This window comes from Dermacentor andersoni, chromosome 5 (genome assembly GCF_023375885.2).
Source record: "Dermacentor andersoni chromosome 5, qqDerAnde1_hic_scaffold, whole genome shotgun sequence".
Classification (NCBI taxonomy): domain Eukaryota; kingdom Metazoa; phylum Arthropoda; class Arachnida; order Ixodida; family Ixodidae; genus Dermacentor; species Dermacentor andersoni.
The window spans coordinates 98,542,487-98,830,844 of NC_092818.1; the positions used below are offsets into that span (position 1 = coordinate 98,542,487).

General features: G+C 46.5%; 8 protein-coding genes across 14 annotated transcripts in view; 4 read left to right on the forward strand and 4 right to left on the reverse strand.

Annotated features, from left to right (window-relative positions):
* Positions 1-4,007: 4,007 nt before the first annotated feature.
* Positions 4,008-31,882, forward strand: LOC126530932 (uncharacterized). Its single transcript, XM_050178261.3, has 6 exons — positions 4,008-4,447; positions 8,069-8,144; positions 9,427-9,639; positions 17,177-17,354; positions 24,745-25,025; positions 31,452-31,882. Exons 1-6 carry the CDS (start codon positions 4,392-4,394, stop codon positions 31,662-31,664), a joined length of 1,017 nt encoding a protein of 338 aa, XP_050034218.2. The 5' UTR covers positions 4,008-4,391; the 3' UTR covers positions 31,665-31,882.
* Positions 31,883-42,318: 10,436 nt separating this feature from the next.
* Positions 42,319-164,124, forward strand: LOC126530934 (uncharacterized). 6 transcript variants are annotated; one of them, XR_011894775.1, is made up of 2 exons: positions 42,319-42,615; positions 159,991-160,806. XR_011894775.1 is itself a non-coding variant. In XM_050178263.3 (2 exons), exons 1-2 carry the CDS (start codon positions 42,492-42,494, stop codon positions 163,861-163,863), a joined length of 663 nt encoding a protein of 220 aa, XP_050034220.3. In that variant the 5' UTR covers positions 42,319-42,491; the 3' UTR covers positions 163,864-164,124. The 6 variants fall into 6 exon arrangements, 1 of the variants encoding a protein (XP_050034220.3); XR_008612571.2 differs by lacking the exon at positions 159,991-160,806 and adding an exon at positions 148,990-149,818; XR_011894774.1 differs by lacking the exon at positions 159,991-160,806 and adding an exon at positions 149,015-149,818.
* LOC126530937 (uncharacterized) lies at positions 60,633-70,605 on the reverse strand. Its single transcript, XM_072288238.1, has 2 exons — positions 70,394-70,605; positions 60,633-65,581 (listed from the first exon to the last, which is right to left on the reverse strand). Exon 2 carries the CDS (start codon positions 63,546-63,548, stop codon positions 62,349-62,351), a length of 1,200 nt encoding a protein of 399 aa, XP_072144339.1. The 5' UTR covers positions 63,549-65,581; positions 70,394-70,605; the 3' UTR covers positions 60,633-62,348.
* LOC126530936 (uncharacterized) lies at positions 100,640-120,042 on the reverse strand. 2 transcript variants are annotated; one of them, XM_055070869.2, is made up of 3 exons: positions 119,524-120,042; positions 108,060-108,224; positions 100,640-101,284 (listed from the first exon to the last, which is right to left on the reverse strand). In XM_055070869.2, the coding sequence occupies exons 1-3, from the start codon at positions 120,028-120,030 to the stop codon at positions 100,973-100,975; spliced, it is 984 nt and encodes a 327-aa protein (XP_054926844.2). In that variant the 5' UTR covers positions 120,031-120,042; the 3' UTR covers positions 100,640-100,972. The 2 variants fall into 2 exon arrangements, with proteins under 2 accessions (XP_054926844.2, XP_050034222.3); XM_050178265.3 differs by lacking the exon at positions 119,524-120,042 and adding an exon at positions 111,496-111,724.
* Positions 164,125-169,762: 5,638 nt separating the features above from the next.
* LOC126532024 (disintegrin and metalloproteinase domain-containing protein 10-like) lies at positions 169,763-210,960 on the forward strand. The gene is made up of 11 exons (XM_072288342.1): positions 169,763-169,838; positions 169,925-170,074; positions 185,570-185,732; positions 187,548-187,669; positions 189,635-189,891; positions 193,647-194,012; positions 196,563-196,749; positions 198,945-199,132; positions 205,661-205,850; positions 209,178-209,326; positions 210,886-210,960. Exons 1-11 carry the CDS (start codon positions 169,763-169,765, stop codon positions 210,958-210,960), a joined length of 1,923 nt encoding a protein of 640 aa, XP_072144443.1.
* Positions 210,961-213,994: 3,034 nt separating this feature from the next.
* LOC129385039 (uncharacterized) lies at positions 213,995-253,501 on the forward strand. Its single transcript, XM_055070872.2, has 4 exons — positions 213,995-214,080; positions 220,440-220,645; positions 222,947-223,099; positions 250,145-253,501. The coding sequence occupies exons 2-4, from the start codon at positions 220,444-220,446 to the stop codon at positions 252,136-252,138; spliced, it is 2,349 nt and encodes a 782-aa protein (XP_054926847.2). The 5' UTR covers positions 213,995-214,080; positions 220,440-220,443; the 3' UTR covers positions 252,139-253,501.
* A 736-nt stretch (positions 253,502-254,237) lies between these two features.
* Positions 254,238-284,281, reverse strand: LOC126532025 (disintegrin and metalloproteinase domain-containing protein 10-like). The gene is made up of 7 exons (XM_050179725.3): positions 283,710-284,281; positions 279,298-279,454; positions 268,822-268,920; positions 264,605-264,795; positions 263,578-263,783; positions 257,440-257,592; positions 254,238-254,393 (listed from the first exon to the last, which is right to left on the reverse strand). Exons 1-7 carry the CDS (start codon positions 283,837-283,839, stop codon positions 254,376-254,378), a joined length of 954 nt encoding a protein of 317 aa, XP_050035682.3. The 5' UTR covers positions 283,840-284,281; the 3' UTR covers positions 254,238-254,375.
* Positions 284,282-285,708: 1,427 nt separating this feature from the next.
* The window catches only part of LOC129384892 (disintegrin and metalloproteinase domain-containing protein 10-like), a 12,783-nt gene continuing 10,133 nt past the window's right edge, over positions 285,709-288,358 (reverse strand). The window contains exons 5-6 of the mRNA XM_072288343.1: positions 286,902-287,088; positions 285,709-285,914 (exon numbers count right to left, since the gene is read on the reverse strand). Coding sequence (XP_072144444.1) covers positions 285,709-285,914; positions 286,902-287,088 — 393 coding nt within the window. The remainder of the gene's footprint in view (positions 285,915-286,901; positions 287,089-288,358) is intronic.

A 288,358-nucleotide genomic window follows, 5' to 3' on the forward strand; every position in this document is an offset into this window, starting at 1 on the left:
CCTTTCTTTTTTCGTTCGGCGCTCGCTCGCTCATTGCTTTCTCTTATAGCAACAGCTGCATTGAACGGCTTTCATGGTAGCAGTTTCCTAAGTGCTCTCGCGTCACCTGGCTAGAATGCACGTTGTGATTGAATGTGTTATTTTTTGGGTAAATTACAAAGTAGAATTTCTTTATCTTCCTTTATAGTCTCTTTTCAAATTATGAAGTTGAACGCGTAGCTTTCTGTGCAATTCAGGGATGTGGTCAAGCACTCAGAATCGTTGTCTCTGTAAAATGTCGACCATCCAATTGGCTGAGTGCTCTCCGAAGATGTTGACGTTGGACGTCGAAGAGCGTGCAGGGGCGGAAGAGTTGCTCGATGGTCTCCTCACTGTTACAGGGGCTGTATCCAGAAGAGTCCGCCGTTCCAACGAGGAAGGAGCACGAGTTTGTGAAAACTACATCCAACTGTAGCAGGCAACAGTCGTGTAGTGTCACGCCGGGAGAGGTACGAAGGCAATCGCAGTTGCAGGAATGAATCACTCGTGAACAAACGACTGTTGCAATACTCCGGTGTCTTCCAAAGAGCAAGCATGGTGTCCCGAGCTATTTGTTGAAGTTCCCTTGCTGCGTCCGCTCTTGATGGTGGTCCAAAAACATTGTCCAAAAACAAAATTCCGGCAGAACTCAACTTGCGATGACTGTCGAGGGTTTGCGATTATCATTCAAGAATTATAGCGACACACCGTATTTGTAGAAGCACGTTTATTTAGAATATGCAGTGGCCATTTTGAGACTTACATTGCTTCGGCTATATGCGACGTACAAATGTTTCCGGTGTCGGCCCCTTTTGCTATAGCACTCGCAAGTCAAGATCAGCATGATGGCATAGCCAAAATAGGATGACGATTCTGAAAGGATGATGACGGTATAACTATGACAGCATGAAGACAATAGGATGACGGCGAGTGTATGACGATGATGACATGAAGAGGAAGGTATGACGACAACCAGATGACGAAACTCGAACAACTACAAAAAGAACGACGACACCGGCATGACGACCAGAGAACGGCGGCGTAATCACGGTGTAATTACGAGTGCATGATCACGATAAGATGACAAAAAATGATGACGTCGACGGAAAGGCGAAAGCGTATTACGACGACGACGTGAGCACAATGACATGACGTTTCCGAAACGATGACGTTGATAAGACAACAGCTTGACGACGATGACATGACGACAATGTTACGCAGACGACGGTACGACAACGATGGCTTGACGACGAGAGCATGACTAGAGTCGGGTGACGAAGTTAGATTGATGATGATGATGATGATGATGATGATGATGATGATGATGATGATCACGACGGAATCACTTTGACGGTGTGGCAACAAATATATGACGACGACTATGTGACGACGCAATGGCAGCGGTATCAGCACAATAGGACGACGACGAAGGTATGACGTGGGTGGAGTTACGACGACGGCATGACGATAGTCAGATGACGATTTCAAGATGATGGTGATGGTATCTCGACGACAGTGTGACGATGCCGGTATGCTGACAATTGGATCACGACGAGCGTATGACGACGATGGTGTGACGACGACGACGATATGGCGACAACCGGATGACGAAGCGGGAACGTGGATGATTTAACGCCCGCGACGGCATGACGACGACGTTATGACAACCAATCACGGTTGAATGTTGACATGCTTACGTCAGATTGAGGAAGGATTGACGTCGATGAAACGGCGAAGGCGTTTGGCGACGACGAGATGAGCACACAGGATGATGTTTTTGAAGTCCTGACGGTGGTAAGACGACAGCATAGCCACGACGGCATGACCACAATGTTATCAGGATTGCTGTGTGACGACGATGGTGTGACGACGGCGGCATAAAGCGAGTCGAATGACGAAGCTAGATTGATCACGACAGCATCACAATGGCATCATAACAAATGCATGACTATATGACTATAACGCACTGACAACGGCATGAGCTCAGTGGGACGATTACAATCGTGTGACGACGATGGCGTGACGAAGACACCATGACGATAATCGGATAACGAAGCTGGAATGACAACGATGGAACAACCACAACGGCATCATGACCGCAAGCACATACCTTGTAGCCCAAGATATTAGACAACTTGGGCCCCTCGGTCGGCGTAAAAGACGTGACGACTATGGCATGACGAGAGTCGGATGACGAAGCTAGAATGAGGACGATTCGACTATCACGAGCACATACTTAGTGGCCCCAGCTAGTAGACAACGGGGGACATTGAACCGCGTACGATTAGATTAGATTAGATTAGATAAGAATAGATAGATAGATAGATAGATAGATAGATAGATAGATAGATAGATAGATAGATAGATAGATAGATAGATAGATAGATAGATAGATAGATAGATAGATAGATAGATAGATAGATAGATTCAAGGTGCCTAAAGTAGGCGAACAATTAAGGACAATAGGTACGGCACTAAATAGACAAGCACAAAGTGAGATACGAACGACATGAACCAACTAGCTGTGTAACAAGTCTTGCAAAATAGGAAAAAAATGCTAATCAGGTTAATATAGCGTATCTACAGTCTATAAAACAGTGAGTGATCCGTGCTCTCGGTACGTGGAGAGCCGGCAGTTCGTAGACCGCGGCACAAAGCAGCCTATCTAATTTAATCCAGAAACTCGGATAGTGACCCCCTTAAAGCCTAGGCCACGTTCGCACGCATACTTCTTTCGTGCGAAAGCCAACTAGCTCGTTGGAAGCGTGTGTCATGTTCCAGTTTCTGGCATTCTTCTCTCGTGAGAGCTAGTGCTGTGAGAGTGCACCCCCAACTTCGGAATCGACTCACAATCCCAAGTCCTTTCATCGTAGCAGCTAACACTGCATAGAAGCTCTGTGTGTGGCTAGCAAAGTCCTGGGGGTTCGTCTATAATACATGCCTCTGTGTTCCTGCACAACAGCCCGATGTTCTAGCCATTAGGGAACAACTGCAGGCGCGCTTCTCTCGTGCCGGTGCCAAGTAGCTCTCTCCAAAGATTGCCGCCTGCCTCAGGTCGAACCGCGCGCACGCGTGAGGGAATGTTTCCGCAATAACGTACTACATGCACGTGCCAGTTTCCTTTTTTAGCCGCAGACACTGTAATGAAACGGGTGGATGACAGTGGACCTTGCCAATCTCTTTCATGTCGTTCTTCTTCCTGCGGGATCTCTCTTGACTATTCTTTCATCTACAAACATCAAACATCGCCTTCGTCCACTTGAAATCATTATGTCGACGTCTCAAAGTGGGCATTGTTATGGACTGCTGTCAGCACTTTGGTATAGCTAGTAGACGTGTGTACCCCATAAGCGTAAACACTACATGAAATTATTTGCGACCTGTACGGAGCACAAATATAAGCTTTGCAGAAGATTATACTTTGCATAGGATGAAAATAAATACATTTGTTACCGTAGCATTTATTTTTTCTGGTATTTAATCAACCGCATCACAAAAGCTGCGCTCTGTCTATGATTCAACTCGTGCGTCGGAGCTGAATTCTTTTTTTCTACGTATGTGTGTATGTCTAATAAGGTATTAATACCAAATTATCTCACGCAATACTCAGTCTCTTTATTCCCAGGCCTGCCGAGGTACGAGTGGTTAGACATACGAAATATAAACGAACGCAACCCGTAGTCATGATCCCAGTGCCAAGTAATTAACAGAATCGTGCCGATGTAACTCAGTCTTTCCTCTAGGCAACGAGCAGTCCGTCCTGAATCAACCCCTCGTATCACTTGAACCTTTCATACGCGAGAAATAATTCGATTGCCCACCCTCATGCCGCGGCGACAAGACGTCACCGTCCAAGTAAGGAAAAAAAAGAAAGAAGAAAAGCCATTCAAGCCATCTTCGTCCTCCTCGACACGCTCGCACCTCGCCTACTTTGACCTGCGCTGGTGCACTGCTGCATCATCGCACGGCAGCCACGAAGCTGTCGTCGGCGCCGAGGCCACCAATTTTAATTGATTTTTATTTTTCTTTCAAAATCGCACGGCGAACTCTTCGACGTCGCGACAAGCGATAATGCGTCAAACAGCCACGGCCACGATTGCGCCCGGGTTCGCCGACGCGCTAGCATCACTGGCGCCGCCGCCGTCTGGGATCCGCTACGTCGCTTGTCACGTGAAGACGACGTCTCGGGGCGAAGCGGCTAGCTCGTGTGCCGAGAACGTGGTGTTCCATTCGGCCTCACGCGCAAGAAAGCCCCTGCGGTCAGGGACACGTCGGTGCACCACGGCTGCGCTCCTGCGGCGTTTGCCTTCTTCCAGCAGCTACACCGGCCAAGTCTGTTCCTGGATAGAGGCACGGGCAATCGGGTGACACCTATGGCGTCTGCGGACAAGAACAACGGCACTCCAGAGACGCCCGCTGGTCGAAGAAAGTGAGTAGTCAGCGACGTGGATCGGAGCGTTTTGCTTAAGAGATTTTACCCTTGAGTGACCATCCCAAAAGCTGGGTAGGATGGATTTCTTAGTTATTCGTTGTTTCATGTTGCAAATACTTGTTGCGAGGCCACGGCCTAAGAATTATCAGAGCGTATGACCGATCTGGCAGAAAAGTACCGAGACGTGTGCAACGTGCGCAGTTTCGTGCTGCCATCTTCGAGGTCCTCGACAAAAAAGAAAAAATCGTCGCGATGCATTTCAGTGCGTCTTCGTTACCTCCGGCACAGGGCTGCCAAACTGTGAAGGATTGAGTACTGTTTTACCCGCATTTTCAGCATAAAATAGGCTCGCCACTAGCAAAAGAGTTGACGGCACATCGCCCGTAACTGCAACGCGCGCATTGCGCGCTGTGAAATAGAGCCATCAAGGCAGTGCGCACTTTCATTTAACCTGATACATTCCGTGCCGTTCACCCCAAATGTTGTAGAAGAATCAGATATGTGGAGACATCGTGTGTATTGCCGAACTCGGTGCGTCGGCGCGCAGCACAATCTTCACGTAGGAAAGCCACTTGCGAGCGCAAGCGACTGGCCTGAAGCCTTCCTACTTTCACGAATGACAACTGAACCAGGAACCGTAAAGCACACGTGCTGCATTTTCTTTTGGCACGGCGATTGGCCGAATGCCCTATAAAAACCATTTGCAAAAGATATGCGCTCAGCAATGCGCGAATTTGACAATTTCCTGTCGACCGCAGATAATTTCTTGAGGCATGTGCTGTTTTTGTTAGTCATGTTACAGTCTGCCTTTAATTACTGAACTGCACTGCCTATAACTTCACGAGCAGTGTCTAGAGCTTAGGAAATACTACGGTTCCCGTGGCCATTTCAGATGTGAAATTATAAGGCATTATTAAGCAGTATAGCGGGCCTGTCCGTGCCACAAATGCTTTGTCATCACGTAGAGATATGCCACGGGGGCAGTGACCACATCATCACGAAGCAGATTAAAATGTACCGAGTAATTCGTAAGCTCGATACCATTGGGACTACTTGTTCGTGGTACCAGCCAAGGAGTTGCGGTTCTTCTTTGATGGGCAACAGAGATGGGCTTACTAAGCATTTTCTAGTGCCGCCATAGCAGCTCTTAAGAGATCACTTTTTTTTTTTTCCTTCAGCTAAAGTAGTGGTGACGTCGCGTTTACTCGGACTATAGCAAAGTGCAATAAGTGTGCGTGTCAGGCAGAAAAGGAAACTTAGGCTCCAGTCTCCAAAGTATTGTCTTAATTAGGACGTTATTTTAGCTACGGGTAAAACCTTGTTTCATGGCAAAATCACGTTCTCCGTCTGCAATCTAGCGCATGTGAAAATGCTAGCTGGGTCAGTTGCAGCAGCTATACCTGCCCAGCACGCGCCGTAAGACCAGGTTATGTCTGTCGTATGCTGAGCTACAAGGATATTGAGCAGCTGGTATGCGGCTTGCGGAACGGGGTGATCCCTGCATGGTAAATGAACTTTGCCGAACTGGCATAGTCGGCAGAGCTCTACTGTGCTATCTAGTAGCTCAAACGCGCAGCCCAGATACTGGAGGAGGACGAAACGACTTTATTAAATAGTAGGGCAGGGGGAAGAGTGCCCAGATACTCCGAAATTCTGGTTTATGCACAAGTGGCGCCATCTCTTGACTACCTGCGGCGACAAAACAAACAACTGCATGGAACGGAAAGAAACTCTGTCTCCACGAAGATCCTACAATAGACTCGTGCAAAGCACCTTCTCAGTCTTACGCCCTAAATTTTCAGGTTTCTAGATCCATTTCTTGTTTGAGAGGCACCTTTACAACGCAATATGGCCCCTATGAGCTGTTCCCTTCAAAAGTGCGCTTTGCCGCAATTTTTTAATCGCTCATGACGAGGATGACAACTGATGACGATAATGATGATAGTCAATCAAACTGTTCTCTGTATTTTGTCGTCATAGCTTCAGAGTTCTTTTGCAATAGCTTCACATTTTCCTGAAACAACCACGACAACAACTCCGACAGCAACAACAATCACATCGACGCCTTCTTTTTCCCGGAGAACTTTTATTAAATAAAGAGAAGTGAGCGAGCGCTTTCGACATATCACGGGAAAAAGTAACGAGAGTGAGCGAAGGGTTTCTGCGTGATGTGGCACGTGGTGGTAGCTTTGGGTACTATGGGCCCACGTGCCCGCCTTCCGGTACTGGGCAGAACGCACGCGATTTCTATAAGGTCGTGACACCACTCATGGTTCCGACCTTGCTCTTGCAAATTCGGCAATAGAAGCTACAACAAAGTCAAAACGAATAGTACTTGTCTGGTCAAGTCTCTAGACGCGCGAGCACAGAATCAAGATAAACAAGTAACGAAATGCAGTGAACACGTAAAAGTCTAAAAAATAAGTTCAGGTGCTTTCTTTCATTCGAGTTTCTTTCTTCTTCCCGAGAGGGCACGATTAAGAACTTCTTTCTCGTGCCTGTCGACAATAAACGTGATTAGGGCAAACTAAAGAAGCAGTATAAGGACAAGGATACGGTTAGTCTTGTGCATTGTTCGATATAAACACTTATTTTAGCAAAGAAAATTAAGGTCACTGTCCGGTTCTTGAATTTTGCTCCTAAGCTACAACAGCGGTGACTTTACAACGCGACTACTTTTGCTGGATACAGCACAAGTGGGACCTTTCGTGAAGTACAAGCCGACCATCGTTTTACGTTTGACTTTTGCTTATTCGGGATTGCAACGTAGTGATGTTCCTTTTTGAAAACAACTAAATTCCGTTGGACGTCGCTAAACATCTACGCCGTAACTGATACAGGCTGTGGAAAGAAAGATCGAAGGACGGCAAACCTGCCTTTCCCGTGCGCGTTCCTTTCTGTCGTACCATATCAGTAATTGCGGTACGACTAACTCATCTGCTTTTGTATTATATAAATGTCCTCTTCCCATCTAGCTGGATAGTCTTCTTCATTGTACACTTAAGGTTCAGCGATAACCACTCTCCTCCCACATGACGCGGTGCAGTAACTTTCTCTAAGTAACGTAAGATCACGTTTTTTTTGTGCGAGTAATCTCTCTTTAGACAAGACCCCTCTCACCGACCCCACTCCTCTACTTCATGCACCGGACCTTTCTAGGTTTACCCTTGGGTTTCGATTGTTAGCGACATTCGTGCTGCTTGTCGCAGATAGATCATGGTAGATAAAAAAAAGCTGTGTACTTATTTAATAATCAAACCCAGTCTGTGCATCGGAAAACATCTATCGAATTTATTTAGCTTTGTTCAGCGTTATCATATGTATTAATTGCTTCAAAAACTGTCTCGTGCCTTGTTTTATTCCAAACGGATGAGTGCGTAGGGCTTGGAAGTATGCGCATCCTGCAGGCAGTGCAGGGTCCACAAGCACTTTGACGTTTTGCCTCTATACTTAGTCGAACGTTTAGCAGTTCGTGAGTTGTCTGGATATACGACAAGACCACCCCTTACTGCTGCATTCTTACACCAATATTCTTCTTCTGACTGAGGCCAGATATATCTCTAGCTGAGTGAATGGACGATAAATAATCTGTGCCTATACATGTTTGTCTGTCTGCAGCGGTGACGAGCCAACAGACAAGCGCAAGCGACCACTGCGGTTCTCAGGTCAGCAGGACATCCAGCTTCTGCAAGAGGTGAGGACGTACCACAACTTCCAATGCATCCTCATACGTCCACCTTAGACAACCAGTAATATCTCATTGCAACAAACGCGTGAATTACCTCTGTACCATTGCTGTTCCCTAGTTTAGATGGGGCACATCGCAATAGTCGAGACGTCATTTGTTTGATTACATCATGCATGCAACCTGAAGCCACAATTTCTGTTGTCTAGCGAATGCGGCTAGAAATTTATCGTAGCAGAGACTTATCCTTTGCGCGCAGCTCGAGCTGCCTCCTGTCGGCAAAATATTCTTCTCTCGTGGTAAGCCGCTGTTCCTGTCGCATTTTTTATGCTTGGCCGGGAAGGACCTAGAGATGAGATTGGCACGGCGTACGTAAATAAAGTCCACTATAAGTGCACCTCACGTGCACTATAAAAAAGTTGCAAGTTCAACTTTTGAATTACACTAGTAATGGCTCACGCTAATCTCTTAGTAGACAGGCCGTAGAAGCGCCTGCTCTTCCAAGGTTCTCCATTGAGGCATGCACTATGCGAAATCAAGGACGAGGCCACAGTGCTGCTCAGTGTACAAGCCATCTGGCGGTGCTTAAATGGTGTCAGTCAATAAGTGCTCTCTCGGAAACATGTGACCTAACATTTCTGTAGCATCAATTGCAAAATGTTATTTAAGAGCCACCGCAGTAGGACCAGCGCTCGACATGTTGGTGGCTATTTATCGGAGCCTTATACCGGACACCTGCATGCTTATTATGGTAATGCTGCTCGTGTCTTACTGTGCTTGGCTTTTCTGAGCTGTCATGCCGAAGTGCCTTACTTCTGAAAGAGATGTCGCAGTGCTCAATTCACGTTTTGCCAAACGTTTTGCATCTACTGCGACATCAGGTCCCTTTAAACAGCGTCTTTTCGCATTCTCAGACAGCTGTTATTGAAGGATACTACCGACATTTTACGGAAAGTGATACCGTGTTAAAATCGTTTCCACCACCTCGCATCGATCCGTTTGGTCATTCGACCGATCGCTTAATGACTCGGTCAATTTATCGATGTTTTACATCAAGAGGGCACACAGGGGCTGTGAGAGAAGCCATGTAGTAGAGGACTCCAGGCTAATTTTGCACAGCTGGCTTTAGCGCTCATTCAAACCTGGGTACGCGAATCCTTTTTTGCGTACCGCCCCGTTACAATGCGGCCGCATTGGTGGGGAATCGAAAATCGAACCAGCGATGTCGTGCTCAGAAGCGGTACACTCTAAGGTCAGCGCGGCCGGTCAAGGATCAATTCGTGCTGCACAGGTGGTCAGCCTCAACCCGTTCAAGGACACCCCTCCAACGACAGCGTGGGCGTCGATATCGCGCAACTTGGAGTGCGTGCTGTCGATCAGTTCGAGGCGCTGCCGCGAGCGTACCATCCTCATGCTGGACCAGTACATCAAGGGCGACCTCGCCAGCTTACAGCGCTTCTGCACTAAAGACGAGTTCGCCGTCAAGGAGCAGCTGCTACAACAGGTGCGTCCGCTACCTGCTCTATAACGCAGCACCAAAGGCAACCATTAAATACGACTACACTTATATACACCTACTTGTACATATATTTGGCACATGCAGAAGCTGTGAACGAGCTTCAATCCCTTGCGATCTCAGCGTGCACTCTCGAATTGATAGAGGGAATTCATAGATGCCAGACCCAAGTGAAAATTGCATGTCCCATTTGGAGACTGTATGTTCAGTCCATCACGTTCCCGAAACACTTTTCTGGCTGCTGTACGTTACTGGCGTACGTTAGCAGCGTCTTTCTTTCTTTTTTTCACAATACAAGGAAAGCTAAAAATTCAGAAGCTGTAGTCGTTTCTTCAGTTTTTCTATAGGTCAAATTGCTGCCGCTATGACCTTATTCCGTGGGGGCGTAGGCTTCGCAATCTGTTGTGAAATTTGGTTCTTTTGCAGAAAGCGTCTGTATATCTCATCCGCAAATATAATTCTGTTTAGAGGAGGGAATCGACCAGCTTCAGCCACACGCTGCATAAAGCACGGAACTTCTACTTTTGCAAGCGGAAAATTAGTTGTCATAGAATCGGAATGTACCAAATTATGACTTGAAGACATACTTGTGTCTCACCATGATTCTTTCGCATGATGCGCAGACGCGCTTTTGAAAGAAACGAACTACGAACACAGGGATTAGAGAATTGTATTGCCCGATAAGTATATGGCTGTGCCCAAGCAACGTGTATTGTGAGAAGAAAGAGACGTGATGAGAACTTCGCGACCCCATCATAAAATATGCAACAACATGGCAACGTAGCACGTCAATAGTTTGAACTTGGCACTAACATGCGACTTTGGTGAATTGAGCAATACTGGTGAATCGTCAATACTTTGCTTGCTAAAATAAGCAATTGACGCAGGCATCCCAGTAAAAAGGTAAAAGCAAAAAGCTGTTCCCACGTAATCTTTAGGGAAACGAAAGTGTCATAGCCATTTATTACATAATTGCACCACGTTACAGTGACAAGTCAAGAGATTTGTAATGGAACTGTATGAAAAGTGGGTAAATAACCATACTAATAAGCACCTCTTTTTTATAGGATAATCTATTTCAACCACATTTCAGTAGACAGTAGGTGAGATAATGAGATTCATCCCGTCGGTCACTAGCGGCACGTTATGGTTAATTACTCCACAGAAAGGCATTCGCAATGTCTTGACATTCAAGTGTAGTTTAATAGTAGCTGGCACTATTGAGCAACTATACCTTTAGCTCCTGGCTATAAAACGAATACAACTAATGTTTTAAATGTAGTAAACTCTGAGGTTTTACGTGAATAACCATGGTCTGATTATGAGGCATCGCTTGGGTACATTTATTCAAGCGTCTCAGACTTTCAATATTTGTATTAATTTGCACTTCATTTGTATTTTTATATGCACTTTGTATTTGTGCGGGTTTGTGGTCTAATGTGTGATCATGCTAATCTTTTTGCGCCTTATGTGGCGAATCCCAGTTCTGACAGCTGTGCCACGTGCTTGTATTATCTCATCTGTGTATATACTGATTTTCTTCATCTGGAATCCTGTTCATTCTGGAGCGTTAAACGACCTTGTGTACGTGTTCGGAACTCATTATACACGCATGTGTCGGGACGACGGTGGAGGTTTAGAAGTATGTCTCAACAATAACCGGGAAAGCGACTATTCCTTTTTCAGAGTTCCCGCCTCTCTAACTAGGGACGAACAGCCCAGGCGAAATCATTTTCCAGCGCAGAAGCATGGAACTTTATGGCGCGATCTGCGAGAGTGCAATAAAAGCGGGTAAACGTTCTCATGAAAGGTAAATAGTGTTTTCGAACAACCAAAGCATTAATCGAGTGCGAAAGTCCCACTTTTTCGGCTTCAATAATAACCAGATACCTGCAATTCGGGAACTCTTGGGGTATTTCTCGGTAAACCCCGGCTTTGTGCACTACAGATTCAGAGATTTCGAACATGGCTTCACGGTCGCGCATGGGGCGAAAAAGGAAGAGGAAGATTCCGGGTGAATCGTGGTCCCGTTCGCAGATTGACTCTTCAAATTGTGCTTCGCAAGGTTATTGAGATCGTGCTAAGGCGTCTTTTGTCATGATTTTTCTTTTTACAGCGAAGCTGTATATGGCCAGCCAATTAGTCCGTCCGTCTGTCCGTGCATCCGTCCATCTATCAGTTGCCTGTGCTACGAAAACTCCTCCGGCGCAACCCCATGCGCATGCGCGAAAAAAAGAAAGAACGAGAGGCGCGCGATTAGCCAACACCACCTAGATAGCACAAGGTCTGTTTACTCCATTGCATGAAGTCACGTTACCTCGTCCGAAATTTCCATTGACAAGGCAGGCGGGATGAAAGCGGTGACGCCAAAACCGCTGTTGCCTACTCGGGAGCATCCTCATTAGATTCTATGGCAGTCGGGCAAGGTAACATGACGTCATCGATCGGAGTGCAAGGGCCTTGTGCTATCTAGGTGGCATAGGAGTAGCTACGCCAGTAGGTGACGTCGTTGCTCTCCGTCGCAGCATAGCGCGCGAAGCAGTTTCTCTCCGGCTCCGAAATGGGTAGGCCACGCGTCATACGTATTCCTGAGGAGCAGGCAGCTCTCGATCTGCTACGCCGCGAGCAGAACCGGGAACGAGCTTGTCTACGCCGTGCCGATGCTGCAGCCTTGCGCAAGAACAGGCCGAGCGCAAGCAATGATTGCGTACCGAGGATCCGGTAGCCTACCAAGCCGTTTTTTAATGAACCATTGGGATCAACCCAGTCATAAACACCGGGGCGGCACGTTTCAGCTTCGCTGGTTAACCATCTGTCCGGAGTGCTTGGACAGTGATCTTTCTTTGCTGGGAAAGCTCTCGCCTTGCTGAATATATCTATTAGAATGTATAAGTTGTGTTGACTCAAATTATTAAATTCTACCGATGTGCCAAAATGCAGTTGAGGAATAAAAAAAAAACAATGGTTAAATTCCTCAACTTGTACACACAATTCCAGGAATTACGAGTGCAGCAACGTGTGCCGTCAGCAACTTTCTTTATTCTAATCTATTTACGCCGATAAGTACGCACCTTGTTCATGGCATGCACATCACTGGGCGAGGCGGTGACAAGAAAAAACGCCCACGTATATCACTACAGGCATTTCCCAACGCCATATATTAATGTCTGCATGATGCACGCGATAACTAAAATAACGGCGAGAACAATTGTTTGTGAGCAGAACAATGAATTAAGAAACGAACAAAACACTGTTTCTTCATCGGGGCAGTACTTACAAGTTAGAAAATCCGAGGGCACTCGTACACTCGAAGAGAAGTGTGCGCCTGCGGCTTCGACCACACAGTACTTTCTGTCGCTGCCTGCGCGCTGACATCCAGTCGAGGCGATGGTGCAGCAGTTTTAATGTTACACACAAAACAAGCACGTTCAAAGGCACATAGACGAAAAACTCGCAGAAAAGCACCAATTTAGATGTTGTACTATGCTGGATGAGCCTACAGCAAATCAAGGTCCATAAAGGTGTCTGGTGGGTTATTTCTGATGCATTTTTTTTTCTGCAAATAGCTCAAGACTGCAGCAGTAACGCGAGCACAAGAACGGCAAGAGCTAGTAGTACCACTAAAGAAGCAACTTAGTGCGTTATAAGGGCGTTTACAGGGAATTACATGAGCGCAGGCCTTGATGCCGCTATCAGACGGCAAAAAATAACCCATATGGAGTTACTGTATCAGTTATCTTTAGGCAGCCAGAGTAGCGCCAAGGTACGCCATTTTGGGCTCCAAGTTATGCGGGAAAGCCACTCGCCATGCGCGTTGGATTTGCGCTTGCGCGACAGTGCAAGCGGCACTTTTCTTTTTTCATATTGTTTTTATGCTTCAATATTTTGCGAGTAAGAGTCGATCGCTCAGCTCGTGATTACGAGCCTAGATATTACACTCGTTTGCCTTCTAATGCAACGTTTAACGAAATGAAATATAATTTAACGATTAACGCCGGCGCATGGTGGCAACGTTGCAATTTCTATGCAGAGCGTGAAGTAGAAGGCTAAGATTTCATAGATAAGCAATAATTTTTATTAGGCATACATGTGATCGCTACTTGCGACACCTAAAAGACACCAATACACGTGCACAAGAAACAGCGCCCTACCGTCGAACATTCCTTTTGTGTAAAGTATGAAAGCTAAATGCGATCTAGGTGAATGACGCGAAGAATTGCATGCATTCATACACTGTTTGCATTGGCTTCCCCTGCGCCAATATGCTGGTTATAACAATTGCGTACATCCTTGTACCATTTTCCACGTCACGGACAAATTTAGCCGTGTTTTGAGTAAAACAGAATAAACAAGTGCACTTATGCAGTGCACTTCTAAAGTGGACTTCGCGGCGCCCTGCTTAGAAAAAAAAATAGCACTTCTTTTTTCACACCCCGTCATACTGCAAGAGCTGTCAGTGCGTGGTGTGAGGCTGAGTGTGCAATTGAACCGAAAAATGACATGTAAACACATAACTTTAAGGACAGAAACATCGAGGAACAAGCCACAAGAATACTAACAACTAACAATGGCGTTCTCACTTATGTTTAGTCGGCGGGTTTCTGCGGAGTGTTTGCTTCTCCACAACGCACTGAAGCCAGTTTTGACCACTTGATGGCACTCGGCGAATAGCGGCCCCTGTACTCGCGGACAGCTTTCTGTGGCAATGAAGGGAAAGCTACAGCGGCAAAGCGCGCACAAGCTAGAGCGCCTCTTTAGAGTCGCGTGTTTTCATCCACGTTAGTTTAAGCTGGGGCAGTGAACATAAAAGCCTTATTAGTAGCAGTTAAAGAATGCAAAACATGCCACTGAATGTAACAGCTAACTTATTTTACGGCTTTTCCCCTCCGCATCTGCACAAACGCGACACCGTCGCACGTGAAGCTGCGTCGACTCGGCGTCTGTTCCGAGCAACCAAAAGCACTGTCAAACGCTGGCGGACTACTTGACGCCGTAAACACACATGCAGCAGCCACGCGCCCATAGCTTTCCCTTCATTGCCACAGAAAGTTGTGCACGAGCACAGAAACTCTGGAGGCGGTCCGAGCGGCATGCGGAAAACGGTGGCGCAACTCTGGTTCCCCGAAGCGAGCCTATACAGTAATTCTAATGACCTCAACAATGTAGCGCCCCTGCCTTCAGAAGGAGAAAGAGCGAACAAGGGCACAGTCACCTCCCTCCGCAGACAGAAGGCGTCGGTTAAACACATGCCTATTCTTCCACCTCGGCCGCGGCTCAGTGCGGTGTGGGGTGCAACCTGGCCTCGCCTTTTGTCTCTGCATATTCAAGTTTGTCTAGGACTATATGTGGGACCTAATTTACTCATTATCCCTGCTCAAGGTTTTCTGAACCTGTGACGTTACTTCTTTCTTGACAGCATGTCTACTATTACTTCTACGTGAAATGAGTAGCCGTCACCACGATAGCTGACTACATCTCTTCTACTTTCCTTTCAATAAAGAAAAAAAGAAGCAAGCGCTAGTGGGGCAGTTCGGATTAATTTGAGCCCTTCGAGTTCCTTAACGGGCACGCAATTAACGGTACAGGAACGTTTTCACATTCTGTCCCCATCGGAATGTGACCAGCGAGTCCGGGATAGAACGAGGGACATCGTGTTCAGCAGTACAACGCCATAGCCACTTAGCTGTAACGGTGGGCAGCTGACGTGTTCAGCCGCTCAATCACCTAAGATTGAATATAAAGCTTTCTCGGACTGGGGTAATAAGGGACAGCCGCTTTCGACGTTTTTCATATAGAACACACAATTCACTTTGCGCGCTCGAAGCAACAAGGCACGCATAAATTGTGGCCATTCAGACGTTACAACCTCCACCTTTTTGAGAAGCCATCGCCACTATAGCTCACAGCGCACGGATATCCTTTCTTTCTTTTTTTTTTTTTTTGCAGGCAAGCTTTCTTTTTCTTGGTCATAGAGCTATACATTGAGATGGTACGGATCTATAATTTAAAACCTTGGCAAGCGTATAAACTATTTTTCAGAAAGTTGCCCACCTATATCTGTGGTTGTTGTATGTTAGAGATGCCTAGCTCAAGCAACTTGAAACTTCTGTTTAGGAGAGACAAATTTAACCCAAACTTGTCCGGTGTATTAGCCATGCGAGACCATTTCTTCATTCCTACATTCTCAGAAGCTTTGGCTTCAGCTTCCTCCATATAGACGCCCTAAAGCTAGTCGGCATTATTATTCCTTTTCTGTGTGTATATTTTCTTTGGTTTTGGCTTTGAGCACGACGCTCTCTAATCATAGCCATGCACGCGCGTACTTCTAAGCACCTTCCAGTGGAAAAAAGGCGCCTTCAGCTGAGCGGAACTCCAGTGGCGCTGTCGACACGAGCCAGCCTTTTGTTCTCGCCCAAAATAAAAAAAAAAAATATGTTGGCGGGCGGGGACCAGGGTGAGGCTGAAGAGAAGTCTTGTAGCTTGCACCCCAGGGAAGTTCGAAATGTTTTTCTTTTCTTCTCCCAAATTAAACTTTGTTCACCTGTCTAACTTTAATTCGACTTGTATTAGGCGCACGTCAATCGCAACTATCCATCTGTGCGTTTGTATTCACCTATATTATTCAGAAGCGGAGAAAGATCCCGTGTGGTGTCTAACGAGAAGGGCGTTCTAGTGGCTTTGCTTTGCGGTGTTTATAATTTCACGTCATCTTATGGGCATGCTTTGCCGGCATTGTACCGGGCTGGCTTACACCAAGAAGACCACCACCATCAAAATACAATTACGCACTGGTTGCTTGCTGTCGCTACGTTTCTTGCGGTAAATGCTTCACCAACAGGGACTCGTTTAATGAAAACTTATTTGGGTAGTTTTTAGAAGATGTCGGCGATTGTGTGTAAGCTACCGGACTGCATCCTTCGCGGGCAGAATCAACAGCGAGATTGTGTAGAAAGCGTGTAGAACGCCATATATTCGCATACTTGCAAAAGCAAGAGACTGAGGCCCCCGCCGCCTGTATTTGCCAGCGACGAAAAAGTGACACGTGTATCACGCACGTCGTTTTCACTCGCACGGGAAGCTTTCGACGACGAAGGCAGTAACGGAAGTAGTAACGAAAGTAGTGTGATGAAAGTAGGTAGCCGCTAAATTATTCAGTAAGCCAATGAACTAGCTAACTCATACAACTACACCACCACAACCCGCCCCCCCCCCCCCCCCCACTTTCCCCGGAAAAAAGTTAGAAACAGAGAACGTCAACGTCGCCTTTTTAGCTTTTGAGCAGCAACAAAAAGAAAGCAAACATCGAGCTTGTTTGTTTTGTTGGAACAGTTCGTTTCTACCGACGCACCAACAGGCTTACGACTTGTGTATACCAACCTGGTTGGATTTTCTATAGACAGCGGTACGAGAATGCCAGTACACGCAAAATAAATACCAGGATTGTTCTGCCTAGTTTGAAACGATCAAGCAGTAATTGGAGCCAGGCCCGCGTTAACTCCATCCGGTGTGGACCTGTGGTATACAGGTGCTGCAGCAGTACGAAGGAGGCGCCGGTGGTTACAGCTCGCGCATCGGTACCGGCGTTGCGGCGGCGCCCCAAGCAGCAGCCGCCCAGGAGGACGACGACGACGACTTCGACTTGTACAAGCCTCGCGTCATTCTGCAGGAGGAGTCTACTCCGGAACGCTCCGAAAGCCTCGAACGTAAGCGCTGGCACTGAAATCCGCGCTCGATTTCAAAGAGTAGACACATTTCGGTGTCGCCACGGAAGCTTCTTGCGTTGCTCACGTGAGAATGTGTATTTGGGGTGGCGGTAGGGTGATACGTGGGACTCCGCAGCTCAGGGTCTACGTTGTCCCATTCCAGAATGCCAAAGTACATGATCCGGTATTTATCGATTTATTAATGCGAAGCATTGCTCGCCTATTTCTCAGCACTTTGTGGTGGGTGGGTGGGTGGGTAGGTAGGTAGGCGTGGTTCTGTCGGCCAAAAAAGTAAAGGGACCACGGCTTAGGCGGCCGGAGCGGCTGCGGGGCCACACCATGGGCGTTACTATCTCACTCCGCGCGCTGACAGCGAAAGTGCCCCTGTGTGACGGCAGACATCGCCCTCACTCTCACGGGGGGCCTTGTCATGCTTGATAAATTTCTATTGCGCCGTTTGTCTGGTTCTGCCGGTTGCGATGAAGGAGACCATGCATTGCCGGTAGTCTAGCACGTGGCGCGGTCGCACAGTAGCGAACGGCAGCGGTCCATTAAACCGCAGCACTGAGAAGGAACGAAGGTGCGTTCTGATTGTTGTTTTGCTTATATTCAGCTTATCTTTCATTGCATGTCGCCGGCGTCCACTGCTGCTCGATTTTAGGCAACATAGCGCAAGTAGCCGCAAGGGCGACTACGGTGACGGGCGGTCTTTCACACCGGCCCGATAAGTTACACGCGCCAAGCTTTAGTGAGGGCGCGGCTTTTCTGTCGAGATTACTTTTCCGGCATTTTCTCTAGAAGTGGGTTTAATATTTATGTCAGTGGAACCTCCGAAAACTGCTTTAATTAGCTGCTGCAATGCGTAGGCCGTTATGAAACTTTACAAAAGTACGGCCAGGAAGAGATAATTAGTAAGACGAATCGGAAAAGTCAGTCTGTCGTCAAAGTTTACTCACGGAAAGATTCCATGGCTTGAAGGGGTCCTCAGTGCGACGAAATGTTGCCGTAGGCCACGATGACTTGGCTTACTTGCCTTGGCACCGAGAGCGCCGCCTTCGGACGTCCGCGCAGCGCTTCCCACTCTCTAAAATTTATCGCGCCGACGTGAAAAAGCGCGCGTCACCGCAGCCGCCGCTGCGGCTACTTGCGTGATGTTGCATAATATCGAGCAGCGGTGGACGCCGGCGACATGCACTAGAATTAGAGATAAGGTGAATATAAGCAAAACAACAATCAGAACGGGTCTTCGTTCCTTCTCAGTGCCGCGGTTTGATGCCCTGCGGCCGCCCGCTACTGCCCGGCAGCGCCATGTGCTGGACTACCGGCGATGCACGGTTTCCTTCGTCGCGACCATCAGCAGCAGAGCAACCGGACGGTGCACTATAAGTTTATCAAGCGCGATATCTAGCTTTTTAAAGCGGGCAGAGCGAGTCAGCAACGCCCCAGTGTGGCCCCGCAGCCGCTCCGACCATCTAAGCCGTGGTCCGTTTACGTTTTTGGCCGATAGTACCTAGGTAGGTTCCCGTCTCGCCTCGCTTTAATAAAAGGTAAAGAATGTGTGACCGATGGAGGAATTGAACCTCTGCCTTCGAGCACATGAGCCTGGTGCTCTAACTACTAGGCCCCGATCGAAAGCATAGTTACTTCGTTCCTCGTTGAAACACTCGGCGTGTGCTCCACGCGTCACTTCCTCGTCTTCTTTCCTTGCGACAGCTGGCGCTTTGAGGCGCTGTGTTTAGACCTCACTAGTGATCTCCGGGACCGGCCCACTTTCCTTAGCGCGTTCCTCGTAGCAGTCTACGCTACGTAGAAACTGCTACATTGTACAAATTTCATGATCACCCAAGTTAGTCATGCTTCAATATTTTTTTTTTCACCGGAGTTCAAATGTCATCGTCGTTTTAACACCACATACAAACGCCATAAGTACGTACGACTGTATAACACGTAGTTGCTGATGACATCACAATCCATGTTTCTCTCGCTCACGCTCATCCACTACCCATGTAGAAACCAACAATTCTCAGGTAGTAAACTCGCATCGGACGGCCGGGCCTATAAATACCGTATTTACACTATTGTAACGCTTACCTTTATTGCATAAAAGGGGTGTTAGAATTTGCATGCGCGTTACCAATCGTAACTGATTCTACTCAAAACCAAAAACGACAACGATTCTCAAAATGCTATGCAAGGTAGCTAGCCACGCTGCCATCGAACAGGCGTTGTTTTTCTTTTTTTTTTTTATGACTTGGTTTGCGGTTGCTCGGAGACATCGCAAGGTGGATCCATGGTGTGTGGAATGCCCTCCATCAGAAGATGGTTGCGCGAGCCTTCAAGAAGTGTAGCACTGCTAATATATTAGGTTGAACTTAAGATGATTTTCTGTAGTCAGACAGCGTAACAAGTATCATTAGACTCCAACAGCGACTAGCCCTTAAGATTCACCTGTGCGCGTGTCTGTGTACCTTTGAATGTTCCATAAAATCGTTTCAACACTGTACGCGTCGACTCAGGTTTAGTTATTTGATGGTAGAGTCGGCACCAAGTTATTTTTTATATATTTGGGCGGTAATATAACTGCGCCTCACAATCGGCGGCGTGATATAATCGGGCAATTACGTCACCCCACCTAGCTGAAAAGTACACAGACTAACCCCTTTTTCAAATTAATAACGCGTGGGTTGCAAAAAAAGAAAACTAAATGATACGAATGTTCCACTGAGGTACATTCCCTTGTGCAATAATTAACGCTTTCTTTAATAGCAGCGATTCATACCATGTGTACCCCCTTTTGAGTTGGTATGAGCCGCGGTTGACATGTAGCGAAGTGCCTCCAACGTCCGCCAACAATCTAATTCATCCCTTAGGTCCCTAGCATGCCACTAGCCGCATACACGACCTGAGAATAGCCAAGTGCAATTCTCAGGTCATATCAGCCACTTAAAACAGAAAAAGTCGTCTTCTTCACATGCATATTTTCGGGTCTCCGTGATAAAAAAAAATAATTAGGTTTTACGTGCCAAAACCACTTTCTGATTATGAGGCACGCCGTAGTGAAAGACTCCGGAAATTTCGACCACCTGGGGTTCTTTAACGTGCACCTAAATCTAAGCACACGGGTGTTTTCCCATTTCGCCCCCATCGAAATGCAGCCGCCGTGGCTGGGATTCGATCCCGCGACCTCGTGCTCAGCAGCCCAACACCATAGCAACTGAGCAACCACGGCGGGTGTCTCCATGATACAAATGTTAGAGACTCAGTATGCTGCGGCTCTTCGCGTCACAACTGGCAGCGAGTGAGGGCAACATTGGGCTTCCACTGATTTACAATGTTCCGACTGGGACTTCCCTACCTTGCGAAGCATGTTAACAGCACTAAAAAAGACGAGACACAAAACACAAATTACACACGGTCTTGCATCAGCTTTGTCAGAGCTGTTAACGTGTTCCATAATACCAATTGTAGTAGTTGGTGCATCATAGCGTCAGTTGCTTTCGTGCCATATAACTAACCCTACATAACTACCGAATAATCAACTAATCGCCCAGCTTTCAGTCATGGCAACCGCTGGCCGCTTTGTGCCCTCGTTGGCAAGAGTCGGGGCAGTTCGCACATAAACGTGGGTTTGCAAATTCTAGGTGGTCCAATGTGAGCATGCAAGTAATCAGTCTGTTCTCTCACCTGCTGCGATGGCGGGACGTTTTGGAGCACTCGCCGAATGTCGACAACTGCTGCTCACCTAATCTACACTTTGTAGAAGATGAGTAACACATCGATTTGCTCATGGCGGCGTTGGTTTTCACCCACCTTTCAAAGCAGTACTGCCACCGGCCAGCTGAATCATTCGAAAAGCTACGTAATGCTTGTCGGATCTGATAGAAAAACGCACCAAACCAACAAGGGAAATAAAGGCAGCCCGTATGAAGCTTTCGTTCTAGCGTATAAACTGTGCATGCAGCCGTCGAGCATTAGAACTAAAGCTCCATACGCGCCGTCTTTTATTTTGTTTCTTTGTTGTTTTTTTTTTTTTTTTTTTGGAGGGGGGGGGGTTTGGTCAAGCCTTTCAGCCTAATGCGGCGGGCGTCGTGCTTCAGCATGTTCCCTTCATGCGCTTCGCAACTATTGCTTCCAATTTCCATTTTCCCTTCACCTTCGTCATTGGCTCGGGCGCCGCTATGCCACCGTTATCACTTCAACCGGCAATTCAGCACAAAGGATGATTCTCGGGCGACCGCTTTTGGTGATACGATAACATCGCTGCAACGTCGTGTGACTTGGCTCCGGACGCATCGGCGTGTGCTATCGACAGCGCTCCAGGCACCGTGTCAAGCCCGCTACTTTGGCAGTGTCAGCAGCGCCGTTTGCCGTGTGCTGATGCGTCCGGTATCACCTTGAGAATTCGCTTTATGTATATGCGCCTTGCGAACTGGCCGACTACGCGGCCACGGCGGCCGCATTTCGATGGGGGCGAAATGCGAAAACACCCGTGTACTTAGATTTAGGTGCACGTTAAAGAACCCCAGGTGGTCCAAATTTCCGGAGTCCCCCACTACGGCGTGCCTCATAATCAGAAAGTAGTTTTGGCACGTAAAACCCCATAATTAAAATTATTAAATTAACTGGCAGACTACAACTCAGTAATTGCAACATGAGCCATAAAACAATTATTTAAAACTTCATTAGTGAAGATTCTGTACAGTAAATTATGCATTTCAAACTTTTTTTATGCCATTAATGTTCGTCTCTTCGAGCGATCCAGCTCAACTATAGTTGTGCCTCTAGCAACAGTTCGTTTCTTTTTAATTCATTATAGTAGCAAAATTAAGAAAAAGAACCTGGTATAGCAGCTGCATACCGTCCATCAGTCTAGTCAGCGCTGAAGTCGTCTCGGACTAGCGTGAAGGTACGTCGGAACAGGTCTATCCTCATTATTGACTATGTGCAGGATAGGAGTGCCTCTGGTGCCGTACCACACCACCGAGCAGCTGGTCTAGCACGTTGTGTACGCTCAGGGCTCGGGTTAATTGCTCTGTGAAAACAATTCAAAATGTGCATTCATTCTCGTTACGTGAAAGAGTGACTTATTCGTTGCTCCTTCACAAAAATACGTTTAAAGAAACGCACAATGCTTTTTTGTTTTCCTTTTCTTTATTGACATGGTTAGACGAGTCATTTAGCAGCGTTAGACGAAGGTGTTTTCGAGCAGCGCTTAACTTCACCGCCTTCAACAATCGATACGTTACCAGCGAGGGAGTTCGCGATTCTAACACAAGCGTGAATAGCAAGCACAGAGGTGCCTTCTTTTTACGTACATAAACTTCCTTCGTCGGCTTCATTTGTAAAACTATTTGTCACGAAATTTTAAGAAACGTTTCCATGAGGTCAAAAACATTATTTTCTTGAGTGTATTAAACAAGACTTTAACGTTCATTTCTGCGAGTTATTTGTGATGAGGAACTTTTCTCCGAATAAGGCTCAGCGCTTTCGATTTAACTGAAAAGAAAATAGAAACCCTAATAAACGTGTGCCGATATTTTTGTAATGAATCTGGCCGTTTTAGCCGTAATGGGTCCGGAAAGCAATTTACAGAGCCCTAAAATGAGGTCTGGGCCCTGAACTGCTAGCAGTTCCAAGGACGAAGGTGGTGGTATGGGCTTGTATGTTAGTCATAATAGAATGGTATCTGGCATAGCGCAGCAAAACAGGGACACAACAAGAAACAACAGACGGACACAAGCGCCAACTCGATCCCGGAATTAAAATGCCGTTGTTCAGAGCTAGCGCTTGTGTCCATCTGTCGTTTCTTCTTGTGTTCGTGTTTTGCTGCCCTATATATACCAGATACGATTCCCCAGTTCCAAGGAGCCTGTAGAGGCCACCCGTCAGCCTGCCAACACATAGCACTCCTTCCATTTTTTAATGGCCGTTCTGTATCTTGCTGCGACGAAACCGAGAAGCCGAGAGGAAGGTTGCGCAGAGGCTCTTGCACGGCTCACGTGGCAGCCACTATACAGTCAGTGGTTAACCTAGGTTAACGAGTCTTCGCACGAGGGGAAATCAGAAAGCATTTGCCCCTATATTTTTTAGCCAAATTACGGCTGTAAATGTGTAGTCAACATATCCATTCCGAACGGTGAACCTTTCTGTGACCGGCCCGGGCCTTAGCTGCCGGTGGCTCCGCTGTTGTTGAAGATGGCGGTTGTGCTTCACGCGTCCACGGCGTACGAGCAACGAAGTCCGATTCGTTTTCTATGGAGCAAGGCATGGACGCCCAACAAAATCCACAGGAAAACGCAGCCCGCGTATGTGGAAAGAGGTCTGGCTTTGATGAGTGTGAGGTGATGGTGTTGTGAGTTCGTAAAAGGTCGTGAAGATTTGCTTGACAATGAGCGTTCGGGGAGGCCGCATGCGTCACTTAGTGAGAACATTTCTAAAATTTAGTGCAGCGATGGGACAAATGTTTGAACCGGTGTGCGGACTATGTGGAGAAATAGTGTAAGGTGCGTAGAATAGTACGTATATTTGTAATAACCTGCATGTACCTTATTTTGGCTAATCTCCGAAAGCAAAGGCTTTCTGAATCGCCCTCGTATTTACATTGTCATATTTTGGCGTTATAAATTAGTGCTCTGTAACCATATAAGGTTACAAATAAAGCACCATGCTATTTGTGTTCGAACAGCAAACAAACTCATTCATAACTCCTGCGTGTGATTAAATTCGCCGTATGGTGTTGTGCCCTTGTATACAGCATCATTAAAGCATTTATTATTCTGTGTATTATACAACTACAGTTTGACGCATGGGTTTTCTTTGTAGCAATTGCTACGAACGGGTGGATGTCTGATTTTTCCCTTTATTAAATACAACTACAGTAATTGAAACAGGGATCTCTAGTTGCACGGCACGTTTGAGCCTCGACCGGAATCGTGAAGCAGATACTCAAAGTAAGTATAAGAAACTGGCAAGCCCGGCCGACGCAAAGAAATATCTACACACACAGAAATGATGAAAGGTACCACGTGTGAAAAATATGGACCAAAATAAACAAATACAAACCGAAATAAGTGCGCCGACTTTCGGAAAATTAAAAGCCAATACAGTGAAGCTGGTCCTTAAGGTTTCGTGACGTGCACACATATAACATAGCTTCTATTTTTTTTTTTTTTTTTTTCGTGGGATGGTGCACGACTGACTTGGAGGGGCAAGCCTCGCGGGTCAATTCTACTCCGCCTGCTCGCGCAGTTGTCCTTCGAACACTTCATGACAGTAATCGGCACGGGCGAAAACAAACAAAAATTCGGGAATAGCTAAACACGATAAAAGAACAACCCTAGCGTGTAACTCATTCCGTGCTCAAGGATGGGGATCGTACTCCGTTCCACAGCGAGCAGCGAGCATGACAAGGACGACCAGCAGGACCAATCTCCGAAGCGGCCGCGACTCACCGAAGACGAGGTCCTCATCGAGGAGATCAAGGCTGCCGCGGCCGCTGCTGCCGCAGCTGCCGAGGAAGCCGCCGCCAACGACGAGGCGGCTATGGTGGCCGCCGACGGTAGCACGGCGGCCACGATCGAAGCGCGCCACGTGGCTCGATCCATAGTCGCCGGAGACTTCCCCATGCAAGTCATCACTTTCCTGCTCACCCGCCAGGCCAAGGAAGCGCAGGTGAGCGCCATCCTCGGAATGACTAGGACCCCCGCGTTCTCAATCAACTCGATGCGCTCCCTCCCCTGCATGGTGATGATGATTTATTGGCATCCTTCTTCCAAACAGGGCAGCGACGAAGTCACCTAGCCAGCTTGGGCTAATCAGCTATGCTATAGATGCTTTTCAGTCTAATATATTGTCTACGTCTCCTTAACCTTTTCTTTTCCTCTTCTTTAAAGCGCTACCTATGCCTGCAACGGATCCGGACGTGTCAATCTCTTCCCTACTCTTCTTCCACTAATACTCAAAGTCTATCTATTGCTTATCTCGACGGTTGACTGATTAATGCTTCCTTTCACTTTAAATCCCAGTGTTTCTATAAGTTGTACGTTACCTACGGGTCTAGATGAATGAATACCTACGCATTCTATCAGGATGCCCTTTGTCGTCTCCCAATTTTCGCTGCAGCAGACACATGTCACAACGTGTTTCAGATATTTACCCCTGCATATTTTGTCCTTAGGCAGCCATCTCGGGCCTCAAATAACAAGGCAGTGCCTTTTGTTTTATCATACAAATTTTCCTTTCTAATTTTTTTTCTCTTAACATTCTTGTAAATCTTCGTGGTCTCTCTTCTTTCTTTTTTTTTCGTGGCGCTCTTTGGCCATACCTGGCCCTTGCGCCAATAAAAACCACACATTCATTCTTCTTTTTTCATTCTTCGCATCCCTATTTACACTCCTACCGAGTTGAATTCATTTACCGAATTGGGCTCAGTGCCGCCCCTTCGCTGAAGATGAAGCTACGCTGCTCAAGAATTGCCCCTGGGTTGTTGCTTAAGTGCATTTGATCTTTTCTCGCGAGGGGTGGCGCTGTCACCTATTTTCTCAGAGTAAAATTTATTATGAAGAACGACTGAGGAATATGAAACAAAATAAAGGGGTTTGGATAGTGTTGAAGTATTTGTATAGAAAACACATTGATTCACAGTGGAGGAAAAGAACTAGGAAGCTTACCAGCGAGTATGCGGCCTGTAGGGTGAGCAACACAGCAACAAAAAACCTCCAGCGGAAAGTCAGAGAGGCTGAAATCACCTCATTGGTGGCGGCAATGGAAAGGAACCTGCCATGAGTAACTACTTAGGAGGAAAAAACGAAATCAGAAAAGAAACAGCTTATGGGAACTCAAAGGGAAGCTTATTACTTTTCGAAGCGAGATCAGCTTGCCTTAGAACACGCACCTATAAAGCGAGATATAAGAAAGAAGAAGAAGCTTGTGCTTGCTGCGGTAAAGCTAGGGAAACGATGGACCATGGTTTATTAGAAAGTGAAGATATCTGCCCAGCGGTCGATTTAGGCACTACTGCACTCCTTGAAGCCCTTGGGTTCAGCGAGAGCAGCGGAAAAGTAAACATGTCCACAATAGAGATTAGTAAAAGGCGATCTGAAGATTGGTGGAAGAAAAGTAGGGGAAAAAACAAACGGAGCCGTACAAGAACAAAGTTCACAACAGGGGGTGAGAAAATTTGGTTATGGGATTTCATCGTGTTTCCTTTTTTTCTTTTTTAACCTAGGTAGGACATCAGGCAGTATAATAGGAAGAACTTGGTGGAGCAACTCTGCTCCCCGTCCCAAAGGGGACACTCATAACATTCATCCATCCATCCTTCGCTTTCTTCGCGATGCCACCTGCTAAGCAGGCTAGGTTGCTATTTGTCGCCACCCGTTTCAACATGGATGCAAATAAATCATCATCATCATCATCATCATCATCATCGGGTTGAGATGGAGTGTTGAGTGCAGGAACGTTCTAGAATACGGGGGTTAAAATTTGAGCAACTTGGTAAGGATTCGTGCTACTCGAAGGCACGCCTGCGAACACGGATACAAGTACAATATAAATGACAGCACAAACGCCATCTATCAACTGAGAGGTCGCACAGAGGCGGAAAAGGAGGAACACACACAACTTATATGCGTATTTTTCTTGCTCCTATTCAGGGCAATTTCCTATCACTCTTCTAGTTTCCGTGCTTGCACGCCTGCCTTTTTGCATACCACAAGCACGAACAAGCATCTATACGCTTCGAACGGAATGTAAAAGAACTTACCACCTTACGCTGTGTAGCCCGTTAAGCTGATACCGCGAGCTGGGCGAATCGCAACATATTCATCTTAGAACAGAAGCGCAAAACAGAAAAAAAAAGTCGGCCACAAAAGTATAGAACACGTCGCGACGATTCACACAGCTTGCACGTTCGGCGCAGCTATGAGTCCTTCAAAAAAAAAAAAATTTTTCTCCTTAGCGTCGAACTGCAGCATAGTTCCACTTTGGCTAGCTTTATCACTTAGTACTTACCGCTGAACAATCTTGACAAAGCCGCAGGGCTGGTAATTTTTGTATATTAGCACCTTTTATACAGCACCTAAGCAGACCATGCGTGCAGCTGGTTATTGTCGCCCTGAAGCAAGTCCCCGCGCACCATCCTCCAAGGATTTTAGCGCGCTGCAGGCGCCGCCTTATTTCTGTGGTCATGTCGAGGAGCCGTCCGCTCTAGGTCATGCTTCACTTCCGGCGACCGGTAACGGCGAGTCTTCTTTTTTCTTAAATGCGTTAACATTAGGAGTGTCGAAAGTGAATAAAAGGTTTTGAACAAGAGCAGCCCAGGCAATCTCGAGCTCGCGCCTCCCCGGAGACTAGCGATGTGGCGGCAGCGCCAAGCGTCGTTCCTCTTCACTATCATATAGTGAAGAGGAACGCTTGGCGATGCAGCCACATCGCCAGTCTCCGGGGAGACGCGAGCTGGAGATTGTCTGGGCTGCTCTGGTTCACAACCTTTTTTTCGCTTTGACACTCCCGATGATATATATGAGAGAGTGAGAGAGTTGGTGTTCTGCTTCGAACCATCGTCAGTCTTTGCACATCGTTCTTGAAGAGCCAGGATGTTGCTAAGCTCCTGAACAAAACTTCGCAATGTGGCGAACGCGGTTTAAATCATGGATTCGGGACATCAAAGTGTGACGTAATGCTTGTCTCACATGTGCCTCTAACTCTTCACAGATTTTTTTTTTTTTCGGTATCAAAAGCAGCTATTTTCGCGGGTTTATCGTGACGCTTTCACTCGTATTTGGAATGTCCAATTTATCGTGAAGGCTCCTGTTATATCTACACTATCTTAAACCAGGTTTTTAGGTGCTTAAAAGTTTGCTTGCAATTAGGCTTTAAGAGAATTACGACACGAGAAAGCTCTAGGCTTATTAGCGCTCTTGTTCTAAAGTGAGAACTGTTGCTTTCTCGAGCATGGTAAAATATTCCTGTATGGAAGCGCATAATAAACAGGCCATGGTTTTAAGAAGCATTGCACACAGGGCAAATCGATACTGATTCGTGTTTGAAGGGTAACTCGAAGGCGAAAGAAAGACATTTCCGATGAAGCGCTGGCTTTAAAGTGATGCAGTTTTTTTTTTTTTACTGAATACAAATTAAAATTTAACAAAGTGCATGTGCTCTATTGTATCAACACTGTAAGAAAATAGCAAAAGCAAATAAGCAAGCCTTTTTTTATGAGCATGCATCAGTCTATTCGTGCCTGCCAAAGACAATGAAGTCGCGCTTTTTTATTTCCGTTAGCCCCAGCAGCACTGCGCATTTTTTTCGTCTCCTAGTACACGTCGTTCTTATCCCTGTATGTACTCTTCTTTTCTTTTTTTTTTGTGAATCCTGTCATTACATCACGACATAGAAAGCTCGAGCGCTTCAATAAATTACGCCAGTTGAAAGCCAGCCCCTTGCTCGGTCGTTTTGTCTCTCTTGTTCGTTCTCTGTAGGTCTTTGCGCTACCTTATCTAACTTTTATTGCATACGTTAAAATAACAGTAGTATAGTTTGTTCACCCACAAAAAGAATGTAAGTGATTAGGTTGGCCAAGTCTCTTGCCCACAAGCTGTTCTCTCGGTTACAGTGGAGTTCTGGGATGTGCGTTCTCTTCTTCATACTGTGTCACAAACGTAATGGTTTCGGCCACTTTGTACGGTATGACCCTATATAATGATGCCAGAATGACGTCAATAAACGAGCGGTTGAAAGCTCACGCGAAGTGTATCGCCGTCTCTCGTTTTTGTCCTCCTTTTTAGTGCACTACCTACACCAGGTTTTCCGGTGTTATTTAGCTATACCTCCATATCCACCCTATCACAATGATACCCTAGTGAAGAGAGAGAGAGAGAGATTTAATGGATCCTGAATAGGTTTGCCTGGCGGTATGCCAAGCGTGCTACTACCGCAGTGGCATCTCCTCGCTCGTCTCTGGCGATTGTTATCCACGTGTGTGGCAGTGCGATCAACAATGGCGAGCTCGACCAAATCGATCATTTCTTCCTTTTATTTGGTCGCGCATGAGAGCTGCGTGACAGCGCTGGTATTTTCCTCTTGCCGGACACGCTGTGTTTGAAATCGCTGTCGTCGTTGACCGACGCGGATGTTTCAATGGCACAGGCATTGAATCTCAAATTGAACATGATAAGGCGGGGACGGATGATAGTGTTGTCCCTTCGACAAGCAAACTTTGCGGCTTGTATTTCCGAGTCGCGAGTCGGTAAGCGTCTTCCTTTGATTGGACCTTGCCTTGAATGCGTCTCGGCGTGCTTGCTTCCTGTAACTGGAGCACTTACGAAAGAACACATTCTTTATCATATGAAGGCAGTTGTGTGAGCGTATGAACTTTAAAGGTACAGTGCAATAAAGCACACGAACGAACGAGCACAGGACAGCTGCGCTAACTTCAATAAATGGCTTTATTTGAGGCAATGCAGTAAATATGCACACACATGCACGCGTCGTCTGAACGTGCATCTTGTAACTGCGGAACTGTTCTGCGAGGATCTCAACCACGTTCACCAACAGGAAGGAGTGATCTCTATGGGCAAACTACACCATATTAAGAATTGTAACAATGCTGCTTGGTCTATTCAGTTTCGATATTTATTGTATTGCTATCTGATATTACTTGCCTAATAAAAAGGAAAGTTTTCTTTGCCATTTGTTACTAAGTTAACATAACGGTTTGGTCTAATTTAGTTACGTGATTTAATTATGCAAGACCTCCTCCCTACACTTTCTAAATTTGGTTCGGCCTGTGATTAAGAGGATGCTTTAGCTGCCTATTCAAGTACATGTAAAAGCAAAAACGTTTTCCTGAGATAACTCGGGGACCGATCTTAATTAAATGTGTGGAATTTTAACAGAAAGTTAATTTCTAATGACTCTTTGAAGCGGAAATTCTATTTAGGGCATGAGTATTGTTCAAATAATTTTCAAAAATTCGAAAGATCGAAAAAGATCGAAGCACGAAGTTTACGAATTAATAGCTCTGCATCACGGACAGATATCGCGGTTCTGTAAACGGAATCCATTAGATCATTGAAAGTGGACAAATTCAATTTGTAAATTTATATTTAATGAGAATTCCTTACGTTGTGTACAAAGGTTCTGCAAAAGCAGTATTTCCATATTGCGAAATTTTTTTAGATTCATGTGCAACATATCAATGTTTGACGCTTTAGATGTACGATTATATTCATTTCACAGAATTGTGATATCATATTTTATTGTTGAGTTACAGAGTTGTAAACTCGGTAGCTTCGTTTTCTTTTTAATTTGCGATTTTTGCCAATTTTTAATAAAAAGTTGACGACCTAAATAAAACATTTGAAACAGATGGTCACGGGTCAAGTTTTTCTTTTAAATACAACAAACTTCGTTATATTTGGTGCAGTAATGGCCGAGAAAAACGAATTCTCATTTTACATGTACTTAGATAGGAGCAGCCGAGCTAAAGCTTCCTCTTAACAATGATTAACTATAAGTTATAAAACATGAACTTCAAATTGAAGAACAGGCTGGCGAGAAGCCAATAGGTAGGTGGCAGTATATTTTGTAGAAATTGAAGGGCGCACCTTTATGTATGTTGTGTCGAAGAGAAACAGATTACGAACCACGGATTTCTTCTGTTATTGAAACAAGAGCCAATTAACCTACCACCTATAAATGAAGCCAGTAGATGTAGCTCCCATTTTAATTGCCAATCGAACCAGTGGGCAGAACGTAGAGCTCTTGTTACGGGGCCATGTTCAGGATATTGTGGTAATAAATACTGGAGGTCCTTAAAAATCGCAGGAAAGATACGCCCCGTAGTTGAAACAGCGTACTATTATATCGAGCAAATAGATGAGAATTCACCACAAAATTGCTCTGCAATGAAATTAGGCAGCGAAGTGCAGGAAGCAGTCGCACCTTTCCCAGATGGAAATCCTTGTGAGAAGCCTCAGCCTTTATCTGGTACAGGGTTTCATCCGGCAGGTGGTAGTGACTCATGTGGTACTGGAGTGACTCATATGGTCTTTATCCTCGAGTCCCGGTTGACTAGTTTCTACATTCTCGTTTAAGGTGCGAGAGCGCGAGCTGAAGATCCGTCGTGAGGAGGTGCAGCTAGAAAAGGCACGGCTCCGACTTCAGGAGGACAAGCTGGCGCTGGAGAGGGCTCGCTTCGAAATCGAACGCCAGGAGCGCGAGCTGAGACTTCGCTCCGAGCTCCAAGAGCGCACTGTATTCATGGAAGTGCTGAAAAAGGTCTTCAGCAATGGGCTTGGTACCATCTGACAGGCGCCGTCTTGCTCACTGCATGTGAATGGTGGAGGTCACAGACCTAACGACAGTCACGGTGTTGGTGAGACGGTGTTGGTCGCTGTGTTCAGTAACGGGACACTTGTGAGAAGCTTCGGACGTAATGTGCCTGGCACTGTTACGCTTGAGTCAGCCTTTTGTTTTGTTTTGTTTTGTTTTCTTCAGTACCACATTAAACTTCCATCGCCATTGCCTGTTTGTCTTTGCTACGTGTTATGTTGCGATAGTAATTGTAAGGGTTGCAATTATACCGTCAGCAGCGCCATTGTCATGCTTTGGTGCTGTACGGCGCATGCTCAGCTCGGAGTGCGTTCGTCGCACTCGTCATCGCTACTCTCGATCGCCGCAATGGCAGCCTGCCAAGGTATAGCGATCTGCCTTCAGCTGCTAACATCAGCGTTTTGCTCACGCCACTGTAAGTACAATGGCGTTCATTTCGGGGTGGTGTGTGCATTCACTGCTCTGAGCGGAACGGAATTTATCCCTGGGCGCTGACTAACGACGATGGTTTCCCGTCGGCCTCGTGTCTTGACCACCGCGGTGCGACACTTGCAACGCCACTGGCAACGCTCCTCACCGCGTTAGCGTTATGAGACACCTGGTATCGGCCAGGCCGCTGTTCCTGCTGCGCAGTATACTGTAAAATAGTGTGCGTAAATGGATGTGTAAACCAATGTCTGAGTAGTTGTATTTATAGCAACGTGAACAAAAACGCAGAGATGAGGCCTGTTGCGTCGCGCCGAAACGCAAGGGCGTGGGCGGGAACGCTGTGTTTATTTTGTCCCGCATCAGCGCTTATGGTCGTGACTAGTGATGGGATTTCCGGGACACGTCCCAGTTTGAATAAATTTGTTGATATTAGCGTCAGTTACGTACGTGCATCTTCCAAACAGCTTGCGAAGAGTTTTCAGCAAGAGCACTCTCCTGAAATGTCCGGAACATACATTGAGAGTCTCGGAAAATTATATTGTCCCGGTTGCGTAGGTTGGCCTATGTTGTTTCCAGTGATATAACAGGCGTGCTTGTACTCGCTTTGCCATTTAACTGCAGGTGATATTTTAGCCTGATCAGGCAGGACTATAGCGGTTTCCTCTGCCTGTTTCCTCGGCTGATGCTTCCTCGCCGCTACTTAACGACACACACAGCAATTGGTCGTGGAAGGCGTGACTCTCCGAAGGGTACATGGGAAGCCAACTAATGGCCCTCGACCAGGCCCGGCGAGCCGCAATAGCCAGTGGGGCCCTGGAAGAGGGGCTCCACCTGCAGTAACCAAGCTCAATCATAATTTCAATAAAGTTGTTTCTCTCGCGCGCGCGAAATGTCAGAGGTTTGCCGTAAAAATGTCTCACTATTTCACCTTGGCGCGCAATACTTTGTGTCACGTGTGTACTGCACATGTATGCTTCGCCCAGTTCTACAATACCAAGTGTGAAGTCATTCAAGGGACCTCCCGAGGTTGCTTAGTAGCTATGGTGTTGGGCTGCTAAGCACGAGGTCGCGGGTTCAAATCCCGGCCACGGCGGCCGCGTTTCGATGGGGTTGGAATGCAAAAATACCCGTGTACTTAGATCTAGATGCACTTTAAAGAAAACCTGGTGGCCCAAAATAATCCGGCGTCCCTCACTACTTCGGGCCTCATAACCAGATGGTGGTTTTGGCACGTAAAACCCCGTAATTAAATTTTATTTATTCAAGGTCAAGCGATAGGGCTCACTATGAAGTCCCGCAATAATGCGTACGTGCATTACTCCGAGCACTACTGACGCTTGACATGTTAATTATGGGGTTTTACGTGCCAAAACCACTTTCTCATTATGAGTCACGCCATAGTGGAGGACTCCGGAAATTTCGACCACCTGGGGTTCTTTAACGTGCACCTAAATCTAAGTACACGGGTGTTTTCGCATTTCGCCCCCATTGAAATGCGGCTGCCGCGGCCGGGATTCGATCCCGCGACCTCGTGCTCAGCAGCCCAACACCATAGCCACTGAGCAACCATGGCGGGTTCACGCTTGACATTTGCGCGCACACCCTTGTGCGGTCGAGAATCGTTGGTCAGTATGCACTTATACCATCGCGAAACTCGTGTTCTTCAGTCAAATTTAAGAAAAACTTAGCAGTGAAAGACGAAGGTTGAGGGAGCAGCCGTTTGAGATGTTCTTAGATTAATTGAGGGGCAGATAATATCTCGACCAGGCAGTGTGTGTTTAGGGGGTTAAAGCATGTTAAACAGTTTGATGGCAATATAAGCAAGCTGAAACTATTTTGGTGCGCCATGCACTGTCCCGGAACGTGTTCCGACTTCCTGCTGCTTTATGCCTACATTTTGTCCAAATCTTAGAGGTGTTCTTTTCCAGGTTTTCCCTTTCAGATTTCCCTCTCCGTGACGCCGCTACGAAACGCAGCGCGTGTTTTTAGCATGAAAACGGGAGCTGCAGCATGCGCTAGCATTTTAAAACGGTGTTATTCAGGCTGAATCCTGCACCTTCTTCTATTAAAAAAAAAACAAAAAAAAACAAAAAAAAAACTGCAGCGCACAGGCTTGTCGGTCGAACGCAAGAAAGCATGCCCACTTGAGCTACCACGAATTTTCTGCGGTCGCCGAATTCTGCCAAGGGTGGCTGGCTCACACATCTAGGCAGGCAAGAGAAATCAGATATAGGTACCCCCTGCCATCTTTCTTTTGCACCTTTGAGGATCCGAGCTTGGCCGATGTTTTGATCGAGCGAGCGTGAAACAAGGATAGCCCGAAGTCTGTGGCTTTCACTGTGGGTCTTTTACGTATACCGCCAGCGACAAACATTGTAACAAAGAACGCAAGCCGTTGTAGTAGAAAGGGCATCAATACAATACCAATCATAGAGTCACACCTAGCATTCTCTTCAGTGCTTATTTACATTCTGGGCGGACGCTGTGTAGACCACGTGCAACATTAATAATTAACAATGGTAGTAGGGTATGCTTATTTCTCTTTTTCTTCATTAGGCTTTTAGCTTAATTAGAGCGACCAGCCATGACAGAACTAAGTGCCTCCCGCCAATTCCGCACTACGCAGAAAACAGCAGCTCGTGCGTTTTTTGATCGAGCGTTCGTGACTTTGCCATCGCTTTCAATACCTCGGCCATTCAGTCAAAACTGCGAAATTTGTTTACCTCCTTATCTGACACCTTTCGGGCAATTCCCTTTTCTCTACTTGCAACGAGAATGTCCAACGAGCTTGAAAGTCGAACGATACAGAATGTCTAATACTGGGCATTTCGTCTCAATTACACAATCCGTCTTGCCGTAATTCGATAACATTAGCCACCCCTGTCACCTGGTGAGGATTGAATTATTTCACTCATCCGGGAGGGCATATGTAACCAGCAACCTCAGGAGAGCACCTGAAATTATAATAAAACAGGTGGTGCTGGATCTCCGGGGCACCCAAGGGCAGCGGGGGAAATTGAGCTGTAACCAAGGTCGTCCGTAAATTGGGAGCGCTAAGGCCGTAGCGTGCAAAGGCATGTTTCATTACAGGATTGACCGTTAGCGATAGCGCACAGCCTGTCTTATACACCCCTGGCATGCGCAGGTCTCAGTGAGCCCAAACCCACAGACCAGTCCGTGTTCCAGCTTTGGTGTCGTGGAGGTGCCGCCAAGTATACTAAATAATGACACGTTATTTACACTTAGTACTTGTGCTAATCGTGCCACTTTCTTCGTGGCATGACAGATGAGACTGTGGGGATTATGCTGATAGCTCCATTTGCCTACGAATACCGAGAGTATTCAATCAGTACTACCAAAACCAAAGCATTTGCTATTGTAGTGGAACAATCCGTCACGTTGTACATTTCATCCCGCCGGTCACGTGGCCTATTGGAGATTCTGTCTCATTTGAGCAATCTGGATCTAAATCCTTTTTCTGCACGTCACTTTCGTGACTACAAAGCCAAAGCCAAAGCCAGTGACGAACGTTTTTCATAGGCCATATATTTGACGACCATGCCCACTGCTCAAGATATTTGTACTGTTTTCAAAAAGGTATTTCTTGAGCGCATCAGCAAAACCCAGATAACTAACACAGTCACATGGAATATCTCTCTTGAACTGTGCCTTATAGTACGAATGCAAGAAACGGAAAGAGGAATACTTCTTTGTCATATTTATTAGATTATAGGACGACGTCGTAGAGTGTTCGGACAACGTGCTCTCAATTTGCTTCTACTGAAGTCAGCGTCGAAATTATTACTATCGCTATAATATCTGAGCTTATAATCAGTTTCTTTAAAAGCAGCTGTGAATTTCTAAAGTTAATTGAGGTACGCAACAGAGATAAAAGCTTTCCCATCGGCAACAGGCGAGTCACCTTTGTTGTGATCTCGTTTTGGGGTTCGTGGTTCGGACTCGGGCGTCACTCAGAAGGTCGCTTGCCTACGCCGCCGGGGGGCACTTAGAACATGGTAGCTAACCAGCGCTATACCGGGGCGTCGTACTGCTGCCTAAGCGGAACCCCGCCGTCGTCCGTATCTATCGCCGGCAGTTGCCTGTTGATGAAGGGATGAGGTCGGGCGGCTGAAGGAAACGAGAAACGGGTTTCTTTGACATATTTACACAACTGGCTCCATATGTGTGAGCACACTCCAAGTAGGAGCATTTTAAATGTCTGAGCTTACTACATGTGTGAATACACATGCCCAGCACGCTCTAAAGGTGTCCACTCTTATAACAGTCGTTTTCCCTACGTAACTATACGAGAGAATCTGACGACTGCGTGTCGGCCAATCATAACGGTCAAACTGTTCGCAAAATCCCATCCATAGTCACACCACCTTGCTGGACTCCACCTCTGATGTCCAACCTTCAAAGCAAGAACGAGGCAATCAAGAACCAGGGGCTCAAGCTCCTTCCACGAAAGTCGTCGACACTGCTTGATTGCTCTTCGTGACGGTCATGGTCATGATACTTGCCTTCTCGGTCATTGCCGCTTCTATGGAGTCGTTGTCGTTACAGTCGGTGTCGGGCCCCGTCACCGCCTCTGCGGGTGCCGATGAAGGAGCTGCCCCGTGGAGAGCACCCAAAGAATGCGCATTGCCGTTTTGGGACACAACACCGTCTTGATTTCTTCAAACTGCAAATGACGATGTCTTCGACTTCCAACGATGATTTCATCGCAGCCACTGTCATCCAGTGGCCAGTATTTGTCGAACAAGCGATGACCGAGGCTGGGGCCAACGTCTCGATAACAGGACTTCTTAATGCAAAATGGGGCGCCATAGCGTAGAACTAATCCGATCTGTTTCTGTTCTGTTTCTGCCACTAGTCGTCGACATCATTCTGTCAGAGGTTTAAGATCAGCCACGTCACAACATCGACAGGGTCTGAACTTGGCGCACTCCGCAGCGCAGTGCTTTATGTGCCCCAACAGTGACCAAATCAATGGGTTATATACTGTGACTCAAAGGCAACGCTGCAGTCACTCTTATCAGCCCTGCGCCGCAGCCCACATGAGCAACTGGTAACAGAGGTACGATTAGGCTACCGTCAAGCGGTGTAGAAAGGCCACGGCATTGTATTTTGTTAGGCATCACATAGTTGTGTACTATGTGCGGTCTTTTGTAGAAAGTATGAACCCCTACGAGTGTGCCCTACGAATAGGAGCGGATATTTACCAATATAACTGCGGCTGGTTTTAGCCCGCTCTCGTTCTGCTGCTCCTACTACTGTCATTCCTTAGAAGTTCTAGAAGACTGCACATGGTCAAAAAAGGACAGTGTTGGCCTCTACAGTGCCGCCGAAACACCTCGCGCTCAGCATAGCCGCCGTAATAGTATGTGTTCTAATATTTTTAAGCGGGGGGAGGGGGAGGGGAGGCGGATGTATACGCCCCGAGATCCCATCTTTACGATCTCGTCGGGCAACATTTTCTGTAGTTGGTAGACCTGAGAGCATCATCATGCGTGCCCTATATATAGAAAGAGTACGATAAATTATTATTTTGTGCGAGTTCGAAGACAATCACTCAGAAATACAAAAGAGTGACCTGCTGACCTCCTTCCGCCTCAGTATTTTCAAATTCGCTTTCTTATACTTCTAAGGTATGAACCACTTAGCGCCATAACGAAAAAAGCCACGCCAAGCCAAGAGGCAGCTTTGAAAAAATAATATCATGGCACCGCCCTTCTTTACTTGACTGCAGGCACGAGTGTGCCGAAGGTGCAATTACATGTGCCTTTTGTGGTTGAGCACCAGCCATGTACTATCGCGTACTCCGCGCCAGCGCTAATCCTTTAGAGGATCGCGCTCGGTATTAACAGAGCAATGCGCTCTTTTTGGCATTTATAATGACATAACTATACGTCCAAGCCCATGTCAAGACCACGCTGTTATAAGAAATACGTATGTGGTAGTCAGGAAATAAATAGTAGCGCCGCTTCTCCCAACGAGCTGATGCAGAGGGCCTCTTCGATTATCCGCCCCTGACAGTCCCGGACTGCCTTTGGTGGTGTTTTCAGCCAATATCGTTCCGTATTCAGCGTCTCGAGCAGTTCGGGACTGTCAGGGACGGATAATCGAAGAGGCCCTGTGTGCGTAACAGTAATCTGCAGTGAATGTGCACGCGTGCACCAAGTATAACTTGCCTGCCTTTTCCCCAGCCACTCGGCGGTTTTCACTTATGTACACATTGGGTGCGAGGACATACCTTGGCGCCGCCTGCTAGCAACGGCTGAATGACGTGTCAAGTCGGATAGTGCGTCAGAGTATCTGCTCGTGTATCTGCTCTATATCGTGTCTCGAGTATCTGTTCGTCGCACGTGATGCGTTTTTCTTCGCACCATGCCGCGGACCTTTGTGCTGGTTTGCGCTGGTTCTTTGTGTTGCTTTTAAGGTTGTATACATTGTATGAAAGACAGAGAGAAGTCATAAGGGAAGGGCAGAGAGGTCAACCAGGCTGAGCCCGGTAGGCTACCCTGCATTGGAGAACGAGGAAAGGGGATTGAAAGAGGAGAAGGAAGAAAGAAGTTCACAGTCTGCACTGTTACGCACACAAGCGTTCATCACTGAGTCAGTCACAGGCGCTCATGCAGGCTGGTGCATTTCTCGAAACGCACCAGCGCGTTTGTGTCCTTGTACATAGCAGACGCACGAGGTCACGTGCCCAAGATCTCCTCTGCGAAAGGACGGTCGTGTAACTACTCCAAAGCTCTACGAAGGGCACTCCACACGTCTTCATATGTAGGTCAGTCAGACAAGAGATGTTTGGTCGTTTCTTCGACACCACATCTGCTGCGATTGGGACTGTCCGCAATTCCAATTAGCAATGAATAGGCGTTTTTGAAAGAAACTCCTACTCGCAAGTGGCACAGAGGCATTTGTTTCTGTCGGTTATAACCAGGTAAAAGTTGCAATGTCATCTGCGGGTCCATGGCATATATAGGCGCTGGTTGGTGAACTCCGGTAGTGTTCTATCTTCTTGCAGTAATAATATGGGCAAGACTACTGAGGTTCTGCGCTGCATCCGTTCTCGACAATGGTATCGAGGTGCTTTCACATACATCATGTATCTCACGGGCAGCTTTGTCGGCACTTTAATTGCCAGCAACGTTGCAGATAGTGCCCGGGTAGCAATTGAAATACAATGTCGTGGCCTCCGTCCACAGCCTGATGGTAGCGTAATTGTATCTCTGCTACCAATTGTTCATGTAGGCTGCGGCCCAGAGGGCTGCCTTTGAATCACAGAATATAGCCCAGTGATTTGGTAATTGTTGCTGCACGCCTAGCTACGGAGGGCGGAAAGTTCGGATCATGTCGATGTTGTGGCGTGGCTGATCTTGAACTTCTTGCAGAATGACATCGACGGAATGACCACTGTACCAGTAAAGCTGGATAGAGTCGAAGAGTCGTCTGTATAAATGTGAACTCGATTGAAATATTAATCATGCAGTAGATGTAGAGCGGCTTGATTCAGGGCACAAGTTGGCAAGTCGGATTTCTTTCCAACTCCTGGAATGGAAAGCCGCACTTGTGGCTGCCGGAGACACTACAAAGGACAAGGTGATCTTGCTGAAGGCGTGAAATCGGATGGAAGAGAGCATCGGTACGAAGCTACAAAGCCCGAAAAAGTTGCCTCTGATCTACTTTCCGAGAGAGAAGCAAGGCGTTCAGACTAGAGTCGGGAGAGGTGAAGAAGATGATTTCTAAGAGTGTCTCTAACGATATATGTACTGATGGGATGTTCCCTGATGATGACAATTCCTGCAGCTGTTGAAGCGCATCGTGCTTCAACATAGACTCAGACATGTTCTAAGCGCTTGAGCTTGCATTCTCTCAGGCCCTTTGATATTTGTCCTCCAGGTGCTTGACAGCACAAGAGAGCTCCTCCGCTCCAAATTCGGCCTGGTTTTGCTGTACGTACTATCGCAGAAATAGCAAGCATGATAGCTTCTACAGGAGCTCAATGATCGTTAACTTCTGGCAGCAACATTCAAACTGCCCCGGCTGATGCATGTACAAAGTAGCAATTACCATTTGCAAGTGTGAAGCAGCCGAACATTAAAAACAAGAGGTGTATGACTAATGCAACCAGTCATGCAGGTGGCATAGCGTGGCATATGTCGTAAACTACCGCGCTTTGTTGGTTCGAACATGTGAAGGGATACTGCCGTAGATGTTCGGGACTTATTGGTATGTTATCATTATTATTATTATTATTATTATTATTATTATTATTATTATTATTATTATTATTATTATTATTATTATTATTATTATTATTTCTTCCCAACAGATACTCTGCGGAGCCCAACACACGATATACGGATGCAGGCAAATACCGAAGTCTCGCCGCTTACGCAGTAAGCACCACCACCACAATATCTCAAGGAGAAAAAAGATGTCGCTGCTACTATCCTAGCACAAAGCCCCGACACAGCCGAAGAAATGGATATCGCGCTACTAATATCGACGTACGCCAACAACCCCATCTTACTAAGCGACTCCCAATCAGCATTCTTCCAGAAATGTCGCATATCCACGATCTCGTTCAAAATCTTTCCAAATATCAAGCCAGAAGCAACTTCCCGAGGCCTACGTCGTCTCGACTCCGGGTCATGAACTCCTGGCGGGAAACGAAGCGGCGCAAGCCACAGACCGAGATCGCAGAAGCTAAGGCTTTCTACCAGAAGGGAATCATATGGTGACGACGCCCGAGGGCATTGCCAGGAAATATTTGAATATCGTACCGAAACTGGAAAGAAGAGAATGTGCACTACGTCACCCAAAACTCAGCAGGGAGCAGGGAAACTCAGCAGCAAGAATCACCTTGTAGCGCCTCCATACCAACACGTATATGCGCGGCATTATAATGTACAGGTGACACCCCACTCACTTCCCCTACTTCTGTCGCTACTGCGGAATGCCGGACACTCTCCGCCGCGCGGTTGTGTAGTGTCCGCGCCATCCAAGAACCAATAAGAGGCCACGTAAAACAAGGACGAAGCAGAAGAGCACCGCGAAGAATGGTGGGAGGCTTCGCCCGCAGCCTCAGACCAGGAAGATCGGCGTAAGGCACGGGAAGCAGCGATTGCCAACGGCTTTCTGGACTAAGGGAACCGGGGACCCTGGGTGAAGAAGGAACTATTCCACGCCGATTCTCAAAATAAATGTTTACTCTCTCTCTCTCTCTTTCTCTCTCTCTCTCTCACAGACAGCATGAGCACGCATCGCTCGGTTGAGTCAGTTTGTTGTCCTTGACCGTGTGGGTATCATGAAATGCGGCGCCATTATCTGCACAAAATTACGCTGCAAGTATCTTACCTACTTCGCGTACCAGCAACATCGCTGGCGGATAAATCTTTTTTGGCTTTGTTCGGTTTTATCTCGCATGCAATGCAAGTCCTTCGGGATCGACGCACGCCTTTATTAATTTCCGGCATAAGAAGCGTACCGTACCGCGTACTCGTGTCGCCTTCGCATACGCCCTAGAACACCATAATATAAACAATAAAACTTCCAGCAATATTTGGTTTTTATCTTAGCAAACGCACCAAGAAAACAAGACAAAAATAAAAGCGCGCGACCACTTGTCATATTTTTGCTTTGCGCGCTAACATTTACATTAATTTGCCTTCTTTTTCTAATATGTTGTAGTCAAGGCCGTCTTCGTTTAATCTTCTGTTAAAACAATGAAACAAATGAAATATTTTTCCCTACAGCAGACACCATCAACAACTGCAATGCGGTTGCATCTGAAACGCTGACAATGGTTGAACACAAGCTGACTTACTGATAACAAGATTCCGAGGAGAGACCTTTAACTCATCCACACTGTGGAGGAAATCTCTGACCAGTTTACTTTTTCAAGACCAGGCCTTGTCACTGCACTCTCAACGAAGAGTCAATCCAAAACAAGAATAAATTTCTGCATTGACTGCATATATTCCGCGATGACAAGCGCAATAAAGGGGATATAAAAGGCCCCGGGCAATCTTGATTCCGTTTTAATACGGCTGTTAGTACTATCCAGCGATAAGGGGCAACGTTTAACATCAACCAAAATATAAGAAACTTCCGAAATCGCAAGATAAATTGCCCCTCATGCTCTCGACGCAACGAAGTGATGTGGGCAATGTCACGGGCTTTCCACGCAAGAACGATTGCAGCGCCGACGCTTCCAGTCGTAATCCCCGCCTCCCCGCAACCAACATGCACCTTGCCATCGTGTGACAAGGCCTTTTCGCTTATCAATCGGCATTGCCCGTATACGTGTGCTTATGCCGTGACCGCAGGTACATCTTGCCGCGGCTATGCCACAGTCCTACAATGGCGACGGGCCGGAAAGATTTCCACGCAGTAAAGGAAAATAGTGACCCTACACCTCCAGTGATGGCCATGTCGGTGAACATGATGGCCTCCAGCATGCTTCTCAACTTCGACGAAGGCATGGGTAAGTGGAAGCCTTGCCACATTAACGCAGAAGCGTTCTTCGAACTAAACGCTATTTCTAGACTATTCTAAGGTGTGATCACTTATTCTTGTAACTGCTCTAAGCGCTTGCACCGGCAACATCCTCCGGCAACATCTTCAGCGCCTGTGAAGCCAAGGAGTTATGACTAGGTAAAACAGACTTTGGGTCACCATTATGAGCGGTGTAGCGCAATGAAATGAACGAGAAAACCATCATTTAAAGGGTTACTGTATTTAAGCCTATGTCATCGCGCATTTTCCCGTAGTAAACAATCGCAATTTTGTCGAACAAATTAATAAATTCATCATGAATGGAATTGTGTCAAGTGAGTTGGGGTACCGTACAGAAGCAATTTCTCGCAAAGAGGCATCTAATAGTGAATGTAGCTGAGCCTCTAGCAGTATTCGCTGAAAGCGCTTAAAATTTGCCCGGATGACGTATTCTTGAATAATATCTCTGCGAAAATTGGAATCGCATCACGGGTCGCCGACGAGAGCAAGCATGGGACAGGCCGCGGGACAGGTATGGCTGAAGGTGTGGAAGCTTCAAGCGTGACACCATCAGATAAATAGCTGAATCAAGCCGCAAACTTTATCTCCGTAGCCACCGTGGTAACTCCTTTGGGGAGAACAGCCGCCACGGCGCCCATATCTGGACGATGGTGTCTACAAATCGCGTATTTCGACACGTGTACAGTCGAGCGCGATTTGAAGGTTGTCGCAGTTATCGTGGGAGCGTCGACCGGGAACATGAACAGCGCCATGGCCCAGAATTCTCTGTCGAGGCGAGGGAGGTATCAGGCCAGCTTCCCTCACTCTTTTTGCTGTTCCTTCAGCAGCCGTCACTCCCTGCTGGGCTATCAGTTTCTTTTTTTGGTTCTGCGAACAGGCAGTGATCATAGTGCGCACGACGTATTCTTCGGTATTATCTGAAATTGGACGCTACGAAGCTGTATCTAGCCTATGTAACGTCATTGCTGCTGAACCAGGAAGAATGGGTGACCAAGAACATTAGCTTAAGCCCGCGATGTGTCCGTTATGTGCGGCTTCCCTCAACTTTTTTTTATTTTCTTTTCGAAGGCTGAAACCAAGGAAAACGACGAAGCACGCGGAAAGTAAAAAAGCCAGTTTGGATAAACTGCTCGATATCTCTATTATTTTTCCTAGCTTTCACGCCACCAATTGTACTATGACGAAATATTGTAGCCGGGTATGTTCTAAACATTTTAAACATGAATATGTTTTATGTGCGGTCGTCGAGAACTGTCTGATTGTCCCGGCGCATCACAATTTTCTTGTCTTTCTGACTACAGCACGATTCATCTTATTATCACTGTTGCAAGGAGCGACCAGAGGATAAGAGCTCCAGTTGGCTAAAAACGACAAACGGCAATCGTAGGAATGAACCTTGCGGTTGACATTCTCAGTTTCAACTTTGCCTGCAGTTGCTGTAACACGTCTGCGGAAGTTCGGAATCAACGACAGCGCAATGATTTTGCTTTTCGCGAATGCCTCGTAATACATTGAAGAGTTCTATAAAGTTCTGAAATTCTTCGTGTGTGGGTGTGGGTGTGGGTGTGGGTGTGTGGGTGTGGGTGTGTGTGTGTGTGCGTGTGGAATTGATGAACTATTTAAGGCCCAAGGGATGACTATGTGAGGGCGTTCACGGTAATTACTGAAGTCTTTCCGTTAGGTTAAAAAAACAGTTAAGGACGCAGTATAATAATTTGAATAACTGCACTAGATATGGATAGATTTTATGCATAAATAAGAAACATTTCCTAATTATGATGTTCCCTTCAAAGCTCTGTAGTTACACACGTGCGAAGACGAGTGAAATCATCACCGATGAAAGGATCCACCTGTGCAAGCTGGTCGCTGAGGCCGAGAACAGACAATGCGATCGTGTTTAGAATGTGTGCAGCTGCCAAGCCGGAGCAGCGGGTCACAAATCAGAGACAAATGAGGAACGACAGAGTCACTAAGGCGTTTGAATTTCGATAAACGCTAAGCGTTTCGATATCTGTTCAGGCTGCTATGGTCCCTAAATGGGGCTGCGAATTTCAGTGATGGTTGTGTAAAAAATTATTTCATTTTCGACGCCAGTGGCATCGTATAGGGAGAGGGCTAAGCAACGAACTGCCTTTGAAAATGGCCGTGTAATCGATGCTTACCCATTAATGTTCATTAGGCGCAAATTCATTTCAATCCTTCTTTATTGGCTTCCAAAAGAGACTAATGCTTCTTATGCATTATCCCAGGCTTGACCCTTTGACCTCGGACCTAATACCTCAACGCGGCGCCCATTCTTTCACGTCTTTTATCCTTTTCGGGATAGAAGCGAACAGAGATTCTGCCAGTTCTGGGTCCTGTCGGAGGAACTTCCACTCCCTCTCAATGGCTGCCCACAAGGTGTCTGCGTCAGTGTTCGTCAAGGTGGAGCGAGCCAACCGTGCCTTCATTAAACCCCAAACATTTTCGATTATGTTCAGGTCGGGGCTCTTTGGCGGCCAGAGGAGCTGTGCAATTCCAGACTTGTTCAGATTTTCCTGCACTGAGGATGCAGTGTGAACAGGGCAGCCGTCGTGTTGGAAATAAAAACACCCGTCAGGGAAAGGTCCATTCACGGCGAAAGGAAGGAGAACAGTGTCGACGATCTCGTCATAAACTGCGGCCGTGACCCTCCCTGGGATGCGGAAGAGCGGACCCAGACCGTCGTAGGTTCTTGTACCCCAGACGTTCACCGAGACATGCCCGCTTGCTGCGACATCGCGGACATTTTCATCGTCATAGCTGCAATAAAACTGATGCATCGAATTTAATAACCAAAACACTCACAGGGCAGTTACCACTATATAATGGGAAACTGAACGAAAGCTGCTAAGGTATTTGCAGCTCGTGATATACTGAGGTGAAGAATTTCAGAGCGAGACGAAAACGGATTTAAAGTGAACCCGAAGAAAAGTTCTTGTGTGCTTTTCACAAGAAAGAGAGGGCTCATTGCAGATTCCAATATCGAAATGTATGGCCAGCGAATCCCTGTGAAGAAAGAGCACACGTTCTTAGGCATCATACTTGATTGTAAACTATGTAATGTATTCCACACATAAAGTATCTCAAAGTGAAATGCTTAAAAACAATGAATTTACTGAAAATTTTATCCCATACAACATGGGGCAGCGACAGGAAATGTTTGATGAATCTCCACAAGAGCCTAACTCGGTCACGATTGGACTATGGTGCCGTGATCTATCATTCTGCCGCCCCGAGCGCGCTAAAGATGCTAGATCCGGTTCACCATCTAGGAATCCGACTGGCCACGAGCGCTTTCAGAACAAGTCCCATTGAAAGTCTATATGTAGAATCAAATGAGTGGCCACTCCATCTGCAGAGAACATACATCAGCCAAACATATTTTCTAAATGTTCGCTCTAATCCTCAACATCCGTGTTTTAATACCGCTAACGATATAACAGATGCTACACTCTTTCGCAATTGTCCCACTGTAAGACAGCCCTTTTCACTGCGTGTGAGGGAGCTTAGCGCTTAAATGGGTGTCCCACTCCTCAGACATTGCCTACTGCCTCCAGCTAAGCTGCTACCTCCTTGGGAGTGGCAGATGATACAATGCGATATATCTTTCATGCAAGTTACAAAGCACGCTCCAGAGATTGAAATCCCAATATATTTCCTGGAACTCCAGCATAAACATTGCTGCACGGAATTCTACACACACGCATCAAAGTCGCACGACGGGGTGTCCTATGCAGCCGTCGGTCCATCCTATTCAGAATCCGATTTACTGCATCCGGAAACTAGTATCTTCACGGCTGAGGCCTACGTAATATTGTCGACCGTGAAGCATACAAGGAAATCAATACTAAAAAAATCAGTTATATATAAGGACTCCCTAAGTGTTGTGAAGTCTTTTATATCGTTCTGTAAGCACAAAAATCCTGTAATAATTGAACTCTATTCCGTCTTATGTAAAGCATATGTATCTAACCAGCTTGTGATTATATGCTGGGTGCCTGGCCATAGGGGCATCCAGGGTAACGTTCTAGCGTACCAGATTGCCACATCAATTGCATCACACACTGTTAATTCTACCGCTGCAGTCCCTGTCACAGACCTGAAGCCTTTCTTAAGAAGGAAACTGCGAAACTACTGGCAACGCTTGTGGGACCTGGAAACAAATAATAAGCTGCATGTAACAAAGCCACAATTAGGTTTCTGGCCTCCTGTATCAAAATCACGCCGGACAGATGTCCTATTCTGTCGTCTAAGAATAGGACACACATTTTGCACGCATAACTTTTTACTCACTGGAAATGAGCCTCCAACCTATGGTAGATGCGGGGAGAGGCTGACCGTCCTCCACGTCCTCCTGGAGTGTCGGGAAGTCGAATATGAAAGAAACATTTTCCCTTAGCATACCGGCAGCACATCCCCCTTCATCCTGTTATGTTACTCGGTGCAGAACCGCTCTTTGATACCAACGCAGTCCTAGGTTTCCTGAAAGATGTTGTGTTACATGTAATTAGCCCCATACGTTCGTAGCGCCTCCTCTCTCCAGAGGATAGCGCTGTGATAGTTGTTTCGTATAGCACATGCCTCTCGGCCCTTGGGTTCAAGGGCTCTGGCGAGGCAGTAGTGCTCTTAGACAATTTTAGCATCTCACATATTTTATATATTGCATCATTTTTCCCAACGCATTTTAGTGTTCTTAGTACACGTCATTAATCATTGCCATAATTTTATGACGCGTAGATCTTATGCCATGTGCAGCAACGTCTTTTAGGCCCCTTTGCAGTCACGTCACACTAGCTTCACAGATCCCATTAGACCACTACAAACTCATTAACACTAGATTGGCCCTCTTTGGCCATACCTGGCCCTTGCGCCATTAAACATCAAACATTCAATTCAATTCAAGAATTTCACAGCGACGTGCATATTTTCTAGCTGGAGACGTACACAGATTTTAGGTTTGCACACATACTCGCACTTCGACTGAAACTCTGCTATGGTATGGCGGTCCTAAAGCCACGCTTGGTACATGCTTGTGCGGTTACTCAATGTCTGTTTGCTTCAATAAACGTCATGTCCCTGTCTTTGACTCCGGTAAATTCAAAAACGACACCACACCAACTTTTCAATATCTCCCTTATTCTGCAACAAACACGAGTTCAGGACATTTCAGTCGAAATCAAGAAGAAATGGGCATGAGCAAGGCAGGTATTGAGAAGGCAAGGCAACCAATGGTCATTAAGGGATGGGTAACGGGCTGGATCTTAAGAGAAGAAAAGCGTAGCAGGGGGCAGCAGAAAGTTAGGTGGAAAGTTAGGTGCGAAATGATATGCAAGAAAAGTAAATCTCACCGGCAGTCATCGACTCTCCAAACACGGAGTATCTGGTCCCAGCAGGTAGTGAATGTCGATTCGTCACTAAACATGACGTGTTGCCAGTCCTCAGCGCTCCATGTTTCGTGCCGATGCGCAAATTCCAGACGCTTCCTGCGATGTTCGCTGGTCAAAAGTGGCTTTCTCGCAGCCACGCGGCTTTTAAGACCCGCAGCGTTAAGTCTCTTTCGGATGGACGAAAGGCTTAGGCGAAGGCCAAGTTCTTCTTTGATTTTCTTCGCTGTCGTGAATGGATCGTTGACGGCGGTCGCTATTATCAGAGCGTCTTCCTCCTCAGTTGTTCCTCTAGGCCTCCTTTGATGCGGGGCACCTTCCAAGCGGTTCTCCCGGTGAAACGCTCGAAGAATGCGGTTTACTGTCTTCTGAGGACGGTTCACCTGCCGGGATATCTCTCGCAAGTACATAAACTTTCCCAATGAAACAATTTCTTGGCGCTCCTCTGCCGTAAGTCGTCATGGCATTTTCCTTGTGACAAGTGGTCTGGGATCGCATCGATCATTGCAGCAGTTATATACCCTTATGAAAAAATGTTTTGCGGAAATTTATTGGTGACAAAAGGCGATATGACGAGGCGATGCTGCGTTGATATATTTTTTCCAACTTCAAAGTCGTTAAAATCAAGAAGTCCCAAGCACTGGCTTTACTAGATCTTTCCCACCAATTTTGTTATCGCCCGCGAAGATACGAGGTAACCACGTCCACACTTTATCGCAACAAACGGAAAGCTTCGAATAGAGAGAAAGGGCGGTGAGTTTGTCGCGGGGTGATGGTTGTTGTATGGAACATCGAAGGAGGGAGAGAAGAGTGCGAAATCATGATTTTTCCTGTTCCAAAACCGGCCGCCAGGTGCCTGGAGTGCTAGGCTTGTCGACGCTTGCACGATAACCTTCAAATCGAGCTCGACTGCACACGTTAGGAGACTTCGGTAGACAAGAAGTTGGCACAAGGCCATTAGTGTGTGTCATATCAGGAGAGCTTATCTGCGAACATCGCAGGCATTGGCCGAGCATGGAGTATTCGTGTGCGAAGTAGTCGTGCTATAGTATAGAAGCTTACCGGCGATAGGGGAGGTTCAACGTTGTTTGAGACAGCGAGTTGAATCCGCGGATTGCAAACTGCTAGTACTAGAAAGGCGCATAACCAAGCCTCGCTGGTACTTACCTGCCGCTGGTGCTGAAAAATACTGACGTTATGGTGCTACGAGCGGCACACAACTGGTAGGCAACAGCGAACGAAGCAAACAGCCCCAACAAGGACACCGTACTCAGCAGCTGCAGGGGCTGCAATGGGTACGACAATTTTTTTTCGAAAAGCCTGGACCTAATAAAGAGATCTCCTGCCAACACCCGGCTGAAGAACGATGCTGTTACGAAGTTCTTTATGGCTTACTATGTATCCAGGTACCGCCAGAGTTTCATCAACTAATGTCCCTTGGCATAATATCACCTGTCGCGCATTTGGGCAGGAGCAAGCCTCACGGTAATATTTCTTCAGACGGTTAGATGTCTTTGCTTGCGCCACTCAAAAATACCTGTTGCGAGAAATTGGAGACACATTTTCATCGCGACGTGGTGGCGTGCTTTTCATACACTGAACTTGAGGTGCGCAAGAAGTGGAGCCCTTGGACGAGGGCTCTCGGTAGCCTCGCCTAAGCACTTCGCACTGAGGGTTATTTTGCTGCAATACGCTTCTTTTTGGCGTTCTCTACGCTCAAGTTTTCTTCAGATCGAAGATTATATAATAATAGCTGCCTATCTCGATTTAAAGTTTATCTTAATGCCATTTTCATGTCTGAAAAGTTGCAGATAATGGACCCTCGTTGAAAAACAAAGTGTTGGAGTGATCAAAGAGTGGTGGCATGAAACTTGGGTAGGATAAGTATAAATTTAATAAGTCATCTATAAATTATCTTGGACACCGTATCAACTTAGTCTGTCCCTTCGTAATATATACAGACCATAAATTGGTTGCATTCCCAGAACGTGAGTGAGCTGCGCAGCTTCGTTACAACGGTAATACTTTATTGAATATTTCCGCCGAACATGCTCGATACACTTTTGCTTTTGCATTAGTTTTTTGTAAAAAAAAAAACACGTGGTGGCAGTACAATTGCGCACAGGATGCTGCAACAAAGAAAGCTAAACAATGTTTGAAGGACCTCGAGGATGCCTAGTGAATTGTGATTCGTCGATAGAACTGAAGTTGGAATGTGATGCATTTCCTTATGGCAGGAAGTCGGTCATTTGCCACACAATAGGAAGCGTTCACTGGTCTACAGGGATTCTCTGAAAAACATTGACAAAAGCCGAGCCAATTACTCTCATTTAGAACGAGGGCCCCTGCTAGTAGTCTTTGCTATTTCTTCTTAGTTTTTAAGACGCAGTTCATAAGTGGCTCACACCCCCGATGGCCCGATAGCTTTGAAAAAAAAGAAAGTGTCGTTCACTCCAATGGTACAAGAACTGTCATCATTAGCAATGGCTTATCCTCACCTAAGCAGGCAAAAAATGCAATGGCTCTTCACTCTTGTAATACAGAGGCTACAAGCACTCAACAGAGTGAAACGTACAGTGAATACATTCATTGGAATCACGCATACAACGTATAAAAGCGCGGCGTCTAGCCAAGTGGTACAAAAAAAAAACTATGACCTTCTCAATTACTCATACCTCCATAAGTAAGCAAAAACATACAATGACTTATTCCTCCGTAAGGCTGAGGCTATAAGCGCTCAGCAAAGTGAAGCGAACAGTGCATATATTCATTGAAATCACCCATACAGCACACAGAACAGCACACGTTTCAATCTTCTGCTTAAATGATGCAACGTAAACTCGAAGAGAAACTTTGTTGGCGCGAGTCGGACTCCGCTTTACGAGCGCGCGAAGCCTCCACTAAGCACGGAAAGCGAGCCGAGAAAGCCGAACTGCGAAAGCAGCAACGCGACGATGCGAGACGGCGCGTTACCAAGTGTGCAGCAGGCTTTCATTTTCACGTGTGACAGGAGTGAACATGCTGCTGAACTTTTCTTATTCCCTTTGGTTACCGAGCACCATTCACTCCTGGGGTTTGTGAGACCTGACCGCCGAACGCCTGCCAAGAGCACAGCTCTCCCCCAACACTGGGTGCTTTACCTGGGAGGCTACCAATACAAGCTCCAGTTTGCTCTAAGAAAGCAGCTACTGCATTCGGACACACTAAGCAGGCCACCGCCGCACTTGGTTGGACCATTACGATGTGCATTCCTCAACAGGACGCGAGTTGACTAAACTGCTTGGGTGAAGGCATAATGGCAGCACGCAAAATAAAGGACCTGACACCGAATGTCTATACCAATGATTACCATCACAGCCAGAGAACAGGATAAGATGACCTTTTTTTTTATTTGGTAACAAATTACGCTGCCCCGTTACTTAGGCTACCGAGACAAATGTGTTCCCATGCCAGTCGCAGTTCGGATGCAGCGGTTACAACTGCTGCATGATACTCGATGAGGGTCCTCGGTACTGCAGACAAAAGCGTGATTGCTGTTTGTAGGTCAGATGGAGGCCACATTATAGAGGCAATTTTAATTCTCTGCAACAGCTGCATCGACAATTGGTCCATGCCTGTAGCCCCCAGCACGTAAACGGCCCGTAAAAATCGAGAAATGGTCCCGCACTAAATTCGGCTTTGCCGAGCCTATATAGCAGGTGAAATTACTTTCCTTCTTTTGGACAGGCACGCAAATTGGAAAAAAGTTTCGCCACTACTTCAGGCAACTTCAGCGACCGCAACCAAGAGCTCGCATGACAGATTCAGCTGCTTTAGTTTGCCAGGAACGACAGTCTCTGAAAATAGACCACAGTTTATACAAGTCGCGAATATGCAAGATTTTCTAAAATGGGAAAATATTGCACACCTCATAGCCATCCGCATTCAAGCAGAGCTATGGAAGAAGCAGTGAAAATGTTCTTCGGAAGACAAGCACTAGGAAACTAGGTCATAATTCTATACGCCAGCTGCTGACTTGCAACGCTTCGTCAAAGACAGACAAGTTGCCAGCGTAGGTGCTGCCGAGATACAAGGCACAATCTTGCATAAATACATCTCCTACTACTGTGGCGAACTCGAAAACGGAGCGCGGGGAATAGATGCTGCCAACAAAATGTACTGTCCGCAACTGCGGATCAGACGGTAAATGAGTGGCGGGTGGATTAACGTCTCTAACTAACTTGCTCCTGAATGTCCTCCCTATAACTAAGGATGCTTCTGTAATCTGCTCACTTACGGCCATTGGGTCCAATAGCTAAGTCGAATCTACACTGTAGAAAAATGTCTCTTCAGCAACAGTGATTTGTTACACCAGTGGCCGACCCAGGATGCGACTCCCTATTAGGTGCTTCATTTTTCTGGACAGCAGACTGCTACAAGGGCCAATGAAGAAGAATACTCTTTGGCCATCGTATTTCTTTGTTGACATAATAATGCGAGCAGCACCTTTGAGTCACTGCAGGTCTAATACGTTTACCACTGCAGTGTCTTGTTGCATTCACTGCACACATCTTTCGCACGAGGAGTCTATAGCAATCCGAAGTAAATCCATGTTCTCTGTGCTCTAGTCGTGTCTCATTAGAGGAGCTCCCGTCTTAGTACCTATTCTGTCTACACTATGTTGATATCGCGCCGGGCGCTGTCCGCCTCGTCAATCCGATTCCCATATGTAGGCAAGCACCCTTTGTCCGCTTGACAGGATGGTCCTAAGGGAACGAACAATGCGAGTCACACAGCATAACCTTGTTTGCTCCTGTCTGTATTCATCCCTATCTCTTGTATACCGGCCCCGTGCTTTCGTTATCCCTACCTCTTTCTCCGACATCACCCCTTGCCGACACTGTGTACACAAGCGCCAGATTACGCCTGATGATTGGCCCGGAGGCAGAAATGACGGGAGGGCGTAGAGAAAATACCACCCTCCACCTTTTCTCCCCGTTTGCTTGATTGCTTCGATCAATAACTGCGCACTGTCGGTCTCGATGCAAGCGGCTCGTTCCATCTCTGAGGAGCGTGCATTCCTTGGCTGCGTCCCAGTATGCCGTCGATAATACCCTCCGTGCCAACGAACTGCAACGAAAACCGAAGGAACTTCCGCGCTCCCGTCTTATCCGTTGCTCTACTTCTGTTGTTTTCGCTAGCAGAAGAAAATAATTTCGGCCTCACGGGAGAAGGCTGTCCATGAGTTCATAGAAGAATGCAGAAGAAGCGAGTCATTTCATAAAACCCTCTGGTGTTTCATAGATTTTAATAGTTGCTTAGGCACTGTCGAAGCCGGTTTTTCCAATTTCTTTCTGAAATAGAAACGCATTCCACAAACAGCAAGATTTCGACACCGCGAACAATTCTCCCGTCTACGCAGAATCAAATTTCTGTGCTACCGCGTTGTTTCTTGCAACAGTTTAGCGTCAGAACTAAATAGGTGAAAGTGGATATTTCGATACAGAAAAGAAAGTTAGCCTGGAAGATATTGAAACGTACTTCTTTCTCTTTCATCGGGTGACCACGTTTCACCGTCTAACAAATGTTGTCGCTTAGCGCAGGACGCGCCTACGTGTATCTGAAGTTTCTGGAATGTAATCGATGGTTCTATCCGCTGTCGTCACCGAACCTTACGTAATCTGATTTGCATGTATGCGCGACGCGAACCTTGTATTACTTTCTGCAAGACACGCTGGCACCGGCGATTTCTCTGGAACGTTCGATGGCTCATGTATAAAAGCCGACGCGCTTGACCCGCTGCTCAGATTTCCTACGATCGCCGACTGTGTTCACCGCTTTCGTTGTGGCTTCGTTGTCACTTGCTTTTACGGGCACAAGTTCACCCAATAAAATTTAGTTTCGCCATTCACAGTTTTCCTACTGTATTCTTGACAGTCACCACAACGTGACAATATTTTTGTGGTGCTAGGCGGTGTTTTCGATCTATTTTGTGCGTATCTGTCTGAAAAAGAAATATATAGTGATCTATCGGAGGTTGTCGCTTAATCGTCAAATATTCATCGGAATGACGCTTAATTCTGCAACCTTTGACGGAGCACGGCGCTGCGTCTTCAGGGGAGAGGGAGGGTCAAGGGAAAGTGGATAGAGGAAGGAGCGAGGGTATGTGCCGATCCCAAAGGCAGTGCATTGTAACACAGCCTCTCACAGCGCTATTATTATTATTATTATTATTATTATTATTATTATTATTATTATTATTATTTGTCTTGAAAGCCCATATACACTTGAATAGGAAAGGGAAAGCTGGCAACTGCCACCTGAAGAGGCACAACGCCTGTCTTCAGAGAGGGATAGAAGAAGGGGAGGAAAGAGGAAAGAAAGAGCAAGATGATAAATCACAGCCCTAGTTGTCACGAGGTAAGAATGCGCGCGCGACAGAAATCCGACAGAGCGACTTTGCCGCAAGAAAAGCATGCGTGTGATCATGGCCTAATAGGCAGAGCATTGGGCTGCTGTACGGAAATCCAGACGTTCGATCGTACCATCGGTCGCGCATGTCTTTATAAAATTATAGGCGCACTCCACCCAATTTGGAGGTATCGAACGAAAATCTAGAAGACTGATGAACATACTCGATCGCAAGTTTGTAAGAGATGCGAGGTACGGAAACGTTAGTTGGTTAAATGCTTAATTATTGCTTGTTTGTTGCTCTTTTATTTTTCTTTAAGGAAAGGGAAAGCTGGTCGTATTTCTGAATTGCCATGAACATTCAGGTGTGCTCTTTGTGTAATGTTCACGTATGAGGAGAATAAATTTCAGTTGGTAGTACCGCTTATCTTTTCTCCTGTACAACAGCAGTGAAATTATTGTTAATCTAGAAAACCAAAACAAAAATACAAGTCAGCGTATGTGTAACTGAGAAGCCAAAGCCTGTTAACGCCGAAAAGCATGCCTGTTTAGCAGGAAGTCCTGGAGAGTCACCAATTACCAGGTATCTATCCCTTGACTTGCGGCGTAGTACACTGCATGCATGGCATTCTACGTATCTTCCCAGTGAAGCTTCCTTACCCGCTTGAGGCAAAGCATGTGTTTTCTTGTTTTTGTTGTGTTCTCAGTAAAGGAAACAAGTATGCAAGCCTAGCTTTATGGAAGGCCCTCGGGCCTTTAAAGAGAAATAAAAAAAACTAAGAAAAACGAAATCGAAAATAATTTTTTGCCGTGGACCTGCTCAAAGTTGACCGTTGCTTTAATATTTTCGAAAGCGGAAGTTGCGTTTCTTGTTTCTAAGATACACATTTAAGGATTGTGCCTCTACCCTAAGCCTTTCCTGGCGACATGGAGAGATCATAAAATATTCCCTGTTCACAATTTTGTATTGGTATTTCTTGACCTGCGGTGTACAATAAAATGTCTGCTCTGTTTCCTTTATTTTTTTATTTTTGGCTGGAAGGCTTACGTCCAGACGTGTTAGCAGACCAACGCACTCTGATTCTCCGCACACGTTCATCTGTGTTATCACCGGGCCTATATGTAGCTCATGCTGCAGTCTCTCTACCACAAGCGAACAGTACACGACATGCAAACTTCGTCATGGTGACCTCGGTGATTCCGCTTGCTGTGCTCATCGATCCGTTACTCTTTCAGTGTTGACTCCGTAATCACGTTGGCTCGATAATCTTGTTAAGTCCGCTCGCCAGGCCAGAGAGAAAGATTCCACGAGCTCAAGTTTGGCAAAGTCCAGGTACACCTGACTAAAGGACGTTCTTTTTTTTTGCGCCTTTGTTTATCTGTGGGTTTTGCTGTTGTTGTTGTTGTTGTTGTAGCTGCTGTTGTGGTTCTCGAGCTTTAGCTTTTGCATGTTTGCATGTTGACGTCGACATCACCACGGTCTCAGGGTTCACGCTTTGATGCTGTTTTATGACACAATTGTACGTGCCAAGTTGCGGCTGGCCATTCATAAAGCGTAGAAGGAGACACGTGGACTACAAAAGAGCGTTTTGACAGGAACAAAAGACAGAACTGATAGGCCATAAAGAATCGGCAAGAAATCTGGGAGCGTGTTCGGAAGCGGAGTAGCAAGGGTGGATTCGCAAGGTGACAGGTAGCTTGTGCAGAAGACGGACGACGCCAGCTAGCTGAACGAACTTGGAGACAAGACCAAAGCGCTCTATCTCTTAGCATTCCGCACCCCTTCCACTCACTGCAAAAAAAAAAGAAATGAACTCGCATTTCTTTTCTCTGTGGTTGTCCGAGTGCCAGTGATAACGGGCTGCAATGTTTCGCCCGTACCAGTTCTGGGGGGAGTGGGGGGAGGGGGAGGGGGAGGGGGGAGGGGGAGCCGTCAGCCGAAGCAGCGCTAGTCTTGTCCAGAGAAGTTTCATATGATAATCTGCAGAATCTCTCTACAATATTATCACTTCGAGTCGAAAATTGCGAACGTATGGAACGTCTAATATTTATTTTCCGTCTGTCTCTTTTTATCTTTCCCATGAGAACTCATCTGATGTTTGACCAACAAAGAAAGAGAAGAGAGAGAGAGAAAATGATAAATGAAAGGTAGGGAGGTTAACCAGGACTGAGTCCGGTTGGCTACCCTACACTGGGGAAAGGGAAAGGGGGACGGAAAGATTTAAAACAGAAAGAGAGAGAAAGTCCACTGGAGATATCAGTCGGTCACTCAGTCCGGATCACAGACGCTCACTCAATCCGGTCGCTTTCAAATATCGCAGCAGCGCTTTTGTGGCCTTTTGTAGCTTTGATATGCGAGGCCATGATCCCAAGATCTTGTTCAAGGTGAACGGCTTTCCATCTAGCTGATTGAGAACTGTGCAGAGGTCTTGCCTTTCATTTTCATAAGATGGACAGTAGCACAGTAGGTGTTCTATAGTTTCCTCGACACCGCAGGCATTGCACTCGGCGCTATCAGCCATTCCAATCAGAAATGCATAAGCATTTGTGAATGCGACGCCCAAACGTAAGCGGCACAGCATTGTTTCCTCATTTCGCGGAAGACCTGGTAGCAGCCGCAGTTGCATAGAGGGATCGAGGGAATGCAAGCGATGGTGAGTGAATTCAGGTGTGTGCCACTTCTCCAATGTCAAAGAGTGCGCTAGCTTGCCTAAGTGTTGGGCTGCGTCGGTCCGCGATAAAGGTATTGAAACAAGGGTTGCTCCCTCGTGAGCTTTTCTAGCAGCTTCGTCAGCGAGGTCGTTGCCGGAGATACCGCAATGACCAGGCAGCCACTGAAACACGACGTCGTGTCCTTTCGCGATCATGTGATGGTGCATTTCTCGTATCTCCGACACGAGTTGTTCACATGACCCGCGACGAAGAGATGCCAGAAGACATCGTAAGGCCGCCTTCGAATCGCAGAATATAGCCCACCGATTAGCCGGTTGGTTATTAATATAATCAACGGCACCTCGGAGGGCAACAAGCTCCGAACTAGTCGATGTTGTCAAGTGAGAAATCTTGTATTGGATGCTTAGTGAACGGGATGGTATAACCACTGCGCTGGTGGAGCTGGTCTGAGTGGAAGAGCCATCCGTATATATATGTACTCGATCAAAGTAGAAAGTGTGCAAACAATCCAGAGCTGCTTGCTTCAAGGCCAAGGTAGGCAGGTCGGTCTTCTTTCTTATCCCTGGAATCGTAAGACGCACTTGAGGTTGTTTTAAGCACCACAAAGCTGAGGTTGAACGCGCAGAGGGTGTGAAACCCGATGGTAAGGAGGCACGATGGATGCTGACCTTGTTGGAGAAGGACGCCTGTGGTCGTCGTTCTGGCAGGCACGCAAGAGAGCTTGACTGCATCCGTGAAACATGACGAACATGGGCTCTAAGCGTTTCGGTGCTAATGTAAGTCGTGATCGGATGGTCTTGAGCCAATATAATGGTTCCAGCTGTCGAGGCGCTGCGCGGAAGGCCTAGGCAAACACGTAGTGCCTGCGCCTGCACGCTCTGAAGTTCTCGAAGATTTGACTTGCATGTTTTAGCAAGCACGGGGGAGCTATAGCGTAGGAATCCGATGAACAGTGCTCGATATAACTGTAGCATGGAGCCCACTGACGATCCCCATGTTTTGCCGGCGATGAACTTGAAGACGTGAACAATAGATGTGAGCTTCTTCTTTAAGTGGGCGACATGAGGGCTCCAAGTGAGGTCCCGGTCTACAATGACGCCCAAAAACCGGTGATTTCTCTTGTAGGAGATAGGCTGACCATTGATGCATAGTGGATAAGGAGTCATCGTTTTTCGCGTAAAAGAGACTAATGCACATTTTTCTGTTGAGATGGTAAGGCCTTGTTTGTGAAGGTAGTCAGATGCCTGTGTTGCTGCTTTCTGTAGCCGTGCGCGAACCTGCAGGTGAGTGACCGCTGATGTCCAGATGCAGATGTCGTCGGCGTAGATTGAAACACTCACTGTTTCCGGTAGGGATTCGGCCAGCCCAAGAAGCGCGAGGTTGAAAAGAATAGGGCTTAGAACACCGCCTTGGGGAACGCCTCGGCATGTGTAGTGGTCGGTAGTCGGACCATCTTCCGTTCGTACGAACAAGGACCTTTGTGTCAAGTAGTTACTGACCCATCGATATACTCGCCCTCCTAGTTCAATTGTCAGAAGTGCGTCTAGAATGGTTTGATGGGAAACGTTGTCGTAAGCGCCTTTCACGTCAAGAAAGAGCGCTACTGATAATCGCTTCCGAGATTTTTGTTGTTCCACAGATGATACTAGATCGATGACACTGTCAATCGATGAACGACCGCGTCGAAATCCCGCCATAGAGTCAGGGTAAATTTTATGGTGTTCAAGGTACCATTCGAGACGCATGAGGATTATACGTTCCATGAGCTTCCCGACGCAGCTGGCAAGAGCTATAGGCTGATAGGATGCCAGTTCGAGCGGTGACTTTCCTGCTTTTAGAAGCGGTACCAGGCGGCTGCGTTTCCATTCCTGTGGGACGACACCATCTTGCCATGAACTATTAAAAAGGCTAAGGAGTTCTCTTCGTGCTTCTCTTCCTAGGTGGCGCAAAGCAGTATATGTTATGCCATCGGGTCCTGGTGAAGACGAACACCTACATAGCGCCATAGCAGCTTCTAACTCTTCCATAGAGAATAAAGCGTCCATGCTTGCATCTCGTGGGCTGGGGATGTTGCCTAGAGCCATGTCAGGGACTAAAACCGTGCCGCCGGCGACGTTCGCACAAAATTCCTCTGCGACGTCTATCTCGCGGCGGTTTTGATAGAGAGCAAGGGCGTTGAATGGGTGTCGTTGCTGGGGACTTGAGCAAAGACCCCGTAAGGTACGCCACACACAGGACAATGGCTTGCGGGGGTCTAGTGAGTCGCAAAAGCATTTCCATTTTTGATCCGCTAGCCTATCCATTCGGCGTTTGATCTTCTTTTGCATGCGCCGAGCTTCTCTGAGGTCAAGAATTGACTTCGTGCGCCTGTACCTCCTTTCAGCTCGGCGACGTACTGCACGAAGCCTTTCCAATTCAATGTCATTCTCTGTACGCTTTAATGGATGTGTGAAGCAGCGTGTACAATCTTGCATAGCGTCTGCAATTATGTCTTCTAATCTGCGTGCAATATGTGTCTTGCATGTGTCTTCCACGCGATTTTGAAACACTGACCAGTCGATTTGGCGAGAGACTACCGGTAATGCGGCGTCTAGTCCATCGATTCTCACATAGGTCGGAATATGATCACTTCCATGGGTTTCAATATCAGTGAACCACTGCACGCTCAAAGTCAGGCAACGTGACACCAAAGTCAACTCAAGGCAGCTACTGTATGTAGTTCCTCGCAGAAATGTCGGGCTTCCGTCATTTAGAAGACACAGGTTGTGGCCTGATGCAAAGGATACTAGTGAACTGCCCCTCGAATTTATCCTGGAGTTTCCCCATATATGGTGGTGAGCGTTGAAGTCCCCTGTTATTATCCAAGGACCGGGAGTATCAGCCATAATATCTTCCAGTCTTTTTCTATCAAACTGACTTGTTGGGGAAAGGTAGACGGCAATAAGAGTAAAAGACAGCTTCTTCTTTTTCACAGTAACACAGACGTATTGGTTACCGTCGTGTGGCGCTACGTGTTGGGAAAAATACGTAAGGTCCTTGCGAATGTAAACCAGAACCTTACTACTACGGACAAAAGAAAGAGAAAGAAAGAAAGGATAATTAAAAGGGAGTGAGGTAAAGAAAGAAAGAGAAGGATAATTAAAAGGAAGTGAGGTAAACTAGGACTGAGCCCGTTTCGATACCCTGCACAAGGAGAAGGGGAAAGGGGAGAAAAGGATTCAGAGAAGGAAAGAAAGTCAACTGCTGACGCCTACATAGGAAAAATCATCAGCTCTGACTCAGCCGGGCGCTCAGACCACCTACCTTCACGAATTGCAGCCATGCTTTCTTGCAGCCTACTGTAGCTGTGGTATATGACCCCATGGACTCATGATCGTGTCTAACAAGAACGGTTTTCTGTCTAGCTAGCTCAGAGTGGTGGGGCCGACGAGTTTTTAATTTCCAGACAGCCTGCAGTTATGCAGAACGCGTTCGGCAGTTTCTTCGCCACCTGAGAGAAATAGCGTACAGCGTCATGTATGAGGAAGTAGTCAGTTCTTCCAAAACCTTCATTTTTTCACGTAGATGTTTCGTGCACATAAACAGGACATCGTATATAAGGGATACGATTTCGCCCAATGTAATATATAAAAATAAAGCACAAGCTACATTGCGTTTGCGTATCTGCCTAAGAGGCGCCATTATTAGCTGAACTGATTCTCCCGATGTCCGCCCCCCCCCCCCTTCCTTTCTTTCTGATCTTATTTTCTGCATGTAGCATAAATTTGCAACGCTAAGGCTTTTTAAGTGCTTAATATTTCATCGAACAGAGATATAAATATGGTCTAAACATGAAAAAAGAAGAGTCGTTCCTTTCTTTATTTACATGCAGCCAGCGCTTTCCTATTGTAACTCGCCGCATTATGGCTGTATTGAGCAAATCATTATTCTCTTATGCTAGGAGCTATATGTATTTTTTATGCTACGCAACTAAACGCGATGCGTATGATAGTGCCACAGTGGTGGTGTAGTGATGGAGCATCAGCCTCGTAAGGGCGAGCTACTGGGTTCGACTCCCCGTGCAGTCGATAAACCACTAGTTTCTCTAGTGGTATAAAGTTTGTAAACAGGGATAAAGTGCCTCAGAAAGGCTGGCCAACGTTTCGATAGGAGGACCTATCTTCGTCAAAGGCGGCCTCGTCATCCTCGGCGTGTTAGTTTTAAAGGGTTAGTGTAGTGACGTCACGTGCGGGTGTTGTCGCTGGCGGCTTGTTTTAAAGAGAGAGGCTATCAGAGGAAACAAGCGCTGTCATCCGACGTCTGTGAGCTTCATTCCCAAGACAAGGGGACAAGAGCGTGATAGTGGGCACGCGGGGAGAAAAGAAAAGAAACTAAAGCAGGAAAAAAAAGGGAAAAAGAAAAAAAAAAAGGGGGTGGGGGAAGCCAGGGCGGCACCAAGGCAGAAAAAAAAGGGGGGGGGGTGAAAGAAAAAGAAAGAGAAAAACAAAATTTTTTAAGAAAGACGGGGGCTTGGGAGCGTGTTGGGGAAGCGAGAGGTTAGGAAGCATTCAGGGGGAGTCGTTGGCGGCATGTTTTTGTGGCATTACAAGGGCCGGTCAGGCGGTCAGTGCGCGAGTAACACAAAAGACAAAAAAAAAGAAAACACGCACACACACACACACACACACACACACACACAAAAAAAAAAAGGAACATGAGTTGAGAGTGACTTGAGTAGCATAGCAGCAATACGTCGAGTAATTTTGAAATAGTTAAGATGGCGACGAGGAGTCTGCGGTGCAATGTATGGGGTGACTGAAAGGCAGCGGCATGGTCTTTCAAGGGGCATTGCCCCGGTCGCTCAACATAGGTGTCGTTACGGCGGCATTCAGAAATGGCGATATTCTGGGTTGAGGCGCCGAAAAAGGCATATTGACTTCGCAATGTGTTGATGAGGGGGTTTCAAAAAAATATAGATTAAAAAGAAAAGGAAGGGAAATGAGAGGGGGAGGGGGACCGAAACCGGAATAACAAACAGGAGGGTGACGCCGGCCGAAGCGGGCGGGGGCAAGTGTACATGGAAGAAAGGGGTCGTACAGTTGGTATAGACGTAAAAACCTGAAAGAGTACATTAAATTGAGTAGTAGGCAGGAAAAAATTTTTCGAAATGGAAGAGTAGGTGAGGTTAAGAATTAAGGTTAGCTGGTGGCCTAATGTGTTTTGTGTCTTGGTTGATGATATGAGAATTTGAGATTTAAGTTACCGCTTTTAAAGATTCTAAGTTGCCGCGTGACAAATTAATTCCTGTCGGGTGTAGGCAACTAAACCTGTGTATGAGGTATGATTCCGTATACTTCCTTTCGAGAGGGGAACGGAAATTTGTTTGTAGTATATAGAGCCTTGCTTTGTCAAATATATGACCATGTTCATTAAAGTGGCTGGCTACTGCTTTGGGTAAATTGTGTTTTGTGTCCGCGCGGTGACCGTTGAGTCTTGTACTAATTTGTAGTCCAGTCTCACCTATGTATTGTTTGCTACAAGCGGCGCATTCTAGACAGTAGACTACGTTGCTTGATGTGCAGGTGAAAGCCGAAGTTACCTTGTGTGCGTAATTCGACGCTGTACTTTTTACTGTAGTAGTAGATTGAATGTGCTTGCATGTAGAGCACCTGGGGCGGCCACAGGGATTGGTTCCCAACTTCCTCTTTGTCTGTAGTTTGGCGTGCACAAGAACATCTTTAAAATTAGTGTTGCGTCTGTAGGTTACTCTGGGAGGGTCGGGAAAAATCTTCTTAGGTTTCTGGTTGCTGGTGAGAATTGGGTAGTATTTACTAAGGATGTTATTCACGTTTGGGAGTGCGTTTGAGAATTTAGTAGTAAGAAGAGTCGTTGTTGTTCTTGTGATCCTCGGGCGGGGCTTGTGGACCTCGGCTCGATCAAGTTTGGTTGCAGCGATGTAGGCTGTTTGAAGGTCACTGTTTGGGTGGTTCCTGTTTGATAGGGTTTCTTTAAGGTGGTCGAGTATATCTATGTAGTCTTGGTTTTCAACGCAAATGCGACGTAGTCGTGTGGCTTGGCCTTTAAAGATGCCTTGTTTGCAATGTCTCAGATGGTGGCTGGTATATTCTAGGTACTGTTGTTTGTCGAAAGGTTTCCTATACAGCGTTGTCTTTAGCTTACCATTGTCAATGTATATTGTTGTGTCCAGAAAGTTTATGCGCTCAGTTGAGGATTCTGATGTGAATTTTATTGTTGGGTGAACAGAGTTTAGAAATGCTACATATTTATCTAGACTGTCTTGACCATGTCCCCAGATTATGAGTATGTCGTCTAGGTATCGTAGGTATGTGTGGGGCTTGGTAGTGCAGCGCGATAGGAAATCTGTTTCTAGAATCCCCATAAATATGTTCACGTAGGTTGGTGCAAAAGGCGTACCCATGCTTGTACAATGCATCTGTAGGTAGTAACTCTCTTCAAATCCGAAGTAGTTATGTGTTAGAACTAATTCAAGGAGAGACAAGTAGACTTCAGTAGAGTGTTGTGCATTGTGTTTAGACAGCGTTTGTTTTATCGAAGATAAACCATCAGGGATTGGAATATTGGTGTACAGCGCCGTGACGTCTAGTGTTGCGAGAATTGTGTTGTGGGGTAGTGTACCTTTAGTATTAATGTCCTCTATAATTCTCAGCAGGTGGGGCGTATCTTCTACAAATGACGGAAGTGCTTTTGGCTAGTCACCAAGGTAGTGGTTAAGGAATGTGGAGATGCTCTCTGTCGGGGTGTTGTTGTTTGATACTAACGGATGGCCTGGGATAATAGCAGTGTATAATTCAGCGGGTGGAATTTTATGAATTTTTGGAAGGAGGTAAAAACGCCCGGCAGTTTTGTTGCTTGGTTTAAGAAATTTGTATTCTGACGGTGTTATCAATTCATCAGCCAAAAGTGATTTCAGCCTGTTGGTAATTGTCACTGTGTAGAACAATGTCGGATTTTGTTTTTCTCTTTTTTCTTTCACTCCTCCCCCCCCCCCTTTCCTTTCTGCCTTAGTGCCGCCCTGGCTTCCCACACCCCCCCTTTTTTCTTTTCTTTTCTTTTTCCCTTTCTTTCCTGCTTTAGTTTCTTTTCTTCTCTCCCCGCGTGCCCACTATCACGCTCTTGTCCCTCGTCTTGGGAATGAAGCTCACAGACGTCGGACGACAGCGCTTGTTTCCTCTGATAGCCTCTCTCTTTAAAACCAGCCGCCAGCGACAACACCCGCACGTGACGTCACTGCACTAACCCTTTAAAACTAACACGCCGAGGATGACGAGGCCGCCTTTGACGAAGATAGGTCCTCCTATCGAAACGTTGGCCAGCCTTTCTGAAGCACTTTATCCCTGTTTACAAACTTTATACCACAGTGTGCTATTCCATCTGTCAGCCCCTTCTTGTTTTTAGTTTCTCTAGTGGGTAGAGACGTTCCCCGGCCTGGTGCTCAGCTACTTGCAGGGCCTCGAATCTCAGAAGGGGGACCCTAAAGAGATTTGTGGGCGAGCGGTATTGCCGCCGCTGTGGGAGGTAGACTTGAATTGCTGCTGGTGCCTATCGGTCAAATGGGTACAACTGCGCTTCCCGGTCATGTACTCCGCCATTATGGGATCCCAATGCTTGGAAAGGGATGCTTCACCTCAACCCGTGGGTGCCCCCACCTAATAGGTGCAATAGGGCACGCCACATGGAAAATGGTCACCATGGCAGCGGTCATGACCTCCTTTTTCAGGTTTTCCTTTGGCCCACAGGGTTCGAATGTATTTGCATGACGTCGGATCTTTTCCCAGGGTAATTTATTCCCTAAAGAAGGCTGAGCGTCAGACTGGGGAACGCCTGTACCTATTTGGATAGCCTGTGGGTAACTGGTGACAGCGTGGTTTTAAACCCACGAACTCCCGTCGCCGAAGAGGACACTCAACCACGAACCAATGTGTTAGGCATCCTGTGCAACATGTATCCGGTGCTTTCTTAATGTTTATCCGCAACAAGAGTCACAACTTTATTGCAACGCGATTTTATGTTTAGGCACTTGAACGCTCACAACCTATGCCGAAACCCAGACACCAACCAGGCAGACGCACAGTGTAACACAAGGAATGAAGACGAGGAAACGACTGTGACCGCATGGCAACGACTGCATGAAGAGCAGGAATTCCTTTCTTGTGCAATTGTCGATGTGCTAGTCGAATCTTGTGCAACTCAATACTTCCATACAACCCAGCACATGCGTTTGAGAAATGCAGCAAGATAGTGGAACTTGAAGCCAGCCTTCGTTGACGTGGTGTTATCCTGGGGGATGGTCGAATGGCGACTGTGGGTACCGCCTTAAAGAGAGCGACTCCATGACAGTCGCGATTGTTAACACACTGTCCACGGATTGCTCTCTTGGAGGCGAGAGACCCGGTGTCAAGTACGTCGAGCGACACTTTACTCGGTCGACATCGGGCGATGACGATCCTGAAAACCAAAGCGGGCATTTAGGGACAGTATTATTTCATGATTTTCTTATTTGTGTTTAGGCGAATACAGGAATGAGCGCAAAAGAAAATACGGATCACACTTTCGAAAACATAAATCTGTTCCCGTCGGTCCAGGTCACCATTCAGTGTAGCTTTTGGAGACGTTGTTATTTAGTTAAGTCCAGGTGTTCCTTATATTAACAGTTATAAATTATTTACAATGTTTTACATCCTAGTAAGAGACCTATACTAGGAATGGCACGGTAGCTGTAGGTTTTAAGGCAATTCTGACGCCACGGTCTTCTCTAGCATGAACTATAAAAATCACACGGTATTTTCGCGATCCGCCCTTATTAGGGACTTTTATTCCGCAACCGTGGACGGAACTAGACGGCGCAACCTGGAGCCCAGCCGCAAAACGCCATAGTCTTCAACTGCGACTAGTAGTCCAAGTACTCCTGTCGATGGACGGCTCATAAACATTCAATTAGTGTTGTTGCCGGCAGTAAGAAAGCCCTTAAGTTTAGTTGAAATAGCGGCATACTTCCTCTTACACCAATTAGCGGTCCGTAAACGGAGCAATGAAATATTCAAACAATTCCGCGTACACTTCTGGTAGTCTATTGTAGTGGTAACTTTACAAAAACACTACCGAAATCAACAAACATTTACGTTAGCATGTGGACGTCTTTTATTATTGGTGGTAATAAACCGGTTGTATCGTATCTGAGGCATTAGACTAGAAGTGCGGCGTTTTACTGCGCTTAAATTAGTTTAGTTCTTTCTTTCACAAGCGAGTTTTGATTTTCCAATTCTATTTGCGCTCAATAGTATGATCTTGTTGTATCCTACCTCGCTCAGTCGTGCCCCATCTACGACATCGTTCACGAACACCGACGTAGAGACATCATGCCCAGCAGATTACTTTCTGACATTCATTACTATAGTATTTGCCAAATTTGCTAGATATGAATAATTCCGCTGATGTGTCTAGCTTTGTGTGCAGTCTATCTGACAGCGTTCGTGGTAATAGGCTTATGTACCCGCCGCGGTGGCCCAATGGCTAAGGCGTTGCGCTACAGTGCTCTAGGTCCTCTGTTCGATCCCCGCCACGGGGGCAGCATTGAGAAGGAGGCGAAATGCGGAAACCCTCGTGCACCTATTTAGGACCAAGTTAAAGGCACTGATGGGGTCAAAATTCCAATACGGCATGCTTCAAAACCAGATAATGTCTCTATTCCGTAAACACGCAAAATTTTTGTAATGGGCGCATCGCGTTCGAGATGAGAGTCATTTTCATTTGCGATAAAGGGCCTGTAGGCTACTGCGATATTTTTTTTTTTTATTGCAATAGCAGATACGGAAGGTCATCAGGCATGACAACCTACTGCGAAGTATGAGGCTTCTGGCTTAGTCATGCCTGCTGCAGCCATGTCTCGGTGGAGGCCGGCTATTGAAAGCACGTTTATCGTGTGCTGATATTTCACCGGTATACTTAAGAACTCCGGGTAATGATGTAAACTGTAGTTGTTTAAGGTGTCTCTCACAGAACTAGAGTTACTTTGAGACAAACTACGAATAGTGTCACCAATAGAGCTGAAATTTGGGCTAATTTGTTATTCATGCTCCTGAAATAGTAGCGCGTAAGAAAAGAAAAGCAAGGTACGAACATAGAAGGGACGTACACAGCACTGACTTCTAACTGAAGTTCTCTATGTCCTCTATGGAATAAAGACCAGTTAGAATTTATCGTTGTGTATTGCCATTCTACATTCGTCTCTTGTTTTTGACACGCTGGTATTTGACTATCACTAATATCATCAAATATTAGTAATCTAACGTTAGCACATTGATAACCTGTAAAGGCGGACGATGAGTTCTTTGTCCTACAGGCAATTCAAGTTTCAACTGCTTGAATTCAATTTGTTCATTTAGTCGTTTCTCCTTGTGTTTTGTAGCGTTGTTCAGTTTAAGAACCATCGCTGTCAGGTTCAGCTTATCGTCGAAACAGTCCACGCTCACTCGCTGTTCGGCAGAAAAAGAGTAAGGCGCGAAGGTTTACGGTACTGTCGGCAGGATTAATTGTGGCGTGAGCTTTTACCGAAGAATCCGTTTCACAGTAAGGACACGACCATTTTTTTTTTTTTTTTCAAAAATAAGCTTCATGTAGTATCCCACGTTCGTCGTCACTGTGTATTTCTCGTTGATCACCAATAACGTGAAAGTTCGAAAGTAACTGTGCATTCCTACCAATGTGTTCACTTTTCTGGTGTCCGAAGCTTCATTGTTAGTAGTCCGAGCATGTGTACTTCTGGTCAATAGCTGACGTTTTAGTCACTGCCCACTGCTGGTGGCGCACTAGGCTTTAACCACGTCGTACAAAACGCAAACATTCGCGTATGAACGCGCACATCCAAAGACATTCTGTACAAGCTGGTGCGCGAATCTTTAAGGATAAAAGAGAAAGTGTGCAGTTCTTGGCGCATAATGCCTAATGCATATTGTGCAGTACTGAGACTTACTGAAATCTGCTTGTGCAGTCAATTCCCTCTGTATTTCCTTGAATCCTCGCCCAAACCATCTTTCAAAAGGCGGACTATGTCAATTTTTTTCGAAGCGCGTCTGCCTGTGACTCACCCATGTGGTCATACTGCAGCGCTCACATGAGCAATAACACGGTAAGCAAGAGCGGACGACCAAATCTTGAAAATAGGAGAAACGAAAGGGATAACACAAACGCCAATCCATCGACTGTGCCTAACACATGGCATCTTCTATGTCGCATAAAACGGGCTTCATCCCCGGGTTGCTCCTGTGGCAACAACGATGACGATGTTCACCAGTGCCCCAGACACGCGACGCAAGGACGATAGCTAAGACGAGAGCTACACTACATTGATCCTCACCGACCTTTCTCACTCGTAAAAATTGCTGGCCCATGGCCATAGAAAATAGCGCAGCGAAAATCATTGAACGCGCTCGAACATTTTTTCGCATACACAGGCTTCTTTAACAAGTACTAGATACCGCACTTAATAGTCATACGATTTAACTATAAATTGATGCCAATATTTGGCATTAATATCTCACGTTTATCACATGTTATACTCGTTTGTATTCTGTGCTGCCGCTCACTTCTTTTACTGCCATATCTCTGTGCGTGCGTTATTTTATCAGTGTGTATTCCTCACCTGTTTACCTACACATGGCAGACTGAATCGCGGCCGCTTGTGTGTGTTTGTAACTGTTCACGAACTCATTGTGGTGCAACTTGCCTTCACCTTTTATATCTGTATGCTCGGCTGTGTATAGGAATGTGTGCTGTGGATTTTCGCTCCTAGAATGCTTTTTTTTTTCCTTTCCTTAATACATGTATATTTCTTACATTGCATGTTCGTATTGCTATACTGAAAGGAGTAGCGGTCACCATTATAGGGGGACTGAATCTCTCCTTTATTTTCGCTTCAATAAAAACAATCGCTGCTTCTTCTAACCGTGCATTCCTACCAATGTGTTCAGTTTTCTGGTGTTCAATGCTTCGTTTTTAGTACTCCAAGCATCCGTCTTCCTGGACGATACCTGACGTTTTAGTCACTGCCCACTGCTGGCGGCGCACTAGGCTGAGGCGCTGTACCCCAATAAAGCTTTGCATTGCACGCAGATCGTTCAACTAAACTGAACCTTTGAAAATAATAGTGCTCACAATATAATATCTTCGGTACAGGTCTATCACACTAAAGCGCCACAAGTATTTTGACGCACATAAACAACTATAACCTTATGTGTCAGAGCCGAATATCGAATACAACGCTATGACCGGCTCAATAAACCAAAAACAACAACCTTCTCTCACCGCCCCCATCACAAAGGTACGCTGTTGTGAGCGCTACTAATCCGACAGGCACAAGCACTTACACTACTCAACGGTGCTACCAAACACCACATTGATAGCAGACTGAGCGAACTATCACGTCTAGGATATTACAAATATCCCCAACGCACTTCATCCTTACGGAGAATGCCCCAGAATACTCTTCTCCACACGTTTAAACTCATGCGATCATCTCGACCAGCCTTCCCTAAGCCTGGAAGAGCTGGACCACTCCAGTGCAAGGCTATACAGATTGTTTTTTTTTTTTATACCCTTGCGGCAGATAGCGGTAATTTCTTCAAACCTGCATTACATTATACGTTGAGCGTTACTTGTAAAAGAAATACAAGGTGTATATTTGCATAAAAAATAAATTAATTACATTATTGTAATGAGGTTGGGATGCATGTTGCAGCATGTGCACTAAAAGCTTATCTATTTTCTAGGTACGTCAATTTAGCTAAAGTTCTATGGCTCGCTGTAGTCAATATATGTCAAGTTCAATGGAAAAGCAATGCAATCGCAGATAATTTCGTACCGCAGTGGCATGAGATTTTTTTTTCTGGAAAATATAATGCACCAAGGTCATAATTTGTCGAAACTAGTGCTCGTCTCAGGATTCTTAACGAGGACACAAGCCTAAAACAAAGGCTGGTTTCAGTGTAATATTTGCAACTTGTATCGTGAATCTATTCGTATAAATGGTAATACAACTTATTTAATTGGCCCTGGCGCATTGCGGTTAGTTAGACAATCAATGTCCGCGCCTCAAAGCAATCCAGCTAATCTGGTCGAATCAAGTGTGCCGAAGATAACCTTTATTTCTTAAACAAGCATAGCCTTTAAAAATGGTGGTACGCCTTCTTTCTCCAAAAAGAAAGAGTACAAACGGTGTATTCAATATTGCATCGGTAATATGAGTGAAACATCGGTACCTACGTTCCGTGGCGGCAAGGCTGGGGTCTTCGTCCTGCCGCTCTTGGGATCCGCAGATGTTCATCATAGTGGGCCGCACCGATCCATCCAACATCGACGTTCTCTCGCGCCGTTCTACACCAGTCGGCGCCGGCAATAAAGGGCCACGACTGCATGTGTCTCTGCGGACACCGCGTGCTCTACTGACTTATCACCGCCCTTCGTGTCGCGTGTGTCCCCCCCCCCCCCCCCCCCCCAGCGGAAGGGCGAAGGCTGCGAACGCGCGGCGGTCGCTCAGAGAGGGCTCGGCCGCATGTTTCAAGCCATTGCGCCGCCGAGACAAACGCATAACGGGCACCGACCCTTATCTTTACGCCGACCCGTTCGCGTTCTTCTGTCAACACGGCGACCGGCAGGTGTTTTTTTTCTTTCTTTGTTGCTCACGCCAAAGGTGACGAGGGTGCGCACGCTTGAAACTTCGCATACCGACCGCTCCTCGCCCTGAAGCAGCACCATCGTCGATGGACTTCGGACCCACCACCAGTAGATGCTCCGAGACCAAGTATGGGAAAGTACCAGTGCAAAGAATGCAGGCAGAAAAAAAAAAGTACCGCATGCCTGCGCTCGAACCAGTCTGTAGTGTAGTAATTGACGCCACCGTAACTTTCCGCAGATGTGAAGTTCTCAAGTTTCTCAGAATGCAATACACGAGCAACATAATTTCTGGCGTTAGCCGGCTTAGGTCAAACGCGGGAATCGACAGCGTTTGACGTGCGTTTCAGCATGAACGGGACGCACGTTTTTCTTTCTTTTGTTTTTCAACTCTTTTGTTGTGGTGGAAGTATTCACTGAAGTTGTGTTTAGGCAGTGACTGCAGCTTTAATGAGGACACGAATCTGACTTGATAATAAGCAACAAGTAGCCTTTCCGTTGAACATTCAGTCCTATTAAGCGTTATGTGCGGTAATAATTTATCACTGTGAATATTAGCCGTAAAAGATTACGACTTCCCTCACCTCTTCCACCCCATTATCCAATTCGGACATCCCTGCCATAGAAAAAGATATATATATTCTTTCATGGACAAAAGGCATCTACGCAACATTCAGGGATTTACGGCACCCATACAAAAGCACGATCATGCGACCAGCACACGCTTCTCTGTCAGAACGGCCATCACTCGATGGTAGAATTTCGCTCAGCACCAAAACAGCATGCCTTCGAGTCACAGGAACTCATAAGCCCTAATATCTATACTACAAAATAGATACAGGTTAAATTCTGAGACTCTTCTGAAATTCTAGATGCTTGTTAAAGGTTTCAATAACATATAAGGGTTAGCCCACCTCCACACACTAATATTCGAGAAAGTATCAGTACTTCCAAATATTACCATTTATGTTTTTTCGCACAACGTGTTCTGGTTGATCAGTTGTTCCAGCGGTCACTTGTTCTAACCTGTGTACTTCTCCGGTGACAAGGCCAAAAGATCATTGTTCCTCGCGGTGTGATGCCCAATTAGTCTGCGGCTTTCGCGAGCCCCTCCAGCATCCACTAAGCGAGGAATACCTCCTTTAGGGCAACTTGGTGTGATGCAAAGTAACTTAAGGCAATAGTGACAAGTAAGCGGGCAGAACCAGCATTGAACTACGAAACTGTAGTTCTTGAAGGCAACCGTATATAGATGCCTTCTCCCCACATTTGAAAACATGTAGCTCCATTTATTGTTGTGTGGTTGCATCCACACAGGCGCATCTTTTGCGCAAACCTTATCCAATGATAAGTAAACCTGTATTTTTTCAAACGTGAACAGATGACTTTGATATATGCTCTTAAATAACAAAATGTCACATGGTAGTTGACCGGTAGTCTTGCGCGCACGTGTCTGAGTAAACATTCCTGTCGCGTGTTTTTCATCTTCCTTCTCTCAACTCCACCCATCGGGATCGTCATCCGTTCCCGCTTCCCACCAACGCAGAGTAAGCTGACTACAGGAATGTTCCTGAGGCCAACGTCTCTGAATTTCGTATCACTAAACATTTCTAATTCTCCTTCTCTACTGCCTTCGTAATTGCACGCTGTTTAACTTGCACTTTTCAGCATTAAGTGGGGCGCGTTGCTGCTTTCCTGATGCTCTCTAAACAAACTTCCATTTCTCAAAAAAAAAAAGGAGAAGGAAGGCTGTGCGCGCCCTTTCGGCACAATTGGCAATGCGTATCCTGTTAAACCTTGCTGCCCCGCCCTTGCGTCCCACACAATGCCTCGGCTGTCAAAGGCCGCGCCTTCGGTCGGTGACGAACCCGGTTTTTTTTTGCCTCTCGGTATGACTCAAACGCCGTTTATCAACCGCTCTGCCGGGCAGCATCACATGCCTCCCCGGCAACGCCAGATAGCGCCGATAGCGGCTCAGGAAACGCTTTCGTCACGAGAGCCATGTACGCGTCAGCGAGCGAAACAGGCCGGCAAGACCGATACACGGGGCTCGGCTCTAATACAACGAGGGGACGGATAAATTTCTACGAGACTTTCACCCACAACGTTTATGGGGTTTGCCATTAAACTAACCTAAATTCTGGATCAAGTTTATGCGCTGGTTCATGGTCCAAGCTCACCCTGTTGTGTCAGTGTTGTTCAGGAAGTCATAGCATTTGATCAACTAGTTTTATCATATTTTTTTACCTCTAGGCACCCATGCAGCTTTTCAAACTACACACGTATAGGTTATGTCCCTGCAAAGATAATGCGGCCCTTAGACAAAGAACATATTTATTTACATGGATACGATTGTTAAGCGTGTAGTGTAGCGTAAACAGGTAGCTCTGTTCGTAAAACCTGCTATAGTATTTAGTGTGTTATCATTTTACCTGTCCTAGCCGTACCCCTGTGGCCAAGTTTATGACAAAACATTGACTAGATATAAATGATGAATGATGGATAGTCTTGAGTGATGGAAAGGAATTTGCTGACTACCAGGACTGATAGGGCAAGCTAAAATTACGAAACACGTAGTCCCATAGCAGGCTCCAAGTTATGTTCAGGTAGTGCTTTAGCACTCTATTAAGTCGGGAGTGCTGTCACCGCCACCGGAATTTGATTTTTTTTTTAAGGAGAATCAGAGTGGTGTTTGATGCAGGCGTATCTCATATTGTAACTGCCATTCCGGCAATTTCCGCATCCGAGCGCCTCCTTTCAAAGTGTGGGGCTAAACGTGTCGTAACGTTGAACGTAGCGCGGGCAAGCTCCCTCTCATTAGCGCATCTAAGAAGATCAATAACGCTACCTAGGAACACAGTCCAAACAAATCGACATGACTCAGCTGCCATATAGGCGGGTGCAAGAATGTAGAACAATGTTTGTGCGATGCGCAGTGATAACGCGTGGAGAGAGAGAGAGCAAAGAGAGGAAAGGCAGGGAGGTCAACCAGACGAGCGTCCGGTTTGCTACCCTACACCAGGGGAAGGGAAAGGGGGAACAGAAAGAGGGAAGCGGGATAGAGGGAGCACTGTCTGTGCACGCAGCAAAGTGCGTGGAAATCAGTCAAATCAAAGCAAGTGCTCCGTCGGTACGTTAGGCTGCCGTCAATCTTGGTGGCTCATAGCTGGTGATGCACGTTGAAGTCACCACTGAAGACCAAGGATCCGGTGGGCGTCAGCAGTACGTTGCAGTGCGCGGCAGTATATATATATTTTAAAGCTAAACCCCAGCCGTTGTGACTTCAGGGATAACGCGTAAATTATACAAAAAGATAGCCATGCTTTCAAAATGTGCGTCATTTCTCATCATCATATATATAGCGTATATTCCGCAACACGTGAAGAAATTGTTCGGTACACAGAAATTTCTTTGAAAGTAAAACTTCCTATGTTTAGAGGCTTTACAGATTCAAATGCGGCTCCCGTACGCACGCGTAGTGATGGCTCTTGACTTAAAGCACCATTTTTCGACCAGCACACTGCATGGAGGAACACGCTTAGGCGTTTTTAATGCAGTATATGAACTGCAGAAGCGTCCGCAGTTGGGCTGCTCGATTCCTGACTTGAGCCGAACCAGTGCCCAGAACAATGCGATTGTCTCTCCCTTTCTACTTCCTTCTTTGTTTTTGTTTTCCGCCCTTTCTGCTCAGTCCACAGAGGGGATGCATAAAAAGAACGTGCCGCTTCGTTCACACGACACCTTTGCAGACAGCCAAAACTGAGACTTTGCGATAGGTGTTCGTGCCGACATAAAGATCCTTGTCAAGAAAGGCACGCATTCTTCGTATCGGTTCGTGAGCCGCCGATCGTAAAACATTGTAGAAACGTGACCTCCGGACTAGACTCACAGCACATTTTCCCAACGCCTAAAACACGCCGCAAAGGAGTCTCTAGCAGATCATTCTTGTACGCGTACTGGCTGAAATTTCAGCTCTTCCACTAAAATTTTTCTTGTTACCAACTTTGTACATGCGTCAAGTTATACAGATAATCACTAATGTAGATATTACAAAGCAATCCCTTGTTAAATAATTTATCCACAATTTTGTTAATTCCGGCTTCACTTCATTTCGGGTATTTGGGGATCATGCCTGGGTATCTGAGGCCAGTGTGCGTTATTTAATAAAACATTAGGCCTTAAATTCCCAGGTTTTACATCGCGAAACCGCGGTCTGATTAGGAGGCACGCCGTAGTGGGGGACTCTGGATTAATTTTGACTACCTAATGTTCTTTCCTTCTTTTTTTCGTTGCTGGCGTGGGCGCAAAAAGAAAAATTCCGAAATACACAATTGTTTAATGCTAGCACGAGCGCGACGATCCATTGGCACAATTTATTGACTCGCTACATGCAGGATGGTGGGAACTGTTATGACTGCATCAAGTCATACGCGCCAAATAGCGAATCATACCTACACGGGTCCTGTTAGAGTGACGCAGTTCATGACATCGTTTGCTATTTGGCCTCGGGCTTTCTCTTCTAGATTATCACTGTTATTTCAGTTTCCCAGAAAGCTGATTTCGGAGAGTAAAAATTCCGCTTTGCGCACGATACGCATTAGACAATCGATCCATTTTATACCTGCCATGTACCTCTTCCTCAAACCAACAAGAAAACTTCAGAAGGGGAGAGTATATGGAGGAGCAGTCATTTCGAGTATCAAGGAGATGATACTGCCTCAACGTCGCCTACCCTAGTAATTAGATTCCAATAGCGTGGTTATATCTTGTTTTGCTGAGCTAGTTCTCGCAAGAGGTGATGATCGTTTGTGTTGCCGAACAAAGTTAATCATCACGGAGCAAGAGGCAAGCACCCCCATGAAAACACCCTAAATATCGCTAAACTGACATATCAGTGTCACGCGACGTTATCGCCTGAGAGATACGGCACAAAGGCCACCCGACACTGGCCATGCACACGTGTTAGTTGCACGCAGCAAAATAACCTCCTGGCCGGAGCTGTTGCCAGTGTAAACATGAGGGCTTAACAGCGCTTTCACTTTCTAGGTTTATCTACCTGTTTTTCACCGCCAACCGTTAGTATTAGTGTATGTCACCACTTGAAGCAATTCCCACCACGGTGGCTTAGTGGTTATGGCGTCGTGCTGCTGAGCTCGAGGTAGAGGGCTCAATTGTGGCCGCAAGGTCCATTTATTTACGGATGCAAATGCGAAAGTGCTCGTTTACTAGCTTAAAGTGAAGCCTTACACCACCAAAAAAAACAACCAAAACCTACAGGGTCTCTTAAGATCTCTCTTAGGAGTTGAACGGCGAAAGCATACTCTTCCTCTTCCTATCATTCGCCTCTTTCTCTTTGCCTCTTGTCTTTCTCATCTTTCTTTTAGTCATTACTGCTCACTACTAAGCAATTCTAGTCATTTTTAATGAATTGTAGTGGTTACAAGTTGTCGTTAGACATATTTGTCATTTCATAGTCAGTACTAGTCATTACAAGTCATTTCAGTCATTATTAGTCAGTAATGCTCACTAGTAAGCATTTTTAGTCGTTTCTAATCAATTATGGTCATTACAAGCCGTCGTTAGACGTATTGGTCATTTGGTAGTCATTAGTAGTCATTACAAGTTATTAGTAGCCATTTTAGTCATTACTACTCATTACTGGACATTTCTAGTAATTTCTGATCAGTTGTGGTCATTACTAGCCGTCGTTAGACATATTGGTCATTTCGTAGTCGTTAGTAGTCATTACAAGTCATTAGTAGCTATTATTAGTCATTACTAGTCATTATTAACCTCTACGAATCTCTATTATAATGTTATCATTCACTAACTGTCACTATCAATCATTATTCATTCTTCATTCGGCGGACATTCCGGCGGTCAGGGCTGCTGACACAAACTTCACCATGAGCCTAGAAAAGCTTTTGCTTTAAAAAAATATACCGAAAGCAGTGGGGCTGCACTAGTCTAGGTGCGACCAAATTAGCAAGTCCCACTATGCTTCAACAGACGCTCCCTCACCAGAGCAGGAATTGTCCTCCCTGGTGCAGAGTTCGGCCACTAACTCCTTCCTCAGGACTCTTGCACGTAACCCGTAGCCCTGAGTCCACAGCGGCAGCGGGCCACCTGATCGAGGCGGCGGTCAGGGCTGCGACGCGCAGAGGGTGCTCAGAGTACCTGGATTCGTACAGGCCGCCATTGGAAACTGAACATGCCAACGTTTAACACGTTAATCCCATCGAGTGCAGCTGGCTTAGCAGGGCTGTTTGAGAAATTACCAGATTTTACCTTAGTGAGCTTAGTAGAACTGGTGTGACTTATACAGTGCTGACTAACACTCCCGTCCTCTGATACAGGGGCCTTCCAGATAAGAGGGAATACGGGGGAGGATTTCCAGTTCATAAACACATAGCGGGCAGCGTTGATGAATTCTACAGCATGAATGAAAAGGCAGCAGTCGTGGTACTAGAGCTAAATATTATATTTAGTTTAAAGGTAGTGCGGGCCAACGCTGCAACCTCCATTCATGATGGTGAAGAAATAGAACAGATTGATGAAGACGTTGGGTTAGCACCGATAAATGTGCAATCAGTGTACTGTCGCCATGGGCGACTTCAGTGCAAAAGTGGGGGAAAAGCAGGCCGGATAACAAGCAGTTGGTAACCACGGCATTGATTCTATGAACATGAGAAGAAAGGTTATGGTATAATTCGCGGAATATAATAGACTCCGAATAGGGGATACTTTCTTCTGGAAGCGCCATAGCAGGAAGTAGAGCCGAAAAATCGCTTGGGGCGAAACAAGAAATGAGACATATTTCATACTCTCAGCCGATCCCAGCATAGTGCCGGGTGCAGAAGTGTTACGTAGGGTAAAGGACAGTAATCATACGATAGTAAAGTGTAGGAGTGCTCTAAATTTGAAACGAGAAAGCGCAAAATTAGTCAAAGAAACAGGCCAACCTAGACCAAGTAAGGGTAAAAGCAGACGAATTCATACTCGTGCTCGCAAGCAAATATGCAGCTTTAGAACAGGAAGATCAAAATAACATATAGGTAATGAATGAAGCCATATAAGCAGATTTCAGAAGCAGCAACTGAAGTCTCAGGTAAGGCACCAAGGCAGCACGGAGGTAAACTCTACCATGAAACAAAGGGCCTAATGAAGAAACGACAAAGCATGAAAGAGTCCAACTCAAGAGATTAGATAAAATTAGCATAACTGTCATAAATGATAATCAAGAAGGAAGTAAGAGATAATCAAAATTATAACGTCGGAAATATTCAGGAAGCAGTAAAAAATGCCGTAGCATAAAATCAGTGAGAAATAACTTGGCATTGGACAGAGCAATATGTGTGCAGAGAAAGATAAGCAGATTAATATCATTAGTTATTTCAATAATAAAGCGAAAGCAGCAGTAAAATCCTGTCCTGACCTGTACAATACCCAGAAAAGTCACGAAACCTTAACTGGAATCAGTGATGAATAGGATGAGGCTCCTTCTATAACTAGCGATGACGTCATAACCACCATGCAAGACATGTCCCAAAGAAAAACGGCAGGAGAAGATGGAGTAATGGTCGATTTAATCACAGACGGAGAAGATAATATGCTTGAAAAGCATGCGGCTCTTTACGGACAATGCCTCACGACTACAAATGTACCAGAGAACTGGAAGAATGCCAACATTATACTAAGCCATTAGAAAGGATACGTTAAAGAACTGAAGAAATATAGGCCCAAAATTGCTTTCAGTAATGTATAAAGTACTCACCCGGACAATTTCTGATAGAATCAGGGTTTCACTTAACTTCAATGAACAAAGAGAACAGGCTGGCTTCTGGAAGGAATATTCTACAATGGATCCTGTCCATGTCATTATTCAGGCATTGAGAAACCTGCGTAGTGTAATCAGCCTCTTCATATGATTTTCATAGACAATGAAAAAGCATTTGATTTAGTAAAGTGACAAGCAGTAATATAGAGGCATCGCGAAATCAAGGAGTACAGGAGGCATGCGTGAATATCTTGGGAAATGTCTACGAAGATTCCACAGCTACGTTGCTTCTCCGCAACTACAGGGAAAAAAATTACCCATCAAGAAAAGCGGCAGGCAAGAAGACACAATGTCTCCAATGTTATTCCCTGCATGCTTAGAAGTATTCAAGCTGTTAGGATGGGAAGGCTTAGAAGTGTGGATCAACCACGAACATATCAACAACCTTCGGTATGCTGATGACGTTGTCCTCTTCAGCAGCACTGGGGATGAATTGCAGCTTATGACTGAAAATCTTAACTGATAAAATGTAAGAGCAGGGTTAAAGATTAGTATGCGGAAGACAAAGGTAATGTTGAAAGCCTGACAATAGAACAAGAATTCACGATCAGCGATCTGCCCATGGAGTCTGTGCAGAAGTACGTTTATCTAGACCAATTACTCACCGGGACCCTCTTCCGGAGAAGGAAATTTACAGACGGATAATTACGGGCTGGAGTGCATACGGCAGATATTAGCAAATCCTGACTGAGAGCTCGCCACTGCCATTAAAACGAAAAGCTTAGACTCATTGCTTTCTACAGGTGCTAACATATGGGGTAGAAACTTGGATGTTAACAAAGAAGTTTGAGAACAGGAAAGGACCGCGCAAAGAGCGATGGAACGAAAAAATGTCGCAGTTTCGAGTGAAAGGCTAAGCATCGATTGCAATAGCAAATTATTTGACAGGCATCCGATGTAGGAATAGTTCTATCAGCCGTAAATCTTGTAGTCACTTGCTTACTAACTAAATTAACAAGCATGGTATAACGCGCGCACAGGCAAAAATGAATGCATCTCCCTCGATGACCGCGGACTCCAGCTGTCGATACGCTGGCGTAGCGAATAGTGGTAGCAGCAGCGAGCAAATTGCCTTTCGCGCTGCTTCTCGCTTGAACGCAAACTGAACGGTGAGAACATAGCGCACAAAAGACATCAGCTCTCGCCGTGCCTAGACGCGCCACAATCCGCAAACCACTTTCAAAATAAGGCCCGCGTGTCTGCGTTCAGCCTCGCCATACGTAGAAGCCGCCGGAGTATAACGCCCCTCCCCTCACCCTTCCCTCCCTCCTGCTGCCTTGTGTGTGACGGAAGACGGCGCACTTCCTCCTCGCTTTCCTCTCTTGTGCACGCAAGATTCAGCCGCCAACGTCGGCTCAACCTCGCACTCTTTCACTCGCACTTACAGCATACGGCGCGCAACGACGATGTTATCGCCCTTGAAATTTATATGGAACACCACGGTGACGGTGACGGCGGAAATGCGCCTGAATTGTCCATAAAATTGATAACGCGATAAAAATGTTTAGCGTAGACATGAAGATAGTAGAATGAATGAGAGAGCTAACTTAGGATAGCCGAAATTCTTGTTAACATTAAAAGAAAAAGAAAGATAGAGCTGGCATCTAATCCTTAGGGCAGGTACCATGTGCACCATTAGAGTTCAACAATGGGTGTCAAGGGAATGGATGCGCAATCGAGGACGACAGAAAATTATGTGAGCTGGTGAAATTAGGAGATTTGCAGGTGTAAGTTTGAATCAGCTAGTGCAAGACAGGGGTAATTGAAAATCGCTGAGAGAAGCCTTCGTCCTGCAGCGGCCATAAAAATAGGCTGCTGAATATTATTATTATTATTATTATTATTATTATTATTATTATTATTATTATTATTATTATTATTATTATTATTATTATTTAGCCATGTACCCTAAGGGCCCGAAGGCATTACATAGGTGGGGGGAGTAGTATACACACATTAAATCAATTAACCAATGAAGTACAAAAAGAGATATAGATAGGGACAACCATAAACTACTTACTATAAAGACAAATCTAACGAACCTAAAAGGAAAGCATAACAGAATAAGCCAACAAGGCTAAGCATTCACATCCTCAAAGAGTAGACAAATGAACGAATTTTTTCATGTTATATTGTGTGTTAACAAGTCAGTATAAACACATAACAAATCTGATACAATTATACAAAGTCATTCAGACATCGAGATGAAGCTTTAATTTGCGAGTGAATTATACATGGTTTATTATGTAGACAATATCTTCTGGTAGTTGATTCCAATGATTAGCAGCGAGGACTAAAGGGTAAATAAATACAGCTTTGTTCGGGCGAAGAAATGCTCTAATTTGAATTCGTGGTCTAATCTAGCAAAGATTCGGTGGGCAGGTTAGATAAGTACAGATAGATGGGAACCGTTGAGATAGATTCTCTGAAAGAGAGATAGGTATGACTAGAATGATGATTACTAGAATGAGGTGCACGTTTAAAACTTCACTTGGTCAAAATTGATCGAGTTCGCCGCTACGGTGTGCCTCGTAATCACATCGTGGCTTTGACACACCATTCATCCGAGAGAGAGAGAGAGAGAGAAAGGGAATACCCTTTTACTCTGTGGAAGCGCAGTCTGCACCCTAGGTTAGCGGGCTCCTTATTCCAGGTAACGTGAGAATGTGTTTTATTTTGGCAAGCGCTTCCATGCAGAGTGATAGAAAAAAAAAGTAACGATGCGACAGCTTTTCACCCAAAGCGGCAAAACCATGCACCGCTAGGAACAGAACATGTGTTAAAACTGAACAATGGAAGGTATACATGTGTTCTACCCGAAAGCAGCAAAAAGCTACAGAGGAAACCCTTACGTGTTGCAAAGGAAGTTGGTTGGCAGTTAAACGGAATTTCGTACTGCAGAGCTTTCCCTTTAAGGAACTCGCGTGAATTTTTTTCGTCTCTTCGTGCTACCTATTAAGCGGAATTTTTTCATTTGAGTTAATATTTCCCCCTTATTGCACATTTCTACCAATCTCTTTTGAGCAAATTCCAGAAAAGCCGGCTTCTGAATACTTTGCCTCTGCAAACATTTCCCTAACTTAGGCATAATGCAACGCTGCCTGCCTGGTCGCTAAGCCTATCCGCAAAGCCGTTATAAATAATTTCCCTTCCTTGTGCATATTTGCCCAAGGGCTATACTGTACGCATTCTCACCCTTATAGTGAGCCACGCAGACACGGATACTCGCTTTGTGAGCTTGCGCGTCATTAATGTATACACATTGCACGGGTGGGGGAATTTGAAGGCAACCTGCTTCCTTTCTATCTTTGTTTCTTTCTTCCTTTCTTTTTCCTTTCTTTCTTTGTTTCTTTCTTTATTTCTTTCTTTCTTTCTTTCTTTCTTGCTATATAAGGCCTTTTCTGGCGTGCGTAGGGTGCCTTCCGGTGCAGCGACGTATCCGGGGCTCTTCTCCGCTGTCGGAGGGCAGCACAAGCCGGAAGAATGCACGCAGGTAATGTTTGCCCACGTCGGCTCGACAATGCGTCGCGTACGTGGGCGCTTATCTCACTCACTGCCCGTGAACACCGAGGAATGGGGCGACCGTGGCTAAAGCTCTGGCTGTAATTACGACGGCGTCGGCACATTTAGCCAGAATGTTGCAGTCTGTGGCGCTTACCGCGCCACTGCGGTCGTCAACCTTTCATGCCCGCATCCCCACACCACGGTTGAAGCCAACATGGTCGGATGGCCTGCGTAAGAACGCATCGCAGCACCAGCTCTCGAAAGTGTGACTGGGAGAAACGGTGCGACGTTGAAAAGTCGAGTGAGGAAAAGTGATTCACGAACGCGCAGTCGAACTTTGACCCAACTATACTTTCATCCTCATCGTTATTCATCACCATGTTTACCTACCTTCCCTTTCCCTTTTTCCCCCAGTGCGGAGAAGCAGAAGCGAGCATCAGCTCAGGCCGACCTCTCTGTCTTTCCTGTAAATATAAGCCCTCTCTCTCTCTCTCTCTCTCACTCGCTTGTACTTGGCTTGTTTGGTGATTAGTAATGCTAGCTTTCACTAGAGGATGATGCTTGCGGAACAATATTACTATGGCAAATAATATTGTCTTAAAATGCGTTTCATTGCAACGTTGTACCCTGTAAGTTTTCTTTTTACCATTGCACCCTCTTGATCCGTCATTTGCTTATCTTCTTTCTCATCCTTAACCTCCTGCTTCTTTTTAACTTCTTACACCTGCAACGGTAGGACTCTTAACATAACCCCAGTAACTTACTTCCCAGTTTCATTTCAAGCCCACCAAAGAATTCTCGCATAGAAAAGTTAAGAGGCTGCAAATTGGTGAGTATCACAGTGATACATAGTTAGAGTTGTTATGGCAATAATATATAAATTGTGCCTTTTACGTCTTGTTCCAGTGCTTAGACACGCGACTGTCCGGAGCCGAGAAGGCCTCTTAATGGTTTTTAACATTTTATATTCTGGGGTTTTACGTGTCAAAATCCCGATCTGATTATGAGGCACGGCTTATAGTGACGGACTCCCGAATTATTTTGACCACCTGTGGCTCTTTAACGCCCGCCCAATCCACGGTACACGCGTGTTCTTGCACTTTGCCCCCATCGAAACGCGGCCGCCCTCTTAATTGTCTACTTTGCCATTATTGGATTCCTGAAAATGTTGGACAGTTTCCTCCTGAAGACCCAGTAGCTCTCCCTGCCAGGTCGGTGTCGGGAGCCTCCAACGCTCTCCGGCCATCGATGTTGAAGCTCGCCGAAGTAATGCAGGCGGTCGAGGACGGAAAACTTAACTTGGGCTTATTTTACACTATTACACGGATTAAGCCAAGAAAAGCGAAATTTCGAATAAGAAGCATGAATTTCTCTCGAGGGAGCTAACAGAGCCGAGCGAACGCTGCTCTCGACAAGTCTCAGAAATCTCCATCGCACATCCACATTGCTGTTTTTAAGTACTTTTTCCACAGCGGATGAAAAAGGGGCTTTTCTCCTTCGGGTCCTCTCCGAACGTCGTCCTTTCCTCCGTACGTAACGTGAGTCCTACTGTCACGGTGGCAGCCAGTTTTTCTTGTGGTTCTCGGACAATGAACTCGCTGAGAATGACAGCGGAGCGGGATCAACTTTCGGGCCAATCGTCGAACTGCACGCACACTTAGGGGTGCGCGAACCAGATAAACCACGCAGCTACACTTTTCGTGCACACGTGCACATGATGTTGAGATCAATCTAGCGCAATGCGGTGTCAATGGGTCAACAATCTCCGCCATCTCGCACAAAAGCTTTAAAATGTGGGTGCGACGGCACGTGGTTTCTTACATGAAGCAACAGCAGCAGGCGGATGCAACCGACCACGCCGGTTGACTTCGCGTAACGAGCCCAATGTCGTATTTTTTTTTTTTTTTGATGAGGAGGGAACACTTTACTTAAAAGCCGAAGGAAATGTACAAAACTCGGTTTGGACCGGTAGCTTAAAAGCTTGTAGCCGATGCAATATCGCCTGCGCATAAAAGTTATGCGTAAGAGGGAAAACACAAGCAATGCTCAGATGCAAAATCAATGCACGTGCAGCACTAAACCAAACCTTAACAGCCACGAGTTTGTGCTTGATGCAATGCAACATACAATTCTATGAAGACAAACATTTCATAACATCAAAATGAAGAATAAAAAAGGAAAAATACAGCATTAAGGAAAGAAAAAGAAATATGAACAACTGACGTTCAGCAGTAACAAGAAATTTCACCATTCTGTTTAGTTAGATAAGTATTACAATTTACAACTTAGTTCAAAATCTCTAGCTGCTTTATTTCTATTGGTAGCTTATTGCAAACTTTTTGCGATGGCAAATTAGAATAACCATTCACCGTACAAGATGTTACATTTTTATAGGTTGAAATTAGAATTAGAAGTTTGCCTAGTTAAACTAGGCAAGCTTGAAGAAGTACGCTTCGAGACCAGGAATGGTCATGTGTTTCTAAAGCAAGTCGCTCTCAACAACAAGTTTGTTCTTGTGGGGCTTTTTTCTCTGCGTCGGCAGCGATACGATATGATACCGATATTGTGTAAGAGTCTACCCTTCTCTACGGCTTCGGCAGAAACTCTGTACCTGGTACAGGAGGCGTTGGTCACTGCCAGGAAGATATAAAGATAAACTGCGTAAAGGCGAAGAGCAATCTAGTCCTTGTTGAACATGACAACGCGCAAATTGTCGGTAGAAGCTTCACATAGTTGCCTTTCGTAACTTATTGCAAGCTGGAAAATACAATCTGTTTTCATCACCAAAATGACTGTCCGTTCGAACACTACGACCCCTGGAAGAGCACCCAAAACTTCAAATGAGAGCCAAAGAGCAGTCTGTGCTCCGGAGAGATACCGTGAACTGAATCACTCTGGCTAGTGATCACTATCTTACGGCTCCTGTCGTTTATAGGCACCGTGGACAGTATCACCTGCTTGACATGACACAAGGAGAAATCAGAGTGTCTATGTACTGTTACGTTTCGCCTACGACGCGCGGTATAGCCGGCGCGGATGCAACGGACGCCGGGGCTTCGTTCAAAGCGGCGGACATTTTGGCCCGTTAGGCGCCGCCGATACGCCTCCCCGCCAAGCGCGTCCAGGCATGTTTCAATGCCACGTGTCTTCAAGTGTGCGTGTGTGTGCATGTTGGTGCCCACGCTTGTCAAAGCGCGGCAGCCGGGGAGAGGAGCTCCCCAAGTGTGAAGCGAGGAGGTCTGACCGGCGCCGGCCCGGCGGATGCGTCACTGCACTCGTCTCAACCTGTCTCTCAGCGTGTCCGTGCCCCGTCACGTGCGCCTCTATCGAGGCGTTCCTTCTTGCCCTCAACTCCGAGAGTATAAGAGCAGCTGCCCCCGGACGCCAAGAGAGAGGCTCCGATTTCTTCCGTCGAGTAACGTGCTCTCCCGTCTCTCCACTTCGGTCGACATGACCGGCCGCTCTTTTGCGATGCTAGAATAAACAAGTTGTTCTGTTAGCAGTCGACTCATGCTTTGCCAGGACCTTCGGATGCTTCCAGTTGTGCCCCAGGCCGCCAGGCCAACGCTACCCTTGGGGCTTGCGACCCAATTGCAACAACTCGTGCCAGCGGTGCATTTGCCACAACTGTCTGCCAGCGGTGAGATCGCGACAACGGAGGCCAGCAGCGAAGATATGCGGTTGACTGTATGCTGAGCAGCACAACGACCATCCGGGAGCAGTGCAACGAGCCCTGTGTGATGACTGGTTGCCTGCAGCGGAACGACTACGCTGAATTCTTGGCTGCGAGGTTTGGTGAGTGCGGGACTTTCTTCTTCTGAGTTTTGCCAGGCTTTTGTTAGTGTCAGAAACAGAGCTGGTAATTGTGGTTGTCGTTGCTGCCGGGTTAGTTTGCGGCAAGACAATAGTAGGCAGTAGAGAAAGCAGCATTCAGAGCAGCCATGCATTTGAAGTCGTTGCGCAAACCGAAATTGCTGGAGCTTGCAAGAGAGTTGGGTCTGGATGTCTCAGACAAACTCAGAAAACCAGAACTGCTAAGGGCTATTCTTGAGTTAGAAGCTGAGGATGACGAGCTGTCGGAATGCCTTGAGACCATTGAGGAGAGGGAGACGGCAAGAAGACAGGAGCGCGAACGTAAAGAATAGAAAGAGAAAGATGAGCGCGAACGTAAAGAACAGAAAGAGAAAGATGAGCGCGAACGTAAAGAACAGAATGAGAGAGAGCAACAAGAGAAAGAAAAACAGCGCGACCGTCAACACGCTTTGGAAATGAAGCGTCTCGAGATTGAGATGGAACGCGCTCGTAATGGAAGTCAGGCACACGGTGCAGGAGAACGAGTATTGTTCAAAATGACTGACCTGATGCGGCCGTTTAAGCTTGGAGAGGACATTGGTTTGTTCCTGGTTAACTTTGAGCGAACGTGCGAGAAGCAGGGGTTCTCTCGGGAAACGTGGCCATAGCGCTTGCTCACTTTGTTACCCGGCGAGGCGGCCGACGTAGTCACTCGCTTGAAGAGAGAGGAGGCAGAGGATTTCGACAAAGTGAAATCGAGTCTGCTAAAAAAGTACAGGCTGTTAGCGGAGGCGTTCCGTCGGAAGTTTCGGGAAAATGAGAAAGGCAGAAGTGAGTCATATACAGAGTTTGCCTACAGGCTAATGTCAAACATGCAGGAGTGGCTCAAAGAAGAGAAAGCGTTTGGTGACCACGAGAAAGTTCTGCAGTGTTTCGGGCTAGAACTATTTTATAGTCGGTTACCTGAGAACGTGCGGTACTGGGTCTTGGATAGGCCAGACGTTAGTACGGTGGCTAAAGCCGCCGAGCTAGCCGAGGAGCTTGTGACGCGTCGGGCTCGCGGAGCTAAGGACGGTCAAAAGGGTGAATTTGGCTCCAAGTTTGAGAGGCCAAAGTTCACACCCATGAGAGCAAGGGGGAACACACGTAGTGCGGATGCGAGTGAAAGCAGTCCGACCGAACCTAAGGAGACGGCGGCAGCCGAAGCCGAACGCAGAAAGCGGTTCCAGACGAGGCAAGCGCGCGTTTGTTATACGTGCCAGAAGCCGGGTCACTTTTCGGCGCAGTGTCCGGAAACAAAAACAAAAGTCGTGTTTTTGTCATTATGCAGCACTGACGAGAACATGAAGCTTCTCGAGCCTTACATGCGAGACCTCCTCGTGAACGGGAAAGAGTGCCGAGTGCTTCGCGATTCCGCAGCTACAATGGATGTAGTTCACCCCTCTTACGTAGAACCCGATATGTTCACGGGCGAGTGCGCATGGATCAAGCAAGCCGTGGAAGCTCATAGCGTGTGTCTGCCCGTAGCAAAAGTGCTTATTGAAGGACCTTTCGGAGCACTTGAGACGGAGGCGGCAGTGTCATCTATGCTGCCCCCCCAGTACCCGTACCTATTTTCGAACAGGTCCGATCACCTCCCATGTCCAGGAATTCTGGACATTCTCCTTCGGAACTTCACAGCAACGCACAAGTGTAACTCAATGGGAAAATTTTTTTTCGAATTTATATTTCAGAATATAGGGCGATGGTCAAAAAGTTTCAAATGACTACAACAAGAGGGTAGTCCCTTCTAGCAACATATGCATTTTGGCACTTAGTCGGAACATTGGTGGTACGTTAAAGCAGTTAAAGAAAGTCAGACAGGGGCGGTGAAGTCCAACGACAGGAGAAAATCGTTTTGCACCCTCCCGCCAGAAGGCACATTGGCTTGAAAAAGCGCCAAATTTAAGCCATAAAGCGATTTATTACAGTTGGCATTGAGAAGGTATTGGTAGAGGGAGTGTTATGCAGCCTGTTGGCACGTGCAGGCTTTTGAGAAGCAGCCGAGATGGTACAGAGTGGTTATGCATGTGCATGTCTTGAGCGTGCCTGGGTATGGTTCTATGCGCATGTTCGCTCTGTGTATGAGTGTGCGGGCGTGTGCCTCCGTATTTGCGTTTGCATGCGCGCGAGTGCGTGTATGCGTGTGTCAGCGTTCGCGGCGTGTGTGCGTGCGCATGTGCACGCGCTTACGGTGCATGCGTGGCCGCGTGTGAACGTGTACGCGTGCCAACGGGTTTTCGAATTTCAGCATGCACGATTGCGAAGAAATGTGTGCGTGTTTGCGTGGATGCCTGTGCGTGCGCGTAGTGTGTGTGTGTGTGTGTGTGTGTGTGTGTGTGTGTGTGTGTGTGTGTGTGTGTGTGTGTGTGTGTGTGTGTGCGTATGACGGATGGAGAGAGAGTACGTGAATGCGAGGGAGAGTGCGTTTGTGTGAGGGGGAGACAGAAAGTGTGTTTGTGTGCGAGGGAGAAAGAGCGTGTGTATGCGCGAGGGAGAGAGAGACTGCGTGTGTGTGCGTGCAAGGGGAGAGTGTGTGTGCGTGCTAGTGCCTCCATATTTGCAAATGCATGCACGCGAGTACGTGTATGCGTGTGTGAGTGTTCGCGGTGTGTGTGCATGCCTGGATCTGCGTGTTAGTGCATGTGTGCGTGCGCTTGCGTGCTTGCGGCGCATGCATGGCGGCGTGTGAATGTGCACGTGTGCGACCGTGCGTATTCGTCTTTCAGCGTGCATGCCTGCGGACAAAAGTGCGTGTTTGTGCGCGCATGGATATATGTGCGTGCGATGGAGAGAGCGTGCGAGTGCTTGTGAGGAAGAGAGTGTGTGCTTGTGCGAGGGAGAGAGAGTGCGTATGTGTGCGTGCGAGGGTGTTTGTGTGTTTTCGGGTGTGAGTGAACATTTTCCTGCTTACACCTACTCTTGGAAACAAACGCGGTGTGGAGAGCATTAAAACCCGTGTTTAAATCCTCGAGACAAGAACGAATGACACTGCATTTGTAGCATTATCTCTTTGTTAAAGCGAAACCGACAAAAAAATGCGCCTGTGACGTCAGTATTGCCGCCCTTGGCTGGCGCGGCCCCGTAAGAAGCAGCCAAGCAGTTCAACTTCGTTATCTTGCTTCCGTTGGCGGCTGCGCAATGCCTTGAGAGCAATGACGCGCTAAATCTGCACTATCATTCAATCGCGCATCGTTTCTGCGAACAAGCACGCTTTCGGCAGCGCACGTTCATTGCTACATTGACATTTCAACTCTCAACGGCTTGCCTTCGGAAAAACGATGTGAATAAATATCGACAGTCGCCTGGCCGCAAGGAACATGCTCACGGAGCCGTGCCATTCATCGCAATATCTCGAAAGGCTGGATGCGGTCAGGTCGATGCTACCCACGATCGTTTTCCGCGTCAGTTAGGCTTTCAGAGAACGCTTAATTACAAAATATTTGTTCTTAGCTCTTACAGAAGCATGATTATTAAGCGTATATTCGCTCAACTACAATATGTCGAAGACAGGCTCCAGACTGCTAATTTGCTTTAGCCACCCAAAACAATTATTTAAATGGTAATTAACATACATTCGTAAGTTGCACACACAACTGCTCAACTTGATCCGTATCCGGAGGTTACTATCTGAACACTCGAATGATAACAATAATGTCAGGAAGATTTACATTGATCTATTCCTTAATATTCGGTGCCGTTAAAGAAGACCGCCTGTATATTGTTGGTGCAGTAGGCACCTAATAAAGCAGGTGCGAATACTCTGACAGGTTTTCTTGACGCAATTCAAGTTGAACTTAGAACAGATGCACCCAACCGTGCACCTCTGTCTTTACAATGTTTTCTCCTACATTGTACAAGAAACGCCTCCGCGCCATGGTACATCAAAAAAGGTGTGCGGGAGCATTATCTGCGCTAATAGATTTCTGAGCATTGGTGGCATCAGGCTTGGTTTCCTTGCGTCATCAGGAATGAAAGGATCACATAGCTAGGGGCCCAAGCAGGTAGACTACTTCCGCCACTGGGTCGGCGTAAGATTACAGACAGACGGACGGACGGACGGATATGTTCGAAATGGCTGAATAAAGGCAAATAATGCTATTTACCTTAATAGCAACTCTCTGGGGGAAAGCATTGGATAATGTTTTTCCGTAATTCGTAACAGATGGGGCAGTGCGGACCCGATTAGATCTGGGTTGGGACGGAAAATATCGGAATTTTAAGTTGAGTGCTTTGCCGCGAATAGATTGATTGTTTAAAGTGAATTATAATAAATGCTTCGGTTTTACGAGCAAAGACGACGATATAATTATCAGACACATCGTAGTCGCAGACTCCCGATTAATTTTGCCTACCTGGGCGTTCTTTCAACTTCCACACAATGCACGGTACGCTACACTTCTTGCATTTCGTTGCCGTGGAAATGCGCTCGCCTCGGCTGGCATTCCAACCCACACCCTCTGACTTAGCGGCGCCACGCCGAAGTCACAGCTTTAGGGTGGCTGTAAATGGGAGGCGTGAAAACCGACCTCTCCAAGCTGGTTGCGATGCGCGATCACTTCAATGTGGCACTGTTGTCGAGGGCGGGGGGGGGGGGGAGGGGGGGGGCGACTGGAAAACAGTTAATTAGGGTCTGATTTATCTTGCATGAGTAATAGACAAATCACGCAACAGAAGGTCCCCGGATTGATGTAGGATGACGACATTCTGCCACTAACGGACAACGCATGTGATTTAGACACTTGCGAATATTTGTGGCAAGGCAGCGACAAACCTAGACCTTAAGTTTACACAGAAAAATCGGGACTTATAATCTGTAATGAAAGGACGAATAATTACATGGTGTCAATTCAACAGCAAGTCATACGCATAGTCAAGCACTGTATATACCTATGCGTATATACAGGGTGTCCCCTGTAACTTGAGAGAAACATTAAAAATATGCAAATACAACGTAGCTGAACAGACTCAAGGTAATGTTGTTTGCCATCGCTTGGAGATACTCAGATTAATTTTTTTATTTGGCCTAATTAAATAACTAGCCCTAAATAATTATTCAACTTCTCAAGTATTATAATTCGGTTAAAAGTGCCAATGAAAAAACTGTATAGCAACACGAATACTCCCAATCAAACAAAAAATACAATGCCTCATAGCCCCCTAAGACAGAGGCTACGAGCCCTCAGTAAAGTAAAGCGAACAGTACTTAAATTCTTTCTAATCACGCATACAACATACAAAGCAGCATGTCGAAGAATGTCATCATCAATGGCTCATACCCCAGTAAGCAAGCAAAAAATGCAATGACTCATAGTCCCGTAAGTTTCATGGCTACTCACTTTGCGTGAATTAGCTGCGATGACACTATCTCTGTTGTTGTTGTCTGTGATTTCAATGTGTATGTGTGGGCATCGAAAAGGGAGCGGTTTACGCGTTCCGTGTTGCAGACATACCCCTTGCGATGCCACACTGATCAGGCCCAACAGTCCATCCAGCGGCGTACGTGCACCGATTTGACATTCTCAAAGAATGATTGCAATTGCGAGTGAAATAATGACGACCCTCAGGACAATAAATGAGTTTGTACCTTTTGTTCAAAATTATGTGTCACCTCCGAGTCATGTGCTAAATAGCTTCGCTCGTCAACCACCTTCATGGAGTGGAATGGCTCATGATTTTTTTTTTACTTTCTCTTTGTCTTTCTTTTTTCGTTTCTTTCTTTGTTCTCTCTTTCATTCTTCTGTTCCTTCTTTCTTTCCTTCGTTCTTTTTTTCCTTTGGTTTCTTCATTCATATTCAGCCACTGCATCTTTGCTTCCTTACGACGGTATTAGCCATGCCTGATTATGTCGTTTTTTTTTCGGGAAGGAGCTGCTGGTATTTTTTGTACCATTCCTCTACTTATCTTGTATCACTCTTCTACTTTGTATCACTGGACTAGACACCGCTTATTGGGGGAGGGGGGTGTATGAGCTATTGCTACGAGCCACTTGAGCCCTTCGCCTTAATAAACCGTGTGCCAATGTAGCCGTGTGGTTTGGGGCTGCTTCCACCTCGGGCACTAGGGTCGGAACTCATGTTTCCCTTGACTAGCATACTTATGTCAACATTAATTCTAAAAAAAATCCGGTATTTTCTTTCTTTATGTGTTCACAATAGACACTTAAAATATATGCGGCAAGGAACTCACCCCAATACTTCAGTACTTTTTGTTCTAACACACATGTGCGCGCTACTCTATTTGATACAATGTACTAAAAGTTATCCGTTGCTCTCCACCCGGCAGCTTAATGACGCCAGAAAACCGACCCTGATGCCACCAACGCTTATATAGTAATCGGGAGCACGCACAATGTTCTCGCACACCTTTTGTGATATACCGTAGCGCTGAAGTGTTTCTTGTATAGCGTAGGAGCAGAAGCAGAAGTGCACTGTTGGGCACAGGTGCTTAAGTTGATGAAGTTGAAGTGCGCCAAGAAGACCCATCGAAGCAATCGCACCTGCTTTTTAAGAAGCCTACTGCACCATGAATATCAAGGCAGTTATTTTTTAACGGCGCCAAACTTTAATAGAGCAATATAAATCTTGCTGACATTATTGTTATCATTCGAGTGTTGAAATTGCTAGCCTCTAGATACGGTGTAAGTTGATTAGTTGTTTGCGTAATAAACGAAGGTACGATAATTAAATTGTCAATAATTGATCTTAGGCAGCTAACGGACATGATTAGCTTGGAGCCAGTCTTCGAGATTATCTAGCTGAGCGAATAATTATTAAACGTGCGTCTGTATTGCACAAATATTTTAGAAGTAATCTATTTGAAAGCATAACTGATGCTGAAAAAGAACGTTTATAAGGGCGACCTGACCGAGCCCAGTCTTTTGTGAAAATCTGATCAATGGCATCGCTCCGTCCGTGAGTACTGTACATTCCTTGCGGCCCGTCCGCTTTCGATGTACATTCGTTTTTGCTCTCGAAATCAAGCAGTTTAAAGCTTTAATGTCAATACAAAAGCGAACGTGTGCCGCCGAAAACTTGCTTAGTCGAAGGAGGGATGCACGACGCAATGATGGTGCAGATTTAGCGCGTCATCGCCGTCAAGAGGCAAGGGAGATAACGAACGCGAACCGCTAGCAGCTCCTCGCGAGACCGTGCCGATGGTGATAGTGCCGTCGAGACAAAATACAGGGCGGCAGTACTAACTGCACAGGCGCGTTCACAGCGGAGCTATGTACCTTTGGCCCGAAATGCATTTGTCGTGTCAGGGAGCAAAAATGCCGGCCGATCCCGGAGGTTGCGGAGTATCGGACTGTCATGCGGCGGAGGTGAAGCAGGCTTCGAGTGCTCCGCCAATAATAATAATAATAATAATAATAATAATAATAATAATAATAATATAATAATGAAGATGCATTGTTTTCCGTCGATGGGTATGCTGGAATCGCACATGGCTTCACGCGCAGAAGGCATTGCCATATATGCAGAGGAGGAAATGTATGTATACTACCATACAACCTTAACTCGTAAGAGGAGAGGGGCACCGACTGTGGAGTTGTGTGTGCTGTACAAACGAAAGACGGAATTATGATATCCACTGTCTATATATATTCAGGCACACCCAACTGTGGTATTAAGAAGTTCATGACCACGCACTTTGCATTGGTTAGCCGCGATGACACTACCCTTGCGATCACCATTGGAGGCTTCAATGTGGGCATTTCAAAACCAGAAAAGAAATGGTTCACTGAGCTTGTGCAACAAGAATTTGGTTTGAAGTGCTAGACCAATCCAAGTAACTCAATTAAGTAGCAACGGTCGTGCATAGATTCTACTTTGGCCAAGATTCTGTCTAAGGTTGTAAACGGGCCAACCCGCATATATCACAGTAACCACAAGGCTATCGTCACTACCATTACCAAATGGTGAAAATAAATATATGACCCCTTGTCTAATCCTATCTGATGTGCTACAGCTTAAATGGTCATCCATCTCCACAGAGTGGAATGGCTCCTAATATCTATTTTTTTCTTTGTGCGATGGTTTCGCTTTCAGAAAGTGATAATGGTATAAAGGCAGTGCCATTCAATCTTGTCTCTGTGGATATAAATAAGATTCAAGTAAACTCTATATCCGCGCCGTGCTTGCTTAGTGTGTGTGGTGTTGGGCTGCTAACCCTAACAAAAATGACTTTAGACTGTCTATAGAAAGTCTATAGACTTTTTATAGACGACCTTGCCTTTCTATAGATCCTATAGAACCTATAGATTTGAACTTTTGTTGATACAAAGTCTATAGACTGTCTATAGACAAAAGTCGATAAAGTTTCTATTTCTTTTTGTCTATGCGCAGTCTATAGAAAGTGTATAGAAAAAAGTCGATATGGTGTTCGTTTCTTTTTTGTCTGCTTTCCCACAACATACACCTATAGACAAAAGTCGATACTGCCTCTATTTATTTTTCTCTATCATTTGTCTATAGACTTTCTATAGAGAAAAGTCGATAAGATTTTTATTTCGTTTTGTCTATTCGCAGTCTATAGACAGTCTATAGAAAAAAGTTGACACTGTGTTCCTTCCTTTTTTGTCTACTTCCTCTCTATACACTACATATACACGAAAGTCTATACAGCCTCTATTTATTTTTCTCTGTTATTTGTCTATAGACTTTCTATAGACGAATGTCGATAATAATTCTATTTCTTTTTGTCTACTCGCAGTCTATAGACAGTCTATAGAAAAAAGTCGATACAGTCTCTCTTTATTGTTGTTCATTCTTCGTCTTTAGACTGTCTATAGACGAGAGTCAATAAGGTGTATATTTCTTCGTGTCTATTCCCACTCTACGTAGTTCTTCAAACATGCACATGCACACACACACACACACACACATACACACACATACATACATACAAACACACACATACACACATACATACATACACATACACACACATATCTATATATATATATATATATATATATATATATATATATATATATATATATATATATTGTCACGAAAAGACAATGTAAGATGTGCCTGGCGTAGGCGAGGCAGACAGTTGTACAAGATGGCGTACAATAAATTCAAGCCGGCGTCCTCAGCTTCTACTTCTTCTACCCCAGCGCCCGTCTCTTGCTGAGCGCGCGTTCCAGTCCCAACTTCTTTTTCAGCGCTGGCTCGTGACACCTAGCGGCAATATTGCTGCGCGACCAGCTGCTCGAGTCACATTCCTTATTACGTCCTTATTCTACCAAGCACAAATTTACTAATGCATGTCATCCGCAGACCAATGGTCTTAAGGAGCGGCTTCATCGAATAATAACAGACATGCTCTTCATATATGTTTCTGATGACCATCGTGACTGGGATACTGCTCGCCCGTTTGTCATATTAGCGTGCAATTCATCACGCCACGACACTGCACGTTACTCGCCGTTTTATTTGTTGTGCGGCCGAGATTCAGTATTGCTTTTTAATACAATACTGTCTACCCCTCAAGAGTCCGTGTCTTAGTATACAAGCAATGTCATTGCTCGAGCCCAAGAAACACGCCAAGTTGCTCACCGTCGCCTTTGTGGTTCTCAGAACAAGAGTAAAAGCATTTGCGACAGTAGTCACCGGGACGCCGATTATATTCTCTGGGATCTTGTCCCTCTTCGATCTCCCACCCGCCGTTCCGGCCTCTCGGAAAAACTTATATCCCGCTATTCCGGCGCTTACCGGCTCCTCTGTCAGGTAACCTACGTAACCTACGATATGTCTCCGGTCCCACCTACTACTCGCTTCATCCAGACTTCCAATGACGTCGTTCAGGTCAGCCGCCTAAAACGCTACCAGTCTTTTTCTGCCTAAAAAGCAGCGGGACGGCGCTTCTACGCCAAGTGGAAATATGTTGCGCAGCTCTGCACAAAGCTGAGGAACATGAGCACGAGCTTAGGTCTGAAGAAGTGAACGGTTTAATGACTAGCCTGCTTTGTCAATTACTGTAAAAAACTGTACATTCTGTAAATAAAAAAAAATATGCGGTATTACGTGACAAGACCATGATCTGATTGTGAGGCATGGCGTAGTTGGGGAATCTAGAAAATTTAGACCACCTGGGCATCCTTAACGTACACCTAAATCTAAGTACAAGAGTGTTTTCGCATTTTTGCCCCCTTCGAATTGCGGCCCCCATACTGTAAATACGCTACCCGTCTTGCTTCTTCTTTCAGCAATAATATTCTAAATCGAACCTAACCGGAAGCTTTAGCTCCTACATGGGAAATGAGCGATGGTTTCTTCTGACAATCACTGCACCGAAATTAATTAGTTATGTTGAACTCAAAAGAAACCGTTAAAATGAGATTTCAGAAACCACGAATTTTTATTTAGCTTCCACTTTATTTAAATTCTGAAAATATGCGAAATTTAAAGAAACGCTACCTGAAGTATACAACCCCGCACCTCACCAACTAAAAATAATGTCGCAATTCTCTAAGCTGAATTTAATATTTCATTTATTGCGGACGAAAATGATATAAAATATGCCACCCTGAACTACATCACTAACTCCTGAATGTGGCATTCGCAAAACCTTGACAAGCATTGTAACAACTTCACATACGTCATAAATTCATACGTCAAACTTGCCCGATTGAGATGCTCCAATACAGAGATGTGATATTAGATTTTGATGCTAACGAGCGGATTTGTAAACTTCGTACTTCTATTCTTTTTTCAGATTTACTGATTTCCGACGTCTTGTCAATACTTCTATGGCCTAAATCAAAATTATTTTTGCTGCAATCACTGCGATTTAACGTTCTCACTTAAATGCTACACGTTCTCTCTTCAATGCAGCAATTCTCATTCAGGTCGTTGAGCTGTTTTTTACAAAATCATGCCTTTTACATGTATTTGAGCGGCCGGCATCGAAGATAGGCCCTAGCTAAAGCTTCCTCTTATTCAATCATTCCAGTTCTATCGGAAACCCACGAAGCACAAAGCTGACTATATGGAAGCTCACGGCTGCAGTGGTGAACAAATAATAGAAACCAAAGGGAAGCTTTGCGGGAGCCGTTATCTCGGCCAGACATCTCACACGGAATGCCGACGAGCTGTCTGGCAAGGTGTCTAGCAAAATCGTCGATTCATTGCCAGTCTGGCAAGTAGCAGATAAGGCCGATACATGAGCGCGCTCGTTTTCAAGTACCGAGGTGAAGCAACAGTCTCAGGGTGCGCTTCTTTTTATTATGTTTTCTTTTGTTGTGCGTCATGGCATACGTCACGGCGCGAATTTCAAATCATTAAGGTGGATGCGCCACGTGGTGGCGAAAAACGAAACCAAACGCTTGTCCAGAATTCCTGGGTATGTGCGCGAGAAGGGGCTTTTGTTTGGTGAGGCTAGCGTTCAGGCCTTAACCAGATCGAAGGTTCGGGAGCTCGCTGCAAAGGCGGTAGTTGCGGGGCCGACGTTGTCGAACAATGAGAAAGGATCAGAGGCGCAGCAAGCTGATATTCAGAGCACGTCCGAACTGAATAAATTTGAGCCTGTAGCGTTGAAGGCACCAGATACTGGAGAGGAAATGCCCGACACGGGAAAGTTGGAAGAGCTATCTGCAGATTTGCTCATCGCGCCTACGTCAGACGGACTTAATAGGTTGCTAAAAGTCAGCCGGTCGGCTTTGATAGCCGAGCAAAAAAAGGATGGCAGCCTAGAAAACATACGCTGCAATGTCAAGGAAGGTATCGCCAAGAAAAATGCTCGTTTTGTGGAAAGAGGTGGGGTCCAGTACCGGAAGTATCTAGACCGCAGGGGAGTGGAGTTCGATCAGCTGATCGTGCCTCAGTGCTACCGTCAGGATCTGTTGGGCTTGTCGCATGGGGGTTCGTGGTCCGGACACCTAGGAGTTAAGAAAACTAAGGACCGTCTCTTGCAAGAGTACTATTGCGACAGTACTATTGGCCACGGTGTTTTCGGGACGCAGACCACTTTGTGAGGACATGTGACACCTGTCAGCGGGTGGGCAAACCAGGGGACAAATCGAGGGCGCCGTTGAAGTTGGTACCTATCATTACGGAGCCTTTCAGACGGCTCGTTATTGATACAGTGGGACCTCTGCCTGTAACAGCCACGGGGTACAGACACATTTTGACTGTGATCTGCCCAGCGACAAAGTTCCCTGAAGCAGTGCCGCTTAAAGAACTGAGCTCAGTGGAGATAGTCAATGCACTACTGTCCATATTTGCGCGAGTTGGTTTTCCTGCGGAAATCCAGTCAGATCAGGGCACGGTGTTTACGAGCGCTTTGACGACAGCCTTTCTCGAAAGGTGCGGGGTAAAGCTGTTACACAGCTCAGTGTACCACCCACAGTCGAATTCCGTTGAGAAGCTCCACTCCGTCATAAAGCGCGTGTTGAGAGCATTGTGTTTTGAACAACAAACTGACTGGGAGCTGTGTCTGCCTGGGGTGATGTTTGCATTAAGGACCGCGCCGCATGCAGCTACGGGGTTTTCGCCAGCTGAGCTAGTGTACGGTCGCTCGCTGCGATCTCCACTTCACATGCTTCGAGTCGGATCACTGCCCTCTCCAATGGCTGCAGACCATCTCTTCCACAAATGGCCGCCTCCTGCGCTGGAGCCTCGCTTTACAACAATATTCCTTTGAGGTGCGTTACAAAAAGGGGAGTCTCAACGGTAACGTCGATGGCTTAAGTCGAAGCCCCTAACGTAGGAATCAGCCTCAGAGTTGTTTGTTACTGATGTTTTTCTTCCTGAGGCAGGATTTTTAACATATTGCTTTTGTTTAGTGTTTCAAAGTGATGACGTGCTTTCTAGTGTAATTTTCCAATTTGTGGACGTTTCCAATCCAATTTTCCAATTTGTGGCTGCTAGACTACTGTAAGGAACTAGGCAGTAGTATAAAAGGGGAAAGAGCCTGGCATGGCTTAGTGAGGGTTGTGTCGTGCTTGCTGACTGAGCGGTTGAGTTTCGGCGTAGTTCTAACGCTTGCCGGGAACGAGAACAAAAATGTCAACTCTCCCGAAGTGACTTTGCAGTGTCCTGTGTGAACCTGAACGAGAGAACGAGGCCTTCTCTGTGTGCTGAGCTCAAGAAACGCCGAAGGACGCCCGACTTCGGTTATGAGCATCATCGAGCGACATCCCTCCGGACAGCGGATGAAGTCCCCTGACCATCGGGATCTCCTTGGCCCGGCGGGGCGGTCTGTTACGTCTCGCCTACGACGCGCGGTATAGACGGCGCGGATGCAACGGACGCCGGGGCTTCGTTCAAAGCGGTGGACATTTTGGCCCGTTCAGCGCCGCCGATACGCCTCCCCGCCAAGCGCGTCCAGGCATGTTTCAATGCCACGTGTCTTCAAGTGTGCGTGTGCGTGTGTGTGTGTGTGCATGTTGGTGCCCACGCTTGTCAAAGCGCGGCAGCCGGGGAGAGGAGCTCCCCAAGTGTGAAGCGAGGAGGTCTGACCGGCGCCGGCCCGGCGGATGCGTCACTGCACTCGTCTCAACCTGTCTCTCAACGTGTCCGTGCCCCGTCACGTGCGCCTCTATCGAGGCGTTTCTTCTTGCCCTCAACTCCGAGAGTATAAGAGCAGCTGCCCCCGGACGCCAAGAGAGAGGCTCCGATTTCTTCCGTCGAGTAACGTGCTCTCCCGTCTCTCCACTTCGGTCGACATGACCGGCCGCTCTTTTGCGATGCTAGAATAAACAAGTTGTTCTGTTAGCAGTCGACTCATGCTTTGCCAGGACCTTCGGATGCTTCCAGTTGTGCCCCAGGCCGCCAGACCAACGCTACCCTTGGGGCTTGCGACCCATATGCAACAACGGGCGTCAGCGCTGAGATTGCAACAGTACTCAATCAGTGCCAATGAGATGGTCATAAGAGAGCGTCAACCATTAGAGCGAGAAAGTCAAGCGGAAGTCTTATTCGTCCGGAAAAACAACGGTCAAGAACTAGTACAGAACCATGATTTATTTGGCTATTTCACACCAGATCGAACTATGGCAAAACTGTGTGAACTGTTTCTTTCCTGTGTGAATTATTGTAGTTTTTTAAGCTATAGGGTAGGCATGCTTTGGTACAGTGAGAAAATGGGCTATTGATTTAAGTTGTTCATAACAATGACGCTAAGATCTTCAGAATGGCAGGATGTTCGCAAATCACTGACACACCCTGCTTGAGCTCTTATGATGTTCTGTGTGCCTGCAAGCTATGGTGGCGCTCGGGTCAAACGTGGGCAGTCGTAAGCAGATTCGAAGCGAAGAAGGCGTTGCTGTCACGTAGCCATGCGTTAGCATGTGTGGTGTTACCGTGCCTGTGTGTCCTTTCTACCAGTAACATGTCTTTCTGAATAAACCAGTCTCCTTTATAGAATGCCTGAGACAGGTGTCTATCATGATAATTAAGTAAACAGATTTATTTTCTTAGTTTTGTAGCTTGCGAACATCAGATAAGAATGTTAATTATGCAGCAGAAACGTATTGTCTTTTGTTAGTCTTGAGATTTGTTTGACCGTACTCTTGAATTCTCGCAAGGATGCTGGAGCATTTGTGCAGTGCAAGAGACTGGAACAACAAATGAAACATTGTTTAAATATGTCCTTCGTGCATACATGGGCTGCCTCCTATAACTGGTTCCGCAAGATAGCAAGACAAAGATCGTTCGTTCTTTTATTTAGTATTTTATTATCTTATAATTCGGTGTCCCTGCATGGCGGCCTCTCGAAAGTGGGCCCAGTTCTTCATTCGAGCATCCGAGTTTTGCATTCGAGCAAAACTGCATTCGAGCATCCTAATGGCTCAGAGTCGACAACAGCAGCTGAGTGTTACCCACAGGTCCAAGGAGTTGCTACAGCCGGTTAATTGCCAGCCATACCCATCATTGTGAGAGATAACGCTTTACGTGGCTGGCTGTGTGAGTTCCTTTGGGCGCGGTCTTCTCGTCTCCTGCCGGAACCGCCCTCAACTTGTGCGAAGTCTTCGTATTTGCGGCCCATAGTCAGGGCAACGAGCCTTCGTAAGGGTTCTCGAAGAGCAGAACCCGGGCCCCCGACGGGGTCCTGGCCGAGGGCACGGCGAGTAGGCTCCGGTGGGCCGCGGCTGTCGTCCGAAGCCGCTTCTCGCCGAAACCTCGTTTCTTCTCGCCGAAGCCGCGCTTTTTCTTCTCGCCGAACCCGCGCCGCTTTCGCTCGCCAAATCCCCGCTTGCCGATTAACGCCTGGAGTAGGAGACGCCGGTCATACGACGACGGGTCGTCATCTTCCTCTGCGAGCACACCTCCGGTGCCTCCGTAAGCTGCACCAGTGTTCTCCTGCGTGCCAAGAAGTAAACGCCCTTGTCCTTTTAATCACGTGAACAAGGATCAACACCCATACCACAAACGCGCCACTTAGAACAAGGACATGCCAAGTGGACACAGGACAAGCGCTAGCTACTGACTAAGCTCATTACAAGAATTAGAGCAGTTACTATACACCACAACATCCCGCTTGCGAACAGCGCCTGCGCGTACACTCTGAATCCCAGTAGCATAGAGTGGTCGAGTGACCGATTGCGGACTGAGCCAGTGTCCACAGTTGCGATCTAGCGGTCGCTGGCAGCCTCTCCTTACGTTTCTCCTACATCCTAACAATCTAGCGTGTTTGATCTCATTGGGGCGTCGCCCTGTGCTTATTTCTTTTCCTTTTCTTTTTTTGCGAGAGAAGGTGGCCATATCATCCGGTTGACCACGCTACATGTTTGATCCAGACTGCATAATCTGAAACAAGAAATCAGACACTAATAAATGCATCGCGTAATAAAGTCATTTGTAGTCCGAACATGTCCTGCGCTCTCTTTGCTCGACCCGATTGTAAGCGGTGCAGTTTTAGTATGGATCGGTAGCAATATGTCCACTTTTCATTCCTAATAAATATATAAAGAGCACGCATAAATGAAGACTAAGAGACAAGCATGCTAGCGATTGCGTCCTGCGAAGGACATCACGTGCACGCGCTTGAAAAGGAAACAAAAAAGGTAAAGCAAGGAGTAAGGAGATAGTAAAGGGAAAAAGAGCATTAATCTACCCTCGAGCACAAAGTTAGACTTCCTTATGTTCTTTTTTTGTAATTTAATAACTGAGCTTACAGGATCGAGATTCATGCTCCATATCCGCTGTGGGTACATGCCATATATTAAACGCTCATCATTATCAACATCATCATGAACAACACCATGTCTCTTCACACAGAGTATGAGCACTACAAATGAGAGCCGAGTCTCGTACTTCGTAAGAATTCTAGCACAGCTTTGTGAGCCTCGTGTCGCCTTGAAGCATGACCCTTCAGAAACAAGAAATCATTAAGCGCAGTTCGACAACGATCAAGAGTTCTTAGTGTTCCAGTCTTCTAATGTATCTTTCTTTCTGCAAGCATGCGCATACTTAGCTTAGTTGTTTAAGCATGCCCGTAGTTACGAGCAGCCTAGATTTATGGCAATAAAGATGTCACTGCGTCGTCGTAACCGTTAACAAGAAAGTCTTGAATTGCAATTGACAACGGCAGTTCATCGGTGTTGCTCATCCGCAACAGTTGTGAAGTCAGCTTCAGTTCATTGTATCTGATGCAAGTCAACATAACAATGACAAGATGGAAAAATTTTTTCTTGTGATTCTTCAACAGTTCCTGTAGTTAGCGCCGTTTTCAAGCATGCGCACCATCACGGGATAGAAGAGTCTACGCCGATGAAAACGAAAAAATTAAAGTGTTATTTCTATTTTTAATATATAAAGACTGCGTGTGCGTGCGTGCGTGCGTGCGTGCGTGCGTGCGTGCGTGCGTGCGTGCGTGCGTGCAGGCGTGGGCCGTTGAAACACTTTTTAGAGATTTGTTCACATGAGGCGCCCAAACGTTGAACGAACGACTACGAATGCATCCACCCATTGAGATGATGTCCGGCATTGTTTTGTTAAACACTGGGTTATGATAATCCGAATACACAAGAATATTCTTTCTTTTTTTTTGGCCATGGTGGCGTTATAACAGGGAAACGACGAATGCTTCAAAAGACGTGAGCGCACTTACATTCCATATATTAACCAGCAATGGCGAGTGATAACAAAGCCAATGTATAATCCATGTAACTGATGAAAACTTCGCTTTCGCAATTCCCAAATTTTTTGGGGGATGCTCTGCTGTAATAAATTTATGAAAGTGCCCAGCAGTTAATTAAAGTGTGGGGCTATATGAAAGCCCAAGCTCATGCCCTTTAGTAAATGTCAAGAGGAAGGGTCCGTTATCACCCATCACGCGCTCGGCTTGAGTGAGGCTAGCATGGCGTTAGCTTTGAGGGAAAGCACAACGGTGCGAAAGTATGACCAAATGAAATACAAATTAAGCAACATTTCATTAGCGGCATTTTAATAGAACAGTATAGTAGTCATCAACTTTTACTGCCTCTTGCCACCTCTTCATAGTGCGAACTACACAATGTCCCAGCTAACACATGTCATATTTGTTGAAGAAAACAACTGGAGACTTCTAGGCAGATGGAACTAAGTGCATCTTGCTATCAGCCAGCCACTTCAAGGAGCGTTCTGTGTCTTTCTTTTCGCATAAATTAAAAAACTCAGTACTTATACATGTGAGACAATGCGATTCTGCCATGCTGCCACGAAGAAATACAAAGAAAGTGGACACATGCGAGCGCTTATGTCTTTCTCTTCGTGTCTGGCCGCAGTAGCACTCTCATTTCTCGATAATGAAATACCAACTAGACCCCCTGTCCATCCCACTGCGATGTATATAGTAAATATGTTAAGTTACTTTCTAATAAATTAATTGACTGGCTCTATGCACAAATACTAGAGAGAGAGAGAGAGAGAGAGCAAACTTATTAGAGGAAACCCAGGGAGTTTTGCGTGAGGTAATAATCCTCTATCCTGCTACACTGCTCAGAGGGAAGGGGAGAGAAAGAAGTGTATATAAAGTAGGACGCAAGTATATAAACGTTCGTGCGTGAACGGCCCCTTCACAGCCTTGAATTCAGGCCTTTGGTAATGAAAAAATTATGAGAGAGCTTTGATGGCTCCCTTAATTGGCGATATGCACCAGCATCATGTTTTTGCAACGCATTTGAAAGCATTTGTTTTCAGCCGTTTGCGGCGCACCATTTTTTCGGTACCTCTCTTCTTGGGTATAATTTTGACCAACTATTTTTGTTTATGTGCTCCTAAACCTATAATTGTTTTTGCGTTCCATTCTTATATATGAATACGGCCACCATGGTCGGGAGTCGATCTCCTGACCTCGCACTCAGTTGCAGAACTCCATAACTAAGCCAACGTTACGGGTCATTTGCTTACAACGCAGTGGAAACTCACGGTAAGCTTAACGGCGGATATTCTCAGGCACCTGCCCGCGGTGGGTCTACGAGATGAATAATTCTGTCAGTAGTTAAGTAATAAACCGATTCCCATTACGTAACCAGTCTTCTAACATAAGCATCTTTGTGGTCAACTTGCATCATATCAAACAATATACAGGTCAGAAAATTTGTATTGAACAGATCACGGGAATTTATGAGAATTATTTGTTGGAAAAAAAATGATACGCGACATATTAAATGACATTTCGTCTAAGAGCCTACCAACGCAAGATACAGTGAAGTAGCAAAGCCAGCGATATGCACTAGTGAGGTCAGCCTTCGCGTGCTTGCTGAAATAGCTCTGACAAAATTACATGCCCCATTCCTCCCCGCACACAATTCATTCATTCACAAAACCACTCAATGCTGACAGGTCTTCAACAGAAGCGCCAAGCGGTACTTCGGAAAACGGTTGCTTTTAAAAGGAAGCTTTCTTTGCGAACTACTCCGCGGTTTGGCGTGTCATCTTACTTTCTCTTTCTCTTCATTGCTTGCTTTTGGAGGTAGGGGTGAAAAAATATGGCGGCGAGATTGGGTTTTAGATTCACGAGCAAATCTGCAGTAATTTTTCCGTCCTCTGCGCCAGCACGAGAATCCCCATTACAGCATCCTTCGGGCACAAGCTTGATTAAAATTCCACGCAGATGTTCAAGTCTACAGCGATTTCTTTTCATGATTCGCTTCCGCCTAGTATTTCTAATAACTCGACCAATTCGCGCAGCGCGGGGTGCAGACACTGTAGATTTAATAGAAGACTACTACGTCCGAAATTTTAAGGGCAATCTCCACAAACACAGATATAATTTCAAGCTGTCTTCGCAGTTGGTTTGCCAATAAAGGTTCTGGCGCTCATCATCGCTTCTTCTTGTTTCTTTCATTTTCTTTTTTGTTAAAGAAAATATCTAAACTGACCATGCCACGCTTTCAGAAAGTTGAGAACTCTGTGGGCAGCTGAAATTGCTGCGTTCGATAAATGCCCTTTGGATCCCCAGCACTTATTCTTGCCACATATAAAATTTCTTCTTCACTAACTTCCGAAAAGAAAAATCGCAGTTAAGTCCTCTCGCGTACTCATTCTTCATCACTTGCCTCGCGGAAAGACAAGCCGTGGACGGTTGTTTGCAGAATGTCACATGACACTGGTGCGCAAGCTCGTGGTGTTTTCGGGACTAAATTGTTCAAGCTAACGTAGTCGGCCACCACGGCACCAGTGTCACAGATGTGTAATGTGCTCACTCTGTTTCGAAGTATTGTGAACGAAACTTACAGGCGTGCTTCATTCATTCATACATTCAGGCTAATGTACGAATGTCTAATCCAGGCGTCTGTGAGTGTCAGAACGGAGTACCGTTAGTCTCGAGTACTGCTAGAAATTGTTTCGCAAGTATGCTTGCTTCAGTTCCCGCTCATGTGCTGCACCGTTTTCTATTCTCTGGGGACGTGCAGGCCATGCCTCGCGCAAAATGGACTAGGTGAGCGGGCACTAACTATAGCATTGGTTTCCCTTTTTTTTTTTTCTCATATTTCATTATGTGTATCTATATCTAAAGTTGCGAATAATGACTGTGAAAAACTTTTCATTATTAGTAGAATTCTTTTTCCGCACTCCAGCAGCAGCCACATAGCCATCTTTTCTTAAGTAAAGTTATTTATTCATTCATTTTATTCAAGCTGGGCAGAGTGTTCTCTTTACAGACTATCCACTTGGGTGTCGCTTTAGGACTAGTGTGACCAACCTACGTTCATGCGCTTCCTAGGGCGCTATAACGTAAAACTATACCAAACTTTTCTATTCCAATTCTGCGATCAGGCTTCTGCGATTGGTGAAAAACTTTTTTGGACCACCCCCACTTCACCTGTCTGTCAGGCGACGTCACGAACACCGCGATAGCTCCCTATCTGGTATGACGTGTACACAATGATTATGCATGATTTGACCGAGCAAAAGAAAAATAGTTATTTCTGATTCGATGCCTTTTCGCCATTAGCCCTCGGCTATTGGCCAAAAGCTTTCGGGCTGCACCCACTTCACCTGCCAGTCACGTGATGCCATAAAACCGCAACAACTCACCGAGTCAAAGTGACGTGTACGCGTTAAAGATGCATTAATATGCCGAACAAAACCGAATTTTCTTCTGAATAGCCGCAGGGTGCCCCGTTCTCAAACGAATAAAAGATGGCTGCCTCCAATCACTCAGGCACTGGCTACTAGCACCTGCCGGAGAGCATGGGTTTATTTGGGTGTAATAAAGCTTATTGCGTGGTCGCGTAACGTTTTCGAGCACTTTCGGCACGCTTACGACCTCGTTCTGCCAACTCTTCTTTGCTGAGGATCCGTTTTAGCATCATTCTTAAGCTTCCGTTGCATGCCGCCGTGATTGTCGACTGAGCCACCGTAAGCTAAGTCAAGAGAAACGGACCAATGACAGACACCGGCACCACCCTCCTTATTCGGTTATCGATTTTCAGTGCAGTGGCTCGGTCTCATCGAATCCCTCTCCACTTGAGCGTGCTCTTCGCCTCTTGTGAGCCAATTAGATAAGACAAGCCGCAAAGTGTAGGCAATGTTATTCGTTTTTCAAGCAAACAAAAGTGACCCCCTATGAACGAGGAGAGCGTTTGATTCGTCTCTTGAGACAACCCTGCGAGTGACCGCCCGATGCTTGAGTTGGCGGTTACGCAAATTTGACATCAGGAGATTGGAATAAAAACATATTGGAATAGTTTTACGTTAGAGGGCCCCTAGGGCGGCTTTTTTACATTATTGCGGATTGGCGAACGGAAATTTGAGAACTGGGTATTTTCTTAGCTCGAACTGCATCCGCAGCTGTCGTTCCCTATGGTGTGGGAAGAGTTGTTTATATTTTGGAAGTTCTCACTTTCCTTGCTCCCCAACCCTCTTGTTGCTTTCGAAACGCTCGGCAGCCTAACGACTGCATCTGACGGGCCAGGAAACATTTTATTCACGCCCAAAGCGCCTTCGAAAGCATATTAAGGCTCATGTTTCTTGCCAATTTCTAGCACTTTATTTTCTGTGATATTAAGCACAATGTAACGCAAGCCAGCAATGCCAAATATTTATTTCTCTACGAACCAAATGCGCTCTATTATTACGAATTTAAGTTAATCAAGTAATGACAATGAAAAATAATGAAAAGTCGTGATAGGTGATGTAAACCGTAAGTCTCTAAGGATAGCTTGTAAAGACCACTAAACCAACCAAACTAAATTATAAATCTGCACCTGCAGCAAGAATTTACCCTATTGTTTTGCCGTCATGACCACCGTTCCCAATACTTCGGCCTCTTAGCTGAAGCACTTCTACGCTGTGCAGCCCTATATGACAAGTGCGAAGCGTGGCTATGACAAGACAGGGGCCACTAATGCAGAGAATGGAGACACGTGATTTCATGTGAACAAGATCATGAAGCATGAACGCAGTACGTGCATTCCGTTGTTGGGGAGATTAACCTATTTTATAATTTCATATATTTGCGGTTACTGCTAATTTATCGCGTTGGCACATACTTCCCTAGCCGTAAGCTTCTCACCTCTACAATTCAGTCCTGTGAGTTTAAAAAGAGCAACTAAACTATTAAGTGATTAAATAAACCGCAGTTCACACGACACTTGGCTCCGCCGAAGCGGAATCGCCAGTTTGTAGCTTCCAGCATGGCAGTCACCTTCTCGCTGGCGGAGAACTGTCCTAGGGCTGAGTCTGAGTTCACGACGAACAGGTCCTGGTTGTCGGTGGTGTCCTCGGTGAGGCAGCGGTCGGCGCTGTTGGCTAGGATCAGCGCCGACAGCGCCAAGTACCGCTCCAGGCGGCTCATTGTCTGGCTGCCCTCCTGAAAGAGAGGGAGCAGGAAAGTCGATTTGGAAGCACACTGGAGAGGTTAACTTGGTGAAATGCCTGGCGAGGCGCCCTAGTCAAGAGAAAAGACAGGCAAGGAGACAGATGCGTACATGCAACCAGAATGTGCGCTGTATCTCACATCCTGGTTTGAGGGTATAGTGACATCAGCTAACGTTGTACCTTCTGTGATCTCAAGCGATGAACACGCCGGCGATTATATCACTTTTTGTGAGACCCGAAAGTGACTGCTGTCGAGGATTCGGTGGTATTTACGAACACTGAGAATCGCAGGGCACCATTGGCATTGAGTCCAAGATGAATCTAGCGCGTTATTGTCGCGCACAGTCTACTTTCGCATCCCTTTATTAGTATCACTTCTTTTATTTTTTCGCTGTCGTATCCTTCTCCAAGAAAACCAAAACTACATGGGACAGAAAGCGGCGGCGTGTTAGCATATATCGTGTTGAGCAACCGTTTGGTACTTTAGAGGCGACACTAATATAGCATTATGTGTTTATAAGTTACTGATCCTGATGCGCAAATTAAAAAGGTGTCTTACTACAAAGTTCCTACTCTATCCTTGCTTTCTCGACTGATCCTTGGCGCCGCAGGACCCTCAGAGATGGAGTAGGCTAATAAGGAAGAGGTCTTCACATTTCATTACACTTTATTGGAGTAGGCGCTTCTTCAAAGATACAAATGAAGAGGTGATTTTCTTGGAGCCTAAAAGATAGCCGGAATGTCAGCATCTTAACTCGTTTCCTTCTTTTCGCACTAAGTTTATGCAGTATATACTACTTTACAAAATGAGTGTCACATTTGTTTTTGTTGCCGAGTATACGGCATTTTGATATCAAGCCTCCTGTAACAGGCGTAAACACTAGCCTTCACATTGCATGACATCAATCAATTCTCATTTGGCATGCCCACATTCTAAGTTGCGCGGTAATAATGTTATATTTATTACTACCTTATATTCACAATAGATGTTACTCTCGGTGTAAATTAATATGGGCCTAAGAAAATAATCCATCCAGCAGGTGACACCACCAGGAGCTCTACGCCTTGTGCTGGCTCGTTACACCCAGTCTCGAGTTTTTTCACCGCTGTGTGTTGAAGAATCTCGACCAAGCACGAAGTCATTGTGTTCCTCAGAAAACTACATGACTCGAATTTGAAATTCAAATGAGCTGCTTTTAAACAAAAAGCCCCGGTATTCAGACTTGGGTTCCCGTTTTTGACAGCAATCGACCTCTCTTTTATGACGGCTTGGGAAGAAACTTCTGAGGCAAGCCAAACCAACCAACTCAGTGCTACAATTCGCTATCTTACGTACCTCAAAGCCTATCGTCACTAGGAGTGCACTTAGAATATAGCAGCGATACCCTATTTTCTGTAATCCTAAGCATCGTGTGTCGCTCCCCAGGGCACGACTCTCACTTCTAAGACCATTTCATTCTTGACTTTCCCAACGGTGTGATTTCTCCAATGTGCCTAAACGACTGCGCCTTATTTTGGTACGTTTCCAGCAATATTCACTGCGAAGCTACACGAGATCTCCTGAGGCTATTTATTAAGATATATTTCCCTACGAGTGAGTTAAGCAACCGAGGAGCACGATGTGCACAGAAAGCCCCCTGGTGCTATTAGCAGATGCATCAGCTCCAATGCTGCTGTTATCGCAACCAAACCCCTGTGCTTCTTTTGGATGCTAAACGTCATGGTGATTAACGGTGTCTTTGCATGGTACTTTTATCTCTAAAACTTAACGTAGACAGATAGCTATACTCGAATGGACTTGAAGCAGACGTACCTAATTTACGAGCTCTATTGTGCGGATGCAAATCTACTCTCTATTTCCGATACTTTTCAAGGCCAAACGCATATCCCTCTCTCTTCACTGTTCAGAATAGAGAATGAGGGTTCTAGATTTCAGCGAAAACGAGACGCCATACAGGGAAAAAGGCTGCTCGCTGAGGGTAGGTTTTAAGTGTTCCCTAATGTAGGGGCACCCAATGTTCTCTTTTCTATGGCTTTTCATCTTGCGTTTCTGCGAACTGACGGGAACGGTCTTGTGAAAGTCTCGGAATCATGATCACCATTTTGCAATCGACTCAGACTGTGTGACCCCACAATTCGTAGGTTTTTCTTTTTCGCTCCTGCATCCTAAACGGTTCGCGTCCACGAAAAGCACATCCCACCGCGTCCCTTTGGCAGGCCCAGACGCAGGCCAAAACACGAAGGTGTCATTACCGCTCTCTGCGACGAGTGGATTGCTTAAGTCAGTTAGGCCGGCTAGCCCCGGGCTCTATAGCGTTGCTTCATTTGGCCCCGTCTCGCTCGCCGACACGGAGAAAGGGAAGAACGGAGCCGACGCGAAGATAACTAGCTTTCATCGTAGTCTGCTGCGTGTCGTCTAAAGGTCATGACAGACAGCCGCCGGCTTCACAGCACCTCGCCTTGCACCCGATAAGTGACTTTTTTTGCTAAGGAGACTGAATGGATGGCGTCGTCTCGGCGTTTTCCTTTCTGATCGTCGCCAGGGTCAAATTGCATGTTTGAACCTTTCTCAAGACGTCGAGAGTGCCTTTTAATTAGTGTCGTCTATAGGAGAGCGAGGGTGTAAGTAAAGAAAGATTGCAGCTGCCGGCTGAAGAGTACAATGTCATTTCTTCTGGCGCTGATATCGCCGCCTTGCGTATAAAGGCTGGAGATCGAAATATTCTTTGGTGTGCAGTTGGAGAATTTCTTCGCACGTGGAAGTGGACGCATGACGCCGTTATGAGAAACTGTAAATTAAACGGCGTCCAAAACCAACCTTGGGCGCGCAATACGAACACCCACGGTCTATATATACTTAAGGCATTCCGAAAGAGTGGAACCCGGCATATCAATGAGAACCTATCTTCGTCACCTTCTGACTTTTTACGATACCTGAGGATTCGCAGTATAAACAATACAGAAATAAACGTAGAGGACACCCACGGTAAACATCCAACCACCTAAGCAAATACGTGCGGGCGAAGTTAGATGAGAATGGTGAGAAAGCCGTGACAGGTTACAACTAAAAGCCCTGGCCCTTTCAGCCACGCCGTCTCTTTATCAGTTATTCCTTTCAAACGAACTTTTCTTTTTTTCGAGTAATACACACAGAAGAGTATATATCACGCTGCAACTGCAGCGTTCTCAAAATTTTGGTAATTTATGCGCAGCAGGACTATACGTCGCAACTCCAACGAAGTGAAAACGTATACGGCACTCACGTGGAGAGACTCGGTCGACGTCGCCAACTGCCGCGCCGGGTTACGACGCTGGGCGCGATGGAGCGTGTAGGCCGACTTCACTCGTCGCACGCGCTGACCAGGCAGAATGCGGTGCTGTATTCTGAAGCTGTCCATTTTATCCCTTTTGAGGCGGTCGTAGAAGGAGGTGGACCCTGATGCTAGGGAGAGCGCGCGCAGGGACCAGAATTCTTTCCTCTTGAGAAACCCCTCACTGCGTACACGCACACGCACGCCATTCCTCCGAGCCTGATCCACCCGCCCACCCTGAGCAGTGGCCGTTCTGGCCAAAGCCGACTTGATCCGCTTGAAATCTATTCACCGCTGCCGGGAAGGTGGGTCGCACGTTATTTATGCGAGCGCGCTGCCGTTGCACGCTCAGTTGTTCGGGTCGCGTCAGACACCGGCTCCGCGAAAGGGATTACGCGACCTCAAGGCGCGCTCGGTTAAAGGAACCCGAACGTCCTTCTTCGCTCGGAAATGAAGTAATTTTTGTTTTTCAGGATTTGCGGACTTCACTGGTGCCTCCATTTGCCCGAAGCACGTGCGCGTAAGCGCGTTTCGTTGCCTTCGTCCTCCTTCCCGTCCCTTCTCTTACTTCCATCCAGGAGTGTATACGACGCCTCCTCTCCCGTTTTCGCGAAGAAGCTTGCATTATTTTCGTGCTTATCGGTCAACTTTCTTACTTTGCGGCGATGTGCGTGGCGTGTTACCATCTCCAGTTTAACGGAAAAGCCAGCGAGTGCGTTTAGCTTGTTTGACGCCATCGAGCAGAAAGCTAGCAAGGAAACGAGTTCGCCCGCAGAATACCACCGTTTTATTTTTTTTCTTAAACTGGTTTCACTTTCGCACACTGTATAACGCAGCTTGCGGGTGACGTCAAAGCACACACACGCGCACAAATAATGCAGACCGCTTAAGCAGAACCAGTTGCCCGGCATAGGCCCAGATTTACATAAAATCTTACAGCGAGACTAAGTCAACGGGGTTTCTGTGCGTTCTTACCTACACGGTCCCATGGTGAAGTCCACACATCGCGAATGCACTTGCAAAACATTGGTTTCGGATGTAAAATTTTGATGAAGTGGGAAAATACGAACGCCCAACGTCTACACTTTAGGCACCCTAGGAGAGTGCAAACCGACCCTTCTTTTAATACCTCGGCTATTTCTACGGGAAACCTGGAAAGCTTCCCGTTTAGCTCTTCTTTGTGACGCCCGGCACAGTTTCCTTTTCAGCTCTCTCGATGCGCAGGTTTCCATGCCGTTCAGTAGGCAACACGAACAAAAAGGAAAAAGTGGCGTGTTATTCTCCACAGCTTACATGTCCGGCGCTGACAAAAGACTGTATAATTCAGATTGCGGAGTACTAGTGAAAGCTCGCTGTACCGCTGCATAGAGAGCGATGCGAAGCGATGATACTTCGCGCCTACTTATGTGCAACACGCGGTTGTACGACACCCATCATTAAGTTGTATGGTCAACTTTGAATAGGTTTTTCGAAATTGCATTTTCAGAGGCCTAATCAGTATTCAAACAACTGTAGCTTACAGATTTATTATACTGCAACCGGGAAATGTTGTTTCGTTTGAAGCGTTGAGTGGAAGTCAGTAGTTAAAAAAAACGGAAAGTTATGAAGACCCAACCTCGACTGCTATCCAAGAATGCGTTTATCATGCTTCGCAAGAAGGCTATTTGTGGCACTACGTTACACTTCTTGTTTATTCATTTACTTATTTCTACAGGCTTTAGATGAGTTCAAGCAGGCTTAAAAGAATTATGGGGTTGTGCGTCGCAATACCGCAATTTGGTTGTGAGGCCCGCCGTAGTGGGAGACTCCGGAATAACTTGGACTACCCGGCGTTCTTTAACGAGCACCTAAATCTAAGCACACGTCTGTTTTCGCACCGATCAAAATGCGGCAGCCGTCGCCGAGATTCCATCCCGCTACCTCGTGCGCAGGAGCGCAACACCAAAGCCACCGAGCAAACACGGCGCTCAAGCAGTAGGCAGAACAAGCAACACATGCAGGGTGTCCCAGCTAACTTTAGCCAGAGCTTAAAAATATGCAAATGCCACGTAGCTGGGCAGAACAAAGGTAATGCTGTTTGCCGTCGTCTGGAGATACTCAAACTGTGTTTCTTTTTTCATTCCGCCTAATTAGATAATTAGTGTTAAATAATTACTGAACTTCTCAAATATTATAACTGGATGAAAAGTGTGAATACGAAAATTGTAGAGTGACATGAAAAATTCCCGATACAGGTCTCTGTTCCTCAATACGTGCTACTTGAAATTGCTTCTCTGAGCGTGAAAGAAGCCAGCAAATGCACGCCAAATGCCGCGCAACTGGTCGCTCGAGGCACTTTGCGTGTATTTGCGGTTTCTTTCGCGCTCAGAAAAACACTTGTCTGCATGTGCCTTCGTGTGGTTGCTACTTCTACGGACGCAATCTCGCTACTCAGTGACCACTCTTCAAAGTTTAGGAAGATGGGTAACAAATCCCCCCCCCCCCTTCTTCCGACCAGCAAGCACTCCAAGAGTTTTTTTCCCGCTATGCCTCACTGTTGGACATTGCAGAAGAGCGTCCACCCTCACAACGGCACTCCCGCGTACACCACCGCATCAATATTGGAACAACGCCGCCAATTCGACATTTACGTATAATGTACTCTAGTATCTTGCAGAGTTGAGAAGTGGCAACTTCGGGGCTTGGATGATTCCTTGAAAAAGCGCGGAATGCGGAAAATGCGGAACGATTCCTGAATCATTCCGCATTTTCATACACCTGGAGTAGGATGTGAATGGAATGATGGCTCCAGTTTGGTAGATGGAATGAGAATGTAATTGGAGCCCGAAATTTTGGAAATAGAGTTGGAATGGAATGGGAACATAGTGCCGCAGCACTTAAGGTTGATTTTAAGATAGACTACAAAACCAGTAAATTGTCAAGTAGACAGAACTAGACTTCCTCAATTTACTACATTTCTAAATTTTTAGCCATTACGACTATTTTAGTATCTGCCTATAGGAGACTAATCTGCCACGGTAACTATAAATAACATTATATTTTTCTCGGTCTGCGCTTCTAATGACCCGGAAACATTTCCTTGCTACACTTATGAAATGCTGTTAAAGACAGAAACGTTTAATAGTGATCAATCCTTTAACTTTTTGTTAAGGAGATAAGTTAGTTATCACTTCTTAGTCCTAGTGAACACCGGAACATTTATTTAAGGAGTTAACTTACCAAGAATTATTCATTTTATCCTGAGCGTGCTTGACCTACAATAAAGGGATACAGGCGAAAAACGGCCACGTCGCAAGCGATGGCACCCTGCACGAGCCCTTGAGGATTTCGAAAGCGCTCCATGTTATTTCGCCCACTGTCGAGTATCCAAACGGCGCAATGACAAGCGGTCAGACAGGTGTGCTGGAAAATGGTGTGCGTTAATACCACAGTAAATGTGAAAAAGAGGAAAGGCAGCAGACTTCAGTGATTCCGTCAGCTCTGAATTCATTTTCCACGACAGCTGCACTCGCATTGATAACCAAAATCTTATTTTTGTTTGCCTCATCTTTTTTTCTGAGATAATGGCGCTCACCCACTATGAGCGGCATGGGGCCAGATTATTTTGTACTTTGGTTTACACGAATTAATAATAATTAGAAAGATTACAGGCAACAAAGTCGGGGAGGCATACGAAGTCACAAAGCGCGTTTGTCCTTGTGCGAAAAAAAAGCAATACGTAACATCATTTGTTTGGTTGTTAAGACTCAAAAATATGTCTGCTGTTTCATGTCACTAGGCACGAAAGCGCAAGTGGTAAACAGTTCTTGAAAGAGCTTTTCACGTACTGGAATTGGAGGAATGGCATGGGCCAACGCTCACCATACCGAGAAGGTAAAGGAAGTGGAATTACGAGGATATCCGCTCTCTGGAATGAAGTTGGAATGGGATGGAGGGCTCCAGTCCGCAACTCTGCATGGTAATTTACTAGAATTAAAACTAAGTGATATAGTCACATACATAGGTAAAACTTCTTTTTGACAAAATTCATAGGATAGCCAACAACCAGGACTGGGGTACAACGCCTCACTTCAATTATTTGTTCAATATTAGAGCCAGGGAACTTTAATAACAGCTCTGTAACGAAGCACGAAACTTTGTAATATTTTCGTTGCCTGAGCAATTATCTGGTGTCTTAGTTTAGTATCAGACTCAGGATGCAGTTTTCACTTAATACAACATCGCCAATTCGCCATCGAGTTGGCATCGTGTACAAACATGGATTGAAAGAAACGTTGACTGCTTAGCTATCTTAATGGGATCAGAAATGGTTGTACCATCTGAGGTAAAATATGCTATAGTGGCATTCGATTGTGTGATAGAACTCAAGAACTTACGTGAGTGAGTCTGTATAATTCTGGTAGTCGAATAGGAAAGTATATAGGAGTGCTTATATGCCCTAAATTTATATACACCGCTCCTTTTGAGCAGTGTTAAATCGAACAGTGTTATCTGGATTGTTGGAGTTTTCTGCAGTCACAAACAATGAACACGTTCTGCCGATTGTAGTATATCGTGGTTTATCGAGAGACTCTTGGGATTTGACTTTTTAGTCTTTAATGAAATGAACCGATGAACGCAGTTTTCCATTGCGCTCGAAGGCGTCGACCAGTGCATCAGTTTATTCATGAACACCAAGCGTCTGAAAGAAACCAAATTCAGAGGCTAAAATATTTGTTGTAGGTCTCTCCTCGGCATGCACGGAGTCACTCTGGTGAGGAGCATATTGATCAACGAAGAGGGAAAGTAAACTTGCAATCCTTTGTGGTCAGAAATTACATCTGTTATATCGCACTGACAATCGTTTTGGGCAAGCTTTGAATTGAGAAATAAATACTGATGTATAGAAGCGAGTTCTGAAAGCGACGCTAAGTAGGAGTCTGAGTGAGTCTTGCTGGGAGATGAAGAGAGAGAATAAACATAATTGAATAATTTGAGCCAACTAATCTTCGCCCGAGATGAGCAACCTCCCTAGTCGAGGAAATCGTGCACCTGCGCTGTCAGCTTAGCCCTGTCCACCAGGCGTTGCTTGTCCGGTAGGTCAGCGCACGTCAGCAGATCACCATACGGACCTAAGTCGACCGGTTGGTACCGTAATATTTAGTTTTTGAGTGCACCCACACTTCCTCACCACGCGGTATATGGTTGTTTTGGACACGTCTCAAAAATGCAGTTACAGTGATCCGTTGTCGGGCACGTGGCGTGTAGGAGTGTTGAGTCCGGAAATGTGCCTGTTTGGAGTCTCCTGGCTGGGATTTCCGGGTGTTACATTTACGAAACCCTCGTGAGCTTACGGCGAGGAGGTGGGTAGAGTCTTCGTGCGTTCCTCTGATGGACGAGCATTTCCGTGTGTTTGTTCTGTACTCCTTCGTCCGGGCTCAGCCGGTAGGAGCAAATTCGACGGTATAGCCACGAGAACGTGATCTCTGGCAACAACGTGAGCCGCCGGATTACCCGCCAGGGACGCGTTCTACGACGCCTAGACGATAGGATGTCCGGTAAGGCGTGTGTTCTTGTTTCTTCAGTAGGTCGAGAGCGGGCCTTGGGCGTCCTGCCCTTCTCGTAATGCCTACATGCCTCTTGCGAGTCTGTAATGACAATTACTTGTGCTTTGCCCATGCGTGTCGTGGTGGCTGCTAGGTGGATGGAATTAAAATAAATTGTGTGCCAAAACTACGATCTGATTATGAGGCACGCCATAATAGTGGGATACTCTGGATTTATTTTTTACAACCAGGGTATCTTTACTGCGCACCCAAAGCACAGAAAAAAAAAGTGTTTTTGCACCCCGCCCCCTTCGGAATGCAACCGACGCGGCCGGTAACCGAAGCGGCAACCTTGTGTTCATCAGCACATTTGCTAAGCCACTGAGCCACCGTGGCGAGGGAGTGCGGCTGGACCTCATTTCTATTAGTGTGAGTACGAGTGAGTTTTGCTTGTTTACAACCTCTGCGTGTAAGTGCCGATGTTCCTGTAACTGATAAAGGGTTAAATAATCACATTCCGTGAGCTGTTAACGTTACCTGATCAAAGAATAAGCAATAATGTAGAGGTACGTGACACTTGCGTCCATTTCACACCCTGTTGGAAAACGACTCCACGGATATCACTGCAGTCTACAGAATTTTCAGGTGTCAAAGTGCTTGCAAAGCAATGTAAACATTGGCACATTTGGCGATATATTTATTGTCTAGGTGAAGCTATCCATTCAGCATTCCTCATTCTCAATAATATCATTGTCAATTAATAATAATAAGTTTGTCAATCACATACACTGTATTCACAGTAAGCAGAAAACAATGATTAGTGCAAAGAATACTCATGATCCGACTGGCGCCAGTCTATATACTACGCTCTTTTTTCCAGGATCCGTAGAAGCTAAGCGAAACTAATTTTTTTTATTTAGTCTCTGTGCGCCCGAGTCAACTCAGTTTCTGGTGTTTATCATGTTGTTCTCCTGGCCATATCCCGAAGATAGTGCCCTCTAAAAATATCAGCCAGTGAAAAGAAAAGAACCTTGGCTTGTATATTCATCGAACATGACTTCTGCCCAAATTGAATTACAGGTTTTCTGCCCCGTAGAAAAGTTTGTAAATCTGCATGCTTAACCATGAGCCCATTGCTTTGCATCAAAGGCGGGGCATTGCTCGCTCTAGGTTTTAGATCACACTTCTAATAGTGCGAGAACCTTCCAGTCAGATCGCGTTGCTTCCAGGATACTCTGATCTACTCAATCTGTCAAATAGTTCCGTTAACAGTAAGCGGACCCTTTTCTTTTTTTATTCGTGGGCACGTTGCCCGAATATCGTGCGAAGCATTCTACGAGCATGGACGCGCTGTAAACTTCTCATAAAAAATTTTAGCTGTACCATTTGGTGCTTTCTGTGATGCTCTCAGGAGGAGTCCTGTTTGTTGACAGAGTGAAACTTCTTGGTATTATGTTTGAGTCAACTGGCATTTCACTTCAAACTTGTAATGGGGCATTTCAAGTGCCAAGAAGAGCTTTTCGGCATGTAACGAAGTACTAAGACTAAGTACGAAAGCTTTAGTGACTAAAACATGTGCTGGAGCTTATGCGTGCGGAAACATTGATGCCGTGCCTAGAATGTTTGTTGATAATTTGGCCTATCTAAGATGTGAATTTTGATGGAATGGGAAAGCAGCCCTTCATTCATTATGTGTTCTCTGCTTCGTTCATGAGCTTGGAGGTTTAAGCCTGCCATTGTGGCAAGTGTGTGCTCGTTCTTTCCTGCTAGTAACCGTTATTGATGCAAAAGCGCCAAATGGCCAATTGAGTGAAAAAGTCGGTGGCGTCTAGCAGCGAGGCGGCACCTAGATTCCAATTGGCTGCGACGCCATGTCACGAGCGCGCCTGATACGAAAACTCCTGATACCGTTTTCTCTTTCTCGATACGTGCTACACAAAATTGGCTTTCTGAGCGTGAAAAAAGACCGCGAATAAACGCAAAGTGCTGCTACGTTACAGCTTTTCTACACAACTTTCTAACTTTTCTTGTTTTCTTAACATGTTTTCTTGTGTTTACATTTAGCCAACTCTTCTTCATTCAGTTTTGCATTACGTGGCCAATGCCCCTTGAGTATATGTACCATGTTTAAGGAATCAATATCAAAAAGCCTTGTTCGCGCATGTCTCGCGCAGTGCCTTCATCCTCTTTTTACTGTATCACCCGCCATACACGAGAGCAGGTCGCGCGGGCTAAAGAGGATGGCTGCAAACCAGCTGAGCAAGCTGTCGTTCCTAAACGTGGATCCGGAAGCCGTCGACAAAGTACGCCAGAGGGGAAGACGCGGGGTGCTGCCACCTCACACCTCGGTCTTCAGCGAGCTAGGAGTGCCCGAGTGGATGGCCGCGCTAGGTACAACTGCTTCGAGCTGTTTTCGAGGCACCGCAACCAGGGCAAACCTTCGCGGCCAGCTCACCCTTTTGCCAACGCCGGCTCTCCCAACGGACCCACATCCTCCAGTGATGCTGACGGCCCGCTGCTGGCATGGCCAGTACTCCCACTCGGTTCCTACAGCTCTTCCAATAATGGTTGCGCCCGTTCTCGAACACAGCGTGATGCCTTCGAAGTTCTCGGCGTGCCGCGATAAGATTGAGCGGGAACCGACCTGGGACGAGCGGCTGGCGGCGTTCGCCATCCAACCGCTGGGCCCACAGCTACTACAGTCAGGTGACACGGCGCCGTCCGGGCCTGCCTTCTGATCGCGTGGCGGCATGTCTGCGTGCTGCGTGACCGCTCCGAGGCGCTCTTCACATGCGGACGCCATCTGGAAAGCGGGATCGTGACGCAGCAACCTCCCGTCTCTGACAGGTCCCCTTGATCCCGGCAGCAGATGCCGGCACCGTCGCATTTTGACGCTGCCAGCGCTGTTTCGGTCAGTCACGCAAGTGACTGCAAAGAATAGGCGTAGAGCCATATCATCCATGAACTATAGTGCACCCAACAGGGTGAAATAAGCGCGCACTATCGCTTTGCGTTAATTGGTACTGTGTCTTTACGATGCGTCCACTGTGGATTAATGCGCATTCATTTAGAACATGAGCCTCTCTTCCTCACGTGTGCCGAATTCCTCGCACGCAAAAAAAAGAGGCGCATCGAAGCCTGCAGTTCATGAGAACGTCGATTTGGCTTCAGCTGATAATCACCAGGTTTGGGGGCGCCTCCTTTTCGCCATGGGACTGCTTGCTCGGCTACGTGCATTCGTCCCTAATATAATGTTCACGAAAATTTACAAGCGTCACTGCGATTAATTTTCTCTGTCATCTTCTGAAGACACACTGCTTCCATAGTGAGTAATCCCAATGCCAGCCCAAAGTGAGTGTGTCGAATCAAGGAAAGTTATTAATATAGCTAGTATTCTAAACCGCTATTCATTTCAAAGCTGTATAGATCTTCACTCGGTGCTGCATTGAACGGTGCTGCAGAATCGCCTTAATGAGGCTTTTAATCTTTATCCTGAAAAGCGAAGCAATACATATGCATATGACGGCTCATAAGAAACTCTAAAAAACAAAACTCTAAAAACACTAAAACTCTAAAAAAAAAAAACTAATGGGAGTGCGCATAATATTCATCGCTTTCGTTGATTTTCTTAAACTTCTTATGTTTGGACTACTTCATTCTTGAGCTAGTAATAATGTGGCAGTAGCTACAGAATCCCTAAGACCTATAGAATGCACAGCAGGTATAATATCGTCATATGTGGGGTGGATCATTTCGAAATTTCCGGGAATATTCAGAAGTCACCGGTGGCAGATAGCAAAATTGCTGTCCTTGGGGAATATTCGAAAAGACAGACATTACAAGAACGATAAGTCTAGACACATAACTGAATAAAGAAAAAATCGTTAATTAAGTTCTTACTTATTTACTGTGCCGTACATATTGCAATTACCGAACTGTAGCCGGTAACTTCGCAAGAAATATCTACATGAAATGAATCTCCAGGATCACACCAGTTTCGAGTTTTACCTTTCCAAAATGTATGACGAACTACAAGGGAATTCAGGTTACTTTTGGCTTCCATGCGTAAAAGAGATTGTTCCTTAAAAAGTAACCAGAACAACAGTACAATTTTACGGCTAGTTTGATGGCGCTTATCTGCAAACTGGTGCCATTCTCGAAATTTGTTCGAAGTGCCGGCTCACCGGCTACACTCCTAAAATTTCAATATTTACCGTAAAGTAAATAATTTGGACGCTAATTAGCGCATTTTTTAAAATTAGTGTAATATGTGTACCGATTGCTCGTGTAAGCAATGTTCGCCTCTCTGAATAATCCAGCTCAATGACTAGAAATACGTTATCTGCAACAAACGATTTTCAGGAATTCCGGAAATCCTAAAAATGGTCACACCGTATATTTAAATAAGTACGTCGCACTGCCCTGCTGCCACACGCCTGTCGTCACCATTCTTCTTACGACAAGCATCACACGTCGCCTTCGTCCTCAGGATATCGCTACGCAGACGCCTCTAACTGAGTATTCGCCTCATCTGGTGTTTGCCCTTCCGCACCTTATGAACGGTATACTACATAAATGTAAACATCGCACGAGATTGATCTTGCGATGGGGGGAGGGGGGGGGAAGTGCTGCACAATCATATGGTATGGTATCAAGAACTTTATTTAGGTCCTGAGGGATCAGTCTGGGACTGATGCGGGCCGCTCCCACGTCAGTACAGAGAGGCCGAGCCCCTCTGCCATCACACGGGCCCTCTGGACAGCCCTGAGTTGGTCCGCCAGCACTTCACTGTGCAGCATCCGCTGCCACCACTGTTCACCTCGAGAACCATCACCGGCCAACGCCAAGCAGCGCCACAGCATGTGTTGTAAATCGAGCAAACCCCCACACTTACTACAATAGACTGAAACCCCGCTGTCCGGATTAATTTTATTTATGATGACCGGATTAGGGTACGTTCGTGTCTGCAGAAGCCTTAATGTAACCGCCTGCGGCCTAATTAATTTAGGATGTGGCAGCGGGAATGCCCTGCGCCCTAAGCAATAGTGCTTGGTGATTTCGTTGTAGGTTAACAGTTGGTCCCTATACTCAGGAGCGGGAGATCCAGCCCCTTCAGGGAGTACACGGCACACTAATCCTCGTGCCTCCCTGTGCGCCACCTCGTTGAGGTTACGCGGGGCTCCCTCTACTGTCCCCATGTGCGCCGGGAACCAAGTAACTGTATACGAAGTGATATCCCTACTCTGTAGCAGTCTGTTAGCCGGTTTCGCAACAAGTCCTCTCGAGAAGGCTGTAATCGCAGATCGCGAGTCGCTAAACACCAAAACTCTTCTTGAATCAATTAGTGCTAGAGCAATAGCCACCTGTTCAGCAACCCCCGGATCTTTGGTATAAATGGAAGCAGCATTTCTAACGCTCCCTTTGCCATCTACCACCACCACCGAATAAGCATTTTTACCATTAATCCATGCGGCATCAACAAACGCAGACTGTTCCTCCTGATCCTTTGCCTCTCGCAACAAAGCCCTAGCTCTCGCGACCCGCCTCCCTACATTGCGCACGGGGTGCACATTCCGCGGAAACGGACCAACCATGATATTTGCCCTAAGGTTCACGTTCAACTCGTGTAGGGGCGCCCTATCGTGCGACACAGCCTCCGATTCTTCAACTGACTCTAAAATATACCTACCCGCTGGTGTACCTAGCAACCGCTCCCTCTGTGCGGTACGTTGAGCCTCAGCAATTTCATCTGAAGTATTATGCAAACCCAGTTGTAACAACATATCGTTTGACGTAGTCATAGGCAGACCAAGCGCAACCTTGATGGCTTTTCTGATTAATGCTTCCCCAATTTATTTTTCTCCCCCCTATTCCAATTTAGCATAGCTGCCACATACGAGAAATGACACATAATAAATGCGTGAACTAAGCGCATCGCACCTTCTTCTCCTAAACCCCTATGCCTATTAGAGATCCTTCTTATAAGTCTTATGGCCTCCTCCGTCTTCTTGGTAATACGCTGAATGGTTCTAATGTTCGATCCGTTTGCTTCAAGTACAAAACCCAGGACCCTGATTGCTTCAACTTTGGGTATCACCGACCCTTCCCTAGTATGAATTCTAATGCAAGGCTGAACTTCCGGTACCTAACCCCCGGCCTACGACCTAGCTTCTTAGATTTGAAGATCAACAACTCCGACTTTTTAGTGGAGCACTTGAGCCCCATGAGACCCAGATACTCCTCCGTAAGCGTTACCACCTTCTGCAGCCTAGCCTCAAGCTCTCCATCACTACCACCGACACTCCATATAGTAATGTCATCCGCGTAGATAGAATAGCCTATATCCTGGACAGTGTCCAGTCTATTAGCCAACTTTGACATCGCCAGATTGAATAACATAGGCGAGAGTACGGATCCCTGCGGAGTACCAACCATAACGCTTTTTCGCCAGCCTAAAACAGATCAGTCGTCGTCGTTGTTGTTGTTGTTAATAGGATGCTTTATTTTGTGCTGAATTAATCAACTGTGTTACATATATGTAATAATATCAGTTATAGATACTAAAGAATGAGGCTGCTGCATTGTAAGAAATGGAAATAAAATGTTAGTAATAATGAAAAAGATCTTTAGGATTTCAGTCCCCCTGTAGCAATGATGCACTCCTGCAACCCGTAAAGAATTTCCTTTCGGGATTTTAACATATAATGGAAGATATTTTTCCAAGCAACGCGAAACACCTACCTTACCGAATGTTAAGTGCTATTTTGCAGGATTGTTTAATAAAGTCACAAACAAATGTAGTCATGGCGACTGATGCCACGCAGAACCAAGAAAAATGTGGTATTGGTATATTCCGCCCCATTCTTGATTGATCATTTTCCGCGCGGCTTCCAGACTTCGTACCAACATTTCTTGCAGAAGTTTTAGCAGTAGTAAATTCGTAAATTAAGCCAGCAATAGATTATGTAAACATTGTTACTCAATTTGTACTTGCGTACTTCACTCACAGCACCTAATCAATCTCGGATTCCGCGACTGTTAAAATTCTTAGTACCTAAACACTTAACTAATATCCATTAAGTCTGGGTACCTGAGAATACAGACCTAGTTCTAAATGAAACGACTGATTCATTGCCGAAGGCGTTGCTAGCTGGCCCAACGATTCAAATTCTCCCTAGATCAGTTTTGATCATAGCTGCAAGATTTCGGAGGCAAATGATGACGCGACAATTCTCTGTGCCATCTACAACAAATTCCTCGGATTTTAAACGCTTATTGTACCCCTGCAAAAGCGCCATTTCCCAATCTAGAAACACTGAAGTAAAAATTAGTAAGTTACACTGTCGCACACCTTCCTTAAATTTTTATTTATGCTGCACTGGTCTCGCTCCATCACCGATTTGTCATGTGTGTAGGGAAGATAAAACCATAAACCATTTTTTTTTTATTTCTTGTCGATCATTTATTAGCTTAAGAAAACAAACCAAAGAAACACTGCTCCGCTTTCTTGGGGTGATTTAACTGTTCAAGATGAGCTTTCTTTCGATGCCTCTACACTTGGGCACAGCTTAGAGAAGTGTAGCGCTGCCATCAAAAATTTATTTTAGGATCAGTGAGATTTACACTCTGAAGACAAAAATTTTTAGCCTCTCTTTCTTTCACCAATATTGAACTTGACTTTTATTTACTGTATGGTCATGGTAGAATTGTCAGTTTGATAAAATCCTGCATGCTTTACAATCTCTATCTTTCGAATATACTTTTCATATTATATGATTTTGACTTATTTTACACTTCACTATAACCTACCCGATTCTTGGCCAATACCCCAGAGTAGGTACGTGCCAGTACATCACAAGCATCCACATCTACATCTACATCTACACGAGCGCTGGTGGCGCGCACTCACGAGGTCTGCCGCGAGCAAGTTCAGCGAGCCATCGTTCCGAATTGTGGATTCCGATGCCCTCGAAGAGAGAGGCCAGATGAGAAGGCACACCGTGGTTCCACGTCACGCCAAGGTTTTCATCGATCCCCGAGCGCCCGAGTGGATCGCCACGCGAGATAGAGCTGTGGAGCGTGGCTTTCAACGCACCAGACCTCGAGCACACCTTCAGGACCAACTCGCCCTTCTGCGAATGGGGCCTCGGGCAACAGGGCTACAGCCTACAAAGGAGCTCGCGGTGCAGTCCTGCCATGGCCAGTACTCTCAGTCGATTCCTACGGCTCTTCCAACGACGATTGCGCCTGTTCTCGAACACGGCGTGACGCCTTCCAAGATCTCGTCGTGCCGCAACATCGATCGAGAAGCGGCTTCGGACGAGCAGCTCGCGGCACTCACTGTCCCACCGCTGGTCGCGCAGCCAACGCTGTCAGATGACACGGCGCTGTCTTGGCGTGCCTTCTGGTAACGCGTCAGCGGTGTCTGCGTGCTGCGTGACCGGCCCGAGGCCGACTTCTGCTGCGGACGTCGTCTGGAAGGCGGGATGACGCAGCGGCCCTCTCTAGCCTCCGGCCCGTCATCTCAGTTCTGGCGGCAGGTGCACGTATAGCCGCCCTTTGACGCCACCGAATGGCGTTGCGGCAAGTCACGGAGGTGACTGCTATTCATAGGCGTGCCGCCATATCATTCATCAAATATTGCACACCCATCAAGGCGAAATAAACGCGCACCAGCGCACTGCGTTAAGTTGTCCGCTTCTTTAGTATGTGTTCAACGCAACATGTCTGCCTGTCCATTATTATTAAGCGCAAACCTCTCCTTCCGGCACATGTTAGTTGTTTTACCGCACAAAAGGCTGATGCAAGCGCACAGTTGACAGGTGGCTTGCTCTTGTAACGCCCTGCTGCTCATCGCCTGCTTTCAGGGCACCTCTTCGCCTTCTCGGCGTCCACTTTTATACGGGAATTCATAGTTTCTAAGCGGCTCACTAAGTAGTTCAAACACCTAAGCACAACAGGCCACTGGTAATTGTCAAAGAACGCCTGTGTCACTTTGACAGAATGGGCACACAACGTTGTTTTTCCTTAAATGCCTTGCTTACTTTGACTCCTCATTTTTCTGCTCTGTTCGTTGCTAAATTTTAATTTACGCCGCCTTCAAAGCACATAATTCTATTTCCCTCGACCGATTACACTAGTCACCTATTTGTTGGAACGTAACCGAACTTTTTCTTTCCTCAGGTAGGAACTTCAGGCTAGATTTAGACAATATTTTTACACTTCAGCCTTCTATCTTCCTTTCTTACCACTATTTTTTGCCTTGTACATCTTCCGAACTCATATTCATTCAATATTACATTACATGGTCAATGCCCTTCGCGGTTATATGCCATGTTTATTGACACCAGATAAGACTTCCTTGGGCAGTTGTCGTTGCTGTTGCCTCCCAGCATGGCTCGTACCCACGAGCGCGATTGGTTACACTGGATATATTCAAACGAACACCCAACAACATACTAAAAGAGTTAAAGCTGAACATTTAGTTGTCGCGGAGCGCCTTCAGCCTCCTCGTATTGTAGCACCTTTAGGACTTCCTCACTACATACCGGTATTGTTAGCTGAATTTCTGGCGGTTGCATTGACTCTATACCAAAAGTGAACTCATAAATCTCGGAAGCAGATATAATAACGGACTCTTTATCCGTATGTCCCGCTCTCACTTTAAATAGTGGCTCACATATGTACATTTCATCGTCTAATACCCTCTCAGTTAACACTAATTAGATTGGTATGGGTGCCTGGTCACAAAGGATTTGTTGTGAATGAATTAGCAGACAGCTTTGCGAGAGCGGCTCTTGGTGTTGTAATTCTCAGGCTCCTTCCTCTATCAGCTTTCATAACTGCTGCTAGGTTCAGGAGACGTGCAGTCATGCAAAACTCTTGGACTCTATTATAAACAAACTTAACTGGTTGCCGACACCTCCGATTTTCTTGGAGCAGAAACTTCTGCCATACTGGAAAAGGTGAAGTCCTGTTTCCCAAATTCTGATGTCGAATAGCTACATTAAACTATTATCTGCTTCGACGTGGTCTGGCGTCCTCCTCTTGGTGCTGTTACTGCGGTGAGGATGACCCAGTAGAACACATCTTCCTGTCATGTCGTTGTTTTTCATCATTAAGAAAACACTCTTTAGAAGGTCAATTTTATGGTGTTGGAATAAATATAACCATTCCCGATATTATATCTTTGGGAACCTTTTCTCTGGTGCCTTACCATAGGCATTTTGGTGCAGCTTTTGTGAGCTATATAATTCAATCAGGGAAATTTTCTTGCTATATTCCTCAATTTCCATTTGATATCACTCTTTCTAACTATAATTTTTTTTCAATGGTCTTTGTTTATAGACTCGACTACTTATTTCCTTAGCTCACCCGATTCATGGCCAATCGCCTATAGTGGATAGGAGCAACGTATTTGACAGGTAACAACCACAAGCTTATACGGCACACGGGGGCAGGTAACGCACGCTCATGAGGGCTGCCCCAAGCGTGTTCAGTAAGCCGTCGTTCTAAATGTTCAATCCCGAGGCCGAGGCCATCGAATAAGGTACGCCAGAGGAGAAGACGTGCAGTGCTGCTGTCTCACACATCGGTCTTCAGCGATCTGCGAGTGCCACAGTCGATCGCCACGCTAGGTGGAACAGCATCGGGATGTTTTCGAGGCACCACCACCCGAGGATGCCTCCGGAACCAGTTCGCCTTGATATCAACGTTTCCTCAAGAGACAAGACTACATCCTCCAATGGTGCTGACGGTGCCCTACTACTATGGCCAGTACCCCCATCCAGTTTCTGCACCTCTTCCAACGATGGTTGCGCCTGTTCTCGAACACAACGTGATGCCTTCTCTTCGTGACCTTCTCGACGTGCCGCGACAATATTGAGCGGGAACCGACTTCGAATGAGCAGCTGGTGGCACTCGCCATCATGACGCTGGGCCCAGGGCTACTGCTGTCAGGTGACATGGTGCCGTGCGGGCCTGCCTTCTGATGATGTGGCGGCATGTTTGCCGTGCAGCGCCATCGCTCCGAGGCGCTCTTCATCTACGGACGCCATCAGGAAAACAGGATCGTAAAGCAGCAAGATACTAGGTCCGGCAAGTCACCTTGATCCCAACAGCATACGCACACACCACCACCTTTTGATGCTGCCAACATTGTTGCGGAGAGTCACACAACTGACTTCAAATCAGAGGCGTAGAGGCATATCAACCGAGAACTATTGCTAAAAAGAGAAAGTGAAATAAACGCGCAGTAGCGCCATGCGTTAATTTATCCTGTTCTTTTACCATGTGTTCACTGTGGCTAATGTGTATTTCGAGCATGATCGTCTTGTTTTCAAGTGTGATGGATTTGTTCCGCGCACGACAGGAGCACCAAAGCCTGCAGTTCACGAGAACGTTGAACCTTGCCTGCAACTGATAATCGCCAGGCATGGGGGCGCCTCCTCTTCGCCATGGGACTGCTTGCTCTGCTACATCCATTCGTCGTTTACATACTGCTCACAAAAAATTATAAACATCGCAGTGATTTTGTCTGTCATCTTCTGAAGCCTCACGCGCCTGCTTCCAGAGTGAGTAGATCCAACCCAAGGTGTTTGCTTAAAGTCAAGGAGAATTGTGACCATAGGTAATATTCTAAAACATTATGCATTTCAAAGCTGTATAGAGCTTCGCTCTGTGCTGTGTTTAATGGTGCTGCGAAATTGCCTTATTCAGGTTTTTAAGCTTTATCCTGCAAAGCGAAGCAAAACATCTGCATATAATGACGGCTGGTAGGAAACTCTGAAAAAATGCAGATATCGCTTAATGGAAGAGCGGATAATATTCATCGCCTACGTTGATTTTCTTCAAATTCCTATGTCTGACTACGTCATTTTTGAGCCTCTAATGATACGGCAGTGGCTACAGAATGCCAAAGACGTATATAATACACCATGGGTATAATATTTATATATACGACATGATCAGTTTTAAGTTATCTGGATTTTTCAAAAATCACCAGTGGCAGATAGCGTAATTCTTGTCCTTGAGCTCCATTTTTCAAAGAGCCGGACATTACCAGCCGGAGAAATCTAAACACATAACTGACTAGTTAAGAAATAAGCACTAATTAACTTCCTCATTATTTTCTTTACTGCAGACATTCAAATTTGCGAATTGTAGCCACGCATAACTATGCGTACCCATAATTTCCCCCGCTTGTTGCAGTGAGTTGTGCCATTGCACTTGGAAGCGACCATTCTCACGACCAGCACCAAATTATTTCGCAGCGCTTTGCCCCCCCCCCCTATGATCTCCGCTGCCGGTACAGGGAACCTTAGTTTAGGTCCTTGCTTCTCTCTTGGTGGTGGTGCTTCTCTCTCTCGTGGTGGCCCGTGAATCTCCTTGCACGGGCCACCACGCATGACACAAACCTGCGCGCGCACGAGATGGCCGCCGTAACGTGGCGCCGTTCCAACGCGAAGAAAACCACGCAGTCAACGTGACAGGACCCCAGTAGCGAAGAAACGCAGTCGTCCCACGCCACCTCACGGACACCAGCGCTTCACACCAGCGCTTCACACCAGTGGACGCCCGTGCCTGAACACACGGCACCTTACGGGTTCCAATTCCCTCTAACCTTAACCCGCCTTCGAGATCTGCCCGCCCTTCTGCCAAAGTTCTATTATACACCAGGACTGCCCACTTCCAATGAAGCCCGCGGCGGACTGCTACAATGACCAATATTACTGTTTGGATTTCTGCGGCGTCTCAAATTAGCCTTATCCCTGTTCTTCCCCACGGTGCGATGCTCCAGAAGTTCTCTTTGTTCCACGACAAGCTCGACAGAGAAACTGTGTTCCAGACGTGCAGTTGCTGGCACCATTCCACTCCGCCTCGGCATCCGCAGGCACCGTCTCATGCAATTCAGGGTGCGTGCACTTAACCCAACAACCCATCTGCGTGCTGCGTGACCCGGATAAGTTGTTGTCCATTGGGGGACTCGTCATGGAGTGTCCGATAACGCAGCATGACTAGGCCTCTCCTGGACTCATCACGTCGACTGCTGGAGCGAAAGCGTCTACGCCCGGAATCTGTCGGCCACGAAAGTGTTGTGGCAAATGGTACAGTTGGCCACAAACATTGGACTCAACATTCAAGCAATGCTTCAAAGTATATATATATATATATATATATATATATATATATATACATGATAGAATTAAATAAACGCGCAATAGCGCTATTTTTTAGGTCGGTTGTCGTGATTACAGTCCATATAGTCGCGATGCACTGCGATCAAGTAGAAAACACATGGATTGTTTCACTTACTGGCCGCATGGCGCTTGACACCGGAAGCCCATAGGGGAAATTAAGAATGATAATGTTGAAAGAAGCTTCGGTACAGATTCGCCAAAATATTTCCCTTTTGAATAAGACAGTCACGTGAGATAAGTTACAGTTGAGCAGGACATGCCATACAGTACGACAACAGAGAGAGAGAAAAAAGAGAGAGATAACTTTATTTAGGAAAAATAGGGTTAAGGGGGCCGGAGGGTGGGTCCTCAGTCTAGGAATGCGGTGGCCACCGCCACGCACCGGGCCGGGTCGAGGAGGCTCATTTTAGTCTCCAGGTCAGTTCGGGCGAGGTTGGCTTCCCAAGGCTCCAAGGCTTCCGAAAGGAATTTTGTGCTAATTAGGGAGAATTTGAATTTCAGGGCCGTGATTTGCACTCCCATGTCACATGGGGCAAGGATGGCCTCCCCCCCTCCCCCCCATACCAGAGGCATTGATTGTCATATCTGGTTCGCCAAACGGCATGCCACCACCCCAAATGTGGATAGGTGTTTGTCTATTTTCGGTATATAAAAAGCAACCAACTTTCAGATGCGAATGTTTTTCTTTGTTTCTTCCTGTGTAATTCGTGAACGTGACACATCTGTTTATATTTTATGTCCTGTTTCTTCATACGCAAAATGATCCTCACGAATGAGCGTTATCGTGCGAAAGACGCGAACTCGTATGTATAATAGTAATAAATCTCCATTAGCGCAACACTGCAGTAAAATTGTTGGCGAACAGCAATTGAAAATTTTCTTTTCATGAAGCCATTTAGAAGGCTATGACTAAGCTCCCGCTAGATTTATACGACATTACTACACTGCATCCTTAGTTGGTTTGGTTTGGTATCTTCCATGAGTGGTTCATGTCTACTCAGGAGGATTGTCCAAGAACTAAATTATCGACCCATCTCTCTAACTAGCCTTCCATGCAGAATCATAGAACACGTCCTTAACTCCCTGGTCATGAATCGTTTGAACGCGAATCAATTTTTACATTCGGCACAGCATGGGTTCCGTAAGGGCTTCTCTACCGAAACGCAACTAGCTCTGTTTCTGCATGACTTACATGTAAACCTTGACTCTAATCAACAAACTGACGCTATTTTTCTGGACTATGAAGAGGCCTTTGACAAAGTTTCTCACCGCCACTTACTACTAAAGCTTTCTTCTTTGAACTTACACAGTGACGTACTCAAATGGCTCGAAGCATTCCTTACTGATCGCTACCAATTCGTTTCTGTTAATGACAATCATCCACTCTTCTCCCTGTAACTTCTGGAGCCCCTCAGGGATCAGTTCTCGGTCCTCTTCTTTCTTTAATTTATATCAATGGTTTACCCCAACACGTATCTTGTAAGGTACGAATTTTCGCCGATGACTGCGTGATTTACCATCAAGTTTCTAATGCTACTGACGAAAACACCTTACAACAAAGTCTTAACAACGTGCAGTCTTGGAGTGAAGATTGGCTGATGACACTTAATCCCAACAAATGTAGACATATATCTTTTACCCGCCGCCGTAACCCGTTCCTATCCTCTTATACAATAGTAAACGTTCCCTTAGAATCAGTAGAATCATTTAAGTACTTGGGCGTGACACTTTCTCGTGATCTCAGTTCAGGTGCGCACATCCAACATACTTTCATCAGCTAACCATGAGACGACACTAGCGTGACGCCCCGCAGAACGTAAAACTCCTAGCTTTCAAATCCCTTATCAGACCGAAAGTTGAATACGCGTCACCCATCTGAAATCCATATCAAGTCTATCTAGGTAACGAGCTCGAGTCCTTTCAAAAGCGCGTCGTCAGATACATCCATTCATCCTACTCATATGACGTAAGCCTATCATCCTTAAGAGCAAAATCTGATCTACAGCCCCTTGCACGTCGCCGCGCTACTGCCAGTCTTTGCCTCTTTCATAAGTTCTTTTACAGTTCTTTATTTCATGAGCGATATATCACACCACCCGCACGCATATCGCTACGAACTGCGCACCCATTACAAGTCTTACGCCCACGATCCCACAAAACTACTTTTTCCTCGTCTTTTTCTTTCCCGCACAGCATCAGATTGGAATGCCCTTCCTCACCACGTCGCTGCAATCACTTGCCCGACATCGTTTTTCGAAAATGTGTCTTTGTTGGCTAATCAGTAACCTGCTTTCTCACGCGTTATTCTTTTTGTTTTTATGCACTTGCGAAAATGTAGCTTTCTCGTACAAATTTTTCTGTATACCTGTGTTTATGTTTGCATTGTCAACTGTACCCACCCCTTATGTAATACCCCTAGCAAAGGGGTCTTTAAGGAAATAAAACTGAACTGAACTCAACTGAACTGTGCAGCGCCTTCATCCTCTTTTTATTGCAGTGCTCACGGCACACGAGAGCGGGTGGCGCGCACTCACGAGGACTGCTGCGAGCAAGTTCAGCGAGCCGTCGTTCCGAATTGTGGATTCCGAAGGCCTCGAAGAAAGACGCCAGAAGAGAAGGCACGCAGTGGTCCCACGTCACGACACCGTTCGCAGCAATCGCTCAGCGCCCGAGTGGATGGCCACGCGAGATCGAGCTGCGCCCAGTGGGTTTCACCGCACCAGATCTTCGGGACCAGCTCGCCCTTCTGCGAACGTGGTCTCGGGCTACAGGGCTACAGCCTCCGACGGAGCTCACGGTGCATTCCTGCTATGGCCTCTACTCCCAGTCAATTCCTACAGCTGTTCCAACGCCGATTGCGCCTGTTCTCGAACATGGCGTGACGCCTTCCAAGATCTCGGCGTGCCGCATCACCGATTCGGAAGTGACCTCGGACGAGCAGCTCGCGGCACTCACTATCCCACCGCTGGTCGCGCAGCCACCACTGTCAGCTGACATGGCGCTGCCTTGGCGTGCCTTCTGGTGACGCGTCAGTGGTGTCTGCGTGCTGCGCGACCGGTCCGAGGCTCTCTTCTGCTGCGGACGCCGTATGGAAGGCAGTATCGTACAGCAGCCCTCTCCCGCCTCCGGCCGGTCATCTCATCTCCGGCGGCAGATGTGTATATAGCTGCATTTTGATGCTGCCTAATGGTGTTGAGGCTAGTCACCCAGGATACTGTATTCATAGGCGTACCGCCAAATCATTCATGAACGATACGACACCCATCAGGGGGAAATAAACGTGCACCAGCGCTGTTCATTAAGTTGTCCACTTCTTTAGCATGTGTTCAACGCAACATGACTGCCTGTCCAGTGCATTTAAGTGATACCTCTCCTTCCCGCACATGTTTGCTTTACCGCACAAAAGGCTGATGGAATCATGCAGTTTGCAAGGGACTTGCCCTTGCACCGCCCTGTGGTTATTCGCTTGCTTAGACGACAGCTCTTCGCCCTTCGCGGCGCCTTCTTTTATACGTGAATTCGTATATTGTATTTAGTTTATTTATTTATGCAATACCCACAGCACCTTTCCAGGCATTACAGTGGGGGGAAATACTTAACATCAAGCGCACTCGTGCAATATGACTTAGAGATGAACAACACAGTACGCATAGTAAGCATAATGGTCAAAGAATTGTAGACACTATTCGCATGCAGAGAGAAAAACGTAACTAAAGTGGCATCAGTCCAACTAGGCATAAAATGCATCATTCGATATTACTACGTCCACTGACGATGGTAGTCTATTCCACTGTCGTATGTTCTAGGAAGTATTCATGAGCCATTCCACTCTGTGAAGGTGGTTGACGAGCGAAGCTGTTTAGCACACGACACGGAGGTGACACATATTTTTGAATAAAGGTACGAACTCATTTATTCTCTTCATGGGTTGTCATCGAGACGAAAGGTACGCACACTCATTTATGGTCTTCATCGGTGGCCACTATTTTACTCGGTACGGCAATCGCATTATTTGATAATGTAAAATCGATACACGTACGCCGCTGGGTGGTCTATTGGGCCGTATTGGTGTGGTATCACAAGGGATATATATGTCTGCGACACTGAACGCGTAAACCGCTCCCTTTTCGGTACCGACACATGCACATTGAAATCACCAACAACGACAACCGGGGTAGTGTCATCGCAGCTAATTCACGCAGAGTGAGTAGCCATGAGCCTTACGGGACTATGAGTCCTTGTATTTTTTGCTTGTTTGCGGGGGTATGAGCCATTGATGATGACAGTTTTTGACACGCTTTTCTGTATGCCGTATCGTTGACTAGAAAATTTAAGCACTGATCGCTTCACTTTGCTGAGTGCTTGTAGTCTCTGCCTTACGGGCCTATGAGCCATTGCACTTTTTGCTTGCTTACGGGAGTATGAATGCTTACGGGGATATGAGCCATTGATGACGATAGTTTTTGTTCACGGAGAACAAAAATTCACGAAACCTTAGGCATATACAGCTTCGCTGTAGAAAGACATCGTGACTAGTTCTGTGTGGCAAAAAATTCTCATACTTTATGGGCGTGGTCGCCTAGAGCTGATGCATAAAAAGGTTCAAGTATGTACTGTTGCCTGTCAATACCAATTGTTCTGTGAAAGGAACAATCAAAAATTTTAAACGAAGTTCTTTCGTACAATTTTCAAGAAACTCTCATTGTAAATTATTCTCTGCCTGTGTAGCGCTAACGGTAAAACTATGTTTTCCAGTAACAAATCTTGCAGCTAAATTTTGTACTCTTTCAAGGCATTCCTTGTCACGAACCATCGGTGGGTCCCATACCTAGCATGCATATTCTAACACAGATGACGAACATTCTTGAACAGTAACTCTTTAGTAGCCATACTTAAATATTTAACGTTGCGCCGTAGAAACCCTAATGACTTGCATGCGCTCGCTATTACATGATCAACGCTGCTGCTCAGCAACTGTCTCAAACACTTAAACACAAGAGGCTGCTGGCAATTATGTTAAAGACCACCTGTGCCACCATGGCACGCGGGACAAACAACGTTGTTTTTGCTTAACTGCATTGCTTACTTTGAGTCCTCTTTTTCTGCTCTATTCCATTCGTTCCTAAATATTAATTTACACCGCCAGCAAACGCACATAATTCTAATTCACTCGCCTGATAATAGCAGTCACCTATCTGGTGGAACGCAACTGAACTTTTTAATCGCCTGAGATAGGAACTTCGTGCTAGTTTTAGACAATATTATTTCTCTGCCACCTTCTATGTTTTGTTCCTTTCTTACCATTATTTTTTGTATTTACATGTAGCCAACTCATATTCATTAAGTTTTACAATACATGGTCAACGCCCCTTGCGGTTATATGCCATGATTTATGACATCAGTAAAGCTTGCTTGCTTGCTCCTCAAGTGTGGCGCTCACCCACTACGGGGGATTGGCCAAGAAGTCGGCGGTTAAACGCTAAAGAGAAATGGAGAGAGGAAAACCTATAACGGAAAGGTGAATCAGCGTGAAGTATAACGTTCATGTTAATTAAGAAGTAGATTTACGTGGCTGGCATAAAAATACAAAAAAAATATTTCTAATTGTATATAAGCAGCAAATTTCGTGTTCTTTTTTGGTTGTTATTAGGATACTTTCGAACACAAAATCAGCGAGTTAATGATCTATCCAATTACTGATTTCGAGAATTAATGTTGTATCCTTCTTGTGCCACAGAGATACTCGCTAATGGCCACGCTGATGTTCCTGTGGCTAAAGCCCAATAAAGAAGCGCCGAAGGAGACTATATTATGAGTAGTTAAATACCCATTTTCAATACGAAAATTCTGATTTCTTCCTCTGATTTCTAGATCAATGGCATGCTATTAGAAAGTGATCAATGTTTTCGAGTTCCTGACAACTAAGACACAGTGGGGACGGTGCCAGAGCAGACCTGCATACGTAAAAGAAAGGGTCTCACAGAGTGCCTTCATTCTTTTCTTACTGTAGCACCTTAGGACTTCCTCACTGCATATATAACGGTATTTTTAGCTCAGTTTCTGGCGGTCGCATTGGCCCTATACGAAAAGCGAACTCATCAATCTCGGAAGTGAATATAGCAACGGACTCTTTCTACTTATGTTCCGCTGCTACTGCCAATAGTGGCACGCATATTTCACGCACATTTCATTGTCTAATGCTCTCACGCTCAACACAAATTAGATTGATGTGGGTGCTTGGTAACAAAGGATTAGTTGTAAATGAATTAGCACAGCTAAGCGAGCTTGGCGAGAGTGGCCCTAAGTTGTGTAATTCTCCCGATACTTCCTGTATCAGCATTCATAACTGCTGCTTGGTTCAGGAGACGGGCAGTCATGCAAACCTCTTGTAATCTATCATTAACAAATTTAACTGATTACGGACACCTCCTACTTCCTTGGAGCAGAAACTTCTGCCGTACTAGAAAATGCGAAGTCCTCTTTCCCAAATTCCGATGGGAAAAGCATGCATTAAACTATTATCGCCTTCGATCTGATCTGCCGTCCTCCTCCTTGTGCGCATACTGCGGTGAGGATGACACAGTAGAACACTTCTACTTGTCATGTCTCTATTTTTCATCATTAAGAAAACAGACTTTAGAGGCACAATTTCCTCCGGCGGGATTAAATCTAATTATATTCGTTATTCTATCTTTGGGAGCCTCTTCTCTGAAATGTATCATAGGTATGTTGGTGAACCTTTTGCGAGGTATATAATTGAATCAGGAAGATTTTTTTGCTAAATTTGTAAATATCTATGTGACGTCATTTTTTCCATCTCTTAAAAATTTCTCGATAATCCTTGTCTGTAGATTCGACAACTTATTTTCTTAGCTCACCCGATTCATATCCAATCCCCCGCAGTGGATAGAAGCCCCATACTTGGCAAGTAACAGCAACAACAACAACAACAACAACAACAACCACAGCAACAAACCTCTATGGCACACAAGAGCATCTGGCACATGCTCATAAGGGCTGCCTCAGGCGGCCTCAATGAGCCGTCGCTCTAAATCGTTGGCCCCGAGGCCATCGAAAAATGTACGACAGAGGAGCAGACGCGCAGTGCTGCTGCCTCACACATTGGTCTTCGGCGATCTGCTAGTGCCCGAGTCGATGGCCACGCTAGGTGGAACTGCGTCGAGCCATTTTCTAGTCATCGCAACCAGAGCAAGCCTTCGGAACCAGCTCACCCTACAACTAACGTTTCCTCAAGAGGCAAGACAACATCCTCCAAGGCTGCTGACGGTCCACTGCTGGCATGACCAGTACTCCCACTCGTTTCCCATTGCTCTTCCAACGATGGTTGCGGCCTGTTGTCGAACACAGCGGTATGCCTTCGATGTTCTCGGCATGCCGCGACAAGATCGAGCGGGAACCGACCTCGAACGAGCAGCTGGCGGCGCTCGCCATCATGCCGAAGGGCCCACAGCTACTGCTGTCAGGTCACACCGTGCCGTCCGGGCCTGCCTTCTGATGACGTGGCGGCATGTCTGCGTGCTGCGTGACCGCTCCGGGACGCTCTTCCGCCACGGACGTCATCTAGAACCCGGGATCGTGCCGCAGCAGCCTCCCGGCTCCGCCGCTGGGTCTCAATCCCGGCAGCAGATGCAGATACTGCCGCATTTTCACGCAGCCAACGCTGTCGTGGGATGTTACGCAAGTAACTGCAAATACTAGGCGTACCGCCATATCGTCCCTGAACTATTGCTCAACCGAGAAGGTGAAATACACGCGCACTAGTGCTTTGCGTTAATTGGTCTTGTGTCCTTACGATGCGTTCACTGTGGCTTAATGTGCATTCATTTCGAAAACGAGCCTCTTTTTTTCACGTGTGCCGAATTTCTTGCACGCAAAAAAAAGGCGCACCAAAGCCTAGAGTTCACGACAACGTAGAGCTTTGGCTTCAGCTGATAATCACCAGGCTTGGGAGCGCCTCCTTTTCTTCATGGGACTGCTTGCTCTGCTACGTGCATTCGTCACTTATATGATGTTCACGAAAAATTACCACCATCACTGCGATTAATTTTGTCTCGTCATCTGAAGCCGCACTGCTTCCATATTGAGTGAATCCAATGCCAGCCCAAAGTGAGCGCGTCAAATGAAGGAGAGTCGTGACTATAGCTAATATTCTAAAGCACAATTCGTTTCAAAGCTGTGTAGATTTTCGATCTGTGCTGTGTTGAACGGTGTTGCGGAATCGAATTATCGAGCCTTTATGCTGCAAAGCGAAGCAATACATGTGCATATAATGACGGCTCATGGGAAACTCTAATATACACAGACCTCTTAATTGGAGAGCGCATAATATTGATCGCCTTCGTTGATTTTCTTAAAATTCTTATGTTTGGGCTATTATATTCTTGAGCCAGTGATAATGTGGGAGGAGCTACAGAATCCCTAAAACGTATAGAATGCACAACAGCAGTAATATCCTCATATGAGGAGTGGGTCATTCTTAAGTTTTCGGGAATTTTTAAATATCGCCTGAGGCAAATAGTAATATTGCTGCCCTTGAGCAATATTCGAAAAGACGGACATGACCAGAACGAGAAATCTGAACACATAATTGACTATTTGACAAAAATTCACAAATTAATTTCTTAATTATTTACCGTACCGTACATATTGCAATTACCGAACTGTAGCCGGTCACTTCGCAAGAAATATCCACTTGAAATCAATCTCCAGGATGACACCAGTTTCGAGGTATAACTTTCCAAATTGTGCGACGAACTACACGGGCATTCGAGTTACTTTTTGGCTTCAGTGCGTAAAAGAGATTGTTCTTTAAAAAGTAAGTGGAACAACAGTACATTTTTACGCCTAGTTTGATGGCGCTTATCTGCAAACTGGTGTCACTCTGGAAATTCATTTTAAGCGCAAGCTCACCAGCTACACTTCGAAAATTCCAATATTAACCGCAATGTAATTCATTACTAAGCTAATTAGCGCGTTTTCTTTAAATTAGTGCAATATGTGTTCCGATTTCTCGTGTAAGTAATGTTCACCGCTCTGAATAATCCAGCTCAATCACTAGAATTACGTTGTCTACAACAAGCAAGTTTCAGAAATTCTGGAAGTCATAAAAATGGTCACACCGTATATTTAAATAAGTATGTCGCACTGCCCTGCTGCCACACACCTGTCGTCACCATTCTTCTTACGACAAGCATCACACGTCGCCTTCCTCTTCACGATATCACTACGCAGACGCCTCTAACTGAGTATTCGCCTCATCTGGTGTTTGCCCTTCCGCACCTTATGAACGGTATACTGCATAAATGTAAACATCGCACGAGGTTGATCTTGTGACGAGTGCTACACAACCATAACCATAACGCTTCTTCGCCGGCCTAAACAAATCAGTCATCGTCGTTGTCGCCGTCATTGTCGTCGTCGTTGTTGTTGTTGTTCTTCTTCTTCCTTTTGTTAATAGAACGTCTTATTTTGGGCTAAATTAATCGTCTGTATTAGTCATAAGTATAATATCAATTATATATACTAAAGAATGAAACAGCTGCAGTGTAAGAAATGGAAATAAAAAGTTAGTAAGGATGAAAAAGATCTTTAGGATTTCAGTCCCCCTATATCAATGATGCACTCCTGCAACCCGTGACAAATTTCTTTTCGGGATTTCAGCATATAATTGAAGATATTTTTCCAAGCAAGGCAAAACACCTACCTTACCGAATCTTAAGTGCTATTTTACAGGATTATTTCATAAAGTCACAAACAAATATAATCATGGCGACTGATGCCACGCAGAACCAAGAAAAATGTGGTATTGGTGCAATCAGCCCTATTCTTGATTGATCCTTTTCCCCGCGGCTTCCAGACTTTCTACCAATATTTCTTGCAGAAGCTTTAGCAGTAGTACTGACCATTCGTAAATTAAGCCAACAATAGATTATGTAGACATTGTCGCTGATTGTTTTTCCATGTGTACTTCCCTCACAGCACCTAATTAATCTAATAATGCGAGTGTTTCAATTCTTAGTACCTCAACACTTAACTAATATCCATTTAGACTGGGTACCTCCGCATATAGACCTAGTTCTAAATAAAACGACTGATTCATTGGCAAAGGCGTCGCTAGCTGGCCCAGCCATTCCAATTTTCCCTAGATCAGCCTTGATCATAGCTGGAAGATTTCGGAGGCAAATGTTGATGCGAGAATTCTCCGTGCCATCTATAACAAATTCCTCCGATTTTAAACGCTTATTGTGCCCCTGGAAAAGCACCCTTTGCCAATCTAGAAAAATTGAAACAACTCTTAGTAGGCTTCACTGCAGAATACCTGCTTTAAATATTTCTTTATACAGGGCTGGGCTCGCTCTCTCACCGATTTGTCATGTGCTTAGGGAAAATGAAAGCATAGAACTCTTTTTTTTTTTCATTTCTTGTCGACGATTTATTAGCTTAAGAAAACGAACAAGAGAAACACCATTCCAGCTTCTTGGATTACATTTCACTGTTCAAGATGTGCTTTCTTTCGATGCCTCTACACTTGGGCATAGCGGCTGGAAGGTTAACGTTGCCATCCAAAATTTTCTTTTGGAATCAGTGAGATCTAGATGGACACTAAAAGCTAATACATAGTCGACGTGGACTGTTTAAATACCATTCCAGAAACCTCGCAACGTTTTTTTTTTCGTGCCTCGAAAAGACTTAGTTTACGAGAAAATAGCATCTGAAGTGTCCGGATACCTATTTCAGATCTCAAATCTCCAGCCACCCAACCGTGGGAGTGGTGACTTTGCATACGCGATCACCGCCCTTTGCTGCCGTCGGTGAGTAAAACGGTGCCCGACAGACGGTTGTACAAAGCCAACATAGCTAAAGTCACAGTGGTGGATTCGCCGCTCCAGCTGCTTTTTAGCCAAGTGGCGTAGACCGTTCGGGCATCCCGAGACTTCACATGGAAGTTTAATTTTCTGGTGCTTGCAGTTTGAGCGAGTTTCACGACACAGCAAAACCTGCGCAGCACTACGCAACAACGAAACTACTGAAGCGAGAAAGCGTGAGTGGTGTAGAATTAAGTGAAAACGAAAGCTTTCGACCACTCGCGTCGTTGTCAAGGGTAGTTTCAATGAGTTCTTTTTTCGTAGAGTGAAATATAATTGGGCAAGTAGCATGTTATTTCGTCTTAAAATACATTACAAAGATGTTTTTTGCAACGAGTGGTTGAGTACTAGTGACAAAATTTAACTGAGTGCTTTCGCAATCGGGCCAGTGCTTGAAAGTTGTGGAGAAGTCTCTAATCATGTCCTGCATTTACTTCAATTCCTCAAGTTAAGGCTCCCTTCGCGGTAATATTGACGCCTTTGAGATTCTCGAACACTAATCTATAACTTTAGCTTGACTTAATATTTTCTCTTTAGTGTCCCTCTAAACTCCGAAAACAAAAATTTTTAACCTCTTTTTCTTTCACCAAAAATTGAAATTGATTTGTTTTTACTATATGGTCATGGTAGAATTTTTAGTTTGATACAACCATGCAGGCTATACAATCTCTATCTTTCGATTGTACCTTACTTATTATAACATGTTGAGTTATGTAACACTTCACAATAACCTACCCGATTCTTCGCCAATACCCCAGAGTAGGTACGTGCCAGTACATCACAAGGATCCACATCTACATCAACATCGACACGACAGCGGGTGGCGCGCACTCACGAGGACTGCCGCGAGCGTGTTCAGCGAGCCGTCGTTCCGAATTGTGGATTCCGAAGCCCTCAGAGAAAGACGCCAGGTGAGAAGGCACGCAATGGTTCCACGTCTCGACACGGTTTGCAGCAATCGTCGAGCGCCCGAGTGGATGGCCAGACCAGATCGAGCTGCGCCGAGTGGCTTTCAAGGCGCCAGACCGCGAGCACACCATCGGGACCAACTGGCCCTTCTGCGAACGTCGTCTCGGGCAACAGGGCTACAGCCTCCAGTGGAGCTCACGGGGCAGTCCTGCCATGGCCACTACTCCCACTCGATTCCTACAGCTCTTCCAACGACGACTGCGCCTGTTCTCGAGCACGGCGTGAAGCCTTCCAAGATCTCGTCCTGCCGCTACATCGATCGGGAAGCGACCTCGGACGAACAGCTCGCGACACTCACTATCCCACCGCTGGTCGCCCAGCCACCGCTGTCAGCTGACACGGCGCTGTCTTGGCGTGCCTTCTGGTGACGCGTCAGCGGTGTCTGCGTGCTGCGTGATCGGGCCGAGTCGCTCTCCGGCTGCGGACGTCGTCTGGAAGGCGGGATCGTGCAGCAACGCTCTACCCCTTCCGGCCCGTCATCTCGGTTCCGGCAGCAGATGCGTCTATAGCTGCATTTCGACACCGCCGAATGGCGTTGCGGCAAGTCACGCAGGTGACTGCTATTCATAGGCGTACCTCCATATCATTCATCAAATATCGCACACCCATCGAGGCGAAATAAACGCGCACCAGCGCAATGCATTAAGTTGTCCGCTTCTTTAGCGTGTGTTCAACGCAAAATCTTTCTGTCCAGTAGTATTAAGCGAAAAACCTCTCCTTCCCGCACATGTTTAATTGTTTTACCGTGCAAAAGGCTGATGCAAGCGCACAGTTGACAGGTGGCTTGCTCTTCTAGCGCCCTGCTGCTCATCGCCTGCTTTCAGGGCACCTCTTCGCCTTCTTGACGCCTTCTTTTATACGTGAATTCGTTGTTTATAAGCGGCTCACCAAGTAGTTCAAATACCTAAGCACAGGAGGCCACTGGCAATTGTTAAAGAACACCTGTGTCGCCTTGACACAATGGGCACACAACGTTGTTTTTGCTTAACTGCCTTGCTTAATTTGAGTCCTCTATTCTCTGCTCTATTTGCTCTTCGCCGATTACTGTAGTCGCCTATTTGGGGGAACGCAATTGAACTTTTTTTCTTTCCGAAGGTAGAAACTTCGTGCTAGTATTATACGATAATTTTACACTTCAGACCTGTATCTTTTCTTCCTTTCTGACCGGTATATTTTCTGGTGTTTACATCTTCCCCACTCATATTCATTCAGTTTTACATTACATGGCAACACCCTTCGCGGTTATATTTCATGTTTATTGAGATCAGATAAGACTTGCTTGCGCAGTTGTTGTTGTTGCCTCAAAACATGGCTCGTACCCAAGAGCGTGATTGGCTACACTGGATAGATTGAAACGAACACCCATTAACATACTAAAAGTGTTAAAGGTGAACATTTAGTTGTCGCGGAGCCCCTTCAACCTCCTCTTATTCTAGCACCTTTAAGACTTCCTCACTACATACCGGTATTTTAGCTGAATTTCTGGCGGTTGCATTGGCTCTATACCAAAAGTGGCGACCGCATTTCGATGGGGGCGAAATGCAAAAACACCCGTCTACTTAGATTTAGGTGCACGTTAAAGAACCCCAGATGGTCGAAATTTCCGGAGTCCCCCACTACGACGTGCCTCATAATCAGAAAGAGTTTTGGCACCTAAAACCCCATAATTTAATTTCTTTAACTCATAAATCTCGGAAGCAGGTATAATAACGGACTCTTTATCCATATGTCCCACTCTCACTTTAAATAGTGGCTCACATATTTCACGAACATTTCATTGTCTAATACCCTCTCAGTTAACACTAATTAGAATGGTATGGGGGCCAGGTCTCAAAGGATTAGTTGTGAATGAATTAGAACACTGCTTTGCGAGAGCGGCTCTTAGTGTTGTAATTATCACGATCCTTCCTGTATCAGCTTTCATAACGGCTGCTAGGTTTAGGAAACGTGCAGTCATGCAAAACTCTTGGACTCTATTATTAACAAATTTAACTGGTTGCCGGCACCTTCTACTTCCTTGGAGCAGAAACTTGTGTCGTAATAGAAAAGGTGAAGTCCCGTTTCCCAAATTCTGACGTCAAATAGCTACATTAAACTATTATCTGCTTCGACGTGGCCAGGGATCCTCTTTTATTTTATTTATTTATTTCAAAATTCATCATTAGTACAGATGACACAGTAGAACACTTCTTCCTGTCATGTCATTATTTGTCATCATGAAGAGAACACACTTTAGAAAGTTAATTTCATGGTGCTGGATTAAATATAACCATTCCCGATATTCTATCTTCGGGAGCCTTTTCTCTGGTGCCTTACCATATTCATGTTGGTGCAGCTTTAGTGAGTTATATAATTCAATCAGGAAAATTTTCTATCTACATTCCTCAATTTCCAATTGACTTCATTCTTTCTATATGTAAAAAATTGCAATAGTCTTTGCTTATAGACTCGACTACCTATTTTTTAAGCTCGCCCGATTCGTGGACAATCCCCTATAGTGGGTTAGAGCAACATACTTGACAGGTACCAACAACAACAACAACAAACCTATACACCACACGAGAGCAGGTAACGCACGCGCACGAGGGCTGCCCCAAGCGTGCTCAGTGAGCCGTCGTTCTAAATGGTGGATCCGAGGCCATCGAAATATGTACGCCAGAGGAGGAAACGTGCAGTGCTGCTGCCTCACAGATCGGTCTTCGGCCATCTGTGAGTGCCCGAGTCGATGGCCACGCTAGGTGGAAGAGCATCGAGCCGTTTTCGAGGCACCACCACCCAGGATGCCTCCGGAACCAGCTCGCCCTGATAGCAACGTTTCCTCAAGAGACAAGACTACATCCTCCGATGGTGCTGACGGAGCCCTGCTGCCATGGCCAGTACCCTCATTCAATTTCTGCAGCTCTTCCAACGATGGTTGTGCCTGTTCTCGAATACAGCGTGATGCCTTCTCTTCGTGATCTTCTCGACGTGCCGCGACAAGATTAAGCGGGAAACGACATCGAACTAGCAGCTGGCGGCGCTCGCCATCATGCCGCTGGGCCCACAGCTACGGCTGTGAGCTGAGAACGCGCCGTCCGGGCCTGCGTTCTGATGAAGTGGCGGCATGTCTGCGTGCTGCGCGATCGCTTCGAGGCGCTCTTCATCTGCAGACGCCATCAGGAAAACAGGATCGTGAAGCAGCAAGAGGTCCGCCAGGTCACCTTGATCCCGGCAACAGACGCAGACACCACAGTTGCAGCTCGGCCTGCACCTTATGGAATTTGTTGAAGGATCAAATGCACGAATATTAACTGCATTATCATTGCCAAAAACGCTGCAAACGAATTGTTGAATGCTGCGCACCGTCAGTGCATGTGAAATCTGTATTTTTTTCTTAAAAGAATATATTCGTATCCCGAAAAACTGTTGCAGAATTAACTGATATCAATGCTTCTACCTTTTTTGTTTATTTAATAAGTAAAGGAAATCTCGCACGAACTCTAGAACTATATCAGTTGGAAACCAGCAAAGCAGTGCATGAAGCTGATATGAAAAACGTGAACGCCATGAAACAAAGAAGTTGAGGACAAATATTTAAACGAAACTTTGTAATTCAAGAACCTTGCTTGCATTTTTATACATACGCAACGGCCAGGGAAAGATTTCAGTGAGGATGTCCTTCGTTCCAATCTATAGCGCAGGAACAACTGTCACCGGTTGTGTATTGTGAGTAATTGTACCAAAATTAAGGTTACAAGAGAAAGCACGTATAAAATACAAGAGCTCTGCAAAATATACTTTAGAAATGCGAAGGTACAGCTTGATAAAGGGAAAAAAGTGTCACTGAAAACAATGTTCACTCCATGTATACACAAAACCTCGCTACAAGATATTTAAATATACTTATCAGTCTGAAATAAATCTACTTATCTAAGCAAGAGTCACTGTATATAGTGCGTCAAACAAGGAAAGTAAACATGCTGTGATATCACAAATTCACAGATCACAAAATCCTTATGCCCGCACCCCCTGACTCCACTTTCCCCGATGCACCGCGCTACGGAAGGCTCCGCGCTTCCTCCCCGTTTGTCTCCCTTGCGCACAGAATACTGAGCCACCATCGTCGGCTCACCCATCCCGCCTGTCCGCCTACGCCTTCACTCGCACGGGGCACGCGGTGACGATGTTAACGGCCTTAGAGTTTATACGGAACATGACGCTGACGGCAACGACAGGAATGCGCCTGGGGTGTCCGTATCATTGCTTTCGCAAAAACATAATAAAAGTATCCGGCAAATGAAGAGTCCCATGGCTCATTACTTTCCGCAAAAGAAGAAGTAGCAAAATAGAACTTTCACCACGCTGCAATTCACTGCACCTCAACAATCTCTCTTTCTTTTTCTTTTGTGGAGCGGGGCACAAAAACAAAACGCAAAGGATGATGGCCAGAATCGAATGCCTACTTTGGGCACCTAATGTTGCTACGGAAGCAATATAGAAGAAAATGTAAGACGCTTGTTCCACAGAAAACCATACGCATACTGCTCAGTATCCTACACCGGTGAAATGAACGATTTTCCCGAGAGGTTGCAATAACATCGAAGTGAAGGTGATACCCTCAAGCTAACGCGTTGCAATCACTCGAGTCCCCACAGTAATGGCGGCGAGTGACCATTGTTTCTTTTCCTCGTCTGCTAGCCAAGAAGCGTCCAAAACTCTGCCAGGCCAGAATCCACCTTACCAGAGAAAAACTAACGCGCACCAAAGTTCGCCATGCGGTGGTCGGGGCAACACGAGAAAAACCAAAGCACTGTGCTGGTTCTGGCAGACCGCGGGTAGCCAGAACAAGAAAATTGAAGAAGCTGAATGTGTCCTCGCGAAGCAAAGTCAAAGTGGAAAAAATAAATAAGAACGTAGTTGCCTTGGCTGGCTTTAGTGCCTTGACATTGATGCTGTGGCACAGGTGAAAAAAATGTTGATATTCTTTTCTGTGACATAATAGCACAAATGAACCACTACAATGTTTCGTCTCATTGGTACTCGATGCGTGCTTTGCCAACTTGTCTGATAGTGCGTTGATTTGGCTTATCGCGTTGTATGGTCCGACGTACGACTTTAAAATATCAATGCACCTTTGGCGTCAAATGTTTATAGGAAGATTAAGCTATACAAAGTTTCGGAATTGAAAATCTAAAGCATAACTTTGGAAATGTCACCTTTCACATCAAATGGTTATGCGAACCTTCTGCCCATAAAGTTTCGGAATTGAAATCCAAGCGCTCCGTAGATTCCGCGGCCTCCGCGAGATGACGCGTCTGGCCCGCTCGCCATCAAAACCCCCCTGAAACTTTCTGCTCGGATGGGGCTCCTTGCGTAATGTGACTCCAGGTGCATGGGCGTTGCCACGCAATCCAGCCCGAGTTCGCAATGCTCGCACTGCAATATCTTTTTGAGAAGGAAAAAAAAAAGAAAAAAACACCCCGTGGTTGCTCAGTGGCTATGGTGTTGCGCTGCGGAGCACGAGGTCACGGGATTGAATCCCGGCTATGACGGCCACATTTCGATGGAGGCGAAATGCGAAAACACCCGTGTACTTAAATTTAGGTGCACGTTCAAGAACCCCAGGTGGTCAAAATTTCCGGAGTCCTCCCCTACGGCGTGCCTCATATTCAGAAAGTGGTTTTGGCACGTTAACCCCATAATAAAAAAATGGAAAAATACATTCTAGACAAAACCCAGGATGATTTCCGGCGCTGGGGTTGTTTTGTTTCACGGTGCATGACAGCACGAAAAAATTTCGGGAGAGGGGAGGGGGGCTGAATCCCCATCAGCCCCGCCCCAGGCTACGCCCCTGCCCGTATATTTAGATAAATGTGTCGCCCTTTCCTGCGCCCATGCACTTCTCGTCACCACTTTTGCTTCGACAAGCATCATACGTTACCTTCGTCCTCATGATATTGCTGTGCAGACGCCTCTCGCTGAGGATTCGTCTCATCTAGTGGATGCACTTCAGCATCTTATGAACGGTACACTGCATAAATCTAAACATAGCATGTGATTGATCTTGTAACGAGTGATGCACAGCCATAACAATAACACTTCTTAGAAGACGTAAAACGAAGCAAATGCAACATTCACCCAGTTCTAGGCACAACGAGCTGATTTCGAGGTGCTGTCTTTATGTCTATATTAAGACACTTCCGTACCCTTCTTCACGCCTGTGTAATGAGCAACCGTCCGATAGTTACTAGGCTGTGTTTTCAGTCCTGGTGCCCGTAGATGAGACAATCCTTGTGCGCTTGTTCCCATCTGTGTATCGTGCTTGTTTTGATAACTTCTTGTTTATTTACCGTTTTTATTGTTGCTTCAGTGACGCAGTTACCATCAGTACGCAGGAGTGTTGGTTACGCAGCCTATCTTGTCGTGCGTCTACATGTAAATAAAATGAAAACTTAATCGGCCATGTACATAGGTGTTTCTCTATTTTTTGTATGCAAAGAGCAATCAACTTTCAAATACTAATGTTGTTCTTGGTTTCTTTCCTCTGTAATTCGGCACTGTGGCGCATTGGTCTCTATTTTTTGTCTTGTTTCTTCATTGGCCAAAGGATCCTCAGGAACCAGTGTTATCATGCGCCAAACGCTAACCCGCATGTATAAAAGTGATAAATCTCCATAGGCCTACACTGTAGTAAAATTGTTGGAGGACAGCAATTGAACCTTTTTTTTTTCATGAAGCGATTTAGGAAGCTATGACTACACTCCCGCTAAATTTATACGACATTATTACCCGGCAGCCTTGATTCTTTTGGCTTGGATTATTCCATGAGTAGCTCCTGGCATATCAGGAGGTGATGATGATGATAGGATTAGCGAAGAACTCGCGCAGTGCCTTCTTCCTCTTTTAATTGCAGTGCTCACGATACACGAGAGCGGGTGGCGCGCACTCGCGAGGACACAGCGAGCGAGTTCAGCGAGCCGTCGTTCTGAATTGTGGATTCCGAAGGCCTCGAAGAAAGACTCCAGATGAGAGGGCACGCAGTTGTTTCACGTCACGATATGGTTTTCAGTCATCTCCGAGCGCCCGAGTGGATGGTCACGCGAGAACGAGCTGGGCTTCAACGCAACAGATCTCAAGCAGACCTTCGGGTCCAGTTCACCCTTCTGCGAAAGTGGTCACAGGCAACAGGTCTACAGCCTCTAGGGGAGCTCGCGGTGCGGTCCTGCCATGGCCAGTACTCCCAGTCGATTCCTGCAGCTCTTCCAACGACGATTGTGCCTGTTCTTGAACACGGCGTGATGCCTTCCAAGATCTCGTCATGCCGCAGCATCGATCGGGATGCGACCTCGGACGAGCAGCTCGCGGCACTCACTATCCCACCGCTGGTCGCACAGCCACCGCTGCCAGGTGACACGGCGCTGCCTTGGCGTGCCTTCTGGTGAGGCGTCAGCGGTGTCTGCGTGCTGCGTGACCGGCCCGAGGCGCTGTTCTGCTGCGGACGTCGTCTGGGAGGCGGGATCGCGCAGCAGCCCTCTACCCGCTCCGGCCCCTCATCTCGACTCCGGCGGCAGATGCGTCAAAAGCTGCATTTTGACGGCACTTAATGGTGTTGTGTCTGGTCACCCAGGTTACTGCATTCACAGGCGTACCGCCATATCATTCATAAACTATAGCGCACCCATCAGGGCGAAATAAATGCGCACCAGCGCTGTTTATTAAGTTGTCCATTTCTTAAGCAGGTTTTGAGCGCAACATGACCATCTGTCCAGTAGTATAAACCATACCTATGTTTCCCGCATATGTTTAATTTTTTTACTGCACAAAGGACAGATGCAAGCGCGCACTTGACAACGCGCTTGCCCTTATACCGCCCTGCTGCTAATAACCTGCTTAGAGGGCACCTCTTCGCCTTCGCGACGCCTTCTTTTACGGATGCCACGTAATCAAAGTGGTTTTGGCACGTAAAACCCCCTAATTCTGTTTAAACTTTTTTTCTCTCCGGAGGTAGAAAATTTGTGCTAGTTATTATTGTGCTATATTATTAAACTGCAGCCTTCTATCTTCCTTTCTTACTATTACTTTTTGTCCCTACATCTTGCCAAATCATATTCAATAGGTTTTACATTACATGGTCAACGCCCCTCGCTCATACGTGTTTTACGATATTATAAAGGCCTTGCTTGGGCACTCCTCGCGAACCGGCTTCAGCCTACTCTTATTGTAGCACGTTGAAGACTTCCTCACTACATACCGGCATTCTTAGCTGAATTTCTGGCGGGTTGCATTGGCTTTATACGAAGAATGATGTCTTCAATCTCGAAAGTGGATATAGTTACGGATTCTTAATCCTTCTGTTCCGCTCTCGCTGCTAATAGTGGCTCATATATTAACTGTACACTTAAGTGTCGAATACACTCTCACTAAACACTTATTAGATTGGTATGAGTGTCTGGTCAAAAACGATGAGTTGTGAATGGCATAAGCTTTCCTAGGACAAACACGGGCATTGGCTATCGAACCATTGGTTCATATAGCACGTGGCCCACACATATGTAGCGCTTGTGCTTGAAGACCGTCGACCGTTACACAGGAAGGAACATATAGAACGTATGCTGTGGCTGCGATATTCTCGTTGATACTCAAGGCCTAGTCGCTAATTAAAATTCACTGGTGCCGATGTGGGTTATTTCGGGAAGCAGTTGCGATCGTTTGCACCAAATTTCCTCGTTAATGGACGGCTTTCGCTCTAAGCATGCTTTAAAAATTATCATATGCACGCACAGACAAGGTCCTTTTTCACATTTTACCGCTCTACATTGCAGAACTGATGGGCGTCGCGGAGAAAAAGGGCCACGCAATTAAATTTCAGTGGCTGCCTGAAAGCTGCGCTCTGAGAGGCAATGAACTTGCAGACACCGAAGCAAAAGCAACCTTGCATAATGGAATCGCAGTACGCGTTGGTTTTGGCAGACCCGGTGTGAATTTTCTGCTCGCTTGTGCGATACGGAGATTCACATCCGATCACTCGGCTCAACCCAACCGCGATCACAGTCACCTCCGTAAATTCGACAACGAAATTAGGTTTCGTAAACCACCGAAACTCCAGCGCTACGACGCAAATTTAGTGCGCACTTCGTGCGTACCTGGAGCAACATTCGCCCAGCCCTACGCATAACGGGCTGATTTCGAGGTGATGCCCCTAATTATATTTGAAGAGGCTTGAGTAGACTCCTTCACGCCTGTGTACTTAGAGACAATACTATAGTTATTAGACTGTGCTTTCGGTCCAGGTGCCTGCAGATGAGACAATCGTTGTGCGCTTGCGTTCATTTGTGTATCGTGCTCGTTTTGATATCTTATTCTTTGTTTTCCATTTTTGTTGTTGCTTTAGTGACGTAGTAAGCTTGAGTGTTGAGGACAAAGCCTACCATACTTCTACGCGTAAATAAAAAAACTTCGTCCGCCGTGTACACAGACCTGACTGCGACTGCTACCATGTAGCTGAGACGCTACCGCAGATATTTTGCATCCACCCATCATAAAGAAAGGAGGAAAAAGCATTAGCTCCTTGTCTGGCAAACATGGATGGATGGATGGATGGATGAATAACTTTATTGAGGTCCCTCAGTGCACGCGATTAGCGCGCAACGGGCCGCTCCCACGTCGGCACAGAGAGGCCATGCCCCTCCGCCACGTCGCGGGTCCCATGGACAGCCCACAGCTGTGCTTCAATGTCCGAGCTGCGTAGACCTCGGTCTCACTCTTCCTTGGTGGTCCTGGCCCCCGGCGCCAGGGGGTGAACCCAGAGTATGTGAGCAAGGCTAGCTATATCTTTACAAACGCGACACGCATTGTGAGTTAGCGCCGCATCCGGAACGATTTTCTGCAGAAAAGCCGGGCATGGGTAGGTGCCCGTCTGAAGCCGCCTGTACGTGACTTCTTATGCTTTATCGAATGCTTTGTGTGGTAGCGGCATGGTTCTCTTCATTAACTTATAGTGCTGGGTGAGATCGTTGTAAGTGACGAGGAGGTTGCGCTCTCTCTCCCATCCTGCCGAGAGGGAGTCCGAGCTAGCACGGTGAGTTAGGTCTCGTGCGGCCTCGTCTGCCGTTTCACTGAGGTTAGAGATTGGCCCCTCCAATGGTCCCATGTCTGTCGGGAACCAATTGACGGAGTTGGGGGTGAGGTGCTCAGGACCAGGTGCTCTACCGATGGTCTCCGTCTCACGTCTACTGGCCTTATCAACCTAGGTTTAAGAAAAGCATGCTTCCCTGTGACAGTGCTTGTTCAAAACTCGTGAACAGGGGAATAGCCATCTCCTGTATTCAAGCTGAAATGAACAAATCCTGTGAGCATCAAATAGAAAATGGCTTCCTACAGCAGACGGAACACCTTAAAACAGCCGGCTGCCCATCTTCCTTCATCACAGCCGTGTGTGAAACACACCTGCCAAAAAGAAAGCTCTCAGGAACGAAAATCGAAAAGCACGAAAAGGGAAAGAGACCTCTCTATGTAATACCACATGTTCACAAGTTACACCATATTCTAAAGAAAGTGGCCAATAGGCACCAAATCAAATTAGTGTTTTCCGGTGCCTGTAAACTTCCGAAATTATGCAATGATATAAAAAATTCGAAACGCCGGGAATGCACCACGAATCACGAGAAAAAAGTCACCAGTCGTACCTCTCACATCGTTTACGAGATACCTGTAGATTGCGGAAAAGTGTACATCGCACAAACCGGACAGTGTTTAATGATAGAGCTAGGCAGCATAAAAACAATGTAAAACACAGGTACGGTAGTCATTTATCTGCGCATTCCAACAAATGCTCATGTACCCCAATGTTCAATGACACCAGGTTTCTGAAGCAGGCAAAGAGCAAAAAAGAAAAATGAAATTTTGGAAGCTTACTACGTTACCAAAGCAGGAGATAGATGTGTTAGCACAGCGTCGCTTAGCCTAACAAAATATGAGATGCCTTTTCTAGGTAAGCACCTCTACCTGTAGGCAATACGCATGCGTTTCAACCTTTTTATTATTGTTGGTGTATTTTGGCATGTTAAAAATGTTCTTGGTCATTCAATTAGTTTTCCAGTCGGCAGTACAGCGCTCATCCAGTTGTGTCTGGCCTGTTGTTTGTGTCGTCCTTTTGGTGCTGCTTCCAATTTTACCCCAGATGAACCAACTCGCCCAAATCAAGTTGCTATTTTAGATCTTCGCCTCACGCAAGATCTGCAGTGCCAATAGGAGCCATGCTAAAATTTTTACAGTACACAGAACTAGCCTTGAGAGCTTAAATATATTGATTTGTTAGTTGCTGGCACCATTGCAACAGTATTTGTCTAGATGTAGATGTATATCTACATATACATAAATATTGCTGCATCTACATTAACATCTTCAACAATATTAATTTCTTAGTCGTCATCCCTACCCTTTTCATCCATCTTCCCCTTCCCCACTGCAGAGCGGTAGGTTAGAGCGCGCAAGATGAGGCCGTCCTCCCTGCATTACATTAAATAAGTAAACAAAACAAAAGCTAAAGATTTTAATGATCTCAACTCCACAGGCTGCGGTCGGAATAAGGTGACGCACCACAGTCACGCGTACCCATAGTCACCTCTTGTTGTAGTGGATCGCGCCACTTCACCTTGCAGCAACGATCCCTAAAAGCCGCGCCAAAATTATTTCCCGAATCCTTGCCTCTCCCCCCCCCCGCATGAGCTCCAAAAGAGGGAGGTAAAATTTAACGGAGTTCAGTGCATCTATCTATCTATCTATCTATCTATCTATCTATCTATCTATCTATCTATCTATCTATCTATCTATCTATCTATCTATCTATCTATCTATCTATCTATCTATCTATCTATCTATCTATCTATCTATCTATCTATCTATCTATCTATCTATCTATCTATCTATCTATCTATCTATCTATCTATCTATCTATCTATCTATCTATCTATCTATCTATCCTTGCACGCAACACCGTGCATGACTTAACCTGCGCATGCCTGTGATGGCCTCCGTATCCATGCTGAGCATGGCGCCGTTTCAAAGCGAAGAGAACCACGTAGCCACCGCGACAGGACGCCAGTACCGAAGAAGCGCAGTGGTGCCCCGCCGGCTCACACACAACAGGGCTTCACAGTAGTGGACGTCTGTGCAAGAACAAATGGCATCTTACGTGTTCCGATGCCCTCTAACCCTAAACCAACTTCGAGATCTGCTTGGCCTTCTGCCAAAGTTCTCTTGGAAACAAGGCCTGCCCATTCCAATGAAGCACACGGCGGACTGCTACTGTGACCAGCATTGCTGCAAGGATTTGTACGGCATCTCAAACAAGTGTTATGCCTTCTCTTCAACACAGTGCGATGCTCCAGAAGTTATCCTCATTGCACAACAAGCTCAACAAAGAAACTATGTTCCAGACGTGCAGTTGCCGGCACCATGACACTCCGCCCCGGAGTCCGCAGGCACCGTCTCATGCAATTCAGGGCGCGTGAACTTGTTCCAACAACGTGTTTGCGTGCTACGTGACCCAGATGTGTTGTTGTCCATTCATGGACTCGTTCTTGGATCTCCGATCACGCAGCATAACTAGGCCCCTCCTCGACTCATGACGTCGACTGCAGGAGCAAAAGCGTCTACGCCCGGACCTTCCGTCCACGAAAGTGTGATGCAAATCGTGAAGTTGGTTACAAACATTGGACTCCACACTGTCACAGTGCATATTCAAAGTATATAGGCTAGAATTAAACAAACGCACAATAGCGCTGTTAACTTCGTTGTTGTGTTTACACTCCATATAGTCACGGTGCAGTGCAACCAAGTAGACAAAACCCGGATTGTTTCACTTGCCTGGCCGCATGGCGGTCTCTAGTCTGCAGGGCCCCTCGGGGAAAGTAAGAATGGCAAAGTTCAACAAAGCTTCGGTACAGATTGGCCAAAATATTTTCCTTTCGAAGCAGACCGCCGCGCGAGACAATTTGCAGTTGGACAGGGCATGCCATAAAGTACGACAGGAGAGAGAAAGAGAACGTTATTCAGAAATAATGGATTAAGGGGGCCGGAGGTTGGGTCCTCAGTCCGGCACTCTGGTTGCCACCGCCAAGCGCGGGGCCTGGTCGTGGAGGCTCTATTGAGTCCCCCGGTCAGTCCGGGTGAAGATGGCTGCCCGGGGATCCGAGGCTCGCCAAATAATTTTATGCTAATTGGCGTCAATTTGAATTTTGGGGACGTGATTTGTACTCCTATTTCACATGGGGCAATGGTGGCTTCCCTCCACACTAGGGGCATTTATTGGCATACGTAATTGGCCAAATTGCATGCCAACACCACAAGTGTGGATAGGTGTTTGTCTATTTTTCGTATGCAAAGATCAACGAACTTTCAAATACTAATATTTTTCTTCGTTTCTCTCCTTTGTAATTCGAGATCGTGGGAAATTGGTCTCTGTTTTATTTCTTGATTCTTCGCTCTCCGAAAGGATCCTCACGAATCGGTGTTATTATGCGCTAAACGGTAACTCGCATGTATAATAGTGATAAATCTCCATTAACGCAACAGTGTAGTAAAATTGTTGGCGAACAGCAATTGAACCTTTTTTTTCATGAATTCATTTAGGAAGCTATGACTAAGCTCGTGCTACATTTATATCGCATTAATAAACGGAAGCATTGCTTTGTTTAGTTCCATTTCTTCTATGAGCGGCTCATGCCTACTCAGGAGAATTGGCCAAGAATTCGCGCGGCGCCTTCGTCCTCTTCTTATTGCAGTGCTCACAGTACACGAGAGCGGGTGGCACGCACTCACGAAAGCTACCGCGAGCGAGTTCTGCGAGCCATCGTTCCGAATTGTGGATTCCGAAGCCCTCGGAGAAAGACGCCAAATGAGAAGGAACGCAGTGGCGCCACGTCACGCCATGGTTTTCAGTGATCGCCGAGCGCCCGAGTGGATGGCCACGCCAGATCGAGCTGCGCCGAGTGGGTTTCACCGCACCAGATCTCGAGCACACTTTCGGGACAGGCTCGCCCTACTGCGAACGTGGTCTCGGAAAACGGGGCTACAGGTTCCAACGGAGCTCGCGGTGCAGTCCTGCCATGGCCTCTACTCCCACTCGATTCCTACCGCGCTTCCAACTACTACTGCGCCTGTTGTCGAAGACGCCGTGACGCCTTGCCAGATCTCGGCGTGCCGCAGCATCAATCGGCAAGCGACCTCGGACGAGCAGCCAGCGACGCTCACCATCCCACCGCTGGTCGCGCAGCCACCGCTGTCAGCTGACACGGAGCTGCCTTGGCGTGCCTTCTGGTGACGCGTCGGCTGTGTCTGCGTGCTGCGTGACCGGTACGAGGCGCTCTTCTGCTGCGGACGTCGTCTGGAAGGCGGGATCGCGCAGCAGCCCGCTCCCGCTTCCGGCCATCATCTCGTCTCCGGCGGCAGATGGGTCAAAAGCTGCATTTAGATGACGCCTAATGGTGTTGAGGCTAGTCACTCAAGTGACTGCAATTCATCGGCGTAGCGCCATATCATTCATAAACTATTGCACACCCATCAGGGCGAAATAAATGCGCACCAGCGCTATGCAGTAACTTGTCCACTTTAGCGTGGGTTCAATGCAGCGTGGCTGCCTGACAATCTGTATTTAACCCAAACCTCTGCTTCCCGCGTTAAGTTTAATTCTTCTACCGCACAAAAGTCTGATGCAAGCGCGCACTTGACAAAGGGCTTGGCCTTGGAGCGCCCTGCTGCAAATCCCATGCTTTGAGGGCACCTCTTCGCCTTCGTGACGCCTTTTATACGTGCGTTCGTAGATTCTATGCCGCTCAGCAAGTATCTCAAGCACTTAAACGCAAGAGGCCACTGGGAATCATGTTAAAGACCACCTATGCCACCATGACACAACGGGCACATAAAGTTGTTTTTGCTTAAATGCTTATTGCTTACTTTTAGTCCTGTTTCTTCTCTATTGGTTCCTAAATTTTAATTTTCGCCGCTTTCAAAGCACATAATTTTATTTCTCTCGCCTGAATATAATAATGACCTATTTGGCGGAATGCAACTGATCTTTTTTCTTTCGTGAGCTAGAAACTACATGCTAGTTGGTGATGATGATGATGATCTTCATGTGTTTGGCGCATACACACTCACTGGGATTGGCTATGAATCGGGCAGATATAATATATGTGTTAATGTAATAAATTTAAAAATCTATAATTTTGATGAATAAATTAAAGCGAGGGCAGTTCAAAACCGTTCAGTAGACGATCATTCAATAAAAAAGTTATATATAATATAAATCGGGCAATAAACGAGGAATGAAATAAATAATACTGTCAACGATGAAATCGGTTTGATTAAATAATGATTTTTTCTATGGCGATGCGTGATTTACTGTGTGAGTGCCCAAGCACAGATGCTCCGAAAGACAGCAATACCGGATTGTCCAGTGGCAGGCCTAGCTGTCGCATTCTAATTTCCAGTTTGCTTTTTCTCAGGGACGGGAAACGCCGGCATCCCAGTAAATAGTGTTGAATCGTTTCTAATGAGCTGAAAAGCTGGCACCAAAGGGAAATTGCAAGACCAGATCAGTGCATGTATAAATTTAGGGGTGGGACTCGACAAGGCAGGTCGTTAATGTCACTTCCGTCTGTCTGATTTTGCAAAATGTCCTGCTCTAAGGGAATTGTAAGTGGTGCAGTTCAGAGGATGATGTTATATTTGATTTTGATGTTAAAAGGATGTACCTTCTAAACCTGACAGACGTGATAAAACCCGCCGTTGGAAAAAGGGTAAGCACAGGGCCGCTGCCTTGGCCAAGCGGACTGCCGCTTCATTCATAAATAACTTTTTGTGCCCAGTTACCCATATTAATCGTAAACTCCGCAAATGACTTGGAGCCAGTGAGTACAAAATTTTAAATATATATGACTCGCCGAAAGTAGTAAGTTAGGTGCACAGCAATAAAGAGTATGCGATCATTACCGCCGTTGTCCTGCAAGCTTGTAGCTTACGCAAAGCTAGGACAACATCTAGGTATCCCGCTAGGAATATTGGAGTGAAGCCGGGGGGGGGGGGGGGGGGGGGGGGGAAGCAGAAGACAAAAACACCAATCCAGAGATTATGAAAAAAATCTAACTCCGGCCTTTTCCTCTTTCTGCGAAGCATCTGTTGCTATAATTACGTTTGTGTGGAGCTGATTCAAGTGATCCTGAGTAAGCAGTTAAGAATATCCGAGGGGAACTGGCTTGCATTGTTTCGGTATATGTCATCATAAGTAATAATTAATTAATTTGGGATACTGTTCACTGTGATTAGCTCATTTATATGTACGTCTAACGGACTCAATAACGATTGTGTTATAATTCTTTGTGGCGTATGAAACCGAGAGCATGATATTCCGAAAAATTGGGCTGGTGAATTGATAAAGATTGACTGGGACCTTCTTAGTGGGGATTCATAGAGCTTTATGAATGTTTAAATGGTGAGTATTTTAAACCTCATTTCAAGGGAAGGCATTCGTGATTCTTTGTAAAGCACAGCGTTTTCTACAAACCTTGGTAGCCCCAGACATAAGCGAAGCGCTTCCCGTTCCAACAAAACCAGTGGACGTAGCTTATAAGCAGAGGCGCCCGAGAATAACAAGCAGTCGAACTTTAGTATCGGTCGGATATACGTGCGGTAAATCATTATGAGTGTGTCCCTGCTCATGCCCCATCTATTTTTGCTTATTCTTCTTAATATCCCCATTGCACAGCAAGCTTCTGAAGTTATGTGTTCGATATGACGCCGCTTAAGATTTCCATCATAAATCATTTCAAGGTACTTGACTTTTTCCACTTATGGTATAGTGGAATTAAGTGGGTCTTGTATAGGAAAGACAATAATGTTACTCTTATTCACATTAAGAGACAAGTGGATACTGTCTAGCCATGCTTCTAGCTCGCATAAGCATTTCTGTAAGCACTCGTACAGTGACTAAATATTACTTGCCGAGGCAAAAAGTGCTACATCGTATGCGTAAACGTGAGTGCTTAAATTCTGATGATTATAAATGGAGTTGAGCAAGGTGTTAAGCAACAGTCACCTGAGATCAGTTGCAGTTGAACAGGACATGCCATAAAGTACGACGGAAGAGTAAGAAAGAGAGTGAACTTCACTAAGCACAAATAGGGTTAAAGGGACCAGAAGGTGGTTCCTTAGTCTATAGGACTCCAGTGGGAAACGCCAAGCGCAGGGCCTGGTCATGGGGGCTCATTTGAGCCTCCCGGACAATCCGGGCGATAATGGCTATCCAAGGCTCCAAGGCTCCCGAAAAGAATGTTGTGCTAATTGGGGTGAATTTGAATTTTGGGGTCGTGATTTGCACTCCCATGTTACATGGGGCAAGAATGGCCTCCCCCCACGCCAGTGGCATTGGTTGGCATATCTGGTTGGCCAAATGGCATGCCGCCACCCAAAATGTGGGTAGGTGTTTATCTATTTTCAGTATGCAAAGAGCAACGAACAAATGCTAATGTTCTTCGTTTCTTTCCTCTGTGATTCGTGATCGGGGCACATTGGTCTCTCTTTTTTGTCTTGTTTCTTCACTCCCAAATGACCCTCACAATTCAGCGTTATCGTGCAGTAGACGCTAACTCGTATGTATAATAGTGACAAATCTGTAGCAATTTTTTTCGCGAACAGCAACCGTACATTACTTTTTCATGAAGCCATATAGGAGGTTACGACTAAGGTCCAGCTAGATTTATACCAGATTATTAAATGGAAGTCATTGTCTGTTTGGTTTGTTTGGTTTCGTTTCTTCCATTAGCGGCTCATGCCTACTCACGAGGATTGGCCAAGAACTCGCGCCGCGCCTTCGTCCTCTTTTTATTGCAGTGCTCACGGTACATGAGAGGGGGTGGCATGCACTCACGAGGACTGCCGCGAGGAAGCTCAGCGAACTATCGTTCCGAATTCTGTGTTCCGAAGCCCTCGGAGAAAGACGCCAGATGGGAAGGCACGCGGTGGCTCCACGTCACGCCACGGTTTTCAGCAGTCCCCGAGTGCCCGAGTGGATGGCCACGCGAGATCGAGCTGCGGCGAGAGGGTTTCACAGCACCAGATCTCAAGCACACCTTCGGGACCAGCTCGCCCTTCTGCGATCGTGGTCTCGATCAAGAGGCCTACAGCCTCCAGCGGAACTCGCGGTGGACTGCTGCCATGGCCAGTACTTTCAGTCGATCCCTATAGCTCTTCCAACGACGATTGCGCCTGTTCTCGAACACGGCGTGATGCCTTCCAAGATCTCGGCATGCCCCAACATCGATCGGGAAGCGACCTCGGACGAGCCGCTCGCAGCATTCACCATCCCACCGCTAGTCGCGCAGCCACCGCAGTCAGCTGACACTGCGCTGCCTTGGCGTGCCTTCTGGTGACGCGTCAGTGGTGTCTGCGTGCTGCGTGACCGCTCCGAGGCCGACTTCTGCTGCGGACGTCGTCTGGAAGGCGTGACTGTGCAGCAGCTCTCTCCAGCCTTGGCCCCCCATCTCGGCTCCGGCGGCAAATACATGTATAGTTACATTTTGACGCCACTTAATGGCATTTCGGCTAGTCACCCAAGTGACTGCCATTCACAGGCGTAGCGCCATATCATTCTTGAACTATTGCAAACCCATCAGGGCGAAATAAATGCGCACCAGCGCTATGCATTAACCTGTCCACTCCTTTAGCGTGTTTTTAATGCAGCATGGCTGCCTGTCCATCGTATTAAACCGAAACTTCCTTTTCCCGCGTATGTTTAATTATATTGCCGTGCAAACGAGAGATGCAAGCGCGCAGTTTACAGGGGGACTTGCCCTTAGAGCGCCCTGCTGCTAATCCCATGCTTTGAGGGCACCTCAAATTATTCACGTGGATTCAATTCACGTGAATTCGTGGATTGTAATCTGCTCAGGAAGTACCTCAAACACTTAAACACAGGAGGCCACTGACAATGAGGTTTAAGACCACCTGTGCCAACACAGCACGAGGGGCACACAACGTTATTGTTGCTTAAATGTTTTTGTTGGCTCAAAACAACATGACTATATTGCTTGCTTTGAGTGTTCTTCTTCTTGAATTCTCTATTGGTTCCTAAGTATTAATTTACGCCACCTTCAAATCTATCCGATAATTTTATTTCACTCGCCAGATTATAATAATCACCTCATTGGCCGAAACGCAACTGAACTTTTTTCTTTCCTGAGGCAGACGCTTCCTGCAAGTTGATGATGATCATGACAACCTTGATGTGTTTTGCGCATACCCGCTCACGGGGTTGGCGAAGAGTCGGGCAGATTTTACACATCTGTTAAGGTAATAAATTTCAATATCTCTAATTTTGATGAATAATTTAAAGCGAGGAAAGTTCAAAATGATTCAGTACACATTGATTCAATACAAAAAATTATATATAATATAAATGAGCCAATGAAGGGGGAATGAAATGAATAATACGGTCAACGATGAAATCGGTTTGATTCAATAATGAATTTTTCTATGGCGATGCATACATTCCTATGTGAGTGCCCAAGCACAGACGCGAAAGACGGCAATACCGCAGTGTTCAATGGCGGGTCGGGCTCTCGCACTGTAATTTGCAATGCCCTTTTTCGCAGGGGGAGGAACGCCGGCATTCCTGTAAATAGTGTTCGATCATTTCTAATGAGTTACAAAAATGGCACAAAGGGTAAATTGCGAGACTAGATCAGTGCATGTACAAATTTAGTGGTTGGACTGGACAACGCCGTCTCGTTAATGTCACTTCTGTCTGTCTGGTTTTACAAAGTTTCTTGCTCCAAGGGAATTGCAAGTGGTGTTGTTCCGATAGTTAATATAGATTTAATTTTGATGCTAAAAGGATGTATCGTCTAAGCCTGACAGACGTGATAAAACCGCCGTTGGAAGAAGGGTATACGCACACCGCCGCTACCTCGGTCAAGCTGTCTGCCGTTCATTCATATATATGCCTTTGTGCCCAGGTACCCATGTTAACTGTACACTCTGCAAATGACTTGGAGCCAGTGAGTACAAAGTTTTTAATATATATGACTCGCTGGAAGCAGTAAGTGAGGTGCACAGCGATAGAGAGTCTGTGATCTTTACCGCGCTCGTCTTGGAAGCTTGTAGCTTACGCATAGCTAGGACAACAGCTAAGACTACTTCTAGGATTATTGGAGTGGAGTCGGAAAGCCGAACAGAAAAAGACCAATCCAATGTTGGCGAAAAAATTCCAACTCCGGTCTTTTCCTCACTCTGCGAAGCATCTGTTGCTATAATTACGTTTGTGTGGAGCTGATTCAAGTCATCCTGGAGTAAGCCGTTAAGAATATGCGAGGGAAGCTGCTTTGAATTATATCGATATGTGCTATCGTAAGTAATAACCAATGATTTTGTGATACTCTTTACCGTGAATAGATCATTCATGTGTACATGTAACGGACTCAATAATGATTGTGTTATAATCACTTGCGGCGTCCGAAACAGAGGCCATGAGACTCCAAAAAGTTGGCCTGCTTCATTGATAAAGATTGACTGGGACCTTCTTAGCGGGGATTCATGGAGCTTTATGGATGTTTGAACGGTGTGTATTTTCAATATAATTTCAAGGGAAGGTATTTGTGATTCCTTGTAGAGCACAGCGTTTGCTACAAACATTGTTAGCCCCAGACATAAGCGAAGCACTCCCCGCTCCAGCAAAACTAATGGATGCAGCTTGTAAACAGAGGCGCCGGAGAATCACACACAGCCATGCCACACCCCAAATGGGGATAGGTATTTGTCTATTTTCTGTATGTCAAGAGCAACGAACTCTCAAACGCGAATGTTCTTCGTTTCTTTCCTCTGTAATTCGTGATCGTGCCAAATTGGTCTCTATATTTGTCTTGTTTCTTCGCTCACAAAATGATGCTCACGAGTCAGCGTTATCGTGCGGTATACGTTAACTCGTATGTACAATAGTGACAAATCTCAGCTAGCACAACACTTTGGCAAACTTTTTGCCGTACAGCAACTGAACATTTTTTCATGAAGCCGTATAATAGCTTATGACAAAGTCCCGCTAGATTATACCACATTATTACACGGCAGCCTTGGTTTGTTTGGTTTGGTTTCTTCTATGAGCGGCTTATGCCTGTACTCAAGACGATTGGCCAAGAACTCATGCAGCGGCTTCGTCCTCTTTCTATAGCAGTGCTCACGGTACACGAGAGCGGGTGGCGCGCACTCACGAGGACTGCCGCGAGCGAGTTCACCGAGCCGTCGTTCCGAATTGTGGATTCCGAAGCCCTCGGAGAAAGACGCCAGGTGACAAGGCACGCAGTGGTGCCACGTCACACCATGGTTTTCAGCGATCCCCGAGCACCCGAGTGGATGGCCAAGCGAGATCGAGCTGCGCCGAGTGGGTTTCACTGCACCAGATCTCAAGCACACCTTCGGGACCAGCTCGCCCTTCTGCGAACGTGGTCTCGGGCAACGGGGCTACAGCTTCCAACGGAGCTCGCGGTGCAGTCCTACCATGGCCTCTACTCCCACTCGATTCCTACAGCGCTTCCAACTACTACTGCGCCTGTTGTCGAAGACGCCGTGACGCCTTCCAAGATCTCGTCATGCCACAACATCGATCCGGAAGCGACCTCGGACGAGCAGCTCACGGCACTCACTATCCCACCGCTGGTCGCGCAGCCACCGCTGTCAGGTGACACGGCGCTGCCTTGGCGTGCCTTCTGGTGACGCGTCAGCGGTGTCTGCGTGCTGCGTGACCGGCCCGAGGCCGATTTCTGCTGCGGACGTCGTCTAGAAGGCGGGATCACGCAGCAGCCCTCTACCCGCTCCGGCGCGTCATCTCTGCTACAGCGGCCGACGCATGTGTAGCTGCATTTTGACGCCGCCTAATGGGATGGCGGCTAGTCACCCAGGTGACTGAAACTCATTCGCGTTGCGCCATATCATTCATGAAATACCGCACACCCATCAGGACGAAATAAACGCGCGCCAGCGCTATGCATTACCTTTTCCCCTTCTTTTGGATGTGTTCAATGCAACTTGGCTCCTTGTCCATTAGTATTAAGCGCAAACGTCTCCTTCCCGCATGTATTTAATTGGTTTATAGCACAAAAGGCTGATGCAAGTGCACCGTTAACAGGGGGCTCGCAGTTATAGTGCGCTGCTGCTGATCACCTGTTTTGAGGTCACCTCTACGCCTTCGCGACGCCTTCTTTTATACGTGAATTTGTTGGTTGTATGCTGCTTACCAAGTATCTCAAACACCTCAACACAAGAGGCCACCTTGACACACGGGGCACACAACGTTGTTTTTTGCTTAAATGCTTTGTTTATTGGAGACCTCTTCTTTCTTCTGTATGCGTTCCAAAGTTTTAAATTGCGCCGCCTTCAAAACACATATTTCTATTTCTCTTGCCCGATTATCGCAGTCACTGATCTTGTGGACAGCAACTCATCTTTTTTTCCCTCCTAAAGTAGAAAGTTGGGCTAGTTTTAGACGACATTATTACACTGTAGCCTTCTATATTTTTACATCGAAGCTGTAAAGGGCTTCGGTTCAATGCATTTTTGTTCTGCATTTTGTTTTTGCATTTTGTTTTTGCATTTTGTTCAATGCATTTTGTTTTTGTATGGCGCATAGCCCCGTAATGGTTCATACTACCGCAAGCAAGCAAAAAATGGGATGGCTCCTAGCCCCGTAAGGCAGAGTTAACAAGCGCTCAGCAAAGTAAAGCGAACAGTGCTTAAATTCTTTCCAATCAGGCATACAACATACAGAAACGTATGTCGAAAACTGTCAACAATGGCTTATACCACCGTGAGCAATGGCTCATGCCCTCATGAGCAATGGCTCATTCCCCCGTAAACAAACAAAAATTCAATGACTCATACACCCGTAAGGTTCATGGCTACTCACTTTGCGTGAATTATCTTCGATGACACTACCACTATTTTCGTTGTCGGTGATTTCAATGTAGATGTGTCAGTACCAAAAAGGGGAGCGGTTTAGGCGCTCTGTGTTGCAGACATATCCCTTGCAATGCCACACCGATCCGTCCCAACCGACAACCCAGCGGCGTACGTCCATCGATATGACATTATCAAAGAATGTGATTGCAGTTGCGAGTGAAGTAATGACAACCGATCAAGGCAATAAATGAGATTGCAAACATTTCGTCACTATGACCACCCATCAAGAAAATAAATGAATTCGTACCTTCGCCCAAACTTATGTGTCACCTCCGTATCGTGTGCTAAACGGCTTCGCTAGTCAACCACCTTCACAGAGTGGAATGGCTCATTATTTTTTCTTCTTTTCTTAAGACATTCTTTGTGTGTTTACATCTAGCCAACTCATATTCATTCACTTTTACATTAGAGGGTCAACTACTCTCGCGGTTATATGCCATGCTGTATGAACACATCAGAAAAGCCTTGCTTGCGTATTTCACGCGGAGCGCCTTCTGCCTCCTCTCATTGTAGCATCTTTAAGACTTCCTCACTGCATACCGGTATTTTAGCTGAGTTTCTGGCGGTTACAACTGCTCTTTGCGCAAAGTTAGCTCATCAATCAATGAAGGTGTTATAGTAGCGGATTTTTTATCTTTATGTTCTGCTCTCACTGCAAAAAATGGCTCACATATATAATGTACATATCATTGTCTAATACCCTCTCACCTAACACAAATTAGATCAGTACGGGTGCCTGGTCACGGAAGATTAATTGTAAATGAATTGGTAGACAGCTTGGTGAGAGCTGCCCTTGGTGTTCCAATTCCCCCGATCTTTCCTGAATCAGTCTTCATAAGTGCTGTGAAATTCAGGAGACTTGCACTCATTCAAGACTTTTGAAACCTATCATTAACTAATTTAACTGATTACCAACACCTGCTTCCTTAGAACAGATACTTCTGCAGTAACAGGAAAGTTAAAGCCTTGTTTCCCAAGTTCCGATGTCGAATAACTATATTAAACTATTAGTGGTACCGATCTGATCTGGTGTCTTCCTCCTTGTGCTCATAGTCCGGTGAGGACGATACAGCGCTACATTTGTTCCTGTCATATCGCGGTTACTATTCGTTAAGTACAACAAACTTTACAAGAACAATTACAGGGTGCTGGGTTAAATCTAACTGTTCCCGATATTTCATCTCTAGGAGCCGCTACCCTGGCACCTTATCACAGGTGTGTTGGTGCAGTTCTGGTAAGGTGCATAATTGAATCAGTTCGATTTTCCTGCTAAATCCGTAAATTTCTACCTGTCTTCATTCTTTCCATCTATTAAAGCTTTCTCAATATACTCGACTAATCATTTTCTTAACTCGTACGATTCGTAGCCAAACCGCTTTAGTGGGAACGAGCCACTATTTGGGGCAAATAAACAAATGAACAGCCTATACGGTAGACGAGAGAAGGTGGCGCACACTAATGAGGGCTGCCGCAAGTTAGCGCAGTCAGTTGTAGTTCTACATTGTGGATCCCGAAGCCATCGAAGAATGTACGCAAGAGGAAATATGTATGTGCAGTGCTGCTGTCTCAGACATCGGTCTTCAACGATCTGCGAGTGACCGAGTCGTGAACGCCATCTGGAAAGCGGGATCGTGAAACAGCAAGCTACCAGTTCCGGCAGGTCACCTTGATCCTAGCAATAGACGCAGACACCGTCGCATTTTGACGCTGCCACCATTGTTGCGGCCAGTCACACAAGTGACTACAAGTAATACGCGTAGAGCCATCTTATCCGAGAACTATTGCTCAACCGAGAGGGTGAAATAAACGGGCACTGGCGCTTTGCGTTAATTGGTCCTGTTCCTTTACTATGTCTTTCACTGTGGCTAACGTCTATTTCGAACATGAGCCTCTTGTTTTCACGTGTGCCGAATTCTTCCACGCGCAAAAAGGCGCACCAAAGCCTACAGTTCCCGAGAACGCTGAACTTTTGCTTCTGCTGATAATCGCCAAGTTTGCAGACGCCTCCTTGTCGTCATGGGACTGCTTCCTCTACTACTTGCATTCGTCATTTATATAATGCTCACCAAAAATTACAAGCATCACTGTGAATAATATTGCCTGTCATCGCCTGAAGCCTCATAGGCCTGCTTCCAGAATGCGTAAATCATACCCAAAGGGAGTGTTTAAATGTAGCTATAGGTAATATTCTAAAGCACTATGCATTTCAAAGCTGTGTAAAGCTTCCCTCTGGACTGCTTTGAACGGTGCTGCGGAATTGAATTATTGAGCCTTTTCAGGTTTATCCTGCAAAGCGAAGTAAAACGTGTGCATATAATGACGGCTCATAGGAAACTCTAAAATACAGAGACCTCTTAATAGAAGAGCATATAATATTATTCGCTATCGGGGATTGTCTTAAAGTGTGCCTAGACTATACTGCGGTATAAACGTGCTACTCCTTCTGTCAGCCCCACTCTTGATTTTGTATGTCTGGACTACGTCGTTTTCGAGCGTCTGATTATACGCCAGTAGCTATAGAATGCCTGAGACATATAGAATGCACAAGGGGTATAGTACATATGCTCATATACGGTGTGATCAATGTTATCTGGAATTTTCAAAAATCACCAGTGGCAGATAGCAAAATTCTTATCCTTGAGCTAGATTATTCGAACAGGCGGACTTTTCTATATAGCATAAGAAATCGAAACACAAATCGACTAATAAGAAAATCACTAATTAAATTCTTAATTATTTACTTTACGGCATGGAAATTTACGATTTTTAGCTCGCTAGAAAGGCTCGATGCACCGCAGTCATGCGTACCCATCATCTCCACCTATTCACTTGGAAGCGATCGTCCTCACGAGCAGCAACAAAATTATTTCGCAGCGCCATGCCCCCCGCCCGCCTACGATTTCCCCTAGAGGGAGAGGGAAGTTCATTGGAGGTCAGTGCCACCTACCCTCTCATCTCTCTCTCTCTCTCTCTCTCTCTCTCTCTCTCCTTGTACGGGCCACCACCCATGACATAAACCGGCGCACGCCTGAGATGGCCGCCGTAATCATGCTGATAGTGGCGCCGTTCCAAAGCGAAGAGAACCAACACAGCCAGAGGAAAAGAACCCCAGGGCCGAAGAAGCGCAGTCATCCCACGTATCCTGACGGACGCTAGCGCTTCACGCCAGTGGATATCCATGCACGAACACATGGCACCTTACGGGTCCCGATGCCCTCTAAACCTAGCCCGCCTTCGAGGTCTGCTCGCCCTTTTGCCAAAGTTGTCTTGGACACCAGGCTGGCCAGTTCCAATGAAGCCCACGGAGGGCGGTTGCCCTGACCGGTATTACTGCTTGTATTTCTGCGGCATCTCAAACGAATCCTATCCCTGTTCTTCGACATGGCGCGATGCTCCAGAAGTTCTCCTCGTTCCACGACAAGTTCAACAGAGAAGCAATGCTCCAGACGTGCAGTTGCCGGCACCATGCCACTCCGCCCCTGCGTCCGCAGGCACCGTTTCATACAATTTAGGGCGGGTGAATTCGAACCAACAGCGTGTATGCGTGCTGCGTGACCTGGATGTGTTGCTGTCCATTCGGGGAGTCGACCATGGGGGTAAGAACACGCAGCATAACTATGTCCATCCTCAACTCATCAGGTCGACTGCGGAAGCAAAAGCGTCTATGCTCGGAATCTGTCGGCCACGAAAGTGTTGTGGCAAATCGTAAAGTTGGCACATGATAAAAGTGCACATGATAGAACTAAATAAACGCGCAATACTGCTATTTGTTAAGTCGGTTGTTGTGGTTACACTCCACATAGTCGTGGTGTACTGCGACCAAGTAGAAAACCGACAGATTGTTTCACTTGACTGGCCGCATAGTGGCCTCTAGGCTCCGGGGGCCCCTAACGGGAAAATAAGAATGGTAAAGTTGAACGAAGCTTCGATACAGATTCACCAAAATATTATCCTTTTGAAGCAGACAGTCACGTGAGATAAATTGCACTCGAACAGGACATGCATAAGTACGACAGGACACTACGTGCTCAGTCTCGCAGCCACGTAAAGTAGCCTGCAAACATGTGAAGAGCAACAAATTATCATATGCGCATGCTTTTCTTCGTTTCTTTCTACTCTAATTCGTGATAGTGTTAAATTGTTCTCTAATTTTTGTCTTGTTTCTTCACTCGCAAAATTATCCTCACGAGTCAGCGTTATCATGTGCTAGACGCTAACTCGTATGTATAATACTGATAAATCTCCATCAGCGCAGCACCGTAGTAAAACTGTTGGCGAACAACTGAATATTCTTTTTTCATGAGGACATATAGGAGGATATGACTAAGCTCCCGCTGGATTTAAAGCACATTATATACTGCAGTCTTGGTTGGTTTGGTTTGGTATTCTTCATTGAGTGGCTCATGCGCACTCAGAATGATTGGCCAAGAAATTGCATCGTGCCTTCGTCCTCTTTTTATTGCGGCGCTCACGGTACACGAGAGCGGGTGGCGCGCACTCACGAGGACTGCCGCGAGCAAGTTCACCGAGCCGTCGTTCCAATTTGTGGATTCCGAAGCCCTCCATGAAAGACGCCAGATGAGAAGGCACGCAGTGGTTCCACGGCACGTCACGGTTTTCAGCAATCGCCGAGCGCCCGAATGCATGGTCACGCGAGATGGAGCTGAGCCGAGTGGGTTTCAACGCTCCAGATCTCGAGCACACCTTCGGGACCAACTCGCCCTTCTGCGAAGGTGGTCTCAGGCAACAGGCCTACAGCCTCCAGTGGAGCTCACGGTGCAGTCCTGCCATGGCCACTACTCCCACTCGATTCCTACAGCTCTTCCAACGACGACTGCGCCTGTTCTCGAGCACGGCGTGACGCCTTCCAAGATCTCGGCCTGCCGCAACATCGATCGAGAAAGGACCTCGGACGAGCAGCTCGCGGCACTGACTATCCCACCGCTGGTCGCGCAGCCACCGCTGTCAGGTGACACGGCGCTGCCTTGGCGTGCCTTCTGGTGACGCGTCAGCGGTGTCTGCGTGCTGCGTGACCGGCCCGAGGTGCTCTTCTGCAGCGGACGTCAGCTGCAAGGCGAGATCGGGCAGCAGCCCTCTCCAGCCTCCGGCGCGTCATCTCGGTTCCGGTGGCCGATGCACGTATAGCTGCATTTTGACGCCGCATAATTGTGTTGCGGCTAGTCGCTCAGGTGACAGCAATTCGCAGGCGTAACGCCATATCCCTCATGAACTATAGCACGTCCATCAGGGTGAAATAAATGCGCACCAGCGCAATGCATTAAGTTGTCCACTTCTTTAGCATGTGGTAAATGCAACATGGCTGCTTATCAATCAGTATTAAATGCAAACCTCTCCTTCCCGCATATGCTTAATTATTTTTCTGCATGAATTACTGATTGAAGCCCACAGGGGAAAGGAGGCTTGCACTTATAGCGCCCTGCTGTTACCCGCCTGCTTTGATGCCAACTCCTCGCTTTCGCACCGCTTTCCTGTATACGTGAATTCGTAGTTTGTATACTGCTCACCAAGTATCTCAAACACTTAAGCACAAGACGCCACTGGCGCTTATGTTAAAATTATGGCAATTATGTTCAAATTCTTTCTGAACTTCATGAACGGCACTCACCTGTGTCCACAGTGCAAAAGGAGAGAGATGGAATGAGCTTATATCACAAGGATGGGTCGGTGGTCTAAGCAGGGGTTAGGGTCAGTTTTTGAGGATCCTCAAATAAAATGGAAGTGAATAAGAAAATCCAAGAAGACCTAAGGACTTTTACGAGTTGTGAATGCTAAATGATTAATGTCCACTTGAACGCTGCTTAGTGGTCCTTCGAGTACGAACTCTTCGCGGACAAGCGCGCCCGTTGAGACCCTTGGTGCGTTTTCGTTTGTCCTTACCGAGGCGCAGAAACGGCAAGAAACGCGTCGGTAACGCAGGCTTTCGAGAGAGAGAGAGAGCGACGGTGCCGTGACGTCGAGGTGATATCCTCTCCCCTGAACCTTAGCCAAAAAAGTCGACTTACTTGCCCTTCCGCCATCAATATTTTAGACACCACGCACACCACTTCTTCTGAATCTCTAAGACACACTGCTACCACTTTGCCCATTCGATTCCTGCAGTGCCACGAACGCTGATTAGAGCGCCTTTTAAGCACAATGTAATAGCCCCAAACATTGCGTTCCGCGACAAGCTCGAGCGGGAAGCTACGCCAAGCAGCACCATCATCCCAGGTTCTCTGGCTGCAGCCAGTTTTCCTAGGCCACACTGTGCAGCTCAGGTAGGTTTGCGCTAACCCATCGTTTTGTCTCCGCTCTGCGACCCATCTGAGGAGCTATTCTGGTCTGCACGCAATCCGGGATTAGAGGTCTCGCAATAGCCAGCGCTCCACTCCGACGGCTTGCGTCAGCCTCAGCGACAGAAGCAGACACTGAAGCAATCCGACGCCGCCAAAGCAGGTGGTGGTTGATCAAATTCACATGTCCTGAGCTTCAAGTATATTTGCAGACGGAGCTACTTGAGAACTATGGGCTTAATATAAGCTATTACAGTATCCTTTAGGGGGCGAAATAAACGTGCTGTGGTGCTTTTTCTAAAATTATTGAAATCCGTTTGCACGTGCTTTAATTAGCCGCGGTGCACTGAGGCTGAGGATGAGCGTTCCTCTCAGGTTTGTTGGCCTTTCATGCATTTTGGTCGCTTTGCGAAGACGTGACATTTCACGAGAGCGTGGAAATGTACCCCATGGTTCCGCGAGTAATGTTTCTTGTTTCCGGTAAAAGATTGAATTCTACCCCGTAGGACCGCTGATGCTCGTCGTCGCTTCGCAGCGCTTAACTATACCCATATAGATTTAACAGTGGCCCATATGGCAGTGGTCGTTATTAAACCATCACACGAGCACACTATGGGATATGATTATGGTGATGATAATAATATTAACTATGTTGGCTACGATCACTGGCCTCTAAATAGATTTCCTAAGGTTTTCTTTTTATATATATAGTTTGCGTTTCAGTCTTCTTTGTCTCTTGTTTGGTGCACGTTTCATTACTTCCAGTGTGGTCAATCATCATCATCATCATCAGCCTGGTTATGCCCACTCAAGGGCAAAGGCCTCTCCCATACTTCTCCAACTACCCCGGTCATGTACTAATTGTGGCCATGTTGTCCCTGCAAACTTCTTAATCTCATCCGCCAACCTAACTTTCTGCCGCCCTCTGCCACGCTTTCCTTCCCTTGGAATCCATTCCGTAACTCTTAATGACCATCGGTTATCTTCCCTCCTCATTACGTGTCCTGCCCATGCCCATTTCTTTTTCTTGATTTCAACTAAGATATCATTAACTCGCGTTTGTTCCTTCACCCAATCTGCTCTTTTCTTATCCCTTAACGTTACACTTATCATTCTTCTTTCCCTAGCTCGTTGCGTCGTCCTCAATTTAAGTAGAACCCTTTTCGTAAGCCTCCAGGTTTCTGCCCCGAACGTGAGTACTGGTAAGACACAACTGTTATAAACATTTCTCTTGAGGGATAATGGCAACCTGCTGTTCATGACCTGAGAATGCCTGCCAAACGCACCCCAGCCCATTCTTATTCTTCTGATTATTTCAGTCTCATGATACGGATCCGCAGTCACTACCTGTCCTAAGTAGATGTATTCCGTTACCACTTCCAGTGCCTCACTACCTATTGGAAACTGTTGTTCCCTTCCGAGACTGTTAAACATTACTTTAGTTTTCTGCAGATTAATTTTTAGACCCACCCTTCGGCTTTGCCTCTCCAGGTCAGTGAGCATGCATTGCAGTTGGTCCCCTGAGTTACTAAGCAAGGCAATATCAGCGAATCGCAAGTTACTAAGGTATTCTCCATTAACTCTTATCCCCAATTCTTCCCAATCCATGTCTCTGAATACCTCCTGTAAACACGCTGTGAATAGCATCGGAGAGATCGTATCTCCCTGCCTGACGCCTTTCTTTATTGGGATTTTGTTGCTTTCTTTATGGAGGACTACGGTGGCTGTGGAGCCGCTATAGATATCTTTCAGTATTTTTACATACGGCTCGTCTACACCCTGATTCCGAAATGCCTCCGTGACTGCTGAGGTTTCGACTAAATCAAACGCTTTCTCGTAATCAATGAAAGCTATATATAAAGGTTGGTTATATTCCGCACATTTTTCTATCACCTGATTGATAGTGTGAATATGGTCTATTGTTGAGTAGCCTTTACGGAATCCTGCCTGGTCCTTTGGTTGACGGAAGTCTAAGGTGTTCCTGATTCTATTTGCAATTACCTTAGTAAATACTTTGTAGGCAACGGACAGTAAACTGATCGGTCTATATTTTTTCAAATCTTTGGCGTCCCCTTTCTTATGGATTAGGATTATGTTAGCGTTTTTCCGAGATTCCGGTACGCTCGAAGTCCTGAGGCATTGCGTATACAGGGTGGCCAGTTTCTCTAGAACAATCTGCCCACCATCCTTCAACAAATCTGCTGTTACCTGAATCTCCCCAGCTGCCTTCCCCCTTTGCATGGCTCCCAAGGCTTTCTTTACTTCTTCCGGTATTACCTGTGGGATTTCGAATTCCTCTAGACTATTCTCTCTTCCATTATCGTCGTGGGTGCCACTGGTACTATATAAATCTCTATAGAACTCCTCAGCCACTTGAACTATCTCATCCATATTAGTAATGATATTACCGGCTTTGTCTCTTAACGCATACATCTGATTCTTGCCAATTCCTAGTTTCTTCTTCACTGCTTTTAGGCTTCCTCCGTTCCTGAGAGCATGTTCAATTCTATCCATATTATACTTCCTTATGTCAGCTGTCTTACGCTTGTTGATTAACTTCGAAAGTTCTGTCAGTTTTATTCTAGCTGTAGGGTTAGAGGCTTTCATACATTGGCGTTTCTTGATCAGATCTTTCGTCTCCTGCGATAGCTTACTGGTATCCTGTCTAACGGAGTTACCACCGACTTCTATTGCACACTCCTTAATGATGCCCACAAGATTGTCGTTCATTGCTTCAACACTAAGGTCCTCTTCCTGAGTCAAAGCCGAATACCGGTTCTGTAGCTTGATCTGGAATTCCTCTATTTTCCCTCTTACCGCTAACTCATTGATCGACTTCTTATGTACCAGTTGCTTCCGTTCCCTCCTCAGGTCTAGGCTAATTCGAGTTCTTAGCCTAGAGTTCGTTTAACGCTAGAACGTTAACTAGTGTGGTCAATGCCTCTGATCATATTCATGTCATATTCTGGGGCAACGACAACAGCTGTGGCGCTTAACTACACTCTGGGGGATCGGTCCAGAAAGAAGGCCGAAGTAAGAAAGTATATTGTAAGTTTCAATAAATAAATCTGCGAGCCTTTTGGAAAAGGAGATAGGCAAACAGCTTATTAGTAAAGGGTTTACTTCTGTTCTTACAAAACAGTAAAGGAAAGAACCGGTGGTGCCCAGTGTCTGGTTTCCCTTTCTTTCTTTTTTCCTCTCTTTCTATCTTTCTTTCTTCCTTAAAACTGCGCGCTCGTGCACGTGGGCTGCCGAAACACCACGTGCTTGCCAAAATCAACACCTTATAAGATGTAATGATGATAATAACAACAATGAATTATTTCCGTGGCTGACACATAATGCAACTACGTGATCTACACCCCCCCCCCCCCCAGCTCAATACAACCTTGAATCTAGTTCTAAAACGCACAATTATGATGCGATGTATCCTAAAACTAACAAAAGTATCACTGTTGCACTGCACTAACGACACGAGTTCTTCACGAATGTAGTCTACAGGACTTTGCTTCACTGCGGCCCACACAGAGACATTTCCCTGACAATATCGCCATATAGCGGCTGCTGCTGCCGTTGACGTGCGATTCTCATCACTCATCAAACCGCCGAGTTGATTCACACAGCCTTCTTCGGTTACTTTGATGCTGCATAGGAGGTTCCTTCTTTTTAGCAGAGTACTCATGTAATGTCTCAACAGAGACCTTTGAGGAAACGAATAAATAAACTATGTTAGTCGAGTAAGTGCATAGTTAATTCGACGTACCCTGGTGCAATGTATGAAACCCGTAGGGAAAAAACGTGACATAAAAAGCGCCAGATATTTTTTTTTTTATAGTTGCACCTAAATGTACTTGAGAAGGCGACAATTAATACATAATCTTAGTTAAGATACGCACTATAAACCATAGAAGCACGGTGTGCGCGACAAAACTATCAGAAAGAATTATAAAAAAAATATACTCATTCTGGTTGCACTATGATTAAAGTAAGTGCTGGTAAAGGAAGTTTGCGTCGTTCATACTGCCCCTCTTCACTGAGCTTGTATATTGGGTGTTACGTTCTCGAATAATTGTAGTTTCAATAAAATGGCGCTCTTCCTGTCTGTTTATTTTTTCCACGGGTTTTATACTTTGCACCACGGTTCGTCCGAATAAGGTTCCTTCTCACTGCAATTATTGCGCGCGTAGTAAAAGTGGAAGAACACGTGCCTTCTTTTCCTCGTTAAAGAAATTACCGCAGGCTCCATCGCCCCTTGACTTAATTAAGTGCTATTCCGTAACGTGAGCCTTGACAGAACGTATGTTGTCACCGTGTCTTGACGACGCAGGCAGGCAGATAGGCAAAGGAGGTATAGGATACACGACAGCCTTAAATTGTATTTTCATTAGAGCTTACATGCACTAAAAACGAATAGTTGCTTGTAACATTTTCTGCCGGAAATAGATTTTCCTTCCATACCGAAGTTCAATTGTTAAATATATATTTCAATCATAAGAAATAATTAACAAAATGCCTAATATAGTAACTGGAAAACTGGAATCATATTAACAAAGAACTCTCTTTTGCGGCTTTTTTGATTAAGTACAGCCTTTCTCGCTTTCCCTGATATATTGCTTACATGTTAAGCGAGATAATGCTAAAATATGGGGTCTGGATAATATAGACAGAACCAACTACTATGTATGCATTGCAAAACAGCGAGGGTCAGCCAGACAGACGTTCGTTCAGTGTCTGTGTTCAGAAAAAAAGAAATGTATTGATACACAGACGATGAACATCACCAAGTACCGCGGCACCTTCATTTCACGAACAGTCCACTAGAATGGTGCATTGTGCTATGTTACGCACGCAGCCAAGACAATGACTTTTGCTAGAGTCATAGGATTAATTGTCTAATACCTTGGCGCGACTATGCGTATACATGCACAACACCGCATTGTGAATGAGCCCTGTGCTCGAGCTGTCCCAGGGCTGTTATGCATTCCATGCAACCAGCTTAGCAATCCTTGTCCAGCCATAGAAATTACTCAGATCACCACATCCTTCTTTTTTTTCATTCGTTCTCGACTATCTCTGTTTAATTACGCTGAACTATTTACGTAAGGAGATAAGCGGTTCCTGATCTGTACGCAGGTTACGCACTAGGGCGGAAGCGAGGACGAACACGGTGGTAATGACGCGCAGCGAGGTCGACCCATATTAGGGCCTCTGCGGCGAAAGTGTGGGCATTAGAAGCATCGCTTGTTTATAAAGTGAGAGCACTATACCGACAAATCATGCCGCCAGCAGCTGTAGTGCGAAAAAAAAAGACACGCCTCTTCCGCAAATTGCATGGACGGGCTCGCGTTAATGAAGCCTCTGTGACCCCTTTGCTAATATGTGAGCTGTTTGTCCTATAGCGGCAGCTCTATTCTGCTCCAGTCTACTGCAGACGCTTAACCGAGGTTAAACCGTGGGTGACAGTAGTATACAGAGGCTGTGCGTGCGCGCGTGCGTGCGTGCGTGCGTGCATCGACAGCGCTTGCGTCATGGATGTGCTTTGACGCGTACTTCAGACGTCGCAAATTGCGCGGCTGCGCTAGTGTCACAAGCAAGGGAAATGGCTACCTCCATGTTGCGACATGTCTGACTAAGCTTCCGGGTCCGAATATGCAAACACTGGAAACTATACAGAGGGGACTTTTGTCAGAAGGCAAAGTCTATTGCGGGGTGTAAAGCTCACATGCTACACCTGTCGGTAGTTATCCCCTAGAAAAGGAAGGAATATCACTGACGTAGGGAATAAAAATCTGAATTATTGCACAATTCAGATGTATTTACTGGCGGAAAACAGCGTTACTCATGCTCGGAAATGCGAGGGGGTTTAAACTTCCACGCAGAAACGTCGGGTGGTTATGCAGGACACAATTTCTATGAGACGCCGCCGCATGCCTTGAATGCCAGGAGAGAGACAAAGAGAGGGAGAGAGAGAGAGAGAGTGTGTGTGTGTGTGTGTGTGTGTGTGTGTGTGTGTGTGTGTGTGTGTGTGTGTGTGTGTGTGTGTGTGTGTGTGTGTGTGTGTGTGTGTGTGTGTGTGTGTGTGCACTAACACACACCATCTTCCATCGCTGCGCCTGCAAAAGTAGAAGCGGTGAAAGTGCGAACCTTTACAGAGCCCATCCCGTCCTTTCCCTCCCAGGAGAAGAATTTAAGTAGCGCGGGACGTAGAAAAAATACTTTGAATTGATCGGTTCCGCCTCTCAACCGCAGGCGGAGGAACGAGAACGGTTCGGTGAAATGAAAAGCCCTACGCTGCTCGTCGATCTGTCGGCGCTGGTCGAATCTGCCTTTAAGGTACCAAACATTTACCGCACAAGGAAGCGAAATCGTCTGAGCGAGCTCTCTTGCCTAACATTAGGCATATCTGGCACCATAGCACTACGAAATGTAGATACACATAAGGCACAGTTCGATGCCGTCAGACATGCACACCTGTAGAAACGACGCGACGAACGGCCATCAACGACCGGTCCGCGATTCCCCTGTATGCTCGGAAAAGTGTCCGTTCGTTTCTCACCGCCGGCGGAACAACGCTATCAGCTGCAGAGTGGACACATCGGCGCTCGCGCGCTGGCCAGCCGCCATATATTTCAACACGCTCCCTGCGGCGGTCACACCGCAGGCCTCGCCTCGCTTATCTGGCCTAGCACAGCGTTTGATCGATCCGCCGCAGCAGGCGCTGCCAGCGGTGCTCAGGTGCACGCTGCATCCTTTCTGTCTCTCTCTCTCTCTCTTTTTTAAGAGCAATACGGATGGGCAACAAGCGTGGCGTACGCTTGACGTTGACCGGCACATTTCCTGAAAAAGCAAGCGGTAACGAAAAACTGCTCGCCACAAAACTGTTCAGGTTCACGAAAATGTTGGCGATGAATCTTTGCTTCCTGAAGAAGAAAAAAAAAGTATCGTTCCTTAGTAACGTGTCCGCACCTGGAAGCCAGTGCTTGCGTATTCCCCTAATGTCGTGATGCGTTAGGCCCACGAGCACTTCTTTCTGCATGCAGAACGTTGTTGAACGGTGGATGCCGGTAGAGACGGGGACCTTACTCTAGTGGGAGAAGGAAAACCAGACAGACGCCGGGGCTTGGTGCACACGAATTATATTTTAGCTGATACCGCTCAATCAGGCGGAAGCCTGATTTCGCCGGTTGCCCTGCTCGCGCACCGTCAGCGTGCTGCATGGGCGTGTCCTCGTATTTTGTGACCGGACCACTGTGGCACGTAGTAGTGCTCTACACTCTAAATGGTTGTGGCCAGGCATACAGTACTGGTAAATATCTTTACCAGTCATCTATTGCTAATCCGTTACTCTATCACAACATGGCACAGCTGCCCTGCTGAAGCTTGTGCTCTTTAAGAGAGTCGTAAAGTTCAATGGCCGGCGACACATACCGGCGCTTTTTTTTTTTTAGCTGCACCAAATTTTTGGAAATTGCTTGTAGCAGGTAGAGAAATTCTAAACCTTGCATCTGGACTCTCCCGACTCGAAACAGCAGTACTTTGCCGACTGTGGCTTGGTGTCGCCTACACAAGATCCTTCGCCTTCCGAGTCGGTATGGACGACAGCGCGGCTTGCAGACACTGCGGCGGCGAAGAGACTATCGAACACGTGCTTTGTCACTGTCCTCAATACCGCGCGCACCGGCTGTCACTAGCGACCGCGTTGGCACGCCTTGATGACAGGCCACTTTCAGAAGTCAGTTTTGGAATGCCGACGTGAACTGTCGTCGCAGCGAAAGTCGGTCAAGGCTTTGTCGACTTTTCTACGTAACAGTGGCCTATTAGAAAGACTATAATGACCCCATTTCGCCCCTTCTCATATTTTTTTCTCACGCTTTTATTTTTGTCACGCTCTTCCTTCCGTTTTTACTTCCCCTTTCCCTTCCCCTAGTGCAGGGTAGCAAACTGGAAGTGTTAAGTCTGGTTGACGCTCCCGCCTTTCTCTGATTTGCATCTCTCTCTCTCTCTCTCTCTCTCTCTCTCTCTCTCTCTCTCTCTCTCTCTAACCCTTGATCTAAATTACTCGATGAGGCAGCCATTCTGCGAGAAATCAAAATGCCATATTAGATACTTAACATAAGCGCGCTAATTAACTGTTTAATTAATGATTATAGGCACATATTTCAATCTACAAATTATAGCCGGCGAATTCGCAGGGCGTGTTCCCTTGGAATGAACTCTCAGGACTGCACCAGTTTTGATATATTAATTTCCAAGTTGCCCGACGAAATCCATTGGCATTCCAGTTACTTTAAGAAAACGCAATTTTATGTATTCAAGCACAAAAGCAACTGGAACACCAATGCATTTTGCTGCTCCGTTTGCAGTCACATTGCAAACGGAGCGAAGTATGGCGTGACTTCCTCGCTAATCGGGGAGATTGCAAGACGCAGAGCGTGGGTGACGCGTGGGTGCGATTTGTAGCAGCCGTCACATATAGATCTCCGCTCCTGCAGAGCTTGGTTTCTATATATGGTGTCAACGGACGCGCTTGCCGCATGCCTTATCGATGGCGTCAACGTTTGGCAAACGACGGCGCTATAAGTTCCTTAAATAAAACTAAACGTAGCGACATACTTTTATGTTGCTGCCGCCTCTGCTGAAAGGAGCATGAGAGGAGGCAGGAGAGGTCTGCATCTCCCAATTGCTTGGGCACCATCATGCAGTATTCTACGCGCCCCTTTTTTCTCTCTTTTTCCTTTCCTTTTTCTCTATTGCTTCTTTTTTTTTTTTCCGCGTCTCGGGGCGCTCGCCACCATGACAGTTGGCCGTCGAATTGCGGCGGCGAGGCATTCGCACGATATTTGACCTGTTTTGGCTAAGTTTCGTCATTGAAGAGTTCTGTTTTTGTTTTGTGTATGTTAGGGAAGGCGTTTAAGGGTACTGAAGGAGCAAAAGTGTACGAACCAAGCTTTTTTCTTTGTTTATGGACTACGGCCGGAGCTCAGGAATGGGTAAGCTTATGCACGGATGCTATTCTCTGTGCTCGTTCAGATATTTTTTTTCCTGGTTGCGCTATCGTGAACAAGTGTATAAAGCTATGGAGGGAGTACGTAGGTTGTGTGCTGTCATATATTGTGCTAAAATGTAGTCCGCTGTATTATTGTACTACTGAGAGCGCGTAGATTTCTCAGTTTATGTTTTTGTTAGGCGCTGCAAGTATATTTCGCAAGAGGGAGCACCAATTATCGCGTTTTACACTGGCGTTGCAGCGCAAAAAGTCAACACCTGTAAGGTGATAATTTCTGGAAACCATTTCTATTTCTTTCGTCCTTGGAAACGCCTTATATACGAATGAAGTACATGTTCCACTGTGATGTTTGAGGCTTGAGAACCAACGGAACCAGTTGGTCATAAAGGCGTAGGACCACTTTCACTGCACGCTGACATGACAGCGTCATGACGAAAAGACGAGAATAGTTGAGATGCTCCGTGCTGACCACGCACATTTCTACATATCGCTCGCGTTATTCAGGCTAACATGTCACGCACCTTACGCTCGGTCATTGCATGGTGCTAACATGATTACATTATCAGGCTGTGCATTCTCGACGCACGGCGGTCAATTGGTTGCACACAGGCATACACGTATGCACTTTCGAGCAGCGCAAACACATCGAGTTCTTGAATCAGTAGGTGGTACTTAGTGCTTCACACAAGCAAACGCATCGCCTTTCGAGTGTACCGGCTAAACTTTGACTCCATCGCAGCCCTTTCGCGCCGGGCAAGTGTCTTTAGATAACTAAATCAAGAATCTGATCAATGCAATAGAAATAACCCGCGAATCGGCGTGATCTGTGCAAGGCGCGACAGTGCTCTTGCCTGCAGGTACACTAGTCGTGGACGGCATAGCACTCAAATAAAGCTCTGGCAGGTATACGAACATCGCTCACATTACGTATACATTGTTGGCAAGACACAGAGCTGTGATTTGTGTGCTTGTACTCGACACTAAATGGAATTTGTCCACTTTGCAAGCCTCAAAAGGCTTCTAACTGGAAGCAGCCAGCCAACTCGAAGCGTCAAAACAAGTGCGCAGTTACTCTGCCGAAGAAGCACAAAAATAATCTGCTTCTGCCAGTTTCACAGCGTCCCATCATCACTGCTAGCACAGCACACAATAAGCAAGCCTTAAATACGGTTTAAAATTCATGCGAAAACACAAAACATCATAATGTCCCACCTCGAACAATTCCAAAGAATCTCGCGGGAGCGAGATTCTTTGAAGTTGTTTATCTCTTAAAGTGCGGCACTCTTAGTTTCAAGGGGGCTGTATAAACTTCATAATTTCATGATTCCAAAGAATGCTACGCACCATATGACACTTCCCCAGTGAGCAGCTTCTGCCATATCTTTTTTTTTTCTACATAAAGCCACAGCAATGGTCCGCCTTTCCACATTTCCTTTGTAGATGGGTGGATGGAAAGACTTTGTTGAGAGACCTGAGATACGCGATTATCGTGCATTTCCTTTATGTCAGTATATTTCTCGCCGTTCCTTGGAAGGAAGGAATACTAAAGAAAAAAGAAGTCGTTTGATCGGGTGGCTCGTGCAAACGCGTGTCGCGCGCAACGTCCGAAGCCGCAGCCCCTGTTCCCTTTGTCCTGCTCACGATGCACCTTTACAAAATGACGTGCTTGCGCCGTTCGTTGCTTCTGCTGGTCTTCTGCTGCTACGTCTCGCAGACGCCTGTCGGAGGTATGTAAGGCATACAGGAGTATCTGCTACTTGGTTACCCTAATTTCGCCGGTGGCCTTGTGCTTTCAGGCTATTGGCCATGGCATCTTAATACGCCTGTTTTTACTCAAATCTCCGTAGTTAAGCAGTGGCTAAGCCAGTTTGTAGTTAAAGGCCAATTGCGACGAAATTTCTCTTGCATAAATTTGTTATAAATGAGCAGTACATAATGATGAAGCAACCTTGGCAAAGCAGCAGGGATGATAATTGCCCAAGTTTCGTATTTGAAGATTTCAGGTAGCATCTAAGCAAAGATGACGCGTGCATCTGGTGGTTAGCGCATGTGATACCAGTGCTCACACCTCGCCTCTGAGCTTTTCTTCAGCGCACCGCGGGCAACGTCCGGCATCTCATAATCTTGGAGGTCACGCTTAGGACGCATACGTTTCTTGTCATGCGTGACTTTCGCCGAAGGATAGCGGCTTTTTCTTTTTTTTTTTCAGTTGAGGTATTAAGAACGGCTATTTTTGCGAGCTATTCTTGTGACGCATCCAGTCGTATTTTATACGTCAAATGTTGCTCGGGAGCTCCTTTAGATCTACACTATCGGAAATTAAGCTCCTTACGCGGTAAAATAATTCTATTGCAGTTGGCCTATAAGAGGGAGACTGCTTTTGAACGACGAGCGCTACCGGCTCGTCTGCTGCGCGAGAAAGAATTCAGGTGTCTGTCCCTATAGCGAAAAACCCTTGCACAAGCTGCCTCTGTCCAGCCACGATTAGCAATAAAAAGTTCTGTACTTTCTGCGCGCCGCATTAACCAAGTCTGTACGAACGTCCTTGCTTCCTTATTTTGACGCAGTGAATGATGAAAGTTTGGCGTCGTAAGGCAAACTCCAGAAGCTATAAGCATGCGGAAACAACGAAAACATTCAAATACTTTTGCTGCTCCGGTGTGCTGCCTGGAGTTTACAATTGCACTGCTCAAGCCCCAGGGCTATATTGGGCTGCTTCAAGCATATGAAGTTGAAGCGTGTTGCTTCGTTGAAAGGTGCGTCAGCAGCCCCTTACGAGCAGGCAAAGTAGACGCATGGAACAAAATAATGTTTATTCATATTAAAGTGAACTCAAGAACACGCCAGCACACAGTTAAACGAGGCAAATGAAAAAAAAATGTGTAGTCATTCCACTCGGTTAAGGTAGATGACCAGTAAAGCTGTAGCACATCACACATACGTGTACAAGGGTACACGTATTTATTTTCATCATTTGGTAATGGTAGTGAAGACAGCTTTGTGATTACTGCGAGATAAACTAATTGGTTCGTTTACAACCTCAGAAAGAATATTGACCAACGTTAAATGTATACTCGGCTTTTGCTGAGGGACTTGGATTGATGTGAGACTTCAAACCAAACTCTTCTTGCACAAACTGAGTTGACCATTTGCTGTCTGGTTTCGAAATGTCCACATTGAAGTCTCCAACGATTATCACAGGGGTAGTGTCATCACGGCTAATCCATGCAAAGTGCACGGTCATGAGCTTCTCGATATCGGACTTTGGTGTTGTGCCTGGAGATATACGCGTATACGCAGCTGATATCCCAATTCCGTATTTCGTTTGTACGGCACAGACATCTTCACAGTCGGTGGCATTCTCCTCTTACGAGTAAAGGGCGTATGGTTGTACACATTGTGTCCTTTGCGTATATGTCAACGCCTTCGGCTCGTGAGTCCATGTGCTGTTCACGAACGATTCCAGTATACCCATCGACTTGAAGCAATGTACCTTGGCCGTTTATTATTATTATTATTGTTATATTATTATTATTATTATTATTATTATTATTATTATTATTATTATTATTATTATTATTATTATTATTATTATTATTATTATTATTATGGGCGAAGTGCTTAAAGCTGCTTCACCTCTACCGCGGGTCTGCCCAGTGTTGCGCTATCTCTGGGATCGGCCCACGGTCACCTTGTTTTAGTGTTGACGCATGGACCCAAAAAATATATGGAACCTTAGCCATTGACAGGTTCGCTGTAAAACGCACAAAACTGACATACAAGGGGCGTGCGCTGAAAATGTAACCCTGGTCCCGGTAGGGCGCCCGCCCAACACGCGCTCTTCTGACACCAGTCCCCGCCAGTGTCGCTCCTGAGCTGTTCTGGCTGCTCCATGGCTTGCTTATAAAGCATCAAGCACCGCGCCAGTCTAACAGCGTCCATGACGTCACGCGAAAGTTCATTCGAGACACTTGCAGCCGGCGGATGGCGCATGCTCGCAACCGTATCCCCCGATCCCGACATCAAGCAGAATTCTTAGGCCTACGAATTAAGTATTTGAGCGCTCGTCCAAGTTCTCTTATTCTGGGAACGTTTGTAGCCAGTGTACTTTCGATCAATCTCGTATATCTATAGGCCTTTTTCTTAGCTGTGCTGCCGGAAAACAAGTACCCTAGTAGCTTGTAGTAACCTACATTAGCCCAGTAGCCTACATTGGTCCTGTGTGGGGAAACGTGGCGCGGCGCCATGTTTATGTTCACTCAGCTTTGAGTGCGACTTGTGTAGGACCAATGGGTTATCTCAAATTGAACTACTACTTCGGCTAAACAATGATGCAGCAAAATGCTACTGGCGGCACTAGAACTTCTGAGCGCATGGAACCATCATAATCGCATACGCTGGAGCACGTTTTCTTGTGCACACGTCAGTCACCGTTTTGCGCGTTGATGCCAGCCACTGGCTTCATAGATTCTCATCCAGAACTACTAAATACGAACGTACTCTTGGCGACTCGGGTATCACAGCATAACATACGCAAGCAATTGGCCTGGCAGGACGAAACTCGGTTTTCTCTTGTTCTTGAGTCTGCCGTCAACTTCGAAGCTTTCTCTCGGACACACAAATAAATATTATCCACAATGTGAGCGCTCAGGCGTTGTCAGGCACCACGTCAGAGGACGATCTTTGTGGCATTGAGAGGCACGGAGGAAGGCGAAGATCCATGGCTGGCTACACTGTTCTGAAGCTTCGGAACACGACTCTCCTGCAAGGGCAATGAAAAAATCCCAGAATCACCTATCTGAAGCTCGCCGTCGCCACTTACTTATAATTGCGCAGTTGAGCGGACTATGTGGTAAGAAACGACGTGATGATCCTTTTTTTTTATTACCGTATTGTTGAAGAATGTACTACGCCCGTGTGTCGAGCACTGTGCAATTTGGTGATCAGGGTTCAAATTTTGGAGCATTTGTAGGCACTTACTTGCCTTTTTTTTTTTTGCCACCCTTTCCCATACATCCACCGCCTATATATTGTAGGTCTGTTTGAAGGAAACGTATACGCGACGCGGCGCCTTCTTAGTCCACGTGTTGCTTTGGAGCTGCATACCGCAGCGTTCGATGTTATGTCGCTGTTGCTCATTGGACGTACACACACACGTGTGCAGCCCGCCGTCTGAACCGCTTCGTGCGCCACTTCGAGCCCCTGTCGTACGAGCCGCGACCCGTTCACCGAGGACACGTGCGCGTCAGGCGATCGCTGGGCGCCAGCCACCCGCAGCAGCAGCAGCAGCCCGAGCACGTCTACGTCCGTTTCCAGGGTTTCAGCAGGCAAGGCCCAGAATGCACGTTCACAGCATTGCGCGCAAGCACACATGCATAACGTTGTTCGCGCACTGGCGTACGACTGATTCAAGCAACACATCCCGCCTGGTGGATCTGTCCAGTCCCGTAGTACCTTATGTAGAGTTTCCTACAAAAACCACTGCAGTGAATTCTGGCCGTAGTGTCTGCGGGAGTTGTGAGCATGGAGGTTCAGTCAGCTTGAGAACGATGGTTAGTAGAATGGATTTGCCTAAACTTCGTCCTGATGGCTTCGAATGGCTCTGTGTTATTCCTGCTTCGAGCATCTCTATGAGCCAGTTAGCCGACAGGCTACTTGGTTCACAATTGGTGACCTCTGTGTGCAAATTTCACCAGCGCGTTGAGCTTAAGGAGGACGGGTATAATTAAGCACGGACAAGCGTGTGTCGGCGTCTTCTTATTAGTTTAACGGTCTTCTTATGTATTTCGTTATTAGTGTAACGGGTGCTGTCACTTCTAGAGTCTGTGGATGCTAAATGCATGTGAAACGCAAAAACAATCTCCTTGGAAAAATTTTCGAATCAATATAGACATAATTTTTCGCTCTTAAAACAAGAATTATATGGCTGATGGGAAAGAAGTTGTACTTGGGCTCACGCAATGTTTCTTAAAATTTAGAGGAATCAAAAATTTCGTCCAACCCGTCAGTAGATCGGGTGCATCGTGGTTCGAAGTTAAATTGAAATTTCGGTTGCGTTAAGCAACACTCGCAGGACGTGCTTCAGAGAAGCGATGCGCTTAAGAATGCGCGTGAAGGCCATTCGACGTAAAAATTAAGTTCATTGGGAGGTCTGTAACACAACTGCTTCAGTTTAGCCAATTGACGTGCATTGAAAGTAAGAACATACGGATCCTTCGTGCGCTTGTAAAGAACAAGAAGAGGAGAGAGAGCGAGTGCTTCGCTATCTTCATCAATGAACTCGTCGAAGCTGCCACACTTGTACGCCGTACTCCTGTACTACCGCGGCCGTCAGGCAGGTGTCCGGCAAGCCTTTTAGCTATATTGAGAACTATACGTAGCGAGCAAATTTGACCCCTTACCAAATGGTGTATCATATAGGACACGCATAGAACTTCTTCTTCCATGAGGAACTTGAAAAGAAGGAAAATCCTGCTTATTATCATGGAATCCATGTCCTCTCTAGCAAGTAGATACGGAGTAACTGCAGCACTGAACGTCCTTTTTTGGTTTATTTTCTCTCGGTGCGTGTATGACGGCAGTTCGTCACACAACGTGAAAAAAAGGTTCATAAACAGGTCATTTTCACAATTTTATATACTTAGACTCAGTGCGCAGAAAAGATCAGGGTGTTTGTTTACTATTCGTTAGCCTACTACGATGTCTAGTTTAAGAAACACATTGGGGTGGATCCCTGAGGCAAGAATTCATTGCTGTATAAGAGACAGTTCGCAGTTATGGGTTGTTTTGTTGAGCTGAGTAGCTTTGTTTCCTCCCAAAAGAGGAAATTTGATGGCGAATATAAAGGTTCTACGGGCTATGCTCTTTCTTAGCACCATTAGCGGAGAAGACTACGTAAGAAAACTAAAATGCCAACAATGTTCAGTAATTATTTTCAAGGTCTTTCATTAGGGCAGCAGCCTAGAAGTTTCGCCACGCATTAGCATCCCCCCCCCCCTTTTTTTTTCATTGAATTTGAATTTGGTACGTAAGTTCTTAAGCGAATACGTTTGCATTGTTAGGTCTGGCAGTAGCAGTTAATCGTCTATAAAGTTCATTGCTGCAACATTCTCAGTCTTTGACCAGGAAGTTTCCCTTCACAGGTTGTTCCACCTGAAGCTGAAGCCAGACACCTCCGTATTTAACAAGGACCTCGTCGTCGAAACTGCCAAGCTCGGCCGAGTGAAACCTAACATCGATCACATCTACAGCGGCGAAGTAGTCGGTAAAGCATTTTATGTCTTCTACTCTGGCCACCAATTTCTTTTCTAGTTTATGTATTAGATTAAATCAAATTGCGTCAAGGGAAAAGTGTGCATGAACACCTTAGTTTTGCATACAGGAAATAGGAAAAAATAAACAAAGTGTTTCTGAGCATAATGAATATACGAGTATAAAAACTGCAGAATACCTGAAACTAAAAATTTAATGTTAAGATGATCAGATAGAAATACATGGGGACAGTACACCAGTACACCGCAGCAAAAAAGAAAAAGCTATTTTTATATTAGCGTGGTCTATGCAGGACCCTCATAAAGTTTCTTACAGAATCTTATTGTTGCGAACAGACGTCATTCGGTATAGGAATTGAGAATGCGCGGAATGCCGTAGTTTAACTTATATAACCGTAAGTCTAGCGAGATATTGATATGTTAAAATTCACTCCACTGAGGTTATATCATGCAGGCACTTCCAGGTACATATTTTCCAAGTTCATTCTGCTGTGTGATCTGTATGACACAAATGGTTAAATTTCTGTTGTACATTTGTTCTGCGGTCAGTAAAGTCAATTTGCCGAAGGCGGCTGCTATGCTAGTATTAAAAGAAAAAATCACCTACTGTTCGAACTGTCCTTTCCTGCGGCGTAAGTTCACTTCGTTGCTCAAAGTATTTGTACCCCACGCCAATATCGCGTAGCAGGTGTGAGAGCACACTAATGAGTAACGGTGCCCGAATATTCGAAATTTTGAACCTGATTCGTATAGTCTGTGGTATTTGTTGTGACAACCTTCCTGCCAGCCACAATGCCAAATGATAGGATGACGCCGTATACAATATTGAAATCACTGCAGTCCAAATGAAAAAACCGTATAACATTTGAAATATTGTGTATCTGAAGTCTTTTTTTAAATATTTGTCCATTTGATCGCAAAGTTTCGCTATTCGAACTTCACTAATATTTATTATATTTGTAGTAGATGCTTTACTGGTAGGGATGTTTCAGTTCTACTTATCACGTCCTTATCTTGTAATAATTTTAGTCATATGTAATCTGTAAGCTCATTCTACATGAAGTTTATTAAAAATTACGCCTAAACGTTAGTTGCACTTTGTCGAGCTAAAAAGATGTGTTGAAAAGTGAGTGTGAAATTGTTCGAAATTTGTTTACCTTTAGCTTCAAATTTACGTACTTCGTTTTTGAGATGTTTTGATTCAAGCTGGTTGGCTTTCAACCACGCGAAAAAAGGACTCTTAAGCAACTTCTTGTTGCCGGATAACCAATTTATTCAGGAAAAACAAAAATCCCTTTCGTCTCATCTGCGCAATTGTTTCTCGCTTGACCGCTGCCCGCATTTGATGTCTTTACTTTTCAGCCTCGATACTTCAAAACCTTGTCGCCCTTGCAAAGGCAACGCGAGCTCTAAAGCGTCCACACGATTAGCTGTGCCTTAAAACTTCCGAGCGGCCGCACCAGTGACGCAACACACGAACAGACGATTAACCTATCTCCGCCACGCGATGTGACCAGAAACTATAAAACACCTCTTGGCATCGCGTGCTTGGTTGATCTTCCCATAATTCCTTTTATTTACTTCACACGGCTATAGGCTTCAAGATGGGACGCTCCCTGCTATATTTTTTTTCTTTCTTTCCGCCATGGCGGCGCATTATTGACGTCTTTCGCGGCCCAGAAACACTATTTCGTGTAAACACTGGTTAATATAAATGTCGCCTGGGCACTCACCGGAGCAGTGGGAGGCTGCGCTATCCTGCTCGAAGCCTGAAGAACAGCTCAAGCTGATCGACAGAGCTAGCAAGATGGCAAAGGCCACTGGGGCCCTGGACTGAGGGCTCCACCTTCGCCGGTATACCTTCTTTGTGAAAATAAAGTTTTTCATTTCATTTCATTTCACGAAAAAATATGAATGCTGTTTAAGAAACGCAATCGCGACGCTTGTTTGACTCGCAGGTGATCCCTCCAGCCGAGTATTCGGTGGCCTGCAGAACGGCGTGTTCGAAGGGTCCATCCAGTCCCGCTGGGGCCGCTTCTACGTCGAAGGGGCGCACAAGTTCTTCGCCCGACGCACGCCCTTCCACTCGGTGATGTACGCCGCTGAGGACGCGAGCGTTCCCCACGAAGGATGGTGCGGCGTCCGCGGCGAGACGGCGCGTTGGATGCAGCAGCTAGCCGTCGCCTCGGCGCAGGCGCAGAAACGCGTCGTAAAGGTATGAATTACATAAGATGTGTTCGACTTCAGCACTGTTACGCAGGCATTTACGGTTCTTTTTTATAGGGTGCTAAGGGGTCTCTATGGGCTATACTCGGAGTGAGTGTCGCTCTGTGCTACGGGAATATGGTGGTGTGTCTGATACTGTGGACCGCTTCAACAGAGCGTTTTGACGGAAACTCGTACCATCGGAGGAGAACCATCGTACAACAGTCAGACATAGCTCAGTAAATATTATGATGACTAAGGAAAGACTGCTGAGCAAAAATTTTCGCTTTCGACACTGGAAAACTTAACTGGGTGGTAGCTCGATGTCACCTTCACGGAACATCTAAATAATGAGTATACCTTTACTTTTCTGCAAACTGTTTCATCCAAGGCGCTCAAGATAGGTGGTACTGCCCGCATTTATTGAGCTAGGACTGGTAAGACATGGAACTACAATAGGAGAAGTTCGTGTTCTGTCACTGGCGAAGTGCTTGCTCGTTCAATCTCCTTGACCATCTTTCTCCTTACAAAATTTGTCTCTTCAACGCATGTCGCTTCAATGCGCGTCGGCGACCTCGCTGTGAACCCCGCCTCCGCGGGTTCTCTTCGTAACAGTACACGTCTTCGCCGTGTGAGGCCAACTGCGAAGTGCCCACTAGAAGTGATGGCCTCGATGCTCGACATCGATTTGTGTGCCGGCATGTTTACGAGCAAGACCCCTTTCCGAGCATTCAAGGCATGACTAAATGAATAAAATCGGTCGATTACATTTAGTGCATCCTGTCCTGCGAAAGTGATGAACGCGTCACGTAATTCCTGCAACTAACCGCCCTTCAGCATTCATCGCAATTCAACGTTCTTGAGCTATGTAGGGCCTAGCGCAGGAGCGGAAGCTTAGGTGAGATGGTAATAGTAGTAGTAATTATAGTAATAGTAATAGGCGAGTAGTAACCGATGGTGTTTCGCGTAGCGCATGAGCAACTTTAGGAAAACAAGGACAAATTCTCTTTTACCTGCGTGCTTGTTTTCTCAGGGCAATTCATGCGCTGCGAAAAACTCGGCACAGCTTGGGCTTCCGTCGCTCCTGGCAGCGACCTGCTCCATCACGAGTGATGCGCCGTAACGCCGACACATTCGATCATTCCAACGTAATACCTGAGTTTCTTTCATTTGATGGCGTATTCGCATCTCAACCCGACCTTCTACCTACCTATGGAAGCAGGAAAGCCCGTTCTTGTGCATTTGATTTACTCTGAGAACGGCAAAGGTACTGAAAACTTCCTCTGTTGTGAACATGCTTTTTCCACTTTCAACTCCAATTTTTAGAGTTTCGTAACAACCAGTTTCAAGACCGCCTGCAAGCCTACTTTGTCGAACGCCACTTGCTTGTTTCTGGTACTAATTATAACTTGAAGCGTACTGAATTGCGTCAGTTGGCTTTGAGGCGCCACCTTACTAATGTGTATTAGGAAGCTCCTTCATTTCTTTTTTATTTTTGCCTTGTGGACAAATTTTTGTTGACAGAAGTAAAAGAAAGACGCGCTCAATGCCAGTGTCAATTTAGCTGACGTCTTTATTCTTAGTTTTTTTTTTTTTTCCTATGAGCAAATTAATGTCCCGCATACATGCCAGCGTGTAGAGTATGGTATTCAGATGATTAACCTTATGCAAAAGCGCTAAAACAAAGAAACAAATCTGCTTTGCAATATATGACATTAAACAGGCGTTAGTTCCACTTCATCTGTTTACGCGTGCTTATGAATATACCTTTGCATTAGGGCTATAAATACAAATTTCCGAAATAAAGAAAAATAACAAACACGTTTTTCTATTTTCACTATGTCATTGAAATAGTGTTTTGTGGTATTTAGCGGCAGCACAGACATTAGCATTTTATGTCTGTTGTGTCATAGAACCCTAATTCATTGGATATGCATTTGATTAACCGCTTGAGCGCCTCCTCTATTCCGTCTTCTCACCGTGCCATGCATATATGTTTTGCACTTGCTGCCTCAAGTGTGGTTTGCTTAAGAATTTCCTGTCGTTTGCCGGCGCCGTTTGTGCCTGATACTGTTCGAACATGAAGCACCGCCATTTTATAGAACTTTCCGTACTATCCTCCTGATTCATCCCAAGCCAGCATGGGCTTCTCGCAAAGGAAACTGGTAGTGGAAGTAAAAGTCGTCCTGGTCACAAAATCGAACTCGGTAACTGCAGCCTGGCCGGAGCAGTCACGTAACCAAGCTTACAAAGCGGCGCACTAGAGCATTGATTGTTATCTGGTTTATAAACTGGAACGTTGATTCTGGCGTCTTCTAGTCAGGCGTTGGTTCCAGGTTCGATTGTTCGGCCTGAGCATGGCCTATATAAGGAGCGTGGCCTCCAAGACTGCAGGCCACAGTAAAAGGTAAATAATCGGTGCGACTGCCTTAAAGTGAGACAGCGTGTCTAGCGCTGAGAGGAGCTGTAACATCACAGCGAAAGGGAGGCACAACACAGGCATCTAGTTATATTCGTATGTCAGTGAGCCCTAGTTTCAACGTGTGTATCCTAGACTAAGGCTTAACTGGCCCAACTTTATTCTCCAGCGTAGTTTCATAGCATCGTGCTCCAGTCAAAGAATAGGGTTATAGGCAAACCCTCGCTCTCTCGAGCCAGAATCTAGCACGGTTTCTGTCAGAGCGTCCTATTATCGAGTAACTAAGCACGCCAGCAAGAAAGTGGCTTCCTAAAGTATGGTATATGGCCCAACCGCATGTCATGCATAGGCGGTATGGTATTTGTGGCTGAAAATTTGTTTGAAACATACTTTTTTTTAACTCTGTCGAAATCCCCCAACAATAAAGGCATAATTGCGCAGAGCGAAGCCTTGCGCCAAGAGGCTAATGTACAGGTTCGATTGCTAAAGTGACTTTATCACCCTTTAAATCCTTGGTTTGACCTCTTTGGAAGAATGTGCCTCTAAACGGCAAACAATTTTTTCCGAAGATTATTTACTACCATGATCACCAAGTTGTCTGCAATCAAGTTTTCATAAAGTGTAGCCCTTCTCGTAGTAGAAAGTGCTCGTCATCCGTATTGCTGTGCATCAATTACAGCGACCACAGAATTAAATATCCTTAAAATCAGTATCGCTCGTTCGATTCCACAGTAGGGCGTAATCTCTTTTTTTTTTTCGCCATCCCTTTGCTCTCTCCAACGATCAGACGCACACAGTGATAAACGGGTGCCTTTCTGCTTGCTGCATCACGTCAATCCTTGCTCTTAAAGGGCACGTGCTCAGCGCAAGTGCGGAAAGGGAGAAGCTGTACCCCAAGTTCTGAGTATGACAATCGGCCGGTTCTCAACTATATACTACTACGCTTAAAAAAATCGACCTCCACCTTGCGCATTTCCGCGGCCCTCATCTGTCCAATATATGGCGGTAAATCAGCTCAAACAGTCAATTAAATTCCCCCAAAGGTCAATAACATTAAATAAGTTGTCCCTGGAAATTGAACTAGCAAGAAACTTTAAATGTAGCTCAAAAATATTTTTTTTCTAAAACGGGAATCAGTTCTTTTTACTCGCACTTACTTTATCGATAAAATCGATTGATTGATTGATTGATTGATTGATTGATTGATTGATTGATTGATTGATTGATTGATTGATTGATTGATTGATTGATTGATTGATTGATTGATTGATTGATTGATTGATTGATTGATTGATTGATTGATTGATTGATTGATTGATTGATTGATTGAAACGCGACATTCAAAGGCAAGGCGCCACAGTAGCGGCCACCCGGGCCACTGGATAGGCCGGCGGCCCCTGGCGCAAGAGCAGAGCGAGGACTACTACAACGAGGATGCCGACGACGTCGACGACGATGCGGAGAAGCTGCAGGGAGCCGGTAACGAGGCACGTGGCGCTGCCCGGCACCGTACGTACCGCGTCTGCGGCCTGTACGTCCAGATAGACCACCTGCTTTACCGGCACTTCAACGAACACGACAACGACCCTGTGCGCACGCGCCAGCGCCTCTCAACCCTCATCGCGGGTCACGTGGCCCGAGCGTCCGACGTCTACCGGCACACAGACTTCAACGGCGTCGAGGACGTCACCTTCAACGTGCACAAGATCAAGGTGGGTGAACCGGTGGCTCAGTGGCTGTGGCGTTCTGCTGCTGAGCACCGGTTTGCGGGTTCGAGTGCCGGCCACGATGGCTGCCATTTCGATGAGAGCTAAATGCAAGAACTTATATTTGCTAGTTCTTTTTTTCTTCTTTTAGTATGCACCCTCAGGGCAAAAAAAAAAAACCTTACATAGGGGTGAGGTTATGAAGAACCAAGAAACAATGAAATGTGTGATTGGCAAAAGCATATACAAAAAGCTTCACTGCTAATACAATGTTAGCCAATTACTAATAACGGCGAATATAAACTTGAGGCAAATGACGATACAATGAACAAAGTAAGAACTAACACGCGCGGAGTCGTACAAATATTACTCAGTTGTCATGCTATGTTATCTAATGCTTGGTTAAAGGTACGGGGCGCAATGAAGTAAAGTTATTCCACTCTGACTTTATTCCATTCCCCTGACGTCAAATTTATGTAGCCGCCTACGTAAGCACGGTCGATTACCCGTAAAATTGTTACAGCAGCCCGACCAAACGCTTTCTCGTTTATAGGAGGTGACTTTCGCTCGGCTACAAAGCGAATAGGATTGGCCACCGTGACAGGCTTTTCTTATCTAATTGGCTGACAAGAGACGAGGAGCGCGCAGAACAGGAGAAGGTTTCGGTGGAGCCGAGCTAGCACAGTGCAAGTAGGTAACCAGTTGAGCAGAGTGGTGCTGGCGTCTCATTTTGGTCCGCTTACCCTTAAATAGCTGGCAGTGGCGCCTCACCGATTGCGGGGGATGCAATGGCCCGTTAAAAATGCAACAAGAAAGGATGCTCATTGAAGAAGTTCTGGGGCCGAGCGATGTCGTATAAGTGCCGAAAAGGCTCGGCAACGTCGCCATCATCATCATCATCATCATCATCATCATCCTGGTTACACCCACTGCAAGGCAAAGGCCTCTCCCATACTTCTCCAACTACCCTGGTCATGTACTAATTGTGTGCATGTTGTCCCTGCAAACTTTTTAATCTCATCCGCCCACCTAACTTTCTTCCGCCCCATGCTACGCTTCCCTTCCCTTGGAATCCAGTCCGTAACCCTTAATGACCATCGTTTATCTTCCCTCCTCATTACATTTATTTTCCCTCCTCATTACATGTCTTGCCCATGCCCATTTCATTTTCTTGATTTCAACTAAAATGTCGTTAAATCGCGTTTGTTCCCTCGCCCAATCTGCTGTTTTCTTATCCCTTAACGTTACACCCATCGTTCTTATTTCCGTAGCTCGTCGCGTCGTGCTCAATTTAAGTTATACTGCCATGCAAAGCTTCTATATTCGCAATGAAATGAATTCTCACCGGCAGTACCGAGTACAACAGCGCCAGAGGGATCAGTGAACAGCCAGCTTATATTCCTTTGGGACGGAGCAGTCTGTACCGGCTATGCCAAAAAAAGAAAGTTCAGTTTTGTTCGGCATACTAATGCAACTTTACCGCGTACACTTCACATAAACCTGGCGAGCTTCCACAGCTTTTTGACGTCGTGTGACAGGCAGGTAAACTAGGCGTGATCTGGAAACATTTTCACCAATCTCCGAAGAGTAATGATGACAAAGGCATCTAATCGCGAATAAGTGTTTTCTTTCTTTTCTTTATTTTGCTCGGTCTAATCAGGTATAACTGGTGTGTGCCCGTCATTTTGAGATGGGGAAATGGTTTTCGTGACATCTCGTGACAGACAAAGGGGGCGGGGTCCCAAAATTGATGCACCCATTGCGGAAGGCTAACTAAGAAACTGGAACGAAAACCGTATGGAAAAGTTCCACGTTATGGCACTCAAAATATGGTTGCCATTTGTTAAAACAATGTCGGCAGGTTCATCTAAAGGAACCCCAGGTGTTAACAATCAATCTGGAGCCCTCAGTTATGGCTTTCCGCCTTACCCAGTGCGCAGCTTCAGGACATTCAAGAAAAAAAAAAAGAATTCTTTGCAATGGGCGCATGCTCACTAGTCTGCCATAACTGGAAAGGCCATCATGGGGCCGTGCAGACAATGGCAGCGGATGCCACGTAACGTTTTTCTTGAGCATTATTTGCATGTCCTGTATACACAGGCTTATTTCTCGGACTTACCGATTATTGGTATAGTGCGACGCTGCAAGCAGCTCAGCGGCTTGCAGCGTCGAATGTCAAGAATTCGAATGTCACGTTGTAGTGCGCCAGCGTGATTTGGGCCCCGCTGCCCGACAGCGCTTCTCTTTTTTTTTTTTTTTTTTTTTGAATGGCTGGGCTGTTGGTACGACTGGAAGCGCTCGAAAACGTTGTACACGCATTTTCGCGGTGTCGTGGTACAGTCCGCTCCTGCTTTCGTGTGGACCTGTTCCACACGATTTCCTGTTCAAGAAGTAATTTTCGCAAAAATTTTTCCTAAAGATCCACTGACCTAACGTTCTTGCTTCCAACCGAGATATCGTCGAACGGCCCTCAATAAACTGCTGCTATCGGCCCTATTGCGTACAAAGTGCAGCAGGCTATCTATCCAACGTGTTAAGGCAGTGCTACATGCGCAGATCAACGATACAAAGAAATGCCCCAGCGACACAAACCCGTACTGCCTGGATAACATGGACCCAAGCTTATACCTGCTGACGACGGCCAAGTCCGCCAACTACGACGATTACTGCCTCGCGTACTCGTGGACATACCGCGACTTCGACGATGGCGTCCTCGGCCTGGCCTACGTGGGAAACTCGACGAGTGAGCTCTGCCTCAGTCGAAGTGGACGCTGCCTTGTGACTCGATGAAATCCTTGTTCGAAGCACGTTTTGTCTTATTATTGTGCTTTGTGTGAGCCAACGAGGTGATCAGGGACGAACAGAGGACAAAGCGAAGGCACACAAAAGGAGAACGTGACCTTCTTTCCGGCTTTTCAGACGCCCGACTCAGTTGTCCGGCCTTTCAGGGATGCGTCACTTGCAAGATGATTCGCAGAAATCGCTATGCTTGACTGTGCTAGAAGTAAACAAGCAAAGCACTGCACCTTACCGATGCTGGCGCAGCATGTCATCCTTCTATGTGCTTTTACTTTGTCCTTGGTGCGATTTGCGCCTCAAAAATAAGTAAGCCATTAACCAATGTTTTCAAGTTAATTGCGTTTATAACGCGGCTTCTAGAGTGCAAACGAAGCCATTGAAGTGAAGCCGCGGACTCCATCTTGTCATAAACATCGAAGCAATAGCCGCCAACAAACCATAACTGGTGCCCATTGCATACCTGCTTGAAGATTTCTGTGTTTGACCTTTTGAATCTTGATGACAATTTGCATATTGTGTTTCTGGTAACAACGGTAACTTGTAGGCTGACGCGTTTATGCAAGTTCTTATGTTGTCATGTTGTCAATTTACATTCCCTTCAGTCGCTCTTTCTTTTTTTTTTTTTGTCCGCAATGGTATGATGTGCAAACTTGAAGTGCTTGTAACAAATTCTACCTGCAAACGTACCTGCAACAAATAATATTGGCAGACTCCTCCGCCACTGCAATGCTTTATGTAGCTTTGCGTATTAAATAAATAAATAAATAAATAAATAAATAAATAAATAAATAAACACTGTCCTTGACCAAGAAGTTCATTTCAGAAAAAAATGAGTTTTAGCTCCTAATATCAACGTTTATTTGTGGTGAGGCCTTCCTTTTCTATAGAATACGCTTTTTCGTGGCTTTATCTACTACCAGAAGAAAGGCTGTGAGGACTGCCATTTTATATTTCTTTATAAACTTCTTGGACGTGAGACAGACATTATAACATGTAGATGTGATACGAATTGAAAATCAAAGTGCAAAGCGTTGTTCAGTACTTCCATCTGCACTTTCCACGCCATTTTTCTCAATATGCGTTCAAAGAATACAGCGAAAAAATGTAGTAATCAATAAAACGAATTCTCCTGCACCCTATCACCCCACAAGATAAAAAATATATATATAACTTCCTCAAGCTTTAATGTTTCCTCACTAAGGTAATGCTTCCGTGCACAGGAAAGAATTGGCGCTGCGTTCACAGTATTGTCGCCATAAACACACTACGTAATTTAACAGACACTGTGCCGTTTGTTGCATGTTGTGTAGGAGCATATATTGTGCGCGAAAAAAAATATATATATACAATGCACCAGCCTCCCCTCCATCCCCCTGCTTTAAGTGAGACAATAAAACAACCTTTTCTTTATTGTATATCAGAACAGCGGTCAGCCAGGGACAAAAGATAAAATAATTACCAACTGACGTCATACTTCTACAAAAGCCGATGATAATTCATTTTCTCTGCAATAGCCAGCTTAAAGGTAAAAAGATGAACACGCTAAAAAATTTATTGCAGGGTAGACGATTTCAGCAGTGAATCATGCGTCCACAGAAACCTATGCTTTGCAGAGTTCCCTACAGCTACACGTCACAGAGTTAGCTTACTTTAGTTGTCTCTAGAACTGAATAATGCTTATCCCACAAGGCCCAGCATACCATCTTTATACGACGGATTTTATACCCCAAAGTTCTGATTTAGGCTCTGGATATCTAACGCAAAGTCTATAATATTGTTTTAGATGCGCTGGAGGGAGTTTTCAGTTGTGGATAGCTCAATAAATGAATGATTAAATAAGTAATAGTCGTACTAATTAACGCTTACACCATATTTTCGTGTTCATTTTCTTCTGCAGTTTTTCTCGCAGCGCGCAAAAAGCACACGGACGTAGAAGAGAAAACAGACACACGCAGGCGCTATTTTCTTCTGGTGCCCTCTGCACGAGCATTAATAAATGTGAACAAGTTGTTTTAATTTTGTTTGATGTAGAAAGGTGTTCCGGTTTTGTGTGTGTGCGTGTGGGGGGGGGGGGGGGGTTTAACGACGATTGATCTCGCTTCGAAACGGCAATGTAACGTGTCGTGCCGCGACGCGCAGCACACAGTCAAGGGGTCTGCGACAAAAACAGACTGTTACCCGAGGATCCGACGCGACCTCAGCTCGGCCTGTCGCATCTCAGCTTGAACACGGGCATGATCTCGTTTGTCAACTACAACGCTTACGTGTCCCAGGCGGTCAGCGAGATGACCTTCTGCCACGAGATCGGCCACAACTTCGGATCGCCCGTGAGTGCGCGCCCACCTCGTTCGCAAAGCGCAGGAAATGTCTGGGCGGCATTCCCACCCGGGCATTTCGCCAACGGCGAGCGTTTCCGGTAACTCTCGTGGCAAGCAATGCCGCGATCTTCCCAGTTTTACACTTGACACGGTCACACCCGTGTGGTGTCTCGGTAGTGGGAAGCTTGAGTAGTCGCACAGACTCGTACATCAACTTTCTTTTTTTTTTTCTTTGTATCTGCTCAACGTTTAGGACATTTTTTTATTGTATCCCATGTCTTCCTATACTTAATAGATATTGATGAGCTAGTTTGGTGAGCCATAACTTTGATGAAGCAGCGCACTTAAGAGGAAGCTTTAGCTCGGGCCCAACTCCGACGCGGCTGTTGGAATCTCAGCGCTGACACCCGTTGTTGCAAATGGGTCGCAAGCCCCAAGGGTAGCGTTGGCCTGGCGGCCTGGGGCACAACTGGAAGCATCCGAAGGTCCCGGCAAAGCATGAGTCGACTGGTAACAGAACAACTTGTTTATTCTAGCATCGCAAAAGAGCGGGCGGTCAGGTCGACCGAAGTGGAGAGACGGGAGAGCACGTAACTCAACGGAAGAAATCGGAGCCTCTCTCGGCGTCCGGGAGCAGCTGCTCTTATACTCTCGGAGTCGAGGGGAAGAAGGAACGCCTCGTCAGAGGCCCACGTGATGCGTGGCACGGACAGGCTGAGAGACACGTTGAGACGAGTGTAGTGACGCATCCGCCGGGCCGGCGCCGGTCAGACCTCCTCGCTTCACACTCAGGGAGCTCCTCTCCCCGGCTGCCGCGCTTTGACAAGCGTGGGCACCAACATGCACACACACACACACGCACACACGAAGACACGTGGCATTGAAACACGCCTGGACGCGCTTGGCGGGGAGGCGTATCGGCGGCGCTGAACGGGCCAAAATGTCCGCCGCTTTGAACGAAGCCCCGGCGTCCGTTGCATCCGCGCCGGCTATACCGCGCGTCGTAGGCGAAACGTAACACGGCCTATTCAAATACATGTAAAAACGCAAAAACGTTTTTCTGAGATAACCCCTGGACCGATTCAAATGAAATTTGTTGCATTTGAGAGAGAAAGTTAAATTCTAGTGACTGTTGGAAGCGGAATTTCGATTTAGGGCTTGAATTTTGTTAAAAGGATTTTCAAAAATACAGACATCTGAAAAAAATAGAAGCACGAAGTTTACAAGCTAATAGCTCTGCATCAAGAACAGATATCGCGATTCTGTAAATAGCACCCATTAGACCATTCAAAGCGGTCAAATTTGATTTGTCAGTTTACATCTTACGTGAATTTGTTACGTTGTTTACGAAGGTTCTGCAAAAGTTGTAATTACACATTACTCCATTTTTCGAGGTTCATGTGTAACATACCAATTTTGTCCGCTTTAGATGTGCTATCAGGTACAATTCACAGAATTGCGATATCATTTTTTCTTGCTGAGTTACGGAGTTGTAAACTTGATAGTTTCGTTTTCTGAAAATTTGCGATTTTTGCCAAATTTTTATAAAATTTTGACAATTCGAAACCAACAGTCACTAGATTTTAAGCTTTTCTTTTAAATGCAGCAAACCCCGTCAAATTTGGTGCAGTGGTTGCCGAGAAAAACGAATTCTCCTTTTACATGTATTTATATAGGAGCACCCGAGCTAAAGCTTCCTCTTAAATCAAACACGCTCACGCGCACATTGAAAAGGACATACACAGGCGATCAACATACGGAGCGCCTGCGTACGTCCTTTTTCATGTGTGCGTGAACGTGTCCGTTTTAAGTGCGCTGCTTCATCAGTGTCTTCCTATTTCATTTACATTGTGCACATTGCATTTACGCTTAGCCTTTCCCATCCCTCCCTATGTAATGTCCTAACAGGCACTTCGGGTACTCAAGTAAATAAGTAATTAATAAAACAGCGGTTCTGTGCGAAGGAGTTGGCTAAACATTTCCGTCTGTTCTCACGAACTCCGAATAATTCTTATAAACATTACAAAAATTGGGCTGGAACCACCCGAGAAACATTGTCAAAGTCGTACGATAGTTTTCCCGTATAAACTGTATAAAAAAAGTAAGCTTCGCTTTAAATATGCCTCATAGCGGTGAGGAATCTAACCAGTTTTTATCGGCTTCAAGCCGAGCTATCTAACCACTGTACTACTCTACGTCCGTCTCCTACTGCGATCGACCGTTATAACATCCGTCCTTGGGTGAACGAATTCTCCGGGCACCGCAGAGCAATGCGCAGTACGCAGGAAAGGGCTTCGGCACAACGGGTGGGGCGCCAGAGATCAGTATAAAACAAAAGGCTCCACACTGGCTATAGCCATTTATTCACTACTCCACTATGAAAAAGAAAATTACTGCAGAACTCAGCTCACGCTGTCTGTTGACGTTAATGTGATTAGCATTCGAGCAATGAAGCGGGACGCCATATTTCTGAAGTCACCTTATGTAACATCTGTATCGTCACTCTGAGGCTAATTCGGCTATACGTGTCATACACCGGTATCATCCTACTTTGCTATGGCACTCGCTTATCAAGGTCGTCAAGGAGCATGGCGACGACCGTACAACGTCGGCGCAATGATTACGATGAAATAAAGAAGGAATGACGTCAATGGAACAACAAAGGCAGTATGACGACGACGGCATGACGACATTGACATGACGATTCTTAAATGATGACGTAGGTATACGACGACATCGCGATGACGACGAGGTTAAGACAAGGGGATGACGATGGCGTGACCACAATGGTATGACAACCAATGAGGGTGCTAGGATGACCATGATGGCTTGACCACGAAGACATAACGAAGAGGGTATGAAAACGAATGCGTGATGGCGACTGTCTGACGACGACGCAATGGCAACGATGCCGTGCCAACGGTGGCCTAATCACAACCGAATGACAATAGCCTATTCGCTATAGAAGGACAAAGAAGGATGTTGATGGAAGGCCGAAAGTGGTATGCCGACGACCACATGTAGACAATTAAATGTCACTAAAGTGATGACGATGGTAAAACGACAGCGTGACGAAGACATGATGACAATTGTACAACAATCACTATGATGATGACGCAATGACGAGGATGACGTGATACCGGTATGGGGACAATGGGATTGTGACCAATGTGTGTCGACAATGGTGTGAGGATGAATTTATCATGAAGTATGTATGACAATGGAGTGATGATGGCTCGACCACAACGGCATAATGATAGCAGTATGATAATGGATGCATGATAGCGACTGTCTCAAGACGACGCAATCATGACGATGGCATGACAACTGCAGCATAATCTCGATTGAATGACAGCATTATTGCAATAAAATGACGAAACTTCTCATCGATGAGAGGATGATGGTGGTATGACGTTACTGAAGGGAGAACAATGGCAAAATGACAGTGTGACGACGACGGCACGATGGCAATGCTATGGCGACGGCTACATGGCGATGATGGCGTGACGAGAGTTCGATTACAAAGGTAGAATAACGACGATGCAATGGCCACGACGGCATCATGACCACGAGCACGTACCTAGTGGTCCAAGCTATTAGACAACTTGGCCCACTGGGTCGACGTAGAAGGCGTGATGAGAACCAGATGACAAAGTTGGAATGACGATGATGGAACGACCATAACCGCATTACGAGCACGAGAACATACCTAGTAGCCCAAGCTGGTCGCCTACTTGAGCCACTGGGTCTGCATCAGAGGATGGATGGACGGACGGACGGACGGACGGACGGACGGACGGACGGACGGACGGACGGACGGACGGACGGTTCGCTTGATTTTGTCAGTGTTTTAATGCGGTAGAATTATAGACGGACTTCGCCCAATTTGGAGGCGCCCAGACGTTTGCAAAACGCCCCAAATGTTTCAAAGAGCGACTTTGGCATGGAGGAGCGTGCCTGCGATAGTGGCCTAATGATTGAAACCTTGGACTACACGGCTGGAACACAGATTCGATCCCATTATCGCTCACACATTCCTTTATACCACTGTATGCGCACTCCACACATTTAGGTGTGCCTAAAGAAAATTCTAGGTGCGCTGTTTGGCGTGGGTGAGCGCGTCACGGGGTTTGTAAGATACACGAGGTATAGAAACGACACTTTGATAAATGAGAGTGTACGCGTGAGCTATCTTAAAAGAACACTGAATACCAAACAAAGCAGTTTGGATTACAATCCTTTCAGAACACAATTCTGATTCACTTACTGGAGAGAATGAAGACCGAACTTTATTTTCTTGAATTTCGCGGTGACTTCAAAGCGCTGGCTCTTTGATGTGGCGTCAGAGATTTTATAGCATTCTGACGTATTTGGATCCTTTTGGCGCTGTAAAGGTTTGGAAAACTTACTAGCTAAATCTGTTGGTTCTTTCAAAAGTTAATGTAGTCTTTTCTTTTCCGTTTAACAATTGAGAAGAGGCGAGCAGTCGCTGGCAAAATGCACGATGTCATGACTAGGTGGTTCGGGGCCCCAGCGCCCCGCTTACTCTTTCCGTCTAGATCCGCCAGTGTAAAAAAATAAGCCAGTTTATTTCAAAAGCGGCGACGCATCATCGCTGATACATTGCCTTCGACCTTAAACAACATAAGTAGCAGCTGATTTCACCGTGTAATTCTCGCGAACGTGGCGAACAGCAAGTAGCAAAGGCGAAGAGGTGGTATCCAAATCCACGCCCCGGTGACAGTTCTCTCTGGGCAACAAAAACAGATCTTGAAGGCCCTGGTTCTGCTCGCTGCATGCGCCGGAAGCAATTGCAAAAGCCGGTACACGTTATCGAAGTACCAGAGCTGGAGTTTCACACAGACACGTAGTGCCCCCTTGTGCACATCGGGCGCATTTTTCAGTATGGTGGGTGACACGCAAGAGGAGTGACAAAAAATGGTTAATCTCCGCAACCAGGAAGCCACAATAGTGCCGTTCGTTCTATTCTTGTCCGTGGAAATGGTACGAGGAGGCCCGACGGCAGCGTTGGATTCAGTCGAGCCGACTGAGTGCAGCCGAAGCGCCCTCCCGCCGCAGTCTTACGCGGTGCGAGCGCTTTCAACAGCCTCTCCGAAGAAATTACTATGTGCATTTGATTTCGTTGAAAATAAAAATTACCACAACTGGGAACCTGCTTTTAACACATTCGGCATTTTATCGGTGATGCTAATCAGAATATTTAATGCTACCGCCTGCGTATGTTCCCACTATTTCTCCAGCGTTGTATGGTACCTCGTGGCAACGCCTGGTGACAAAAAGGAAAGAAGAAAAGTGTAAATACTAATCAAACCAGCCCAAAGCTAACATGGAAGGCGAAGACTTCGTATTACTGCAAAAGCAATGCGCGCCGCCATATTGTCGTGCTCGCTAGGCCAGCCACGCAATGCCCGGAGCTCCAAATCCATAAAGGTCAATTGACTGCCTAATGGGCAAAGCTTCCAATCTGGTCCAACTTCGCTGGGTAATAGAAGCTAATCTCAAAGGCCTTCTTTTGCTAACAGCATGAGCCGGAAGCGATTGCGAAGCCAGATGCACGTCATAGAAGCCATGTTCTGAGCACCGCCTATTTAATGAGGTACACGCAAAGGCCCTTCGTGTACAGTAAAGGCTCTTCGTGTAAAGTAAAGGCAGCGAACCACACGCAACCGAAGCGCATTCGGTGCGCGTCTCGCTTAGTATTGAAATACTGAGAAGTTCGGCGAATTGGTGTTGATTCATTCTCGGAACAGCGCGAAAAGACGCGAGGTGAAAAACGCATTTAAACATCTTAGCACCTTATGGGTGTGTGAAGGGTGCGTGGTTGTTTCATGGCTACAGCTCTCACGTGTTAAAGGATAAGCTAAAACCGTTGGTGTCCACTGATTAAGCTTTCTTGCTTACAAACATATCGTGACAAGTAAAACTTTTCGTAGCAGCGACAGACGATACGAAAAGTGCATCAAATAAACATTCATATCTATCGCTGTCAAATTCTCGTTTCATGTACTTCTTTCCGTACGCACTAGGCGGTCAGAATTATTGCACACTTTTCAACTGCGCCTTTTTCTGATTGTGCGTGTAATTAGAGCTCGTGGTCGTGTGCAACAAAATTTTTATAGTACTAAAGCAAAGGGTGTTAGCCATGAGACAAGCATACACCCATAGGGATGTAGTTTCTCTTTCTTTTTTTTTAAAGTGAAGGAAAAAGACAAGACCGCGTTGATTGTCGGCTGAATTGTTGTCAACCGAATTATTACTGAAGGCAGAAGACTATGTACAGTCAACCGCAAAAGTTTACGGGACGCAAGATCTGCCAAGAAGCTGAATTCTCACAAAGCGTGGTCACACAGCCTCGAATTAAATGTTCCAGCATGTAGTAGCCTTCGCCACCTACACAATGATTCATTAAATACGAAGTGGCATGCCTTAACAGTGCAGGAATTCACATTTGAAAGGAAAACCACATCCCGTAAACTTTTGCTGTTGACTGTACCTACATCTGAGCGTCTCGTGCAGCATGACGAGCCGGACAACAGCGAATGCGTGCCCGGAAAGAAGCGCGGGGGCAACTACATCATGTACTTTCAAGCCAGCTCCGGAACGGACCCCAACAACCGCTTGTTCTCCAAATGCAGCCGTGGCAACATCTCCGAAGTCATCAAGCCCATGGTTGACGGCACGTCGCCCCGCGAGAACTGCTTCGAAGGCGAGCTTCTATCGGTCATTTGCACTAAAGCGCACAAACCTCTTCAATGGGTGGTTTGGGGAGGGCCGTGCGATCTTTCCCAAACACTTGAACAAGTGAGTGAGTGAGTGAGTGAATAAACTTTATTGTAGGTCCGGCGAGGACGCGAACTCGTCGCGCACCCGGCTAGTCCCACGTCGGGAAAACTGCAATCTCCGGAGCCGGGGATTAGCCCGCAATTTCGAGCCGAGTATACTAGCGCCTTAGGTACTCGGCTACCCCGTGAACAAGGAAGTCGGCTCAGGGTTGCCGGCGTAGTGTTTAGAAACTGAGATTACAACAGTTAAATGTGGAACTGCAGTTGTTCGAACACAGTGGCAATGATGAATTTTTTTTTCTTTTTTTACGATCTGACACGACTTCGTTAACGAAAGCGCAGGATGGCATTTTTATTTTTTATGGTTTCATTTTGTTGCTTAGTAGCTATGCTTAGACATATTAGAGCAGTTACGTTTTTTTTTTTTTTTTTAGGTTGACTATTATATCACCGTATAACCTACTTTTCACTGCATAAATATTGATACTTTCATCAATCACGTGTCGGTAAATCTAGGTACTTAAACAGTAAAACTAACCTTGTGCTGTCATTTTTGTGTAATATTCAGAGAAAACATTGTAAAAGAAAAATTAGGTGCTGAATCAGGCTAAATCATTGCCATAAACTGAAATAACGGTGACAAATTAGCTTCCAGTGTATACGAGTGTATGCGAGACGGTCGGCGTTATAGACAAATCCGTTCACTGCCCACCCTACGTAATCATTGCTGGTTGAACTGCTGTGAGCGCTGGTAGCTTGCACTGACAGCCGTCGGATATCCTATGGACGCGGTCTTTAATAACGCTCATGTACCGTGCACTGGGTGCATATATTAAAGAACACCAGGGAGTAAACTTTATTCCCGTCCCCCCCCCCCCCCCACCTCCCTACGGCTTCCATCGTAATAAGATCGGGATGTCGGCGCGTAAAAACCCAAGTATATATAGTTTAATTTATAGCTATAGCAACCTGCTTTTCTTAGTGCGAAGCTTCCGACGAAATTTATTTATTTATTTATTTATTTATTTATTTATTTGCCATGTTTTGTTCTTCATTATTATTATTTTCCGCTGATTTTCTTTAGCTATTACCTATGCAAAGATGGCGCATTACTTGAGACGAACGTTACTTGCGTTACAAATCGCCTCTTTTAGTCGACTAAATCAACATGTTCAGCCTGAAATGCCTTTCGTGTGGGTGCTGCTTCAATTGACCTTATTGATTCCATCACCCGAAGTGCACCGGCGTCGGCCGGTGCGTTCTCACCGAAGCTCTGGTGGCAGACGGCCGCTCAGGAGCCCCGACACAAGCGGCGTTGCTGCGTGCTCTTTGATCGACGTGTGACGTCGACCACGACGCCGCGCGCCGTCGTTGACTGTTTTCGCCGTCGTTGACTGTTTTCGCCGTCGTTGACTATTTTCGCCGTCGTTCACTGTTTTCGTCGTCGTTCACTGTTTTCGCCGCCGTTTACTGTTTTCGCCGTCGTTGGCTGTTTTCGCCGCCGTTGTCTGTTTTCGCTGTCGTTGTCTGTTTTCGCCGCCGCTGCAGGAGAACCGTTGTGGAATTCACTAAAAGGACGCAAGTGCTCAATCACACGCTTTAGTTCTCATACAGAGAGGGGGGGGGGGGGGATCAAAACTGGGCGTTACAGATTTATTAAAATACAATTAAAATTAAAGCAAGGTTATGTGGCCAGGGGATAAGACAGGCGAACAGAGTTTGAGAGAACAGTTACACCCGAGGAGGAGCTTTGCGCCGATGCTCACGGTCTTGCAAGCATGCGTAATGCATACTGAGACGAAAATTTGCAGGCGGATATATTGGAACACGGGCGTGCTAGAAGGATTCTACCAAATATAATTATGTAGGAGTGCGACTGCCTGTGAATTTCCCCATGCAAACAATGTGCCCGCTCACTGCAGTCAGTCGATTTTAGTTACTTAGGTGGCTGGCGGGGACTATTATCATCGCAGTTTATGTGTCCCTGGCCCCATAACTCATGTGCAGAGGTAGATTTTAGGTACCTCACAGTGCCTAATGTTAACAAATCTGTAAATATAAATGTTTGTCCTCCTACATACTGCACATGTGAAGGCCACGCTACTAAGTGATGGAAATCAGGCGATAATGGGAAGCCTAAATCACTGGTACTATTCTGGAAGGAACGAACCAGTAATATGCGAGGGACCTTTCCTCAATCACCTATTTCTCAAGGACACTTAAGTGAGCGAGGATGGACATAATGATCTAATCATCATTTTCAAGAGAAGCTTGTTTAACAGCCGTGGTTAGCGAAACTACTGGAAGCGTGGTATGCTTGCATAAGCTAGAGTGAGCCGACCGAAGGAATTACGCTCGCGTCCCGTCTTTTCCAACTCTGCTCTGCTCTTGTGTTCCTATGTGACGAATGAAAACAACGCCCGAGGTTGGTTGTACCAGTTGCCAGCCCTGTCCGTTCCTTTTGTTCTTTGGTGTGCGATGCTCGACAATCTAGCTCCGAATCACGGGTGAATTAGCCTGGATAAATAAATCAGCTGCGCCAATTTCTGTGGACCCGCACAGATCGAAATACCCGAGAAGTCGAATTTAAGAAATCGCAGCAACATGAACGAATTCAATCTCTTTTATTGCTTGAAGTGGCCTGTAATCTACTTTTGCTTCGTCCTTTGAAGCGCGAATCAACCAGCATGCTGTGAAGACCACAGACGATCTAAACGTTGCCTCAGGGTTGGGTTGTAACATCTTAAGTGGCAGCGCAAGACGACAAAAACAAGTACCAACTTTCCCAAATGTCGATTCTTCTATTGGTCTGTAGCGTTGCTAGCAGTGTCGTTATCCGGTGAGTGGGCCACAAACCTCATCACTTGTCAAGAGGGTCACAGAGGGTCGTCCGGCAAACTTCTAATGTTTTCAAGGTTTTCAGGAACCTCTACCTTCCTGAGGGTGAGCCAGTGAGGCGTCACTTGTGGTCGAATTAAATGAAGTGGCGTACTTTCGCGTTCAAAATAAATTAGTATTTCTTCAGTAGCAATGTATGGTTTCTTGCCTGGACTTTTCATTGCGTTCGAATTAAGCGGAACGTCGAACTAACAAAGGCCAAATTAACGGGAGTCGACTGCACTGCTTACGGCATGTTTCTAAATGTTCCGAGTTTTATAATAGGTTCGCAACAGCGGCCTGCTGGCTACCGATTCCTTTCGTTCCCTGATGGGCGATACATTTGTGACAGCAATACCTCCGAATCCGTGCAGAGGAGAGCCAGCCAGTCTGCGGCAACGGCATTGTCGAGGGCAATGAAGAATGCGACTGTGGCTACACGGAAACCGAATGCCTCGAACCATGCTGCTACGCGCGCCACAACTCTGTCAAGGCCCCAGGATGCACTCTCAAGCCCGGCAAGGTATGCAGGTGAGAGTTGCAAAGTACTACTCGTAGCAAGTCCCATTAGAAACAGTGGTAGCGAGTGCCCACTACAACGACTACGATAGCAAAGACTATACGACTACTTGTGGGCAGCGATGACATGGCCGGCCTCGCGTCGCTGGGCCGGGGTCGAATAATTGGTGCAAACCAATTGAGTTGCTTGCATCACCTTTTAGCATGCGACATGATAGCCTTTTGGCACTTCGTTAATGGAGTCACCTATAGCCGACGGAGCTTTAAGAGCTGCCACTGTAGAAGGCACCATGACGTGTTTGTCAAGCAATGCGCCATACGGTGGCCAGCAATGCAATCAAGACTTCGGCTACTGAGCAAAGATGCGCGTGGTCGTCTGTCTTATTGGATACTAATGTGAGCATAGTGATTTCAGCGCCACTACTGTTGTGTACCATCTGACAGAGGCCAGCAACGTCTAAGAAGCTAGCACATTAAGAAGAATCTGGGTAACTGCGTTCAATATTTGCAAAGAAGACAACAGTCCTACCTATGGTAAAGATAAGGAAACCCAAAACAATCTAATTTTCCATACTCGCTATGAAAGATGTAGAGGGAAAAGAAATGGAGGTTAAACAATTTCACTTCTGATGGGAGTTGAGCCCGCCAGCTCCTTCCGGTGAATTTCCCGAAATGTGGTTGTATCAGAAATCATGGAGAGACCAATGACCTGCAAGCTGTCTCTGTGCATATGCGACAGCCAACCCACAGTATTACGCGCCCTTTACTGCACTCCATATAGGCCGTGCTATCACACAGCTTACAGTGTTTGCGTTTCCACGTTAAGAGCCCACGCAAACTTTTATACACTTTTTTTGGCTGAGGCCGGGTATTTACGCTTCAACATTGCCGATGGCAGTCTGTCTCGCACAAGTAGCTTACGAGGTGTCGTAAGCCACTTGGACCTGCGCGCTCCAACCACTACGTTCGGCTTTCGAGCCCTGTGGTCAGAATGGGAAGCTTAAATGGTCATAATATAAAAAAAAACGATTTTCTATGTATTAGTAGGTTACCTAATGCACTTCCAAAACGCCACTCTTGCCGTTATAAGACGCTTAGTGCGCCAGAAAAGATGCAAGAACTAAAGACGCGTGGAGTCACCGTATTCAAATTCGCACACCAGGTCACCCTGACGCCATAGAGTTTGACGTCGTCTACTCCAGCCCTGCTGATTTTTTTATTGGTAAAAATGGAGTACACCATATTCTTAAAGAACCAAAAACTAAAGTTTGGAGGATTTAAGAACCTTTACTGAACCACAAAGGGCCTAAATGCGAAACGCATTCGTTGAAATCTGTGATGTCACACTCGAATACCGGCCCTGGAGTTTCGGCACGAAATTGAAAAACGAAACACTGACAGTAACTTTCTTTCCGAATTATCAATCTACTGCCACAGAATTACTGGAAGTAGTATTCTTAAAGATTACTTTATCAATATAAACGCATTGGGTGTTTCTCTTAAGCGTACATCCCTTTAACATAAGTCTGGATCTTTGCCGCTAATGAGGGCCTCTTTGCGCAGCCCTACTGCCGGGCCCTGCTGCGACAAGGATTGCATACCAATGCCAACGTCCAAGGAGTGTGCCGCCGAGACTGAATGCCGCGAGCGGGCTTACTGCACGTATCCTCTTCATAGCTTCGTCCAGCATGGATTCATTCGCGTGCCATCCCGTTTAGCATATGGGATAGCATGTATTGCAGCGAACTTCTTACAGCCACCAATGGCACGCACATGCCATGAACAGAAATTGAAAAGCGAAGAAGAAATAACTGATCAAAACGCTTGTTAAGCGTAATTACGTGGAGTGCTATGTGTAGCCGCTGTGTAACCGGTTTCTAAGCAAGCAGTAGTTCCAGCTATACGCTTCGGTGTCTGAAGTAATTCACTGTTCAACAATTCAGCTGAACTCGGAAACGGAGCAATGCCTCGGCGTATAGTTTTGGAATTGTTCGCGTTTCAATTTATGCTGAAAATGCATATCCGGCTTGCAGCGTACTTGCCTAAGGGCGCAGGAGCTGTGTGGCAAGAAGTGGTTTTTCTGACGTCTACCGTGAAACCACTGGTTACAGAAAAATCTTTGAGCTGGCGCCGTCATATTGTAGGCCGCTGTTCGTGCCATGGAGCATGACGGCTCCCATTTAGCAACAGCTGCGCCCCATGTGAGTCTCTAGAGTCAGGCGAGTCTCTAGAGGTCCAAAAGTGATCGCGTGCCCTATCTCGATGCGTGGTGCCATCGCTTCTTGAATTGCCTGTTGTCTCTCGCACAGCGACTAAGGGGGAGCAGCCAATCAGGAACCATGCACCCGCCTCCCACCCCTCTTCCGAATGCCCATATGAGTTTCCACAAAAGCGTTCTGACGGCAAAATTGTTCGTAGGAGAAGCTGCCAGTCGATTGGAGTGTTGGAGGTGGCCGGCCAGTACGTGGTTTCTAAATCCACAACACAGACACGGCTCCCAACGAAAAACAGAAACCCATCTAGAAGGCTATGCTTTTGCTGACAGCACACGTCTGGAGCAATCGGAGAGCCGGAAACATGTCATTGGTTCTACGTTGTGGACATTACCTATGGAAAACGACTCTTACGAACGAGAAGCTTTGTGGCTTAGGCCCCAGATTGTATCGACCCAAGGACCTAGGTAAACGGCTCTAACGCGCTCTGCCTGCTCTTATTCACGCTCTCTATAGACCTTTTCAACGAGAACGCCGTGGTCGTCGCCATTTTGCCCTCTGGTCTGTAATAATTAATCGTGAGCTCCCCCCGCCCCCTCCCTCCCGAAACGCCATTCATTGCGCCTTTGTACTTTTGCGCCACAGTTCAGAAAGGAGTTTCTCGTCCTTCCCAATGAAAACGTCTATAGACCCTTCTCACGGCAATCCCGTGAGTGCTGCCATATATGATCACGTGGTGACGCGTCCATTGCTTGCCTCAGCTACCTCCGTTACCTCCGTGTTTACAATGGGTGTGCATGGCGCCGGGTGCGTCTAAGCAAATGTATGTTTCGGAGGTTATCGTACACTGTGTGCAAAGCTTTGACAACAGCTTCAGAGAAAATGTAAGTGCTTTTGGAGCTCATTACGCATTGTCCAAACCGTACGATCAGCGCACATGTTTCTTCTACAAAAAAAGGTCGCTAGAAACGTATTCCGTTCCGTCCAATCGTTTTCGCTTCTGAATTAAATCAGCATCACAGTCTTTTGCTCGTTGTTACTTAGTTGTGAATCCCTTAAAATTTGCGGCTTATCATATTTCTGCCTCAGTAACACTCTCAGGTGCGGTCACTGTCTTATTGTTTATTTCCGGCCTTCTGGCTCGCGGCTGTGCTCAGTTGCGGTAGAATTGTTCTTGCCGCGCACCAGTCTAGGAACGTAGAACTTCTGCACTTTGTAATAGCTTGTAGCGATTATGTATTATCGCTAGTCACTCGCTTACTCGGTGGACCGTCAGGAAACATTCAGCTCCGAACATGTGTGCTGTCGGTGCAGTCCGGCACCCATGCTTCTGAGCACTGATTCAAGAGCGAGCCCATTCTCTTATTCTTGACACGTGGGTGACGGAGTGTGTTTAAGTTTGAGCGTGAGTTGTGGTAGATGTGTAGAAACTTACTATGCCCGGAAGCGCTGCTGATGCCTTTGTCACCGCATAACTAGCGGCACCCACTCCTGCCGACGCTCTGGAGCCGAAGTCCTTTCCTTGAAGGTTCGCGATACAACGCTGACGTAAAAGTGGATTTTTCATCCTCCAGGAAGGCCGCGCATCGTGAAGATCCGGCACCAGAAGTCCGTGAACGTGGCTACACATATTCATTCCATTCCTTTATATGCCGGTCACTATTTTTTGCAACCAACGATTGCACACATCTTCCCTCTAAGGAATCGAAAACGGTATCGCATGAAGCCGACGCCACGCTGCTGCCGCTTCCGTTCAGGTTTGCCGCTACCATAATAAGAATACTACTCACAAATAAACATACCGCTTCCTATATTCGCAAGAATGTGCTGTTGGGTTGGTGGGTTTTACATAGTGTTATTTTTAAATTTAAACAGCAGCGGCACCCAGCAGCGACGGTCGGGAAAGTCGGGGAGGGCTCAGAAAAAAAAGTGCCGCTCTAGAGCGACACATCCAAATAGGTATGACAAGACAGAGCGCTGACTATCAACTCACGTTTACTGTTCGATACTACTGGACATATAAATATAGGCGATAGTAACAGAGCCAAGACAAGTTTATATTCTGGAGACTTGAACACAAAGCACCAATTGATAGTCGGCACTCTTTCGCGTGTATTTGATTGGCCCGTTATAGCGCCGGGAAAAGAAACGCTAGTTCGATTATTTGTTGTTGCAACGCCTGTTGTGCATTGCTATGAGCCACTACTGAAAACACGATTCTGCAGCGCACATGTCCCCAGTCTCTAAAGTGTCCCCAGTTAGAGAAAGCCGGCCGACGAAGCCCATTGCCCCAGTTAAAGAAAGTAGCCCAACGAAGCGCAGGGTGTTCCAAGCCTTGACATCGCCCGTAGAGGCAACAACGCCGTCTGTCCTACCGGGAAGCCCAAGGCCAACCTGACTGTTTGTAACAAGCGCTCCCAAGTGTGCATCGACGGCGACTGTGCCGGCTCTGTATGTCTCAAGTTCGGATTGAAGGATTGCACCCTTGTCGGATCGCAGTACAACGTCGACCAGAAGTGCCTGTTGGCATGCGAGTCGGAAGACGGTATGTCTTTTACGCTAACGTTAAAACAATTTCGTGTTTTCGTTTTTAAGCTGATTAGCATTCTATGTGAACTTCACGTACTTTAAAGGGCCCCTCACCAGGTCAGATGTTAAATTTTTGTTATACGCTGGACGTTGTTACGTGCCCTCTCGGAAACATTCTACAGCAAGCATTTTTCGAATTGGTTCGTTAATAGCCGAGCATTAATAGCCGAGATATAAATATTTCAATGCCGCGAACATATGATTTCAGGAGGCGAGCGTCACCGCCAACAAGGACACTCCCTCCACTTGCCCCCTCTAGCCTCCACAAGCAAAATCCCTTCCCTGCGTTCTCCCACACCAAAGCTGGAGCATTGCATAACGCATACGTCAAGGGTTTCGCCTTCGTTTTTTTTTTTTTTTCTCTCACTTTTTGGCTGTGCTGCGCACTTCCGCTGACGGTCGCGTGCGCGAGCTGGTGCATTTGTCTTGTTTCGCGCAGCTCACGATCTTACGCGCTGTGTACGAGAATAGCCGACTATATAGAGGTTTAAGTCAGTGCTACACGAACACTGAGGCAGACGCAAGCGGAACACAGAGCATGATCGCGCGCTGGAACATGGTAGAAAATGACAGTTTCACTCTCAGCGGGCGTGACTGCACGACGTAGGAACAATCAGACGAAACTGAAGTGCATCTCTCTTGCTGCGGTGCGAAGTAAAACACGCAGGCATTCGATTTGTTTGTTTTATTATTTCTCTAAACTGTAATTCGTCTGTTGAAGCAACAGATTACACCAAATAACAGATGCCGCCTCGGATAATTCTCGAAGTGTCTCGTGCCACTATGAGCGACGTCACAGCACATACATGTACGTAGGCGCAGCTCCTGAGCGCGGTACCCGCAAGGAGAAAGGCACATGGCGTTTTGTTTGAAATTTCAGCTCTTTCCGCGGCGCGTGGCGATGCAGTGCTTCGCAGGCACGATCGTGAGCGTGCATTGTGTGCACTGCGCTTGTCGGCTCAATGTGGCCAGACCTGGTGGGGGGAATCCTTTAAGGAGACTTCCTGCCTGACCACTTTGCTGTCGTTTACTGGGTAGTGCGTAGTCCACTGGGTAGAACGCCTGGTTTGTGTGATGCGGGAACAAGGTTTGAGACCAACCGTCAGGCCAACCTTGGTCGCTGGATATGTGTGACTGGCTTTGTGCTGCTTCAATGAACCCCTTTTGTGACTTGGATAACTGGGTATGTGCTATATATGTATATATACATAAGGTGCAACGCGCGGACTTCACGACGCCGCCGCTAGGTGGTGCATTGTGATCAGTGGGGGCCACAGTTAAATAGGGTCCATTCTTTAAAAACTTTTTGTGCGCAAACAAACAGGGACAAAGAAGAGGTGCAACACAAGGACGAGCGCTTTCTAACAACTGGTTTTATTTTCGAAGAACTTCTTGCTTAAATACCCACAGATCTGCGCGATCTAGTCAAACAGAGCACACCTGTAGTGCATATAACACTGGAGATAAAATGCCGTGGACCGAAGCCACCCGGTCAACATAAAAACATCAAGGTGCATGTAACAAGCACTTACGATGAAAATACGTTAAAGATGTGATGACAACAGCGAATTTTCTTTATCCAGCAATGAAACAGAAGGATGGCTGAAAAAGAAAAGGGAAAATGCATCAGCCATCCTTCTGTTTCATTGCAGGATAAAAAAAATTCGCTGTTGTCATCACATCTTTAACGTATTTTCATCGTAAGTGCTTGTTACATGCGCCTTGATGTTTTTATGTTGACCGGGTGGCTTTGGTCCGCGGCATTCTATCTCTAGTGATGCGCTATAGGCGTTCTCTGTTTGACTAGATCGCGCAGATATGTGGGTATTTAAGCAGCAAGTTCTTCGAAAATAAAACCACTTGTTAGAAACCGCTCGTCCTTTTGTTGCTCCTCTTCTTTGTTCCTGTTTGTTTGCACACAAAAAGTTTTTAAATAATGAATCTTCCAACTAGGCCGGCTCGCAGTTGTGCTTAATATAGGGTGGTGCGTGGAATCTGAAAAGGAGTAATGGCACCAGCGCTAACGTTCACAAATGTCACCGAATTGGATTCAAAGAATGGAAACAAAAAAGAGCAAGCAAATTTACAAGAATGGGAAGAAAGAAATTAGAAGGGAAAATCTGTAACGCAATAACACAAAGCGCAGTGTCTTGCACTTCGAGGCTCGAGCTGGTTGCCTTAGGACGAAAACGTACCGGAGCAAATACTTCCAAAAATGTGAGGCACGTGTATGCTGCAGCACATATCCGCACATCCTAATTCAATGCGAAGGAATTCATCCAGTGAGACCCGTTGGTAGCGTGCACCTTCCAGAAGATCTTGCACTTAATGTGGACGGAAGCATCAACTGGTCAGCGGTCGAGATAAGAAAGAGATGTATAGAGTATTGTTGGAAAATAAAGCAAGGAAGGAATTGATAAGGCCGAATAAGTTACAGGCATAAAGAGAGCTACAAGGTAGATAGAGAAGTTTTGAGGAAGAGAAAAAATGTTAAAACGTATACAAAAACGCTAGAATGGAAAGTATGTATAACCTACCTGATTATAACGCAAGCAGGCTAGATGACTTTCACCGTCCCGTTCCAAATAAATCATCATCATCATCATCGTCATCATCATCGAAGCGCGAAACAGGAATCTGGCTGCATTCACGGCTTGTACATAACGCGTCTCTTCGAAGGCAGAACGGTGTGTCGCCCCATTGCTTCAATGCTAATCGCATTAACGTCGACATTCACCTTGAGACGGGTTCTGCCGGAATTTCTCGCTAAATAAGAGAAAGCTTTACCTTGGGACCAGCTCCGATGCCGCCTATTCAAATACATGTCAAAGGCAAAAATGCCTTTATGAAACAACCCCTTGATCGATTTGAATGAAAGTTATATTCTGGTGAACGTAGGAAGCAGAATCTTATTTGTGACTTGAAATGTTTACAAAATATGGGTGAACATTGGTAAGTCTAAAAAAATTGCAGGCCCAATATTGCAGATTTGTAACTCTAAACCAAAAACAGATGTCGCATTTCTGTAGAACTCTTAAAATGTAAAACTGTTAAAATGTTACAAGGGTTTTGAAAATGTCCTGCTCACATATTGATGGTCTGTTTTACAGTGTTGCCTATAATATATCAATTTTGTCCATTGTATATGAATTATTAGGTGCAGTTTAAACAGCTACATTCCTTTTATTGCTTTATTATAGACTTGTAAACGGAATAAATTTATTTTCGGAAGTTTCGTGATTTTCAACAATTTTTATAAAAGCATCGACAGCCTAAATTAAAAGGCTCTTCCTACAGCCCCTTCATTGTTACTATTTTTTTTTTTCATGAAGCAAGCGTCATCGAATACGGTGTTGTCTCCGTTCCTATCTACTTGAATAGGAGCCTCCGAGCTAAAGCTTCCTGTTAAGAGCAAGGTTTAGCTCGGGGGCTTCTATCAAAATATATAAAAATAATGTTTGTTTGTTTTTTCTCGCTAACCACTGCACCGAGTTTTGTAAAGTATGCTGCATTTTAAAAAAAGTTCAGAAAAGCTTCTTGCATTTAAAATAAAAAGTTATAATCTTGTGCTTGTTGGAAGCGAAGCTGGGATTTAGCCAGTCAATTTAAAAAGAAAATGAGTCAAAAGACTTCAGGAAAGAAAACTGTCACGTTACAACTCTAATTCAACAGTGAAAAATGATATCACTATTCAGTAAACTGCACCTAATAACACATATATTGGGACACATCCACTCGTCGTATCTCAGATGTAAAATGTTGCTACATATCTGCTCAGCCTGATACTAGACTGTTTTATGCGGTACAAAATATTGCTGCTGTTGGCCTTTAAGGCAAGAAAACTGACGCATGCAATATACTGGGGCCTTATATGGTCATAGATGCAGTGTTGCTGTTTTAGAGGATTTTTATACTCGCTTGTTCATAGCCTGCTTCTCGGCAAACCTTGTATGTGGAATCCGCACTTCATTTTTCTCATGGCATTGTGAGCGGATTCAATAAGCACCTCTTGCCGATTTTAGCGGACTTCTTTATCTCGTTTTAGCGATATGGCAACACTAACTGGCATTCCCTGTACCGTTATATAGAGGTTACCAACTGTATACACTGCTCTCTCAGCTTTTCTCACATATTTACGTCGGAGAAAATTCGACACTCTTCTTTAAGCACTACACTAAGCGAGTGATCGCATACCAGTGCTTCCTGTACTTCCAGCGTCGGTATCATAATAATTGTTACTACTACGAAAATGACTATTTATTGTATTTCATCTTTCTTGTTCAAATTTATCATCGCTAATTTTAAGTATATTCCAAAGAGATTGAGCTAGATCACAGCTGACTTCATTTGTTTAAATGCAGTGTTTGCAAAAAAAAAAAAGGAATGGTAACAGTGCGCAGCGATGTAAAGGCCCACTTCATAGTTCGTTTCACAATCCCCCCGCATACCTGGGCTTAAATGACGCCGCTTTCATTTGTTCTTCAAGTGTATCCATAAGAAGTGATCATGTGGATTCGGAAACCTCTCCTCAATTCCATGAAGGCGTGAATTTTTTTTTAATCGCTTGAGGAGGAGTGTCTGGTGGCAGCCAATGATGAGAGGGAGAGTGGATGCATTGCATAAGTAGTATCGTGGTTTGCCACGGAAAAGTTTCTCGGGGCCATGTTATCTTGGCAACAAAATTTTCTAGGGCATCCAAATCCTTTCGTTCTTTTTTTACCTGCCTTGTGGAAATCTAATTCAGGTCTATGTAGAAAAGACAATTCTCACATTATAAATGTATGGCGGACTACCACTCGGCTACATCAACAAAAGAGACCTATAAACCGAAAATTAACACAATCTTGTGTAATAACGTTCACCAAACGACACCAATCCTAATTTCAGCATACAATAAATGGTTCCTAAATGTCGCCACCACGTAGAACAATACAAGCTCGAAAAAAATATGTAAAGAACTATGTAAGAAAACATTTCTTGTGGGCAAACTTTTTATCAACGCTGCTGCGTATGTTCAGCAGTAAAGCACGGTTTATTACTGGCCTCCTTGACGTCGTTAAAGAAGACAAGACATTTGTCAGCTGTGCAAACCTTTCACGTCGAATCTAGGGAAATTCTAAGTTCTGGAATGGTGTATCTGTAAAAGCCTGGAGCGTCTCGTACGGAGCCATTAAATGTGCTGGCAAAAGTGGGAGGCTTGGGTTCCCCATACGTAACCGCATACGTTCATTCCTGGCGTCGCTAACTTCCATTATGTGAAATTGCTTCAAAGAAGGCATGTTGTTTTAACACCGGAGAATACAGCGCTTCAAAGCATAAACGGTTCTACACACAAAAAGAACACGACAAGAACAATTCGAGCATGTCATTATTTTCTCTTTTGTGAACAAGCGACTCACAAAGGACGTATATTCGCGACGCCCCTCTTTCGTTTCGTCTTGCGGGATCTATCGCTCATCACTCAGGGGTTACCTTTTAAGCAAGCTGCTTGAGCTAAACTTCCTAAATTCTGTTTTGTAGTTCAGTGCTACGACACCATTCTTAGTCTCATTTCGTACAATGATGGCTTAGTAAACTTAGAATATCATAAGATTCCCCACAATAGGAACGTTAATGGGGAAAACACGGACACCGGCCTGATTGATAGAGAGTCTAGCCTGCTGCCCCAGGCTAGAGAAAAGGTTTTGGGGAAGGAGAGAGAGACAGGGTAGGAAGGTGATGGTAGTATGTCAAAAATGGTGACAGCTGCTGCACATCCTACCAATTCCGTGCAACGCGCGCATGGGCGCTTCACGACACATACACCTTGGTGGAGGGGAATCGACGCTACAGGAGCGTAGCCAGGAGGCCGTAGCACGCACGATTCGAGCAGCTGTTCCCGCCGCGTATCTGAGTGACACAGCAGTTGTTGCAGGGCGTCACCTATTTGCTACAGCATCGGCTTGAGGACCGAGTCTGGTAGGACGTTTCGAAGCACTGCCGTTATTCTCGTTGATACTTGGAGCTGCAAGCCCGCGGAGGTAAGCGCAGCCATGTATTTGTGTTCTGGCTTGCTTTGTACCGTAAACGCAGAGCTATACGGCCGCCACGTCACAGTAAAATGCAGCAGTTTTGGTCGCCTCTCACAGCGGCTCCTTACAAACGGGAATTGCGTTCGCTGAAAGCAGTTTACGCGACAGGCAGTTTCTTCGGAGAAGTTATCTCATGCTGAGCTTGTTGCCCGTTGCGCACGCCTCTCGTAGCATCAGTGTGCGGTTTGAAATCCACAGCGTTGCGTGGCTGCACCCGCACTCCAGCTACAAACTGCATCCGCAGGTAAATGCAAGGTAGCGTGCCAGCACCCCAAAATGAAGTCATTCTGCGGGGTCAAGTTGCAACCGGGGGCCATCTGCGAGGGCACCCGCGGTTACTGCGACGTCTTCCAGAAGTGCCGCCGCTCCGACGAGCAGGGGCCGCTGACGAGGCTGCAGCAGGCGCTATTCGGCATCCGGACCATCAATTCCGTCAGAGATTACATCACCGTGAGTGCACGCGCCCATGAACCTGGGTCTCTATACGAAAAAAAAATAATAAAAATAAACTGGCACGGTAGAATTGTCCGCAAAGGTAAACTGCAACCAATCCTACTGTTCGAAATATTGCTTGCGAAGGCGGCCTGCCAATGGCAAGAAGCACTTACGGAAGAGCGTGCAAATTCACAAAGCTTTTCGTTCGCGCGTGCTTTTTTTTTTTGCCATAGGCTTGTTAGCTTCGCTATAATATTACGTCCAGCATCAGGATTGGCAGGAATTTTTTCTTAAGAAGAATTGTAGCGTAAGAGCCGTTTGTGAATACGGGCCGAGGACGTTTATGAATTCGATCCTTCAACCTCGCCATTGCACGTAGGTGGTGCAGCGGTGGCTTAGAGGTAGAGCATCCGCCTCGCGTGAAAGAGGACCGTGGTTCGAATCCCGGTGCCGCGCAATTTTCCACCGGATTGAAAACAAATCCGCGTGTTGATAAAATTGCGTAAACAAGGCCTGGAGTGCGGCCTGATCCCGGTGACCAGAACCGGTAACGCACTCCCTCACTAGAGCTGGATTGGCCACCCTGGTGCAGTACTTGGCCATAACCTCCCATATGAATGCAACAATCAAACCCCGGCCCCTCAGTCCCCAGCAGCTGCGAAGCAACTGACCACGGCGGCGGTCAGACCTGTGACGCAGCAGAGGGTGCTAAGAATCCCTGGATCCGGACAGGCCGCCATTGTAATCTGAACCTGGCAACGTATAACGCTAGAACGTTATCTAGTGAGGCGAGTCTAGCAGTGCTATTGGAGAAATTGGAGGGCAGTAAATGGGATATAATAGGGCTCAGCGCAGTAGGGAGGACAAAAGAAGCATATACAGGCTAAAAAGCGGGCACGTGCTGTGCTACCGGGACTTAGCGGAGAGACGAGAACTGGAAGTCAGATTCCTTGAAGCGTAGCAGGGGGTGGCAGAAAGTTAGGTGGGCAGATGAGATTAAGAAGTTTGCAGGGACGACATGGCCACAATTAGTACATGACCGGGGTAGTTGGAGAAGTATGGGAGAGGCGTTTGCTCTGCAGTGGGCGTAACCAGGCTGATGATGATGATGGAGATTTATTTATTGATGTGAACTGATCACGTTTCAGATCGGCATCGTTGCTATACGAAACCTCACTGAATCGTTAAAGAACATGGGTCGGTTCGGCGAAGGCGTCTCGCCCTATGGAGTTCGTGTCCATGTACCGTCATTGTCGACAGTGAAATCGTGTGCTGATTTCAAACTACCTCGTGAAGAGTCGTGTGCGCCACAACGACTGCCCCGCAGACCATTGCTGCCAAGTGATGTAGCTTCGTTGTCATGGCGCAATTACCTGGAGCGTCACTTTTTCCGAGGAAAGGGTCCAAGCTACGATATCGGTGGCGGTGGCCTTTTCTTCGAACCTATAAATTTCATTTCATGGTCATGATGACATGATGAATTATTACGATTCTCCCAGAGAGCTGCTGCGAGAGGACCGTGATGCGCCGCTTTCATGCCATAAGGCCCTGCCGCAGCAACTCGACAATAAAAAAGATGCCGCCACGGTCGAAGCGAAACCTGTGTCGGAGCTCGTAATCGTCAAACACGCCGAACGGATGAGCACAGTCTCTAATGACGCACTAACTTTGCCGTGCCAGCGTAACCAAACATATCCACAGAACTCGAGAAGCAGCGGCAGCCATTACCAACTGCGCGCTGGCACGCTTGCATCAGGGTAGAGCCAGGCGAGAATTCTCGGCCGAAAAAAGTTTCGCCCACTGGAGAGTCGAGGCGGACGGTTTCGTTTTGTACCCATGCGAATGAACGACCCAGCAGCGTAAGGGTCGCCATTCTGGACATTGTAACAATGCGCCATATTGTAAAATCATGCGATGGCGACATTTTGAGCCAACCAGAAAGGCCGTAGCAATACTATCTGCCAATGAGAGCTGACAACACGACGATTTCGGCAGCATGGCGAAATGCGGCAATGTTCAGAATGTCATCCAATGTTGCGTTGAGATCCCGAGACGCGCTTGCCTTGGGCGGTGCTGGACGCCTTAGGGGCTCGGTGTACATTTTCATTATTCGGTAGATTAACTTACCGGCGGGGCAAAACGCTTCGTGTGTGTGGCTACAGGTGTTCTTCTTTTATATGTTTATCTCTTAGTTAGCAAAACCGGTATACCTCTCAACTAGTCACAAATAAATAAATAAAACAAATAAAAAGCCCTACTCAGCGTGTCAATGTGTGCTTCATTCTCCTCATTCGAATCCACGCTCCTTGTGTGCAGGCGCACCCGTTCCTGTCGCTCTTGTACCTCGTGATATTCGTAGCATTCATGGCGCTGTTCTTCCGCTGCTTCTCTGTCCACACGCCCAGCAACAACCCGCACAAGCCGAGCCGAAAGTTGAAGGAGACTCTGCGGAACCCAAAGAGCTTCTTCGTAAGTGAATCTTGGGTAACGTGACAGTATAGTTCGCGGCGAAAGCATCAAGGTCAGATGGTGAACGAGTAATTGACCCACGACCATAACGTGGTAGCTTACAGTAGAAGCAGCGTAACAAAGCAGGGACAGCTGTACGATGAGCCCGGCAGATAACGCCGGGGTTTTCATAAGGCTGCTGTTATGGTAATTCGTCGCCAAAAACATCTCACTATGAGACAAGGCAAGCTGATAGCAGCTGAGCGCAGCTCGTATCCTCACATTTTAGCTGATTGCTGATACATTGTAGGAAGACTTATGTCCCTCTGCCGTAGATTTTGCTGCTGACAACTGACCGCCAATAAAGCCCGCGCGTTTAGATTTTAGAGCAAGTCGTTGAAACTTTTGTCAAAAGGGATTTGTTCTTCTATACCGTGGTGCTTTTTTACGGCTGTTATTTCATTCTTTCCCACGACATTATCATTTTTCTTAGCAGAGTGTTATTGTTGTGTTTATGACGACTTCGGGTTGTATTTCGCTACCGTAACAAAAAAGGGGGTTTTGAGTGCCAAAATTACGATCTGATTATGAGGCACGCCGTAATGGGGGACTACGGAAGTTTGGGCCACATGGGGCTCTTTAACGTGCACATAAATCTAGCCACCGTAACAAAGACTCCGCGGCCATACATTCGGATCCTGTTCACGGGGAAAGTAACGTGTGCAGGACGCAGGTTTCTTCGGCATGACAATGTTACCCCCTCCGCGGCTCAATGGATACGGCATTCAGCGGCTGAGGGTGAGGTCTCGGGTTCAGCCACTGTTTGCATGCCGATAGGGTTGAATGCGAAAACACTCGAGAGAGCCTCGGGTGGTCAAAATTCATTCGAAGCCTTCAACTAAGGCGTCTCTCATAGCCCTTGCATTTCTTTCGTTCAACAAGTCCCATTAACCGCATTTCACTTTCAGTGTAAGGTGTAGGCCCGTTTTCTGGTGCTTCCTGGCATTCCGCTTTACGAAAGAACGTAGTCGGGCATTTTCACTTGAGTGGTCGAGTTGACAACAAATTTCTGCCCCCCCCCCCCCCCCCCACCCCTGCGGCGCTAGAAAGATTCCTCGTCACGTTAAACTGGATCATGATGACAAAAGCAGCCTTCTCCTTAAAAGCCCCGACACGTTTCTTGCGCTTTTCCTTGGCGTTTGCAGGTGAAACGGTGAAGCTGCACGGTGTGTGCCTCAAGGAAGCTGTGCCGCGTTCATGGACGACGGAGGCACACATCGCAGGTTGCATGAGGCATCCTGGAGCAGCCTGTGACGCGTCGCATCTTATCTCAGACATGACGCCCGCTATAATAATAACTGTTCTTCACAAAACATTTTAACGTCATGGGGCTCATGTTTGTAGCTTAAGCGTTCCTAAATGTCTGTACGTTACTCTCAAGATAGGCAAAAACGATTATTCGATAAAGCCATTTACTGTCTCGGTATGACTCACCTTGCAGCGCGGTTTTTCGGGTAGCCTCTAACGCAAGTCCGAAGTAACGTATTTCCGAAATACCGATTTATCGTGCTGTATTTTCCGGACTAGAAACGACAGAATATGTTCTTCCTTATTTATCTTTATTCTTCAGCAAACTGTCAATGCAGAGCTCGCTAAAGGGGCAGAGGGTAAAGGCTGAAAATGCCTGATGAAGGCTTCTGAACCTTTACACTTTTGCAGTGGCAATAGCATACAAACAAAGAAAAGCAAAACGATGTTTTCTCTGCACACACGCAAGAACATACAAAAGAAGCACGGAACATAACGTCATTTTACATTTTACGATATCAAAACCATATACCGTGTATGTACATATATGCAGTATTAACATAGTTATTTTTCGCATTTTATTCTATGAAATACATGTATGGTGTATAGAAAAAAAATAAACAAACGTTACATGCCCATGCATTTACTCATACTGACATGTTCATTTAGTATGCGCGTACTTAATAAACATACGCAAGTTACACGCATGCATATATTTATGCACTGTGCGAATCGATGTAGGCGAAGCTTTCTGTGGTGTTTGCTTTGAATCACGATAATCATCGGCGATGTCGACGGTGAATAATAGATTTCTTCAAAGTTTAGTCTGGTGAGAAACACTCTGGGAGAGATGTTTGCTTCGAGGAAAAAAATAGGTCATAAGCAAAGACACAAACCACACAAAAATATTTATCAGCATACTTTAGTTCGGAAGTGATAAATATTTAATGCGCTTTTGGGAGGTCTTTATACTGTTAATACCGGTAATGATGTTTATTTTTTTCTTTGACCTTGTTTAGAACATAAGGTTTAGTGCAGAAATTTTTGCGCACACATTTTGTATTCGTTTGATTCTCGTGGATGAACTGTGTCAAGTATTGACCCACACAAATTGTACTCCGCGTAAACGCTACAGCCTGACGCCAAGAATTGAAATTACTGACCCACGGTCGGAAAAATATACTTTCAAGGAACAAAACTCGCCGTGGAGACATCGGAGGCAGCAAATTTGCCCAGAAACTGGGTTGTATGATGTAATGTATCTATTTGCCATCAACAAACTTAAAATTATGACCATTGCTGGTGCCCCACAAAAGCACATTCTAGGTATCGACACCGGCGTCCCAGTGTAACACGAAAGCAACTAACAAAACTAAAAGATTTAAAAATTTGCGGATCCCACGCACTGTGGGAATTAATGTAAGCGAAGCTTTTTGTGCTGTTTGCTTTGACTGACAATAATTAGCGCCGATGTTGACGGTGAATATTTAATTTCTTCAGCATTTATTCTGCATAGTACACACAACACTCAAGGAGAGATTTTTCATGGAGACGTTGTTGTGCGCCATATTTGTTAACCTCTGAGACAGTTGAGCATTGTCATTGCCCCACATGGCATATCGCATTGTGGCAGAAGTATTACACTTCAATTGAATTATGGAGCTCTACGTATCAAAACCCCAATCGGTTTATGAAGCACACCGTAGTGGCCGACTGCGGATTAATTTTCACACCGTGGTGTAATTCTTTAACGTGTCCCTGAATCTAAGTGCACAAGCGTTTTTTTTTTTTATTTCGCCCCCGTTGCTGCCACGGTAAGGATCAAAGCCGCAACCTCAAGCAGCGCCATAGCCGCAAAGCTACCATGGCGGGTACAGCGGGTACAGATGTGTTGAGGTGTGACCGCTTCCGTAGTGTCCTCTAGACTATACGGTGGGCTTTAATGCGGCTCTGCTTCTGCAGGCCCTGCGTAAGTTGTCCGCTTGACAAATTTTCATGGTGCTTATTTTTTATAAATAGCAGAAACGTACCGTACCGTGCCTTGAACTTAAATGTACCATTTGCCCGCAGCCACCCATCGTGTCTGTAGTAGTAGTGTTTCCTTTCCGTCTCACGTCACCTTTTCCCCATACATCTCCCCTCCCCGGCCTCTCTTGTGGGAGCTGCGAGCGAAGAATGGCAAGGGTCACCCGTTTGATGATGATGATGATGATGATAAATCCTCAACAAATGGCACAAACCCACTATGGGGGATAGGCCACGAATAGGGTGGTGATATGATTGAATGAATAAAAGAATTTGGTTAATAAATAACTAACACAAAAAGTAAAATAAATATGTAATCCAAGATGAAAAATCACCCGTTTCATGACTGCATCAGTTCTATCCATTCTCTGTCTCCTCTTCCCCCTCCTCTCTACAATTCTATCTATCTTCCCTCTAGACTTGTGCGTTAGGAGAAAGGTAAGCGCTGCAATTTATGCGATGCTTTTGCGGGGGGTCGCGGATAATAACAGCTGTCAAAAGACTAATGTGGCTATGCCCAGGGTGCTCCCGAGGGCATTGTGCAAATTCGACGTGGTACAAAGGTCCAAACGAGTTTGAGCCTCATTTCCTCTCTCCCACGCTCCTGTCATGTAGCCACACGCTTAACCACCTCCCGACGCGGTGTGCCAGACAGCAGTAGCAGTGGCAAAGTCGAAAGAACCGGCAAAAAAGGTTCTCTCTATAACTCATGGTCAATAATTAGAACCTTGTTCTAATGGGTGGACAACTAACGAAATTAAACAGCAAAGAAATCGGAGAAAGAAAAAGACGTCAGACGTACAGGTATACAGGCACAACCTAATCTGGATTTCGGGTCACGTAGGCATAGGGGGGAACGAAAGGGCAGACAGCCTAGCTCGAGGCGAAGCGTTCCGAGCAGGGCGGTCGAATGCCCCGGAGACCCACCTACAGGCTTGCGAGGGGGGATACGCAGAGACCCTGAACTTGCATAGAGGAACTAGAATTAGATATCCGCCACCACACAAAGCCGTCACAAAGACGGAAGCGACCAGCTGGCGCAGACTACAAACTCCTTCCCCAACTTACACGTGCTCAATAAGATGTTTCCGACACAATACAGGGCCACCTGCCCTTGGTGCGGTGCCACACCTACACTCTACCACATCACCTGGGAGTGCGAACGCAACAAAGCATTCCACAAACATGAACACCCGAGTGCGGAGCAATGGGAGAGTCGGCTCACCAGCAGCGAGCTCACGGCCCAAAGGGCCCTAGTGCAGCACGCGAGCGATGCAGCACGACTCAGTGGAGCCTTGGAATAGGGGCCCACCCTTGCTGAAGAGAAGTCTCAAGTCGCCAGCGCCAAGAAGATGAAGACGACGGAGACCTCGTAACCACGACACTCTTGAAAGACTCAATAAAAGTTTTCACTCACTCACTCACTCATATTTAAACAAAACTGATATAAACAATACAAATAAATTTCATGAGCACCAGCGTATGTAGGTGCTCGAGACAAATTTTTCATTGAAATAGCTAATGTATGCATGGATCGGGTGAAGGGAAAAAGAACTTTAGTGAGAATGAAGAAAAGGAAAGCGTTATCCTGAAGCAACTACTTATGCCTATGCAGACGATGTTGCGTTTTTCGCATCTGAAAACGACGTCTACGCGCTATATCGACGGCTACAAACTTAAATTTGTACCCTGGAGAGATGGTTAGATGTTAATCAGTTTTTACTCAATGCTAGGAAATGTGCCATTCACGCTTTTCCGATACATGACCCAGTGCACATCTCATTGTCTTACCACCATCAAGCCATACCAATGGCACAGTCTATTAAATACCTTGGAGAGATTTATAACGCCTCTCTCAACTGGCTGCCACACATAAATCATGTGATGGAAAAGGTACCCATGCAACTGGCATTTTACGTAGGCTGAGCGCCATCTGTCCACATCTCTCATTTAATGTTGAGAAAATCTAGAACTTCGATCTGGCAACGCGTGTCGACAGGGTTCGCGACGTGGTTTTGTATTTGTGCGCAACTGCTGTTCTCCGGCATGGAGGTCGTCGTCTTCGGAAACCCGCGGTTAGGATGATTCTGGCTCTGGTTGAGCTGCTGCTTCTCACAGGCGCTCTCGTGTGTGACGGATTTCACGGCCGCTTTCGGTCTACGCAATCACAGACCTTGGCGTTTCGGCTGGCCGTAGAACAATAGCTGGAGTCCACGTTCTCTGAAGAATGTCGTATTTAGTTACATGTTGTGGCGTCAGCATGGACAAGTTTCTGGCATTGTGGTCGTAGTAAGCTTTCTGCTGACGGCGGATCGCCTGAAGGCGGTCCTGAACATCTTTGCTTGGTATTGCTTCCTGTTCCAGGTGCTTTGGTGGTACCGGCAGCAGGGTCCGCATCTGCCGTTCCACCAGCTCTGCACAGGAGACCTGAGAACATGATCCCTGGGGGTATTACAACACTCAAGCAAAGCAATTTCAATATCTGGTGTTCGGAGAAAGCACTTCTGTAGCAGCTTCTCTGCCTCCTCAACAGTTTTTTTTTTCTGTTGTACGGGTGGTACTGACTTGACGTGAAATGCACAATGTCTAGCTTGCTTCAAAAAATATTTGAACTCGCTGCTACAGAAGGGTGGTCCGTTGTCGCTGTACATGTTTTGTAGTAGCCCATGCACAGAAAACACTTGCATACACCCTGTATTGAGCGTATTAGCTGTGGCGGGGTGAAGCTCTCGGATTTCGAAGAAAAAAGGAATAAAAGTCCACCATAACGGCTAACTCCCGGCCAATGTAGTTAATCAGATCATCGCCTACGGGCTCCCATGGTAGGGTCGGAACTTAATGGCTCAGAAGGGCCACTGTCTGCTTTCGCAGCTGGTGCATTTCGCATATCTTGCACGACTCACAAAACTGCTTGATATCTGCGGACAAACTTGGCTATAACATTACACTGCTGGCCCTTGCCTTCATCTTATCTGCTCCGCTGCGTGAAGGAGATGCATTAGTTCTGCCCGTTTCGATTTCGGTACAATTGTTACTGCGGAAGACTAGCCTGTCTTTTGCGTGAACTGCTTCCCTGTAGGTTCACTACGGTTTTGCCGGCTCTTGGATCCCCTGCTTGTTGTCCGGCCACGCTATTTCTGCGTATTCACTGATAGTGACAAATGCGGGATCCCCGTTTGTAGCGGCGCGCAGTGTTTTTCAGGCGCTGCTTCGACGCTGAAACATATTCAAGGACATTCACTTGAAACTGCATTGGAAGACGAAACCGAATAATCTTACTGGGGGACCACGATAAATCGTCCGCTAAAAGTAGCTCTTTACCTGGTTTGTATCGCAATGTTATTGTGTAACGTTGCAAGCTGAGGTGCATGCGCTGCAAACGGAGTGGACATTGATATGGATGGATAAAAACAACTTTATTTTAAATCCAGCAGAGTTTCACGATCCGGGCTCATGTCTCCCATGAGGGGACTTCAAGACCTTGCCTCATCGCCGCCTCTCGGGCCTGCTGGACTGCCCACTCTTGCGTCTTGAGGTTGGAACTGCGCAGAGCGGCGGCCCACTTCGACGCAAGAACCTCCGGAACTACTGTGATTGTAGCTGATATAACATGACACTCCCACAACATGTGTGAGAGTGTCGCTCTAGTTTCCTTACATAACTTGCAAAGAGCACTCGTGTATTGCGCGGGGAAAATGTGCCGCATCGCACTGGACTGGGGAAGGTTTGTGTCTGTAGTTGTCGCCAAACAACTGCCTGGCGACGTTTCAGTTTGGGGTGAGGTGGGGGCAATAACCACCTGCCTAGCTGGTAGTGCTTGGTGATGTCATTCTATCTGACCAAGCGTTCTCGCCTGTTTTGAACCAGGAGTTCCGAACTCGAAGAGGCGGCCTCCGATTCTGCGCGGCGGGTCAGCTCTCGCGCAGAGCGGTGTGCTACCCCGTTGAAGTTAGGGGGCCCTCGTCAGTGGGGGTGGCGACTGGCGCTGGGAACCACATGATCGCGGTGCTATCGAAGTGCTGTCGACCAGCTTTCTTTAGGACCTTGAGAGTTTCGGAGGAAATGCGCCCCCGCGCGTAGTTGCGAATTGCGGATTGTGATACCGATATTCAGTAATCCTCTCATCAAAGGCCGATTATCTCTTTCGACGATCACGTCTGCCTGGCCGCAAATGTAATCATGGAACTTTGTGCATCATTGAACTATTGCAAGCGTTTCTTGTTCTATCTGCTCATAGCATCGCTGTGCTTCTGTGAGAGACCTGGACGACAAGGCGACTGGATGGTCATGTTGCATCAAAACAGCCCCTACGCCCAGCTAGTTGGCATCAACCGGAAGCGTTACTGCCTGCTTTGGGTTGAAGTAGGAAGGAACTGGTGCTGTTATTAGTGCCTCTCGCAGTGCTGCAAAACTGGCTTGTTTTGCAGTCCAAACCCATGCGTTATCAGTTCGCAGTAGTTCCCTAAGCGGTTCGATCAAGACAGACACGTTGGGAATGAAAAGCTGTATAAAGTTCATTGTGCCGAGAAAAATTTGCAATTGCTTAATAGTCCTAGGCTCGAGTATTTCCAGGATGTCCTGCTCCCGCTATAGGTCGATGCGCAGACCTTGTGACGTGCGGATGTGTCCCACGTAACCAACCTTTGTCAGTAGGAAGGTACACTTTCTTTTCGTTAAGTCGCAGATTTTGCTAATGGCAGCGCGTCAGCAAGAGTGTCAGGTTGTAGTCAGTCTGGTTAACCTCCCTGCCTTTCCTTCTTTCCTTCTCTCTCTCTCTCTTGTAGTCATGTTCAACCTTTGTCTTGCCTCAAACCCGTATATCATCAATTACAACCGCGATACGAAACAGGCTGTCTAACAAGCGGTGCATTCAAGCCTGAAAAATGTATGGGAGCCGACGATATTCCAAAGGGCATTCGGAGGACGCGATATCGCCCGTATGGCGTATTCATAGTACAGATCTTAGAACTTTCTTCTGTTAGTTTAATTTGCCGAAATATCTATGCAGCATCCAGCGTGGAAAAAAGAATCTTGCCCCGGACAGCCGAGGAACTACGTCTTCTAAAGGCAAACACGCACTTTGTCTTTTTTCACCGCAGTTATCATGTGGCTCAACTATTCGGTGGGTTCATTTACCTTTGTGATGACACCCTGCTGTTCCATGCGCTGCAGTTCCGTCAGTACTCCGTCTTGCAGCGCCTCGGGAACTCTCCGAGCCGACACGACAGTTCCCACGCTGCCATATTTCAGTTTCAATGAGTATTCCACACCTTTCAATTGTCCGAGTCCACTGAAAATATCTGCTAAAGGTCCGATGTCTGGGCGGAGGAAGCCCTGCAGAGAGCGGCAACGACCGTCCACGAGTATGCCACGACCTGTGGCCTGAGCTGCGCTCCACAGAAATCGGAGCTGCTCATGGTACAGCCCGGAAGACCAAAGAAAGAGCCACCGCCGAACATAATCATCACCATCGACGGCACAGAGATCAAACCAACGCAGCAGATCCGGATACTGGGCCTGCTGTTGCGCAGCGACGGCAAGGCGCACGCAGCCGTCAACAAAATCAAGACCACATCAGAGCAAGTCCTGAGCATGATCCGGAGAGTCACCAACCGGAACAGAGGAATCAAAGAAGAAGACGCACTGCGCCTGGTGCAGGCATTCGTCGTGTCACGCGTAACGTACTCTGCCCCGTACCTCCAGCTTGCGAAGGTGAACCGCGAGACGCTGAACACGTCGATAAGAACAGCAGTCAAACTCGCCATGGGCATCCCAGTCTACTCGTCAACGCAGAAGCTGCTGGAAATGGGTGCCCACCACACGGTGGAAGAGCTGGTGGAAGCACACCTATCCCACCAGAGAGTAAGGCTGAGCCGGACAGAGCACGGTCGGGCCGTCCTACGCAAGATAGGATGGCAAATTGAACAGCAACCGACAACGGAGCCGCTCCCCACAACGTGGAGAGACATTATTAAGACCAAGCCCCTCCCCCGGAACATGCAGCCGGGGAGGAACAACGAGAGACGCTCTGCGCGGGCCAAGGCACTGGCTCGGCAGCTGGAAGAGGACCCCGAGGTCCTCTACGCGGACGCCTCGCTTCCCAAGCACGGGACCAGAGCAACGGCGGTCGTCACCACCATCGATAAACTGGTCACAGGCGCGTCGATACGGACGACGAATACAGACGAAGCAGAAGAAGTGGCCGTGGCCCTCGCACTCGCACAACCGGGAGTGAGGACCGTGGTCACAGACTCCCAGACAGCCTACGCAAGCTACCGCAAGGAGAACATCTCTCCCGCGGCACTAGCGATCCTCACCAAATGCAAATCACCGGGACGGGCCGTTGAGCTCGTGTGGGTCCCGGCTCACTCGCAAATGGAAGGCAACACACTCGCCGACCACTATGCCCGAGAACTGTCAATCCGGGCCGAGGACGAGCCAGAGCTACCGCACCCCGTGACAAGCTACAAAGAAATCGCGCAAATGTACAGAAGCGGCAGATGTAGGCTTCCCCGTCCGCATCCGCAACTCAGCCGAATGCAGCAAACAATCGTGCGACGCACGCTGGCGGGGTCACTAGCGCATCCCGTGCTCTTGCACAAGATGTTTCCAACAGAGCATGACACTTCATGCCCTTTTTGCAGACGGTCAAAAGGCACTCTAGCACACATCCTTGCAGAGTGCACTAAGCTCAAGAACCCCCCACCATCCCTACCCCCCCCCCTCCCCAGCCCCAACCCCCCCGAGCGATGGGAGACCTTGTTGTCCAACCCCGACCTACCGACCCAGCTCGCGCTGGCGGCTAGGGGCCAGGAACTGCTGGACACATATGGGACCTGAGAAGATGGTTCCACCCCATCTGGTGCCAGCACGCACCAACCGTCACTAAGGGCTCACTACAAAAGTTGTTTCTCTCTCTCTCTCTGCTAAAGGTTGTGCTGGGGGGGTATGGTTCCCCACTGGCAACTGTCTGTATGCGGTATATGAATCCCGGTCGTTCAGCGACTGTCCCGCTGTGCGTGACTGGAACGTCTTGTTCAACGACGAAAAATTGATCTTCGCATTTTGTTGTTGTTGTTGTTGTTGTTGTTGTTGTTGTTGTTGTTGTTGTTGTTGTTGTTGTTGTTGTTGTTGTTGTTGTTGTTGTTGTTGTTGTTGTTGTTGTTGTTGTTGTTGTTGTTGTTGTTGTTGTTGTTGTTGTTGTTGTTGTTGTTGTTGTTGTTGTTGTTGTTGTTGTTAGCGCGGAGCAGAAGCCCGATTTTCGCTTTTGCCATTGCCCTATGACGAAAGAACTCTGTGAGACTCGCGCAGCAAGCTTGCTTCGGTTTATCCGGTAGCTTTGCCGGCTCATGTTTCGAGATAACGCAACAGTTTGTTCGCGTGTTAACGGTTGACCTTCGATGTAAACTGTTGCTATCCATCTATCCACTTCAAGCGACTTGATCGTTAGTCCAGCAAGAAAAAAAAATGCCTCTAAAGGATATATCTCTGCCCGTGCCTCCCGCAGCTCTTTTCCTTGTCCGATGGCGTTTTCTGTGGCGCACCAGTAATTTGCAAACCAGGGCAAAATGGTTTGGTTCCCCGCACTTCCTGCAGTTTTATCCCCTCGCTGGGCAGTTTCCGACGCTGTTGACGCACTGTTGACGAATCTGGTAGCCGCACTTACTGCGGAGCTTCCTTTCAGCTGCAACTGAGTTCCCTTTCGTATTGTGTGTGCTCCCCCGTCTGCTGCGCTTATCTTATCTCTTGGAAGTACTGCTTTCCTTGCTCTTCGATCAATACGGCAGATTTCCACCGTTTTTGCAGGGAAGCTGTCTATGGCTAGGATCTGGAAAAAAAATTGTTCGAAATGCTGACAAAAACAAGACGCGGTGGCCGCTCTGAACGTTATCGTCTTCCGTCTATGTATAAAGTGCATTACCATTTCCGCGTGATGTTATTAGTCGCGGCGGTCACTCTGAATGTTATAATCTTATCAGCCATGTAGGACGCATGACCTTCATGGCCATATATAAAGCGTGGGATGGCGGCGTTCCTTCGTTCCCATTGGAGGGTCTAAAAGTATAATAAAACGCAAAGTAACGCCCACCAATCGTCGACTTTAACGTCGACCTAGCGCACCCCGACGGCCAATGGATTGTATACTTCCTGTTGGAACGGTTTGGAATTGAATGCTACGCAGACGTCAGTGTGCCGACCACACGTCACTGGTCGTGTATAGATTTAACCTTTGGCAATGTTACGTTTCGCCTACAACGCGCGGTAATGCCGGCGCGGATGCAACGGACGCCGGGGCTTTGTTCAAAACGGCGGACATTTTGGCCTGTTCGACGCCGCCGCAACGCCTACCCGCCAAGCGTGTCCAGGCGTGTTTCAGTGCCACGTGTCTTCGTGTGTGCGTGTGTGTGTGTGTGCCCTCGCTTGTCAAAGCGCGGCAGCCGGGGAGCGGAGTTCCCCGAATGAGGAGCCTGGACGTCTCTCGGCTCAACTGTTCACGCCGTCGTGTGGGTGAAGGTTGGCGATGCGTCACTACACTCGGTTCAGCAGGTCTCTCGGCCCGACAGTTCGCGCCGTCGTGGGCTCCTGCTGCGCCGTCCCGTGACCTTCATCCCGTGACCTTCCCTCCTTCCCTTTTGGACCGCGACGCCGAGAGTATAAGAGCAGCTGCCCCCGGACGCCAGGGGAGAGGCTCCGATTTGTACTGTTGAGTTACGTGCTCTCCCGTCTCTCCAATTCGGTCGACCTGACCGGCCGCTCTTTTGCTATGTTAGAATAAACAAGTTGTTCTGTTACCAGTCTTCTCATGCTTTGCCGGGACCTTCGGATGCTTCCAGTGCCCCAGGCCGCCAGGCCAACGCTACCCTTGGGGCTTGCGACCCATTGGCAATAACGGGCGTCAGCACCGAGACCCCAACAACTCGGGCCAGCGGTGCGATTACAACATCTGGTTGCCAGCGGTGAGATCGCGACAACGGAGGCCAGCAGCGAAGAGATGCGGTTGACTGTATGCTGAGCAGCTCAACGACCATCCGGGAGCAGTGCAACGAGCCCTGTGTGATGACTGGTTGCCTGCAGCGGAACGACTGCGCTGAAGTCTTGGCTGCGAGGTTTGGTGAGTGCGGGACTTTCTTCTTCTGAGTTTTGCCAGGCTTTTGTTAGTGTTAGAAACAGAGCTGGTAATTGTGGTTGTCGTTGCTACCGGGTTAGTTTGCGGCAAGACAATAGTAGGCAGTAGAGAAAGCAGCATTCAGAGCAGCCATGGATTTGAAGTCGTTGCGCAAACCGAAATTGCTGGAGCTTGCGAGAGAGTTGGGTCTGGATGTCTCAGACAAACTCAGAAAACCAGAACTGCTAAGGGCTATTCTTGAGTTAGAAGCTGAGGATGACGAGCTGTCGGAATGCCTTGAGACCATCGAGGAGAGGGAGACGGCAAAAAGACAGGAGCGTGAACTTAAAGAACAGAAAGAGAAAGATGAGTGTGAACGAAAAGAACAGAAAGAGAAAGATGAGCGTGAACGAAAAGAACAGAAAGAGAAAGATGAGCGTGAACGAATAGAACAGAAAGAAAAAGAAGAGCGTGAATACGCTTTGGAAATGAAGCGCCTCGAGTTAGAGATGGAACGCGCTCGTAATGGAAGTCAGGCACACGGTGCAGGAGAACGAGTATTGTTCAAAATGACTGACCTGATGCGGCCGTTTAAGCTTGGAGAGGACATTGGTTTGTTCCTGGTTAACTTTGAGCGAACGTGCGAGAAGCAGGGGTTCTCTCGGGAAACGTGGCCACAGCGCTTGCTCACTTTGTTACCCGGCGAGGCGGCCGACGTAGTCGCTCGCTTGGAGAGAGAGGAGGCACAGGATTTCGACAAAGTGAAATCGAGTCTGCTAAAAAAGTACCGGCTGTCAGCGGAGGCGTTCCGTCGGAAGTTTCGGGAAAATGAGAAAGGCAAAAGTGAGTCATATACAGAGTTTGCGTACAGGCTTATGTCAAACATGCAGGAGTGGCTCAAAGAAGAGAAAGCGTTTGGTGACCACGAGAAAGTTCTGCAGTGTTTCGGGCTAGAACAGTTTTATAGTCGGTTACCTGAGAACGTGCGGTACTGGGTCTTGGATAGGCCAGACGTTAGTACGGTGGCTAGAGCCGCTGAGTTAGCCGAGGAGTTTGTGACGCGTCGGGCTCGCGGAGCTAAGGACGGTCAAAAGGGTGAATTTGGCTCCAAGTTTGAGAGGCCAAAGTTCACGCCCATGAGAGCAAAGGGGGACACACGTAGTTCGGATGCGAGTGAAAGCAGTCCGACCGAACGTAAGGAGACGGCGGCAACCGAAGCCGAACGCAGAAAGCGGTTCGAGACGAGGCAAGCGCGCGTTTGTTATACGTGCCAGAAGCCGGGTCACTTTTCGGCGCAGTGTCCGACCGAACGTAAGGAGACGGCGGCAGCCGAAGCCGAACGCAGAAAGCGGTTCGAGGCGAGGCAAGCGCGCCTGTGTTATACGTGCCAGAACCCGGGTCACTTTTCGGCGCAGTGCCCAGAAACAAAACCAAAAGTCGTGTTTTTTTCATTAGGCAGCACTGACGAGAACATCAAGCTTCTCGAGCCTTACATGCGAGACCTCCTCGTGAACGGGAAAGAGTGCCGAGTGCTTCGCGATACCGCAGCTACGATGGATGTAGTTCATCCCTCTTACGTAGAACCCGATATGTTCACGGGCGAGTGCGCATGGATCAAGCAAGCAGTGGAAGCTCATAGCGTGTGTCTGCCGGTAGCAAAAGTGCTTATTGAAGGACCTTTCGGAGCACTTGAGACGGAGGCCGCAGTGTCATCTATGCTGCCCCCCCAGTACCCGTACCTATTTTCGAACAGGTCCGATCACCTCCTGCGCGAGAAGGGGCTTTTGTTTGGTGAGGCTAGCGTTCAGGCCTTAACCAGATCGAAGGTTCGGGAGCTCGCTGCAAAGGCGGTAGTTGCGGGGCCGACGTTGTTGAACGATGAGAAAGGGTCAGAGGCGCAGCAAGCTAGTATTCAGAGCACGCCCGAACGGGATAAAATTGAGCCTGTAGCGTTAAAGGCACCAGATACTGGAGAGGAAATTCCCGATGCGGGAAAGTTAGAAGAGCTTCCGGTCGAGCTTCCGGGACTAGGCTCAGTGACGAACAGGAAAGACACCGATCAAGTCATTAGTGACTTAGTAAGTAAAGCATCGCTGTCGCCTGAGCAGAAAATCGAACTACACCAGCTCTTACAAGAGTTTCAAGGTCTGTTCTCTGAGAGGCCTGGTAGGACTTCTGTCCTTACTCATGACATAGAACTTACCTCCCCAGAGCCAGTACGATCCAAGGCGTACCGGGTGTCACCCCGCCAGAGCGATATTATGGAGGCTGAGGTAAAGAAAATGCTACAGCTCGGTGTTATTGAAGCGGGTGAGAGTGATTATACCTCCCCTTTGATTTTAGTTGAGGTACCGGGCAAGGAACCTCGTCCTTGCGTCGACTACCGCAGGCTTAATTCCATCACTAAGGATCAAATTTATCCGATCCCTAACATCGAGGAGCGCCTTGAGAGAGTGAGCAGCGCTCAGTTTATTTCCACCCTAGATCTTGTCAGGGGTTATTGGCAGGTTCCACTTACAGAAGAGGCTAGTAGGTATGCGGCGTTCATTTCACCAATGGGGACATTCCGTCCTAAAGTTTTGAGTTTTGGTTTGAAGAACGCGCCATACTGCTTTTCAAGCCTCATGGATAAAGTGTTGCGGGGACAGCAAGAATTCGCTTTACCGTATCTAGACGACGTAGCGATATTCTCCGCATCCTGGCCTGAGCATATGGCGCACTTGCGGGCAGTGCTAACCCGCCTGCGCGATGCGGGCTTGACAGTCAAGGCTCCCAGGTGCCAGTTAGCACAGGCCGAGGTTGTCTACCTCGGACACGTGATTGGTCGGGGTCGTCGCCGCCCCTCTGAAATAAAGGTGGCCGCTGTGCGAGACTTCCCGCAACCGCGTACGAAGACCGATATTCGGTCGTTCTTAGGTGTCGCCGGCTACTATCAGAGGTACATCCCCAGGTACTCTGATATCGCGGCTCCCTTGACGGATGCTCTAAGAAAGACAGAGCCGCAAACAGTCGTCTGGGATGAGACGAAGGAAAGAGCTTTTAGCGCCCTAAAGAGCGCCCTAACAAGCCAACCTGTGCTACGATCGCCCGACTACACAAAAGGGTTCGTTGTTCAGTGTGATGCTAGTGAGCGAGGCATGGGCGTTGTACTGTGCCAACGGGAAAATGGAGAAGTAGAACACCCCGTCCTGTATGCTAGTCGTAAGCTGACCAGTCGTGAGCAGGCGTATAGCGCCACCGAGAAAGAGTGTGCGTGTATCGTGTGGGCCGTTCAGAAATTGTCATGTTACCTAGCTGGCTCGAGGTTTATCATTGAAACGGATCACTGCCCTCTCCAATGGCTGCAGACCATCTCTCCCAAAAATGGCCGCCTCCTGCGCTGGAGCCTCGCTTTGCAACAATATTCCTTTGAGGTGCGTTACAAAAAGGGGAGTCTCAACGGTAACGCCGATGGCTTAAGTCGAAGCCCCTAACGTGGGAATCAGCCTCAAAATTGCTTGTTACTGATGTTTTTCTTCCTGAGGCAGGATTTTTAACCTATTGCTTTTGTGTAGTGTTTCAAAGTGATGATGTGCTTTCTAGTGCAATTTTCCGATTTGTGGACGCGTTCTGAGTGCTGCTAAACTACTGTAAGGAACTAGGCAGCAGTATAAAAGGGGAAAGAGCCTGGCAGGGCTTAGTGAGGGTTGTGCCGTGCTTGCTGACTGAGCGGTTGACTTTTGGCGTGGTTCTAACGCTTGCCGGAAACGAGAACAAAAATGTCAACTCTCCCGAAGTCACTTTGCAGTGTCCTGTGTGCACCTGAACGTGAGAACGAGGCCTTCTCTGTGCGCTGCGCTCAAGAAACGCCCAAGGACGCCCAACTTCGGTTATGAGCATCATCGAGCGACATCCCTCCGGACAGCGGATGCAGTCCCCTGACCATCGGGATCTCCTTCCCCCGGCGGGGCGGTCTGTTACGTTTCGCCTACAACGCGCGGTAATGCCGGCGCGGATGCAACGGACGCCGGGGCTTTGTTCAAAACGGCGGACATTTTGGCCTGTTCGACGCCGCCGCAACGCCTACCCGCCAAGCGTGTCCAGGCGTGTTTCAGTGCCACGTGTCTTCGTGTGTGCGTGTGTGTGTGTGTGCCCTCGCTTGTCAAAGCGCGGCAGCCGGGGAGCGGAGTTCCCCGAATGAGGAGCCTGGACGTCTCTCGGCTCAACTGTTCACGCCGTCGTGTGGGTGAAGGTTGGCGATGCGTCACTACACTCGGTTCAGCAGGTCTCTCGGCCCGACAGTTCGCGCCGTCGTGGGCTCCTGCTGCGCCGTCCCGTGACCTTCATCCCGTGACCTTCCCTCCTTCCCTTTTGGACCGCGACGCCGAGAGTATAAGAGCAGCTGCCCCCGGACGCCAGGGGAGAGGCTCCGATTTGTACTGTTGAGTTACGTGCTCTCCCGTCTCTCCAATTCGGTCGACCTGACCGGCCGCTCTTTTGCTATGTTAGAATAAACAAGTTGTTCTGTTACCAGTCTTCTCATGCTTTGCCGGGACCTTCGGATGCTTCCAGTGCCCCAGGCCGCCAGGCCAACGCTACCCTTGGGGCTTGCGACCCATTGGCAATAACGGGCGTCAGCACCGAGACCCCAACAACTCGGGCCAGCGGTGCGATTACAACAGCAAGAACTTACCTAGCATAGCAGTACAACTGACCGCGGTGTACCACAGCGACCACAAAGCTATGGTCACTGTGGTAACGAATGAGAAAAAATAAAGGCGATAAAAGCTATGAAGTTACGTGTATGTGTCTTTATTTTATCAATATAGTAATAACCACATATATCGTTCTAGTTGTACAGTCATCCCAATACAGCTTCTCTTGTTGTCCTTCTTCACAGAGTGGAAAGGCACTAAATGTTTTGGTAAGAAGGGCTTTCCGCCAAAAGTTTCTGCTGCAACCTCAAGTCTCTAACACGAAGAACGAAACGGCTGCGTAGTATGCGTTCTTCAAGAAGTCCGAATTCGCAGTTCTTGGTTAAACTTTTCAGCTCAATCAGCCAACTATTGAACGGTTAACCTTCTTTCTGATCCCTAGAACCGAAGCCGAATTCATAGAGAGTCAAGTTGTTTGCTAGTCTGTAGTAGTCTTCAATTTTTTTGGTCAAAACTTGAACATTTGTTTTTCCTCTTGCGCATCAAACTTCAAAGTGCTGTATGCTTTCCTGCCTTCTTCGCCCTATGCTCACCAGAAATGTTGCTGCCTGCACATCGCATGGCGGTGCAGGTCTGATCTGGTCTCCTCACCATTATGCTCATTCTGCGGCAAATCGGAGACAATAGACCATTTCTTGTTGTGTTGTAGGCGTTTTCCTGCAATAAGAAACATATTAATGGAAACCCCGCTTCGCAATATTGGCCTAGATATATCTGTCTTTGATTCTGTCTTTCGGAGCCTCTATTATTGGGTTCAGTCACAGAAATGTTTACTTGGCAATCCAAAATTACGTCATTGAATCAAGTCGATTACCGTGGTTCTTCTTCTAGATATTTATTTACGTATGATTAGTTTTCGGTCTTATTTTACCTCATGGTTTTCTTCTGATTGCTTGTTTTTTTTTTAACTCTCACAAAAATTTTACTTCCTAAGTTCCCACATTCATATTGTTAGTTCCCTTGTTTTTATCGACCTAATTTAACCACGCAATTCATGGGCAATTCTCCACTGTGGTTATGAGCCACTACCACTCAGGTCAACAGCAAAAGCAACAAGGAGACGATATAAGTGCATAATGAACATGAAAAATAGACGAAAAGATACGTAATACAGAGCTATAATCAGCATATATTCATGAAATCATATGAATCACCATGTACACCGACCTTGTCTTTTCTAGCGTAGACACTTGGTTGTCCTTTTTTCTTTTCACGTAAAGTAGCATAACTGTCACTGATAATTACAGAGCATAAATTTGAGCTTCTTTATATATACTAAACGAGAAAAAAGCGGGTTAACCGAGGGGCCTGATATTTATTAGTCATTGTAAGAAGCCAACAAACACAGACACCGAGGACAAGATTGGGCAAATTACTTGTGCTTAGCAAATGAAATAAAGAAACGATAAATTAATGGAAATGAAAGTGGATGAAAAAATAACTTGCCGCAGGTGGGGAACGATCCCACAAACTTCGCATTTCGCGTGCGATGCTCTACCAATTGAGCTACCGCGGCACCGTTTCCTCATCCACTTCCTTGGGTATTACATACTAAAGTCTCACCATAAAGTTGGCTTCACCTTTGTCTCACCTGTACACACAATGATTATATAATTTCTTGCTTTCTTCTTTCCCTTTCCCGCCATCCTCGTCCTAGGACTTCTCTCTGCCCGATTTCCTTCCCTACACAGAGTAACATGTAGGCACCTTCACTTGTCCATCGTCTAAGTTTCCTTTCTTACCATAAATCTCATCCAACTAGCCCAACTTGCAGTCTTAATATGCCTACATATATGCTGGCCGAATTTTTGCGCTTAAATTAAGAGCCTTCTCTCTGACTCTCTTGATTAATGGTTTCCCTACATAATCACATAAGGCCTGGCTTACTCTGTGACGTATGCAATTCCTTGAAGAACACATATGTGGCGGTGGTGACGAACCTGCCGTCGATTACGTAGTTTCTTAATTAACGTTTACCGCGTAATTTACGTGCGCTTCAAGTCGTTCTTGAAGTATGGATGCTCTCACAGCTTCATTTAGCGCTCCTTAAGATACTTTTGCACCACTCTTAGACATTATAACGGTGTCGAATATGCTTGATAACCTAAAAATACAAAGCCTACTAAACAGAAACAACAAAAGAAGGTTGGCATTAATTTCTAAGGAGCAGTCTGTTTCGCTTTGCAATTCATATGGGTAATTGTACTCGCAATATTTTTAAACAAAATGCAATTAAGTTTGTCATGCCTTGATATGCTCCTTTAAGCTGCACTGACGATGGTAAGGCGGTTATTGGCTTGGTTCTGCCTTGAATCTTTTTTTACACGATGTTTTCAATTTCACAAATGTTCTTATTTTTACGGGGTTCCATATCCATCAAATTCCTTTTGTATTCATTTTTGCACATCTAGACATTTTTCTTTGAAGTTATCTTGTAATTTCTCGTTGCGTGCGTGCCATGATTAAAGGATTCCACATCAACATTCAACAGAAGGCCTCGAGGCTCGAACGAAAGCCACGCGCCCGTTCTCGAGGTAGAAGAAGAAGCAGAACTGAAGCAAGCGGTTCGAAATGAACGCCGGTCTCGCGTCTGCCACTGGCGGCAGAGGATGCGGTCGAGGGTTCCAAAGGGGAATCAATTTCTCGGGTAAGCGCTGTATTATTCGTTTTTTCAGCCAGCAAGGTGTAAGATACGTATAGATAAGCACGTCCGCAACAATGGCCCTTCATGCTACTCTTAGGCAGAGCGATGATCGAAGCGTAATCTGGTGCTATGAAATGGGCGCAACATACCAGTGAAAAGTAGATAGAAAGAAAATGGTCTCGTCGTCATGGCAACCGGCACAGAGTCCCCTCGCTTATCACTCACAGGATGGGCGCGAACGTTTTTTCCCTTGTCACTCATGCTAGCATCAAAACGTGCTAGCGTGACGCTGGCATGGTGTGACGGCTCCGCGAATGGCAAAATGACACGGTGCTAATGGTTATTTGCCAGATACGTTTGAATACGAGCAGCAAACAGCGCTAAACAACAGGACAAGGAGAGGGACACAGACAACAGCGCTGACTAACAACCAAGTGTATTTATTCTTTCAGTTGGCTGAAAGAATAAAGACACTTGGTTGTTAGTCAGCGCTGTTGTCTGTGTCCCTATCTTTGTCCTGTTGTTTAGCGCTGTTTACTGCTCGTAATCATTTCATTTCATTTCAGTTTTATTTTCCAGAAGAAATTGGCATTTCTGGTAGGGATACATGGGCAAAAAGCTGTTTTTTGACAGCTTGACTGGAACATGAACCAACCTTGACATGAACCAACCAGCCCAAACGCGCTCTCTTCTACGTTTGAATAGCGTGCCAAATTTTGCCTCTCTTCTTAAAATGGGCTTCTTTTGGCGTCTTTGCACGAGATCGAGCGCTGACGACGAATATTTGACAAAGAAACAAGATCATGTCATTTTATACATTGCGCACACGCAAGAAAGAAGGAAGGGGGTGCAGAAAACAATGTCATAACAGCAGGAATTTCCAATGGAAAAGCATTACCGCCTCTAACGTGAGAGACCTATGATCGGATAGTCTTATTGTGCGTCCTTTTCGAAATATGGGACATTGTTAGGCCTTCATGAAAGGCGCGCTCTCCACCCCTAACTTGCAACAACATCGTGCCAGCAAGTAACGTTAAAGAAAAACTACACTTTATACCAAGCCGAAAGTGAGACCTGAACGCTGCGGCAATCCTATTACATTAGATTGCTTTACTCTACTAGCCTCGTGTCTCATGTGTGCCCCACCTGCGCTATGAAGAGAATCGGTTTGACACGAGCTGTGGATGATATTGCTACGAAAGAATTATTCCTATTGAAGAGCAAGCTTACCAAGCTGTTGAAGGCGACAACCTAGCTTTGCGCGGTCTGTTAGACTTTCAATTTCCTCTTTCTTTGCGTAATGAAATAAGAGAGGCGAAAAAATTGTTGCGCCATACCAGTCTGGGTGCTTCGCGTAATGTGAGCCGGAAGGTGTAATATGCAAAAAAACATGTGTGCCAGATAACTCCTTATAAAATGCGAGAGTTAACTTAGTTTTACTTGATCGTGTTTTTAACTGTTTCTCCGAGAAGAGAGGGAAATGGGGAAGTGGGCAGCATGTTATTTCCGCCCGGACTGCGTGTCCTAAACGGGTATTGCTGAACATAATAAGCATATATATCATATTGGTTACTGTTGTTATGCTGAAAATAATGGTCAGATAGACGCTTTATGACAATACGCCAGGAAACATTGTTATGCGAAATAATTATCAGTCGCGGATCCCCTTCCTACTCTTTACTCTGTAGGCCAGGGCGGAACCCTGCCAAGCTGGATATATCCAGCTTGGCATATATCCAGCTTGGACGGCTCTTCACCTAGGAGCCGAAACATATGATTCTTAGATTGTTTCGAGCACGAACAGAGAGGATGCTTTCTCACCTAATAGAGAGTTTTAGAAATACCGCACCCAAACGTCCTTGCCTGCCGAACTCCTCACACTATGCTTGCATTCTTTGTACTCACTTTGTGTTCTCTTGAACACCCGGCGGTTCTCTATCCCTAACTCTAGTTGAGCAGAATCTAAAACTCCCTAACAGCTGCCAGCACGTCCGCGAAAGATCAACGCACGCAATATCCTCAAGCGTGAAACCATCCTTGCAATGATGGTCAAAGTTCAGGATAGCTGTCCAGTGCGCCAAGTCATACCAAGGCAGCGGTTAGGTAACAGTTAGGAGTGTGTTCCGGTAACAAACCCCTGCTTTTTTAAACAATAGCAATACGGTCACTCTCTATTACATCTTTTGTTTCTTCATGCATAGCGCAAGGTTCTTGGAGACCAAGCTGTTCTCTGATCTGAGCATTTTATTCCTTTCATTACCCGCTTCATAATTTCGTGATCAAAATATTCCTTTGTATTTCCTGCAGTTGCCAAGTAATCGTTTGTTGAATATTTAAATTTGTTACACATACTCTTACTACCAGGGTCTTTAAAACATAAAAACATAAACACAGTAAAACTATTATCAGTTCTACAATGTGCGTCATTGGATCTATAGGCGTTACATACATGCCTGGAACGCCATATTGAATGACATGCAGGAGTAAAACAGCAGGCATCAAATTCATCACACCTGGGATACACCTAAGCGTTGCAGAAAATTGCCCCCTGTAACTAACTGTTCATAACCACTCCTGCCTCTCCCCCATCCCTCCATTTTGACCCCCACGTCCTTTCAGTCATCGATGCTGTTCAACGCTCTATTGAATAACGCAGTAAGACGTAGAATAGTGTTCGCATGATTGGTATATGTTGTACCCAAATAGCATAACATCGCATGGATGGGTCAAACTGATAGCAACGTACGAAGCGCTTTTACGCAAATGCTATCCACCGCGGTGGCTTAGCGGCTAAGGTATTGTGCTGCTAAGCACGAGATCGCGAGATCGAATCCCGGCCGCGGCGGCCGCATTTCGGTGGGGGCGAAATGCAAGAAACCCAGTGTCCCGTGCATTTAGGGCACGTTAAAAATCCCCAGGTAGTCAAAATTATTATGTAATCCCCACTACAGCGTGCCTAATAATCAAATGGTCGTTTTGGCACGTAAAAATCCCTGAATTCAAATACATAAGAACTATTCTACGTCGAACAGCAACGCGCAACAAACAGCCCTGTGCCACTGGGTAAGCACTTGTCCCACGCTTTCTGTATAATGTTGTTTGTTGTTACAACTACCTTGATTCTCCATCCTTGCATACATTCAAAAACATTGTCTTCTCGTCGGCAGAAGATTCAGTCCTTAGTTATAGTTTCTTCATGTAAGAATGAGACGCGTCACTTTGCAGCACGAAGCCGAGTTTCACGCCGACTACTCTCATGATAAAAAGAAATCCAGATCCAATGCGCGTCTTGGAATTTATATGTGAATCGAAGCTTTCGTGAAGTGGTTAATCAAATTTAATAAATTCGCCCATTTCATTTCTGCATCTTTGGCGTAAGGTAAACCGGCGCATGCGCTCTTGCGCAACCGTGTTACGCAATGTGACAGTGGCACACGCGGCTATCATCTCGAGGAAATATAGTTGGCGTTGGCACGATAGAAGCATGCGCGCGGTTCTGGCCTGATGGTTATAGCATCGGGCTTCAGTTCTTTGCTGATCAAGGTTCCACCGCACCATTGGGCCCGTTGTTCAGTTTGTCTCAAAATGCGATCTATCGGGGAAGAGAGCAGCAGTAGCAGCACCCAGCAGCGCCCTGCAGCAACGGTCAGGAAATGGGGTCTTCACTGTGACTGTTCGTTGCAGTCGATCTACGAGTCACCTGTCGTAGCGATCTAAAAGGTTACTAAGAAATGGAACTAAGCAAGGTGGACGTAGGACTGCATGCACGCTTCGTCAGTGCTTTGCGTTTATCCCGCCACAGCAATGTTTCATAATTAGATTTCCATCGACGGTACTGTATTCATTGAGGCTGTGAAATTCCTTTCGTCAATGTTGCTCCTCCTTGGCATTGGATGCGTTTCTCCTTCCTCCCGACACTGCAACTGGTTATAAAGATTCAGCTGTTTATCCACGCTTTAAAAAAAAAAATAATGGGGTTTTACGTGCCAAAACCACTTTCTGATTATGAGGCACGCCGTAGTGGAGGACTCCGGAAATTTCGACCACCTGGGGTTCTTTAACGTGCACCTAAATCTAAGTACACGGGTGTTTTCGCATTTCGCCCCCATCGAAATGCGGCCGCCGCGGCCGGGATACGATCCCGCGACCTCGTGCTCAGCAGCCCAACACTATAGCCACTGAGCAACCACGGCGGGTTCCACGCTTTACAAGCTCCGTGCTCAATACGTATTCTTTTATACTCCTGTCAAGCTGTCAAGTGCACTTACAGAGAGTGCACTCGGTTTTAAGTGCACTTTCCCAGCTCTAAACGTCGAAAGCGGAGTGTACTATCAGAAGAGTGCACTCCGGTCGGAGTGCGTTCACGGAACACACTTTGCTGGTCGAGTGCGTAGCCTCGCCCTCAGCGTTTTCAACGATAGAAAAATGTAATGCATAGAAAAAGGACAGAGAATTTCATTCTTGCTGTTGAACAGCTTTTAACAAAATAATCCGAACAGAACTCGCTGATATTCTGTTCTAGCAGGATCAAATGCCGCCTTGCCGCACGCCACTATCTTGTTCTGGATTGGCTAGGCATTCGTCTTGGCCGGCCTTAACTTGCAACACTCTTATGATAAAAATATTTTCGACTTTTGTTGAGTAAATATAGATCAAGATTGTTTTTTTATTTATTATACAACTAGAGCAATCGATTTTTAGGTTTCTTTTATTCGAATATACGTATTCAAAAAACACAATTTTAGTCTGTCGCTTTTTTTTTTTTTAACTGCGAGAGCGTTCTGTGTTCCCCTTTTAGCACCGCGTAGACTTAAGTGTCACTCAAGATCCTGAAGTGCACTCCCCGTAAGTGCACTTAACTTGCCTGCTTGACAGGGGTATTATAGTGTGTATGCAGGGCCAATTTTTAAAGAATCCCCGCGAAGCAAGCAAATAGATGTAGGCGGGTTGAAACATTTCAAGTAGCGATGAAAATGCTTGTAGTTACTGGTGAGCTTTTTAATTACGCGCGTAGTGAAATTTTAAATTCGAAGTATTTTTTTAAGTTGTAAGAAACCATTAATGTGCGTGGGCAGACGAACGGGTGACGATAACCATCGGTAACGTCACTTCAGGCGCCAACGGAGGTTTTTTTCGTAAACTTCCGTAACAACCTGGGGCGCAGAGATATCAAGATAGAATTTTACACATAGCGATTGCACACAGTCTACATTCTTGCGAGGTCCTTAGAGACAATTTGCTAAATTTCTAATACCCGTAAATAACAAAGCAGCAAGGAACGTCGGTTTTAATCTTCTGGTGGGAATTTTAGGGGTGCTGTCGATATATACTTCCAATTGTTTACATAGGTCTTTATTTTTTAAGTCATCTTATCAGACACGCTCACAATCCTGTATCCTGGACTGCCGACAAGAATAAAAAAAGAAAATAAGCTATAATAGGTATTTTTATGTTTCGTTATACAATGGAAGTGACGACGAACAGCAATCAATCATTCGGAACCTACAACGCTGGGACTACGATACCCAAATAAGACATACGAGCTCTTGTATTTGTGTTCCTTGTCTCGTTCCAGCACTCTTGCATCCCAGCGATGATAGACCAACTAGCCAAACTATCCGTCTTACAGCAATCAATCAATCAATCAATCAATCAATCAATCTTTACTCCAATATCAAGGCAGGAGAAGTTGGGCATCATGGTAAAAAAGCCCTTGAAACGGCTTGACAAAACTTAAGACTTAATGGACCACTATACAGCTCAGGCGTACAATACACCTATCTAGAAAAAATGTATTGCGAACAATAACAGCGCCGCAGTAGACAAAGTAAAAGTGCAGGATTAATACGCAATACGCGGTAAAGTAAGAGGCGCGTGGTAGTGCTTCACAAATATTTTGGTGGCTGCGTCCATTCGCTTACGTAACCGAAGCACAATTAGTAGCGCTGGCACAGTGTATGATTGTAGCTTCTTTCGAAACGTTGGGTCAAGGAATTCCGGAACACGGTCCAGTGTCGCTTGGCTAGAGGCAGTGGCTTAGCGGGAAGGAGGCGTTTGGGACACACCTGGCACCTGCACCCCCTTCCCCCCCCCCCTCCACACACTGCCTAAATTTGTCTTAGTACGCCTACTTTCCCCCCCCCCACCTCCTCGCTCCCCCGATCCCCGGTCAAGTGCGTGACACCCACACCCCACCACCCCTGAAAAAAAATTTTGGCTACGCCACTGGCCAGTGTCACACATGTCCTGAAAAGTCTGCAACTGATCGGCATTTAAGAATACTCCAATGCCGGCGAGGAACAACCTTGCGGAAAGCGTTCTGGAATCTGAAATCTAGAGAAAATATGGTATAAATATCGGGAGGCGGTTATTTTCGACAACATTACTTGTATAGTGTAGTGCTCGTAGAAGCTCAATTTTGGTCTCAGCGAGTGCCGCAATTTGTTTCGAAACTTTGATCGAGAACCTTCCAGCATTTGTGAACCAATGAGTACGTAATTAAGTTTTTCTAAGTGCAACCAACTAAATTGCCTCTTATATTACTAAGTAGATTTTGCCGCAAATAGCTAGTTGGCTGCGTGACACTGAGGACGACACTATAATAAGAATTTGGTCGCACGTCAAGGCAATTTCACCTCAGCGCACACACGCAAAAACACATAGATCAAAACATCTTCAGTGGGTCGCAAGGTTTGAAATTAGTCATGGCGTAGTTTACTGACTTGGTCAACTTAATACTATGAGCTTCGGCATACAGTTTTCTAATTAGAAAAGCTGTCTATGCTTCAGAATAACTGAAAGGTGGGCAAATTGATTCAGATTTATGGGTAAATCTGGGGAGCGTGGCATAATTCGGTCAGTAGACACGAAGAAAATAGAAAGGACATGCGCTGTATCCCAACATTTTTTTTATTGAAGGGAAAGGCTGATGTATATAACAAGAGGCAACAATCCTTTTTAAAGAAAACGCAAAGGTAGGTTAACAAGGCTCTGTCATTGTTTTTATCATCACTTGGCCTTGATAATCTACCTTGGCGAATGTTTTTTTTTCTTATCTACCACTGCCTCTTTTCATAAAAATAATCTGTTCCCTTCAATACAAAATTTGAGGGGACAGTGCATACACTGTCTGTTTTCTTCGTCTCTGCCCGCCTTGTTACGTAGCGCTGCTCAGGCTTAGTTATAAAGCTGTCTATGCTCGCCATTCTTTCAGTGAATACATTTCATTTATTATCAATCCTGACCAGGTGGAACAACGAACGTAACGTTCAAAAAACATGTCTGCGCAGGCCTTTTCAACAGCGGGCAGGACACCGTCGGGGAGGCAGCGTGGAAGCCTATACTGTGCTTATGCATTGTCATCCTGCTCCTGGCGGCCATTGTTGTCTTCCTGCTGATAGCGAGAGAAAGCTCGTCGGAGACACCTCATCGCTGTAAGCGCCTGATGTGCACGGACCCGTACGAAGCACTGGGAAGCCTTCTGAACTACAGCGTAAAACCTTGCGACGACATGTACGCCCACGTGTGCAGCAGGTGGACCAGCAACGCAGAGCATGCGGGGTTCCTACAGGAGTCGCTCGACTACTACCTGACCAAGATGCACGACGTCTTCGAGACCTCAGATGGCAACGCCGTGGGGGAAGAGCTCAGTGATGGCTTGCGGACCGGCGGCGTCCTCTTCGCGCAGTGCCTGGCTGCCATAAAAGGCAAGGAAATGATCCAGCAGGAGGCCGTGGTTCTTGTACAGGAGCTTTTCCTGAAAAGAATAATTGACAGCAAGTCGCCGACCGAAGCCGTGAGGGAGGGCACGGAAATCTCGTTCACGTTCAACCTGAACGGTTTACTGACGTTGCGTCCTCAGCGGCTGGACACTACAGTGGTGATGTACGCATTCAAGGGAAGCGCCGTGAAGCCTTCTTTACCAGCCACCGCTGATGTGAAGCAGTGCGTCAGGGACTTCGTTTCGTCCACGGCCATCGTGACAGACGTCCAGGCAGTTGCGACTGCTGTACTGTCGCTGGATCGCATCGTGGCGGCACATCATCGTCGTGCAAACTCTGTGCACAAGAAGATAGCTGCGAATCTACTTCAAGAAGTGTCTCCCACCCTAAAGGCGCTCGTCGCAAATCCCATGGAACGCCTGACTAAAATGTCCAGCTTGAGCAAAGGATATCTTCTCGTTCGCGACTACGAAAGCACGCTGGACCTTGTTCACTTTTTTACGAGACCTTCCAGCTCATACATCCCGTGGTATCTCATGGTGCAAATGCTGGTTGACGTGCTCCTATTCGACTACGTGGCGAGGTATGAGCTGAACGACAAATGGCAGGCGCTGCGTGCCTGCTCTGTCGTCGTGAACAGGGCCATGTCCCACGTATGGTCATCCCTGAGCAGGCAAATGATGCTGAACAAGACGAGCCACGACCCCATTACTGAACTGTTCGAGAACGTTAGGATGGAGCTCACCTCCACTAACGGCTACCTGCACAAATTCGTGAGCGATCCCACCTTTTCTCGATTGCGGAATGCCCTCGGGAATATCTCGTTCGTGTCCAATCATGAGCTCTTGGAGCACCAACGTAAACTCGTTCTCAGGAGTAGCTTGCTAATGCCGTCCAACCAGCACTTCGTGCGCTCCTACGTAGACGTTCGCCAGAAAACACGTTCCGTGTCGCTCACGTGGCCTCCGGACGTTCTCTGTGACATCGCTGCACTTTTGGAGATGGAACTGACCCCATCATATAGGGACGAAACGAATTCGCTGTTCCTCTCCACGGCCCTCGAAATGCCTCACATTTTCTACTCGGACGACACGGCACGCTTGCTCAACTACGGCGTGCTCGGAGCTGCACTGGCGAGAGAGCTGATCCTAGCCGTCGTTCCGGGTGCACAACTGGACAAGCTCAGGGCGGTGTGGACGTCGGAGGCGGCCCGGCGGCTCATGGATCGCATGACTTGCTACGTGGACACCGCCGCAACTCATGACGAGCGTAACGCGACCGACTTCAAGTTGGAGCTCTTCCCATGGTTGATGAGTGCCAGGGTCGCGTATGACGCACTGAAGAGGCACTTCAGTTTTGCGCAGGTCGACAGCTCGACGTGGAAGACGGTGCAGAAGCAGTTCTTTCTGCGCTTCTGCCTGGCGGCGTGCCATTCGTCGAACGCTGCGGTGGTCAGCCCTCGCGACAAGTGCATCTGGCCGCTCTCTGGAAACCCCGCGTTCGCCGAGGCATTTGACTGCCCCGATACCTCGCGCATGTCGCGTCGGATGTGTCGAACATAGACGCTCGTGCCTGGTGAACGTTGGTTTATCAACGGTGATCTTTTTTTCTTTATTTCTTTCTTTTATTTACGTGGAGTATGTTACTTGCGCCTGATTGTGTCATCATAACGCAACGGAGCCAACTCATAACTGCGATGAGGACGTTTTCTTTAATTGCGGGCGTTATTTATTGTCTAACTTAACTCATTGCCTTTTATTCCGATCTAAAGACTTCCATATGAGTGTGATTGTCCGTAATTATCTAGAAGATATAGGAACTATAGACAGCTGATTTGCGGTATGTCTTCAGCTCGCGCCATAATGGCAAATGGCAGTGAATTATGCTAATTCGTGCAAAACTTTCAAAGCTTTGTTTATCATTGAAGTTAGTTGGCTGTGAGCGGCTTCATAAAACTATATTAATGAAGATGCACTTTTCGTGAGCAGGTATAGCGAGTACCGTAACGTGGTTCTATTGAATTTTTGTTTCTGCTCGACGACTCGCACTGTAAAGTATGGCGCCGACAGCTGGAGAAAGGTACAATAGCCGTAGTGACAAATAAGGCTTATCCGCTTATCTCTTTAGCTTACACGGTGTTGACGACCTTAAAGGCAGCACCACCTGCCTACTCGGGGTATTGGCGGAAAACCGGACCGATTTCAGAAATATATCGGAGAAAGAAATGTCATTCTGTGTATATTGTGGGCATTTAACATACACTTCCTATTTTATTATCATGCATGCCCTATGCTTCATCGCCTCTATGTGTAATCGCCGTTGTGCGTTGAGCCTGCGTGTGGCTGGCCTGTTTTCTCATGAATAAAGGTTATTATATTGCCACCAAAACAACCTGGGAATGCATTTTGAAACAAATATGCATTCTCCCTGCCTTTCGTATCGGCTTCGCCCCCCTACAAGTAACCGCAATTATCGGGATTGTCTATGGGCTGGATGGCCGAAATGAACAGGAAAGGACGAAACGTCCTTCTTCTGTGTGCCTTACTTGGTTTAGTATCGCAGTAGAATACAGGACGAAGTATTCTATGAAAATAGAATATTTTTCTCTTCCTTCTCCACCCCACCCTAAAAAAAAAGCTCGCTAAAGTTTACGAAATACGACACGCTTCTGCACCGCATCAGTGCTGGGCCAGAAGACAACGCCAACTCCGGAAGCAGCATGCATATTTTTAATGCGACATGCTGGACGACCAAGAAGGTCCCCCCTGGAGCGACGGGCTTTCAGCTGCAATAGCGCCGAACGACCTCGAGATGTCAGTGCTACGCCGCACCAGAACTGCGTTGTCACTCAACTCTTGGTTCACGATTCTCGCAGACGTACGGTGATGCCAGAAAACTCGGTAACGTAGCCTGGTAACAGGTGCCGACACTTTTGTATCGTGCACCTAATGCACGATACACATTTCGCCCCTGTCTAAATGTGACTGCCTTGTACGGGTATCTCGATGTCTCGTACTAGCAGCGTAATGCCATAGGCACCAAGCCATCACGCGTCGAGTTTTGTCGACTTCTGTTGCAGCCACGAGAGTGGCCGGTTTGCCTGTAACAAAAACAGACCCTCAGCCCGCTAATCTACAAAAAAAAGCTTCTCAACAGCTTCTCAAAGCTTCTCAACAGCTTCTCAACGCTTGCTTCCCAACGCTGTTGCGAAGCAAGCGCAAGCAATCCTTTTAAGCGAGCTGTACGCTTTACGAACATTTTTCGAATGAGAGTAAAGAATCGAATGATCTTGCACATAAGTTCGTTCTAGGCTTATATCTACCCTGATTCCTTTTTTCACTGGAGTCAGATTGCATGATAAATAGATTCCAATGATTGGGGCTCGCCAAAACCCTCTTACTCACCAGAGAACTTTTGGGGCAGCTAAACGTTGCCTCCGGAGAGTCGCGTCATTTTGCCCGTTTAGCGAAGTGATGCGTCTGCAAACGCGTTCACTCTGTCGGAGAGACCCGTGGCGTAATTTTGGTAGCCCCCACTCATAATTATAAGCCCCGATTCGAGCCTCTGATCGACTCCACCTTCCCGACGTGAGAAGCCTAAACCAACCACGCGCTAATCATAGGCGTCTTTATTACGACACTTACTATACAAGCTGGTTGAACTTCAAACCTTAAGAAAACACATGCCCTCCGAAAAAATTTCCTGGTGCTCCTGACAGCGATCCGCGGTCAGCGCGCCCCGCGCCAGAGGTCCGGGAGCGACTCCTTGACTCCAAGCACAAAAACGGCCCGGCCGAATGTCACATACGTCGTGGGCGCTGCAAGAAGTGTACATGGCATGCAAAAATTCGTGATGTCGAAGTGATCGACGAGTTATCTTGTACAGCGCTGTCTATAGACTACATTGCCTGTTTTGTAAACAAACAGGGTATTGTGCAGGCAAACAATTCTACTCGACTACACGTTGACGTATCTTTTCTTCTCTGTTCGCCACTTTGCACAAAAATCTTCGTCATGTAAACTCTACACATTCTCCCCGTCTGTTCATATTGCCTTGCCGGAAATCTTTCGAGAGTGCAGTTTATCGAGAAAAAAAAAAACGTTATGCCATCACGACGTGGGACGGCACTGCCACCGCATCTTCGTGACGTCACGCTCTAGAGCTTCTCTATAATCCAATGTTTTTGCAACGATGATACGAGAGAAAAAAACAGCTGTTAATCAAATAAGCAGAAGTCGCTGGTAACAGGCATTCTGCACCTTCAGCTATCTCCCTGTTTAACCGATTGCCTCCGTAATCATACCTGCTTAAGGGTTGAGCGCAAATGGACGCCTTGTATTCATTCGTCGCATCTGTGCGCTTAACATTCACGTGTAAATACAGTGATTTCAGCGTACGTTTTCTTTTTTTTTTCGAAGCGTGCAGGAGTATACGTGGTACTGTCAACGAACTCGTCAAGTTCACACCGCCTTATTATTATTTTTTCTTTTCTTTCGGCTCACTGACAGTGTTCACGACACGAGAAAGTCCAAGAAAAAACCTCGTCCGCTTTCTCCACTAGCGCGATGAACCTCGTCGTCCGTTCAAATGCGGCCGGGCGATAGTATACAGGCAAGGTGAAGTAACTTGGCTAGCGGGTGGCTGAACACGAAGGCTCGCGTTTCAATATAGGCCGTAAAAACGTTCATTTCCTAAATGACCGGTTGCATGTTCTAAGGCTTTCTTGTTCTGGCTGCCTCTACATGTGGAAGAAATTTGTTGAACAAGTTTCTTAAATTCCTTGTTATTCTAATCACCTCTTGTATATATGAGCGCGAATGTTGACTTTTAAAGGACGACAGTGTGGTGTTAACCAGCAATAACAAAATCGGGTATGGTCACACTACTGCAATGGTCGCGCCGCATGTCACAATAAATAACCCGTTCTAAAGTTCGACGTATATATTTCTCACTCTTGCTTCAAGACAAGCCAGTGCGTAGCACACAATTAATACAAAATTTCTGATGAGCAGGCTTCCCTACGCATCAATACTGGATATCACGAAACGATTTTCGCGCATTCTGCGGTTGGCTGCTCGTTAATTTGGCTGCGCCTTTCCCATAGATCTCTATGGGAAATACTGCTGCCGAGCACATATGCTTTGCCCAGCATACAGTTCATTTCTGTCAGAAATAAATAAAATGAGAAAGGTCTGTCAACCAAAGTCGAGGCGAGAGGAGAGAAGGTTGGCCTTGTGTGGTATGTGTATTGATATGTAGTGAAATTGGGGCGTAAAAATTATGCAGGGCTCTGTAATGGCATAATATTTTTGCACTATTTGCATTATTTTCTCCGGTCTATTGTCAGGCGTTAGATTTCTTTCTGGATCCTCTATTTGTTTTATTCCAGTCGAGATTTTTCATTCGATTCTTCTACGCGCATGCACGTCAACGTTGACTTCTTTACGTTGTCGTAAACAAATCTCGGACTTCTATTGGCCCCGAAACTAGCTGTCTGTGGAACGCAGAATGAACGTTACAGCGCAGTTAAAGCTCCAGCCAGTCGCCGCATGCGTGATTACTGCCCAGAGCACCGCGCATGCGCCGACGGCTCTACGCATGCGCAGCAACGGTGAGACACCGACGTAGTTCACGCAAACAGCGCATGCAAGTCGGCGAAAATGAAAGCGCAATACGGCAGCCACGCGAAGCGTGCTTGCAAGGTTTTCCTCTCTTCGCATCGGCTGATAAGCTTACGGTGCCAATTGAGTCGACGACCAGGCTGTGAACTATAGGCAAAAGCGCGTTCCATATAAGGCTTCAATCTTCATATACGTTTCGCTGTACGAATCTTGCCGGTGGTTAGTGTGTGCATATCGTTTGGCGTGGATCCAACCGACTCGAGTTGATCGCAGAGACGCGACGTTTGTATCCAAGGAGCAAAGTATAACAATCTAAAGAAATTTGCGCCCTTAAGAGTACAAAAATGTTTACCATGTACTATTAAAGCTACAAAAAAATCTGGCTGTACTACACGACAGCGAGCTCAAATTACAACTGTGATGGGAAAAGCCGCAGTTCAAAACTTGGCACGGATTCACATAGCCTTTGCTTAGTAAGTGTCCTTTGCCACTGGCTGACCGACTTCGCTAACGATAGGTCCAGCATTAGGATCAGCTAGAACACTCTCTTACGAACGCTTATATCGTAATAGATTTTTCTACATATGGGCCCTGTTTATTCATTCTGACAGCCTGCACCGATATTCACAAAGCGTTTCGTTCGTAAGTGCTCCTTGCCATTTGCCCTTTGCACGTTTCCATCTTTGACAAAGAGTCGCCTTCGCTAATAATATGTCCGACGTCAGGATTGGCTCAAGTTCTCTCCGACGAACAAGTTTAGAGTACGAGCATTTTGCGAACACGATTCCTGGGACCGAATTCACTAAGCTTTATGATTGTACATGTTTTCTGTCGCTTGCCGATCGCCTTCGCTAATAATACGTCCAGAGTCAGGATTGGCTGACCTTTATTTTTTACGAGCAACTCTGACGTAACAGCTTTTTGTGAATACGGGCCCTGGTGGCGCACCAAATGTCTGGCACAAGATTTTGATAGCTACCATTATTAACGTTTGTTTCATGCAGTTCTCGCGTCGTCTGTAGCGGCTGTCACACCGTTTACGTGCCCACAAAATGTCGCCAAGAAAGGGAAACTTCATTTGCCCCCATCAAGCCATTCTATCTTACCAGTTTTTGAACGTGAGGACGCTAGTCATGGGACAAACCAAGCACCCCTTATGCACCCATAAGGGCGTTAAAATATTTAGTGCGTATAAAGCAGCGGCATTGTGATTGTGTGATGCCAACAGTAATGCCGGCTTACGTATGTTTTCCAACGGTAGCGTAGGATGTTCTTGAAGTCGCGGTGTGGCCTGAGTGGGTGGCTGCTGGGCGTATGCGCGGAGAAGCAGTGGAAGAACAGCGCCATTAGGGCCACGAAGAGGAGCACGTAGAGGGCCGACATGTACGGGTGCATCTGCAAGCCAGTGCGAAGCCAGAGGGCCTTGTTTCATACAACCCGGTGCTCGCGATGCGCTTACCGCACGTTGGTCTCCTATGAGTTGAAAGCGTAAAGGTTAACCTGGTTGCTGTGGCGTGTTTAGCATTGAACAGCGCAAGTTAAGAAGCCAGAGCTGTAATATTTGCGCAAATAAATAAAGAGCTGCCCAAAATGTGACTCCTGGCAAACTGAAATCGGTATCTTGAAATGTGCTCTTAAAACATACTTCTGACATACTAGCTGTAACACTGTAATTTTATTATTAAAAATTATCAATTATTTACTGCTAATCATTGATTATAGATATCAGGAAATAACTGGAGTGATTTCTTTTTCTTTTTCTGGGAATGCTAACAATGTTGGCACTATATAGAGAGACGGTATGCTTCTTTTTTTATGCTTGCTCTGCGTTATTTCGGACAACCTGCGCCTGTTCAGCTTGTATGTATACAAACAATTTTGTTTTCCTTCGTTTTCTCTGTGTTTGTTCAGTAACTTCTTCAGCCCCTGCGACGGTACAGTTCTGGTATATAAACCTGTAGATCGATAGGGTGTTCTGAAGTGTATCTCTTGACCGAACGACGTCGGGTGATGATGAAAGCGCCATGAGGTGCAAGCGTTTGCACACATGTTTAAACTCCACTCTCTCACTTTTCGGTTACGCAGGTATTGAGTGAGACACTGGTGACCTTGTCAGTGCCTGCATGACAGCAATGCTGTGTTGCAGCATGCCACCGACCAGTAACCTTGTCCCTTGGCCGGACACCAAAGAAGGGGGGCCAAGCGTACACACTACACGGTCTTCATTGCAAGACAAATGTTGTATATTGCTGTCAACTCCCACGCAAAGTGATCTTGAGACGACGGCTGTTAAGAACGTACGCCACACTGGAGACAGTCGAAGAGATAATTATATATGTTCGGAAGGTTTAGCTTGCCGCGAATCTTCGTTTCAAACAATGCACTGCAGTCAACGAATGCCGATCATTCGTGAAGCATACGACATTGTGCACCGCCTCCTACTGCCCGAATTGAACGGCCTAACCGAGAAGGCCTTATAAGAACACTGAATCAACGACTTCCCAGAAGTGTTTGTGAGCTTTGTGGACAGTTCCTATTGCACCAAGCTTTCTTCTTTTTTATTTATTTTTTTATGCTACTGCGCGTACTCCTTTGCCAGATAGAAGAACGCCGGTAGCTAGGTCGCCAGGGTTCGAACTACGAGCCCTATTGAATAACATTATTCCGCAAATGTCACGAATATTTGCGAAATGACGCAGGTAATGGCAGTCAACCTGCCTTGAAGACACCGATCGCAAGTCCTCTTGCTCCCGTGCCAATACACATCACGCCAACGCCAGTGACGAAGTTACAAATGACACGCACAAATGAGCACACGGCTTGAGGGGAGAGGAAACTGCGCAGGTATCAGCAATCGCTGGCCACCTCAAGCCAAGCATCAGATATCAGAGCAGCCTCACCGGCTTTCACGGCGCATGCCCGAATCATGACATCACAGACCGCAAAGTTGTCAAGAACACATGCTCGAAACAAATTATCTTCAGTTCCTGCCATAGCACTTGTCATTAAGCGGTGCTAAGCTGAGCATTGTGCGAGGTAGCTTTTTGTCCTGGACTAGCTGACCCTCCTGTATTAACTCTTATACATCCATTGCCTGTTGCGTAGTGTCTCCATCATTCACCCGCCGTGGTTGCTCAGTGGCTATGGTGTTAGGCTGCTGAGCACGAGGTCGCGGGATCGAATCCCGGCCACGGCGGCCGCATTTCGATGGGGGCGAAATGCGAAAACACCCGTGTACTTAGATTTAGGTGCACGTTAAAGAACCCCAGGTGGTCGAAATTTCCGGAGTCCTCCACTACGGCGTGCCTCATAATCAGAAAGTGGTTTTGGCACGTAAAACCCCATAATTTATTTTTTTTTTTTTGTCTCCATCATTCGGTGTTTAGGGGGCTCGTTGCCTCTGAAGCCAACCGCGTTGGATAGACGCAATGTTCTACAACCAGTACGGTATGTAGCCGGTGCGCCTCGGCACACCATCCATCACTTTGATCGTTATTCCGTCTGAGGCGAGCTACGACGCACTTTTCAAGCTCAGCTCAGCTCAGAAGCTGCCCGCTCCAGCGTTACGGAAAAGTGCGTCGGATTCGCATTTTTGATGCAACAGCGTTGCGTGAACACGAAAGCCGGCGTTCAGTTCAGGGCCGGTATTTTGTAGCGATGCCTTTTCCGATTCTATGCTTTCTCACGCTTTTCGCGCTTGGCCACTGGTCAGAGCGACGGTCTGCCCACATTATCAACGCGATCAGGCGGCCGTGTGTGGTGGATGATAAGAATAGCATAGAATAAGGCATAAGGCATCGCTACAAAATAGCGGCCCAGCTGCTAAACGGAGAAGCCAAGCAGGCGAAACATCGCGTTTTGAGACCACAAAAACGGAGTTCCGCTCAGCCAGCTTGGCCGCGGTGCGATGGTGATGATCTGCTTTCCGTTGCTGGCATGAGCATGGTACGCAAGTGCAGTAGGATTATTACTGAACGGCTGTGCACAGCTTGTTACCAGAGCGGCCTAGTCTATAAACGTTGTCACAATTGTCTACTGCTGCGGCACCTACACTTTTCTCTTTGATACAAAGCTGGATTATTTACAATTGCAGAGGTAGCCCTGCCAAGGCTTCGCGTATAGTTCAAGACAGCGGACGTTAACGTGCAAATTCAGCATACCCAGCTTTCAATTGACCCCAAAGCACTGTTGTTACAGTTGACAAGGCGGCTTTCAAAAACTTGCTGAAGAGCATCACGCACTGTAAATGACACAGCGCATAGGCGCTCCTTATCCGCAGACAGTTCATTCTAGTGTATAGTGTACAGCTTTCTGGTTTGTTGTTTGTTTAGCATTAGCAAATAGTAATTTTTATTGTTCAGAAGCCGTCAGGACTGTAATGCTCCTAAATGTTGTGAAGTTGCGGTGTCTCGTCGTGAAGTACAACTCGGACCTGAATGCGCTATAGCCAGAAAACTAAGCATCTGGGGATTAGGAACACCAGGACCACACACAATGTCGAAAAGGATTTGGCCACGTATCGGTTTATTTTATTCGGATTTCATTCAAGCACGGTAGTGAATTTCAAACATGCGAAAACGTCAGTTTAATGTCAGCACAGGCTGCATAAGTAGTGTCAATAAAAAATTCCTACAGGAACTCCTCTGGGAGTTGTCTAAGTACGCTAAGCATTGTGCCACTTGCTCATCTCCTTGCAGCCCGGTGTAATTATCAATGTTATGAAATTTGATCCAACCAGTATAAAGCTTATCAACCCTTATCAGTCGTTGTCAAACTTATCAGACTCGATCTAACCCTTGTCAACTCTTATCGGTTGTTATCAACCTTGTCGGAGTAGATACAACTTTTATCAACTCTTATCGGTTGGTATAAACCTTTTCGGACTTGGTCTAACCTATTGGTCGGTATCAAACGCAACACAATCTAACCAATCCTTACGAAACCCTTACCTGTGCTTATCAACCTTATCGGACATGATCCGACCCTCATCAACTCTTATCGGTCCTTATCAACCTTGTCGGACTTGATCCGACCCTTATCAACCGTTATCAGTGCTTATTAGCATTATCAGAATTGATCAACAATTATTAGTCCTTATCACTCTTTGGCACCTTATCGGTCCGCGTCCAACCACTATCAACCGTGATGAGACCCATATAACCTCTCATCACTGCTTATCATCCTTATCAAGTCATTGACTGCTTATCTGTCTATGTTGCGTGACGTGAAGCGCATGAGCCCTCATATATCGGTGGCATTTTGGCCGTTGAACAGTGCTGCCAACCTCTGAAGCCAGTTTTCCCCTAAATCAGATAAATTCCCTATATTCTCTAGTTTCTTTCTTTAGGGTACAGTTGTTCACTTTGCCAATATACTTTTTGTAGGGATAAACTTGTTTGTTATGCAGATAGACTGCCTACGTATAGGTTACGTTTATTGCCAGGCTCGTTTTTATAAATTTAACTAATGAAGTCGCTGCTCACCGTCTAAACGATGTTTCAGCGCAAGTTTTTGCAGTACAATATTTATTTCCTTCGCAAATTTTCTTTAGATATAAAAAGTTTTCATAGACAAGACATAAAACTCCTAAATATAGAGAACTTTCTCTAGGCTTGGCAGCACTGTCGGGGAAGGAACGCCCCAACGGAAGGTGCATCCCGCAACCACTGAAACGCAACGAGGATGTAGCATGATTGGCATTAAATTTTAACAAAATCAGAATTTTTCCTCATGTCTACAATGCACCAACTCGGCTCCACATGTGGTTCTAGAGATGGCTTTTATTCCATAATCACCAGATATTTCAATAGAGCCTTCATAGGAACAATGTTTTATACATTGTTTTCTTTATAGTGATACGTCCTGTATGACAGAGAGGTTTCCTCGTTGGGTAGGCACAGAAATGATCACGCATATAAAACTTGGTGGTTGGCTAGTTGGTTCATGATGCTTTAGAAAAAAAGATAATAAGCAAGCAACCGACAAGCACGAGAGAGTTGTCGTGTGTGCTCCGCGACTCCGGGGAATGAATATTCTGGGCAGAAGCGAAAATTGATGGAAGCGTCTTATATTGCCTCCAAATGGAACGAATGCGTGAGTGGAACGTCGATTTCTTTGTTTAGTAGTGAAGACAGGTTCATGCGCTGCAGGTTCAGGTAACGTAATCGTTTCGCTCATTTTATCGGTGTTTGTTATTTCCCTTATTTTTTTTAAGTAAATGTATGCTGTGTCATTGCACATGTGTGGTAATATTTATATATTGACGGCTCAGATTTAAATATTTATTTGAAAGTTTGCGCTTTTTCGTGTCGCTACCTTCTCGTGCTTGTCTGACTTTTTTTTTTAAGATGAAAGCACTATGTGCCCCGTTGCACGAAACTCCGGCAGGGGCGGCGTGACTGAGCAATGGTACTAAAGATGGCCGACGGCGCAAAGAGTAAACACACGCCAGATATGCCCGGTTCACGTCAAATTTGTCAGTGAGGTTCCTCTAAGCAAAGTAAATTAATGGCTTTGAAAAGAAATTTTGCTATGTTTCTGTCTGCGTGGGAATCGAACCCGGGCCTCCGCGGCGCGAAACGAGCGCGCTTCCCCGACGCAACGGTGGCTCCACGGTTCTGGCTGACTAAAGGCGTGGCCTAGTGCGTGCGTCATTGGACACGTGACGGCGCAATCAAGGGGGAGGAGGTGGCGCCACGTCATGAGTGTATAAAATGAGCGCGCTGCCTCCCGCGCGTCACTTGCTCTTCGGATTTCGTCAGTACTGTCTCTACCGCGATGGACTCTGAAGCGTCTACCTCAGCAGCAGCTGTTAAACGTGCTTCCCCATTGAAGCACGCCTCAGATGAAGAAGCAAGGCAACACAAAACTCTAGCTTTCTCGATAGTCTTCTCAATCGACCTAATCCCACCACCGCAACCGTTACAACACGAAGATTACGTGCCAGACATATATCCCTCTAATGACGAAGACATTGTCGCAGCAGAATATGACATAATCACGACATATCTACCACTAAACATAGATGATCGCATAGCTTGAAATAAAATTCGTCATTCTGCAGCAAAATGGTTCGATTGTTTCCGGTGTGTGGCCAACGTATACGCCAACACACACACTTAATCATGCAAAAATACCTTTAATGCGTGCCGAAAGCGTCAACCGAGAACATTTCAGCAAAGCAACTATAAGACTTTCGCATTCCCACACGTAAGCAGCCTTAAGTGTCCTTGCCGAATCTTTCCGTCTTTTTCTTTTTTTCTTGCGTTGTATCTTTTTCCGAAGCGTCATCAGTGTGTTACGCAATTTTTTGCTCTTGGATAGAATGTCCCAGGTTAGGTGCACGCTCAATATATACCACACGCGGGCCGCCCGGCTCACCATAACGTAATCGCTGACAGATTTGTAGGTGTCCGAGGCAAAAAGCGCCTCCTCCAGCCTCGTCAGCAATCCCTGCTCGTCCGAGCGGCGGCATTTCTGGAAGACGTCGCAGTAACCACGCTTGTCGTCACACGAGGACCCCGGTCGCATCTTGGCCCCGCATAGCGACTTCATGGCCGGATAGTGACACGCCTCACTGCACTTTCCTGCGGCGCCAAATCCAGCGAAAAAAAACAGTTCACAAAGCGGCAACACTGTACACACCACGACGACGCTCGTAGGCAAAGTAATACTGAATAACCTGCTTGAAAAATGATGCCGACAACGATATTTGACGGGGAAGACTGCGCCTCTCGTCCACCGTGGAGACTCGGTGGCTATGGCGGTATTCACTGAGGTCGATGCTTTGATCCCCTGCCGCGACGGCGGCATTCCAAGAGGGGTGTAATGCGAATGCCCTCGCGCTTTTAGATTTAGAGCGAGAAAAATGACAGAAAGGTAGCCAATCTAAAAACAAACTGGATGCCCTGTCAAGGCAGTCAAGGGATGCAATTAAGAGAAGGATGACGAGATGTTTTAATAAAGCAAACAAAATATGAGCCCGATCGCGACTAATTGCAGCACGGCTCCTGGAGAGCGGTAAGCTATAGTGGTCAAAATTATTCCGGAAGTCCACAGTGGCGTATATCACACGCCAGTTATTGCTTCGGAACGGTATAAATTTTAGGCATATCAATTATTACTGCCAGCGTTTTCGCCTGATCTGCTTATGTCAAGCAGTGCTATGTGAACTACAAACCTTTGTTACGATGTCTGTAATGTCAGCCGCAAGTCACAACGAATAAATAAAGTAAAGCTCACGCCCTCGTGTATCGCTATGCCGAAAAAAATTACATGCACGGCAATGACAGCTGTGTATCGTTTCCCTTTACTTCCGATTGTCGTCGTTCATGTTGTCCGCTGAGCTCGTCAAGCAATCAGCGACGATTTACACTTTATGCACAACAGAAGTCATTGTTTGACGTACCTTGGTCCTCGCACGCAATTAGGCACTTCTCGTCGACCGTGTAACCGTCTCCCGACAGGTAACACTCCCGCATGCCGTATTTGAGGCAAATGGAGCCCACACAATCGCCGTCGATACACGTCTGCGTGCCCTTGTTGCAAGTGGTGAGGTTGGGCTTCGGTTCTCCTGGGGGGCAGAAAGCATTTTGGCCGCTGCGTGTCGGGTCAAGGAATGTGCCTCCCTGATTAGATGATGCGACTAATACTTTTTTGTGCGAAAGCATCAAATGGCCCACTGAGCGAGAAAGCCGGCGTCTGTAGCCGCGAAACGGCTCCTTAATTCCCATTGGCTGCGACGCCACGTCACGAGCGCGCCTCGACGGAGCAGAGCGGGCAACACGAAACACCTGCTGCCCTCCATAGCGCGCCATGTGTTGCATGAGGGGAGCAGGCATCGCCGCGGCGTGCTTCTCTCATCCACACTGGGCTTACTGCTGCGCGAGCTTGCCAGCCTTGGTGGTCGCTGCTGCTGCTTCCTCGGTCTCCCGTCGCGCAGGACGTCAGTGGCATGCGGCGTTGCAGGCCCCGCCTTCATTTTTTTCTCCTCGCTTTTTTTTTTTTCGGCGTTACGCACTTCCGACGACGGCGTCGAGCGCGAGCTGTTGTCTCGTTCGCGCAACGCACGATTTTGCGCACTGCGAATAAGGACACATGACTAGCGGTATAACTCAGTGCTACACGAATACTGAGGCAGAACAAACGGATCGCAGAACATGATCACGCGCTGGAACAGGGTAGAGAATGGCGTAGTTTTGGTACCTGCGCACGTGACCGCACAACCGTGGGAAGAAGCAGACGAAGCGGAAGTACAGCTATCTTGCTTCGGTGCGAAGTAAAACAAAAAACACGCAGACATTCCGTTTGTGTGTTTTATTATTTCTCTAAACTTCAATTCGTCAATTCAAGCAACAGATCGTACCGATAACAGATGTTGTCTTGAATAATTGTTGAAGTCACGTGTCACCACGAGCGACGTCACGCTGCGGACACGACTACGTAGGCGCAGGGGCACGACTATGTCACCACCCGGCTTTGAGCGCGGCAGCCGCGAGGAGAAGGGAAAACGGCATTCGGTTTGAAATTTCATATCTTTCCGCGGCGCGTAGCGACGTAATACTTTGCAGACACGATCGTTATGATGCAATGTATGCTCTGCGCTCGTCAGCTCAAAATGGCCAGACATTGTGAGGGGCCGTTCAAAGTACTCGACCACATATAACGGTGCGAACGTAGAAACTGTAAAAAAAAAAGTCGCACCCATTTAATCGGAGTACTCGGTAACATACCACGCAGCTAAAGTCGAAAATATCACTCGCAGCGCAAAACTGGAAGGACCACTCAGCGGCATTCAATTGGACATTAATGCTTTCGCATTCATTCACAACTCATAAGTGCTTAAGTGTCCTCGGATCTTTTGCTCTCTGCATGGAATATGAGCCCGTTAAGAGGAAGCTTTAGTGCGGGTGCTCCTATCTAAATACATGTAAGAGGAGAATTCGTCTTTCTCGGCAACCACAGCACCAAATTTGGCGAGGTTTGTTGCATTTAAAAGAAAGCTTAATTCTAGTGACTGCTAGTTCCGAATTTTCGATTTAGGCCTTCAATATTGTATTAAAAATTAGCAAAAATGAGAAATTGTCAGAAAAAGAGATATCAAGTTTACAACTCTGTAACTAAGCAATCGAAAATGATATCACAGCTCTGTGGATTGCATCTAATAGTACATCTAAAGCGGACGAAATTGATATGTTACACATGAAACTCAGAAAATTTAGTCATATGGAAATACAGCTTTTGCTGAACCCTTGTGAACAACGTAACAAATTCACGTACGATACGAAATGGCATATCGAATTTGTCCGCTTTCAATTATCTAATCGCTGCCATTTACAGAACCGTAAGAGTCCAGGCACCTGTTGATTAGCGTAAATACGGTTTGATGGCAATTGACTTACTGCAAAGAGCAAAGAACGAGTCTCTGACGAGGTCAAAACAAATCAGTTGTACTGAAGAAGAATGAGCAGTAGGCACTGCTTAAAAAAAGACGACGACGACGAGTGCTTGGAAGGCTTGCTATCTGCTCAGCTCTGCTATCTGAGCGTTTTAGCGATCGAACTATAACGCCTCTTGACATTTGGTGGACGTGCTGGGCCCTTCCCAAACCTGGAACTCCGCAGCCGGACGCTCCCTACCGTTTCTGCCATGCCTCAGGACGCCGCGCAGCCCGATCCCCCCCTGGCATCGCCTGTCGCCTGCTCCGGTGCTCTACGCCAACGAGATCCTCCGGTCTTCAGCGGCAACGACGACCATGACGTGGAGGATTGGCTGTCGTCATACGATCGCGTGAGTGCGCATAACAAATGGGATGACAAAGCTAAACTGACTAACGTCGTCTTCTATCTTTCTGGAGTCGCTAATCTCTGGTTCCGGAATCACGAATCCAACCTCTCCACCTGGACAGCATTTACCCATTCTTTCAAAGAAGTCTTCGGTCGCCCTGCTGTGCGCAAGCTTCGCGCAGAACAACGCTTGCGTAGTCGCGCTCAGCAAACGGGTGAAAACTTCACAAGCTACATTGAGGACGTAGTTGACCTTTGCCGGCGCATTAATCCCGCCATGCCCGACTCTGAAAAGATCAAGAATGTTATGAAGGGCATAGAGGATGACGCCTTCCAAATGCTCTTGGCGAAAAATCCTCAAACGATTGACGATGTGATTACACTGTGCCAGAGCTACGATGAGCTCCGCAAACAACGCCTTACTACGCGCCGAGCTGCCGCGCCCGACGACACGATTTCGGCTTTAACTGGCACTTCCAGTGCTGCTCCCGCCCACTCTTCGTTCCTCGACCAAATCAAGCAATTCGTTCACGAAGAAGTCGCGCGCCAGCTGTCACTGCTGCCTGCTACCCAGTCGTCTGAGTCCTCTTTGTCCCCGGAACTCCGACGCGTCATACACGAACAAGTCAGCGACGCACTACCTCCCGCTAATCATCCACCCTCAGCGCCGGTTCCGCTCACGTACGCTGCCGTCGTTGCCAGGCCAAGACCACCGCCTGAAGTTGCGCATTACACCCCCACAAGCGCCTTCTACGCCTCGCCTTCTCCAGCTGCGAACTACTTGCCCAGAAGCGGCTTCTGCGCGCCTCCGCAGCCCCTACGCCCAGCTCAAAACAGTGCACCGCTACCTACGCCCTCTGTTAATAATCCCTGGCGTACCCAAGACAACCGGCCGATCTGCTTCGCGTGTGGCTTTGCTGGCCACGTGGCATGGTTCTGCCGCCGGCGGGGTTGGTATCCTCCTGATACTGCGAGATGTCAAGGGAATACTACTGACTCCCAATCCCGCTATTCGCCACCAGTTCCGCACTCTTGGCGATATGTTAGCCATGTACGTCGCATCTGACCAAACCAATTGGAACCGAATTCTCCCCTTCGTAACGTACGCTTACAATACCGCCACACAGACCACTACAGGATTTTCGCCGTTCTTTCTTCTTTACGGACGCGAGCCTTCCTGCACAATGGACACCTTCGGGATATTCCCTCTTCTCCGGCACCCTATGCCCCTGACTCACTAGTCTGGCTCTGGGTTCCCGCTACCAGCCCTGGACTTTCACCCAAGCTTGTGTCCAAGTACCAGGGTCCCTACCGTGTCATCAGTCAAACGTCTCCTGTGAACTATATGGTAGAACCCCTTGAACCGCCTTTCGATAAGCGCCGCCGAAGGCGCGAAATCGTGCACGTTCAGCGACTCAAGCCGTACTTTGACCCACCTGTGCTATCTTGCTCGTAGGTCGCCGAGATGGCCCCTCTTCCCCGGGGAGGCAATTGTACTGAAGAAGAATGAGCAGTAGGCACTGCTTAAAGAAAGACGACGACGACGAGTGCTTGGAAGGCTTGTGCCTGTGTCGCCGAAGCTCTGTGTCCTCTCGCTGCGGTGCTCTGCTATCTGAGCGTTTTAGCAATCGAACTATAACGCCTCTTGACACAGTGTTAGTTTTGACATTAGATTGTGTTAAGTTTGGTACCACGGCGGTTGATCGACTACGGCGTCACACTTGCACCTAGTAACCTTTCTAGGAACACCTGCTGTGCATAATTATACTGCGAGTGCACTGCCAGTGCCTCCAGCGCAGAGCCAGCAGCTCTTCTCTTATAAATATAGAAGAAAGGATACGAGCAGAACACTGCCTCTCGGCACTCGGTTGCAGGACGGCAGAGCACGTCAGAGGGATGCAGGTTGCAGTCACTGTCGCAGCACGGTCCCGCCGACGGACTGCAGGACAGAGAACGTGCAAAGCACGCGCAAGGCACAACGTATACACTCACGTGCAACATGAACTGCGACCCGGTGCATGTGTTCAAGAGGGCCCCCCAGGGCTGCACGGCCGCGGCGCCGACATGCGAAAAAGTGGTGTCACGAATACCAGTAATTGTGATTGCGTTTACTTCTCCAGTTATTCGCATGTCGGCGCAGCCGTGCATTCTTGGGGCCCTTTCGAACACTTACACCGTATTGCAGCTGGCAGTGCGATAACAATTATACGGACACTCGAGGCGCGTTCGCGCTGTCGCCGTCATCGTGCTGTCATGGTATCGATGTCGTCGATACCGTGACAGCACGACGGCAATACCGGTACGATGATCCCGCGTCGACAGCACGCGAGGATACCGATACCGTGATGCCGTGATGCAGTTGAGACATTAGAGACGCGCAGTCCGTTTGAATGCAAAAGCTAAGAAGCGAAGTGGGCGCACCCTACAGCGCAAGCGGGGCAGCGTTCTACTTTTCCGGTGAATGCTTGAGCATCGCCTCCTCTTTTTGAACATAGAAGAGGCGCTTGCTTAAGCATTATATGCACAAACATTTGTGTCCACACCCCACCGTCGTGAGTACGGTGCCCTGAGCGGAACAGAGAATAAATTTCAAGCTACGAACGCTGATGGCTCTGTTTCTAACGCGATAGCGTTACGGGCCCCAGGTCGCAGAAAATCAGGCGTCTGCGTCCCGCGTCGGACATCGTCCCGGCAAAAACATTTCGAACCGCGCATACCCAACCACGCAGGCCCTCCATGTAGCGCAAGAAAGTTATTGAATTGAATTTCTCGAGGTAAAATACGTCAGAAAAATCGTCAAGTACGACTTACATCCAACCTACAGACATGACAGCGTCGGATCGTAATTTGAATACACGAGAAAACATAATTGCGCTACGCGGAAACTCAAAAAAAATACCTGAAGAAAAAACAGCGCTAAAAAGACGAGGACTAAAAGGAGAACATGCACGACGACCGTCGTACATGTTCTTTTAGTTCTCATCTTTTTAGCGCTGATTTTTCTTCACGTATGCTACCCCAACTCGCCCACATCAAGCTCCTGCTGCTTCAAGAAAATTCAGACCCATTTTACAGCGTTTCTACCATTCATAAAGGGGCGGTGGCCTCCGAGATTTGCGCGCACCGGCACGCACAAATCTGAAAGGCTATAAAGCGGCGCGCCCGGTTCCTTTAAACAGCTCCAGATGGAGCTCGCCTCCGCCACTGATGTAAGAGGCGATTGGAAGATTGGTGGAAGTAGGGAAACGATAGACAACGGAAGCGAACAAAAACAAGTTCACAAGAGGGGTTCAGAAACTTCGGTTATGGGAATTCATCGTCGGTTTTTTTTTTTCTTTTTTTCAAAGCGTAGTAGTTCTGAGTTGCGCTCTGTCCCGTTGTCCCCTTGTGCCGTGTGGTGTTTTTCGACGCCTTAAAAGTAGGTATAATCAGGAATATGGTAGAAAGTAAATCGGCTGGGAGAGTGTCCACGTTTGTACAGGAAAAACATCGATTCACAGTGGAGGAAAAGAACTAGGAAGCTTACCAGCAAGTATACGACCTGTATGGTGAGCAGCCTGGCAACAAAGATCCTCAAGCGGAAAATCAGAGTGGCTGAGATAATCTCATTGGTGACGGCAACGGAAAAGATACATGCTATGAGTAACTACTTAGGAGGAAAAGCGAAATAAGGAAACAAACAAACAATTTATGATAACTCAAAGGGAAGCTCTTTACTTTTAGAAGCGAGATCAGGATGCCTTAGAAGTAGCACTTATAAAGCGAGATACAAGAAGGAAGAAGAAGCATGTGCTCGCTGCGGCAGAGCTAGGGAAACGATGAAACATGCTTTATTAAAATGTGAAGATATCTGCCAAGCGGTCGATATAGGCACCCCTGGCTTCCTTGAAGCCCTTGGGTTCAGCGAGAGCAGGGGGAAAGTAAACATGTCCACAACAGAAATTAGTAAGAGATGATTGGAAGATTAGCGGAAGAAGTAGAGAAACGACGAACAACGGAGGCGTACAGAAACAAAGCTCACCAAAGTTCACAATTGGCGTTCAGAAAGTTTGGCTATGGGAATTCATCGTGGGTTTATTTTAGTTCTTTCTTTTTCTTTTTTAAGATAGGTAGGACATTAGGCAATGTAATAACAAGAGCTTGGTGGCGCGACACACCACCCCGTTCCAAAGGGGATGCTCATGGCATCCATCCATCCATCCATCCTCCAAACGTGAAAACCATGCAGCGAACGAGGGTGGAGGAGGGGGGGGGGGGGGTGGCTGCGCGCGAAGCGCCTGCTGAAGATGCTCCCATTTTTGGGTCGATGATGTGTTCGGGATGCGAAGATTGGCTCAAGCTTACGAACACACCATTCGAGACTGTCGAAGAGGCAGAGACTGTGGCGTCGTACATGCGCCACAAATTCGAAGCACTTGGGATGTTGAGGAACGACTTCGCGCTACTTATGAAGCATGAGACGGCACCTAGTCTTGGAGCACGTAAAGGCAAGATGTAAGGAAGAAAGTGACAAAGCTGCCACTGAAATGCGGGCACTGCTCACGGAGCTCACCAAAGAAAAGTACAAGTGAGTTGCTCTAGAGAATCAAATGGGAGAGCTACGACGGGCTTTCCTCTCCTCAGCCATGATACTACCGGACGGTGCGACCGCACACCGACCGACAAGGCCCCGGCGACGGCAATTATGGGATCTGCACAGAATAGTGTGCTGGGATCTTCGACAGCTGAAACTCTGGAGGAGAGTACACACAGCATAAACATGAACAAGAGCCGGACCCTCGATATCCCAGAAAGGAAAGAAAAGGAAAGTCGCGATCCTATGAATGACCCGGGGTGGAAGGCTCAATTAAACATGAAGAAACGAAAGCATGCAGTTGTGCCTGAGGCTGTCTACTGTGATGACTCCCGAAAATCCTGTTCCTTCCCAAGCGAGCACTAACAATGTGGCTTGCCCGCAGGCAACGGCACCTCGGCTTGCGTTTGTGTTCGGCGACGGAAACGCGTATTGAATTAACTATGCAGTTTATCGTATTTCAAAGAGGAGCAGGCTTGTGAAATTCCCTACAAAGAGAGATTCTGCTTTACAGGAAGTTATGACAGAGGCGGATGCGGCGACTGATATTTGGAGTGCCCCAGAGGCGATTATCATCATCCATGCTGGCCTCCAAGGCATTATGCAAAGCAGTGTACCTATAGAACAGACGGCACATAAACTCAGTAGTACAATTCCGACCTGGAAAAAGAGAGCAGAGAAGCAACTCTTTGTGTTATATGAGATACCTGAAGTGTCGGGCGAAAACGCCGTGTTTGGGAAGTGTAAACAGTTTAACGATCACTTGAAACGAGCGTGCACAGAACTGGGTCCGCGTGTGGAATTTGTCAGGGCACCACACATGGCTCAAGTCCGCCACCAGGGCCTGGTGCACGGCCAGACCACGGCGGAAGAAATGAGACAGCGTCTGGGCCATAGACTATGCGCTTTTTTAGGCCTTCGTCCAACACACGCTGCCCATCACCAATTGTGGATGAATACGTCAGAAGTACCCACATTTATGGCGACTCTTGGACAGTTAATCCTCCAAATGGCAGGGCGAAGATTGCGGCTCAAGCAAGTACGACTCTCCACTACGACAAGTAGTGGCCATAACTGGACGCCATGGCCTTTGCCACCGGAAACGGAGCTTCAGAATCGGTTTGATGAATATGAATGGTGCCCGCCAGGAACAGAAGTGCATAGAGTTGCATAATGCTCTAAATGCAGAAGATATATCTCTCTATGCAGTTTCAGAAACACACCTCCGCAATCTGGAGCATCCCCCTGCGCATCTTAGATGACATTGGGCAGGCAAGAATCGAAATGGAGATGACCTTAAGTGCAGCGGCGTTGGACAACTGTGGCGTCAGAATATGCAGTGGCAAAGTGCTGATGACATTGTGGATCATATGTGGGCCCTGGGGGAGGCACTGGGCAGGCCTACCACTGTGTGTGTGGTGTATGTGTCCGTCGGCAGCAAACAACACACTGCCAATACTCAGCTGGTGTAGTGCATCCTCAGAGAGGCAATAAAGTTGGCGGCAGATAGAGAGATTCTCACTGTGGGAGACTTTAATAGGCACATAAGTGAACTGGATGGGTTCACAGATGGAAACGGACACCTCTTGTTTCGAATGACCGAAGAGATGGAATTAGTTGTGGCAACCCCCTGAAGGTCAATGCTAGTTTCGGTTTCAAGGAGCATGCGCGCTCCAAGCGGTTGCCGGACATCCTTACTTATTTTTTTTACTTGTGTTTTTGTGAATTTTAAATCGGCCGAAGCGTGGGAAGTGGTTGTCTTTTTGCGTCCGCCAAGTTCACCTCCGCTCACCCTTGCCACTCGCTCAGCGATATCACAAGTCAGATCACGCTTGGTCCACTGCATCGGTTGCCGTCCCAAGTATGAAGATGGGAAAGATAAGACAGAGAAGCTTGATCAGGCGTGCGACGAACGGAAGACACAAGAAACCAGGACAACCAAGCGTCAGACGAAGATGGCTAAACGGGGGATCGCATGTGTTGCGCGGCTCTGTGGTGTTCTAACAACGAGAATTCCAGTTCTGCAAAGTTTTTCAGGTTTCCTATTGACAGTAGGTAAGCACAGGTATTTCACTTTATTTTCTGAGTAGGTATTCATTTTGCATGAGTAAACCAGTTTTGTGCAAGCCTGAGTCGGCTGAAATAGGAGCAGTATTACTCTACCCATTCGTCATGATGGCAGCCCATCTGCTGTCGGTGAAATACTTGTGCTGAAGAACTTGAGTGCGAGTTTGTTTTTATTGCTCAGTTGCCTTGCTTTAGGCTCAGCTTCGGTGCATGCAAGTTTTTGAGCACCTCTATTACAGACGAGGCGCAATGTTAATTGTTTTACTGGCAAAACGTTTTTAATAATACCAGTAATGCAAGTATAGCCTATTTAATGCTAATTAAGTACGAACTGGTTATTCCTCTTGCGATGGTTGGTTCCTTGCGTTGCTGTTGTGTCAAATTAGTGTCCTAATACTCGCCGCGCTTTTCTGTATATATGGATATGACGCAAAGTATGACGACAGGCAGATTATATGCGCTTGTAAGCGCTATAGGAATAGGCTCCCGCATTCGGCATGTACTTCAAATAATAAGAGCGGTTATAAGCTACGTCCTGTTCATGCAGATGCATGTGGCCAGTTTAAAATACTGTGGGTCCTTGCTTCTCATGCTGCCAATGAAATACATGTATTGTACTGTACCTTCTTTCTGTAAGCCACAAAATGTGTCGCCGTCATGACATACCTGACAGTCAAGTTCCGTGTGACCAGCCCGTGATGGTTAATTTTCGCATTGATTTGAATCTTCTGGAACCTATGTTCGCTCATTATGTATAAATTTCAGTTGGGAATGAAAATTGCTTCTGCAGATTGACACTTTCGCACTGCGTGGAGGTCAGTCTTTTTCCTGAACGGAATGTGTGAATAAAAGAAAAGCGTTCGACTTTTACTTGTGTTGAGCTTTGGATGACTGAGAAATCGGCCAGCTTTAGTTGATTTACTTGACAACACACGAGCAAAATTAACGATTGATGGTGCCAAGAACTTATTTTCTTTATCCCCCCCCCCCCACTATATATGTGGACTAGTTGAACATGTCGCCCTAAACATAACCACAAGTTGGGAATTTCAAAGCGACTACTTTCACGAAATGACGAAATGTAATATATTACCTGCGAATATTGGTAGTTAACGACGGTTTGCTATATAAATATTTTTCATTATAATTGCTTGGCACTGGTGCGTACGAGTGCTGTCCCAGTGCCTTAAATAATGAATAGAAGCTTCCAAGGTAAATGCGGCAAAAAAGACGCGCTTCGTAAACACATCACACTTCAGCGGGTTCTGCTCCGCGATTTGAGCCATGACGCCGAACACAGCCCGCATGCACGCGAAGTGCGGAAGGAGGGCTTCGCGGCAAGCCTCCTTATCGCGGCGGCGCGCCCTCTCCCTATGCCTTAGTACCTCATCAGTGACGTCGTGGAGGCATTGTTTTGTTTGTGAATTATTTCCAGTTGGATATCCGGCAACCGCCAGTGGTGGAAGCGGTGCTGCCGCCGCGTATCGACATGGGGCCGAGTTTCCCCAAGGGAGGTATAAGGAGTTTCCTCACCTTGGTTGTGGCGAATCTGAAACCACACTGTCGTGGCCAGGTAAGCTGGAGTGCCCGTGGCAGCTCGACATCCATCGATTATGCCCTCGTATCAACAGACCTTAACAACCTTCTTAGGAAGATGGAAATCGACGAAGAAGGTTTATACAGCCTGGGCAGCGACCACAATCCTCTGCCATTTGAGTTCAGCTGCTCGGATAGTTTGGCCGATGTCCAAAGAAACGGGGCAAGTACTTGCCCAGCCGAGCCATTCCGGATGTCGCGGATGAGTTCGAGACGAGTGCGTTGAAAGTAGGGCACTCCAGGCACATTTTTGCCGTCGCCGTCACCGTGATCTGTATAAAGACCAAGGGCGATAACAGCATCGCCGTGCGCTGTATGCTGTATGCGCTTATGCTGTATGTGCCTGCGAGGGTGATCCGACGATCGCGGCTCAATCTCGCATGCGCAAGGGAGTAAATCGGGGAAGAAGCGCGCCGTCTTCTGTCGCGCGCAAGGAACCGCAGGGAGGGTAGGTAGGGGGGGGGGGGGGGGTGTCATACTGCTGTAGCAACTGCGTATGGCTTGAAAGCGATCTGCTTTGCAAGTAGAGTCTAGGTGGGCCGACGGCTCGCAGCTTTGTCTGGGCAGTTTTGTCACCACTCAGTTTGCGTTGAAATGATAGACAGCACGAATGTCACTTCGCTCGCTTCTGCTGCCGCACTTCCTCACACCAGCGTTTTGACAGCGAGTGTACGCGGTCATCGAGCGGGATGTGTGCATGTTTGCTCTGTGCGTGCTGGCACCATGCTTCTTAATTTAGTTAGTAAGCGAGTGTTCACAAGTTTATATGGCAGCTAAAGCTACTATGCTTACTTATTATGGCTGTGTACTAATTTGCTATCGCGATCGATGCTTCGTCTTTCGGGCGACACTGCGACTTTTTTCCCGCTTTGACCCTCCTAATACTAACGCGTTAAAAAGAAAGAAAGAAGAGGGATCACAAGAAAATTTATTCACCTGTAGGCACGCGTAAACTGTGGTATGAACACAGAGTACAATTTAACGTATCGCACATGCAATACTTCGTACTTGATATAAACGAAGCATATGAGCAAACAAAATAGTAAATCATGTCTGCTTGATACTGGCATTGCCACTTCCACTCCAAACCCATTGTTATACTGCACGTACAAAATCATGAATGACGTGTTGGTAGAAAGTGCACGCAAGACTGCCATCGACAGAACGCTATCTTGAAAAGCCTCCGTGCTTGCTCTGGCTGGTCAGCAGATTTCGCCTGCCTATGCGGCTAGCATTATGAGCAACCACAATTTAAATCTACAATGACGAAGTTCATTACGATTCCTTAATGTCTTTTAAGGTATCGTCTGTTATTGCAAAGTAAATATATTTTTGTTTATTTATTTATTTGCAATACCGCTACTCTCGTTCGAGGGCGTGGCAGTTGGGTAATACAGTATATATTCATGTATATCAGTATGCATGATATAAGTATAAAACACGGTTAACGAATATCTAGGTATAACAGCTAAATAAAAAAAAGGAAAGGAAGAAAAAGAAAAGCAATGGTCCAAGGACAGTAATAAAAAAAGTACGCCGAGTTTAGGAATACAAATGAAGGTTCCCACAAGGTATAACTAACATGATACTCAAAAAAAAGAAAGGAACTAGCATTGTAGAGCACGCAGGTAACCATTTATACATGAAATACGAACGAACGGTAATATAACCCTTAACGCGCCACGAAATTGTACAGTATGGTGAAGAGGTGCGCTAATAACAGATAACACTTAGAGAGAGAAAGATTTGAGAAGAAAAATCTAGGCAAGAAATTAGCAGGAAAATGGCAGTTACAACAACCATCTTAGGACTCCGAATAATGCAGTATTATATAATAATAATTTAATTTGGTAGCATAGTATGGTATATGTTGACATAACAGCAACTAATTAAACATAAAAAATAAAAACAATGCAAAATCTGTGACGATGATTCACGCGATGATAAAGAACTTTATTTATGCACTGCTACTTCTACCTGTGAGTTAAATCCTGATAATGATTCGATGTTGGTTATAGCAGGATTAAGTCGGTTCCATTCAGCTACTGTGAAGCGAAAGAAGGAATACTTAAAAGTGTCGTTGCTGCATGTGTATTCTGTTAAAGTGCACGCATGTTTGTTATTTTAGTTATTTTTAGTAGCTAAAACAAGAACTTCAGACGAGCCTGTTTTGCTCTGGTAGATAGCGTTTGCAATCCAGACTGCGTTAGTAGATCAGTCGGTGTGTCAGCGCGTTTATATTTATTGCGAATGAACCTTATAGCCTTGCTTTGGTATTGCTTCTAATTTTGTCATGTGAGTCATTGAATGAGGAAACCAGACCGTGTTTACGTATTTGAGAACTGTTCTAACGAACGTTGTGTAGGCCAGTAGCTTCGTTGATGCGGCAGAGAGCGCAAGGCTTCTTTTGAGGAAGAATATTTTGTGTAACGCTCCTGCGGTGATATTCGTAATATGTTTATCCCACCTGAGGTCTGAGGTTAGTGTAACTCCTAGTTATTTATGCGGTGTACTTTAGTTAGCAGTATGCCGTTAATCTCATGTGTAAAGTTAGATGATCTTGTTTTCCTTGTTACGGTCACGGTCACAGATTTTTTTATGTTAATTGACATCTACCAATTAGTGCACCAAGTAGCTATAGAGTGTTGAGGGATGTGGTCGCTATAATTAGCCTGTAAATATACGTGTATGTAGATATATGCAAGTAGAAATATTATGCGGGTACATGTTTTTACTGGGAGTGCAGAAAAGCATTGGCTACTCACGGTATGACCAAACTAATCACTTCTGGACCTGGGTACCTGCCCACTCGTTACAATGGTTCGTGCGTGTTGCGATGCTTCACGTATCTGTACATGTAAGATTCTTCTTAATATTGAAGCGCCGTATTATTACTAAAGCAAATGTCTTTATATGGTTCTTTCACCCATTTTCGTTTCGTCACTGCTAATGCGAAGGCGCCGATACAAAGGGCGCGTGTTCTCGCGCCAGTGAATTGCGGAGCGCATTCGTCGCCAAACGCCAACTATCATAGCTATTTGAATAAGTACTAGTTGTTTGACTATTACAGCTCTCACGTGCTGCCGCGCGAGAGCATCAGAAGGTTTCGATGCTGCGATGTCGCGTTCGGGGACAACCCCACTCTTCTCGCGCCGCCCTCTCCCTCTGTGAGAAGGCTACGGCGGTCGGACAGAAGTTTAGCAGTCGCCTTCCGCACCGGCGTTCACTCCGCTGGAGACACCCCATATGACTAATCGGCTTATATGGCAGTTACCCGTTGTAGCTCGTTGTATAGCGTTGTATAGCTGAGAGTTACCCGTTGTATCCGTGTTGTAGCCACCACTACAACGCTATAATACCACCGGTTAACGACTCCGTTCTGCACAGAATTACGAAATGCATGAAACAACAAACGCCACCTAAATAACTTCACTGCAACAAATATACGTCTGCAAGCGCATCAGTATTTTATGAAAGTGAATAGCTTTCTAGAAGCTTTCGGCAATCCAATTGCGTTAACAATCATCATCGATGGTTTCTGCGCAATTTTATTTAAACCAAGGCGACTGTTCTATTTCCCTTGCTGCGGGAAAGTGCTACGATATAGAATACAGCTTTTTTTCGCGTGTACCTAACGTCCTCAGATTGGTTCAGTAGTTTACTAACTCGAGAATATGTGCCGCACACGAATTTTAAATACGAAAGGTTCAAGCTGAAGCTTCTTCTTCTTAAAAAAAGAAACGTCGGATGATATACAAAGGCTGGTCCCTCTAAGTCTGTGAATCATTATTTGCAGTTGGTATTTATTCTTGCTACAAACCGGCAAGAAAGTGGAGTCACATGACGCCTAACGCAGATATATATATTGGCGAAATAATCATCTGCAGGCCCTTCAGGCTTCCAGTGTAAATTGCCGTGACAGCGGACGTGCCAGTACGATCGTTTCAGCCAGTTGGAGCGTGGTTTACATATGTGGTTTAGAAAGCACCAGGAGTGATACCGTACATTCACTTTGGCATGGGCAAAACGCCAGACTGGAGAGACATGGAGTGGCAACTCTGTTCGCCAACGGGACCTCACCTGCAATCGGCGCCCGACTTGAGGGTGCACCCTTGCGCATTGACGGTATTTCTGCGGACGTAGCAGCACTTCTCTTGGCATTGGGCCTCGGTGTAGCCGCAATCGCACTGCTCGTCCCCTTCGCGTAGGCCATTGCCGCAGATCGGCCCGCTGTCAGCTGTACGCGTGTTTCCGGAAGCAAGAACGAGTGAGAGAATGTTTACCAAAGACTCGTGAATAGCGGCCATCTTCTTCTTAATTTATTATAACTCGCCAAAAAAAAAAGGCGGGAGACACGGCTATGCACAAAAGCGTGATTTGTGATTAGTTATGTCTCTTCGTCTTCCTGCCTCCCTTTTTTTTTTTCAGCGAGTTAGTCTACTAATACAGGGTGTCCGGGTAAATTTCGTACTTTCAGGAAAAAGACGAAAAAGAAGCCATAAGTTCAGCAAAACAAAAGTTATTGGTCACGCGCGAAAGGGACATAAAGGTGAAAAGATTTCAAAGTGACATTACTCAAAGAAGCCACACGCAGCATCCACAAATGCCTTAAGGCGGCTCCGAAATCTGGCACATGCGACCTTCACGGTGTCCCGAGGGCGACCCGCAAGCCCCACCCCACCCCCCCTGAATCTTGTCGATCAGCGGGGTCTTGGTGTTGCTGGCATTGGCGGTTGGCTAGCTCCTCAAGCTCGCCCCGCACATAATAATTTATAGGATTGTAATCACGGCAATTTTGGGCCGGTGAAATCGTAAAAATTTTCGTACAACCACTTCTCAATTTTCCCAGTGGTATGACAGAATGCCGAGTCTTGATGTCACACGTAGCACCGTCCGGCAGGCCTCCTACACACAAGGCTTCACAAGAAATGTACAGCAGCTCCACATACCTATTCGAATTGAGCCCGAGTCCCTGTGTAAAAGCGTGTGAGGGCATCCCACTACCCTCACTGTAGACACATCCAAACGCCTTCACACTTGGAGAAATTTGGATCTTTGTGACACGCGGAACATAGAACGCTATCTTCAGCCACGGCTGCATACTCTGCATTAATTGCACCCCTGCATTTCATGTCGTAACTCTTTTACGGTGTTTAAAGTGCATAGAGCAGCTGTTTTATTGGCGCAATTTGGCTGCCCGGCACGAATCATCATAATCCGTAACTCTTTTATAATGTTTTGTTGGCTTCCTCACGCACATTGTAATACCGTTTGATTTTATTGATTTATGAGAAACAAAAGATAACAATTATACTTCAACTAAAGCAATATATATTGACAATGCCTATTTCTATCTAATTACACCAACTGCCAAATTTAACAAGACCCTTCGGTATAACCGATGTTTTCGCTAAATGTTCCTTTCTTTCGATCTACTCTTTTCATATCATCTATCGTACCCAGGGTTAATCGCGGGACAAGGACATCGTGCGAGTCACTGACATGAGCCGAAAAGAATAGGCAAAGAAAGAAATAGTTACGAAAGTGAGGCCGTACGTAGCTCTGAGGCGTAATACCCCGTGACATTTACAACGAAGCTGTCACAGCGACTGAAAGCGCTCGAAAAACGGCATAAACGTGTTTTTCCGGTGTTCCATGAGAACTAAATGATGCCCCGCGTTTACATTTGGAAGTAGTGCAAGGAATGTTATGGATGATTCGTGGGCAAAGACTGAAGTCTGCAAGTCAAATCAGTCAATCAATCAATCAGTTAGTCTTAGGTACCGGATAGAGTAAAAACCGCCATATAAAGGTGGGACCCCGGAACCATAAGGCCGTTGGAGGGATCTTTGTAGTAAACAAAAGTTTTCACGAGCACGAATTAATAAATAAGGATAAGAATAAAATTCAGAAGATGCAAGGCAGTACCTGATTATGCAATTACATAATACTTAGTTACAAATACATAAATATACAATACGGAATAAAATTATGGGGTTTTACGTGCCAAAAACAATTCCTGATTATGAGGCACGCCGTAATGAAGGACTCCGGAAATTTCGACCAGCTGGGGTTCTTTAACGTGTACCTAAATCTAAGTACACGGGTGTTTTCGCATTTCGCCACCATCGAAATGCAGCCGCCGTGGCGGGGATTCGATCCTGTGACCTCGTGCTCAGCCGCCCAACACAATAGCCACTGAGCAACTGAGCAACCACGGCGGGTACAATACAGAATCATGCACGATGATACATAGGAAACGTTGTCATGAACATAAAACGTACTAATCAACGTGCAAAAACGACCACTGCAAAGCGTGTTGATTTATTCCTGCGTGCCGGACACATGCAATTATGAAGAGCACCTTCGAAACAGTTGAAGTCCTAATTTCTTCGGGCCACGTGGCAACGCATGAATGCGAAAACCAACCGCCCTTATCTTTCATATATAATGTATCTGGCAAGCTGTGTTCTTGTGCGATATTCGTATAGATAGGTATTCGGTAACAAGAATTAGAAACGAAATAAATTTGCTAGACACTGATTTTCTGTCTGATATAGCATGTGAAACGCGTTGAAACTTCCCCAGTGTCCAAGTAGAACCAAACGTGGATCGGTAGTGTGTGTTATGCATAACATGGACTGAAAGTGTAAAATGTGCAGCCTCGCTAAAGGTATCGCACATTAATTACTATATACTCGTTTTCTTCTTTTTATGAAGGATTGCACGAGGCGTCTGATTCATTCGCCCAGCGTCCGAGGAGAAGTAAGCGTGGCACCACGATTTAGTTTGCGCGGAATAGGGGGCATGTTAAGTGTGATTTACAATGTAAGTTTGAAGCGCGTGGGTTACCTATGAATTTTGCAGTAAATTAAGCAAGCACACGAAAGCGTTATATGCAGCCGTTATACGTAATATTTCCCAGTGCCCCGGGAGAATTCAATGTCGCACCGAGTTCTGATTTGGCGCAAATGGGGGAAGGGATCGGGGGCATGTTAGATTGATGGGTGGTTACAGTTCAAAGATGGCGAGGTGATTGCTGGCTTTGTAATTAATTACAGATCTTTATTTTTCTATTTATTTTAAGGCGTTAGAACATTAGAATGTTTCCCCGGTGTCCTCGATGAATTTAATGTGGCGCCTAGTTTATATTTGGTGAAAGTTGGTAGCGGAATACGGGTGATTGTGCACGCAAAGTTTAAAGTGTGCGCGTAACTACGGCAGTTGCAGCAGATTATCTATACAAGTGCTCGAAAGCGTTGTACAGCCATTATCCACTAAGTTTCCTAGTTTTACGGCATGAACGAATGTGGCACGATATTTGCGCTACCGGGGAATGGGAGCCACATTACGGGTCATGCGCTCGCATAAATTCAGAAGCATGTGACGTATTTGCGGTCTTTGCAGAACGCTATTTATAAAAGCGCCGCAGAGCGTTGCACGTGTTGTTTCACGAAACACGTAGAATGTTGCCCACTGTTCTTGGAGAAGTGAGTTGAGCCAGCTTCAATTCTCATGGAAATGTGGGGAACTTTATGACAGATAGGTACACAGAATTTTAAAGTGTTGTTGTGGTTAAATTGCGGTCTTTGCCGTAAACTTTTTTTTTTATTTCACTGCTCGAAAACACGATTACAAGAGTTATGCGCATGTTTCCTCGGCGTCCCGGGAGAATAAAATGTCGCACTAAAATTTCATTTTCAGGAAGGCCGTATTTTGGGTTATGCACGATACATGTTAAAATGTATAGTTTATTTACGGCTACAAAAAAAAAATGTTAATGCACCTTCTAGAGTATTCGCTGATAAATTGGCTGTGATTTGGCAAGGTCGGACAAGTATGCTGTGCTTGCTTATTCGTTCGTTCGTTTGTTTATTTGTTTGTATGCTTGCATGTTAGTTTGGTGGATTGTTTTTGTTTGCATGTTTGTTTGTTACATTGTTTTGTCTGTCTGTCTGTCTGTCTGTCTGTCTGTCTGTCTGTTTGTTTGTTTGTTTGTTTGTTTGTTTGTTTGTTTGTTTGTTTGTTTGTTTGTTTGTTTGTTTGTTTGTTTGTTTGTTTGTTTGTTTGTTTGTTTGTTTGTTTGTTTACTGCGGCTAAAGTTGAGCATGGTTAAGCTGGCTTTGTAGCTTTTTGCGCAAGAAGATGTACTTTTATAGGCATCCCAGACCAGCTACATTTGTCGTGATCTTGACGAGACACCCAAGTTCGTGTTCATTACGCGTCTCGCACTGTTGTCGCACGCTTCACGCACCGCAGGAACATGGGCCATAACAGCAGCGTCACTCCTCCCCCCCGGTGTAGTAAGCCCCCTAATGGCCTCCTACAGACCTCACTTTCTTCCTGAATGGTTTAGCAATATTTTGCCTTGCATTCAGTACAGTGCGTCGACTGGGAGGTTGTGCCTAACACTTTCCGAGAAAGTGAAGCCAGTAAGCCGTTACGCAAGTTATGACGGTACGAGAGCGAAACGACCACGGTGATGCTTTTACCTTCGAAGCAATTCTCACGCTTGCTGTCACCCTCCAGCATGGGCTGTATCAATCCGCTGATGTTGGCGATGCTGCACTTGGAGAACTGGTAGTTGTTGGCAAGGGCACCGCTGCCGGTTTGCGGGTACATGATGTAGTTCCCACCTCTCTTGTCGCCCGGCACGCACGGGCTACTATTCGGCTCGTCGTGCTGCGAGGCGAGGACGTTCGGCCACTGTAACGATGATTACTCGCAGGCGATTGCACCCGCCAAACAGTTATATTGAAGCGAGTTGCCTTCTTTGTCTATATCGCCCGTTTTCGTGGAGGTCAGCGTTATAGACAAGACTTCTACGCCGGTGCTCGAGCCACTGGAGATAACGCACATGACAGATCGGCTTATATTTATAGCTACAGATGTGCCGGTTAGCGACTCTGTTCTTGCAACGAAACAGTAAACGCCGCCTAAATATACTCACTCCAACAAATATACGCCTCCGAGCGTATCGTTTGTTTAATAAAGCGAATAGCTTTGTACAAACGTAGGGCTATTCGCTAAGATTCAAAATCATCGTCGGTGGTCTCTGCACATATTTTTTAGGACTGTGCAGCACAAGCCTTGAGACCTTCCTGAGACATCAATGTTGAGTACATGCGCCTCGCTGCGCATCCACGGCAACGAGGCTCCAGAACCAATCAGCACTTCAGCAGCTGACAAAATGGACATGTCCTCTAGGTGGACTCTTACAGAATACTTCCCCTGCACTTTTCCTCCCATGCCCCGGCGTGTCGTGCACTGGTGTGCTGTGCTATAGTTTACGTGCCTTAAACTATTCTAAAGCACATCATACTTGAACACAGCGACATGCCACCTTGAACCACGGAGAGCAGCATCGAGGCGTCCCCAGGTGTTGCGTTACAGTATTTGCGCATGCTGAGATGGTACGTCACGGGACCAAATGACGTACTACCTAATTCTGAACATTCGTGAGCGCTGACGCTTTTGTCAAGTTGGTACAGCTGCATTGCAGAAACAGCGCAATTCACACGAACGCAGAACACCAAGACGTAGGCGGCTGTTTCATGACCTACATGACACGCATGCCACGACATTCATGTCATTACCTGTCATTTATGTTCCTCATACACCCCTGTCGTACTTTGCCAATTTCGGTCGTACCAAGTTAACGAAACGACCATGAGAGCACCAAGACGCAGGCGGCTAGACAGATACTGTCAAAGTGGCAAATGTTCGCCCAAGAGATGATTTGCATTTAAAATTGCCAGTTTCACCCGAAGGCAAAGCATTAAAAGCGATAGCATGAAGGCGTCTCAGGAGGCTAGCGTGATCAGCGTGGCGTTGCAGGTGTCGCCCCTTGGATGGCGCACGAGATGCGATTAACAGAAAACACACAGACGCTACTCGACACCGTCAGCGCTCTGCGCGTTCAAGTTTGGCCTTGGCGGAGCTTGAAGGTCACATTTATGGAACCAAGCGTTTTCTAGGTTTGTACCTGGAGCAGTAGAGCTCGCTCTACTACGCCGCCTTCAGACCAATACTTTCCTTAGTCCGGCGGTCGCCCGGCACTTCATGCCGGAAATCTCTGGCATGTGCCCGACTTGTCAGGTCCTCGCCGACACCTTTCACGTCGTAACTTCGCGCCCCGCTACTCCACTCTTTCTCATCGCCTTTTCTCGTCCCTACTAGAGAGGCTTGGGAGGAGTACCTGCTCGGCTGCTCTACCTTGGAAGCTCAACGTTCCTTGGTGCGCGCGCCCGGACAGCGGCCATCTCCAATGGCGTCCCGGACTAGGGGCTGCCACTCAGGCGCACAGCAAGCAACTCTCTTATTAACTTCTTGAAAAAATGTTTCTACCACCACCACCACCACCTATCGCTCTAGAACACGCATACCGGCGCTCAAACTGGCGCGGCCGGCGTGTGTGTTCTCTGTCTGCGTCTGTGTCGAGTTGCGCTGTTTCTCACCACGCATCTGAACATCGCGCTTCGCGTCCACCACTCAAGTCAGCGCACTCACAGGTGATCCAAAATTGTGACCGATCTCGTGACAGAAGGTGATCTCGCTGGAGGCCTGTGACACGTGATCGCCGTAGTTGAGGAACGTGATGATGCCCGTGTTGAGGCTTAGCCTGGTCAGCCCGAGCTTGTGGCTGTGCTGGTCAGTCTGCACAAGCTGGCTCTTGTCGCACACACCCAGAGTGCTCGCTGCGTGCATGTTAAGTTCACTCACTTCATTCACAGCATCGTTCATGCCGGGTCCGTACGTAAGGATAAATCGTCATTTTGGTGGCTCGCGGATTTGGCATCACGTGACACGTACTTCACCGCAATCGTGTAATCACTGCCTCGATATCCGGTTCCAGCGCGGACAAGTTCGCTTCTTTGAGCCTCTCTTAATTCGTGCTCTATTAACTTTCGTATTACGCTGAAGATTTAGATTAGCAAAAACAAACAAAAGCATATCGCTTCTGGTTATTAGCTCGCTTGCTGACAATATTGGCGTAGCATGTATACAAGCTTGACAACTTGCTCTTGGCGTACGTCCGCATTGTATATCCTGTGATATTACGTGCAACAAATGTCCTGCCTTACTTTGTTCTTACAAGAATTCGAGTTGCCAAAGCTCCAAGGTGCAAACAGTCAAGTCATTTTCTCTGAAAACCACAGCTGTAATAGCGCTTTATACGTTTCGCCATGCCTTCGCTGAAGTATAGGCAAAGAAAAAAAAGGGGGAGGATAGAGGACTTGATCCACACAAACACCTTTAATGAAAGAGTGGTTCGACCTGTAAAGCCAATAGCCAACATTTCGTGAAGTGGTTTGCTTGCTTCTTTCGGGATCTATTGAGTGCATTCTGTTCGAATATCTTCTGATTTCCAACCACCCCGTTCCTGTATATCGATATGTTAATAGCTTAAAACAAGCGACACAACAAGAAGAGAGACACAGGGCTGAACTTCACCTAATATTTTCCTCCTTGGGGGGAGGGGGGGGGGCGAAGCGAAATGCACGCCTTTCTGAACATTTTTATTAATACCAACCTGCTGGAAGTTAGTACCCCGCAGGTCGCTTCATCCTGATGTCGTTCGTTTGAACAAGCAACTAGCCCAAATTTCCGTCTTAATGTTTACATTCCAAATTGCGCTTAAGCGTAATGTATTTGGCTCAGTGAAGTAAAGAAGAAACACTGACTTGTTGAATTTCCCACGTAGGCTAAACCAAGGACGCCGTCCGCGAAATCGCGGTATGTCCACGTGTACGCGAGGCAGTAATCGTCGAAATTGGCGGACCGTGCCGTGGTCAGCAGGAAGAGAGCCGCGTCCATGTGCTCCTGACAGAACTGGTTCTCCTTGTCTGAGCAGCTTGCAGTATCGTTGATCTGCGGCAAACATGACGGCCCTTTTAGTAGGGTCAACCAGGAACAATCTCCATAAATCTTATACTGGACCTGTGATTAATCCATTCATAATTTGTTCATTCGACACCGAGCGAAACACCTAATGGCCTGCCTGACTGATTGAGCGGCTAAGCCCAAAGAGCATGTTGGGACCTCGGTTTAGCGTAGGCTAAGAATACACGTTTCGACAGCTTTAGAACGGAGAGTTAACAGGCTTTATTCAAAAGTAAAAGCAGGCGCCCCAATCGGGCAACCACCTCGCTTCCAAGAAAGAGCAGGGAGCGATTACCCCCACGTGGATGCAAGGCGAGGTAAAATTTCCCAGAAGCGGGTACAACGTAAAGTGACGGATGGTTGCTACAAGCGAAAGCGCCGAGAGCTAGGGCCGAAATTCGCGCGTTCGACTTTTGGGACTTCTTACCAGTTTTGTTGTTTAACTGCTGTAACCGTTGCTTTTCAGAGTAATTCACTTGGACCACGACATAAATACCTTAGAAACAGAACTTTACTAATTTATGCGCTTTGTACTTTTTCCAAGCTTTCTGACATTCGTCAACTGTTACGAAACACAAAATGCAATGCAATGAGCACCAGTCCATATCACGTGCAAATCACCCGCACATCATTTGTTTCCACCCAGCGATACTTTTGTGACGAGCTTGTATTTAAACCGCACTGTTAAGGGTCGTAGCAACAATCAAAACAAGTAACTGGTTCGTACAAGTTAGCACTTACTACGCATTTTGCTTCTTTAACAAGGAAGCTACATGTGACCACGGAAGCTCTCCTGTTCTTTTCAAACACGCGAGTTCTCAGGTGTTGCTCCTAGGAATAATTTAGAGAAATTGCACGAACTCTTTTACTGAAACCCATTGTCGTGACAGGGATCAGAGAGGAATTGGCACGCTTCTCAGCTTACCCAGCAGTTAAGGTTGAATTCTTTTCCCCATTTAATTTCAGGACGCTTACGTACCTGGAATAATGCACCTTGTATTATTCCAGGTACGACCTCGTATGCATGACGCGCAAGTGAACTACATCATGAGTTGCCGTCCTAATATTTGTGACTGCCCTTATAGTCTCCAATACACACGCGTTCAAAATACATCACACAAAAATACCTGAAGACGCCTCTCACACCACACGTCTTTTGGGGTATCAGCGGAACCGACTTTACCAATAATGTTTTCAGGGTGCGTTAAGCACAATTTACCGACTCCTTTACGATCTTCTGCAGTGTGAATCAAGAAAA

Excerpts from the sequence above, each read along its gene's own strand:
- LOC126532025 (XM_050179725.3), bottom strand. The coding sequence starts at position 283,839 with ATGTACCCGCAAACCGGCAGCGGTGCCCTTGCCAACAACTACCAGTTC. Across the intron at positions 268,921-279,297 it reads AAGTCGGGCGCCGATTGCAG|TCCGTCGGCGGGACCGTGCT; the intron begins GTGAGGTCCCGT and ends TCTGTCCTGCAG. Across the intron at positions 257,593-263,577 it reads CTGTCAGCGATTACGTTATG|ATGCACCCGTACATGTCGGC; the intron begins GTGAGCCGGGCG and ends ACTGGCTTGCAG.
- LOC126530932 (XM_050178261.3), top strand. The coding sequence starts at position 4,392 with ATGGCGTCTGCGGACAAGAACAACGGCACTCCAGAGACGCCCGCTGGT. Across the intron at positions 9,640-17,176 it reads AGGAGCAGCTGCTACAACAG|GTGCTGCAGCAGTACGAAGG; the intron begins GTGCGTCCGCTA and ends TGTGGTATACAG. Across the intron at positions 25,026-31,451 it reads GCCAGGCCAAGGAAGCGCAG|GTGCGAGAGCGCGAGCTGAA; the intron begins GTGAGCGCCATC and ends TTCTCGTTTAAG.
- LOC126530934 (XM_050178263.3), top strand. The coding sequence starts at position 42,492 with ATGGCGACGGGCCGGAAAGATTTCCACGCAGTAAAGGAAAATAGTGAC. Across the intron at positions 42,616-163,324 it reads CAACTTCGACGAAGGCATGG|TGCTCACGGTACACGAGAGC; the intron begins GTAAGTGGAAGC and ends TTTCTATAGCAG.
- LOC126532024 (XM_072288342.1), top strand. The coding sequence starts at position 169,763 with ATGGAGCTGAGCCGAGTGGGTTTCAACGCTCCAGATCTCGAGCACACC. Across the intron at positions 189,892-193,646 it reads CGCAGAAACGCGTCGTAAAG|GCAAGGCGCCACAGTAGCGG; the intron begins GTATGAATTACA and ends CGACATTCAAAG. Across the intron at positions 199,133-205,660 it reads GCCACAACTTCGGATCGCCC|CATGACGAGCCGGACAACAG; the intron begins GTGAGTGCGCGC and ends CGTCTCGTGCAG.
- LOC129385039 (XM_055070872.2), top strand. The coding sequence starts at position 220,444 with ATGCAAGGTAGCGTGCCAGCACCCCAAAATGAAGTCATTCTGCGGGGT. Across the intron at positions 220,646-222,946 it reads CCGTCAGAGATTACATCACC|GCGCACCCGTTCCTGTCGCT; the intron begins GTGAGTGCACGC and ends CCTTGTGTGCAG. Across the intron at positions 223,100-250,144 it reads GGAACCCAAAGAGCTTCTTC|GCCTTTTCAACAGCGGGCAG; the intron begins GTAAGTGAATCT and ends ATGTCTGCGCAG.
- LOC126530936 (XM_055070869.2), bottom strand. The coding sequence starts at position 120,030 with ATGGATGATATGGCTCTACGCCTATTCTTTGCAGTCACTTGCGTGACT. Across the intron at positions 108,225-119,523 it reads GAGCCGGCGTTGGCAAAAGG|GAGGGCAGCCAGACAATGAG; the intron begins GTGAGCTGGCCG and ends CCTCTCTTTCAG. Across the intron at positions 101,285-108,059 it reads AGTTCTCCGCCAGCGAGAAG|GAGAACACTGGTGCAGCTTA; the intron begins GTGACTGCCATG and ends CTTGGCACGCAG.
- LOC126530937 (XM_072288238.1), bottom strand. The coding sequence starts at position 63,548 with ATGCATTGTACAAGCATGGGTACGCCTTTTGCACCAACCTACGTGAAC.